This window comes from Zosterops lateralis (assembly GCF_965231275.1).
Source record: "Zosterops lateralis genome assembly, chromosome: 2".
Taxonomy (NCBI): domain Eukaryota; kingdom Metazoa; phylum Chordata; class Aves; order Passeriformes; family Zosteropidae; genus Zosterops; species Zosterops lateralis.
In genome coordinates this window covers 78,935,018-79,189,486 of record NC_139763.1, presented here as the reverse complement: position 1 = coordinate 79,189,486, position 254,469 = coordinate 78,935,018, and the positions used below count along the sequence as shown (strand labels likewise).

The 254,469-nt window shown below is 42.7% G+C and overlaps 2 protein-coding genes and 1 long non-coding RNA gene across 4 annotated transcripts; all 3 read right to left on the bottom strand.

Moving 5' to 3' along the window:
* Positions 1 to 15,089: 15,089 nt before the first annotated feature.
* On the bottom strand, positions 15,090 to 225,398 carry MAML2 (mastermind like transcriptional coactivator 2; the record flags this gene model as incomplete). Its single annotated transcript, XM_083854921.1, has 5 exons — positions 15,090 to 19,810; positions 25,536 to 25,647; positions 27,679 to 27,882; positions 79,074 to 80,519; positions 225,000 to 225,398. The coding sequence occupies 5 exons, from the start codon at positions 225,396 to 225,398 to the stop codon at positions 18,828 to 18,830; spliced, it is 3,144 nt and encodes a 1,047-aa protein (XP_083711047.1). The 3' UTR covers positions 15,090 to 18,827.
* A 458-nt stretch (positions 225,399 to 225,856) lies between these two features.
* On the bottom strand, positions 225,857 to 227,160 carry LOC310906318. The gene is made up of 2 exons (XR_014589381.1): positions 226,561 to 227,160; positions 225,857 to 226,385 (listed from the first exon to the last, which is right to left on the bottom strand). It is a non-coding gene; the product is annotated as an uncharacterized lncRNA (long non-coding RNA).
* A 3,060-nt stretch (positions 227,161 to 230,220) lies between these two features.
* CCDC82 (coiled-coil domain containing 82) lies at positions 230,221 to 245,638 on the bottom strand. Of its 2 annotated transcripts, none has more exons than XM_083885186.1 (8): positions 245,476 to 245,638; positions 244,794 to 245,360; positions 244,094 to 244,334; positions 242,870 to 242,962; positions 240,694 to 240,818; positions 239,944 to 240,114; positions 234,507 to 234,692; positions 230,221 to 233,956 (listed from the first exon to the last, which is right to left on the bottom strand). In XM_083885186.1, the coding sequence occupies exons 2-8, from the start codon at positions 245,337 to 245,339 to the stop codon at positions 233,891 to 233,893; spliced, it is 1,428 nt and encodes a 475-aa protein (XP_083741312.1). In that variant the 5' UTR covers positions 245,340 to 245,360; positions 245,476 to 245,638; the 3' UTR covers positions 230,221 to 233,890. The 2 variants fall into 2 exon arrangements, with proteins under 2 accessions (XP_083741312.1, XP_083741313.1); XM_083885187.1 differs by having other exon boundaries at positions 245,525 to 245,629.
* Between the last annotated feature and the right edge of the window lie 8,831 nt (positions 245,639 to 254,469).

Genomic DNA, 254,469 nt, shown 5'->3' with positions numbered 1-254,469 from the left:
CTGAAGAGAACAAGGCCTGGTGTGGGCAGGGCAGCGCGCTGACAGGCGGCTCCCAAAAGGGGCACACCTGCCCTTCCAGCAACGCTCACCTGCCCTGCCCCATCTCACCTGCCCTGCCCCATCTCACCTGTCCTGCCCATCTCACCTGTGCTGCCCCTCTCACCTGTGCTGCCCATCTCACCTGTGCTGCCCATCTCACCTGCGCTGCCCATCTCACCTGTCCTGCCCATCTCACCTGTGCTGCCCCTCTCACCTGTGCTGCCCATCTCACCTGTCTTGCCCATCTCACCTGCGCTGCCCATCTCACCTGTCCTGCCCATCTCACCTGTGCTGCCCCTCTCACCTGTGCTGCCCATCTCACCTGTCTTGCCCATCTCACCTGCGCTGCCCATCTCACCTGTCCTGCCCATCTCACCTGTGCTGCCCCTCTCACCTGTGCTGCCCATCTCACCTGTCTTGCCCATCTCACCTGCGCTGCCCATCTCACCTGTCCTGCCCATCTCACCTGTGCTGCCCCTCTCACCTGTGCTGCCCATCTCACCTGTCTTGCCCATCTCACCTGCGCTGCCCATCTCACCTGTCCTGCCCATCTCACCGTCGGTACCAAGGGCAGGGGCACGGCTTTGCCTGTGCAGGGATGTACCGAGAGCCTGGTGCAGGGTGGCATCTCCTGCACCGCTTAAAGGTGTGAAAGAGAGAGCGGCCGTGCCGCAGCCGAGCGGAGCCCACGCCTCCCTTCCTGCCCCGTCACCCGCAGCCACCCCCGGCAGGAGAGACCCGGCCCCGGGGAAACGCAGGAGGGAGCAAAGCAGCTCCAGCTCCATCCCTTCGGCTTCCTTTTCGCCGGCGGCCCCTCCCCGCTCCCTCCCTCTGCCCCCACGGCGGTGCCGGGCCGAGCCCGCGGGCGGGGGCGATGTCTCTGCGGCGGGCGGTACCTGGACAGCGAGTCACCGCTGGGCGGCCGCGCCGCCACCGCCGCCCGCCCGGCGCCGAGGCTCTCGCAGCTGGAGCTCCCCTCCATGCCGGGCGGCCCCGCGGCGGGCGGGCGGGCGGGCGGGCGCCGGCCCCAAGTCCCTCAGCCCCGCGGACGGCGCCCGGCGGGGCGGGAAGCGGCCATGCTGGCCCGGCGTGCCGCGCGGGGGGCGGGACGAGCCAGGGCGGGGCGGGGAGGGGAGGGGAGGGGGCCGAGCCCTGCAGGGTGGGAGCGGGGCCGGTCAGGGCCGCCCTCAGGGGGGAGCGGGGACGGTCAATACTGCCCTTAGGGCCGCCCCTCAGGCGGGAGAGGGGCCGGTCAGTGCCGCCCCTCAGGGGGGAGCGGGGCCGGTCAATGCCGCCCTCAGGGCCGCCCCGCTGGACCGTGAGGGTGCAGAGCGGGCCGCCGTCTCTGTTTTTGCCCTCTTGAGAACCAAGGGAAGGTGGCAGTTCCCGGGTGTCGTCCCCGGAGCACGCTGGTGGTTCCGAAGAGCAAAGAAATGCATCCCCCTTGAAGTCAGCTCGCCCGCGTTAGGCTTTCCTGCTGGGTTGTGTGCCCACAATTTAAACAGTTGTGCTCCTCACATTGGTCATTGCCCCTGTCTGCTCGAGAATCCTCACTGAGTATCCCTGAGCTGGGTGGGGCAGGGGCTGTGGAAGGTGGCAGGTCACACAATCAGACCAGCCAAGGCTGCAGGATGCTGGTACGGATCCTCTGTGAAGTCACCCCAGGGAAAGCTCGAGTGCATCCATGGAGATCTGTGTCCAGAAGGCTCTGCGGGCATGAAGTGTTCTGCAGGGAGAGACATGGTACATCCAGTTTCTTGAAACAATTGAAGAGTGGGAGAAAAGCTCTTGGCATTGCTCACAAAGACTGAGGTACTCAGTCTTGGCATTGCTCACAATGACTGGGGCATCTTAAGCCTCCCATATCAAGCATGCAGATGTCGTTCAAATGTTGCGCTGTTTTGGCAAGAATCTCATGAGGCAAAAGGAATGAACCACTGGAGATGTGTTAGGAGGCTGGTGGCTTTCCCAAAAAGGCCTGCTTGGTGGTAAAGAGCATCTGATGTCATGTTTTAAATACTGCCACAAAACAGGATAAACCCTGTATCTTCTAAATGTTTGTGTCCTCTGTGGCTGTAGAATGGTTACTGAAACATCATTCCTCTTCATGCTCCGAGGAGGAGTAGATTAGTTGATGTGTGTCTCTGTTGTTTCCCATTTTGTTCCTGTTGTCAGAAGTCCTGCAGGATGCTGAAGCAGGTTTGCAGCATCCCCACCTGAGACTGCGTGATCCAGCTGTGAAACTGTCTCTGTTGCTCTTTCCTTTAGTCTCTATCAGCTGCTGTTGAGCAAGGTTGAATGTGGGATGGTTTTGAGTCTGGTTTAAACTTGAAAATGTGGCTTTGTTGAAGCAGGGATTATTTTTGTGTTTTTATTTGATCTTCTGAGCAAAAAATTACCAAATTGGCCAATGAGTTTTGGGGGAGGGAAGGTTTCAGCCTAAAAAACTGAGTTTGTGGAGGGTTTCCTAAAATTAAAACTCTGTTTTTTGGTTTAAAGAGAGATCCTTGTTTGAAAAATACGCTGATTGCTAGTGGTTTATTGCAGCGTCAAAATCCAAACAAAATGCCTCGACATCATTACAGTTGGAAGATCCACAGACCTGTGCTGATTTTGTTCCAGGTATAAAATTATTTTAAATGTTCATCTTTTTTTCTCCTCTCTGGTTAGGGGCAATGAACGTTTTAGAAGCACCATTTATTGATAAAAAATGAGGTACGAATGGCATAGTGTCTCTTTGCCTCTTCTGTTTAGCTTTCCATCCACACCTGTCTCTGGCAAGCAGATGGTGTCCTCTGTGGGAACGTGTGGGCAGGGGGTGCTGTGGCAGCAGCACTTCAGCATCTTTTCTAAGTAGTCAGGCAGTTCCTGGTAGCCTTTTCCCGCTGGTGTGCTCTCTTCCCAGCCTTCCCGGGCATGGAGTTCCTGGCGGTAGTAACCCTTGGGAGAGGTCAGTGCTGTGGAACTAGCACAAAGCAGTGCACGTCTCCCTTTCAAATCTTATCAAATAGCCTTGTGGTGAGTTGGTATTACCTCTATTCCATCTGCAAAGCTTAGTTTGATAGAGGTGCAGTTGTTTAAAAAAAGTCAAGTAGGAATAAAAACAATATATAAACCTCCATTGCTATGTGAAAGTATTAGAGTGCCTTCCTTTCTTCCTAATTTGCTATTGATGTGGCATCTCTAAGTAGTTTATTGATGAAGTGCTCTATTTGCTTTTCACTGCCCTGTTTTGTTCTTGGCCTTATCCCCAGGGCCTGTGAAACCCTTTAGAAATTCCCACTGGTGCTTTGTAAATGAGAACAAAGCTAATCACCTCCTGCATCTCTCCTGCTGCTGAAAGAAACTAGCAGTCTGCTCAGTGAGTCTTTCTGCTCAACAATACCACATTTTCAAAGTCAGTCAGAATATTCTGTCTGTGAAGTGTGTTACCTCAGGGCTCTTAAAAGTGATGGAGAATAAAATAAAGGCCTGACGTAACCAAAACCAATTAAGGACAATTCACAAGACTGTTGTATAACTGATGCAAAATAAGTGCAGTTCAGTCTGTTAACCTACTTTTGCTTGCCACATCCTCTACCATTATCTTACAAGTATCATCCTTAGGGTTTGTTTGGTTTTTTTAATGGGGGAATGTTCTGTCATTTTGTGATTTCAACACAGGAAGCAGTAAAATAAAACTAGCATCATGGATAAGTAGTAAAATTATCTGTGTTCATCTTTAATGCTGTGTGGCTGACAGAGCTGAATGATATCTGAGAAAATGACAAGGAACTTCCTTGAATCAAGGGTGTAAAAGATTAATTCTAAGCAGACATCCTCCTATATTTACTGCGATTGTATGTGCTTGTAGCATATACAAAGTGAAAAAATACATAGCCCCAGCCTTTCTTAGGTGTTTAAAGGTTGTCAAAGTTGTGGTGAACACAGCACAAAGAGGATAATTTTATGTACTGTGTAAAACATGATTCAGTGAGGGGAAGTAAGACTTTTGCTTCAGTCCTGGGTGAAAGTGAGATACTGTTTATATGCATTATATTTAAACTATGTGTCTGTTGAATTAAGGGCTTTCTAGCTCTGAATGAATGTGTGGTCCATACGTCTGCTACATCAATGTGCCAGATGTTATGAATACAGATGTTCACGTTCCTGGATTAGTTCCTCAGCTTTGCTGCTGCACAGCCAAACACAGGTCTGTTGTGTCTCACACTGTGAGCATGGGGCTCACCAAAGCTAGGGACAGTCACACATCCCAGACATCCTGGCAAAAACCTTTGGCAGGGGTCTTGTGGGGATGTTTGGCCATGGTCTGTGACTGCTTCACTAAATGTCCCTGGAGCAGAGGAGGAATCATGCTTCTACAGTGGCCAAAGGGTGGGCCATGAAGCAGGATCGGGTACTCAAATGATCCACTCTAAGAAAGCTTGCTCCCCTGCTGCAGTCTTTGTCATAACCTGTCCTTACATGGTACAGCTCATAGACATTCCCCTCTCTCCTCCTCCTCCCATCACACAACTCATCCCATGGTTGAAAGGCCTATAAATAATCAGGGAGTCAGAGCAATAATCCCTTCTGAAAGTGATCGCCTTGTCTCTTTTGCTCCAATCCTAACATTAAAATCTTATCCATCCTAAAACTAGCTTTCTTTGCTACAGCTCTATGGATTTCCCATATTTTTGCCACTATACTCATGTATTCCTGTGCCCTCTTAGAGAGCTTAGACAGTTAAATGGTTCATGGCAAAGGCAGCTTCACACACTGTGCCTTGTCTAGTCTAGTCCCCATCAATGAGTCCAAAAAATTTGCAGCATGACTCAGTCCCATAATTGTTCTGAAAACCACACAGCCAGAGACACCTTTGTCTCTCCTTTGATTCACTGAAATGGTTCTGAGATTTATTACATTTTCTTGTCTTTTTGATCTACAGCTTAAGGGCAGTGGGCAGCCAATAAAAGATTCTCAGTGCCTTGGGAAGGGCGGATTGTCACTGGTGAGATTCCACTGTGATGTATGATCATCAAATCACACTGGAGGTGGCATGTGTTCCTTTTGTCAAGCCCCATCAGCTGATAAAGTATGAGGTCAGAAACAGCAAGAGCTTTGGCACAGGCAGAGAGGTTGATGAAGAACAACTCGCTGTGGCTGTGATTTGGAACTAGAGCTGCTTGTGGTTGCAAGAACATCTGTTACAAGATGGTCATAGGGTACATGCACAGATTTGATCCTGCTGATGCATAATGCCTGTGCTGTTGAAATTGGAAACTGGTCAAAACAAAGAGAGGGACTTAGGACCTACAGCTACACTTAAATTGTCATTGTGCCTCCAAGGTTACTCCACTTCTCATTAACCTGCTCAGTGTGGTCACCTCAGCTCACTTGCAGTGCAGTTCTTTACTGCCTATGATGGCACCCTGACAGTGCTTTTGCCTTGCACCCCCCCTTTGTTTGACAGAAGCAAAAGCTAATGATCAATGACCTTTAACAATTCTTTTTTGATTACTTTTTATTTTCTATGCAGTCATGCACGTATTGATGCAAGGTACTACAGACTTGGAGCTCTGGACTCAACCTGGACCTAATCCTGTACACTATAGCTTGTTATCTGTTTATGAAGCACTTTTGATGGGCGCAATACGTTGTTCTTCCTGCTGCTCTGTCTGTGTACTGCTTCCTTGTCCTCACTCCCACCACCAGCTCATGGCTGCCCACAGAACAGTCAGGCATTAAATGTGCCACAGGCTAATGAGTACATCAGGTTCCATCCCAGTGTGTGCTCAGTGTGCACAGTCCACTGGAGTCGGCAATTCACCTGGCTTTTAATTGCCTGATGCTTTTAATTCTTGATGGTCTGTGCATTATTGCAGTGCTCCATGGCCTGTGTTTGCTTACAGCTGTGTGTTGGTACCGGCACAGTCTGGCACGGACTGTAGTGCTGAGCAGACAGGGAGCCTGAGGGCTGTGGGCACCTGGAGAGCTGCAGGCCCCAGGCTCTAGCAGCAAGACTTCCACTGAATGCTGCAGAACACACAGATCAATTTTTTGTGTCAATTCAAAGAAAGCATCTTTTCTCCTGAAGGACTAAATACATCACAGCAGCTGTCTGGCTGTCTACAGGTTTGGGCTGTTGCACTCCAGCAGCTCCTTGGCACCTGTGTAATGGTCTCCAATTTGGCAAGCATGAAGTAAGAAAGAATCACTCACAGGAGTTAAATTTGAAAATTCTGGTGCTTGGTAAACCACTATAGATGGAAATAAATGTATTTCCAGAAGTTGTAGTGTGATCAGGCAGGAAGGAAGGATGAGGGGGCAAGAATTGGTTTGGTACTGTCAGAAATTAGGGAAACTGTAGCATTGTAACAAGATGCTGGCCCTCATTTCTTTGCTGGGGCATTTTGGACCCTGACAAAGAAGGAGAAGGATGAGAAATGAGTTTTAGTGCTGGATATGTTGGCACTGCTGTGAAGGGAGAGCAAAGAAACCTAAGGCAACTCTTCTTTTTTTTTCTCCTGCTCAAGGATGGCATCCCTCAGTCTATCATAGGGGCCCCAGGGTGGTGTGACGAGATGGTGACATGAAGCACAGTCCTCCTCCATCTCCCAGCTGCAAGTGCTCTGGCAGCTCAGCTGAGTCTCTGCACAGTATCTGCTGCTGCTCTGCCAACAGTTTCAGCCCATCCTCAGCATGTTGACAGACAAGCTCAGGTGGTTGGGGAGCAGAGACAGTTTGGGAGCTGCTGCTTTGGCTGGGACATGTTTGCTTTGGCCAACTCTGCTACAAAAGCAACAGCAGAGAGCAGAGGTGCTTTGTGGTATTGGCTGAAGTCAGCAGGAAGTCAGAATGAGCCCTGACTTGAACCATTAGCATGTACCTCATAGTGATGCCTTAAGTTTAGTTTTCATATTTTTCAGATTCTGTGCTGCCTTAGTATACAACTCTGAACTTCATATAAAGTGTTCTCTTCACAGTTTAGTCTGACAAAACAATCCTTTTCCAGCCAGAGAACCAAGGACACCATTACAGCTTCAGGCCCGAGAAGTAAAAACAACAGCAAATTGAGGAGAGCAACCTGGGACAATGTGACTTCATAACCTAAAGCTGTAATTGGACAATTAACCCCAATATGTAAATGGACCAAAAGTTATGAAAGTGTGAAAAGATGTGACCTGATGTCTATCTTGGGCCCATCTTGGGTAAAACCTCGGCTGGGCTCTTGTACTGCCCAAGGCGTATCCTTTGTATCCTTTAAGGTCTTTTAACAAATACCTACTTTATTCCTTTAACTCTGTCTAGCCTCTTTTCCAGGTAGCCTCTCAAGGCATCAATAGCTCCCTCAAAGCTTTAGTCATTCTGGAGTGTTGCCAACATGCTTTCCAACCTAAAGAAACTGAGAAGTGAAATAACAGAGGTTTAACATTCAATGTCTCAACAAAAGCAGAGAGGAATTTCCAAATCAAAGATACTTATTTACCCCAAGGACATTCCCTGTGCAGAGTATGAATACGTGCTTCCAAAAAAATGGAGGTCTGATCCCTCACAGAAAAGGATCATAAAGGTCCACTGTAAAGGCAAGGGTTAAGGAACCCTAATGTAGGATGGAGCAATGTCCCCAGTAAGAGATATTAATTCGCTTCTAAAAAGAAAAAGAAGGAAAGCAGAGAAATATCTTTTTTCTGCTCCAGCATTCTTCATGGACAAGATGTAAAGCCTTTGGCTGTATGAATATGTTGCTCAATAACCTGAATATCTGTTAGCTCAGTGCAGGAAAATTGTAAAAATATTTGTATAATGTTCTAGGGAGCACATTCCCACTCTCATTAAACCTAACATAGACCCGAATACATTTCAAATTTATACTATGATGGCAGTGAAGATGAATAAAATTATTTCCTTCACTGTGGGGCCTGTGAAGTCACAAAAATGCAGCTGTTTAAGGTGATGGGCAGCCTAGGAAGTCGGGGCTGTGTCTGCTAAGAATGAGATTTGCCGTTACAAAGAATTTTCCTTTATTCTCTGAGGATGATATAAATTGCTACTAGTCCCAATTAACTGTTTCAGTGGTGACATCAAGAAATAGGCTGGAACGGGAGAGGAGAAATATATAATAGTGAGGTTTTTGCCTTTGCTCTGCCCTTTCTATAATGAATTAAACGAGTAGTGAAGAAGAATAATCCATAAAACTCCCAAATGTAGTTGGAAGAAATGTTCCCTCATGCAGAGAACAGCCATTGGTCTGCCTTCTAAAAATTATTTCAGAGGCATTGGACCTGGTATTTTGAGAGGATGATGCTGGAGACAGAAGGGCCTGGAGCCAGAGTGCAGCCACAGCCCAGAGCAGAGTGGCTGCCCTGGGCAGAGCTCTGGTGCCTTAGGGCAGTTATTGCAGGCTGGGAGCCACAGCTTAGTCCATGTCCCCAAAGCTGCCTAAGCTATGCAGAATAGCTCAGTATCAGGAGCATGCCAAGGTACCTTAAAATCCCTTTAGCCCTATCCATGCAGCTGCAAGTTTCTCAGTTCAGTAAAAATCTGATTTAATGTCATTACCCTCTCTGAGAAAGACTCTCTATTCCTCTCCTTGCCAGCTAAGGTACTGAACTTACTTGAATCCTTAACTGAAGCATTCCCCCAGAAAGCACCTGCTGGGCTGAGAATCCCTCCAAGGATGTTTCTGTCTCAGACTTGCTTTTTCCTAAAAGGTCTTAGAGAAAGTTCCCTGTCTGGGGAACTTAAGAGCTCTGATTCTTGGTGCAAGGTGGATTTAACAACAGCAGATGAACTGGTGACCACCCCTGGCAGCCCAAGAGAACTACTTTGAGGAGAGGCCATGGGAAGCATCTCCCAGTTAACCCACAGCCCAGTTGTGGAGGGGTGAATGGAAACCACCAGCCAGGGTGCTTGTCTCCTGTTTCCCAGAGAGGAATCCTGAGCCAGCTCTTTTGTCCATGTCAGGGATCGTTCACCAGTATTTGAAATTGTGAGCTTTATATCACTATTTTATACTGCAGAATAGCATGCTCTTCACCCATCCGATAAGAATCATCCAGCATCTTTGTGTATAAATCTGTTAGGTCATGCCTGCATTTCCCTGCTGTTGTTTTAGGAGTCTCCTTCCGGTATTTAGAGACAGGAAATATATTCTTTAATATCTGTCATCTTCCAGCTTTGAAGCTGTCCCGAACAACAAAGACAGACAAACATTTAATTCTCCCCTAATCCTTTAAATACCTTTACAAGCACATGGCGTTCACACGCTGTTAAGCCCCTCTCCTGTAGCAGCTGTACATCTTCTTTTAAATCTGCCTCTAAAGCTTGCAGCTTCAGCTGGGGTGGAACAGGAGCCCGTCATCCTGTGGTGGCTGTCCTTCTGGGTGGTATGGAGAGGGATGGTTTTCCATAATAAAGCAATCATCTGGATTGAATTGCAGATACCTAATCCTTTCACAAGGTACTCCTGTTTAGTTTTGTGAAGTGAACAAAGACATCAAGTTAGGCATGCTTTGGGCTGGATTTGGATATCTCTGAGAGCTTCTGATCATTCCTGTGATTAGCCAGCCTGATCTGGTAATTTTAACACAAAAGTGCAAGCACAGGATCAAAATCTTTTTCTTCAGGAAAGGGAGCTGAAATAGAGGATTTCTTTAACTTCACTCCCCAGAAAACATCTGAAGGAGCAGACATGACAGCTGGGACAAACCCATCTCTCTCAAGCCTCCTGCCATTTTTTTTATGATGTAGGAGCAGAGTGGGATTTGAATAGTTGCCTTACATGATGGGAAGTGGGCTGGGATGCAATGCTCTTCATATGAATTGGTAAGCATTCATTGACTTAGGCTCCACAAACCATTTCTTTTTTTTTCCTTTTCTTCCTCAACATGAAAACTTTTCACGTGTTTTCAATATTTTTGCTGCCTTTTTGTGAGGACCCACAAAGACATTTAGTCTGTCCCACTGGCTGAAGACAGATAACCACACCAGTATCATTTCTGACAGTTGCCTAAGCAGGTCCTGAGGACCTTCAGACCCCATATCCTCCTCAGACAGTCCACCCTCATATTATCCTTCCTGTTAAAAAATTCCACCTGGCATCTAACCTGAAGCCATGTTTTCTTGGCCTGTGAAGATCATTGTGGAAAATACCCAGTCTTTTCTCCTGGCAGCAATGATCTATCAGTTCAAGGACTCTCTTTCTTATTCCCACTCAGATCTCCTCTTCTTCAGGCTAAAGATCCTTCAGTCTTCTCTATATATTTTCTAGACTTCTGTTCATTTGCATTGCTTATTTCTGCTTGGACTACATCGAATTACCAGGGTGGCACTGTTCTACAAGCTAAAATCTGAGGGCCAGACATCATCATTTAGATCAACGTAGGCATGAGAGCTGGGCTTAGGGCTCCTTATCAAAAATCTTGCCTTTTATCAAAGGCTGTAAAAGCCTGGTGAAAGCATTCTCTGATGAAAGCTTAGATAATTTAATAAAGAGTAGCATTTCTGGAGCTAATCTGTCATCCAAGTGCACAGCTACGCTGTGCCGCGGTGTTGGTGGCCATTGGGAAATTTTTCTTTATTGCACACTCTCACTTGCTGAAAGCTAAAACTGATCTAATAGCAGGAAGCTTTGGAGGCACAGCAAAGTGTATAAAAAAGACTCAATTCTAATGTTTTTTTAAGAAAACCAAAAGGGGAAGCCAGAATAGGCCACTACTGAGGGTTAAAAAGACAGATATAACAAAAGAATATTTCTGAGGTTTTGTGATGCTTTGTGCACTTGAGTCACTTATAAAAAGACTATATTCAATGTTGAGAAACTAATGGAATGTTCTTCACGAAGAGTTTTTTAAATTCCATTTTTTAAATGATTTACTTTTAACAGCACTATCTTATCTGTTGAAAGCTTCTCTTTGTAACCTTCTAAACCACTACAGATATTTTCTGTAAGAAGGTTTTAAACTTCTCAGTATAAACAGATGGTCTATTGGTATTTGTATGTCAGAAGCTAGCAGTTTATATGGTAAAACACACTAGATTAAGTCTTTGGTATTGGAGAGAAAGTTAATGAATAAGATTATCATGTGATGGCTTTACTCTAGTAAGATCCACACAATTAATCAAGACCAGTGTGGCTATAATAACGTGCCATGTAACTATGGGCAAGCTCTTTGGTTAGTGGATTTGTTACTTAAATGAAGGAAAAAAGTTGGCTTTCAGGGACTGATATGCATGAAATCCTGATTTTAGCTGTACTAATGCAGTTAACTTGTGGCTCACATGCGAATGGGGATACCACATTGCCCTGCAGCTTTGATCCGCCTTTTGGAGACACACATGGGGTTCCTACCTCTGCTGCAGGTGTACTGTGAGCCTGGTTATCCAACAGACCAAGGCTAACATGTTCACACTAAGGAAGTCAGTGAGAGTACAACGGGTTTCTTTACAACTTTTTAAATTTGCTGTAGAGTTAGGTTATTCATAGAGGTACTATGAATAACATTGTGCTAGCTACAAGTCTTGCTGAAGGACAAGTAACATGGAAAAAAAGCACAATCCTTAAGAGAAGAAGGAACTTGAAAAAGGAATAAACATTCACTGGCAAAGCTGTTGTGTAGATTCACAAAGGATTATATTGCTCAATGCATGTGTTCTTAGATATTCTTCAGTATTTACCTTAAGGACATTGCTAAATTTGAGGAATCAAATAGGCTGGCATGCACATTCTGACATCTTTTTTTAAAAATTGCACTTTGGGAAAACTCATCAGCTTCCTTCTGAAATAAATTTGAAGAGATGCAGCCAAATTACTGAGTCCCCACATACCTTTTTCCTTGAAAAAGTTAGATGTCTTTCACTGCATTTCACTGACAAAGGAATTATATATTAACCTGACTGTTATGTGGGCCTACTTGTCCATGAAATCAGCTTATGGAACTAACCCTATAGGCCATATCTACAAGAAGGAGCTTTCCATATCAGATCCTTAAACAATACTACAGTAATTTCTAATAAATATTTCTCAGCAGCTGGTACTCTGGGACCTCTTCAGGAACTCATTTAATGTTTTTTAAAAAAATTTTAGGCCTCTAGATTTGAACTTCCCCATTGTATTTAGAGGCCAGGTAAGCACAAAAGGCCACTTGAATACATTCCCTGGTTTTATTTTCACCATGACACTCCAACATAATTGTATCAAGAACAGATCCTGCACTTACATGATGTTCATTGATCTTCACAACAACCGGGAACTTTACCTTTCATCTCAAATTGGTGTTGAGGAATAGGTTTTGCTATCAGGTCTGTTAACTTCAACAGGAGCACATGGATGTACCTATACTCAGCATTTCACCCAAACACTTAACAGCCCCATAGGGTTTTCCCAATGTTCCTGGGCAAAAAGGATAAAACAGAGCAACTGTGTACTGTCAAACAAGGCAGACCAGTCAGCTGGAGTGAAAACATGTCAGGCAGCCCTCCAAAAAAAATGCAGATAGAGCATCTTTGTTGTCTGAGGCCACGTACAGGAATGCACAAGTCTGGGGACTGGTCTGCTCACCAGGCACATGGCAGTGCAGCCAGGCGGGGGGGCTTCATCCCTGCTGCTCTGGGAGGCTCAGGCTGCCTCTGCCACTGCTTGTGCTGAGGGTGCTGGAGCAGCTCATCCAGCCTTGCTACCCAGGCCCACAGCACACCAGCAACACAGAGATCCACATGTGTCCCCCCACTAAGGCTGTCGCTTGCTGGGTGCTCAATTCTTCAGCACACAGGAGGCTGGGCCATCATGGGAAAAACAATCATTTAAGCTTTGGCTCTCTTAAAGGAGCTCCTTGCAATGAAAATGCCAGTTTGCCAAATGCTATTTCATGTTGAGTTTCTTTTGGTTTTGGCTTGGTTTTGTTTTGTTTTGCTTAGCTTTGTTTGTTTGGGTTTTTTATTTTTATTTTTATTTTTATTTTCCCGGTTTTGTTTGGCTTTGTTTTTGGTTTTTTAAAGACAAAATTTCTAAGTCCAAATAAACCTGCCTTTTTTGTCAGCTTGCCTGACCTTTTCTGGACCCAGAATGCCTAATTTAAAAATTAGGATGAAGTAAGCTTTTACCGTGGTTGAAACTTTTATTGTGGTGGGAGGAATCCTGTTCATGTCATCCCTGTCCCTGCAGCTGCCAGACCTCCATGCTGCCGTGGGAGGGAGCAGCACTCTTGGCTGTGCTGCCCGAGCTGGTAGTGGTTCCCACCAAGTGATTCGGATGCAGTGGGAAAGGTCAGCCCTTGCCTGGGCCTGGTGCAGTTCCTGCTGTGCTGCATCTGGCCAGGCAGGGAAAATATTCACTGCCACTCATGTCTCACACCCCCTCCATGTGGCCTCACTGGCTGCCCATCTCCCTGGGCACAGGAGACAGGCCTGGGGACATTTTCTGCCATGGAAGCCATGGGGCACAGGGTGACTTGTATTTTATATTGTTTTATCCCTCTTGTTCTGCACCCACAGTGGGAGTAGCTTTTGATCATGAGAACTGTAGGAGGGTGGTCATGGCCATCAAGTACTACCAGGGACTCAGTGCCTGGTGGCACAGACAACCATGATCCAGGGACAGGGAGGGGGTCTCAGGCTGTTTTTCAGCTCACTGATAAAGATGTACCTTCTGCAGGTGGGCAGCAGCCCTGCCTGAGGCTCCTGCCTGCCTTGCCTTTTGCCTTTACAGCTGAGATAGATGAAGACACACCTTTAGGGCATGAGTTTCTTGATCTGTTTCATATTACGTTTGGGTGAGTGAGACTGTGCCTTGTTTTCCCCGTTGAGTGCAAGGGAAGCACTTTCTATCACCTGTGCTGGAAATGCTGACATGAGAGCCACACACCTCCTGAGCACATCCTTGCTTCAGTATGTCCACCCAGGATCAGGAGTATGGGCACAGTCACTGCAGTGGGACATCAGGCATCTGTCTGTGTCCTCCCCCATCCCTCCTGTGAAAGCACCAGATGCCAGGGCAGGACAAAGGATTTGTGGGTAGGAGTCAGATACAATGGAGGGACTGGGCAACATAAGCAAAAAAAAACCTGTGAGGGCAGCAGCCAGTAGAGCTGGTGTTGTGGGGGGCAGCCAAGGGAGGTGCCTTCCTGCTTATCCTGTAGGGGAAGGTGAGCAGAGAGGGACTAAAAGGGTGGATGTGCTGCATGGCAGTCCCTCATCATCACTACCAGCAGTGAAACAGTTAAGTTGTGGGGAGCCCTTTTTTTCCCCTACATCTCAAAATAGCACAAGGCAGCCTTTGAGCACAGGCAGTGATGTGCTGACATTTGTCCCTTCGAAACATCCCCTCCACCACCCCTTCTGCTCAGTTCATGGGGCAGGAAGAGCCGCCCACTTGGAGATGGAGCCCGGAAAGCCTCTCGAGGAACGGGACACTTCCTCAGGGCTGACCTTCTAAAAATAGCCTGGTAGGGATGAATACTTGTGTGAAACAGCCTGCAACCCAACGTGATGTTGTACATGCTGGAGTCTCTATAGGCTGCAATCTCTAGGCTAGAAGGAGGAGTAGTGTGAAGGAGGCAAGGAGGAAAGGAGAAGCCAGCTGTCTGATTTCTGGCTTCTCATTAGGGGTCTCTGACAGTGAGGGGAGTGGGGCAAATATCCCCAGGGTATGATCCAGGGCAGCACATGTGCTTGGGGACCTAGTCAGCCCTCTTGGGGAGCTAACTATTGGGGGTGCATAGTTCTCAGCTCTAATTTTTGCAGAATCCCGGAGCAAATTGCTCTGCTGCAAGATTCCATGAACCCATTGACTAAAATAGCATGTTTTGTTAACCATTATTGTTTAACTCTTTCTGGTAGTGAAACCATGTGTTCAGTCAGTAAGAAAACATCACAGCTCTCTGGCAAAGAGGCAGGCTGAGCTCCTGGAAGCTGACAGATGTTCATTTTCTCATTTCCACCCCCCCCCCACCCGCTAAAATATCACCATAAATTTAATTTACTCAGATGAAAGAGCAGTTGACTAAACAGACATTCGATATAAAATTCATAGTAAGAAAAGAGACATTTGGGATAATTTTGATTGATTTACTTGGCAGAGTTTTGATAGCTACTGAAAAACATACTATTCATGTTTAGGTGAAAAATAAATGGAGTCAAATAAGTGTCACTGCATAGTACTAGGAGGTATATACAGCCACATGTAAAAATGCATAAACACAAACACTTCTGTACAGCAACTTTTCTTTTCCGTCTGTATAGAGAAACACTGGTTTATAATATGGGGAAAATATAAAGCAGACATACATGCAACAAGGACATGACAGTTACATAGGTCCCACCTGCCTCCCAACAGCTGAAATAACAATAATAACAATAATTATAATAATAAAAGCCTTTTTCGGGGAAAAAATTTGAAACCTGGAATGTTTTCATGTTGAGGTTTCCAGAGAACTTCAGATGTGAAACATATCTGAAGGTGGTTTAAAGGCTTGATTCAAAGCCCGTTGAAGGCAATGGAAAAACTCCATTGGTTTCAGTGAGCTTGGGCTCAGACCCAGCTCTATTTAACCATGATCCCATTCTGCCCTCCCCCAAAACCCAAAGTTGAAATCTGCAGATAAAAATAAACAATCATATCATACAAAACTTTGTATATAGAATACAAAAGGTAACAGTTGACTTTTTGTATAAAATACAACTTTTTGATAGTATATTTATTTCACATATGTATAAATATAACCCAAATAATATGATTTTTATTATTCCTACCAAAATATTATTACTTTTTGTTGTTGTTTTTACAAAAGTTTACAAAACAAATAATTCTTTATATTTACAACCCAATACTGTGAAGAGTGCCCAGTCAATGATGAAAAATAGACTTTAAGGGTAGTGCACTTAGCCATTGCAAAGAAAGAAAAAAGAAGACACTAGCTCCATTCAGATACAAGTATTTTGAAGAAATGATACTGGATTCAAGTTTTGGTTGCAAGAGTCTTTCACAAGCTCGCATTTCAAATGCATCAGGCATATATACACAGGACTGGAAATGGCCTCTACTTTTTTTGAATTTACTGAAGACAGGATGTAATTTTGCTCCCAAGGATGGCACTCACAGCCCAATGTCTTTTGCACTCCAGGCTGAGGCCAACAGGACAACACTCAGCATTGAGCCCACCACTGCATAATATCATAGAACCATAGAATATAGAATATCCTGAGTTGGAAGGGACCCACAAGAATCATTGAGTCCAACTCCTGACTCCTTAGGACCAGCTCCTCAACTGAACAATTTTTTTTACATCATTTGAGGGTCTGGAAATCCATCTGGCCTTAGTACAGAAACCAGTGGTGGCTTTTTCACTGGCACGTGAGGGTAGTTGAAGTTACCAGACTAACAGTGCCCATTGCTCATGGTGATACTAACTCAGCCTTGGCCTCAGTGGCATCCATTGCAGTTGTCTGTTCCTACCAGAGCACTGGCAGTCACTGCTGACCTGCTCGTGGACAGGGAGTGTGTCAGGCAGATAAGCCAATCTTCCTTTCACTTCAAACTCATGCAGCTACTACTTCAGTCTAGTTTTGCACAATTTATACGGGACACTTTTGTTACACTGCATCTGTATCTCTCCAAGCTCAGGTGGGACCCCAGTGGCCTGAGCTGAAAAGCTCTTCAAAGACTTGGAAAAATTTGTACTGACATATCAAAGGAACTGTATGCACCCCAGCCAAAACTGGGGAGAAGAGGGAGCTTTCTGAGTCACCATGTTACACAATGCAGGGGTGTGTGATGATCACTAGCTGGGTTGGCAGAAGGGACTCTTCAGCAGGCTTTCTTGTCCCTCTTATTTCTCTGGGAATGAAGAACCTCAACTGGCATATCTAACTAAATGCCCATTTTACACCTTTTGTGGAGGTGCTGGTGCTCGTTTGTGTGACAATGATTCTTGAAACATCCTGAAAAATTGTGCCCATTTGAAATGACAGGGTGAAATGACTGGAAAAGCCTTATTAAAACCCCTCACAAGAAGTAGGTCAGATAAGTGCAGAGGCTATTGTCAAATAGTCTACTCATCCCACTGCCACTAACAAGGACGAATAAAGCACTTACACGGGCTGAGCAATGCCTCTTGGCACCAAGGCATGCAAATGAAGGCATTGTATTCCTTTGCCACATCTAGTTTTAGCTAATTCAGAGGAGGCTGTGAAACACATTGCACCACATCATTTGAAAGAACAGCATTTTCATTTGAATTGCAAGATCTGTTCTCATCCATGAATCCCGTCTGAATCACCGTGGAGCTGCTTTATAGTGACATAACATCTTTCTGATACCATAACTGGCCAACTCTACAGCAAAAAAATTAGTATAGTCAAGACTATTCACTGGCAGGTGTGGGACAGCCTGTATCCTTACTGCTCTGCTCTGTTAGCCTTCAAGGCAAGGTGGCTGCAAACTGCTCACAGGAATGGTCCTTGGGTAGATATCCCAGGATATCTTCCTAGTGATGCACAGAAATTGCTCAGGGCAGTATTAGCTGGTCCATCCCCAAACCCAGAAGAGGTGATTGAGTCCAGTGCCCAGAAATAATCCCCAGAACTGTTTCATGTACAAGCACAGATGTGGCTGATGGAGCCTCCTGCTGTGAGTTATAATTGATGTGCATGCTAGTTTCAGGGGCAGAGCCTCCTGTACTCCAGACAGAGGCTGTGGGGACCTGGGCCATCACCAGAACTCTTTCAACTCCCCCTGTATAGCAAAGGAGAAAACAGGATGGAACCAAAATGCTGTGCAATCAAAACGGTAGCTTCTCCTCAGGCAGGTAGATGATGGCTTTTTATCTGGGCTAAACCTGTTTGAGAGAAGATCAGGCTGGACTACCTGATTGATACTTGCCATGATTTGAAAATGAGGGCAGTGGCTTAGCTGAGCCACTTTGGGTATTTGCCCTCCTCTAAGCTGGACTGGTAGAGTAGTTATGGTCAAATCAGGAGCACCCTTCTAACTCAAGTTTCTTTTAAGTCACTGGAATCCCTGGGGAAGGGCAAGGTGGCAAAGTGAGGATCCTGAGCTTTGGTAGTAGTTCATCTCATGTTTCCCTCAATGCCCAGAATGACTGTGCTGCTGGCAGAACAGCAGCATCCTCTAATACTCACTGCAAACACTGATGAAAGGGAGAACACAAATGCTAGAGCACACCGAGTAACATGCTGGATGATGTGTTTCCTTCTTCCCTTGGATGAGACCACTTACCCTGCTGTGTGCTACAAAAGATACAGGGTTTTTAACAAAATAATTGGGAAAGCAAATGTAAGTTTGTAACTGTGCAGAAGTAAACAGTTTTGTAATGCCATGAGATTTACACGGGCTTGATGCTGTCAGGGCTGAGCAGTCCCAAGGAAGTTAAGGGCTGTGAACAAGATGACTGAAGAGCTGTGGACCACTTGGGGTCTTACTAGCACTCAGAGAAATGATGTTCAACAGCCCATTCCATTGTCTGGTGCTTCCATGGGTGGGACACTGAACACGTTTTTTTCCCGGAGCCCCTCCGAGAAGAACCAATGAGTTTGCAATGGGCTGGGCATAGGCGTGGGGAACAGACCCTTCACATGTTTTCACTCCTTTGTGGCAGGCAGGAATATCACTTACACTGTCACTTCAGTTTTGTTCCTAGAGCTGCTCTTCAAACAGGGCAGTTGCTCTATGTTGTATTTTAAAGGACAGCCCAGTTACTGGAGTGTAAATTAATAAAGCATGTTCTTGGCATCTAAAGAGAAAGCTAATATCCTTGCTGCCTCTTCATCTGGTTCCCTCTTGGTACTGTCCCTTACGAGTGGTTCCCTAAAATTTCATCGAGGTTGATGTCTTTCATCCAGTCATCATTACCAGGTTCTGTTTTCAGTAAAGAGTCTATAAAATCCGAGTCACTGTTGAGCGCAGGTCCTATACTGTCACCTTGCTGGTTCAGAAAGTCAAACGCTAGGTCATTACCATGGTCACTTCCTTGGTAGGCCCGGGAGGTTTGGTTGGAAGTTGTGAAACCGGTTGATGGCAGAGATGATGGTGGTGTCATACTTGTTCCTGGCTGATTCAAGGTAGGCACAGTCTGTCCTCTCAGCTGATTGGGTCTTATGCTGAGCCCTCGTAGTGAGCCAGCAGATTGTCCATTTAGAGTCTGGTGCATTTGGTTGAGAGGAGGCCTCATTTGGACTCCCGCCGTTAACTGGTTAGGAGGTGCCAATGCACGCTGAGGAAAATGCTGGTTGCCAGCGCTGCGCTGCAAAGACTGGTTAGGATACGGAGTGCCTGTGGGGAAACGGACCCCTGCAGGTTTCAGTGCATCCTGCTGCTTCACTGCAGCCTCTTGTGGGGCCCAGCTCTGGGCACTGGCAGTAGCTGTGATCATCACATTGGCCGGCCGCTGAGCAGGGATACCTGTCGCTCCATGGGTCAAGCCTGGCCTTATTTGCTGAGAGTTGACCACTGACCCTGTCCCAAAAGCCACCCCGTTGTTCCCCTGTGTCATGGTCTGCTGCCGGGACACCATGGGGTTATTCTGACTGGGCAGAACTTGATTTTGGTTTCTGTGTGGCTGCATTTGGTTCATTCCTGAAGTCACATTGTATGTGCTTGGTTGGTTGCAAGGAAGGTTCCCATAGCAGCTCATACTCCGAGCAGCAGGAACAGAAGGCATTCGGGTTCCAGCAGGGGTGGACATGAGGCTGGAGCTCTGGGGCATGATGCTGTGAGTTGAAATTGGGTTGGATAAGGGCATGTTGTTGGAGCTCATGCTCACAGCTGGCGAACCACCTGGAAACGAGAAAACAGAAGTGTTACAACAAGCATGAGTGCATCAATGTGTGGTGTCATTCAAATATATACAGCTCAAAAATCCAGTGTTCTATGAGCAGAGTTTCTTGAAGAAGACACTTTGCTCTTAAGAGGGGTTACATGAACTTGCTCAAGGCCTTGAAGATGCCTATCATCCAAAGGGTGGTTTGGTCTATACCAAGCCACCTGTGGTCTTTCCATCCCTTCAGAGGAGAGCACATGAGCCAAAACTGGTGCTCATTCTAAGATAAATATTGGAGCAGGGAAGGACAGACAGAACCACTGGGCAGGAGACAAGACTTTCCTATCTTCCTTTACAGAAGCACTGGACACATCAGACAGGACAAAGCCTCTGCCTTACAGGGAACGGCTCATCCTGGCTCCCTCCAGAGACGATGGGGAGTGAGAGGCCCTTTCATCAGGCTCCTTTACCCCCTTTCTTAGACACCTATATCAGCAGCGTCCATCCTTTTTTGGGAATATCGGTCCCAGATGACAGCAGGAGCCAAAACTGCATCTCACACATTTGCATTTGTATGCTAGGACAGAAGCTCAGCCCAATGTGATGTGATGTCCTCCCACATGGTGGCCAAGGAGGCATGAGGAAGTTACTCAGTGCTGTGCCTGGTGAGCCCCACACATGCCCCTTCTACTCTCTTTCCAGCTGGGCCATGGCTGTTTGCCCCTGCAGAAACAGACTTGCCCATGAGGGAACCACACATGATGTGCCAGCACTTGCTGCACCTGAACATCCCCTTTTGTGCATCAGAAAACTACAAGTTATGAGTTGGCATGAATTTATCACTCCTGGCTGATTCTGCCCAATGGAGGATTTTCCTGTACTTGACATCTGCCAATGGATGACAAGAAATGAGGATTTTCTTGCCTTCAGCTGCCTTCAAACCTCAACACAAGATCACTTCTTTGGCGATATTGCTTCAATTTTGAGGCCACAGTAAGTAATTTATACCATGAAGTCTCAATGCTTATGCAGTGCAGGACTGAGTTAATCCCTGAGAGACTGGTTGAAAAACAAAATCCCTTTTTAAACACAGGCCGTGCAGGTGGCACTGTGGAGAACCCTCTCTGCACACAATCAGCTCTCCACAGTGTAAATCCTTTTGCTATTGTTGCTTCCAGTACAAACCCTACAAGAAGCACAGCTCAAAAAAGTCAGGTTCAAGGCAAATGAAAGGAGATGTTTCTTCACACAGTGTGTGGGTCAGTTGAGGAAATCTGTGCCACATGGCACAGTACTAGCTAAATTCTAACACCTCTTTGGGTGGCCCCTGAAGTGTGAGAAAAGCTGTCAGATGAGCTTGCTACCAAGGTACCACTGTATTTCAGGAATTCTCTGAGCCTTTCTCAGAGGAGGAACAAGGAGATTTGCTATTTCATAGGGTGCAACTAAAAGAATTGTTGGGCATGAGACACTACCTTGGTTTGACCCTTCATACATATGACAAAACCAGATGGAATTTTACTAACTTCAGCTTCATCACCAAATCTTATTGTATATTGGTCTGTGTGATTAATTTAATTAGTTGGTCCATCATAAATTCCTTCCTACCAAACCGGTGTTTCAAGACTGCATCATGCTTGCAGCATTCTCCAAATACTTCAGTCTCAGTGTGTGGCATGTTTTCCAGTCCTTTGGTCCTTTGGAGTTCCTGTCAGAACTTGACAGTTTTTGATGTTTGATTTCAGAGCTGTACATCATAGCTGGTCACAGTAATAACTTTTGTACATCTCCAATGTGGATGCAAAGTAAGCTCTATTTTTCCAGTTCAGTGTCATCTTGGACAATGATTGAATATCCAGTTTCAATCACACAGCCTGCTCACAGTGATATCTGGAGACCTGTCAGCCATTTCCTTTTGAACTATGTTAATTTTGTGTCACTCAGGTTTCTTAAAAAAAATAGACAGTAAGAAACCAGATGCTTTAAGAATCTGAACAACTATTGCCTTTAAGTTGCACTTTCATTGAAAGAGTTACCATGCAAGTTTGAAAAGATTCCTCTAACATCAGCCCATGTTGCTTGAAATTAATTACATCTTCCCCTTCCTAAATTCTTTATTGTTTGGGCTGTATCTGCTCCCCAGTAGTTTTGCTGAGCTCTGCATAAAGCTGCAATTACCTATTTAGTCTTTTTATCTTGGCATTAGCAGTCTCCCTTGGTGTTTCAAGACTAAATAAAAGGTGACACTAAAAATTTGGAGAACCTCTCAGCCAGCCCTTTTAAAACTCTTTAAGACAAATCATGGGTATACATATTTAAAAAGTCTAGGTTTAAGAGCAGCTGTTTAATATACTGTTCCTGTTGAAATTTCACCATAATGATGTTCAGCTGCCACAGACTGGAACCAAAGAAAAAAAATATTTCTGCCTTTTCTGCATTATTTTTATACATATGCTATTTCCATTTAGTAATGGATGCAAAAGATTAATTTTTTCCCTTAAGCACTTAAAAAATAACTCTTCCCAAATCATTATTAACACTGAGCGTGACTCCACTACAAGAGTGCTCATACCAAATCAATGCAAACATAGATACCTAAATTAAGAAGCTCTCCCTAGCCTGAAGTCAGCCTGTTCCACAAACAGGCTCTAAGTCAAAGACACTTGACTGTAGAGGATCTAATTATCCTAAGAATTGTGTTCTCCTAATTTAAGCACCTAAATTCAATCCTTGAGATGGGCAGCCCCTGGGACAGGATATTCTTTGGGGAGTCCACCTGGTTTTAGCCCAACAGGGACAATCACATTCCCACAATCAGTGCTCAGCTGACAACCACATGATTACCCCCATCTTCGGCTTTGCTGGTAGGCTGTGCCTTTTTGGAACTACTGTAACTCCTACTACTACTTCATCTCCTATAAAGACAGGCTGAGTGAGTTGGGGTTGTAAAGTAGGGAGAAGGCTCTGAGGTGATCTAGTACTTTCCAGTACCTGAAGGAGGCTACAAGAGACACAGAGAGGGACTTTTTACAAGGATGCAGTGACAGGACAAGGGAGAATGACTTTAAGTAGACAGAGGATAGATTTAGATTAGACATAGGGAAGAAATTTACTCAAGGGTGGTGAAACACTGGACTAGTGAAAGAGTTGTGAATGTCCCATCCCTGAAAGTATTCAAGGCCAGGTTGGCTGGGGCTCTGACTAACCTGGTCTAGTGACAGGTGTCCTTGCCTGTTGCAGAAGGTTTGGAACTAGATGATCTTTATGGTCCCTTCCAACCCAAACCTTTCTGTGATTCTGTGATTTTTTTTTTTGCAGGGGTGATAGGGATGGGCCCCTGATTTTTTGCTCCCTTGAGCCCATATTAAAGAGGAGGAATGGTACAAAATTCAGTGGCAATTCAAAAGATCTGGAACAGCAAGCTGGGGAGACATGGTTCTCTCCCTCCAGCTGAACTACAAGTTTGTAGAATCACTTCATTGCCACTGGGATGAAGCCCCTCCTGGGGTGACCCTGCCAGCTGTTGAGCAGACTCCAGGGCTACCATCACACTGCTCCTGCAAATGCTATACTTTTTAAAGAACACAAGTGTTTTGGAAGGGGTTGTACTTGTTGCCAAAAGACAAAGCTTCCTCTTTCTTTGTTTCGCTATTTTTATGTTTTTATTTTTAACGCAAGTATTTTCCATTCTTATTTCTTCCAGATGGGAAGAAATGCCTTCCCCAGAAGCACTGTGTACAGCAGCTGGGCACCCCAGGCTGAAGCAGTTTGGAGAAAGAGCTTCCCTATCTGATTCACCTGCTCTTTTCTTGGGCACGGCACTGTGGAGAAGAGTATAGAGAAACAAAATACTTAACCAAGTTTCTCCAGCCTGTGCAATTTTATTTAGCTTTTTGTTTCTTCTTCCCTGATCTGAGCAAAGCTATTCCCAGAAAAAGGGAACAGTTTCCCTACTGTTACTCCCTTATGCAAGAGTTTCCTAATCTCTCCATCTAGTTGCTTTGCTGGAAGCTTCCAGAACAGCCCTTTCTCCCAGGCTCGCCTGAAAGGCAGCTGTCCTCCTGGGGCTCACTCAGCAGGGACTTGAGATTTGAATGGACAAGTGCTGCCATTCCCACATGTTTCAAACCAAGGAGATGGGACTCCAAATACCACAAGACTGGCAAAGAGTCCATCAGATTAACAACATGAGCTGCCCATAACAATGGGGATCTACTCACTTTGGAGCCTTTCACATATGTGGCTGCACTCACTTCCATTTTCTCTCTCAGGCTAGAAATGGATTGTTTTTAAGTAAAAAGCCAAGAGTCTCAGTTAATCATTTGATTCCAGGAACAAACTTTTAAACAACACACCAAATCACAAGATTTCCCAGCAAAATTCTGAGGTTGCCAAAGCATTTATTTTGGGAGTACAGGAGGTACCAAGCCAGTGGGTAGGCCCCCACCATGGGCTGTTACATTGGGGTGCTGGAGCCAGTTTACTGAAGATTAACAACCAGGTCCATTAGAAAGCAGCAGTTTCCAGCAGCAGTTTCCAGGTTGCAGCAAGCTTATCATTGCTAGAACTTTTAAGCAGAGCAAAGGAATGCATGAAAGCTGCTTGAGCAGCCCAACCTGGCCCATCCCTACAGAGCTGGGCTGGGGGTCTGACACAGCCAGCAGACTGGGCAGAGGGGTGGCAGGTGAGTAAGCTGCACTTCAGAGCTCATTAAAATCGTAATAAAAGCTGAAAAAGTTTTGCTACAAAGGACAGGTAAGAAGGAAAGACTCAGATAACTGGCTGAATCTGCAGAGCCAACACTTACGGAAAAACAAACAAAAAACCTCTCTTCTTTTTCCTTAGCATGTTGCATACAAAAATATACTAGAAGGCAAAGGATCCTTTTTATACTTACATACACAGACACTTCTGCAGTATAAGGAACATGCTTTGATCCCATCTGCTGCATATCCCCCGCCTCCTCTCTCCTCAGCATTTTTCCTTACTCTGCCTTTGCTCTCTGTGTGGCCTTCAGCCAATCAGCAAGGTGAGCAGTATGAAAAGCCAAACAAGCAACCCTGTGCTTCAAAAACTGGACTCTCCAAGGAGGTCAGGGCACAAGAGCTGAAGCAAACAACTAATCCTGAAATGTTGGGCATTTCCTGCCCTGGGCAGTTCTGGCAGAAAACAAGTTGTACTCTACTGTTTGACTGCTCTGTTGAAATGCTTCTTGTAGAGCAGCACTAAGGCCACGAGCACAGCCTATTAAACAGACCAAAAGTACCACCCATGATGGTGCCATGTGGGGTACTTAAAATCTGTATGAGGGTCCTCACACTGTACATGAACTGCCATTTGAAGGGAGGGATGGTTCTCATCTCAGTCTCTGAACCAAGATGCATAACATATGTGAGAGAAGCATCTGAACACAGTGAGGTTGCATAGTCAAGGGGACATCTCTGCATCAAGTATTGGGGTGCACATCTGCCCCAGATAGTGCTAATGGGAAGGGTACCAACCCTTCCTTCCCCATGTCTGAGAGATGTGGTATCAGCCTGGATGAAGCACCAGATCATCCAGCAGCACTTCTCAGTAGTGCAGGACAGTAAGGTAAATAGCACAGCCACCATCTACTGTCTCTGTGGTGATGGAAACAGATATCCAGAAAACTATGCCCCAATCATCCCATGCATGCATGATTCTTTCCAGCTGAAAGGAAGGAAGAAAGGAAAGAGTTGCATTGAGCTTATGGCTACTTACCAGGATATTGGTTTGCTTGTTGCATGTTGACCACATTCCTTCTTTGGTCTTTATAATCTGGTGGTGGTCTTGTCAAGTGTCTGTTCAGCTGATCTTGTGGAGTTATTTTCTCCTAGAGGATTAGAGTAGAAGCACATTAATTTGCTTTTCTTTATGCTTTCCTGGTTCTGTGTTTTGCCAATCTCTTTCTTTTCTCAGTATATACAAAACTGAAGTATTTCTTCCTTTCACCCTGTCTGGTTTACAGGAGAGTCACTTGTGAAACTGTGCCATCACCTACTGAAGTCTATATGGAAATTTCTTTGCTGGTTGCATTGTGTTTGAGTCTGGTTCAACTTTCCTCTGAGCCTCTGGGAACAATAGCCATGTCTGCACTGCTGTACAAACTGTATTCCAATTTCAGCTTGTCATCTCCATCCACAGCTATGCCCATCCCTCCCCTCACTCTGTCTTCCCACACTGGACAGACAACCACAAAACCCAGCAAAATCTTTGCTTTTTGCTCCCCCCAGCTCTCCTCAGTGGGGATACCAGCAGGACACATGGTTTAGCAAGAATGGTGCTGGGCTGGCTGTTTTTATGCCACTCAACATTGCCCTGTGCTTCCCTGTACATGTGTGAGGTGCTGTCTTTCCTCTTACATTAAGAGTACAAGAACTGAAGCAAGGACAGCAGGGAAAGATTGCAGAAAAAATATTAATTGGGGAGTTTTATTTTTTATTTATTTTTGATCTTGCAGGGTACATGTCTCTGGTGAGAGGATGATAGAAATCCAAGTTCTTGAATTGAAATCTGACTAACTGCCCTGTACTCATAAAGATCTGGAAAGAGCAGGCACCAGAGTCAATGATCAGAATCAGTGTGGTTTGATGCCTCCAGAGTGCCACTGCTCACTCATGAGACATGGCTCCTTGGGATACGTGCCCCCATGGCAGGAAATTGTGAGTTTGGTGCACACGTGCCTTTACTGGACAGCTGCTAGGACAGCATCACACCTCTTCTGCAGTGTGCACAGCTTTTGTGCTCAGCTGCCAGAATGGCAAACCAGCTCGTCAGTGTGAAAGCATCAGGCTCTGGCTGATGATGCAAAGCCATCGGAGTAATTTGGGGATAATCTGCCTGAAAACAATGTGCATATGGACTTCCTAGTGAAAAATCTGTACTTTCTTCTCCAAGGAGCACCTAAAAACTGGGAGAAGAGCCTTTCTTGTGTTATTTAGGCATTTCCACAATTCATGATGGGAGTGAGGGGTCTGATTATGATTTTTAAGGTTTGTTTTCATATCCTGTGCAACCTGAATCCTTGTGAAGAAGACAGATTCCCAGGAAATCCCTGCAATTCATGTAAAAACCATAGACAAGCTTTATGTATATTTCTATGTACACAATACAAAAGTAAAGCCAAGCTGATTAAATTTACATTTTATTTAAGAGAAGCTATTTGAGCAATTAAGTTTTGGTTCTGCTAAAAATTCTGACAGAAAACTGCAGCACAGAGAGCTGACTTGAAACTCCTTTTTTCTTCTGCATAAATAAAAACATCAAGAAATATTTCCTTTATAAAATCCCCCATGTCTTCTAAAATGACCAGAAACTCCCAACTAGTCTCTCAGATACCAAAGGAGAGAGAACTGGCTGTAGATATCTAGAAATGCAAAAATAAAACCAGATAAAGTAGGACTCACATAGGATCCCAGCCAAGCATAAAAACTTGTGTCTCACCCCAAAATCAAGGTACCTGATCCTTGTTTACACTCAGGCATTTTACACTCTGCTGACTGGGTGACAGATCCTGGAAGTAAACTTTCCTCTGAGGTCAAAGTAGCAGAGCAGTGCACCTTGGTTTATCTTGCAAAGAAAACCATGGACAATATTCATATGCCTCAAAACCAAGCATATGCCTGGACTGTTCTTGTAATAAAACTGCAGCAGCTTGGACACTTGAGTTGTTTCATATAGATCGAAGAGGATTTCAAAAATGCTTAGAAAAGTGCTGAAAAATACAAGGCACACTCTTGAAGTTCTAGGCATTGCCAAAACAACCTTGAAGTTTTAGGGGGCTTTTTTCTCCATGTCTTAGCTTTCTTTTCTATTGTTTTAATGACAATATTTTCCATGTAAAATAAGAAATAAGTAAACTTACAGCTTCTGCCAACATCTGCTGCTGCAGAAGGAGTTGTTTTTGCTCCATCATTTGCCGCTGCAGAGCCTGTTTCTTTTCCATCAGCTGCTGATTCAACAGTGATTGCTGGGATGAGTTCATGTAACCACTTCCAGTGTTTGGATTTGAGCAAGAACTGGAACTTGGAGTGGGGCCAGCTCCCTGGCCTACCACAGAGTGTTGTTCCTGAAACAGAAGAAATGGCTCGTGAAGGATGAAAATACTAACAAGCATCAAGAAAAGGAATAATCCTTTTTATGTAATTAGCTGAAGTTCAGGACACAGCCCACAGACTCTCAGGACAAGTGACTGATACAAAGGCTTTGACAAAGTAAGAAGGAGATTGAGTAACTTCATCCCTCAGGAAAGACTCTGAAAATGTGCCAGGTGGTTCCAGTGGAAAACCTCAATATTGTACCAGGAGCTTGGGAAACATTAACAGAAGTAACAGAGCTGTCCTGGGATCTTTCAGGAAACGTGCATTGGGCTGTACAGCAGTTTGTTTCACCACAAGGGAACAAACTCGGCGTCTGCTGGTTCCTACCATCTGGTGAACAGCAGCGAGAAGCTGCAGACTTATTGCTGGAAGTGCCATCTATTCTTAGAAAATACAGAGGTGGCAAGTTAATACTTCACAGTGGGGTGAATGGTGCTGCTTTCATTCGTCCCATCATCTCCCTGACAAGAGCAATCTCTGAGAGACTGCTAATTGAATCCCATTAGCAACACGATTAAATAGGCTTAGACTGTATCAACTTCCTTAGTAAAATAAATGTGTAACTGGGAAGGACTTTGAAGAGTGTTTTAGGATTTTTCTAGTCTTTGCAAGGGATCTAGATCTGCTTCCTCTTCCCAGTGTGCAGCTCCATGACAAAGGAATGGCAAAAATCATCTTAGAGGGGAGGGCACATGAGAACTCAAACTATGCTCATATAAGATGAGAATGTACACAGAATGACAGTATGCTGCTCCTTTTCTCTTGGCCATTATTTCCCTTGGCAGCAATATGTTTTCTGCCTACTTGCTCCAGCAGTGTTTGGTACTTGGGCCTTTACCAAATGTAGGAAATAGCTTTCTCAGTACACACACAAAAATACTCAGCCTATGTTGGATCACTCGATACCCCACGTATTTCTTAACCACATAGCTACAAAGAAAATGGGATACGCTGAAGAGGTCACAACAGTCAGGAGACACATCCATTCCCTGACCTCACTTGGCTGCAATTCAGCATAAGAACCAACGACATAACTCTGTATAACCTAAGAGGCAGCGGCATTTTTGTCTTGCAATACAAGACTCCACAGCAGGAGTCTGATGCTCCCTGTTATGCAGCAGTTCTCTCAATACCAAGCTGTAGAGCTGGGATCTGGGCTACTATCGTAGTAAAGCTCTGCTCCGTGGCCATTGTCCCCCATGGCATTTGGGCAAATATGGGCTGAGAGGCATTGAAACAAGGATTGGTCATCCATAGCCTCCCCATGCCCTGAAGACCACGGAGCATTGATGTTTAGTGCTTTGCAAACTCCAGGCAAGATCATTCCTGCTCCTTAGCTTTTGCATCCCTCCCCTCCCCAGTAACACACACACTCAGTACAGACTAATCCCACTTATCTTCCTACCATCTGGCATGGAAGAAGCACAATGATTGTTATGGGTATTTCTATTTTAAAATAACTCTGTGGCTTCTAGATGGGGCCACATGAGTGCGTAGCTAGTTAGATAAAGTATTTGAAGACTGTTACTGAAATAAAAACCATGACTTTCTTCTGGAGCCACCTGCAGCCCCCAAGGCAGTGTTAGAAACCCACCCTTCAAATTTATTGGGCTCTTGCACAATTATATCCTGCACACTTTCTTTCAGTTCCAGAAGGAATCTAGGATTGCTCGGCACTGCCACATTTTTCAGCCCTTATGTTAGCTGCAAGATAGAAAATACCTCCTCTCAACAGACCTGCTTGCCAAGTTGTTGCGCAAACTTTTTTGTCTTTCCTAAAATATTTTGAAAAGAAAAATATGTTACAATAAATTGGCTTTGACTTCTATATTCAAATGACAACTCTAGCTTGAACCCAGCCACATGTTCCATCCATTAATAGAATTCATCTGTTGCGTTTTTGCACAGATAGTGCAGGCTCCCCCAAATGTGCTTTCAGTCCTATGTAAAAAAACCAACAAAGCCTAAGTTTTTCTTTCCCTCATTCCCTACCAGCCCATACAAGCAGTGTGGGGGGGTTGTTTTAAGAGAAACTGTGTAGTGTTCATTCACAGTAGCTATCAAAGAAAGCTCTTCTGTAATAGCCATTGGCACAAAACACCAGCTGCTTGGCAAACAGACCCTGAGAAAACAGTGTAAATCATCAACTTGGAGCCAGGTTGGGGTTTTTTTGCATTTTGTCCTTTCTCTGCTGTTCATGAAATGTCAGTGTGAGCCTATGAATCTACGATGTGTTACTTCTCCTGCCTGCTGATCTTCCCCTTGCAATGGGAGAAGGAAGAACAGTTTCCTAATAAATCAGGGGACTAGCTGCACAGCAGTTTGACCCTTCATGAACCAGTGCTATTGAGCCTTGCTCTCACCCTGCACTTCCATCACTGCAAATCAGACAGCAGAAGGGTTACACTGCTGTCAGGGGTGTGGATCTCTGCCCCTGCACTAGGACAAGCACACCTTCTGACATCCCTGAGAGGAAGGGCAGGTTTGGGTTGGAGTCACCCTGCTTTTGTTAAACTGTTTCATCCTGCTCTAAGCCTGGTTCTACTGCAGCAGCTTTACTACAACTCCACATACCTAGAACTGCTGGTTTTTAATGTCATTCCTGGGTTCCCATGCTGCAGTTCATGTGGTTTAAATTTGGAAATCCTGACCAAAGAAAGTTTGGAGTGGGACATGTGTGCCCCCTTGCCCAGGGGGCTGCAGAGGCAGCCCAGCATCCCTGCAGCTGGGGAGCCCCGAGTGCTCGTGTGCACGGTGTCACCACGTTGTTTCCCTGCGTGAGGAAGGTAAGCTACCCAATTTGCCCCCAAGGAGGTGACATGCTGGGGAGCACATCTCTGCAGCCAGCCAGCTGGAAGCATCGCACCCTCCAGCAGGTACAAATGTCCACCTGGGTTTACCTCCAGTTTCTGCCCCACTTTTTGGCAAAACTCATGCATGTTCCACATTCCTCCAGCTCTGCAAATGACCTACAGCTGTTTTTGGGCCATCCCTCGTGCCAGCTGGGGCTGGGTTAGTGTTCACCAACCACCACAAAACCCCATCTGCCCTGCCAGAGCTGAAGCTTCAGCATGGTGATGCTTGACATACAAAGCAGATGTGTTGCACCATGTTATCTGATGTTACAGTGACATATAAAACCTATGAGATGCAGGAAGACAGTGAGAGCTGCTCAGAGCTGGTAGCACAACTGTGGTTTTGTTCATAAGCATCACAAAGAACATTAGGTTCAAACGTTTAAATTAGTAGTAAAAAAAAAAGCATTTAAGACCGAGTTTGCCTTTCACTATCCCTGCTGCAGCTGATTTGGTTCATACAAATGAAGGGGTATTTTGGCTTCTAACACATATATGAACTTTCTAAATAGACTTTTCTTTTTCCTCTCCTCTCCTCTCCTCTCCTCTCCTCTCCTCTCCTCTCCTCTCCTCTCCTCTCCTCTCCTCTCCTCTCCTCTCCTCTCCTCTCCTCTCCCTTCCCTACAAAGCTTGCCAGGAGCTCTGAACACCTTTTGCAAGCTTATGTCTCTGCATTCTTAATTCAGAAGTGGTTTAAGGACAGTTGGCTGGAAAAGGATGTCTAAACCTTTCCCCTATTTTCTCCTGGAAATGCTTTGAATTGATGAATAATTTTGATGGGACAGAAGGGAAACAATCGTCAATTTTGTATGAAACCACAGTGCCCACAGAGGCTGTTTGCTTCCCAGCCAGGAGCCCTGACATCTGTGACACAAGATGAGCTTCTGCTTCTTGCAGATTTTCCCTCAAAAGGAGATGGGGAATTTTTCCACCTTTCTGTTCCTCTGTGGGGCAACTCATTCTGTGCCCTGCATCAGATCAGGAGTGACAGCTCTGACTTTTGCTCTTCTTTTCCATCAGTTCTGTCTTAAAGAAACAAAGAATTAAAATAAGAAAGGAAAAGTCTCCAGATCCATTTATGTAAGCCTGCTCAGTGACAGATGCCTGCCTTAGATAAGGCTGCTTCCAGGGGAAAGGATGTGCAAAGTCCTGTTCATCTGGTGACCAAACCTCTGCATGATGTCGTCAGTCATAAGTAGCTTGATTCACTTGTGTTAATTGGCATCATGGGCTTGGGCAGCTCTTCACAACGGGCTTAGAGTGAGGATGGTGAAGGAAAAGGCTCCTCTGTGATTTCCTCAAGGCACCAGTGGCTGTACCAACAGTGTGAGCTTCTCAGGGGCTTTCTGGTTTGACTGCAAACCACCCTGAGCACTTGGAAAAGGAGAAGGATGAAGAGGGAGAGGACAAGGAGGAGGAGGAGGAGAATGGTCCTGCAATGTTTCGGAATAGTGCAAGGCTGGTAGCAAAGCCCAGGTCCCTGTGAGCCCCTGATGTGAGCCTCCACAGCCTCAGCTGGTGTGCTCCATTTCACAGCCACAAACTGAGGCTCTCCTGCAGCTGCTGGGCCAAGCAGTTAGATTTATTGAGAAGAGCTGGTCTGACTCATGCAACTTTAGGAAGCTGAACACAGAGTGCTTTGCTGAACAGCCAGTCTCAGTACCTGCCAGCCCTCTTCTGAACCACCTCTATTTTGCTTCATTTAATGGAAGCAAATACACCCCTTTCTGCTAAATACTGGGCTCTTCATGGTTGTTTGAGCTCCAAGCACTGCCTGCTTGTGTCTTTGCCTCAGACAAGAAAACAAAGCTCCAGCAGGACCACAGCAGAGTGCCTGTCAAGTAAGAACTCTTTCAGCTCTAGTGAAAAAGCTAAAGAGTTTTCATATTTTTAGGAATAACTCCCACCCTTGACTGCAGTGCAGAGGGCTGCTTTCTGTGCCAGTGTATGCTGTGGGAGCACCAAGAAGCTCCTGAGGTTAAACTCATCTGCAACAGCTGAGGATCTGATCTGTGTATAAGGAAGTAAGACAGACTGGAGAGAAACATAGCCAAGCAGATTCTCCCTTGCCTTACTGCTTGTTCATCTTGGTGGGAGGGGGAAACAGTATCTTCCTGAGCAACTCAAACTCATTCAACCTTTTTTGATATCTGAAATACACATAAGGGTGAGTCTCCTCAAAGTTTAGGTCTCTAACAAAAAACTTAGAGCAAATTCTCTCTAAACTGCCTGCTGCAGCTCTCCCTTCACTATACAGGGAGATGGGGCTTTATAACTAGGCTTCAGATGTTTAATTTAGACAACTGAGGTAGGAACCAGAAAATTAGATGACAGGAACATTCTCTTGCACTCCTCATCTTGGATGCTTCTAGTCACACTGGAGAGAGATGCCTGGAAGAGTGAGTGTGAACACCCGATGATTTGTCAAGCAAAAGTGGATGACTTTCTCCGGGTATTGTATAGAGTGACCTAAGAGCAGGCAGAAGATACTATCATAGGTCGAATTTCCCCTAATACCTGTCAGAGAATATTTTTATGCATTTCAGGAAGATCGCTTTTATATGTATAGACAGCATTTGAAAAACCTGAATATTGCAAGATCCCAAGAGCTGGATTTGCTGTGACTAATATTCAGAGATACAGCTGGGTGAAGGCTGTAAAATAGTTCCTTTCAGTAATTTTGTGGAGTGTTTATAAGAAGTTGGCTCAGCCACACGAGACTATCTTCTGTGTTTTTCTCCTGAGAACATCTGAGCTCTCAGGACAAAACTTTCAGGGCCAACCATGTTTCCAAGGCACATACACAAGGAAACATGGACACTAACATTGCAATTTCACAAGCCCAGGCTGTCTGCCAGGAATACTTGTACCTTCATCCAGCCAGGGAAAATAAGCAAATGCTGTGTCACTCCTTCAACAAATTGAGTGGTGGAGCCCGAAGAGGAAATGCAGACTAATCCCTTCAGACACTGAAACTGGAAAAGCTCTTGAGAGTAGAGAGCACACACCTGATTTCTGCATCCTCATGGTCACCCAGTGGAGGGATATGTTTGGACATCAAGTGATGCAGCAGGTACTCAGCATGCAGAGGGATAAGCATTTCAGCAAACCCATCTGCTGCAGCTCTCACTGGAAGATCCAGGGAGTTCAGGCTTTTTAAAAAGACATTTTTTTGGACACACTGAAATTTAAGTGCACCCCATAACTATTTTCCGAAATAGGTAACATTGTGCATAATCTCAAACATAAAAATGGGTGAGCAAATCCCTGAAAGGAGCCAATCCTCACTTTGACAGATACTTAGTTATTTGTGCAATTCTTAATAGAAACCTATTATAGCACTTTGCCTGTTCAACATCATCAGGGAAGCTGTTTATGCCCAAGATCCTTGTGAACGTATTTTCAGATTTATCTGTAGTCCTGCCATAATCTCTTGCCAGGGAGCTGCAGAGCCCCATAACCACTAGCAGGCACTCTTAGAACACCAACCCAAACTTCTTAAACTTGGGCAAAGTGGGAGCTGCATCTTGCAGGGTGCAAGGCTCAGATTCAGCCCTTGCACATAGCAACAGACCCAGGAACAGCGCCTCATTACCAGCCTTGTCTGACAATCAACTCTTTAATGAGAACAAAGGTTGACAGTGATTAATCATTAAGACATTTCTTGTTCCTTGCTGCACGTGTTGAAGGCAGCCTCCTGCCGAGGCAGTCTGGCAGATTTCCTGTCTGCTCTATACCAGGGCCCGTGTCCGGACACACAGGGATGTCTTTTCCCAAAGCCAAGCACACAGATGAATGTCTTGTCTCCATTTCTGAGCACGGAAAATTCAGAATGCATGTGCATTCTGCAAAAATAATAAACCCTCAGCTATAAATTTGGTTGTGGTATATTCAGGCAAAATGACCTGACGGAGATTTGTTCATGTCAGAATTTTCCCAGAGACATCAAGGATGGATTATTAGTATTTTACCATGTGCACCATGATGAACTTTTAATGTCATCTTCTGGAATAATGTATATATGAAGGTGTCCATTTTAGAAATATTTTGTTTATTTGTAATGAAAGTAACATGCACGTGTTGAAAGTTCAACAGAGGAGGTTATTGTGAAATCTCTGCATCAGAAGAGGAATGTTGGCTCCATCAAGTCAATGGCAAAACTCCAGCTGACTTCAACGGGGCTAGAATTTCCTCCCAGATCTCCATCCAGCCACAGGGGCACAGTGGCACTCTTGGCTTGCAGTGACCTCATCTTATACTTTTTGGACAAAATATATTGTTCAGAGAGACCAGCAGAGAGCTTCCACTGATGTACTTGTGCAAAGACTATCCTGTGCTTTGTATGGAGCTCTAATTTTAAATGCCTCATGAACTCTTACTCTGAAATAAGTTTGCCGATAAGCATGAATGATGAAGACTCCTATCTGGTTTTGGACAGAACCAAACACATAATCATTTATTCTACTTCAGCATTACCATTTGCAATGGCTGCAATATGCAATATCTACACTACAACAAGCCAGGCCCTTTAGTTTATCATCACACAATTGCAGGAAACCAAATGAGGGAGGTTTCAGAAGCTGCCCCTCCTCTAGCTGGAACAAGAGCTGGTGTGAAAGGACCTGTTTTGCTTAGCACTACAGGACAAGGTACGTGCATGCTTGCAGGCTCTGTGCTTCCATTAAGGAGTGGTAATTGCCAGCTGAGGCAGTGAAAACTTCCTAAACTGGTTGAATTAGACACTTACGATTATCTGTCTGTATTTTTAGTAGGAGTATATATTATCTGTGTATATGTATACCTTATTAATTTAATAAATGTTCTTGTCTCACTGCCATATGTTTATTATCTTTCACAAAAATTATCTAGCCTGGGTCTATACAGAAAATTTCCGCCCACTTAGAAAAGCCATAATCAATTGAAACAAGCATCTTGCAAGGGGAAGCACTGGGTAATTCAGTAACAGGTGACTCTCTCATACATACATGTTTCTATTTCAGTGTTCTGTTTACAAAGCAGGGCTAAGAAAGACACTGGTAGCAGGCTTACGTATAATGTATCTCTTTTGGCATCTCGCCTTATCCTCATGTTTCCCCCTGGCAGCGACTCTGACAGTCGCAGTAAACCAAAGGGTACCTGGGCTCCTTACAGGGAGTTGTGCTCCAGAGCTTGCTGTGGACACCTGGGCTGCTAGGATTCCATGGAGCCAAGTGAATGAGGTATATCATACATGATTTACCCTCCCTATTAATTGTCTGTGGTTTAAACAAATTTGTGTCACTTTTAATTAACAAGTACTCAAAAAGAAAAAGAAAAAAAAAAAAAAGAAGAAAAAAAGAAGATAATATAATATGGAAATTTTCCTAAAGCAAAACAAATAACAGAAATGCCAATTCTTCTGCTGGAGAAGGGAGCAGGCAACCTGAACAAAACATTTAATGAAAAAAGAAAAAATAATTAAACATGCAAAACAATAACAACAACAGAAAAACTACATCACTGGAGCCAAACACTTCAAATGAGCACAACATGGTTACATGACTGTCAGAGACAAATACTGAGATCAAAGCTCTCCTGCTGAGGATACACAGCAAGAACATGAGCATCCTTAAACTGGAGCCTCCTGGGATCAACCTTGTACCACCAACAGCTCCCAACTGTGATGGCAAACAATGGCCAAAACTGAAAAGCAATGTGTGAAGAGTGGCTCTGACCTGCATCTCCCTGCACTGATTGAAGCTGTAGGAGGGACCTGCCTCAGGTGGGACTGGTTCTCTTGTTCCCAGTTACCTGTCCCAGGATAATGACTGGTGCTAACCAAAATCAGCATCTGGGGCTGGTAGCCAAGTGTCACTGGTCACAGAAACAGAAAGTGGGACAAAAACAAATGGTTTCCAACTGGGACAGCCCATGGCACTGGTGCAAGTGCACAATGCATGGTTCAATGGAGCAGCTTTGACTGCCCATCTATGCAGTTTTAAATGAGCCCTTAACACACAACCCCAACTGTGGTCTTCCCTCTCCCTTCTTATGACAATCACTGTCTTTGTTATGAAACAACTTTACTTGATGGGAGTTAATTTGCAGGAATTGACATAACCCTAAGCTTCTGCCATCCCCTCACACAGTCTTGATGAGTGTGATAAAATGGTGCCAGTGGCTGCAGCAGCCTGAGGGTTTGACAAATCTACCTATCCCTCATCTGTCAGTACCAACAGCAGTTTCACTAAAATATGAAAATACTAGGTTTCCTAAAAAGCACCCCTGGGATTTGACTAATTTTTCATTATAATCTCAAGATGTAGGAATCAATGTGGTTTTCTCAGGTATCCCAGCAGTTCCAAATATTTCCCTGGGTAAGCAAAGGGTAAAGTCAGGACCCTGAATTTTAGGAAAGCAAAATTCCAGCCATTCAAAGGGTTAGTCAATAGGACCCCATGATAAAGGGACAAAGGAGCCCAACAGAGCTGGCAGATTTTTAAGAATGTTTTCCAGAGAGTACAGGAGTTCTCAATTCTCAATCCCTAGATGTAAGAAATCAGGAAAGGGAGGCAAGAGACCAACATGGATGAGTCAGGATCTGCTGGTCAAATTAAAGGGCAAGAAAGAACTGCACAGGCAGTGAAAGCAAGAACAGAGATCCCAGGAAAAGTAAAGGAATGGTTCCCAGCTGTGTAGGGATAGGGTGAGGAAGGCCAATGTGGATGGAGCTGAACTTGGCAAGGAATGCTAGGAGTAACAAGAAGGGCTTGTACAGGCATGTCAGCCAGAAAAGGAAAGACAAGGAAAGCTTTTCCCCCCCCAATGAATATGACTGACAAACTGGTAAGAATGGATGATGAGATACTCAACAACCTTTTGCCTCAGTCTTCACTGGCAATCTCTATTCCCACTTCCAGTTTTAAACTAAAAGAGTGCAGATTCAGTCTAGATATAACAAAGAAATTTTTTATGAGATTGGTGAATCACTGGAACTGTTTCCTCAGAGAAGCTGTGAATGCCCCAGCCTTGGAAATGTTAAGAGTCAGGTTGGACGAGACTCTGAGCAACATGATCTAGTGCAAGGAGTCCCTGCCCATTGCAGGAGGCTTGGACTAGATGATTTTTAAAGGTACATTCCAGCTCAAACAATTTTATGGTACTGAGACTCTTTTTCTGGGAGGGATAACAGAGTTAGACAGAGCTCATCCACTTCTGCTTCAGCCCTGCAGAGTTTATCTCTTTGCCTGGCCAGGATCCCCATCATGGGATAGATCTTCTGCCTCATTGCCCCTCTGGTAGCATTATTAGGCATGGTGGGTTATCTGCTGCAGGAAAAAAAGTCTATTTCAAAGGTGACATAGGGCCACTAATGCTGTATAATGGCACAGGCCCTTCAAGGAGCACCTGGCATCTCCCTGAGCTCAAAGAAAAGTGCAAGAGTGCTTGGATGTAGTGAGTTGTTTCTTCTGTTCTTTATCTCCAATCTTTTAAAAGCTGAAATGGAACCAGCTAGAGAGGTCAGAATAGCTTGATCCACCAGGGACCAGTCCTGCCTTGGACAGCATGCCTGGGAGGAATTATCTGAGGAAAGTCTTCCTTAAATCAGATGAAGTAAAAAGTGAATTATACTTCTGGCATTTATTTAAGTTACTTACTTCCCCGATCTTGCAGCGTGGGAAAGAATAACAGACTATCCAGAGCCTGCTATATGCCAGCTATCAGATAACGTGCGACTCCAGAGAATGGGAAGGTTGGTGCCAACAAAAACTTTCTTGGATGACTTCTGCTCATTTTGTATTATTCTTGTGCAAGAACAGTAAAAACCTGTTTTGCATCCCTGCTTTTAGATAGACTTACTCTCTTATGAAAAAGAACAGGTGGACTGGGTATCACTGTCCTGTTTTCTTTCTCTGAACAAGGGAAAGCACAAATGCAATTGCCTTTGTCAAATCACTCTCATATTTTGCTGTGGTATTTCCCACATTTGGGATACAGTGAAGATAAATACCCCACAGAGCAAGGAGTGGGGGCTCTGGATAGCCTTTTATACTCACACTGTCTGCCCTGCCAGACAAGCCATGGGCTTTGCTGGGGGGGACACAGTGCTATCTTCTGGCAATGCCTTTGAAGAGACATTGGGGAGATGCAAGTCCTGCCCCCATCTTCACATGGTTGGTCACAGCCACACGGTTTAATAAACACATAAACTAAGAAAATACCCTGTTTATTTGTATCAGACTTTTTAGGGGCCAGAGTGTATCCTTCTCACTGTCTAGTGGCAGAGCTGAGGTGATAAAAGTACAGTGAGGAGCTTTCACTGGCATCTACAATGCCCATTGAGCTGTGTTTGACCAGACAGCTCAGATAAAACAGTGAAATAGAAACACCCAGCTGACCACTTAACTGTGTGTACAAGGAGAGAGAATAAAAGGAGAAACCAGCTGAACTAATGAACTATGTGACTTGTACTACAGTCTGCAAATAGTTGGTTAGACACCACGGAGGTAAAAAAAAAAAGAATTGGCTTGGTTTGATTTGAATTCCCTGTAGAGGTCATCCCTTCACAGTCCTGGCAGTTGGACAACAATAGAGGGCAAGGGAGAAGCATTCATTTATTGCAGGCTTGGATTATTTTGGATTTTAGATATTCTAAACCTGCATATTTGCTCTACAGCAATTCAATCTTAATCTGTGACATCCTTTTTCTATCCTAAAAAGCAAAAATTGGATTCATTCTTGGGCCATAGACAACACATGTCTCCTTTAACTTAAAAATAAAGTTTAAATGGGATTTACTTGGCTCACTGGTTTGTACTATCTGGCACAGGAAAGCATTTTATCCAGTGACTGCTTTGCAGGCTTTTCCTGCAAGCAACCTTCTCTGTGGGTCACACAAAAATTTCTGGTAAGTTCAGGAGAAGCCTACCAGGAGACTGTGTGGATTTAACCAATAGAAGGAGACTCTGACAGAGAAGACTTCACATACCTTTGTTAATCAGGAGAAGGGCAAAAATCTTTTGATATATCAAGCTATTGGTTCAGAATATTCAAATTATCATGATAGAAGTTTGATACTGGATAGCAAGGAGTTGTGATATGATATTTGTGGGGTTTGACACCAAAACTCTTGGTAAATTGTACTGAGGTTACTAGGGATCTTGCTAAAACATCTGTAAAATACTATGTCCCTCTTGTGATTACAAATCTAGAAGTGATGGAAAATGATGAGTTTTAACCACCAACATAAAGTACCTCAAATGGGTGTTGAAATATGCATGACTATGTAAATTAAATTGCTTGAGCTAGAAAGAGCAGATTTACGCAGTAGTTGGTTGGTAGGTTAAAGAACTCTTTCCACATACATCATGTTCTCCAGACCAAAGAGGTGTCAAATTTAGGGAATAACCCCTTCCTAGCAAGGTCTTGCTCTGTAAAAATGCTTCCTTGATTTTTAATAATGTTAGTTATGCCTTTTGATTTCTGCCCTGCTTCTCTGTAATATTTTTTGTGTGACTAATCAGACTTGAATCTTACAAAAATAAAGTGTTAATTAAGCTTTATCTAATCTCAATCTAATCTGACAGCAGCAACCCCCATCTGCTGCTCTGCTGTGCATTCCTATTTGGACCACCTACTATACATGGATAATTAGGTGTCGCAACTACTGCGGCATCTGAATCCAGGAGAGTGCTGAGTGATTCTGACAGACATCTTTACAGCTGGGCCCACCATTCCTTGATTTCCTAGGCATGCAGTGGACAGGACTTACAGTATTATCCCATCTAGGAGCCAGAAGAAGGCTGGTCTTGTGCCATCAGAAAGTTCAGTACCTAATCCTATCACCAGGGCTCTCCTGGCTGTTCATGCAGTGAAGGCAAATCATTGTCTCCAGAGGGTTACTGGTCAAGTCTGGCCTCTGAAATGAGTGAGAGGAGTCTGGAGGTGCCTCTCTTCTCCTGCGGAACTGGAGGAGTGTGGGGGGCTGATTTGGGCATGACACTATACATTGAAATGAGACAATTCTCACCTGATGGTAAGAAATCTGACTAAGAAAGTACACGGGCACCAAGTCTGTAGTAACAGAGTTAGGAGCCAAATGCAAATGCATTGGAAAGATCCACTGGGCTTTGGACCAGGCTTTGTCATACAGACAAGTTAATAAGTGGACATGGAGAGCAATGTGCAGAGAAATACAAATCCAAACACCCTGATGGTCAGACATATTTACTTCTGGCCTGCACCTCTCAAATCCTCTGGGGGAATTACTCCAACCAGTCCTCACATGCAATCATTTTGCAAGGATAAGGGATGATTTAATGTATTCTCCTCCCTTGCTCAAATCAGTTATCTAGTCTTTGTCCACACACACTGCATGACCTGATTTTCCTCTCCGAGATAAGTCTTCCTAAGCTGCTAAAAGCTTGTCTGAAAAGCCAGCTCAGAGGTCAAGTGAGCAGGATTTCATCATTTCACTGGATATCTTTAAGGAGAAAATGAAAATTTTGTGTTACACTGCTAGTCTGACAGCATTAGACATAAGCTGGGTCCAATGAAATTTTACAATGCTCACTCTACTGGTGGAAAGCACAACTTCTTGAGATACCAGTACTTCCCTAGCCAGGGCAGCTATCAGTTTAAATAAATAAAAACAAACAAAATGGAAAAGAAACGTTAAATTAATCATAAGGGTCAGGCAGACACCTTGCAATCTGGTGTAAGTAAAGGTCCCTAGAGAACCTTTTATTTGCTCCATGAACTTGGACAGAAATTCTCTGCTGAAATTAGAGGCAAAAGTCCCAGCAGCTTCAGTGGGGCCATGGGCTCTCCAAGAGTTGGCACAGCTCTGCATGCAGAAGGATACCTGGCTTCTGCAAGGAGCAGATGTTTAAAGGCATGGCATACAGAAAATCTGCAGCATAAATGGCACAATGGATACACAGATAAGCGGACAGCAGCTGATCTATTCCTTCCTAACAAAGAAGGACAGCCCTCTTTACAGCCAAGAGACCTATCAGCATCTTTGATATCATTGTTCTTGGGGGAACTGCTGAATAAAGGGTCTCTGTCTTTTTGAGCATAATTACAACTGATTTTTTTTTCCCTGATAAAAAATGTAGTCATTGAGCCATAATGGCATTATTTGATGACTTAAATTCATCCTCTAATCCCTCCAAAATGGTATAAATTATTGAACAAGTCACTCAACCCTATAAAAGCACTTTAAAAACATTTTGTTCAGCACGATAATGATCAGACAGAATGTAGCAAGAGTTACAGTAAATTAGACTCATGCTCCAAGCTGGCTGCCACTCAATATACTCATAGCTAAATTCTCACCTACTGAGTAAGACACTCTGTCATGGATAAATTAAGATATAGTCAGTTCTAAAGTGTGTTGGCAAGGACCTTTAGTTCCTTCCCATTTTTTACAGAGAACATCCATGTGATTTCTGAAGGTACTATCAGAGAGCTACACAATGTTATGCCTTGGAGAGACGCTGCGGCACCTCCGAGCAAGCTCAGAAACAAGGAAAATTAGTTTGGGTAGAGATAATGTTCCCAGAACACCATTTCCATCATGTAGATTAGCTTCTCAGCTTCTGCCTGAGTTCCTCTGCTGCCAGCCTCAAGTGGTGCCACGAGTTAACCCTAAGGTGCCCAGAGGTGAACTTCCCCTGCTTAGCAAACCACACCCACCAGCATCAGAACCACTCCTGCAGAATTCTTGTGCTCTGAGTGATCATATCTACCCCAAATCCTAGACCAATGCCAGTGACAGCCTAGCTGTGCACATCATGGCTCATCCTACCACTTGCCCTTACATGGCAAGAGTGATGCCTCAGTACAGTGAGGCCTCTCAATGTTGTGGTACTGGGATAACAAAGTGGGATCCTCATCTCCACAGATGTCCCTCATGACATCATTGGTGATCACAGCAACTGCAGGCAAGACCCCTGAAATAGGCAGCTGAGGACATGATTATATGGTGCTTGTAATAATTCAAAATTTGTTAGTTTTTATTAGTAATATCAGTGTGACAAAATAGTTATTCATGATGCCCTTTAACTGTGCTTGAGTATTATCACTGACAGTGACAAATAATGCTTGCCAATAATTACAACAACAATGCTGTAAATTCTGCATTTCTCTGAATTACTGATAGGTAGCTGGCAATTTTACTAAACTGAATTGCCTTCACTAGGCATCAGAATCCTGTCTAGGAAAGGTGCTACAATCTTTAGGTGTGGCACAGTCATGGATCAGCAGATATTTTGAACCAGGTCCATTTCGAGGAATTTGACCCATCTTACAAAACACAGTCTAGGTTTGTTTCTTTGCTGAAATGGAGAGCCAGTGTGCTTTAGAGCCAAGCCAAAGCACTGATTCTGCCCAGCTGCCAATGTATTCTGGGAAATTTCTGCCCACAAGCTAAACTTCATCTTGTTTCTTTTCATTGTCACTGATGCCTCAGCAGAAACCCTGGTCTGACCTACTCTGCTGCCCTTAATTCTGTGCAAAAATCAGTGATACATCCACAATGTAGCAAGATCTAGGACAAGTTTCTCAGTATGAGTAATAGTGGGTTGCAACAGCGTTCTCCTATCTCAGATTCTACTTTGTTCTATTCTATTCTATTCTATTCTATTCTATTCTATTCTATTCTATTCTATTCTGTTCTGTTCTGTTCTGTTCTGTTCTATTCTATTCTATTCTATTCTATTCTATTCTATTCTATTCTATATAAAGGAGCATAAGAGATAGCAAACAGCTCCAGTTACCTGAGTATCCTGTTTCCAACAGCAACTGGTAATAAATACCTGGAGTACAGGAAACAGAGGGTAAATAGAGTGCTTCTCCCCCTCATATAACTTTTTCCTGTTGATCATACCTGCATGCATTCCTAGATTTCTCTTGATCACCTTTGCTGCCTTTCTCTGATCCTCTTCTAGAGAGAGCAGAACTGCACTGCAGCAGTCAAAATGGGAGTGAATTGTGAATCATGGGTTGAAACACTGGGGTAATGATGTTTTGTAGTCTGCTTTCTATTCCCTTGCCAATATTTTGTGCCTGTTATTTGCCTTTTCACTACTTGTTGACCCTGATATTTTCAGAGAACTACTCATAACAACTCAATATATATCTCTGAACAGTGGCAGTTAAGTCAGAGCTCATGATTTTGTACGTAGACATAGAATTGGTTTTTTTAACCATGTTTGTTACTCTGTATTTCTAGACATACAGCATTTCATAGTCATTTATTTGCCAGGAACCTTTTTTTTTTCCCAGCTGACTTTTAGTTTTACACTGACTAATTTCTCCTATGAGCAACTTTTTCATTCTGTTACCCCTTTTGATAGATGTATTTTTCTGTTACACATCAAAGACTTTTACTTTAATCCCAATGATAAAACTTTTTTATTAAGTACCTGACTGTTTATTTACACAGTTTTTTTCCTAACTTGATATGGCTGTCTCTTAGCCCCCTGATAGTCTAAATTTTGTTAGATAAGAGTCTCCACATTTTCATATTTACATAGCAACCAAAAGGAAATGGAAGTTCCTTTTAAGTGTGACAGGGAGCAGAAAACAGGTGTGTGTTAAAACAGACCCAAACCCCATCCAGACCAACACTTCCAATAAACATTCCTGGCTGTAAATTCTCTAACCAACCAGTAGACCACATCCAAAACACAGGAAAAAGACTCAAGGATCCCTATATTCTGTGTTCTGGTATTTAGAAATGCAGAACAATCCTATTCCAGCCAGAATGGTCCTGCAGAGACCTATGGCTCTGTCCAAGGCTGTCCTTGAGTGACCCTGACCCTGAACCGGTCCTGTACGTACACAACTGCAGAGAGTACAAACCTGGTTATGAGGATTTTCTGGCTGCTTGGGGGTGCCTTGAAAAATCTCTGTTGCTCTTTGAGGACAAATGTCTATAGCTTTCATAGGATTGGAGCAAGATATTTAATACTCTCTATCCTCATCTTCTACTTGGAAACCAACATGTGAGGTGCTGACACAATGGACACAATCCTAATGTTTGTATCTTGGGGAGAAACAAAGCTATCACACTTGAATTATTACCTTAAGGCTTAGATTAATACTTCTAGTTTCCTTATTATCACAGGCATGTTTTAAGAAGAGAGGAAAATAAAAGGATCATAGAGAAATTCCTATCGTCATGACCTTTCTTGCAATCTTCTGGGGACCAAAGCAAGCATACAGCTGTTATCTATGCAGGGAAGACATGGACTGGAGGCTGAAGCAGGGTCACTTTCATAAGCTCTGAAAAGGTGAAAACTGATACATGCTTTTTTCCCTCCCTAGATATATCAGGCTGGAGCACCATTACATTCAGAGGAAAAAGTGAAAAAAGAGATTACAGATTTATAGGAGAAATGGAAATATCCAGAACGCAAGCTTCTGCCTCTTGGAGAAATAATCTTTCAAAGAAAGCATACAGTGACAGTAATAGAAAGGAAAACTTCTTGATTTGCTTCCTAAGACCTCCGTGAGCTTTTCCTTGAAAGACAGAGTTCCATATTTCAAGGCCATCATGAGACCCAGCTATGTAGTACCAGAGGGCAAGGTCAACATAACAAAAACCTGTGCCAGACATTCCCAGCATGGAAGTGTGCAGGACCATTGGGCCTTCTTACTGGTTGTCAGACAGTTCATTTAGGGAGATTTGCTAAATGGCCCCATCCAGTTCTGTAACTGAGAATGTGAGCCACCAGAATTATACTTTCCTATAGCTTTTCCAGGAGTTGTGTTGTCTCTAGCTGATGTTTTGACCTGGCAAGGAGCAAGCCTTCTTTTCATCCTTTCTCTGATATTTTGAGATTCCCATCAGTAATGCTGGGGGAGCAAAATGTGAATCATATGAAGCAAGAATGGAAAACTGGCTGAACATCCCCTGGAGAAGACAGAAGTCATCTGACCTACTGTGCTCATCCTTGCTTTCCATTACCCACCTGCCATCCCCTCCCCAATTCTCTCTTGCTTTACCCTATTGAGTTTTGAACATTCTTCATGTTTAGATGGGAGAAGATTTGTTCAGTGGGATATTCCCTGGAAATTGGCCTTTGCTAAAGTCCTCTGTGCAACAGCAGCACTCGTCCCCTTCTGTAATGACTCAGATGAGTAGGCCCAGTGACTCAGTGGCTTGGAGAGCTTAAATATCAAGAGACTATTGACAATAGCCTTCCCTAGCTTGACTAAGGGTTACAAATCTCAGTGCTTTGGGATTGAAAGACTCCCTCAGCACCCTTCTGCCTCTTCAAGTTGTTTGTACCCTCCTTCCCTCATCTTGCAAAGCCATAATCAGGTAGTACACCAATAAAAACAGTGGAAACAAAAACTTTCTAATTTCCTATGGCTGCTTAGGCATCACTTTGAGATCTTCAGGGAACTAAGTCAGGATGAAGAGATTGATGTTATCCCACAGCTTCTGACCTCACAAAACTCAAAAGTGTTTTAGCATTTCCTAAAACTGCAACTCCTCAGTCTGTTTTCTTTAAGAAAAGAGAATATATGCTTCTAAAATTGTTGCCATATTTCCACTAAAATGCAAAGGACTGAATTGCCAGAAAAGCCCTGGACTAACCAGCAATGGAAGTTTGAAAGCTGCAGATGAGGGCAGCATGCCCTTGTCTCCATGCCAGGTCCTCCCCTCCTGCCCACCACAGTGAATGCACATGGCAGTATTAGGCTGCACTAACAGAGAGTAGGCAGCAGAAAAACAGATATCCAGAAGGTGGGAAGGAACATAATGGGAGATGAGAGACTGAGCAAAAAGAGAGAGGTTGTAAAGATTTACTATTGATTTCCCTAATGTCCCTGTCCATATACACATGGGAAGCACCCAGAACTACAGTGACTAAAATAAAGATGCTAAACAGATAAATACATGTTTACATGTTTGTTGTGATGTAGGTTAACAACAAGGAGTAAAGGGGATCAAAACATTCTCAAATAATCACACTCTTAAAAGATTACATTAAGCTCTGATACACTGTTGATACATTCAGGCAGGAAGAAAAGATTATTTAAACTGAATGTGATTTTTACACATGTAAGTAATTTCATTTGTGCACATTTTTGTTCTGCTTTCTTGGGGAAGGAAAATGTGATGCACTTTGAGTGCCTAAAGACTTTGACTTGACATTTATCTCATTTGTTGAAAACAGATCCCTCTGAACTGATTTAATAAAAGCTTCTAGTGCCAAGTTTCCTGCTTGGAGCAATTGTTTTAAACAGTGAATGAAAGTGTTTCAGTACCCTTCCCCCTTTTTTATTCCAGTCCCACAAAATCCCTTTTTTTTTCTTTTTTAAACTTTCAGATGTTGACTCTTTGTTATTTTAAAAAACTATCAAATTTGACAATGAGATTGTGACTACTTTTGTTTTGTCCTAAATCCTGTCTATTCCTTCTCCTGCCAAATCGATAAGCAATGAAATGAAGATGGGAAAGAATTAGCACCAAACTTTGTTGGAGCGTTTTGGCAGTATGCGTGTTCACAGTGAAAGTAAACAAAACATTATTTGTACATATTTGCAAAGAGCTATCAAGTTTTATGACAATAAGAAGGCAGCTGCTTAACTACTCCCCTGGCATTCCAGACAGGATTTCAGAGCTCTTGGACTGACTCACATGTCACTTGGTGCATTTTGTAGAGGGTACCTTATTTTTCACCAGGAGGGTGATGAAGCGTTGCGGCACTGAAAACAGCAGTATTGATCATGGGCTCTGCGTACACACAGAATGCTTCAAGCAGTAGCATTTACAGCCTTACTTCTTCTTCTGGCTACTCTTGTTACTTGAGTTGTAATTAGTATTGTAATAGTTTAATTTAATTACATTAGGTGTCTTATTGCATTCTGACAAAGAAGTCCTTGGGTGTTTCTGTCTTCTGTGGTGTTGAAGTGTTGAGACAAGCACAAAGACAACTTTACAGATACGAAAACTAAATGCAGGAAGCTTGGAGAGCTTTCAATTTCAGTAGTAGTTAAATCTCTAGAGACACAAATTTGTCCTCCCTCTTCTCCCCAGGAATCCACTTCCTTTTCCTGAACAGGAGCAATCCCTTAGTTTCCCAGAGTTCTGCTCTCTGGAGCTCATGTGAAATTCATGGTGGCAAGGATGATGTAAATGATCTCACTTTCCCATCTCCATACTTTTGGAAGAAATCACCCAAGCAATGTTTCCTTGTTTTCGACAGGAACTGGCAGTGATGCTTCTGATAGCACAGATTCCCTATGCAGGAGCAGGTCCATCCCCTCACCTCAAGCACAGTAGGTGTACCCATGCCCAAGGGTGAGGTACTTCACAGAGTGACCCCTCATGGAGACCAGCATAAAAGCCCCAGCCAGCTGCAAATCCTTCAGTGGCCAGTTTCAAGACCCAAGTAAGGGAGAAAGATTTGAACTTTCAAGCAAATGAAACATAGGTCATCCAGAGGTCATGTTCTCAAATCCCTGGCCAACTGGCTGCTTGGCAAGCCACCTATGCACCCAGCCACTTCTGTGACTGCCTATTATTTTTCATCACCTTATCACCCCTACATCTTTGAGAAATTATCTTAGAAGAACCTGAACTGTACAAGTCTTTAGTGATTCACAGTCTTGTAAGTAATTTCTACATCCCTGACTGGCTTCCTCATAGGACCCCTTCAGATACTGGAAGGAATCCCCATCAATATGTGCATTTCCCTTTCTCTATGACAAAATGATACAGATATCTTTCTTACTGTCAGCTCATCCAACTCCAGTTTACAGAGAATTTCTATTTAATGACTGCAGCTCAATGACTCTTATTTAGATAGGCCCCCATGTGTGTTGCGCTTGTTTTCTTTTTCTTTTTTAATCATCTGGCATAGCCCCAGATACTTCCTGATAAATCATATCTAATGCCTGTCTTGTGGTTTTCTGATGTGAACAACAACAACAACGAAATAAAAAATCAAAGCGGTAAAAAGCAATATTAAAAACACATTTAGTGCAATCACACACTGGGGGGAAATGAAAAAAGCATTAAACTCTACCTTCTTCTCTACAACCACCTTGAAAGTTTGAAAGTTACAGTGAAAACGCAGTGGGTTGTAGAGTGGAGCAGTAATGAGAATCAGAGGATTAAATCAAAAAACAATTAACAGTTTTATTTTTGACATGCTGTTTCCTGCTTTTGGTTTAAATTTATCTTTATCATTCAAGCATTTGCATAACTGCTTAACTAAGGTGTTAGTAGCATAACTCGGGGACGTTCAACATTTTGCTGGATTAGAGACATGCATTTTTCAGTCCCCAATGATGACAATCATTGTTATTGTGGTTCCTGCTATTAAAAGCTTTCCCTTCCAAAGCTTCTTTAGGGTCATTTATCTTTCCACTTACTTAAATTTCTAGATTTTTAACCTTCTATTTTCCTTTATACCAACTCCTACTGATTTCCTTAAATCTTTCTGTTTGACCTCTTTCTCTCTTCCCTCGCCACATGCTCCTTCCCAGCCTCATACAGCCACACACATCAGTGGTGATTCAGCAGCTGCTTGGCCAACAGGGGCTGGACAACCATCCCACCGGGAGGAAAGCAGCCGCTTCTGCGCTCCAAGCTGCAGAGAAAGTGGGAGGTGGGATTCACCCCTAGCTAGTGGCTAGACACAGAGCATTAATTTAATCTTCCGTATCATTTGCTCACAGCTGCTTCCAACGCGGCTTCTCCTTCTGACAATGTCCGAACTTCCCAGCAGATGGCATCTCCTCCCAACTTCTACCTGAGCTCGCCATGTGTCCAAAGACAGAGCCTGCACCCGCTTTCTTTTGAAACAACCAGTTTTACATTCTATCTCTGCAGGAAACGTGCCCAAGGGAAGGGCAGACAGGAATGAACCTACACCATTACACATTTATTTTGTAGCTCGAGCTACTTATGTTTCTCCCAATGTTCAGACAATTATTTTCACCACTGGAGAAGACCCAATGTTTATTTGTAGACCAGCTCTAAAAAGCAACCAAAGAGTGCAAATAATTTGCATCTATTACAACAGGAACTCTAAAATGGAGTATGATCTGTTACTTGGCAAAGCCAAATGGAAGCTACAATAGCAAGGGCAATGAGGCTGATGTACAAGACCTTCCCTTAAGCAGTTGCTGGAAAACTGGAATGGTTGCAACCCTCAGCCCTCAGCCAGACACTGCATGAGCACACACAGTAGGAGAACACTTCCTTGTCCTTCCCTATATAGCTGCATAGTGTCTTTCTGCTTCAACTCTCAGGACAATGTGAGCATGACTGAGTCACACCAAGACCTTTTTCCCAAAGGTTTGGTAAATTTAGATAGGCAGGATTTGGATAAAGCTTTGACTGGCACAGCCATAGCAGCACTGTCACTCTGCATCTCTGCAGCTCCAAATGCTCCTCAGAGCCTGATTCTTTCATAGGTTATGAAATAAACAGGGAGGGACAGGTGACAGAAAGTTGAGGAGGAGAGGTTTAGGGGAGGATGGTGGGAGAGGCTTTCAGGAAAATGTGAAGGAATACTGATGGAATGCACTGCAAGAAGAATTTAGGACAATACCTTTTCTTGGGACACCATGCTGGCCAAGTCCAGCTCTATTCTATCTCTTAGCATTGCTTCACTGACCAGTGAAAACCAGTATGCTGAAATGGCTACCAAATGAACAAACAGAAATTATGTTACTGGGCTCATGTGACCACACATGAATTAACTATCCCAACTTAGCTGTGAAACACTGAGAATTCTACGTGAATAGTCCAAAGTTCAAAATCATGCCTCCAGGTAAAATAAAGCAAGGCAATTATCTGATATCAGGATTTGCATCGATGCCCTGCAAACAGAAAATGAGATAAGTATGTAGAGCAAATGAGCCACTTTCTCACATCTGACTTTTGACAAGATGGTCCCCCTGAATGCAGTCGGCTGAGAATACCAGTGAGTCACATTCAGAAATGGATTTAATAAGCAAATAAAACTACAAATACAGAAATTACAGCAAACAAAGAGCTAAATCAAAGACATTTTTTTCCCTGCATTAAGGCTTAAGAAGCCTGCTCAAATGAAATGTGATTAGCAGTGGCACACTTCTCATATTTTTTATATTTAATATTGTTAATAAACTACACCACTTGTGTTCACAATGTTGCAAAGATGGTGATCTTAGAGTGCTTTCAGCTGCAAGTTTACCTAAGGCTTTTATAAGCAGATGTCTCTTTCTTGGAAAAACAGACAGAGCCAAGACAGAAATTGAAGATGAAAACTATATGTATCATTTAGTTAAAAATCCTGTAAAAATAAAAACTGGGTCTCTATAGCATGCTTGGTAGTTTTTCATTCCATCACATTTCCCAGTAACAGGTGAGATTTAATAAAAGCATGAAACCTGTTCTTGTTGCAATCACTGATCATTTTTTTAGTTGAAGGGGGGGCAGATAAACTGAAGTTCGGTATTTCTGAAACTACCACCTTGTCATTTAGCTGCAGTGGCAATTTCCTTTAAAATTTTGGACATGAATTTCATTCTCAAAGAGAGAGCAGCCCAGCAGCAAGGGCTGCTCATGCAACATGTGCCAGTTTCAAAGCACTCTCATTTAAAGTAGTAGTCTAAAATCCCCTGAATTTCTGGGGAAAGTGTCTTGGCGGGGACTTTTAAAACATAGCTTAAATTATTATTTTAGCTAAAATGTGGCTTTTTGTCTTTCTTAAGTACCCTGTTTGAATTCTAATTGGCCTCAAATTTCAGATTTCGAGCCAATAGTAAATGGGCAGGAGGACATTCGTTTGCCGGGCAATTTCCCCCCTCATAGGCAGTTTTGTGCCCTAGGCAAAGGACAGAGGGGAAGATTAGGGCACCACAGGACCCTTTTTCATCCCCCAGGAGCACAGCAGGAGGTGGTGACCCGGGGCCTGGGTCTGCGAGAGGAAAGGCAGGAGGCAGCACGGACCTTGGGGAAGAAAAATGTCTGGGAGGTTTAACACAGAAAGCTACAGTCCCCAGGACGCTGGGAAACTATCACAGGTTTTCAACAGCCCTTGGTTTGGGCTTTTCTGTGACATGGAGAAGTGTCCTGCCCTAGACTGGCACAAAGCTGAGTGACTCATGCAGGAGATGTGGTAGCAGGAGACTCTAAATCCAAGGGATGCCAAGCTCAAGCCAGGGGCTCACGTCAGGCAGCAGTTGCTGAGCAAGGGGTGACAGCCCTGGCCGAACTGAAGTCCTAGCTGCTATTTATGCAAATACATGGGGCTCTCTGTTCCTTACTCAGGAAACAACTAAAAGCAGAGTAATACAGAGCTGTGTGAGGTGTCTGTGTGTGTGTGCTGCTGTCAGCACAGGTTCAGCATCCCTTCCTCCCCAAGACAGGGTTGGCAAGGTCTGGAGGGCTCAGAAAGGAAGCAACCCACCAGAATCTCAGTCTCTTTTCCCCCAGGCATTGGCTAAAATCCAAAGACACAGGTTTGCCTTCATTCACAGATGTGGTGGAGACCATGGGGGATTTCAGTCTTGGACAACTACGATCCCCTTCTGCCTATTCACTACTAGTACAGGCTGCTCTGAGAAATGCCTTTGTGCTGGGCTTGTAAGGGGCAGCCTTAATTATTCCCGTTCCTCTTAAATCGTCTCTTTGTGCTACAGGCTCAGTCGTGATGATTTTTCATTTGAGAGGATTGCATCACATCAGTCTTGGGGCCATAAATCCCCCAGAACGGGCAAACTAATGACAGCACTGGCCTGTTTTACAGCAGGAAAGTGTAAAGTTTATTGTCATTTTTAGAAGTGAAATGATTTTAAAGTGACATAATCTTAAAGGGGAAAAAAAGCCCCGCACCACACTAAGAGCAGCACTGCAGAAAGTTAATGCCTTCCCCAAACAAAGTGACCAGGTTATGGGAAGGGGTGGGAGTGGGTGTGTTGGTGGAAGTGGCCAGAGATGAATGAAAACAGGAAAGGAGAGTAACTCTGGTGTGGCTGCGATGGCCTGAACACCTTAACCCTTTGTTGTCCCTTTCTGACACTCCTGTGGCTTGAGCTGTCTTGCCTATTTTGACTATTTTGTAATAGTCTGACCCATGAGGGTGCCCCGACTGTGGAAAGGATGGACAGGCTCAATCATCCCCCCAGGAGCTACATCCTGGAGCACATCCTTCCCTGGCTGTCCCTTTCTGGGAGTCTGCTAGCTGTGAACACACGGGAGGCCCTGGGATTGTGCTTTATTTTGATGAAACGTTTAGAAAGGACATACTGAGATTTGGTGGGAGGGATAGCAAAGCACAGCCCAAAGATCTGACTTGGCACTGTGCCTGGGTGCAGTGTTTCAGATTTAGAGGGGGAGGATTTTTCCCATGTGCTCTGCACTGGCTTTGCACTGCTCCTCTGAAGCCAACTGCCCCCTCCCCACACTGAGAGCTTCAAAAGCCCCAGCTTGGGCTTTTGGTTCTCTTGTTGCCAGCCATGCTACCAAAGTGGGGAATGAGGCAGCCCAAGGAAAAGCAGGGGCATAGAGGAAGAGGAACTGATCCCTGCTCTGCTTTCACCAGTATCACCTAGGGAAGTTCTGTCCTTGGTTGGAAAAGGATTCAAAGATTCTCTTCTGCTGTGCTAAAAATTGTGTCAAACACTCAAAGGCCCTTTGTGATCATAACACCAGAGCAAAGCAGGACTGAACACTTCCAAGGATCATGCTACCATCCCAAAAACGCAGGCAGCAGCCCTGGAGGACAGCACACCAATCAGTCTGAATAAGCAGAGCAAAGCTGTGGGGTCTTCAGGGAGCCCTGTAGCCCTAAGCATTCCAAGCAATATTTGAAGCTAATGATGGTTATCAGAAAGGAGTCTGGACTCTGTCCACAAAGATGGAGCCCTGGCATAGGAATATTTCCAAAGCCTGCTCTTGAGGACAGCTGACCACATAACTCCACTGTGCTCCTGCAAATTCAGCTCCTTGCTCAGTGCCTGCTACCTCAGTTAGCAACATGTCCCAGAAGGCAGCTTTCCTCATCCACCCTGCCCCAGCCTGTGAGAGGGGGGTTGCATTGTTAATTCAAAAGGGCTCATGAACACAGGTCCCTTCTCCAAGAGCACCCCAGTGTCTCCAGAGGCTCTGGCATCTTGTGATCGTAACACAAGCATGTCAGTGTATGTCTTCCCCAAAAGGCCTGACTTCCACACTCAGAGCAAGTGTTTCAGTGAGTTACAAGGGACATTTCTGTTCAGACAAACACATTTCTGCAGCCAGCTGCAAATCCATCTCACAGTAATGTTTCTATTTCAGTAGGCAAGTCTATTATGTCAGAAGCTGTCTAGCCACAATCGTTGAGAACACAAAAGCAATCACATAATCCCCTTACTCTGTGCGAGATAAGAAAGGCTCCAATAAATGGAACACTTCTTCTCTTGTGGATTTAATCCCCATTTGAGTTTTTTTTTATTGTTATTATTATCCTTTCTAATCATCCAGGAGTAAGCAAGGATTTCAAATGAAAACTGCCCCTAAAGACTTCCCTCTTTATATACATGTACATATATGCAACAAATATGCATGCCTAACACATACACATATACTTTTGCCTGTATATATCACTACATTCACTGGGGAGATTCACAAGAACTTCTTTTATTCTGATTCCACGAGCAGGATCCCTTCCCAGCAGAAATATGAAGTGCTGCAGCTTCGTGCCAGTGGTTTCAAGTTGCAGGCTTTAAGCTTTCTCTGACCTTTGTACAGAATTTTAATTCTTTCTTTTCTTCCTTACATTTCTAGCTCAAGGGTGATGAAGGAGATCTACTGACTCAATGGGGTCCCATCACCCCAAAAAGCAACTGGAAAGAATAAAAATTGTGAGCTTCATAAGAATTTTCACCCAGGCAGCAAACTAAGTAATAAAACAAACTTTATGGAAAATAATTCAGCAGATTTCTCTTCTGTTTTGACAGTGAAAGGGGAGACCAGTTCTTCTTAAACAACAAGACATTTGCAGCCTGGGAAAGACTTCATCTCCTCAGTTCTTGTAATGGGCTTGAACACATCTGTTCCTGTTGAGACTCTGTGTCTGACACTCAGTAGTGAGTTTCTGGACTTGCTTGTCCTGGATACAGGCTGGGGAGAAGGAAGAAGCAGCTTCATACCATTTCCTTTGGCCTGGAAAGAACTGTTTTCAGGATAAGTAGCAGATTGCTACTTCAAATGAGGAGCGAGACAGAAGAATAAGAAGTCTTGAGATGAGAAGGTGAATCCAGTTTACTAGAAACCTCTAGGTTATGAATGATAAGTGAAAAGTTATTCCTTGCTGTACTAATACCTCAGAATTAATGAAGCGTTTAAAGGATACTTAAGAGATGATATAAATGAAACAGATCTTACTGGGTATGCTTTGTCTTTGGCTCAACCTTCAAAGCCCAAAATAGTTTTGCTTAGGCATACATGGCTGGCAGGTAGACCCTGCTCCCTCATCACAGCAAGAATATGAAAGAATAAAAGTAAAAAATGCAAAACACTGAGAGCTGCAGAGTGCCTGGGACCACTTCTGCTACTGAAAGCAGGAGTGCAAAAGGAAGGTAAATAAAATCACGTCATTTACGCTATATCCCATAGCTTGAGAAACACATAGATACCAGACAGGGCAATAGCAGAGCAGTTAAGCATCTGGTCAGGCCATGGGCAGACAACAGGTAGCAAGAGATCAACTTGGCACTACTTAAGAAATTATTTTCCCCTCAACTTTGATGACACCTCAATGTTGGTTTTAATGAGGTGATTCTATTTGGCATTGCAGACTCTCAGCAGAGATCCTGGACTCCTGTGGTTACTAAATACAAGCCAAGAGGTCAAGCTGAAGATGTAAAAGTGCTATGTCAAAATGGAAAAGATATCAGCCTTGAAATCTGGTTGAAGAACAACTAAGTTAAAGTTGATGAAGAGCAATCTTTGGAACTATTCTGACTTGTCTTGTAGCTTTTTATAGGTAAAAAGTAACATCATTTTTTTTGCCCCAGATAAGTGTTTATGAGGCACTTTCCACCAAAGAAATATATACATGAATAGTTCTGGTTATAGCACATGTATGAAATATCACAATAGCATGTCATAGTTTACAAATTAGAAAAGAATAGGTATCATTTTTAGGCACAGTCTGCCATTTACTTTGTCATTGAGTGCACTGAGGACAACATATCTGTCATCTGGCTTGCCTTTATCTGCCTTACAATGGAAGTGTGAAATAACCTGCAATAACTACTTCAAGTTATACTGTGAACCAAAAAAATCCAATAGTAATTGGATTATTCTTAGGGGAAAGTTAGCTAAGTGTAAAAATACTAGCATGAAGATATTAATCACAAGCTTCCAGCCTATGTGCACTGATCCATGATTCAGTGATGTCAATGGGAGAGATAAGTGTCTTGCCAGATTTTGGGATGCTACAAAAATAAAAGCGTAGGAGTGAGGCTGCACATTTTGAAAGGGTCAGGCATATTGTTTTCAAATTATCAATGTTTTGTGGAGACACTGATATTTCAAAATGGTTTTTTGTTGGGAGTTTTTCTTTAGTAGTTTTGGCAGGACTAAAAAAAAAGCTTATCATTGAAATGCAGAAAAAAATGCAGAGAGAAACTTAAAATTCTAGTCTTGATAGAAAGGAATTTTTATTTTATTTCTATTGCTTATTCAAATTGCATCCACATTTGATAAGCATTAGAAGAATTCAGACATCATGGATGTTTCATTTGGTTTGATGATAGAATGAAGTCTTTCACTGAATTATGACTTTTAGGAGTTGAGTGAGCATTAGATTTAAATTCAGAAAGCATGAGATTTTTTTCCTGTGCCGGAAATATTTACTACAACTAAATAAATTAAATAAATATGTATTTTATAGAATTAAATGTATTTTATAGAACCAAAATCATTGGAGTGACTGTAAGAGTTCCCATTGATTCCGATGGGTCTGTAGGATTAAAATGCAGATTTAAGTGCATTTAATTGAATGAATTAAAACCTTTTTGTTAAACTAAATTAAATAATTCACAAGTTAAATCCTATCCTGCAAGGGGACCTACCTAAAGAGTAGATTGCCTGAGCTTCACTTCTGACTGATCCTTTAAGGAGCTACTGGAAGCCTCTTCCTTCAAACTGTTAATTCAATGGATGCACAGCATGAGCTCTCCCATTCCTCCCCGCTCCACTGCCAGAGGTCTGGCATTAGCTGAGGAGGAACCATGAGACAATAACAGTGACAGGAAATGATAAATGCTTTTTGTCTCCATCCCTGTTTTTGCCTCAAGGGCAAAGCTTTTTATTGCAGCCTGGTGGTTTCACCTCTGCTATGTGCTGGCAGCACGCTCAGAGCAACTCCACTGGGAGAGCTTCCTTGTGTGTGTGAGTAAGTGTACATAACATGCACGTGAAAAGCTCTGCAGAAACTGGAGGGAAAAAAGACTGCTGGCACCAGTATCCATCCACATGTAACAAACTTACAGAAAGCTGAAGTGATTGAAGTAGGAAAATGAGTATAGGAGTATAAAAGGTTCATGCAAAAATTGGCGTCTACTAGCCCAGCTCAATTCCCTGGTTAAATGAAATTTGTTTTGGTTAGCAACAAATACAAGAGACAGATACAACAGTGTGAAATGCATTGCCATAATCCCAGTGTAGCAAGCCTGTTGCACTAAATCTTATTTTCTGAAACTGGAAACAGACTAGAGTATTTGATCTTAAGGCTTTTAACACAGAGTCATGGCACATGTAGGAGACTGAATAGGATTTCCTTGCTGTGAACTTCCTCAACTGACAAATCAACCAACCAGTTACTTTATCATTAACAAAATCATTTATATAGCCCAGACCCAGCTATGGAGATTTTCTTGGGATGGAAACATAGGGCATCCTCCCACAGCATGTCCCAACTAGTGATGCCTGGTGTGGTGAATGAACACCTGGCCTTGGGGCAGTAAAACTCTCTGTTTTCTATATGGCCTCTTGCTGTGCCTCACTGCCTTCCCTTTCAGCTTTATTTCTGTCCCTTAAGACCACATCTCTGTTCTCAAAATGGGCTTGGGCTGGCTTAGGGTTTACTACGGGTCAGACTTGTTCCACAGTTTTCTTTTTCCAAATAGTCTATTGATCTGTCCGTGGGGTTTTTAGAGCCATGATTTTGTATAGTATTTGCTGTGAACATGGACACTTAGAGGGCTGGGCTCACATTTTCTTTCCATTGCAAGATCCCTCATTTGTTTCTTCCAGCTGCCAGGAATGTGAATACTACCTGTGACCTGAAAGTCAGGCTGTGTTCTTCTAGCTTGTGCATCATTGCAGCAATAAAAACGTAGTTAACTCTGTTGTTGGTGACCTGAAAGCCAGAGTGCGAGCCATCCAGTCCTCCCTTAGCTGTCAATGCTGTGTGTTGCTAATAGGAAGGGGAAAAAAAAAAGTAAAAACTTGTTTCTACAAGTGAAATAAGCAGCTATGACTCAATGCACACCAGGGACTGATCAGTTGAGTAAGAAGGTATCTTTTTCATTCTCTTCTTTTCTCTCCATAACCAATGACACTTTGGCCTCAAAATGAGTATCACAATAATGCTACATAGAGCCAAAGGCTTATCTTTGAAGCTTTTCCCCCAAAACTTTAGAAGTTGGCAAGCAACTGGAAATTTAGACAAAACAGATATTCATTTTATTCTCCTGCTCCATTATTTTACCTACTTTTCTCCTCTACGCTTCTGACAGATCTCAGTCTAACTACAAGGGATAGAGTCACTCCTCTTTCCATAGGTGACCATACCATGTTTTGATAGAGATCTGCTGCCAAGGGCTGGAATTGATTTATGTTTCAAGATTCCTGTCAACTTGGATCACCGAACTTTTCTAGCTAAAGGAATCAGTCAATAGTCCAAACCCCTCTCTGGAGGGACTTCAGTGCAGTCTAAACTGGGTGCTTAGGCAACAGCAAGTAGTCTTTTGCTAACGCCTCTGTAGCAGTTCTCAGTTACATGAACCAATCATTCATCCACCCTTTCAAACTGTAGCTACTCAGCATCAAACCTGGGATGACAGCCACCAGCAGCTCTGGACCAGATTCTCAAAATCCCCCATTTTTGACATTTGGCACCAAAGTCTTTGGAAAAGGTGGAGATGGCAGGTGCATGCTGACTGCTAAAATCAACTTACATGCATCTGACAGACAGCTGTCAAGCGAAGAACTCTAGAATACCTGACCTCCAGCTTGCCTAAGCAACTTCACAAAAAAAATGTACTGTCTGAGTTCTCATTTTTGCAACCTTTTAACACCCAACAGCTCTCACGTTGTGCCCCTTCCATTGTTAGCGGCTCTACTGAGCTGAGTCGTGCAGGACTCATCTGGTGTATTGGTCATGTGCCTGAGTCACGTGGAGGGAGGTGGCTCAAAGCAGTGACCCCAGCCACAGAGATGGCTCACAGCACCAACTCAGGCCATGGTGTGGCCTCTGACCAGGCTGCTGGAGCAGGCAAGAACACAGTATGCTGCATCCCCAGCAGCACAGCTTCCCTGGGGCTTGTTTTCTGTCCCAGACCCTCTGACCCACAGGCCTTTGTTGCCCTGTTCCTTTTCAGCCTTCTGATGTTTGCATTTTTGTAGTGGAGTTTCTCACAAATTTTCATGTAAATAAAGTAATGTTACTGTAAACTATTCTTCTTGGTTTTCGTTCGTCTCTTGAGGAAGGACAATTAATAGACTTCTAGTTAAACCAGTGTGGTTGGAGAAGTGTTGACCTTATTGTCCAATCTGTAGTCATTGTCCAAAATCTATATAAATCGAGGTAGAAAAATAAACTTCCCTCTTTTTGCCCTGATGACTTGACTGCATGCGTGTCATTTGTTTTGTGTCCTATAACGACAGGCTTTGAAGAATCACAAATCCTTCCAAGAAACTGCCAGGTATGGGTTCTTCTGAGATATGGCAGAGGCCACCACAGTCCCTGAAATGGAGGTCTGCCTCCAAGAAGGCACAACACAGAAACTCATGAGACTAGGGAGGTCTGAATTTGGGCATTTCTGTGACACTGATGAGATGCTGTAGGTGCAGTGACCCAATGGCCTGCATTTTTCCGGTGAGGAGTCCTGTGGATCTGAGCAGGATTAGGTCCTAGACAGGCATTTGCAGTTCCACTGCACAGCCTCAGAAACTGCTAATCACTTCTGGAGATCTGGCTACCACCTGCCTGCTGAGGGCTTGGGAAGACTAGCTGCAGTGTTGCTCACTTGGACACATGTTGAGATACCTTCAAGTCCCTCTATTGTGTAAAGGAGTGGGTGATACAACCGGGGAATGTCCCAAAGCTCATTCAGGATGGCAGAAGGACACCCTTGAAGGCTTGCCCACAGCAGGACATTTGTCTTGCAGCAGACACTCCAGCATTGTCTCCAGTGGAGACTCACTGTATGCTGACAGGAGTTGTTCCAATGGCAGCATTACTGCCGCTGAATGACAGAAACTAAGCTGATAATAGTGCTTGTCTGACAGCAGAGTTGTGTCCACCCCAGGGCTTTAGCCACCTCTGTGACCAGCAAGAAGGAACAGCAGCAACCACCCACTCCTGCAGCTGTGACTGCTGTGCTGGCTCATGTGGAACAGGCCTCTGTGAATTTGGATTTCAGGGGTCTGGGTTCTTTACTTACCTTGTGGCACTCTCATATCACTCTGGGACCATCAAAAGAATTAAAAGGAGAAGTGATGTGATTCCTACAACTATTTTAATACCCTTGTACATGGTTACCGTGGCAATGTCAGTGAGGGTACAGCTGAGCACATTTCTGAGTTATGGATTATGTCATGACACAACATGTTTGGATCACCTATGTAAAGTTCTTGGGTTACAGCCAGTAACGAGATGAACAAGAACAAGTTCTCATCCTCCCTCTCTGGTTATGATAAGGGAAATATGCCTTTTCTGCAGTAAAAAGTGAAATTTCCCACTAGGAGGAGAGGTTTTGTGTGCGTATTTCACACAGCTTTATTAGCTGTCAACTGTACAAGCTAATCAAACACACTTTCATAACAAGAATTATTTTTTAATTGCATAAAAATTATAAATTTGCATGATGAATGAGAAATCATATTGCAAAAGAGACAGAACATTCAAAACATCATTTTAGATCTCATCCTACTCGAGTATTTTTTTTCTTGGATCTTCCATGAACCTAAGCTCTTCAATTTCCCCCCAAACACATGGTCATTGGGCTGCAAAGGGGACCTGGTGCAGCTCCAGCTGGCTTTCTGCCATCTACATCCATGGGAGCAGAAACAGCCCTGTTCGTGACTGTATCTGAACACAAGAGATACACTATAGTATAATTAGAAAAGATTAACACATCACTCAATCCTACAGGGTCATATAATCTTTTAGGACATGGGAATGGTGTCAGTTCCTGATTTAAGGGCCTCAGTTACAGATATGACAAGCTAGTTGTAAAGTAGCAGAAAAAACCCACAATGCAATATATCTTTCTTTCTGAAGCAAAGCTGCCAGTAGGTACCCAGCAAAATGTCCACCAGAACATGTAAAATTCATGTCTGCCAGAACACACTCAGGTCCAGTGCTTTGACTGTGTGGTTTCATTTCAGTTCTCTGTAAGAACACAGCCCAAAGGCCACTCCAACTGCTGTTACAACAGCACTGAACTAAAGGCAAAAACGGATTTTTCCCATATCCTGCAAGCAAGGTAAGGGCCATTTTTTCCCTCTCCAAAGACAATGTGGTCAGAGAAATTTTTAAAAGAGCTGTACTTTTCTGGCAGATGTACCCTTTCTCCTCCAGATCTCCTAAATCCCGTTTTCAGCATAAGATCAAATGCCCAGGAGGCCACCAATTACTTCTGAGGGTCAAAGGATAACCAAGGAAAACAAGGTTTCTATTTGCTATATTGGTTCAGTGGATTTCCTTGAAATAGTGTGGGCTCACCAGCTGGAAGAAGTTGCAGAGCAGTGTGCTGAGCAGCCTGACAGAAAGCTATAAGAGTCATGGAAAAGAATTTCAGTTTTTAAAATTTTATCTCCCCTGAGCAACATCTGCATCACCAGGCTGAATGTTTGCAAATGTATCTCCTCAGGATGTTCCTCTGCCATGAAACAGGGGAACAGAAATTTCCCTCATTCCTTACATCCAGTCCATAGAAACTGCTGGTGAATCATAAGCAAAGTGGGTGGTAAAGGAAAGAGGACAAAAAGAGAAGAGAAGGAAGTGTAACAGTCCACGCTGGATCTGTTATTCGTGAGTAATAAGGACAGTTACGGAGAGAAAATTGTTTATCCCTTGCAATTACTAATTGTACCTTTCATCTTCATCACAAAACTTTGGTAATGAGATTATGCCATTTGGCTATGAAAAACATCATTTTAACTCCACAGTATCCTTTCCCCAAGGATTTCTGCAAACAGTGCCTCAAACATCAAACATGCATATTTTAATGAACTGTGTTAGTCTGCCTTCTATTAAACTACAGTTCAAAACAGTAGTGTTAATGAGTTCTCCCCATTTCTGATAAAATAAAAATAGCTAGGGAAAAAATTACTTTTTGCTGACAGGGAGAGTTGAAATGAATTGTGTTTAACAAATCAAACACAACTACTTTTATTTTTACATTCATTTCTCCTGTGTAGCTTTGGGGAATGAAGCTCAGTGCTGCCATCAGTGAAGCCTTCCTGATCTTCCCCTGTAGGGGACTGTCCAGTTTGCCATGCCATGCTGTGCTGCCTTGTGTGTGCAGGTTGAACTCTGCCCTGTCACAGCAGCCTGCAAAGTGCAAGAGAGTTTCAGTGGGATTACTCCTGATCTGTGCCCAGGTATAAGTGGGAGCAACACCTAAGTGCTGGAAAGAGCAAGCAGTGCTTTGGGGAATATTTACTGGCATGTGAGGGCAGGGACACCAGGCAGATCTGTCAGCCTCACCTTGTGCCAGGCTTGCTGCATCTTCTGCCAAGGGTGGAGCTGCTCCTCCATCCTTACAAACAGGCTGCCACAAATGTGCATGATCATTCCTGCTATCTGCTCTGACTGCTCACAGCAGCTCCCTCCATTCCTTCCATACTAGGATGAAGTCCCACGGGGGAGCTGAGGCATCTCATTTTTGGCAAAGAACCTCATTCCCATGGAAGTAAGCACAGTTTTTACACTGCCGTTTAATAACAGGGCAACAATCTCATGCATTAGACTCATTTTCTTCCTGCCATGACTTGAGAAATACACACTGCTGCAAAGCAAGCTTCCAAAAAGTGGAATTGCTTTTCAAACTTGCCTTGTCCTCCGTGACAATGGTTTAAAAAATACTCAAATGCACTTTTGCCTGCACTCTTTAGTGCTATTGCAGACTTTGCACCTTCCTTCAATGTACACTACACAATGTCAACCAGCTTAAGTAGAGGGGAAGAATTTCTGGGAAGCAGAATCGTGTGTGTGCAAAGTTTTTTTCTGGCCAAAGCACACTGCCAAAAGTGAAAAGAGCTCACATGGATAAAGACAAACCAAACTGCAAGAGTCTAACCTGGACTTAAAAGACTGTGCCCACTGACCCCAGGTTTGAAAGCAGTTTGAAAAGCAGCCTGTGAAATACCAGGCAGATTGGCTGCATAGTCTATGGTGGCTGCCCAGGTCTAAATTTCTTCTTCACCTTAGACAGGGACCAAACTCTCAATGCTCTTTTCTGGTTTCTCAGAGGTCAGGACTGTGCTCACAGGCTGGCCCTACAGCTGAGCTTATGCCTCTCTGTTCACCACCCTGATGGGGCATCCACCTCATCTGCCTCAGCTCTCTAGAGCAGGGTGAGCTGTGGCATCATTTCCCTCCTGCCCTTGTCATCACCACACATCTCACTACCCCTCTTGGCACCTCCCGGGGGACAGAGTCACTCATTCCCTGGAGGTCCCTGTCTCTCCTATGACTGCTGAGGCAACGGGGATTATAAGCATAAGTTAGAAGCATCATATTTAGATAAGTATAGTTCAGTGAGGCAGCTGGGAACCTGAGCAATTAGTAGGTAAAATTCTTCCTCCAGGCCTTTTATATCAGATTCCCTGAAATGCAGGAAATGCCAGAGACCTTAACTTGTGGAGATGAAAAAGCACTGTGTAAAGGTTCTACAGCATCAAGCCTTTCTGTCACCATGACAGTGTAGTGATAATTTTTAGTGATTTTTATATGTATGGCATACAAAATTAACAAACATAATTTATTGCCCTCTCACACTGTAGCTGAATGTTTTACACAGAGGACCTATTCATCACTCGCTAACTAGTGCAAACAAACAGGCTTCCACAGTGTTGATTGATGGATATATTGGGTTTCTTTACTGCTGCTGCTGCTCACACTACTAGTTATAATTAATAACCGGAGTTTACTTTGCACATTGTTATGTTATTTTTAAAGAGTGTTTGGAACACCTAAGGCCTGATTCTTATTAACACTAAATCCTTGTTTAGGATTAACACTAAATCCAAAGTGATCTGAAAATGTAATCAAGTTTTCTTCTATTAAAAATTCTTTCCTAGGGTCATAATGATATAAAGGGGATCTCCACCTGAATCAGAATCAGAGAAAAAATTTTTGCTTAGGAACCTGAATGGCAGGGAGGAGTAAATGGTTTTGTTGTCAATATTTCCCCAGGTCATCCTAGTGATTAACAGCAGCCTTTTGAACATAATGTTTGCAAAAAGCAGACATTAGTATTATGGTGGCTTTACATACTCTTCTTGAAGAGGATTGTGCAATAATTAGTTTATAAATCTAATTTATTTCATTTCTTGCAAGAAACATTTGGAAGTGAGCAAGGCCTTGACACTATTGCTTTTGGCTTCTTCATGAAATGCCATTCCAGTTTGAATAAGGTATAAATGGCTGAAAGTCACTATTTCCCTTCTGTTGCTTGTGTTCCTTAGGATATTTGTGTCACCCTGTGAAAGCGGTCATTAAACTCGCCCTGAAAGACTTCAGCAGAAAAAGCACATACAGCAGCAGAAATTTCTGGGGGAGGCTAAGCTCTCCTAGAGCTTCCATCTTTGAAAAAACATTCCATGGAGCACAGCTCCTGATGGCATCACTGTGCCTGCTCCAGAGCTGAAAAGAAAACAGTACCTGCACTTCCACAAGGTCTGGGGCTGCTGGGCCAAAATGGCACAGGTCAACTTGAGACCAATCAAGTTAAAAAAGTACTTGCCACAATGAGGGTCTGTAGTTCAGGTAATTGTAAAATTCTTTGGAGGAAACATGGCTAAGATGAACTTCCCCCAAACCAGGCACCATTTCTGGCATACTTTGTATCAGTAATCTTTTCTGCTGTGATCAGGCAGCCTTATTTCTGTGGCTCCAAACAGAGCTGTGTGTTATAGTGGTCACCCCCAGAGTGATCAAGGGATATTCTAAGATGGACTGTAGGAACAGAACCACTATATACTGGGACTGTGTCCAATATATCTTCTAGATTCTGCCACGTAGGTATTTTGAGTGCAGCTTTGCCTCTACATCATACTATCTGACTGCCCTCTGCAAATATTTCTTTCGAACTTGCCCAACCTCCAAATTTCAATCCATGCTGACTTTTGGTATGCACAATGTTGGGTAGCAAAGATGCCTACGGGAAGTACTCCCTGATATTAGGGATAAGATGCCTTCCTCCTGCTTGTTTTGCTGCCTGATGCTATCAATAGGTGCCTACAAATTTCCTGCTGGGAGACAGTGATTATTTTTTTGCAGTTTGTCTTCCCTATGTCGCTCATGATCTCTGTCCGTATGTCCTCTCTCATACTCATTGTCTGAAAAGTCTCAGATTAATTGCAGGAAGATGTTTCTTCCCTGCCATATGTTGCCTGAGATGGACACACAGGTTGTTTGGGATGCAAACACCTAGAGGTGCAGGAGGCATTATCCCATATGTATATGTACATACATGTGTGTTGGTGTGCACACTTCCCACTTCCACCACACTGACTCCAGCCCTCTACATTGCTGTTTTGAGCAAAACTGGGGAGAGGATTTGAGGTGAGCACAGGCTCTGTTTCCTTCTCATTCACTACAGGACATTTCTCACAGGAACTCAATAACATCCTGAACTGACGGCACAAAAAGGCAGACCTGAGTCTGAACAAAGAATAAAAACCCAATTTCCACCCAATATTTGAAAGCATTGGCTAGAAAAGTAAAATATTTAAATTTACCTTTTGTTTTAAACTGTTGTTTATGGAATATAGCAATTATGAACAATATTTTGATTAACATTTCAATAAGGACAGAGTTGCCCTCTTCACACATGAAAATCATGTTGCCATCATCACACATGAAAATATATTCACCTTTGTGTAAATAGACATATATGAAATAGTTGAGATGCAAATTCCGAAGCCTTGGCGTGAAATCAATTTCTCTTGTGCTCCACATTTGAAGTGTAGCTCTTACCTTGCATCTATTCGTCATTTTGTGAAGTGCTAAGGTTCTACTGTAGCGTACATGAGCTCATTTCCATCATACACGAATATCAACAGATACAGACTCCCTCAGCATAGAATGTAAACCTGTGAATTTTTAAAATGCTTTAAGCCATACAAATCTAAATATTAATGAAATTAAATTCTGACCACTTTGCCTGCTGAAACCTCTAAATCTTTAAAAGGAAGTTTCCTCAAAATACTTTGGGATTTGTAGAAATGTTTGCCTGCCCGAAGTTTTAACAGGAGAATGCTTGGTCAAAACACTTTAATTTAAAAAAAATTTTACAAAACTTACAAGGTTTATGCTAATTCTGAATCCAACCCTGTTTGGAAGACTAAATTTAAAGCCATACTTATGCATTTCAATTGATGGCCTGTTTTCACAAATACTGATCTACTTCATCTCTCCTCAACTCTTCATCTCTCCTCATTTCTTCATCTATCTTGTATGAAGACATCTTTTTAGAAGCACCACATGTGCAGCAAATGCTTTCATTTCACCAGCTGTGTTAGAAAAAAGTGTTGATCTCACCATCTCAATTTTTTACCTTTAAAGAACAGTTAATAGTTATTCACTTCACAGAAGCATTATGGATGAATTAGTGCATAGAAAACAATTAGCATATATTACATAATTTCATTACTTCTGCTATCACTACTATCTCTGTTCCTACTGATATTTGTGCATGAACTCAATTTGGTTTCGTTTTTGCTTGTAGCATTTGCATGACTAAAATAACACAAAATCTGGGCATTCTGTCTTTTTTTGTTGTCGTTGTTAAGTAGTAACATTTATAGCATAACTCCAGCTTCTGCATTGTTTTGTTGCCACAAAAAGACCAGATATGTAAGAAAAATGTGGGAAAAGCACAATAATGACTGTCCCAAATATATACCCTGGGGAACAGAGAGACCAAAAGGCACCTTGGAAACTTCATTCAAGAGGACATGGGGCAGCAGCCACATGTTAGTTTCTTGCCCTGAGAGTAACACACTATGTTGTCCAGATCCATAGGCTCAAATGCAAATATCAGGACAAAGTTATCTAATTAGCAGCCTCACAACTGCCTCTGGGTTTTATATGTTGGTTTTGTCAGCGTTGGTTTTGTATAGTAGTCTCCTCTGTTTGAAAGAACATAATGAAGGTGATTAAAATGATTCATTAACATTGTGCCCATTTGAGCAAACAGTCCAAACATTTCTATATTCCCTGGTATCAAGTGCAGTGATCTTCACAGAAATGTCCAAAGGTCTTTTAGCTTTTTTAATTTTTCCACAGCTTGACTTTAATTAATGTTTCATGTGCAAATTTATACACAATTACTGTACCAACTGACTAGCTTTCTATTTGATTTGAATTCTTTTGGAGGAGGAGAGGGAAGAAATCCTCACAACAGACTGTATATTTAAATGAATAGTACAAATAAATGCCTGTAAGTCTATCTGGTGCCCCTAGCCATGGGACATCTACACCTCTTCACTTAGAGGTGGTCTCCACAGATCCCCACTTGGTTCCAGCAAAGAAAGGGACATATGAGGTAGGTGCCAGTCAGAGGACTAGTTTGTATTTTGCTGTGAAAGCAGAGGAGTAGAAAAGAATCTAATTTTTAAACTGAGTGCCTTGCTATGACATATCTAACATTTATTTTAAATTTTATCTTAAAACCAGTGAGATTTTTGGTCACCAGCATTCTCCTCAGGAAAGCCAAACAATTGGGAATGTGCTGTTAATTTCCAGCCTAAATTTACTTATGGCCAATATCAAAAGTGGTTACTAGGTGCACTCGTTGGAAAATTTGTCAGAAGAAAAACAGAGGTGGATATGTTAAAGCTATATGGTTTTTGGATTAACATTCTCAAGATCTGCATAAATAATTTTGCTATGGACACATAAGTCCTACTTTGCAGCTTTAAAAATATCAGGCTTTAATAGGGAGATGAATGTTTGTACCTCCAAAAACCCATTTTCCTTAGTATTTTCAGATGGTGAGTCCAACACTCCAGGTAGCATATCTGGAGGATTAAAAACCTGGTTTTGGTTTGTAATTTTTTTAACACAGTATATATATATGTAGGCCTATAGAAAATGTTTATGAAGAATGGCTCCAGTGCTGCCTGGGGCCCTGGAGTTTGGCCCAAGAAGTGCTTCTGAAAAGGACGGGTGGCCTTGATAGCACTTCAAATACGAAACAAGATATTGACGACACAGCTGTACTTAGCCCACAAACTAGCTTTCATGTTTACCAAGGAAGCCTGTAATTTGTGGATCAAGAGTTATTTACTTCTCTTAAAAATAAACTCAGCAGTGAAAGCCCTATGTGAAGAAGAAAAAATGCCAAAATCAAGGACTGTGGCACACTTGAGTCTCCTGCATAGACGTGATGGATGCTGCTGCTTTCTCACTGTGTTCTGCAGCCCACATGGCTGTGAGATATTTCTCGATGCTGTTTCAGCTCCCCAGAGTTGGGTGCTGAAGAGGAAGCAGGGCTGAGAAGGGACAGTCAGTGGGCTGGAAACACAGGATGAGAGCTGCAGGATTCACAGTAATGATAGGGCTGAGAGCAAGACAGCAAAAGAGGACTTTGCACGCTCCTTGTGCCATGAGGCTGGCATTGCACAACAGGCCAAAACAGAAGAGTACCTTTGGCTTTTTTTTAAGGAATTCCTTGCCAAAGATAAAAAAAGCCAGTTTGTATGCTGTTGCTAGGAATATGTTAGTGAAACAAGTGAGCTGGTCATGCAAACAACTTGTTCGACAGAAAGCAAACCAAGTGGCAAAAGCCAAGTAGAGTTCAACAGCTAAGGCTGGAAATGAGACACCCAGATTGTTCTGGATTTGCTCTGGTTCAGTTGATGCAGCAGATAAACAGTTAATGCCATTAGTGAACAAATGGCAGCGATCAAAAACCAACAGGAAAAGGCCACCACTTGCCATAATGTGAGGGAAACTATTGCACTGAACGCCCTCCCTGCTGGGAAGTGGCAACACCAGATAAAAGCAAATGGAAAAAAATAAGTATTTTGGAAAAAAACCTCTCCCTGTCCCAAATACATTTCTTCCTGCTGGAAAATTTTGAAGTCCAGTTATTACTGTTAAGCCAGGTTTGTTCACAGGAAAAACAGAGAATGATGGAGCTGAAGAAAGTCTCAATTCTCAGCCTCTTAAATACTCATAAGACCCACTTAAGTGTTCATGGATCCCATTCATAACGAGACCCATGGAGTCTGTTGTAGGGAGAAAACAGTGAAGAGAGACAGGTAGCACACTTAGCATGCTGCAGAAAGGGTTAAAAGTGGTCAGTTCATCACTCTTCTGTGTGGTGCCTTGGAAGTTTTCACAACACCAGATGTGGGGAAAAAAAAAGAAGAAAGCAAGCCCAGTGAACACCAGTAGACATCCTGGTGCCCTGGAAGCAGTTAAATTAACACCCAGCAGGGACAAATTTGCAGCTTTGGGAACAAGCTTAAAGTTAGTCTGTTTTCATCCCTGGAGTGAATTTGCAAGTGTATGACAGTGAAGTACAGCCTGGGAAGGAGCAGGCGGCTTTGGATTAAGGATGGATAGCCAGAATTTGCTCCCACCCTCCCTCCACCCACTCTGTTTTGCACTTAGTCTGTGAAGCTCTCAATACTTCTGCTAATCCCTCAGTCTTCCCATGTCTTTTACCAGTTCCAGTAGGAAAGAAAAAAGTAATTATCTTTTTTTAAATTTTTTTTTCCCATTCTAGTTTAAACCAGACAAGACTGGAGTCACCCCAGCAAAACCTGCTTTAGCTGGGATTGCAGTTAACAGTCCTTTGGAGAAATCTAGTTCTGCAATGGATAAAGTTGGATGCCTTTCTAACTAGAACCAAAGCACTAAATCCTTTAGTAATTCATCACTCAGTTGGAGCCGGGCTGTGGCCCGGCTTGTAACCACTGCAAATTATAGAAAAGACTGGAAAAAGAAAAGTCTGAAAGTACATCTAAACCATCTTCACAGAATTACAGAAAGCCCTCACAGTCCCTCTCTCTCTTACAAGTTATATAACAAATTGGATCCACAAAAATACCATCTTTCCTCATTTTCACACCTTGGTTATTGCAAATATTTTGGCATCAGTCAATCATGGGGAACTTTTCAACCAAGGTGAATTACACAGCTTCTTATGAGGGCCTGAGAAGGCCAATCTCCATCATTCTTCCTTGTGTATATCTTTGGCAATGTAGGAAGAAACTTCAAACCCTGAAACAGCCTTCTCAGAGAGGTGGTTGATGCCCCAAGCCTGTCAGTGTTTAAGAGTCATTTGAACATTATAAAATATTTGGTCAGCCCTGATTTGGTGAGGCAATTGGACTACATGATCATTGTAGCTCCCTTCCAACTAAACTGTTTTATATATTCTATTCCGTCATGTTCTATAAGTTGGTTATGCAATCTCTACACTTGCAGCTGGAGATGGTGGAGGAGCTGCAGGGTCCCCTGAAGGAAGAAAACCAGAGAAAGGGTTGTATTAGTTGTTTCCCGGTGGGGCAAATACGCTGCTTATTCTGTCTCCCTGACTGATGGAGACTGACAGGATGAACAGCATGGCCTGAAATGTGTAGTGTGTCCTTTCAGCTGGCAATTTGAAGGGCTCAGGGCTGCATTTCCTGCCCATCCTTGAAGACTTCCAGTAGACTCTTTGGGAACTACTGGACATGAAGCCCATATGTTCCTTCAATTATTCCCAGCATAAGATACAGGAACAGTTTTTAAGTGTTGCCAATCTTCCACTTCCCCATTGCAAGGACTGTAGGTTCTTGTCCCCTGTGTATCAGCAGCTCCTATTCTGCTCCATTTTCTCCCACACTGTTTCCCATGGATGCTCTGTCTCCCTCCACCAGCATCCACTCACTCAGCTTTTTCCTCTGGAGCTCCCAATCCTTCTCACTCATTCCCTCTCACACAATCCCAATCTGCACTCTGTATTATGGCCTTCCAGGCTTCTTCCTACCCTCAGACCCTCACTCTTCCTGTGCTTCACTTCTTCACCACCTGCTCTTACAGCTCTGTCCACCCCATCCAATTGCCCTACTCTGGATCCAGTCCCATCTGGCTGGTTTTTTCCCTTGCACTAAACTTCCTGCTCCCTGCCTCTCCCTGTCCCGTCCTTCCATGCTCAGCCTCCCTCTTGCAGAGAGCTGTCACCTTCCAGTCCTCCAGACACACTCTAAGCTGAGGTTCCCCACCACCAGCCACCTGAGGTGAGTTTAACAGCTCACTGTTTCTGGCAGAAGCAAGGCCATCTCTCCTTCTGGCCTCCACCTCTGTGCTCCTGCCACTTCCTTTGTGCTGGTGTTGGCTTTGCCTGACCCCACAAGCTGAAGAAAACCTACACAGAGAGAAAAAGGATAGTTCTCTGCTGGCCTTGTGAGAGCTCAGACAAGTGCCAGAGCTGGTGCCAGTGGAAGAAGGGGATACAAGGCTTGGGTGGGGAAGGATTTCTTGCCCCTTTCTGAAGCTTCTAGTCTTTAGATCAGCTCTTCCACCCGGTGAAACCTCATGTAACAGTCCAAAGCCTTAGTCCTCCCCTTTTGGCATATTGCCACACAACTCAGTGTGTGAAAGCAAGTTTCAGTCTGCACACCTCTTTCAGGCAGAGCAGCAGAACTGGGCTCCTGGGTGTTGAGAGTCTTGTGCAGAGAGGTTATTCCCCACTATGTGCCTTGCTTGGGTACTCTCAGTGTGCCTTCCTCACTGGTTACAAAGGAGGCTTAGGGAGTTAACACGAAATACAGATATCTGGTATGAAAAAGAGGGATAAATGTCCCTCATTTTCCTCAATTCCTGTGTTTTCTACTGATTCATTGGGTCTGGTTCAACTCCAGACTCTGTCAGAGGATTTTTCTGCAATGGTGAGCATTTCCAACAACTCCTGTGGATTGAGTGTAACAGCTTTGAATGACATCTTATTTCTTTCTTTCTTTCCCCAAACATACAAGAATATATAAAATATACAGTAACATTTCCTTCATCCCAAGGTTTGGCTGGCTTGCTTATTTAGATTATAAATTCTTCAGGGAAAAAACTGTCTCTTACACTGTGTGTGTACATTACCAGAAACAGGCATGCAGCAAATGAAGCAGGCAGATGGTTCTGGAATAGTTCTGTTGGAGCATCTGGCTGATTTTCTGGAACAGCATCACATTTAAATGGTAAATTCACCCGTGAAAACTCACATTAAAGGAACATTACTAGGTCTGTTGCTGTCTTAACAACAGTCATCTGTGGCCTGGGGCAGGTCTCCACCATAAAAACACCAGCAGTAAAAGTGGCTGAATAGAGGAATAAATATTTGCCATTAAAATATTCCTTCATTTGAACCCCTAGAGAGACAAATTACTGAGACTAAGCACTCTTGAGCACTTTGGGGAATTAAAATAATAGGAAGACTCTAGGGAGAATTGGGGCTTGTTAATTTTTTTTTTTCTTGACTTCTTGAGGTATTCACAAATTGCCTACAAACAAGTAAAAACTTACAGGAAAGTGTTTTTCACCATGCCAGCTCCAAATGGTTGTGGAATTATATTGTTTTTCCAGGCTGCCTTTCCAAAATCCCTGCAGGAAGTTGACTCAGGGCTTGACTCTGGCCTCAGATGCATGCACAGCAATAGCAGGAACCCTCACTTCAACCAGGTGAGAAGGCCTTATGGATATCATAACTTTATGGTCAAGTTCACAGGTCAAGATAGACTAACTTGCTCCTTAGCAGAGAACCAGACCTGAAGCATCCCTAGCCCCTTTTCTTCTGGTCAGCATGAAATCGTCACTGTTCCTTATCTCAGACTTGTCCTGTTACACTTCCTTTCCAGTTAATCTAATAAGCACAAACTTATGTCCTGGTTTTGATGATGATTCCTTACTTTACCCTAACACCCCAGGCCTGTAAACTGTAATCTCAGCCACCAGCACTGTGGATCTTCTTGGCTGCCATTTGTTCCTTGCAGCCATCATCATCTTCTATGTACACACTCAGTATCTTGGCTGTTCCTCTGCTTTCCTTCCCTAGCCCATGCCTTCCAGGTGGTGGTGGAGTATAATCAGGGGGATGAAGCAGTTGACAACCTTACTGTACCCTCTGTCCCCAACAGCAGCGTTTTTTCCCCCTGTTGTCTTGTCATCCAAGACAACTGACTGAGTTATGAAGGGTCTCTTGGATCACTGCAGTTCTCAAATCAACATCTCAAGACCTGCAGGCAGGGAGAAGTTCATATCTATCAAATTCTTTCCATAATACCCATCTTATCTTTGATCTTACAGAAGTAAGATCAATGCTGTCCCTTTGAAACAGGTGCCATTTTTAATCTGAGTTTATACAGTTCTTCACAGGATTACATTTCGCCCTCTCAGTGGATCTCCCAGGAACTTTCACAATGTTAATAGATAATGAATGAGACTTCAAGTGTGCTGACATTAGCAAAGAATTCATCCAGGGAAGGTCAGTGATGTTTTTCATTGGTACCTTCATGGAAGTACCTTCAAAAAGTAGGTCAAAAGAGACCTCAGGAACTATCTCATCTACCTCCCAAATCCCCCAACCAAGAAACATTTGACCATGGATAATAATCTACTATTCTTCCAGTGTAAAAGCTTTATGAAAAGAGTTCAAGAAACATTACAGAACTTGGAGTGTCTCTGAGACTTTGAATTACAATATCCTCAGGGACTGACTGTCCACAGTGGGACTGTGTATGTGTTTTGTTCAGCAAACTGAGCATGAATGATATAAGGCACAACCAAGAAAACTGTCCATAATGACAATGCAGGAACTTATGACATTTTTTGTCTGGTTTCATGTTCATAAATCAGCTATGACCCTGCAACTGATGGTGGTTATTGGGACACGCTCAAGTTTTTATCCAGAATATTTAATTCAGAAGTCCTTGTACGAGGGAATGTGACCAAAATGGAGCTATCAAGAAAAGCTGTCATCCAAATATTATTTTTATAGAGAGCTTTGAGAGAAAGGTCACATTGTTATTTTCTTACACTATGGAACAGTTTCTATTATTACAGATTCCAAAAGCCTGGAATGGTTGTTATTTATGATCTAAGTCAAATTCAAGTCCTGGTTTGTACCAATTACCAGAAGTTACTCTAGATTTTCTCTCTTAATTTCACAAATATTTGTAAAATACTTCCTTCACATTTGAAAGGAGAGAGGTTGCCTCATCAAAATGTATTCTTCTTTTCTTCCATAGTGGTAAACACAGAAATTTAGGAAAATACTCTTTTTATAGAGAAGACCCATTTTCTTTCAGAAATTCCAGGGGCTAAATTAGAAATGTAAGTTACTACTCAGCAGTGAATGGTAATAAGAGGTTTTTTTATATTTGCACTTCTAAAAAAGACATTAGTTTTTTTTTGGTCCTGGTGCTTCTTCCTCACATAGCACCCTAACCATCTGAGAGTTTAACATATACTTTTTATTGAATCCACATGGTGCCCATGGTTTAAAAAAACAAGATAGAAGGTCATATCCTGCTTCTCTTATGCTGCTGTAAGTTCAATTACAATCTCCTGAAATTTCCCTGGGTTTGCACTGGAGAAAATGAGAGGAGAAGCTGTTTCAGGATCTCTGCAGAGCTGCCAGGTCAGTTGAAATACCATCTCTGTCCATTGAAAATAATGAATAGATATTTCAGATAATGAATACATACTAAGCTGTGGGCACTGGAAGGGCTGGTGTAATGGAATGGTTTGCAAGGGAGAGTCACATCAGCACCCAGAGCTCCTCTGTGGTGGCACATCCCTTGGTGCAGGGCTGATCAGTGGCCCTACAGGGAAAACATGCCAGGAGCTGGTACTGGAGAAGGGACTGCTCAGTATTCAGTAGGAAGGAAGACTGGTTGGACTCAAAAGGAGCCTGTTAAGATCTGGTAAAGAAAATGGTCTAAGGTGGACTCCAATTAGGATGAGTAAGGGCAAATACCACCACCACTTAAACTGTGACTAATCACTATTCTTGGGTTACTGAAAAAGAGTGTAGAGATGTGAAAAAGGAGAAGGTGATCCCATCCTCAAAGCAATTCTTAAGGAACAAGGACTAACAAGGCCCTGAGTTTTCCACAAGCAAACATTCTTGTGGGTTGTATCTACACTGATGCTTCCAGAGCCTTAAAAATATGGACTACTGGTTGTTCATGTAAAGTGAGGGGGTGAAGCTCTCACAATCCTTTGTGTTATCCTTGCCTCCAAAGCCAAGACTAAATAGGACACATGCCCACATGTAGCAGATGGAGTGCCCTTGCTCTGTTAGGGTTCCTGTTCTCATGAGCTCAGCCTTCTATTCTCTCTTCCCTTGAGCAAATTAAGTTGAATAAAAACAATTGGAGAAAAATTCAGCTTGAAATCCTTGAGTTTAATTTGGCTTTAGGTCAAAAAGAGAAGGGGATAAATAATATTTTATTTAGTAGATACAGGGGTTTTGTTGTTGTTGATTTCATTTGTTTGGTTATTTGTTTGTTGGGGTTTTTTTACTTCTTCGCAGAAAAAAAATAGATTTTATTGAACAAGTATAATGGCTGATCAAAAACTTTGAAAATGTGTGTGGAATTTCTTGGACTAGATAAAAACATCAAGTCTTCAGTTCAAAAACCTCAAGTCTTACTTCAGAAGCATCTCTCTCTGACTGGACTACATTCCTTCAAAAGGGAAATGCTAGACTTCTACCCAGGCCCTGTTACAGATTTTCAACTGAGATTCTGTAGAAGTATCACAAACCTGATTAAACCTGTACAGAATCTGGAGATTCTAATTATTTCCTAAACAAAGAAAGTGTTGAATTTTTATGAGTTTTTTTCATGACTATGTGTATACTGCATTCAGATAGACAAAGGAAGGAATCACTCTCAGAACAATGGAGAATAAAGGAGAGAGGCAAACAAACCCTTCATTCAGATCAACCTTCCAGGAAACCAAGATGATTTCCATCATTTTTATGACTTTTCCCTAGAGGCAAAAGACATCTAATTAGCAAATTGCTCTGTAAGTTTATTTCAATTTGACACAAAGGGAATATGACAAGCAGAGAAATTATAAGCCTTACATTTCCAGTTAGCCCGTTTGGACTGATAAAACCAAGCTCGGATGGGTTTTGGGAATCTTAAAGCTTGGGGAGCAAAAATCCAGAGGGTGAGCTAGTTTTGCTAAAAATGTTAACTTATAGTGTTCCAGTGAGTGATTTCTGATGGCAGTGTCACAGCAGTCCTTTATGAATGTGCCCTCACACTACCAGCTACAAAGCACTGCAGTGAGATGGTCCCTATAATGATCCGAGGAGGAGTTGAATGATACCAAGCAGAATCAAATCTTGATTCCTCATGCAGAAATAGAGCATGAGTAAAATAAATATTAATCATGAAGTTAATTAGTAAATGCTGGTAATTAATCATGCATTACTTTTAATGATGTGTAGAAATACTCAGAGGTGGGAGATGATCCTTCAGGAAAGCAGACCGTGCAGCCTAAATGAGGTGATGTCCCCATTGCTAAAATCATCAGCAGTCGACCCACAAGGTCACTTTGACCTTTGTTGTCTTTACTGGAAGATAATACTGGCAGTGTCTCCTCCCCCTCTGATTTAATATCCAGATTTATGTGGCAAGCAGGCCCTGCCCAAGGGGTTTGTGGGCACTTGCAGCAGCGCAGGCAGGTGCTAAAGGGTCCAAAGAACTCATAAATACTGTCAGGTAAACAGTTATGTTCAAACCTTTAAAAAAACCCTGTGATTTATGAACTAATTGTATTTCTAAGTATTATTTTAGCAACTACAAAATACTCTAATTGAGAGAGACATAATTGATGTTCTGAACTTCATCAGCACTTTGGAACAACTGCTAAGGATCTCTAAAGAAATCCAGTTATCTCTCTAGAGCATAGAAAAAACAGCATCTTTACTGAAAAAGCCCTGTAATCTGTGTCTAAAAAGCTTCCAGGATTCTCAACTGTGCTCTGGGTCAGATAGCCACATCTTGCAGAAACAGCTGTGGGAAGTGGTCGGATGACAAGAAACATTGGAAAATTAGTTGGCAGAAAAGTCTGTGATGATAGGCAAAACCCCTTCCCTGGTGTAATTAGATCTAAAGTTTGGTACTCAAGAAATTTCACTTAGGACAAGTTTCCTAAACCAAAGATCTTGTGGCTGCACGGGTGAGAAATCCTGCTACACTCATGGTAAATCTTGCAAATTCTACTAGGGCTGAGGTGCCAATCTTGTTGGCTGGCCTCCCTGAGCAGCAGCCCAAGAGGACATAGAGCAAGTAGTAAACATTATCTCAAGCAGAGTTGCTCTCATGTTTTTATGCCTTTCTAGAATGTGACCTTGCAAATTTTTTCAGAAAAACAGTAGTGTTTGCAAAAGTCTTGCCTGTCTCCCCTGCGACGACAGATTGCTGGAAGGTTCATCATGGCTGAATGAAGGAACTGTTAAAATTCATCTGTCTGCCAATCTATTAAGAGAATGGGGAAATGCACCTAAGAAGAGAGCAGCACACAGTGGCTCAAGAAGAAGAGGAACAGCTTGCAGACACCTCCCATAAAATGGCAAAACTGCTTGCATCCTGCAAATGCTCATTCTACAGCATCTTTCAACAAAGCAAGTCCTCACACCTGCCCATAGGTTTCACCTGGTACTTCTTGCTAAGGGACTTGTTGGAGTAAGTCATGGTTATTGGTCAGGAAATTCAAAAGAGTTGAAAGGAGAAAGGTGCGCAGGCATACAACTGTATTTATTCTTTTTAAAGCATCAGCTGGTTCACCCAGTTTGGTGACGAAAATCCAGCTCAGAATGCTTCGTTCACAGTGCTACTTTCTGGGAGTCCATGGAAAACTTAGGCTTTCTTTTTTTTTCAATTAGCTTCTCATAGCTTTTTTCACATCTACAGATTATCTCCACACCTATACTGCAATTCCATACCTTTAAATATATTGAGACAAAATCCCACCTGAACTACTCAGAGTTGCCTAAACATTCTAAGGTCAAGTATGTTTTACTTTTTTTGCACCTGGTTTCCAGACTCTAAGGTACCATGAGTTTGCACATTCTCACTTTGATTGGCAGCTCTGAAACTTGGGATCTGAGACCTGGGTGCACAGCGACTTGGCATAGCACAGCTAAGCTACCACAGCAGATCTTGTCAGAGTACTGCCTCATGATAACACAGTGGGAGCTGGCCACATGGAATATAATTGCAGACATATCTGTGGCAACCTTCTCCTTCATCTCTAAGCATATATTTTATCCACAGAATATTCCCAGAAGTGTGATGGGTGTTTATAAAGCTCACAGATAAATCTTAGTTTTTCTTTGCCAAAGCGATAGCAAATGTGCAAACAGTATTTTTTGTCATATCAGTCAAAAGATATCTAAAAACAGAATTTCATAACCCTGCCTCCCTGAGAAAAATGATGGCATAAAAATTAACACTGTAAAACATATTATCTAAGATAACATAGGAATTCATGAAAATTTTGACTTTCAAAAGAGCCTAAATTTTTGTAAGCTAGAAAACTTAGGTGAAAGTCCAAAATACGCTTGCATCTGCCCTACTATCTCACCTTTCTGACAAGTACCTACATAATATATAGCAGTGACATTTTCATTCCATTGCATGAAAAGTGTTATGAGTATGTGCTTCTTCTAAATGTGATACATGATATACATGTATAGGTGCTAAAGGTGCCATCACCAGCTCTGCAGAAGTGCATGCTGAGAGGGTGATTAAGTGCCACCAAGACACATCTCCTGCAGGAATGATGCCAGGCTGGAAAAGCCTTTTTATTATTTGGACCAGAACGATTCTGTAACAAAGAAGGAAGAATTTGTCTTACCTGTCTGTGCTGCTGGGAGACTGGATACTGCAAACCTGAGATTTGCTGGCTTTGCTGCATTTTCTGAAGCATCATTTTTTGCTGCATTGCTAGGGTTACATTAGGTGGCCTCTGGACAGGCTGGTTTGAGAGAGGCTGAGCAGTTTGTGGCTGCGGTTGTTGCTGCTGCTGTTGCTGTGGCTGCTGCACGGGAGCTGAACCCTGTGCCTGCTGGGTGTAGTGCAGAAGGGCAGGCTTGTTTTGGGAACCCAAAACAGAAGGCATCTGCTGGTTTGCTTGCTCTGAGTTAAAGTGAAACAAAGGCTTTGTGTTGCCATGATGCTGCTCTAGAGGTGGCTGAGCACTGTTGATAAAGTTTCTGTTGAGGTCCTGAGGCTTCTGTTGCATGATTATGTCCATAGGATTGCTCTGGGGAGTGGTTGGTTTATAAACATAATTGTTCATCCCTTTTGTCTGGTTTCCATTCACTGGTACCCCAAGCATTGCTGAGCTTTGTGGGCTGAACTGCTGCTGGCGAAAAGAGGGACTGGGGATTTTCTCTTGCACAAAGGGTCCAGGGGAAGGTCCTGATGGAGACAGAGTGGACCAGTTGGCTGTCTGGTTCTGCTGCTGCTGTTGCTGCTGAATCAAGGCATGCTGCTGCCGATTGGCTGCGATCTGCTTGAGCTGCTGTGCATGAGACACCTCCTGCCAGTTAGGCAATGGCCGGCTGGACGCAGAGGAAACCTGCGACACCTGTGTTTGAGGCACCGAGGGGATGGGTGAGGAGGCAGACATGGCAGTGGTAGCCATAGTGAAGGCTGGACCTGTAGAAGAAGGCCTCATCTGTGGGGAGCCCACAGGAACCTGATTCATGCCTGCTGCATACTCACTTTTTATCACCATCTTATCCATCTGCAAAGATCTCACAGGGCCCCTCTGGTTCTGCTGCCCAAGGTCAATGTTGAATGGCTCATCTTGTTTTATTGTGGCATTTATCATATTCTCGAGCTCCACATCACTCATTGGTGGCACTGATATATTAGTCAGTTCATTAAACAGTTCCTGAAGTTCAAGATCCATTTGGTCCCATGAGTCTTCCCCATATCTGTTAGGGAACATGTTCTCGTGGGATGTCTGGCCATCTAAGTGTTTGCTGCAAGACATTGTTTCTCCTGGTTCTTTCTTTACCTCTTTCAAAGTCATATTAAACATGTCATTCCCACTAGCATGGGTATTGTTTGCTAAGTTGCTGGCCTTTCTTTGTGATCCTTGGCCCACAGTCATAGTTCCTGACATTGACTGGCTTTGGCAGTTGTTAACATGTTGTCCACCTTGTCCCACTGAGATATTGTCACCTACTCTTATCCTCTTAATGTCAAGGAAAGAACTCTCTGAAACACCATTGGGCCTCTTGTTGACAGGTGACAGATTGACCACCAACTTTCTCTTCAAGGAGCCTTGGAGCTGAAAGAAGCAGACACAAAAAAAAACATTAGATGATATGAAAGAAATAAATTAATTGCTTGAAAGGCTAGAGGCAAGAGACAGGCAAGCATTGGTTAGTTCAGAAAGCTCCTCTAGGCTTTTTTTTAAAATCAATGAAGTGGTGCAGAACTGCAGGCAAATAGGCATTAAGTGGTGAGTCTCCCTGCCATCACCACCCTTGCCATCAGCATTTCTGTTGCTCATCACAGACCCCCTTCCCCTCACAGGTGTGATGAGGGAGGGAGGTAGACAGAGCTACAGCTGGTAAAGCCTCTTTGCTCCAGATCTACTCCAATCTAGCTGTGCCATACAGATCTAAAATACTTTTAGACAGGAAAGACAAATGCAGTCATGAAATCCACCCTTGGGCTTGTCCAGCCCTGCAGGTTTTCAGTTCAATGTTCAAATAAACATTTTTGACACCTGTAGAGTCCAAAAGTCCTTAAACACATTATAATGGTGCACACAAGATCAAGGTATCCTGACCTCATGTAGGTTTATACTGGCCAGAGATGTGTATCATTTAAAATGTTAGATGTTAACTTGAAAACAGAATTAATTCACTGGAGCCATGTCAGATTATGTCAGCCAAGGGTCTGGCCCATGATGTACTGCCAGATTATTTCCCAAAGATACCTATTAATACATTAAGGCCTTGTTGTTTATGTCCTGAATCATCCCTTACAAAACATACAGTCTTCTCAACACTGCTCTGAGAGTTGTAACTCTATTTCCTTTTCCTTTAATATTTGCAGTGATACTTCCATTTGCTTGCCAGCCCTGTGGGCCTACTGAAGGAAAAGAGGTTCATGGCTCTGTCTGCCTGATCTACTCATCTGCTGTGGTTGTACACACTAATTCCCATCCTGCACAGAGAAAACAGAAATGTCAGTCCTATGAGCTGAAAAGCTTGGACTTGGTACGTACACCCTCAAGTAAGATGCAGATGCCCTCAAGAAGAGTTGCTTTGAACACAGTTCATAAAAGAACAGATCACTTTAAAACAAGGGCAGCTGTCCTATATTTAGCCCTGTACATTTGATCTTAGAGGTCTTTTCCAACCTTAATGATTCTATGATTCTGTGACCAAAGGGGTGTGCAGTGAGGAGCAGACACGTGCACGTGCAGCCCTTGCAGAGCCAGCACACACTCTCCCTGTTTCTGCCATGAGCAATGCCAGGAAACTAAGCAGTGAAACACAGCTCATCTTCTGCCTTTCTGCACTTGGGCAGAAGTGCAGTGACCCTGGAGGCACAAAGACAATGTCATCTGAGAAATACCTGTGTGTGCCAGTGAGAAAATAATGCCCGTAAAAACTGTGATACCTTGGGAGGCTGCAAAGGGCACAGAGAACTGAGAACTCTAATTTTCCAGTTAAGTGAGGAAGGATGATTTATGAGATCTTCCAGTCACATTATTTTCATCATGGTGTTTCATGTAGAGAAGTCCATGGGCCCGTTCTATTGTGGTCTCTATGCCCCTCAGTTTCCCAGGCTTACCTATAGGTAAAAGCTCTTCCCAGCTAACTCCAGATGTGAAAATTTTTATTCTGGTGTGAACATCAATTAATTGCTTGAAAAGAGTTTGACTGAGAAATACATATTTCCTCCAAATCCACCTTTTCTTCCATTGCATCATCAGGTCACTGAGTTTAGCCCCTAAAAATAAACTTTGTAATTTCTCGCTCTGACACTGGAAATCCAATTACATATTTTAAGGTAACTTTCCAGCATAGCTTTTAAATCACAGATTCATGTTTTCATAAGCCCAAACACGTTGATGTCTACTTGTATAAGTCCACAGACTGTGTGTCTGCAAGATAATTAATTGTCATTAGGTGTCCCTCACTGGGTAGAGGTTTGGGTGATCACTGCAAAGAGCACAGACTGTCTTGGGTTAGCATGTTCCTTCTGACACGAGTCACTGTACTTTCCTTTGGAACAAAAAAAACGTAAGTTGCACTTCCTTTTACCATCATTTTTCATGTCAGCTTGTTTATCAGAAACCATGCTCATACACCCAAATTCATCTTCCTGGGAAATGGGGAAGTCCACAGGTCATTAGAATACATGACTTGGCAGCGCATTTTGCCTTCAGATGTGCTGCTGACAGAAAGGCTGAACAGATAATGAAGAGTACATTCCCTGCATATGTACATGTTTTATGTGGTTAATATGACTTTCTGAGTTAATTTGGGTTTGCTTGACATTTTGAAGCAGAGGGTCCTGTTTAAAAAACTCCACATTTTCAGGGCACCTGCACCAAGCTTTCTGACATATATAAAAATGCAGCTGTTACATTGTGCTGTGTGTAGTACCTGCTTTTCTCCTGCATTTGAAGTAGCTTCCAGCAGATAGCAGGGTGAGGTGGGTGAGCAGACGGGAGTGAGCTGGGAAGTGGTTTGCCACACACAAGTCAGCAGCAGAGCCAGGCAGAGTGCCAAGATCTCCAGACACATCCCTTAACCAAGCACCCCTGCCCTTAACATGGCCTGGAGGACTCCTGGTTTCATGACATCTGCTCCAGTGCCTACCAAAAATGGCACTGTACTTTTCTAAGGAATAACAAGTGGTAACTTATCACGTCTCCCCAAAATGTAGCAAACATAGCCCTTGGAATGCTGTCAACACCATCATTCAACAATGTCCACACCTTAAAGCAGAAATGAGAGGAAGTGAGGCTGCAAAGGTGCAGGGAACTCCAGGGACTTCACTGAGGCTGCTACAAAGTCCTGATTTCACATCCCCCATGAATTCAGGACATGGAGGGAGAGGGCATGGGAAAGATGTGAGCAGCCCACAGGGATGAAGCCCCTTCTACCTCTTTGCACTGAGCTGTTACCAATTATATGTCCTGGGGCAGGGGAAGGGCTTCAGCAGACTAGTCTGTGTTTGTTCAGGAAGATGAGCAGTATCCATCACTAGCCTCTCTGAATGTTGCCTTTTGCAGGGCACTGCTGCCCCAGCATTATGCCTCTTTTGTTTTCAGAAGACAAAGGACCAGGGTTCCATCACTGAAATCTTTGCATTTTTCTAACGATCGTATTTTACAATTACTGACTTAAAGTCAATACTCAAGCCCTTTTTACCCAGCAAAGCACAGACTCTTCAGAAGGAAAAAACAAACAAGCCAACTTGCTAGATTTCAGGCTCCATCTCTTTCAATTTGCAAGCTAGGATTGATTTGGGTCAGTAAACATAAAGCAAAAGTTCTTGTAACACACACAGGCACATTCCTCAGATCAAACAGGCTTGCGATTACACATCTCAAACTGCTTGAGCTGTGTAATACTGAAAGGCCTGTGATGGGAAAAGAGTGACATGACAGTAAGTGGGAGAGGAGGAAGCCCTCCAAGCCCAGCTCCATCCCACAGGTAGGTGGGCAGCACTGGATGAACCATCACAGAGCACAGGCATTTCCTGGCAGCATGTGTTATTGTGAGACCTTTTGCTGAGCAGGCTCTGGTGAGTCAGTGTGAGTTCATGCACTTACAGCAAGGCAGTGCTGGATGATTGATCTTCTGAAGTCAAAACTGAGCCTCTGGAGATCATTTCTGAGAGACAGCCCAGCACTGTTCCTGGACAAAATGCTTGGGGACAGCGGAGGGCAAACTCTAGACATGATTTGATCTAAATGATACTATGTCCTGTTCTGAGTGACACATACATAAGTTTTAAATTTAAAACTTATTCAGAGTCTTAAAGGAATTTAAGAGAGGCAGCTTTTTCTTTAATGCTCTCTGATACCAGGCCAAATCAGGAAGAAATCCACTGAGCTAATAATTAGGGCCCATCAAATCCTGGTATCAAATAATTTCTCTTTTGGAAAATTGGAAAGGTTTTTGCTTCACCTTTCTTTTGGTTGATTTTTTTTTTACTAAATTTAAAACCAGAGCAATTTGCCGACTTCTTTTTTCCTGGCTCATTTTTTCCCCCGGAAAATAGAAACAAAAAAGTTTTTGGTGCAAAAGCACAGTTTGTCAAGGAGAAATTTTAGAGATTGTTTTCTCCAAAATATCCATATTGAACAATTATTTTTATCGCAACATTGATGCATTTCTGACATTTCTCACATGTATTCACCTTATATTTCTTTCCACAGGGTCTATCCGATATGGCTAAGAAAAGAATTGTCTGTGTCAGCAGGAAATAATACAGTCTATCAGGTTTCACTTTCAATTAAAGTCCTTTTTTCTGTGCATTTCATATAGCTTCTGCAGTTGGACTTCCCTTAGAAATTGCTCTTAATTTCATTTAACACTGTGTAGGAAAAAGCACAGTGCTCTACAGAACTCCTAGACTAACCATCCAGCACCTTTTGTTTCACAGCTCTCAGGACAAGTAAAACCCAGGCAGCCCCTCTGACTTGCCCAAGTAACTCCATAGTGCCTGCAGATCAAGGCCTTGTACAGAGATGTCAGTAGCCTATCTGACTGACATTTTGAAATGTTTATGGCTGGACACTTAAGACTGAGCCAAAACACCCCAAGGAAACTATAGAGAAAATACCACAGTCTTAAGTCCCCACTAAGCCTTTTCGTGGAAGACATAAAAGGAAGATTCCTTTGTTCTCTCAACTCTCACAATTTCCTACAAAGGTTTGCAGCGTTCTTACATTGTGTGGTGGAACAACAGGGATGAAACTCCCAAGGTGCTACTGAGTGAAACCCTGCCCTGTGAAGCAGGCAGTGTGGCAGTGTTAGCAGTTACTGTGGAGTGATACTTCTGATAGTACAAAAACAGCTCTAGATTTTGTGCTTTTAAACAAATCTACTTGAAAAGGTCATTTTGGATTACCTAAACTTTCTCACAATATGTGTCCACCGTATCTATGGCTGCACTGTAAACAAAGTACTCCAAGTAGCTGGGGAAGCAAAAGGGTGAAGGAATTACAGGAAAAACATGAAAAATATTCAAACAATGAAAACTGGGGGAAAAAAATCCTGCCAAAGGAGCATAAGATGCTGAATGATATTTATTTATGCTGTGAAAGCACCTTTGCATTGCAGGGCTAGACCTAGCAAGCCACCCTAGAGGTTTAGAGCCTGATTCTGAATGACAGCAACTCTTAATTTCTTAAAATAGTGGCTTTGCAGTGTTTGCTGCCAGCAGTATCACCTCCTGCGGTGTTTGGAGCTGTGCCAATCTGGAGAGCACCTCTCCAGGCAGGGACCAGGGCTCTCCAGGGCAGAGCCTCCCTGTTGCAGGCATCTCCCAGCATGCAGGAGGATCAGATGCCTCTCTCCTTTTTTTCTTACCCCTTTAGCCAGACAGGATGGTCGTGGTGACTCACACCATGGCCAGCTTTGAAGCCACAGAGGCACCCTGGGGCTGACACGGGACGATGAGGGGACATGTCTGAGATGCCACCTCTAGGGCCAGCACAGGTCCTAATGCCACAATCACACAGGCACCATCAAGGCCCATTTCTGACTACAGACTCAGTTTTGAGGGCTCCCATTACTATTATCACTTTTTCTACACATCTGAAATCCATTGTTCCCCCTCCCTCCCACACCCTGGGAGGTGACATCAGGGTTTTACCCTGATGTCTCTCCTGAAAATCTAGGTAGTGTGACCCCCTTTGGAGAACCTTTCCCCAGCCCTTCTGCTCTTCACTTTCTCTGCTCTGCACAAGTATACTTATTTTTAATCTTTTGTCTTCAACTGCAGCATCTACCTGACATGGCTGAGGATTCAAGCATGAGAGGTGGCTTCAGAGAGATTTTAGCACTCTGAGCTGACAAAGTCCAGTCTGCTGGATGATGCTGATCTGAACTTAAGCAACATTAAGTTTTCATGCAGGACTGAGTGATGGAGTGGAGGCCCTGGGCACTGTGTACAATGGAGAGCAGCCCAGAGAGCTGGTGTGTCCTCACAGCACCATGGCCAGGACAAGGTGGCTCCTCCATGGCTGCAAAGAACTGTGCAGGGGTAGCAGAAGATGTTTCTTGCTCCAGTCAGGTTGCAGAGGCTCAGATCCAGGAGTCCTCTGCTGCCCACTCTGTAATCATAAGAAGGGGATCAACTGCTCTCTCTGAGCCTGAGGAGGAGGAGCCACAGGTGCCTTGAGCCCCACACTGTTGGTGAGCACAGCAGCTTGAGACTGCACACCCCCACTCTGCCTCACCCCCTCCTATTTAGCTAACCAGCTCCAGGGACCACTTGGAGCACTAAGGTTTACTGCCATGAGAATTTTGCTCTACCATCCCAAACCTGCCCACTGCCCTTGCCTCTCCTTCTGATCTGGGTGTCTGTGCAGGGGTGTCCTGACTCTTGCAGGGTGTCCTGACTCTGGTTGATCCTTAGACATAAGCACCACTGGAAATAATAAAGCTGACAGAGGGGCAGTATAACTTTTCCTCCCTGTTTACTGTAATGTTTAGTGCCACTAAAACTGAATTTATAGTAACAAATAAGGATGTTTCTTGGCTGACAAGGATCCACTTAATTTTCATTAGCTGGAACAAGGCTGGAATAGCAATCAGTACGTTAGAAATCCCACAATTTACCTTTGCTTATGGAAAAATTATGTATCTTGCCAACTGAACATACCAACCTAAGAATGCTTCCATGTTATTTAGTGTACTGCCTAGAAACATAATGCCAGGGCTTTGGTCCAGGTTGCTGAAGCACAATAATTATATTTTTAATGCAGATTTTACATCTGATGGATTATAAAATATCATGTCTAGTCACAGTTTTTTAGAAGAATAGGAACACAGAAAAACAATAGCATTTTAACTAGGTCAAGATTGCTAATCAGAATGTAGCAGTCATTACTGTGTGCAAAACAAATAGGCATAAAAATCTGTATTTTTTATCTTGCAAGCTGTGTATTTGTCTTTTAGAGGAGTCTTTTCTACTCTTTTTTTTTCTTTCTATTTTTTTTATGATCCTTTTTAACCATGAATAAATTAACAATCACTTTGTGTGAAATCTACAGAAATTTATGTCAGCATTTATTACCATGAAATGTGGAACAAAGCATAATGCAACCTGAGCTTTGGGAAATAGGACTGCTTAACTGATCCTGTCCTGATGAGAAGGAAATATCAAATGCATTATAAATGTTGACAGGATGATCAGGCATGTAAAAGAGGTCATCCAATACAACCCTCCACATTGTTTACCAGTTTCATAAGTCAGCTTAAGGTATTAAAAACACATACTGTCTTGCACAGGAAGCTCCTAATCCTTAAAAATGTGGCTGCTGTTATTTGATTTGATTTTGCCTTTTAGAGATCAATAGCACAGCAGATTTCACCTAAGGAAAGACTGCTGAGAGCAGTTTGGTCCTGTTATTCTTCTCAGCATTGCTTCCAAATTGTCGCTCTGTAGGCTCATTAGAGCACATATCCGTGCCCACGTGCGGGCTTTTATTACCTGTCTAAGCAATACTCCATTATCAAAAGTTCAATTGTTGGAGGAAGACAGTAGCCCTCCATCCAGACTTGGAAAATAAGGAAATATTTAGACTGTTTCTTTCTTCCTGTAAATCAATGCATCACACAGGACACTCAAGTCAACTGTTTGGCCTCGAGGTCTTCTTCAGGGTGCATTACAGTTCACAGGAGATACAGTCACCACTTATCAATTGGAAAAGAAAGATCCCTTCAGCTTACTACGCAGTCATGCTTCCAGCATCAAACTCTATCAGCCAGGACAAGGAGGGCCCATGTCAACAAGAGCTCCCTTCCATCATGCATCAACCAATACACTCAATGAGCAACTGGCAAATTGGCTTCTTCTAAGAAGGAAGGAATCCTGACCCTCTGCCAAAAACTTCAGTGGAGAAGTGATATTTCGGATCAAATCCAGGCCTGTGGTAAGAGGTCTCCTACAAGATTGCTGCACTTACTTGATGGTTGAGTTTGACTTGTGTTAGCATCTTCCCCCTGGCTCTCACCCATCATGCATGGTCACCCCATTAAGGACAGTAAATAAGGGCAGTACTTAAGAGCCTTTTTCAAAATCTTCAGCTTAAACATGCAGTGTCAGGAGACAGGCCAAGTACACCCCATCAAGATTTGGACCTATTTGAGCAAAACGGGCAAAAATTTCAATGGCTTTGGAGGGTTTTGAAACAACAATTAAAGAGCTTTGAAGCTACTCCTATGAAGGCAATGGACAATGGAAAGGACAAATAAAAGAGAAAATTATGACAGTTTATATATTAAGACTCTAACTGATTAACTGCATATCAAGGGATTATTTAGCAAACTTGAGCAGCAGAAATTCAATCCCAGTGAAATGATACACTCTATCCAAAGTGGATAGAGTCTGAGGAACTGCATGAGAGAGTCAGAGCTCATCAAGGTCCAAAGAAGGACTGAGCATTTGTTAGGAAATGGGAAGATGCTGACCTATGAAAAGTGATGATAACATATCTAGATGGAGATGAAAAATATTAAACATCAAGGTTCAAACTAGACTGTTGTTCATGGGGACTGGTGGTGCAGGGGAAAAAGAGGTAAGGGGGTGGAGTGGTGGTGTTTGCAGGCATGTCAAGGTGATTGTGTATCTTCCCCCATTATATTTATCATCGATATTGATGAGATGCCTCCAGGTTTAGTAAAGATACAAGTCTGGATGTGTTTCACAGCTCCTGTATTTCCAACATTTTAGGAGTCTGGAGGAAAACTGTAAGAATGGGATTCATTTGACCAGTATGTAGGTCATTCTGGAATATGAAGATCAATATGGAATCGTGATCACTATGGAAGGTCATTAGCAGGTTACAGGATGTCCAAATGCTTTGTTGCCTTGGACTGGCACATGTTCAGGTGATCTTTGTTATTTGGTCTTTCTTTGAGTACCATCTTTATGAGAAGGTTGAAAGAGTCCAAACTCATGAAAATGGCCAGAGAGACTGAATGGAAAGGTTTGGAAACAAGGAATCATGCAGGAAGGAACGCTTCGGGGACTGGAAAAGATCAGTGTGAATAGAGGGGACCAGGAGCAGTCCAGGGTAAGAAAAAGGCACCTATAAGCTAAAAGGAAATCCTAGGAATTCAGGTACTGAAAAGCTTACAAGATCATGCTTAAAAGGAACCTGAGAAATGACAAGCAGAGTTGAGAGGATAAATTTGCACAGGAGGATGAGAGGATGGTTGCACAGGTAGACAAGTCAAATGCATGGAAACGTCTCTGAAGAAAGTGAAAATAAGTTTTCTGGTTTTCTTTGTGGTTACCAAAGAGAATATTTTATAGTACAGATCATCTAGCAAAAGCCTGGGATTTGCAAAATTATTTGCTTTGGCAAAAGAAGTTCAAGGAGATTGCATCTAGGCAGGGCTTTCAAGCCTTCGCAAGGATGGGATGATGCTGTTTGTACACTGCAGCCCTCAGGTCCCTTATCCTGCCCCTCTGAGGCAAAGCCCAGCTGCTGAGCACACACCATGGTTTGTGGCTTGGAGCAGCAATGCAAGTGGCTGCCAGTGCTCTGGGTAGCCACAGTCAGCAGTCCATCCCCACCAGCTGTGCCAATAAATGACAAAGAGTCACCGCAAAACTTCCAGGTGTTTTTGGCCGCTATGACAGTTTTTGGTGAAAGGGACATTAGTGGATTCATTACAACTGATGCTTCCTATATGGCTTATTTTCCTATGTGCACTGATCACTCATTGAGTAAACTCATGCAAATTGAATCAGTGCTGAAAAATTAGTAGTTCTAGGCCTCTCAAATATAACACTTATGTCAAAGTCATATTTTCTTCCACAGCCTTGAATTGGTTTCTAGAGTCAATTGTGATTGTTGACCTTGAAAATTCAAAATGAGAAAAATTCCTTGTTTGGAAATGACTGGGTGGAATAGCATCTCCTTGCTGCACAACACACTGTGACAAGGGGACACATGCCTACAAGAATGGACACAGGTACCACAGTCATCCCAAGAAACAGCATTTCTTTGGCTGTGCAGTTTAAACATCCCAGCCAAGGACTCTAAGGATCTCTAAACTACAACCAAGATTTGTTGCATCAGAGCTGCATCACTTTTGTAGCCTTCACACCAATGATGCATCAGGTGTGGCCACGAGCCAAGTTCTTCAACTGCTCTGCTGGCTTGGATAAGGGAGTCTCCAGGCACCTGGAGTAAGTCTCCACCAAGAGTCATGCAGCAGAAACCCTCTGCAGTTGTACAGGTCCGAAGCTGTGTTCCTTAAACTTAATTTCTGCAGGCCACTGGCACAGTAAAGAGTTCACTAGCTACTTGTCCATTTACCATGTTACTCAGAAAGAAAATAAAAGTATTGTGGCAGAGGCCTTAAGTGGAGAGTTTCCCAGAAGAGCTTTGGGATCATAAAATGATGGAGCTGTGAAGGGACTTCTGGACACAGAATCAGAGAATCATAGAATAGCTTGGGTTGGAAGGGACCTTGGAGACCATCTAATTCTAACTCCTCTGCCATGGGCAGGGACACCTTTCACTAGGTCATGTTGTTCAGAGCTCCACCCAACCTGGCCTTAAGAACTTTCAGGGATGAGGCACACACATGTTCCAGTGTTCTCAGCAACATGTTCCAGTGCCTCATCACCCTTGCAGTAAGGAATTTTTTTCTAATTTCTAATGTAAACCCACTCTTTTTCAACTTGAAGCCATTCCCCCTTGTCCTGTCACAGCATGCTCTGATTTCAGCAGAGCTACCAACAAAGTTACATCAGGTTGCCCAGGACATTGTCCAGGCAAGTGTTGAATGCTTCAAAGGATGAAGACTCCACAACCTACCTGGGCCCCCTTCCAGATTCCCTGTTTTTCTTTACCTCTAGTCAGTAAGTTGTATTCCTTCCCTCTCATCCTTTTGTTGTTCACTTCTAGGATAGACCTGGTATGTAACTGGAAAATTTTGAATGTGGAGCAAATGGAGGGAATGTATAAATTTGACTTGTCTCCAAGTTAATGACATATATGATGAGGGAGGAGGAGGAGATGAAAGCAATAAATGACAATGTACGTGAGAAATGTCAGTCTCTGTTTCTACACAGATTCCTTCAGGGAAGGCATCAGATCAGTAGTTTTTAAATGACATAAACAATCAAAGAGTTGACTGAGTAAACTGATGCTCCAGCAGATGAATCTGAGTTGCTAAATAATGCTTTTGCTTAAGCCTGACCCGAAGTTCATCGAGATATACAGGTCTTTAAATGGACTTTGCTGGACTTTGTTTCTCTGTTCTTGATTACAAGATTTCATGACAAAGACTTTATCTCTGTATATTTTTTTTTTTTTTTGAAAAATACTCTTCATGCATTTAGACACTGTCAAACACATTAATAAGGAGTCCTATTTTCCAGCTAAATTCCAAAAGACACTGATGCACATTCAGCGCCTCTGACAAGCAGACATTCCTTTAGGTGTCAAAATATTAATCCCAGCATACTTTTGAAAATACTAGCCAGGATAAATATAATTTTCCATTTTATAAATAATGTGAAACCTTTCACCTTTATGGTACCATTTAATGGTGACCAGAAATCATTACAGATGAAAGGCTGTACAGCAAGCTACTGTATTTGAAACTCTGGAGGTAGCAGACTGGTTCCTAGTGGACAAATGGCCATATCATTCTTGGAGCTAATTAGTTCCTTTTGCCCTTTGTATGCTTTTATTTCCTTCATAATCCTTAGCTAGGAAGCTCTAGGTCAAATGTGCTCAGAGGGCACTCACCAACTTTCCACTCTCAGAAAGGGCAACCAAAAACTCAGGGTTGTCAAAGCACTTCAGTGAAACTTTCCTTGCATATTACTTAAACTAGGCTGGCTTTGGTAGATACATATTTATTCTCATTTATGGCATGGAAATAAGCATTTTATAGCCTAATAAAATATCTGAAAAAATAATCAAAGGTATTTCTGTCTAGAAATAAAGTCTTTGTTCTCATGCAGACTTCTGTCTATGGTGATCTGTACTTGGGAGAAGCCTTTGGAAAGGCCATGTAGTCTTGCTTGTGATATAGACCAAATCAGAGCAGTCCCCAGGGCAGCTCTTGCTCTGGCAGGCACGGAAGAGTTCAGTCTTTAGATCATCCATCAGGCACATTTCACACACATTGCAAAATACAGAGGTACATTCCCCAAGTGAAAATTCAAATTCTAGGGACCCCTTAAATGCTGATATTTGTCTGCATACATGGCCTTGTTTGTGAATCTGTACTGAAGCCTGATACAACAGTGAGTCAAATCTTCTACTGCTGTAAACAGATGCAGCTACACTGACCTGTATCAGTACTCTATTAAGAACCAGCCCTGAAGCCTGAAATCTGGATTATGAACCAGCATTTACTGGAAGCGTGGATTGCAGCAGGAACTTTTGTTGGATGCCTATTGCAACAGAGTCCTTACTCGTTTTTAAAGGGCCTCTAGTGTTGCAGGCTTTTACTGAGGGAACACAATGGAGCTGGCAGGAAAGCCATAGCTCTTCAGCATCTCAGAAAAGGAAGAAAAAAAAAAAAAGTCCAGCAGTCCTTAAGGATACAGCACTGCTAGGTAACTGGGACAATGAATTAACAAGGACTGACTTTTCCCTCCCTCTGTTTTCAAGGATAGTAAGTAACAAAGTCTGGCAGGCTGAAAAGCCCCTGCTCGGAGAGAGACAAAGAGGCAGGGCTGAAATTCATCCTGTCAGTTTAAAAAGGCAGAGTTTTGCATTTACACAATATGCCCATTCTTGTTCTCTTTGACTCATGGAAAAATATTGAACATTGGACAAGAATGTAGGAATGTGTCTGGTGTCTGATCTCCACAAAAATCTAAATGCTGTTTGCATTCACGTAAGAAATTAAGACTGGCTGTCCAGGCTCCATTGATGTGTAAAGAAAATAACAGTAGTGATAGCAATATCATTATAATAACAGCAGTAATACAATTTTTAAAACTGGCTGTGTAACTAGTACAAATAGAGCATGAACCCAGGCGCTCCTGGCCCTTAATCCCAAACACAGCTCAGTAGAGCTTTCTAGACCATTTGCCTGTCACAAGCATCACAAAGGCTCCTCTCCACTGACAGCATTTGAAACCACTGCTAGTTTTCCCGGGTAGCAGAGGTTAAAGCTTTTTATTGCTTTTTTTGCCTTTAGATGCTGTAATAGTTGCAGTGCCTATATTACCATCTATGGCAGACAGGCTGCGTGTCTGCCAGCTGTCAGGCAGCCTATTCATCTCCAGTTGCCTTTTGCCTACTTTCTGCAGCAGAAGAATTTCTCTTCACTGGATTTCATGTGCTGGAGTCCTGTTCCTGCCAACGTTCCTGCTGCTTGGTTTTAAACCCAAGCTGGCTACAAGCCTAGGGGGCATGGGAGCCCGCAGCCCTGAGGAACTGGGGCTCCTGGTGTCACGTGCAGCTTGCCAGCCAGCCAGCCACGGCTCTGGGCCAGGGCAACACCATAAAACTGGCACTGGGTGGGTGGGGGTTGCTGGCTAAACCAGCATTGGCTGGAGAGAGAAGCAACCAATAGGGCTCGACATGGCCCCCACTGATGGGCTACTCTAGGATACCCCAGGACACCCTCCCTCTGCTTGTCCCATGGCAGAGATGTGGAATCTGGCTACTTATCCTCTGCCTAGAACCCCATCTTCTTTCCTCTTCTCATCTATCTAAGTTATGAGGTCTATGTGGAGGGAATATTGGTACATGTAATGTCTGGCTGCTCCTGACCCAGATGTTCCTGGAAATTCCCTCAGGTACCTGCCAGCATCATTAGGCACTAGTATATCTCTACTACTGTGTTATTTTTCAATTTTACCAGGACCTGATTTTTAAGTAGAGCTGTGCAGGAAGATAGGATGGCCAGGTCTCCAGGCCATAAAGTCCAGATCCTATAATCATAGCCCTATGCTATATCATCTTTTCCCTAAACAAATCAAGTTCCTATTTAAGAGAGGCCCTGAAATCAGGAGAGGCAATGCTTGTATTTAGTGGTTGCCTCTTTTTTCTCCCAGGAGTTTAGAGATTTGAAAATCCACAGACCTGCAGATTTCCTGACCCACAGCATGAGCTAGTGACTCACTCATTGGAGATGGAGAGAGGATGAACAGCTCTGCCAGACCTTGTGACAGGGGTAAAATAGATCATTCAGTTGCATGACATTTGTCAAATTGGTATGTTTATTTTAAATTTTCCTAGGTGTGGCCCAACTCATCACCTCCTTACCCAGGCTGTGAGAAAACATTAGAAATTTTGCTTAAAACTCTAAGGCTCAGTCTCATAACTCACAATTATCAAACCCTGAGTCAAGGGCTGCTCTTCCTACCATCACTGCTATATGAAATTGCCTACAGAAGAGAAATGGCACCTTCAAAACCCTCCCTCACACAGCCCCAGCCAGGAAGCCCACAGCCAGAGGCATTTGCCCACCTCCTTGCTCCCCAAGGAGCCTAGGTTTTGAGCTCCTGAATTTAACAGAAAGACTGCTGTAGACATCAGTGTGTCTTGGATCAGGCTCCAGCTACCCAAGAGAAAAGATGGGCTTTGCAGCCAATCCAGATGGTTAACAGCTTTACATACAACCGCTGCCTTATTAAATCTACAGTAAATTAAATGAACACTTAAGACACTCAACTGAAAGTGCTATTGACTGCAGTAATTAAATTGAAATACCCAATTAACCAGACCAGAATAGGAAATGAATATATCATGAGGCACCACTCCGTAGTGACTGAGCCAATCAGATGCCCTCTATACCTTAATTTGTGCTGAAATAATTTTTAAAGGGCGTTTATGATTACTTAAAGATGTGTTTATATAGCACATGCATATATATGTCTATATATACATGTGTGTATATATATATACACATACACACATACAGACACATATTATATTATTACATTTAAGTCTTCTGTCTGATCTTTTAGCCTTACATTGGCAGAGACATTAATTCCAGGTCAGCCACCATCCTCCAAGATAAACTCGCACATTATTAAAACATCTACATCAGAAGGATTACAAATGTCCTGCACTGGACTTTTTTTTTCCTTTATTAAGAATATTTACATGAAGGTGTCTGCACTTTCAGAGCCATTTCAGACTGAGGCCAAAGTGAATGTTTGGAAAAAAAAAAAAAGAGAAAAAAAATAGAGTCTTTTTTTCTTTCTATTTAGCCTGTGCTGTCAGATCTCTCTGCCTGCTGCTCTAACCACAGCCGCCCTAAAGGAAAAGTTTACCTTTAATTAAGACATCTAAGTGTTAGGATTCTTAGGCTCTGAGACTCTCTCCCTTTGCTCCCCCTCCTTTTTTCAGTCAGGAGTGGAAACTTTATCTCACCTACAAAGACACACTTTGTGCAAATCTTGATAGAATGCAGTGATAAACCCTCACTCCAGATGCATATGGAAGGTTCTCAGCCATACCCTGTAACAGGCCCTCCTCAGAAACGTGGTGATTGTGGGGCTGCCTCAGCTCAGAGAGAACTTGGGCATGGCCACTCCACTCTGCTCTACCAGAGATGTGCACAACACCCTGGCTCTGGCTTGGCCTTTGTTTGGAGGGGAATTTGCTCTCCACAAATCATGAAACTGCAGCCTCACAATAGCAGTACTTGCAATGACAAAAGGTCAAACTGGGTTACAGTCACTCAACCCTACTGAGTTATTTGGGTAGTGGCAAGAGGGGTTATTTTTAATGACTTCATGTCTTGGTCTCATAGACAATAACCAGAGAGTGTCTATGAGACTGCAAGCCTTAATCCTCAGCTCAGGAACCACCAGATCCTGAGAAAACAGCAATATGACAGAGCGGAAGGCATCTTCCAAATTTGGAGGTTTCAGCAGGGAACACATTTCCTTTCATTTCCTCAGTCATCTCACTCATCCTGGCATTGTCTATGGCATTTCCTCTGCCTTGTCCTGGGGTGGTGACCAGGTCCTGTTCCCGCCTGGTGCTGCTAATGGCTTTATTATCTTGACACCCAATGGACAAAGCTGAGACACGTGCCTCTCCTTGATGACACTAACCCTGCAACCTTGTGGGACCATGTTCAAAGGGTCTGAACTGCTGTCCTCCCACAGGCTATGGAGCTGGGGAAGGCAGAGGTGACCCTACCATGATTCTGCAGTATTTTGGAGAGGTCATACAGATACCATTTCTGTAGATCTCTTTGCTTTTGTAATGCCTCCAGTTTTGCCCACTTCCATATGTTTTCTGGACCAAACTGATCTCTTATTGTTCTCCTCATAAGTGGAATTGCAGCCACTGTGGCCCTCTGCCACTGTTTATGCTGGCAGAGACCAGTAGACACTGGCAGGCAAACTTGGATGGGACTCACACAGTGAGAGGGCAGGGAGGGAAGAAAGGGCACACTGTGGCCCTCACTGCCTTTGTCTTCCTTGCAGAGAGCATGCCCATGGACAGAGAGAAGGGAGGTCACAGGGGGGGTGAGAGCTCTCCTAGCTGGTCAGGAGACTGGACAGGTTTTAAAATGCTTAGATCTCAAAGGTACCTTAGATCCTGTCAGGTATCTCTAAGACCTGTAAGACCCTCTCTGTGGAAGTTGCTCAGCTGGCACCAGAAGCTTTCTTCTATTTATCTGAAAACACTTCTGAATGCATCGTGCTGCCCACCCCGTCTTGTGAAGAAGAGGTCACACAGCCAAGTACAAAATGTGCACTGGAACAGAGACACCTCAGGCTTCAAAATACATGGACATGCCTGAGCAGCAGGGCGAAGCTGCACTGCTTTGGCCATTCCTACTGCAGGGAGAGGCAGGAGAAGTGAGTCTGCTGCTGACCAAAGTGTCCCACCTTTATGCCTCTGAGATGTCCAAGTGACCCAATCCTGACTGAAGCCAACAGAAAACTTGTAACAGGCCTGAAGGCCCGTCCTTGCTGCATCAGAGCCTAAAAGAACCTGGCCTGAACTGCCTGGCTACTATTCAAAACGGCTCTTAGTTATAAAGAACAAATTGTAAGTTCTCATGTAATGTCCCTGGCAGAATCCAAACTTGTAAAAGAAAAGCCTGTAAACATCATTCCCACTCAGGAACTGTGCAGTGTTATTTTCTGACCCCAATGCACTTTGACATATCACAGAACTACACAGGTTGAATCTCCCCTTGACGGTCTTGAATGAAAAATTTCAAAAGGTTTCTCTCCTTTTGTTTCCCTCACTGCCTAATACAAAGAAACATCTCATTTTGCTCATGTAGATCTAAAATGATGAGATATAGCTTAGAAATTATTTCAACTACAGCAGGGAGATTATGAGCAAAAGCAGTTCATGAGCTCTAATTCTGCATTTACCTGCTGTGAGGAACAGGTCCCAAAGCCTGTACCCCTCCAATGAGCCCTGGGAGTGTGTGAGGAATTTGTTTACATGCCCAGGAAACAAAGTCATGTCATGGAAATTCTGAAAAAGGCTTTGCTGAATTTTACTTTTCTATTTTCCAGCCTAGTTGAAAGGAAGCACAGCTTCTCTGAACCTGAATCCTCCTCCACTGGCAGATTATTTATTAAACAGCAATGGTAGGCTGGAGCTGTTTTCACTTAAGGACAATTCTTTCAAAGCCTAACGGAGAAGCAGAGTTGCCATAGTTACCTGAGCAAGCCCTCAGCACAGCACAGTTCCTTCCTACAACCCAAGACTTAAGGTCAACTTGCAAGTTTGTCAGACAAAGCTTAATGATTTGCTATTTCATGCAAGTGAATTGCATTTGTCAAGCGAGAAGGTGATGTGCAAACCACGGACAGGATTGCCCCCCCTCCCACCCCTTTCTTTTTGTGCTGATCCAGAAGCCCATGGGGTTCACACCAGCTGGAAATTCTGCAGGGTATCTGGACAGCTGGGGAGGAGTTTGGAGTAAAAACACATTTAGATCTTGGCACTGGTTTCAGCCATCCAATCCAGCCCATCATTAACAGCTTCTGTACAGCACTACTCTCCTCTAGGGGCTGTAAAAATGAACAAAACCTTTGTTCAACCTAAACTTCCTTTCCTTGTCTGCTGTTCCTGCAGACTTTCCATTCTAGTGGTCCTATTGTTTCATTTGGAAATGTCAGAGAGCTGCACAGTTTGCCCATTTTATAAGGAATATGTCTCATTTTTGGATGCCAAAATCATACAGTGTGTTGTTCCACAATTAATTTACTTGAAATTTGCTTGAATTTACTATGGCTTGTCTGAAAATCTTTCTTTCTCTTTTTAATTTATTTTTTTTCTTTCATTTTCTTTCCTTTTTTTTTTTAGGCGCCAGTATCTGTATTTAGATTGGTAGCTACTGCAGACACTTGTTTTGCACCTGAACAAATAGGATTGCTGAGGACAAGATTAGCTCCTTTGTGCAAGCCAATTTGGACACTGGGCATCCCAATGAATGGGCATTTTGCTTTTGAACATCCCTTACTGGAAGTGACAAAAAAGAGCAAATACCCTGATTGTATCATGTTAAGTGGGTCATTCCTACAAAGGGAACTGGAAAATCTGCCTTTCTACTCACAGTTCCCTTCAGTTCTCCTTTTAGTGTTGGAGAGAGCAAAAGGGAGAAGAATGTGCATAGAGACATAATTCTCCTGAGAACCTGCTGAAATCAGACAATCCACAAAGCGGCAGTCTTACATCCCCCCAGTGCCCAGGTTTCCATATTTCTCTCACATTTTCCTCTCTCAGCTTCTTCCCCCAGTAGCTTTTTCTCATGGTTTCAGGCACAACTACATCCCCACCAATCAGCACAACTGCAATCCAATCAGGAAGCAGCTGAGATAATGTAAACGTTGCAAAAAGTGGTCACATATATTGGCCACTTCTGTCATTTACAGCATAAGTTTTGTGAGGGTCTTGCTAAGGTGCTGCAATGTGGGATGGATAATGTTGCTGACCTGGGACCAGAAGCTCAGAGGGATTTAGACCCCTTAATCCTACTCAAAATTAATGGGGATTAAGTGTCAAAGCTGAGCAGCTGCCTAAACTCCACTGGAAAACTTGAGCCTGAGTTAATATGGTGCCCACTCAAGCAGTCCTGCTGGCCCCAATTCCCCTTTCTGACCAAAATGGGTGAAATGCATTTTAGAAGGCATGGGTTCATGCAGGCATGGTGCAACTCAAGTAGAAGATAGCAAAGAGGATCAGGAGACAGAGAATAAAAGAGTAAATTATGAGACAGGGAGATAAGGATGAGAAGGAAACATGACAGGACTAGAAGAGCAGAGAGAAAAGAGGAGATGATGGCAAAGTTGGACATGGAAGGAAAAGGAACAATATTAAGGGCATTAAAAAAAGAAGGGAATGACCCATCTTAGAAAATGAGGAGGGAAGATCGACAATGTGATTTAGTCTGAAGAACAGTGGAGGACAGAACTCAATCTGTCCTTCATCAGCAACATGCTGGTGAACTAAAGAAGAAAGATAAAATAAAGCAAAGGAGTAAAGATGGTTTTTTTCTCTCTATTGTGGAGCTTTAAGGGGCAGCTTATATATGAAGTAGCTTACCATTAGTGAACTTTTGCAGGATGCACCCATATTATGATCTATTTTTCAATAGATGGTTATATTCAAATAGCATTTCCTTGGCTGGTTGATTGACACAGGAGACATTTGATTTCCAGAGAAAATAAACATAAAAGAGCACCACACCATTGGAATTTCGGTTACTGAGGGTCTTTGCATTATCCTCCTCTCCCTGCCAACACTGAGTGCATTCCAGTCAGACTTGAGAGACTGGCAGGAGTCTCAGCAAAGCAAAACTCTTACAGATGTCATGAAAATTAGTGGCTGGGAAGAGAACATCCAGTAGATAAGGAAGGTGCTGGTTGAACCCACACGTGTTTGTTCACCAGAGGCTGGCACAGGTACAAAGTGACCCAGCTGGCATCTAGTGTCTTTTGCCTGGCGAGGATGTTATAGAACACAGGAGAAAGAACTGGATGTGTTGTAGTTGGTAAATAGAAGGAATGCAAAAGGACAATGATTCAAATCTGTAAGAAATACAGTTTTCTTTTTCTTTACCATCTCAATTTTCAGAGGTAAATTACCCTGGATGATTCAGGCCATAAAAGCTTTTGAGTCATCTTCAGTATTTAGCTGTGAAAGATGAGACAGTTCAGCTCAAATCACTCATCTGAAGACATGTTAAATAATTAACAGTATATAGTTTGCAATGCCATTTACCATCCCAGGGGGTTGCTAGTCCTCTGACCTTGTAACAGCTTTATTTCATAAACAACGCTCCGCAGGACTGCACACTGACAAAACTTCTTAAAATAAGGAACTGTAATTCAATAGCAGCCTAATCAATACGTGTGGTGGAGCAGGGAGTTTGTGCTGGTTCTTTTGGGCCTCAAGTAAATAGAATGAGTTAAACAATAGGGAAAACTGCAAAGGAAAGAAAGGGAATGTGGTATACACCAGTGCCAAAGCTTGAACACATTCATACTATGTAGTAAACTAAGGTCACTGCCTTTGTTAAGAAAATCTTGGCAAATTGCATCTGCCGTAGAGGTCAGGCAATTATGTTCACAAGGAAACACAAACTTGCACGTTATTTAATGTTTCCAGCCTCTGTAGCACAGTCCTACGTCAGTTTAAATATACAACATCCCTGATGAGTAACAGATACTGCTGAACAAGCTGCTTTCCTCTGAGCTCAGTTCTAACAGTGCTAGAAACATTTACAGCAAAGTTGGGTTTTCACTAAGAACAGGAAAGGAAAAATATTGAGGACAACTCAAAATAAAATTGACTGCTTTATTTTGACTCTTTTCAAGTTTTCTATTGTATGTGAGTTTTATTTCGCATTGTTTCCATATTACTGTTAGTTTTTTTGTGTTTGTCATTTTGTTTTTGGTTTCCTAGATGTAGTGGCTTCACCACAAAACCAGCACACTAGAGCTTGCAGCACAGGTAGGCTGCCCTACTCTCTTGACTGGCCGAGTGTCCTTTATTTGACAATATTTGTTAAATGGTGAAAAGATAAACTAGCAGATAATCACTAAATGTTATGGGTTGACACTAGCAACAAAATAAAATGCCAGGTCATTCAGAAACTTGCAAAACTAAACCCTTTTCCAGGAAACTAAAAATAAATTTTTTTAAAAAATCACTCTTTTTTTCTGCTTCCATCTTTATTTAGCTGAACTGCTAACTGTAATGTGCAGCTGTTGGCTGAAAATGATCTTGGCATCAGAACACTGGAAAGTGGCAAATATGGCACCATTTCTAAAAAGTTCAAGGGAAAATGCTTATACCAGGCAAAATGTATATATAATTTTTTTTTTAAAGAACAGCTTTGGGTGATACCAGGATAAATAGGATATACTAGAGAGGTCCAGCTCAGCTTTTGCAAAGGAAAATTGTACTTCTCAATTCTAGTAAGGGTTTTGAAGTAGCTAACAAGCATGTGAACAAGAGGTATTCATTTGATATAGCTTATCTGGAAAGCTTGTGCCCAAAGGCACTCAATAAGATCACTTGCTAGAGATACTTAAAGAAATTAGACTGCTGCGGGTAAGAGGGAAGCTCTTCACATTGCTTAAAAGGCAGAACAGAAGGGTAAGAGCAAATTATGAGTGAAAACTCGCAGGCAAAGAAGATTACCAGCATCTAGGTGATAGAAGAGCAGATGAAGTTTGATATAGACAAATATAAAATCCAGCACAGACAAAACAGTCCTTACTCTACCTACAGTGATGGGACCTAAACTCAGTCCTTGGGAATGAGATCCTAAGGTCAGAATAGACTGTGTTATGACACCATCTCAGTGCTCAGAAATGCAACTGCTCAGACAACAAGCTGAATGCCAGCAAAGGAATAGAGAGCAAAGCAAAGACACATCATGCTGACAGTGTCTAAAACCAGCCCCATCACAAAAAGAAAAAAAGAAAAAAACCCAAACAAACAGAGAAGGGCAAAAAGGGAGAAATAAAAAAACACCATCCGTAGAGGAACAAGTTAAATAGACTAAGATTTTTTCAGGCCAGGAAAGGAAAATTTGAGAGAGAAATATGAACAGAAATCAATGAATCTTCCAGTTCAGGAGTTGGAGGACATCATGTCAAATGTGCACATGCCAAGGTAAAAGCAGAGAAGGAGAGTGAGACACAACTACAGAACTATTTTTAGCAGGATGTCATTCATGCTGTAAGTCAAAATGGGTTCAGACAGCAACTGGATGAATTAATTGACAAAACATTAATTCAAGTTATTGAATGCAAATCCTCCATTTATTGATGCTTAGCCAAAGATGGTTGAAGGCTGGGACAGCATTATGGGGAAGGCTAGTGTTTGCTTATCTGGTCATAATAACGACCACTACGCGTGATCACATGAAGAATCAGACAGTCTGATCTCAGCCAGTCCAGACTTCAAATCTGTGCTGTTCATGAAATGAAACGAACAACTGTGGTTTTTTTCACTTGTTCTGTTCATCTCAAACTGCTCTTGGTTTGGGTGTGAGCACTTGAGAAATACATTTTGAAGGAATACAAAAATTTTTTTAACATCTCATGTCTTCTGATCTGCAAATGTCATTTGTTATAGTTATGTTCCTATAACAGACATGAAAATGGAGCTTTCATGTGGTAGGTATCATTGGCTGCTGATGTAATAAAACAAACACTAATGAATGCTGATGGGATCTGCTTCTAGGTATTTCTGTCCCATATTGTTTCAAATGAAGCTTCCCAACTCCTCTCTCATCACTAAGCCCAAATTCATCCACACAGCAAACAAACCACTAGAAACTTAAAGCACTGATCTGTCAGAAGCATCCCCCTACACAGTTCTGAGTCTGTCTATGGTGTTGCAGTCTTCATCTTCTAGAGATCAGCTCAGCCAAGACTTTCAGAATAAGCTGGAATGTTATTTCCCTCGGGTGAAATCTGTTGAAACTGATGGATATGTTGTTATTGGAAATCCCAGTGGGGCTGAGATTTTACTTCCAGCGCTAAACTCTTGAGAACACCAACTGACTTAGCTGTAGTTGTGTAATCCTGAACTAGAGGCAGGGAAGGATGGACTAAGAACAGGATTGTCATCTCCAGGCACTAACTACTTACAGGTTAAAACTTTCATTCATGCACAAAGCATGGAGAAAAATGTATTATTGTTCTGCACTAAAATGAACAGGTAGATTGAGCCGGGGGAGAGAGTGGTCCAGACTGACACAGTCCTTGGTCTCTCTTCTTGCCTCATGTTTTCATCCTTCATGCTCCCTGTTTCTCCTGATAAAGCTAACAATGCTAACACTTGTTTTGCTCTCTGCCACTGCTGAGGGCTCTATTTTTAATCACAATTAATATGGAGACCAAAACAAAGCAAAACTTATCTCTCACCCCCATTGTTTTTAGAGGGGCTGTTTATTCTGAGGTCATAGGGCCTGCCTCTGGCCATGCAGCTTCCCAGCCTCCCCCAAAGTCAAGCTGTGCCTGCAAGGCCTGCATGACTCTGCCAACCAAAACCGCCTTGCAGGTTTACTTTATAGACTACATTATTTTTGTTTATCACCTGAGGTTTTCTAGATACTCCCTGCAGCTGTCTGTGCAGGTGTGTGGCACGGCATGAGTGGATGGTGAGGAGATAACACTGTTTCTTGGACCATCTCTCCCTGACATGACCACCTTGGACCTTTTGGGCAAGAGTCCCATTTTTAAGTAAAGATGAGCACAGGCAAATAGGCAGCTCCTGTACCTGTGCATTACATAGGCATCAGCAGCTCCTCTCCTGACCATGAGTTACTTTGGCAGGAATCAGGCCACCTTGACCACCATGGACGTAACATACCTGACTAAGAGGGATGCAATGGGTTAACTAACGTGACATCTGACTCATGATGATGCCTAAGAGCAACAGCTGATGCTTCTGAGAGTGCATTTTCTTGGGTACCAAAGGCTCAGTGGACATGCCCCAAAGAATCCTAGTGCATACACAGAAGCAGAGATCTCAGCACCACTATGGTTTCAAATAGACTTCAGTTTTCTGTAATTCACTACAGAGTTCCCTTCAGTTCATGTGTCCTGGCCTTCCTCACCTACCTGATCAGTTCTGAATGTAATACAAGACATGGCAAACAGCCATCAGAGTTCACCATGCAGGCAGGGAGCTTTGCTACTGCACCACCCTGCAGGGAGTCCCACAGCAATCTCAGAGGAATAATATTATTTTCTCTGAATCTTTCTTTATGGTTAATTCCTAAACTGCTTATTTATCTAATTTACAAGAACTGGTTGTATTCCAATTTTGTATACAAAGAAATAATAAAACCATCTTAATTTCAAAAGACCTTGCTTATGAAATGCATTTTTCATAGATTTGTTGAGCATTAGTGTATCAAGGCAGTTTTCTGTGCCTGTGCCAACAGCCACTTTTCCCTCAAAAGCTGAACGTATTTGAAATATTTTAAACCCCCACTTTCTGCTTCATTTGCTAAATAATTTCACATTTCTTTCAAAAGCTGATATTCTTTCATCAGATAGCAATCCATATTATTGCAGCTTCCCGGAACAGTGGAATGCTATTGACAGAATGAATATTTGGGTACAGAAGTTATTTTATATTTTGCTTTTTTCACTGCAGGAAAAGGCTTAATTTGCACATTTTTATCTAGCACAAGTGTAGATAGATGCACTTCTTGCTTAAGCTGCCCAAACCAGGTTATGTTCTAACTAGTCCTCAGGGTTATTTTCTCCTACTTGATTTAGCATACCAACAGACAAAAATACAACTGAAGGTCAGCTTTAACAAACTTCCATGCCTTTGACTTTCCATGTATTCAGGCAGCCCTATGTCCATCACTAACAGATTCTAAAGGCATGCAGAAATGCACAAGAGAAATTTTATTAAAAGATGCCTATACTATTAACTGCTTGCAGCTGCCCTATTAAGAAACAACATTATCAGCCTCAGAAATTCTGAAGCTGGTTACTAAAATGGTTACAGACTAAGCTGTCTACTTAGTTTGAGTATATATTTTATTTGAGCAAATGAAGTGAATAAGCATGTGTGCAAGTGATCAGACATGCTGATTTGTGTGTGATTACTCAAGTCAAATGTTTAATTTGCATAACTGAATGCAAATTAGGTACAGAACTGCAGGCTAATGTGAAGCATGCCATTTGGCGCCTGACAGTTCTAAAAATCAGACTCAAAACCCCCATGCTTAGTGTAACTAAATCAGAACAGTGGAATTCAGCACAGCAGATATCTATCATTTGATTCTGCTTATAATTATTTACCATTAAGGCAGGATGACACATAAACAAGCAGCAGAACCACAAGTCTGCTTCATTTTCTATCTCTCCAAGAGAAACCACTGTTCTGAGCTTCTAGCATATTCTTTCTTATCTTATATTTTAAATAAGAAAATCTGACAAAGGAAAACCTACAACTATATAAAGATATGCAAGTGCTCCCTTAGAGTAGCTGTTTGGTAGTTTTTTTGGAAGTGGAAGGTTTCCACTGTACATGGTCCTGAAATTATTTTTAGTTTTGTTTGTTTACAATCTGGAATGACATATTCAATGTGATTTGATGTTTCCTAGTATTCTTGATCCACTCTTTTCCAAGGGAAGCAGTGGAAAGTCTACAATGTAGTAAACTGAATACAAGACCTTGTATGAGGAAAATATTTGTAGTGAACAATCTGACAGGGATTGGGAGCTGAACTGGATGATCTAATGGGCATTACATTGCTGAAGCCTCATGATTCATAGTAGCAGAATGGCAAAATGGCAACTCCATTGCTATTTAAGACCACAGTGAATAGGGTTTTCTGGTGTGTTTGAAATTCTGGCTTACCGTAACATACAAGAGACCACATCAACTCTGCTCAGGATGTCTTTCTATAATGATTATTGGTTTCCTATAAATCCAAACATTTCAAAGGCCAGACTTAGGAGCTGAAATATAGTCAAGAGATCAAACAGTGGCTGAGGAAACCTCATAGTCCAGCCTATGTATATTCCCCAATTCATTGCCTTATATTTGAAGATGCGGTCTGGGTGAGATGGCTCCTGAACATGGAACTGCTATCTGCTTAAACTGGAAACTACAAAAGAAGATTTTAAACAAAGACACCCTAAGCTTCTGCAACCTAGGAGGCAAAAGATACAGAGTTAAAAACCACAACAGTCCTAAAAGCCCCAAATGGCATGATTTTGCATGCCCAATTAACGATTTATGAGTGACGGAGGTTGGCAACACTAAGGAACTGACTCATGAATGCTCTGCTTTCTCCATCAAGGAAAAAAGAAGCAGAGGGAAATGTCAGAGCTGCCCTTTGGCTGTCATCCCCACAGTGGGCAGAGCCCCCTGCCACCCTGCTGGGTTGCATCAGGCACCAGGAGTAAGCAGCCCTGGGATGCCACTGGTCCTGCAGCACACTCAGGGTCTTAAAGAACTGCCAATTCACTCTCTGGGTGGAAACTGAAGTCTGTGCACGTGCCTCGACCAGATGATAACTCTGTCTGTGCAACCACTGAAGGAGCAAACATGAAGGAACTCTGGAGAAAGGAATTCTCACTTATCTGCTGGATAATCTAAAGTCTCATGCACAAGTCTTCTGAGATAAAACCCAAACAATGAAAACAGAAACAAGCTCTATTTATTCAAGCATACTAAAAATATCTCTTATTACCACTCTCTATAATGTGAAAACCTAGAAGAGAGGCAAGTATTGATCATGTGAGATTCACTAGTAGAAGTTTTTTGAGAGAGCTGTGTGAGCCTTAAACACACATATTCACTGTGCATATGCATTTCTGGGAACACACTGTATATTGACCTGCAAATCCCACTGCTTCACTCTAGGTGAAACAGGGCTAACATCAAGGACAAGGATTGTTTTTCAATGCCAATAGAGTAAGCAAGTCTGTTCCTGAAGGACCAAGATATTAACAACTGTGAGAGAAATGCAAATATGCCAGGGAATAGTTGAAATTAAAGGAATCACACATCATTATAAATTAAAGTAAGAATCTGACCCTCTGTCAATGCAAGTTCAGTGGTAGATTCATAAAGATCAATCTATATGTACATATACGTCACACTCAGCCTGGAGATGGATCTGTCTCAATACAGCTTCCATCCATTACAGACCATTCTAATTCTGCCTGTGTGGCTGCAGGGCTTTCTACCCATCTGTGGTACCTCATGCAGCAACACACAGGACTAACAAGTCAGTGCTCACCCTTCTCCTTCGTAATAGAAACATGAGACACCAAAATTCAACTCAGGAGCAGTTGCTTCAATTTTCTCAGACCCAGCATGGATATACTGGTTCTCCTCCAGTAGAATGTATCCATGTGAGTGCAGACCTAGAGCAGCTCTTGCAGCATGACACACTGGCATGTGTCAGCTCAGCCACGGCCACTCTGCATGTGCGTGTTTGCATGTGTGCATGTGTTCACAGTCCCTCACAAACAGGGTATAACTCAAGTAATTGTAAACTAAGTTGTACTTCAGTGACAGTGGGTTATGCTAAGTCACATTTCCATGTATCTGTCAGGAACTGGGAGTGTGCACACAGACTGTTACCACTGGCAACCAGAAGAGCACAGTTACTGAAGTTGTACTACTTGAGAGCCTAAATTCTCGATAGGTACAGGCCATGGAAGAGGTGTTTGATGATATAGGTCAAATTTCCCTGTCTTGACAACTACTTTATTCCTTTTTCAGTGATACTACACAGGTCTTCAGCAGTTGCCAAATTCCAAGCACTGATTGTAGCCTCACTTACAGAAAAGAACCCCCAAAATTTTCTTGGCCAGGAACTGTTAACTGAAATAGCTCAATGATTTCAGTGTATTTTGTTAGGATTTATAATTCCCAGGGTAAAACACAATCAGCATTTGCAATGTAAGTATACAAAAAAGCAAGTAGAAATAGGAAAATTCCCGCAGCCAAGAATTCTTCCAGGCTGGATCTGCTGATGTGCCAGCAGCTGCAGAGGCTTGCAGGCAAGGGGCTTGCAAAGGAACATGTAGGATGTCTGAACTCTTACAGCAGGAAGACTCAGACAGCCTGGGAGACTTAACAGAGGAAGGGCACCCATTCAGACATTTTCAAATCTTGCTTTGTGGCTCTGTAGGGAAACTATTCTGATTCAAACAATAACCACTACTGAAAATGGTCCCTGCTCCTCTCCTCCCACTTTTCCTTGTGCACTGGCATTTTTCTGGCCTCAGATGAGCTGGGTTGGAGATCTGAGCCAGCTGACGGCTCTCTGCTCCTTTCTGTAGGGCTAGTTTTCTGCTGATCTAGCTTTCTGAACACGTTTGCTGGTGGGGGCAGAACACTCAGTGCCAGCAGAAGGGGAGTGGTGGGGGGAAGGCAGGGGAAGGGAGAGAAGCAAGAGCCCTCCTTGGCTGCAGCAGTTGAGCACTAAGCCCATTTCGTGGCATCTGAGACCATTAGCATTCCTGTCCTATAAAGGAAGAACAACAATTTGACTCTACTTCTTTGGGCTTCAAATATGATTTTTCTAGCAAATAGTTTGCTTTGTAACTTACTTGATATTGTAAAATTACTTCCTATTGCTTACTGCAAGTCGAGCTGGCAGATGATGCTGCAATAGGACAGCATTTTGAACATTTCTTTTCCACAAGTTCTCACAAATGCAAACTGTTCCTGGTTGCATTTGTGCAAGCCCTCTGAGAACAGTGTTATAGGGGAGAGACCATCATGGATGCACATGTGGAATCATGTGGGCACCTTGGTGCTGAGCAGGTGGGCCCAGGCTTTATTGACACTCTGAGATAATCAGCATAGCCCAAACCACCACAGAGAAGGACAAGGAGGGGAGGGAGGACACAGGGAAGGGGAGGCATGAGGTGACAGGGCTGAGATGGGAACTCAGGCATCCTGACTGCAGGGAACATGGCCTGGCCAAGGTGTCCAGTAGCTTCAGTGCACAGTGTGCATTCCCTTGAATGCACAGGAGCTGTGCTGTTGATCTGTCATCTCATGGCAACAGCGACCTCAGAAAGTAGTTGTATGGGGTCTGGCCCTCTCGGTTCAAACACTGCTTTACACAAGTCCAAACAGCACAGAAAGTGGGCCAAAATTAACCAAACCCAACCAGGCAGTAACCATCACTCACCCCTTTCTCAACTTAACTCAGTGGAAAGGCTTTCTAAATGAATTTCCATATGTCTAATACAAAATAAATCTCCAGCTTCAGAAACATAAAGGCTGTAAGTGATGTAAGGCATCTGGAGCTGAGGCTTAATGCTGCTCTTTTCCCCACTCTACGATGCTGTCCTGGTCACCTCAATGTGCATGTGGTCACTTTGGGGATGCCAAGGCTATTCCATCAGTGCTGCATGGTACATGTGAAGTGCTTTCAACTAAGAGAGCTAAGAGAATGTAAATCATCCCTAACACAGCAGCTAACCAGGCCAGAGAGAGCCAAACAACTTCAGTGAAGAACCACGTGAACAACTTTGTCTTATTTTGACACTCTGGGCTTGTGAGGGCTCCTCAGCTTCTGTTGAGCCTTCTTAGCTCAAACGACTTTACATGGAGCAAGTGGCACATGAGCCAACAAATGTAAAACCAGAGAATTAAAAGGTCCCAAATCTCCACTCTGCACCTTTATTCTCCCTCTCTCAGACTGTAATACTATTTTTTGTTATCAACTGGTAATTTGCTGACCTCTCAATTCTTCCCAACAGCTGCAGCTTACAGACTTTTTCTAACATTATTCCAATGAAAGTTTAATGAGATCTTTACTTTAAATAACCTAATGAAATAAGGGTACCAATTAATCCCTTTGGGCTAAAGTCAGTTCCTCTTTATTTTTGTTCTCTAACAGAGGCCGTAAAAGTCCCTCCTGCAGACGGTGGTCCTGTGGAACTTCATGGAGATTAACCCATAAGTTTCAACTGTGTGGTGGGGAGTTTGAAATTTTTCAGTCAGTAGGGATTTTCCATTGCAGAAATGATGGTTTGTAAAAAGCAATATATTTGTACAGAAAGTATTTCCAGAGAAAAAAATAATTACAGAGTTTCAGCGCTACAGAAAACCAAAAAATCTTCTTTAGTAAAATAAAGCCAAATGCCAAAATATAACAATTCACTGTGACACAGAAATTCTGATTTTCAGCTGGTGTAGCAAAAATTTTCAACTATGCAAATAGCTTGACCTCCAACTGCTGAGTACCTTCTCAACAGGTGCTCAACAGCATCCATTTTATGCAACCTTGCAGAATTCCCAAAACCAGGGCTCTTCATGTAAAATCTCTCTACATCTTATGTGCAAAGCAAGACACAGCATGCAACTCACTAATTTCAACATTCCTTGCTACACTTGCCCTTGACAAGGCCAGGCTCTGAGCAACCTGGTCTATTGGAAGGTGTTTTTGCCCATGGCAGGGGGATTGGAACTAGATTATCTTTGGGTCCTTTCCAACCCAAACCAATCTGTGATTCTGTGACATATGCTTCTTCTCCAGTGCAGATCATGGGTCAAGATCTGGGTAGTTGGTAAGCCTAAATGCTTGCTGGATAGCTGGGAATGGTGGGCTGCAGTAGCACAGACCTCTGAGCAGGCTCTTTTATTCTCTTGAGCAATATCAATCTGGGATCTCCCTGCCACTGCTGTTGGATGGCTTTTGCTCTCTGAATTAGCCCATTTAATGTTCATGTATCTCAACACTGTGCTGTAATCTGCAGTGTAGACAGAGCATTATTTCTCATCTAAATTTATCCAGCTTCAATTTTCAGCCACTGGATCCTGTTATGCCTCTGTCTATCCATTCTTAAACCCTTCTATTATTAGAAATATGCTACAGAGTTGAACAGATCACATCCATCATCGCATTGTGATCCTCCCACTGTTTTCCTCACTTTTAAACCACAGTCTCCTGTCTCTGCATAGGGGTGTTCTTCTTTCAGCCTCTGTTTTACAGTGGGGAAGCAAGTGCAAGGCTGTGAGCGTGGCACAGGCTGTGGATGCAGCTCGTACATGGAAGAGGACGATCAGAGGGCAGAAAATACTGGTAAGTGCATCTGCTGTGTTGCTGTGTCCAGCATCACTGCAGGCATACTTGCATTATGTCAGTGTTTCACATGGTTGGTGGTGCCTGAAAGATTATTCTGGCTTTGGCTTGATCTCTCACCTGATAGATATTCAGCTTCCGTCCTGCCCTGCTTTGTTCTCACAGTTATACACCAATAAAACTACCTTCTCTTCTCCTCTAAAGTGCCCTCCAAACCTTTAAGTAAACCAGCTACATAAAACAGGCTCTGTCATTCACCTGGCTGTCAAATCACGGCTGGGTTTGGAAAGAGCTCAGATACGGATCTCATCATGCGAGATCAGGTTCATCCGCAGGAATGAGGAGAATCCTTTGTCTGTAAAAAGCACTTTGCAAAGTTCAGTGCAAGTTTCCTGCTTAGTCCTGACGTTTGTGCGCTGCCCACACAACCAAACTGAACAATGAACTGTGGGAAACATTCCTCTGCTGCTCTCGCTGAGCTGCCAGAGCGGGATGCAGAGCTAGGATTTATAGAGTTAAGAATTACACAAGGTTATACAGCTATATAAAATGCAATTAAGATGCAAAGAATATTTTATAGCCTGACTGCATCAGTGTCATAGAATTTCATAGCTGACTGTGTGTTTTTCCATTTCCTAGAGCACTCTTTAAAAGCTGAAGGAAATGTATTAAAAGCCAACAAGATTAAATTATACATAGTTCCTATTACTTTGCTCTTATAAAAGGACCTCACATGGACACCTCAACCTAAAATACAGGAATGATGAGGTTATTTTTGCCATAAGCCAAACATATGTCCTTTAGATTATGTAAGAAATATTTGTGGTCCCTGCTGGTGTTGTCAGAATGTACATCATATATTAGATTCCCAAATACACAGAAATACCCTGCTACTAAAGCTAAACAAAAGGGATTTAACTGGTTGGACTAATGAATTTCAGGAACTGATTATCCATGGCAGTATGATACTGGCTGACGTGTTAAAAACAGTGAAAAAATGTAGGACCTTGCCTAAATAAGATTTATACACAGTGCCAGCTAGCTGGTAAAAAATAGCAATAACCTTTTAAAACATTAATTTAGGCTTTTATTAGAATACAAAGAACCTCCAGTTTTTGAAAGCAGGCATTGTCTCCCCTTTTAATTTCAACAGCACCATGGCTTGAATACAACACAGCAGGGTGTGTGTTTTCTAAAGTTGGGTTATTATCAGAGCGCTCAATGCAGTTTGCCAATATGCCTTTATTTGGCAAAGCTTAAAACTGCTGACAAATGAGATTCTTCCTCCAGCAGTAAAACAAGGCACAGTTAAATATGCCTAATTACAAAAACACACCGAGAACCACTGTGAAGTATGCATATCACTGAAAAATCAAATGATCTCTGCATCACAACTGAGGGGCTCGCATCCTAGTGCCATCTAATCTCATGGAATAAAAGTATTATAAACACAAAAGACCTAGAGACAAGATCCTGCCTGGTTTATCCCTTATGCAATCCCATCACACCCAATAGACCCCATCAAGCCCTTCCCCAGAGTGCAGTGATCCACTGCCATAAGACAGTCTGCTGCTCCTGCAGTCACACTGGCCCTGAGGAGTCATCTAACCATGCCAAGATGAACATCCCATAAGATCAGAAGCAAGTTTAAGCACAAAGAGGGAGAAATCTGAAAACAAATTTCTCATCTTGAACCACAAATTCAGTGAACTGATTGTTCGCCTACAAAAGTATGGCACTGCTTTTTCTTCAGTGTCTCTGCTACTTTCTCTCCATCGGTGTGAACTGATGCAGAGTTGAGGGTGCAAAAAAACCCCCTTGAAACTTAATTAAAAGATAAATCTGCTTAAAGCGAAGTAGGTCTTTATATCTTTCTCCAACATAAGACTGGATCACTAACAGACTTGTTTCTTTTCTCTGAGAGTGTAGAATAGTGTGCACCTTGAGTTTAGATGTGAATCTCATTCCATGACAACTGTGTGTAGGCATCAGTGGCACTGATGAACTCTATTCTATTCTATTCCAATGGAATTAGTACTGTTCTGTGGGAGATTAATTTGCCCACTTGGGCTAAAGGTTGTTTCTAATGTACCTTTCATCCATCAGCCTTTTAGTAGCTATTTGTGAACAACATTGTCTGACAAGAGAATATAAGCAATGAGGAGCCACTGTGAGCAAGACAGAGAAACAGAATATTATTTAAAAATTGCATTTTGATTGAGGAATATAGTCCACTTAGTTGACCTAGTATAAAACTTTAGAGCAGAAAATTCTCTTGACCTCAATTTCAGGACAAATGTTAATAATATTCTCAGGCAAAACTCAGACAAACAGGAGTAAATTGGTACAACAATAAGCAATATTGCTGTTTCATGTCTATGATGTATTTTTTGCATATTTTTAATATTTTAAAATATGTGCCTATTTAAAATGTTTCATATTTAATAGAAATATGTATAAAACATTAAAAATCACAAAGAGAAGTTACCCTTTATAGTGAAGGCAAGTACAGAGTAAAAATGCCAGAGCCTCAAATAAAATGTTCACTAATATAAGGGAGTGTCTTATTATTTGTTGCTGTGTCCTGTCACTTCCTTCAGCTGCATGGAGTGTCCCTGAATGGGGATTTATAGCAGCCACCATGGTGTGTCTGGTTGCTTAGTCTGTGACTACATTTAAGCCAGGACTGAAGGGTTTTATATTTATTCTCATTACTTTTAGGACTGAATTGTCTTAGCTTCCAGCGTAAGTTTTCTGGGCATTACAGCCCTAAACTCAAAATTCAGTTTGAAAATTAAACTTGGTATTTCCCAGTTTTTCTGCACTAGCTGAGGTCTGATATTCTCACACCCAAACAACATTAGGAATCCTGTCAGAAATGCCTGAAATGCCGAAGGAACCCTAAATTCCCTTTTCCAAAGCATTTAAATTGTAAGAGAGGACCAATTTAATAGAGAACTAATTCACTTAGGCTTCTGAGTGCACCAAGTCACTTTTGAAAATAAGCCCCAGCCTCTAAGGTCATGTAAGTTCTTTTGAAAACTTTACACGGCAGCTCAAATTCACCTTAATTGTATTGATAATAGAGCTCAGGCTCAGGCTGAAACAGGATTCCTGGGAATCATGTATAAGATCCTAGTTTCATTGTGAGATCCCAGGTTAGGCTTGCAGAGCTGGCAGGGCAAAGAGAGGAGCTTTTTATTGATAATTTGTGATCTGTGGATAACTGAGACACAACAACCGAGCTCTAGATGTGTATCTTTCTGAAAAGGACAGTTAAAAGGATAAGAGGAAACCTTAGGAGAACAATACACAATATATTGGTCTAGAAATTAACAGCTGCCTATAGCAGAACTGGTATGAGGCATATGGAAAATGCACTGTTCAGGTCACTCAAAGCTGTGCTCATACCTAAAACTAAGCCGCTGTTCATGCTGTTCTGATGTGCTCAGAAAGGGCTGTGATGTGAGCATGTGGAGTAGTGTGCTGTGCTCCCCAGACCAGAGGAGCAGGGAAACTACAGGAAATCCAGAGGACAGCAGCAAATGAGATGAGGAAGATAGAAGGACCAAGGTATGAGAAAGGATTGAGAGTTAACTGTACATAGCCTGCCTGAGTGCTGAATTAGACTGCTCAGCTAATATAAATGCCTTGGCAACAGTTATTATTTACAAGGGTGTTTTAATCATAGTATCACAGAATATGATGAGTTGCAAGGGACCAAACAGGATCAAGTCTTGCAGGAGACCTGCAGGAGACCCAAGAATCACACAGTGATTGAGAGCATTGTCCAAATGCTCCTTGAACTCCGTCAGGCTGGTGCTGTAGCAACTTCCCTGGGAAGCCTGTTCCAGTGCCCAAACATCCTCTGGGTGAAAAAACTTTTTCTGCTATCCAACTTAAACCTCCCCTGACTCAGCTTCATGCTGTTTCCTTGGGTCCTGTCACTGTCACCAGAGAGAAGAGATTGGTGCCTGCCCTTCCTCTTCCCCTCACCAGAAGTTGTAACTGCAACGGGGTCTCCCCTCAGTCTCCTCCAGGCTGAACACACCAAATGACCTCAGCCACTCCTCATATGTCTTCCCCTCAAGGCTCTTCACCATCCTTGTGGCCCTCCTTTGGATGCTGTCTAAGAGCTTAATGTCTTTTTTCTATTGTAGCACCCAGAACTGCCCCCAGCACTGGAGGTGAGGCTGCCCCAGCTCAGAGCAGAGGGGACAATCCCCTCCCTTGCCCAGCTGGCCATGCTGTGCCTGATGCCCCCAGGACAGGGTTGGCCCTCCTGGCTGCCAGGGCACTGCTGCCTCATGTCCAACTTGCCATTGACCAGGACCCCCACATCCATTTCTGTGGCAGTGGTTTCCAGCATCTCATTCCCTAGCCTGTGCACACAACTAGGATTGCCCTGTCCCAGGTGCAGACTCCAGCACTTGCCCTTGTTAATATGGCTAGTGATTGCCCAGGCCTCTGATTTTTTGAGGTCCTCTCTGCAGGGTCTCTTTGCCTTCAAGGGAGTCAACAGTTCCTCCCAATTTAGTTTTGTCAGCAAACTTAAGTGTTCCCTTGAGTCTTACATTCAAGTCATTAATGGGGATGTTGAAGAGAACTGGGCCAACTAGTTACACCAAGGAACATCAGGAATGGATTTAAAAACTTGGAGACATGTACAGCATACACCAATATTTGACAAGTTACTGTGTGTAAGTAGAGCCATGGTAACTCTTTACCTGTGCACTTCCAGCCCAAAAGCTCATTTGCACTAAGCTGCCCTGAAATAGGTTAGAGCAGGCTGAAATTTTTGAGTGCTACGAGGAAGAACAAAACTACGACCAGAGCTGAGCTCAGCTGGGATAACTTGTTCATGAGGCCAAGGAAAAAAGAAAAATAAATATTCTGGATATCAGGAAAAAATTCTTAACTCTGACATCTACAGACTTTATTGTTGTGTCTTCAGGAAGAAGGGGAAGACTTATTACTTGGGTTGCCTAAAAGTAGACTGACAAAATAAAAGACAGTGTACTACAAGGAACAACTGAACCAGCAAGAAGAATAGTTAGATGTCCCAAATGTCTGGGCAGCTATCTTCACCTCTTATTTCTACAACTGTCAGATTTCTTTCTGTGGAGTACTGAGGGAAAGATTCTAAATAGAACCAAAGCCCCTCAGTTTCCCTTTTGTTCCAGGATTCAGTTTGCTAGACCATTTTTTCAACCTCTCAACCTCTCTGATGTTAGAATAAATGTTTTCCCACTTGCTATCTGAAACTGAGAGTGACAAAATACCCCAAGAAAAAAATGTTCTCATAGCATTTCCAGCTGGGACAAGACACAAAGGTTGCTAAAAATCTCATGAGAAAGTTTATTATCAAGAGATTTCCAACCTCATCTTTCCATGCTCTGCTCAATGCTGCACTGTTGCCAAAACTGACTCTAAGATTTTCTTCTCCTGAAAGCAGTCTGTCACTGACCACTGCAGTCTCAGGTGTAACTACCATGAATACAGGTAGGTATATTGCAATTAGGTTAACTGCAAGAATTGTGGCTGATGGGCAGTGTCAATGTAGGTATTAGATGCGGGAGCTCTTCCCTGGAAGGCAGTGGGGAGCTCAGTGCAGGGAACAGGCAGGTCAGAAGGCCCCTCTGTCCTGCTCTGCCCTCCCAGCATGGAAGGCCATGGTTTAGCCCATGCAATTGCATGAGATTTCACAGGATCACAGGATAGGTCAGGTTGGAGGGGCCATCTGGTCCAAACCTCTCTGCTCAAGCAGAGCCGTCCCAGAGCACATGGCACAGGATTGAGCAATTGCAAGAATAGCAAGGACTTGGTCCAAAGCAAAACCACACATAACACATACAGGAGAAAGCTGGGGTCCTTGGCACCCACAGAACCCTCTGTCCCACCACATCACTTGCTAATCTCTACTAAGAGCCTGATCTCTTGCATTTCTACTCATGCAAGCATCTTGGTGCTGCCACCCCTCTCTGTCTCACTTCATGGGCCTCACTGAGTGTGGCGCATCCCCACCAGGTACAGTCTTAAAGATCACCTTCCTGGAAAGGGGAAGTGTCTTGAGTTCGTCAAACAAAAGAAATCCTGTAAAATATTACAGAAAGACTTCAATCAGTACTAAAGTGCCTCAGTGCCTGGGCCTTGTCTCATGATTTTTCTTAAGTATATATATATATATATATATATATATATATATATATATAATTCCAAAAGGAAACTGTGATCTCCCAAATGTTCTTATGTTCAATAAAATAACAAAGGTCTTTTTTTTTTTTGTTCAACATGAAATAGAAAGGCTTTTGGTCTTCACAGTATTTTTTCTCACATCCCTTTCATGGAGATGACATGAGGGAAAAAAAAAGAACAAAGGGTGGGTGGGGGGAAGAAAAGGGGGGAAAATAGAGGATGAAAAAATTTCATTTATCAGCTTCAGATTTTTCACTTTTTATCCTTCCATCCCAATCTGACAATGTAAACATCAACTTTCTGATAAAATTCTTATTTTTGCAAGAGATCTTTTTCCTAAAAAGTCAGCATATACATTAAAAAAATCAGCTATGAACAACAAACAGCCAAAGCCTTGGCCTTGGGGCTTGCACAGGTTTTAGTTTACAAGCATGAGAAGTTTAAATACAAGACTGTAAGTGTTCTTTGATACTGAACTGATTGGAAAAATTCCAAAAGTCTTGAAGTAGAAAGAAAATATGTATATTTAGGAAAAGAGCAATTAAACAAAGTAAACAACAATTAAAATATTGCAATATAAAGACTAGGATGTTGAAAACTTGCATTGAGTAAAGAATATATGAAAAGAGTGCTTTTTTTGGCTCAAACCACAATGCCTAAGATATCAATAAACTTAGAACAATGGGGAAGAAAACTGTTTTACATCCATGTTACTAACTTCATGACAGTGTGGTGATTTAGTTATAAGTGATTCCAGTGTAAGTGCACTGGTTTAAAGCTAGGGGAATGGGAAATAAGGATTTTTTTTTAGGTTTTATTCCCTGATATGAAAGCATCTGACTTTTCAGAAATACAATAGAGCTGACCTGCTCCTTGTCTCTATGGGTTTACCCCGATGCAGACCAGCTGCAAATCCCACCCAATAAACTTTGTATCACTTGAATTTAATCAGTGGATGAAAAAGTCGTGATCCATGTGACTTAGACAAATGGAAAAGTTATCAATAGAAAAATCTGAGAAAAACCAAAACCCCTCAATTCTAATTGTACTTGTAAGTTTGACAACAAAAAATAGACACTCTCAGCTTGAGGCCATGCAGCCTTTGATTGCCAGCCCTGGGAATGTGCAGGTGTTGGATCACCCACGGCAGTGCTGCCCCACGGCTCCCCTCGGCAAAACCCCTGCTCTTTGATCCCTCCCCAGATCTCAATGGGAGTTCCCCCTTCCCTGAGTCCAGGTGGATTAGGGAAACTGGGAAAGCTCTCTGAAAATGAATTCCACTTTGCAGATCCTGTACCTCAGCCTCTCCTCTCCACATGAGTGAACTGGAGAGTGGAGAACAAGAGTTTCACCCATTTTTCTAGAGGTGAAACAGGGCATCTGTCCAGATGCCTGCAGAGTGATGCACCATGGACAGGCAGTGGGATGGAGATGCCTGGATTACCTGTGCAGTACAGACCAGGACAGACGGTGACAAATTGGCATGTTCTCACTGTGGAAGACCAGACACACCTCTCATCACTACTCTTCCCTGAGACAACACCCACATTTCAAAGGTTTGGACATAAACTTTGATCTGATGGATTCTCTAGATGTGTTAATATACAAACAGCAGCATTTGCCAGGAAAGTATCTTACAATAGTATCTTACAAGTCGTTATTTGATGACTTTACCATAGTCTTTGTAAGAGCCCAGATCAGACTTGTGCAGATCACTACAGAGATGAGGCTCACACTTTCTGCAGCACCCCTCTACACTGCACTGGCAGTCAGATTCAGATGACTTTTACACTATCTGAAAAAATTTAGAGTACTGATTACATTTGCTACAGCAAGAAGTTGTCAGAGTAGTCATTTGGACACACACAGTGGAAATCAGGAATGAGAAGGAAGGAAGGAAGGAAGGAAGGAAGGAAGGAAGGAAGGAAGGAAGGAAGGAAGGAAGGAAGGAAGGAAGGAAGGAAGGAAGGAAGGAAGGAAGGAAGGAAGGAAGGAAGGAAGGAAGGAAGGAAGGAAGGAAGGAAGGAAGGAAGGAAGGAAGGAAGGAAGGAAGGAAGGAAGGAAGGAAGGAAGGAAAGAAAGTTAGTTTCGAGCTTTTAAAGAGACCAGCAAGTCAACACCACAGGCTCAGCGGGAGTCCATGGCAAAGGTAAGGCCTGTCTAAGCCAGATGCAGGACATGGTGTGGGACAGAACATGTCTATGGAATGGGCTCTCTGGAATGACTCTGAAGTCCAAGGCTTTGTCATATTACTCTTTCACACAATAAGGGTGTAACACAAGCTGCAACAAGCTGCGAAACCATACTTCCAAAAATGCAGAACAGCTGGAATAACTAATTCCTCAAGGAGGAAAACAGTCACCTCTGCCATGGGCTAATGCCATGGCTTAAGGTGCTCAGAGTACCACAAAGACAATAGAGCATGAAAACATGAGACAGAGAAAGGAAACAGTGAAGGAGAGAGGTAAGGAAAGCCAAAACCTGGCCACTTTTATATACTTAGGAGATTTTAAAATTATATCCAATTTTTGTGCTGATAATCTTGACACAAATGCAGGCATACAATTGCAGCCCACAGGAGGGAAAAAATTCAAGAATATCAGCATCAGTTTTTATTTGTGGTCTTCAAACATGTTTGATGCCTGTCACAAGAACAAGAACACCAAATGCTGCCCTGAATCCCCTCTCAACCAGCTTTTATTTCTTATCTTTTAATTCTTGCTCCTCTGAATTCTAAAGAAAAAGAGAATCAGAGTCTTGTATCTCTGAATGTGGCATCTTCTATAGCTACTGATTCAGTGGTTTAATTCTGCTGTGGCACTACAATGTGAATAAATGTGGGTATGTGTTTAAGCATTAAACACAAGGATGTTTGGCAGGCTCATTCATAACTGTCTGCCCTGAAGGTTATTCAGTTTGTTTGCACCTTTTCCTGTAATACCCCCAATAGTCACTGTCATGGAGAGGATGTTTTGGTAAATGTATGTTCCCCTGAATTAGCAACTTAATTTCTGGGCAGTAGGAAACGTTGAGATGAGCATTCAGTCATCACCACTCTAACATATGACAGTAGCAAAAGCAGCCAGCTAAACTGCACTGCCAAAGACCCTGGAGTATTTTAGAAGTGAGTTGAAAGCCTACAGGGCCAGATCCTCCTCTCTCCTTTACATTTACACAGCAAACCACATCCTGTCATTGAGAACCTGGTGAAAGCGAAAGTTCGCTGAGCAGAGGAGCCCCTGTGCAACCATTAACAGCTCTGAGCAGGAATCTGACCCAGCTCCTGCCTGAGAGGCAGCAGGAAAAAATACAGTCCTCTCAGGAGCATGAGGCAGGTTACAAGCTGCTACCTTGACAGCAAATCTGCCCTCAACTTCCCTTGAATGTGGGAGAAGAAATGCTGGATACTTAGCACAACAGAAATGCTTTTCTGATGTTTGGAACCCATCCCCAGCAGGGAATAATGCAAAACCAGCAATATAAGCCACAGGCAAAGGGATTGATCTGCAAGTTGTATAAACTGATAGGGTTGAGAGAACCCAGCTGACTGATGCTTTGAGGCTACCTGGGGCTTATACTTCCTTTTACTGAAAAATTTATAACTAATTTTCACATAGCTTAGTGAAGATATTTTTCGGCTTTCCTTTTCCAGCAAACCTGAACTAGACTACAAAGGGTTTGCATACCCTGGAAACAAAACCAAATTACAGACATAGATTTCAAGTAGATCAGTTAAAGGACATTAAATACTAATATGATAGGTTTAATTCTGAAATAAAGTAACTGTAACTTATTTTAACACTGAATCAAGCAAACTAAAATCTCCTTTATGTATGAATAAAAGCATGTACCCATGTGTTTAATAAGTTCTACCTCAAACAATATAAACTAACATTTTAGTTGTTTCAGTCCATCTTCCATGCAGATAAGCCCAAGCAGTACCACTTTAACAGAGGTTTTGTCTCAGGAGCCAGCTTAGCCTCTGCAGCCACTCTTAAAACAAAATATGGGTATCTCTACAGGGGTTTGTGCCAGCTTTCCTAAACTGGTTTACAAAATAAACCTAATTTAGTTACTGTGTGGAGATAAGATCTAAATAGCTGAAAGAATGGGATTTAGAGATAAATGAGGAGGGATGGCATAAAAGCTTCATTGATTTCTAGCTGTGCTTCTGTTCTAAATCTCATTCTCTCCTAGTCTCCTCCTTCAGTTGAAGACTGTTGGATCTTTCTTTTTTGATTTAAAACTTCAGCTGAGTTTCAACTTACTTCACTAGACTGACAATGAAGATTTAATCCCTCTTGGAATCTGCAAGATGTAAAAGGCTGTGAGTTAGCCAGGCTTGATAGGACTCTGATTGGGAAAGTGCCAGTGCTTTTTACTGGTACAGGTTGTTACCATTCATCAGAGCCACCCCCACCTTCAGTGAGGACTCTGCAGAGCCAAGGCACTAAAAATGGGGTGGCAGTGCATGGGGCAACAGGATCCCCTTCTTTTGCATATCAATCCAATCTCATTTCATCTTCTGCTTAGATGCAGATTTCTATATGGCCACGATTTCACTTCATGGTCACATGGTTTGCTCACTCTCTGCAAAATACTCCAGACCCCATGGGTTTTTGGCTTGTTGGATGAGGCTTTGAGCAACCTGGTCTAGTAAAAGGTGTTGCTGCTCATGGCAGTGGGGTTGGAACTAGACGATCTTTAAGGACTCTTCCAACCCAAACTATTATGTGATTATATGACAATCAGCAGAATAAAAACACCTAGAAAAACTAGTCCCATCCCATCCAGACACTTCAGTCATGCTTGGTAGAGATGGAGTCCTCATTATGCACAACCCAACACCTGGTAAAGCATTTAGAAAATGCTAACAACTAACGACAGTGACAAACATCTTTTAGGAGGATATAATTTGCAATCAACTCAGGCAAATATTTATACATGCCATTATCACTTCCTGGTGGGATTACTGTAATCCATTATTTGCAGGTCTTCATGCTACCGTACTTCCTTAAGGGATTTGAATTTTTGCAGAACTGTGGCTCCAAAATGCTCATCCCAGCCAAGATTCATTACTCACGTTACAGCCAAAGCTCCACTGACTTCCTCTGCAGCACAGAACTGACTTAAAAGACTTTTTGCTTATATGCAGAAGCAAATGGTGATTAATCCATTGTGCCTTTACTGCAAAACTGGTTTGGGTCTTAATTCCAGAGGTTTGCCATAAATTGTTGTAATTTTGCATAACATCTAAGGGTTTACTCACAATCTAAACATGTTAAGAACCAAAAGAAATGTTGTTAACACAAAATCACTTCACTAGCTATGCCTGTAAAAAATGTCCAGAGCCTTTTCAAGGGCCTTGATTAACTTGGAAGTAATTTTATTCTGAAAATTGGTGAGTAATTTCACATTTGTGGCACTTGGAGACCAGCCTCTGTTGCCTTTTGCTTTAGTGCAGATAAATGCTAACCCCACAAGTTTCCACAGATATCAGGGGTTGCTGCTCAGCACTCCGAGAGATCCTGCTCCTCCCTAAGGTACTGTTGAGTGCAATTCCACAGCCAAGAGGCTTTGAATCAGAGCCACTCAGCACATGGTAGCAGGAGTTTCAAGATGTTGCATTATTTTTTGTTATTTCTCAGCCACAAACTACTGTCTCTGGCCCAAAACTGCAGACAGGGCCACAGGAGGAATGTTCAGCCTAAGGGACAGAGCAAAGCTGGTCTTATGCAGCTGCTGAACAGTGCAGAGCAGAGGCTGAGCCAGAGGCTCCAGGGCTGGCTCCTGCCAGTGATGAGCCAAGGTTGGTAGGTAATTCTGAGACAAGAGTCAGCAGAGAGCTGCAAGAAAGAGATGCTTTCATTTTTTGCAGTGAATTTTGTCAGGACTTTTTCTGTCAGCACCTTGATTTTTGCAAATGTCAGCCTACAGAAATAGCTGATGTTGGGCAAGAGAGCCCTGATGTTTCATCCTCCCCAGCAGAGGCGCACCGAGCACCACTGCATCACCTCACCGCCTCCCAGAAGAGGCTTTGACAAGGCACACGACAAGCTAAACAGGGAGGGGTTAATTTCCAGGCAAGCTCCAGCGACTAATATAAGGCTGTCATCAGCTCAGTGCTAAGCAGATGACTCTGAACATCTTAAAAAGAAGACACTATTTCTGCAACAGTGGCAGGGGGATAATAGCTTAAAGAGATCACCTTTAAACTGTAAAACATAGACGACAAACAACAATTTTTGGAACATCCTCACTAGCATTATCCGAAGTGGAATAAAAACAACATCACTTATTATAAATTTTGACTGACAGTCCCAAACCCCATCACTCATGAAGAACACATAATTTTGAGGCTGAGTAATCATTAGAGCACAACAATATGATAAACAAAGCTCTTCAGTGCAGTTGTTGCTGCCAGCTCTGCACTGCAGAGCAGTTTTACATGGAGCGTGCTTCTTGGGGTGAAACTGAGTCCTTCTGACAACTTTATTTGTCTGCAGGACATGGCTCCTTAGACTTCTGAGTAGGAGACAGCTTGTACTCCAGGTCCAGTCCATAGGGTGCTACAAATCTCCCCAACAATTACTGAATATCAAAGACCACTGTCACCACAGGCAGAATGCCACTCTTCAACCTTATCTTGAAAGGATGTTTAAAGTACGTGTTGGCATGTTCATTTAACAAACACGTAATTAAACTCCCTTCTAAGCTCTCATAAACTTGATGTTTCTCTACTGAAAGAGGCTGGCAGAACAAACAGCATTTGTCCAAGGGACAGTCCCTGTTGCACAACACACTACTCAAAGGTGGCCAGATATAACAGCAGTGAGCAGGCAACTGGTGAAGTGAGAAGAGGCAAAGATGAAGCTTACCTAATCAGTGAGCACTAGTGATGTTCTGAAGTATTTCCAAGTCTAGCTCAGGTCCATGTCTTTCTTCAGAAGAAAAAGGGAGACAGACCAAAACACCCAAGGGCTAATGTTGCTTGGAAAGAAAGATGGGGTTGTAATCAAGCTGACTTTAGCAGCATGGAGAGCTGCATCACTGCCTCTGTTTTCTGCACAGACAGAAAAGGTCAGATTTCTAGCTACTAATCAGTAGCTAGAAAGCAGCCTCAGGATTTAGTCTTGGCATCATTTCTGGAAAAGGTTAAGAAGTCAAAGTTTATTATTGTGACATTCTCAAATAACTAACTTATTGACTAGACATGATTTTTTTATCAAGTGTAAACTGAAAAGGCATCTTCTTGTACACTCAGCAATCCATAGTCATAGAAAAGTCTGGGGAATAGTTTCCACTGCTTTGGAGAATCAATCAGAGACCACGAGAAAATGAGGAAACAGAAAGATGCAAGGTCTCTCCTGATACCTGAAGAAGTAACACAGCAGTGGTAGCTGCAAAAGATAAATCTCTCTCCAGAAGATGGAGACAGTTTGTAGATGCCCCTTTCCTTGAAGAAGGCAATGTAGCAGGCTCTGGAAAGAAATTATTCCACTTTAAAAGCCAAAACTGATAAATAGCACTTCAAACCTCTCGCCCTGAGGAAGTGCAACTTTGGTTCATATTTAGGTGAGCTAAGTAAGTAGTCTGCAATGGAACAAGGACATCAGATGTGGTGGTAGGTCTTAGCTCAGACAGCAGCAAAAAAAGCAGTGGAAGTTAGAGAGATCTGATGTGAGATAGGCTGCGTTGCTTATATGTTGTTGCTTTGAGTGTGTTTTGGAACCCTAAAAGCTCTCTTTGCATTTTTAGGAGAATTTTGGAAGTGTAACTCCAATCATGCTGATATCCAGCATTTTACCAAAGCTAGTATTTCCTCCTTGTTTTATTAGCATAGCTTGACATTCAGGCTATGTTAATAATGGTCCTGCTGCATATTGCATGCATCTTATCTAAGGCACAATTCAGCTGCTGGGCTTGGGGTAAATAAGGTTTGAATGTGTCTTTATAAGCCCCTTTCATCCACAACTATCTGGTGCAATGATGACAAGGAGGTCTTTAATCATTATTTCTGGTTGCTGTCATTGCTGTAGCCAGTGACTCAAATTTTCTCCTAGGTGAAACCTGACAGCAAAGCAAGTTGGAGAATGATTTTTGTGTGGAAAACAGTAGGGGGGCATAGAGTAAGGTTGTGTATCACATAACATTAAATCATCTCCTGGTGGCAGACAGTGACTCTGTCTCATGTAATAACAGTCTGTTTGGTCTTAAGTCTCAATGAAGCAGTCAGCTGTGCTGACAGAAAAAAAAACCAACAAAAAACCAAGAGGGCAGGTGGGGCAAAGCAAAAGTTCCTCTGACTGCCTGAATATTAAGCCCATGTTTCACGAAGGCAACACGAACAGTTAACACACAAGCATCGTTTCCTTCTCCCTGTTGCTCTTGACCTGGTAGCCAAAAAACACAGAGCACATGTGGCGAATTTGATCTGTAGATAACTGCACTCAGTAGAATTGTAACAGTGCATTAGCATGAAAAATAACATACTGCACAGCTGCGTGAAAGTGGATCTGGTGCTTGTCACATGTATTTTAATAGAAGATGCCTAGAAGGTGATCTCAGAACAAACATGTCACAAAGCAAAAGACAGAAAGGAGAAAAAACACCCCCAAATCTCTGTAGGTTCTTAAAGGGGTTTTGATATACAATGAGTAGGTTTACAAGGGTTGAAATAAAATTGTTTTACAGTAGAAATCTCTCTAATCCTTACTATACAGCAAACCTCAGGCACCAAGGGCTTTGGCAGATGGGCTCTGGAGAACCTTGCTGGGGTGGTGCAAGAGAAGTATCTTGCTGGTACCCCATCCCTTCCCTCTAGCTGCTGATGGAGGGGAATGTGGGTCAGCGCCTTGGGCAGCTACCCCACTGTCTTCTATTGTGGGCTGAGCTCACCCTCATCAGGGTATTGGGGGCAGCAGTGGGGGCAGACCGACCCTCCTGCAGACTCATCCCCCAGGCAGGACCAGCTCCCCAGGGCAGTGGGCTGAGGCAGCAACAACCTCAACCAGCCCAGCAAGGTTCACCAGAGATTAAAACCCTCAGGGAAAAAAGCCACACTGGACTATCTTGGTTTGAACCAGATTTTAGTGTAACCTTAAATGCGCCGCATTTTCTGTGAATCCCTAATCAGGACCATCTATGTATGAGCTTTTTATTTCAAATTTTTGCAAAATGATTCCTCCCTTGTAAAAGACAGAAAGATGGTGGTTACATGTAAACAATAACTATTGCTATGGCTGCTTATCTTCGGAAGGTTTTAAACCCAACCTCCTCCAGTGTCTTTCCAGCAACTATTTTAGAGCTGTATCTTCCCCACAAAACCTTGCATTCCTCAACTGTTTATTGTCCATGAGCTGATAACCTTGACAGTCCATTTTTACAAGGTCTCAGCTAAAACTTTGAGGAAGGTTGGCAATCTGTGTGAGCATTCCAAAACTGTTGTTTTCCACACTCATCCATTTTCCAGCATAACAAATCACTGACTCTTTAAAAATCCCTTGTCATTAGCATTTTGGCATGTTTCACTTCAAGAAGACAAGCCAAAAAAACTCAGTGATGATGTTATTAAGCTAGACAGGGAGCACCTGAGGATTTCAGCTCTTCTGCAGTATTAGGAGAGATTTTATTTTATTGAATGCCATGAGTGTATTAGGATGAATACCTCTGTTTGCATCCTAGAAAGCTCCCTTAACTACCAGACAAAGGCTTCATCTGGCAACTTTAACTCAAGCCCCAATAAATATTCTTCATGGATAGAAAACTAAGCGTAAATGACAGATTTAGCTCAGGGGAGTTATGGTCAGGCCTGAATTGCACTGACAGAGCTCTGCTGGGAAGCCTGCATGCTGCCTGCATATAGCCAATATAATAAGCCCTGTGACCTTCTCAGTTCTGAGCATCTGACAAGGGGATGAAAGTACTGCATGAAAAGCAAACCTCTAAAAGCAAAATCCCACTACTCTCTTCCTGGGGTGCACATGACCAGGTACTTCTATTTGGTGGGATAGCAGGCACCCCAGATGGTTTCTCTCAAGGATGCACACAGACACTGGGGTGAGGGGTGATAGGTGATGCCTTTAAAAGAAAAAAGAAAAAAAAAAAAAAGGAGGGAAACAGCCACCAAACTGAGGTCATTTAGACCACTTTACTCCTGAAAGAGTATGAGGGTCTCACTTTGCTTAGAGAGACAGTGGAGAGAGGAACTTCTTCCAAGATTCAGGGCTCCCTTGCAGAGGACAGGAGGGTCACATGCTTCCAATCCCCAAACTTTTCTTATTTCCAACAGGGAGAGCCAGCAGCCATCACAATTTCCATGAGGAGAGGAAAAAAGACCTTTGGAGCAGCTCTTGCAAAGATGGCTGAGGAATCAGTAAGAGAAGAGGTGGGGGAAGGAAGGAGCAGGCATACCCTGCCAGTACCTTCAGTTGCCCCTTTGGGGAGGTCTAGCCCCTGTCAGACCCTCGGTGTGATGGGGCTGTTACATGGGCAGTGTGAGAGCTGCAGGTGATGAGCAGAGTGCCAGTCCTGCCAAACCTTGGCCCCTCCAGGGCATAAAGCCTCCAAAAGCCGTGCCAAGCCCACACGGCAGAGGGGACAGGCTCCATCCTGGGCAGCATGGGTGGCCTCAGGCAGGATTTCACTCTTTGGACTTTCATAAGGGATTTAGAAGAAAAGTCTACACTTTTCAAAACACTCCAAGGGCTAAAGGTGGGCTGTGAGGCCAGCTGGGATTCACGGCCTCAGATAGCCCAGGAGAGCTGGTTCTGTCAGTCCTGCTGGTGAAGTAGGGGAACGAAAGGGGAGAAGGCAGTGTGTCTACCACATTCCAGCAGAACCATGTTGAAATCAAAGCTTCTCTTTGAGGCTGCTCAGCTTTGCTGAGTCAGCAAATTCCAACAGAAAAGCACCATTTCCTGCATTTGCCTCTGACTGGGCCTGGTGCTGAGCTCCCTCACCCAAGATGTAAGTCCCACATGCATCTTGGAGCCAGGAATACAGTGCAGCAAATCCTACCAGTAGTGAGTGTGAAAAGAGAAGGACATGGGCATAGTGCAAATAGTTGTCACGGGGGTAAAGCCAAAGAGAGCAGAAGAGTGATACTGCCAGAAAATCAGATTTCTGCAAGCCTTGCTCCTGGTTCATGTCTTCATCCTTTTCCTATGCATGGAATACAATCAATGCCAACAACCACCACAAGTTACCCAAGTGAGCAAAACTCATAATGAAATGAACAGCAAAGTGTTATTTCATGCACGGCCATGAGCATGGCCATGCAGGGAGACCCCACACTCTGCTGAACAACCAAAGCACAGGAGCCTCTGTGGAAGCGGAAGGATCAATTCCCCCAGCTTCTGAGGAAACTCAGAGCCATACAACACCAGGTCATGTATCCGTGGGGCAGATCCCCACAACTTGGACTCTTAACTGCAATCACAAACAAGATATCTTAGCCTTCAGAAATGATCCTCAACTACTGCAAAGAAATAGTTTTGTAAGTTAAAGCCTTTGTGTCATTGCCTTGTATCCCCTTCATTTAAGTGTATTTGTTTTCAGAAGGCAGCAAGGAATCCTTGCTAGATGTGTGTGTGATGGTCAGCATGCTGGGACTGAGCTCATTTGGAAGTCAGGGCTCATTTCAAAATCAGGCATCACAATAAGCAATAGCATTGATGAAGGACAAGGAGAAGGGGTCAGATCTGTGTTTGCTGAACATGCCAGCTAAAGCTATGTTTGCTAAAGAGATCCAGGGCTCAAGGCCTGAACTCGGCTCTGCGAAAGTTCATTCCTGCTCCAGTCAGTGGAGGAAGGGGTTGGGAGCCCAGCAAGAGCAGGTCTAGTTGCCTGCACTAAGTGGGACAAGTCCCTCTGTTGTACATGTGCCATCCCACCAAAAAAACACCTGAAGCCCAGCCCTGCAAACTTTACTCAGGCATGGAATTCTTCACAGATCAGCAGCAAGCAAATTCACAGGCAAAACACTGCAGAAGCAGCTCATGCAGTATTAAATGGCATCTACATTTACACAGCTATCATATAGCTCAGTACTTAATTTCAGAATGGATGAAAGAAATATTTGCTCCCAGAGAACCCAGACTCATATCCATGTGCAGAATATCACACTGGACTTCAAGAGAAGGATCATGCCCTTTTGACTATTTATCCCCCATCACAAACTGTATGAGCAGGCATGGCCAGCCCCAAGGACATGCTGTTTTTTCTTTTTTTTTTTTCTTCCATCAGGGACCACTGTCCCATCTCTACATAGAGGGGTTGCCTGTCCAGTTGCATCAGCCTTCACTGCTGTGGTCTAAATGTTACTGATCCAATGCAGAGCTCATCAAAGTCATCACACAAAATCTCATTAAGCTCAGCTCAGTTTATTTTACAAATGAGGAACTGGCTGTGGAGATGTTCAGATCCCTCAGATAGCATAAATAAGCCCCTGACTCAAGTGAGCTGGAGGTCTGGCTCCCAGATTTTTATGAGGCTAAATATCAAAGGCAGTGGAGCCAGGGTAGGACTTGGGTGAAGATTGCCCTGGTACTGTTGCCTCTCCAATGGTGGGACTGGCTGTTCACCACCAGGCTGCCTGCCAGTGTGACCATGCAGATGGACATGTCTGCAGGGACCAACAGCAGGTCTGCTCAGCCCAAGGAATTGGCATGGACCCCACAGGTTATCAGAGGGCTTCCCCAGACATCTGCATGGTCCCTGCTCATGTGGTGCTCAGGTATCACTTTCCCGCAACAGCAGAAACAGTTTTCATTTAACTGATATGAGATTGCAAAAACTTCTGAGGCAAAATAGAGAATAAGCACAAGACAATGCTTGACTCCACAGTTAAGTGTCATTCCAGCTGCTTCTCACTCATGGCAGTTTAAATTGGGGCTGCATTTTAAAGCTATTCTGTAATTAGTTAAAAATTTGAAAGTGATCCGGAAAAATGGAGAGATTAATCTCTTCTCTTAGAATGTGCAAGAGGGGTATCAAGTTCTGGTATTTTCACATTTTCTTTTTTTCTTTGTCACCTTATTTCATTCAAAAGTGATACCTTTAAAACACAGTGATGAAAAAGTTACTCTGTTCTGGTGTCTTCTAAAACAAATTTCACATGAAATACAGTATGTGTTAAAGACATTTGTATTCCCAGGGAATGTGGGGGTATACATTTCACTTGTCCTGTTACAACTTCCTATGAATTTACTCAGCTGGCTTCAATTAAAAAAAAAAAAAAAAAAAAAAAAAAGAAAAAGGAAAAATCTGTGGGAATCTTTCTGTGTGTACATTACGAAGCTACTAGGCCTTTACACTGATAATTTAAAACCAGCTAAGCACATGTGCACAGATGGGAAAATCTGAGTAATTTGGTTTCATGTGCTTTCCAGCTTGCTGTAGATTTGGATGCTGAGCCCTGCCTGAATGCTGAACTCCTGAGCACCTCTTCAGAGACTTAGCATGGCTCTTGAAGAAGATAAAGCTAGGCTACGGGACAGTCTTGTGGCAGGATCTTTCTAGGTAAGGAACCCATAAGTTGAATGTTGCTGCTGACATCTATTTTCTTGAAAGGGTCCAGCTAATGATGCCTAGTGGAGGTGCACAGCTGAGCTATTTCTCCAGCAGTGCCCACCAGCACCATTTTGCTCTTGCTTTTAGATGAGTTTTCCAGTGAGGGAGCAGTCGGTGTTTGCTGTGATGGGAGCATCCCTGCTCACTGTGTTCCAGGAGGAAGCCAGCTCATGTGCAAGGGGAGCAAGGCCCCTTTTGTGAAACCCAGCCAATCAGCCTGAGTAGGACAATACAAGAGCTCCTGAGTGCTGTAGGAGCTGAGGTTCTGTTTGCAAAAGGACCTTTCAGCTTTGACTGATAACTCTGATAATTTTTGCAGGGGTAATAGAACACAGCCAGCTGTGTGCAAAGCCCCAGAGTCAATGGCTGTGGCTCTGGAGCAGCACTGGTGTGCTTGCCCTACAACCAGATCCTGCTCCCTGCTCAGTGCAGGGTGTTCAGCTACCCTGGACTTCATTTGACACTAATGGAAGGGCAGGGAGCTGGTGGTGTGGTGCACAGTCCAAGCTGAGTTTAACCTGAATGGCTCAACAGGTGACTGTGCCCAGCTTTGCTGTTCTCCAACCATTTTTGGTAGGTCAGACAGGTGTCACGAATGAAATCCCTCAGGTGCATAGGGTCAGCGTTCAAAAAGTTCTGTGAATCTGCAAAGTAAATAGGCAACTGCAGCCTAAGAGGTGCCTTATGCTTCTAGTCTGGAGTGCACTGGCTCCTTCAGACTGGGCCTTTACAAAAGCTCTGTGCCAGCTGGCACCTAGAACCCCTTGGCGTCAACAGCATTTGACTAAAGACCTCTTAAATCCTAGCAGCTCTCTACACCTTTAGGAAATTAAACCTCATTGCAAATGTGGACTGGAGGAGGTTAAATCTCATAGAAGGGGGTTCCAATTGGCCGTGGAGCTGATGTCGCCAGGACACACCAAATTCCCTGGCTGGTTGCAGGCAGGATGCAGTGGTTAGCATCACGTTGACTGGCAGCTGGCTCTTCGCTCCTAATAAGGAGGTGCAGCTGGGCTAATTGGAGGCAGCTTTCAGCACCGAACAATGCTGGAACGCGCCACGGTAGCGCCTGCAAGGCAGCACCCCTGCTCTGCCCCACATCATGCTCTGGGTGGGAGAGAGGCACACTAGCATTAATGTTGGGAAAAGTGGTCAGCCTGTTACCTGACTGAGTGACAGGCGTTTCTGTGGCAGCTGCCACCTTGCCAGCACACTGAGGAGCACAGACCTCCGTGGATGAACCTGGGAGGTAGCTGTGCTGTAAGCCAACAGACTGAGTGTCTTGTCTTGGCAGCAGGCTCATATGGAAACCTACACAGCATCCTGGCTGTATGCTGGCAACATTCTTCAATGATCTCTAGTAGTGTGTTTTCAAAGGGTGAAAGCACATCTGTAAAATGTACTGCCTCTGGTTCTGTGCAGTAGTCCAAAACAAGCTATTGAGCAGCTGGAGCTCTTGAAGGAGCACATATCCAGGTATAACTTCTCCTTTAATAATTCTTAGGCCTTTAAAAACTATTTATAGATCTCCCATTTACCAAATGTATGATTTCACTACATGGCATGGCTTCCATTTGGTTGCATTATCATTCTCAGCCAGACATGTACAGCTGTTTTACAGTTCTAAACCCTCATGGAGAAACTCATCTAAGCTTGAGCAGTGGGGAAGATCACTCCACTTCCTCTGATATTTTTGCAACATTCATGAGTTCTTTATTCTTCTCAGCATTGCCCTCTTTTTTGGGAGCGTAGGAACCCGAGATCCTCTCAGCTGGGCTTTTGGAGGTGGCACCATTGCCCCTTGAAAAAACTAAAAATAAAATTGTGAGCCTCAATTACATTTGCTAACGTCTTAGTGAGCTATGTGCAAGGCTTATGCTGGCTTTTTAAATTAAGCAACATATATACTAGAAAGAAGAGCTCATATACCACAAAACAAATTACTTCCAAATCTGCTAATTTCCATAATGAAGCTGCTTCTTCCTTTGTAAACATTGGAACTACTCAACAGAATAGCAAAATAATTTCTCTCAAAAACCATAATAGAAAGAAATCCCAAAGAATATTTAGCATCCATAAAACATCTTTCTGGAAAAAAGAAAAAAATGCACTTTTCAGCCCTGTTTAACATCTTATGGAAATAATGGGAATTGGTCTTTCATTCGTCTCTGTCTTTCTGAGGTCTTTACAGTGTTTTAGCTGTTATTTGCTGAATTGAAAACATTGCTTTGACCAGAGGCTGGGTGGTGTCACTTGTCTAGCTGCAGATGTCACAGCAGGGGTTGTATTTTCACTACATTACCACAAACAACACAGTTCAAACTGCATTTAATTAGTGGGTACCAAATACTGCTGCCCGCCTTCTCTTAAAAGCCCAGGAAACAGCCATGAGTAAACGTTTCACCAAACAGCACAGGATGAATTTAGGTTTTCATAAGCTACCTCAGCTGGTCCCTCTCAACCTCCTGTATCAACAGATCTGGATATACACAAAAGGCAATGAAGTGGATAGAAAGGAAGGGGACTGGTGTTCTTCAGCTTGGGAAGAGAGGACTGGGGGATCTGTCTACTGGCAAAATCAGCAAATGGAGCTGGGGAAGGGAGGACAGGTCATCATTTCTAGAATGCTGGGTTTTGATATCATAGTGCTAGAGCATAAAAGCTATTAATCTTTAAGATGTATATTTAAGTAAAATCTAAAAGCAGCAGAAAGCATTCTTTCTGGGGCTTGACAACTGCTGAAGCCTCATACACAATCTTACTGCAGCCTAAAACTTCTGGAGCTCTTTCTGAACATTCAAGTGGAGCATCTCCTTCTGCAAGAGCTTCTCTGACATCTTCCTCTTTGGGAAGTGCAGCATTCCTAATTCCTTCCTCCGGCCATGTCCTCCAAATCTGCTTCCAATCTCTACTGGTTCTCACAAACAAATGACAAGTTGTTCCCTAAAGACAAGCTCTCCCCTCAAGAGACTTCTTCCCAATGCCAGACTTCCACTTTGCATCACTATAACCTTGGCCCATGATAAGTAGGAGAAGGAGACCTTAAGATAACTATCACAGAACTCACATAAACCAAAAACAATTTTCATGGGATCCTATTGAAGAACAGCCACAACTGAGGATGTAGCCTCACTTTCCTGAGCACATAACTGGTGGTTTCCTGAAATGGAGACTGTTCAATCCCAAGCTTACTCCCATAGGACAGCTGGGGGTGAGTCTGAGAACTGTAAGAACTGTAGAAGCAGGCAGAGGATGCCGCAGGGTTTTTGGGTAAATCTGAAATCTCATTGTAACCACAAGAGGACCAAATACTCCTCTGAACATCTTCTTGTCAAAATACAAACATATTTCAAATACCTCCATGAGGGGAAATTAAGTGACTTTAAATATTCCTAATCAGTACCTGTTTTCGTGATAGTGATAAACAAAAAAGGTGTGAGGTTTCCAAATAACAATACCACAATGGTAACTTGGCTGTATGTACAGTCCTACAATAATGTATGTAGCGAATGACAGTAAACAGCTACCTGCTCATGGTAAAATATTGACGTGTGTTTCATAAAAATCAATCCTTTGAGAATCTGCCTCCCAGGCTGTTGCAAGCCTTAATATAACCCTTGAAAAGTCACAGAGGAAAGAGGCATCAGAGTGGTTTTAAGCCATTAGACATAAAAGTAGTGGAAAAACCCCAAAACCACCAACAGCGCAAATCAACCAAATAATAGTCAAGTCATCACGTAAGATTTTCATTTGGAGGTGAAACCATTTGGATTTTTATCTGTAATGCATGTGCAAGACAAATAACATTATGCATGTAGGGTGCCCCTTCAGGGAATTATTAAATCTCAAAACACTTTACAGTGTTCATGGTCAGTCCTGCAGAAATGGTATTACAAACTGTCAAGCAAAGAGATGTGTCAGCCACCTTCATGAAAAACAATAGTAACAGTGCACAATGTGGATTTGGTTATTCAGTTATCTGGCTGCAATTCACCAATTTTCTGCCCCTGAATAAGAAACATATAACTACTTTTAGGTCAAGCATTAACAATTGGGGCTACCTTATATTAGGGTGGGAAGACAACAGAGAAAATAAGAAACTCATGTTGCAGTCACATTGTGACTCAAAGCCAAGAGAAGCCAAAAAATTCAAAGATATTGGCTAACTCCCACAGAACTACTTGCAAAGCCAACTTTTAGCCCCAAGTGAATTTCTTAAGCGAGTTATATGTCCCTAAACTTGGCTTTTAAATGTTACTTGCTGACACAACCTTAATCACAATGCTGCAAAAGCTGTATGTACATAATAGTAATAACAATGTTTCCAGCGTTCAAAACTTTTCAGAAGTCCCACAAATACCAGTATGTGAAATAAAATATTTAGAGAAGAGCAATTTAACTTGGCTATGATGACTAAAGGTAGTATATGCAGCAATGGTTCTGCATATCTGTTTGAATAAAAAAACCCCTCGCATCTGATTAAATTTTAAAATACCCCAAAAACCCAAAGGTCAAAATACACAAACTAAGGTTTCAGTTCTGATAAGATGAGAATAAATATTTGGCCATTTGCAATGCTGTCAATTAAATGTTAGTGCTCAGAGCAAGGATTGTGTACCGTGACTCTTGGGGTCTTTGTCTCACGTAGGTCCGTTCTTAGTGCTGGAAATCATTATAAAATTCTCTTAAACTCCTCCTTGAAGGGTCCTAGGTGCAAAGCATTACTGAGGTAAACTGGTATTTTAAAAAAGCTTTAGAGATTTTTCCCAAACAAGAATGATCAGGCGAGGATTTTCTCCTTATATGAATATAACTGAAAAACCTGCGCTCCATTACCTCAGTACCCTCCTACGCTGAGATTTGCACGGTCATACAACCAGACTTTGCACCCCAGAGCTGACAAATTTCTGGCTACTCTCAGAGCCCTGGGACTTCACTGGAGTCTTGCTTCTCAAGTACTTCTGAAAATGAAGCTTCTTTTTAATTGTTCTACAGCATTTCTCATGCCAAAAACATCTATGAAAGGCGAGAGCTGACAAAAATGCACCAACTTCTTTTTTTTTCACTCCTGCACATTGTTTGAAAGAGGTTTAATGCTAAAATAAACTTCTCTGAAGCAATGTGCAGTTCACAGACAATGGCAGCAGCTGCAGATAGCAGAAGTTCATTCCTGTTTATTATATTCATTAAAACTGAAGGGACAACTGTGGCAGCACCAACTTAATGGTCATCTGAACTTAATTATTGAGAAAGCATTGTTCTTTGGAAAGATGCAAAGTGTCAGACGGAACTTCACACCCTTGTCATAAAACCTCCACTTATTTCCTACCATTAATTGGATAAAATGGGCATTGTAAGATCAGAGGTGGAGGGAAATGGGTTAATGAGTGTGTGTAGGAGGAAAATGACACTGGAAACTCAGTGTCTACAGAGAGTGGGCAGAGGAAATAAAATCAGATGTGAGCAAATTTCTGGAAGGGAATCAGGTTGACAAAACTCATGAGACAGCACTTTGTATTCCTATCATCCTTGAACAGTATGAAAAGCAAAACTCTGGCCAGTTTGCACATGTGTTTCAAACAACAAGTCAGGAGAAAAAAAAAACAACAAGCTGTGAATCAAGGGACTGCATCGACAGCCGCAAAGCAAACTCCTTTTGGAATCCATCCACATCTTTGCATCCTACAGTGTGCACTGTGCAGGAGTTCCCATGGTGCCTTTAGGTACCATGAAATTCCCTCCATCTCTCTCCATAAGCCCCAGTGAGCCTCCTCAGTGTTCACTGCCAGTCTGTCTTTAGTTTCCTTCCTCCTTTCCAAATCAATGTTCATTGCCTTTTATCAGTTGTCTGATGCTAAAGGTGGAGGGAGTTCTCATTGCTCCCTGTAAACAGGCTTCGTGCCAAGAGCAGCACGTGGGTTGGACTCCATCCCCTCCTCAAGCAGGCAGTGGGTGGATTTGCTCTTCAGGCTCTTTTGGGTCAGTGTGTGAGCACCTGTGTCTGTGCCTTAAATCTGTGTGTCCCTCCGTGGGCAGGCATGGATGGTAAATCACTTTTGAGTCTATAGGCCACCTCTCAGCTCTGCCATCAGTCAGTGCGCTTCAGTGGACAGATCTATGGGGCAGCAGTGTGGGAACACATGTCCAGACCAAGTGCAACAGCATTAGTCTGTACAGACCACCCACATCCCATGGCTCAGGATCTGTATGTGAACCATGAAGTCCATCCATGGCCTCGCCTGCCCAACTGCAACTCTGCAGCACGTTACACGCCAGAGTGTTGCATGGGGCTACAAGCTTAACCACTAATTCCCCTCCCTCCTCAGCCAGGACCCCCACTGATTCCTGTGAATGTTTTATGCTTCAGAGAAAGAACTGTTGAGCTGTTCCTGGACTGTAAAACTTATTTTCCTTAACTGCTAAAAAAAAGTGGCCTTCAGACTTCAGTTGGCCAACACCAACTCCCATTCCACAGCTATTCCCAATGTTCACTGCTATATAACAGCAAAAGCAAATTTTTGGACACTTTGGAAAAATACATTCTACCTTTCAGCAGAAGGAACAGTGACTCTTAAACAAAATGTACTCCCTTTTTCTGAGGCTGATCTTCCTTTTCTGCCTTTTCTTGTGAAAAGAAAAGATCTTCCTTTTCTGCCTTTCCTTTTCTGTCTTTTCTAGTGAGTACCTGGGACTTGTCGGTACAAGGATGATTAGTCTCACCTTTCACTCCTATATTAGCTGGCTTTCATTTTTTTTTTTTTTTTTTTTTTTTTTTTTTTTTTTTTTTTTTTTTTAATTTACTCCTGCTAGTCCTCATGCATATGTAGTTGGTGCATCTAAGTCAAGGACATCCAAAACCCACTTTTTGAGCCTGGTCTTCCAGTGCAATGATGCTTATATGACTGTGTGCTCACCTGCCTGATAAATTGCCTTTTCATCCCTTCCAGGAGTTTTAGAACACTTGGATAATTTCTTTAGTGGGAGGCTCGAGTCTCAGAGGTCACGTCTGAAGCTTTAGGAGGGCTTCTAAGCCTCTGTGAATGACCATCATGGCCCCTCCTGGCAATGCACAAAGACAAAGCCCAGGCACTCACCACTTCCCACTCTAGTGCTGATCCCAGTGATTTCACTGAAAGGGCCATAAAGACTGTCCCGAAAGAAGTCCCACATCAGATGGTTGGAGAGTCAGGACTGCAAGTTGCCTCAGGTGCTTCAGAAAATGTGATCAAATATAACTTTTGCATCTCCAGTTGCTTTGGTTTTATCTCATCCATCAGTTCAGATGAAATTCTGCTTGCTCCAGCAATCCTAGGGAGGAGAACACATTCCTCCACTCAGCTGGATTTACAGGGAGCCTCGCCGTCATCACTGCTCTTGGCCTTCTCACTCGATCTCAGGAAGTCGTTATATGTTATACAAGTAATTAACTGTGCTACAAATGCTGGGTGATTCCTAATTCCTTGCTGCCTTTGCTTACTGGGTTGGGTGTTGACAGTACTTGGAGCAAGAGACCCACACTTTGAGTGTAAAACTAAACCAAAAGCTCTGGTTAAGGTTCAGATTTTAGGAAATTACAGATTGCAGTCCAAAACTTTGTGCTTTGAGCTGCTCCGTAGTCTGTGTGTTTCACAGCACTGGGAAATAAGAGTTCGTTCACCATAATTCTTTCATACATGACAAAGTGGGAAATTCACCCTTCAGTCCTTCTGAAAGCACACTCTGTGCTCCACATGCCAATTAGTGCTTCTGAAGGCTGCTATAATGCTGGAAAATTGCCAGCCAGACTCAGAGAAGGGCATCACCTATACAACAATCTCAAAGTGACCAAAGCTTACTGAAGTATTACATACTTGTCTTCCCAGTCAAATGCCCTTCTCAGACTAAGTATTATTGTTTCCATCAAAATAAATGCAAATTTTTCAGTGGCATCCAAAAATCTCTCAGTGACATTGTGAAAAGCAGAAAATGATAGTGTTTATTCTACACCATTTAAGCCATCTCGCTCACAAGCTAAATGGGAACTTACCAGCAAAAGAAGAAGTGAGTCCAAAAAGTGAACAGACAGGTTCACACAGGACTGACTTGGTGGTGTCCACAGGTGGTCTCGATACCTTGGTGACTAGTGCAAACTGGCAATGTTCACCAAGGGAATGATCATTTGATTTCCTGCACTCTGGTCTAAATATTCACTCCTGGTCATTACTTGACATAGGGACCAGGTTCGACACACTTTGCCTGCTACCTCCCCTGGTAGCAAGCTTCCCTGTGTGCAGGATGTTGTTGTAGTCAGATGAGTTCATGACTTCTTACAAGAAAAAAAGATTCAAAGAAAAATCTGAAATTAGGAGTTACTTTCAGCAAATGTAGTGAGGAGAATGTTCTTCAAACTATCATCTGAATTCCCTCAATATATTTCCCCAAAATAATAAGAGTTGTTTTGTTGTTGTTGGTTTTTTTTTTTTTTTTTTTTTGTTTTTTTTTTTTTTTTTTTTTTTTTTCTATAAATCACAGCCAAGAAGGCTCTGGGTACTTCAAAAATTGCTTTTAAATTTTAATAATGTATTAATCAACTAAGTAAAGGACATACAAAATTATTCAGTAACTCACACATTCCTTCTATTGACTTAAGCTACATTTTCAAAAATATTTTCAAGAAAAATGTTATTTCATTCTCTTTTTTAAAGGGAATGTGTAACTTATTGGGAATTTTTATACATTTATCACTCACTTTATTCAGATAGTGTTGCTTTTTAAATCCAATTTAAATACAGTGTGCTTTTCTTTAAGAATAAACATGCTTATGTTACATTAAAAATCTTGAAATCTTTTACGTGAGACAGAAATAATCTACTTCTATAATTTAAATTAAACACAAATAGCATTCAGGCAGTGCATGCTGTCACTGACGTTTTAAGAAAGTAAAACAACAGGCTTCGGGGAAGTCACTTGCTTAGCACCTGGAACAAGAATTTGCTGAAGTGATAAACCAGCACTTGACAGCTGCAACTTGTTCTGCAGGTGCAGAAAGCACTTCTTCCTCTCAGTTCCTTCAGCTCAGTTCAGTTCAGTAATTACTTCACTCAGTGCTAAGACACCACTTGAGAAATAAAAAAAAAAAAAACAAAAAACCAGCAAACCAATTTTCCCTCTCTAGTCTAGGAATAAAAACTACAAGATATTTTCACCCACGAGTTCAAAACTGAAGGACTAGAAAGCCTGAAATAATCTGTCCAATCCCATCCCTAAAGAAATGTTTTCTATCATTTAATACATTAAGCCCTTTAAAAAAATAGATTAGTTTTAACATACTTATTTTTTAATTATCTATGATATTCCCTTAATAACAGGAAACTTATTATGGTTTACTGAATGTATTTTTTGTATTCTGACTCTGTGCATGTGCCATTTGAAACTAATTACCAGAAAAATGTCAGTAACAAAAATTACTTTATTTCATAGTGTTATCTCTTATAGATAGTATTGAAATCTGAATATATATATATGGTAAAGTATTCTATGGTTTCAATCTCTATGTATTATACATCCTCTAAATTGTTAAAACCACCTCAGTTTTAGTGTAAAATTAATTTTTAGCTTCAATGTATTTTAGCTGTTGTGAAACAACGACTTCAATTATTCATTTGGGAAACATCTAAATTAGAGAAAGCAAACCAAGACTTAAAAAGATTATTTAAATTAAAAGTTTTTACTTGCTGATTTAAATAACAATTGTGACCAGTACTTTAACTCAGTCTATCTTATATATATACATTAATATTGACAAACCTTTAGAGTATAAAAGAGGCAAAATTTGTAGTGCAGACAGCAGATACATAAGACAGAACTTATAAAAACCTCCAACAACATGAGCTCAAAACTGTTGTGTCTGTTCCTACCACTGGCTATAAAAGAAATCCTTTGAAGGAATGAATTTATGTTAATACTGGAACATATATGATAAACAAAAATTTTATAGTTAATTCCATATTAAAGATTAAAAATGAAAATGGTGAAGAGAGGAAAATAATGTTTTCACATGCATTTGGGAAAGGCAGAGATGATGGGGTAAGGGGAAAAAAGGCTTTACATGACCTTTGCTTCTGTTGCATGATATAGAGAGTCAGCTCACAGACAAAGAAGAAAAGGTGAAGATTTTAAAAACTATTTCCCCACCAAAAAGCTTTATCATCTAGAAATGTGTGCATGAGAATTTCAAGCTGCTACATCTTTTCCTTTCACTGTTTCATAAATCACTCTGCTCTGATCTCACAAATACTTTTTGCTTCCTTACAACTTGCAGCACTTTTTTTTCCACTGCAGCTGCAAAATCTATAATTCCAAAATCATTGAGGCGCTGCCCTTTGAGGGGCAAGGGGGAGGAGGGAGGGGGAAGCCATTTGCTTTGAAGCCCTGTGCTCCAGAGGATGTCATCCTGGTTCCTTGCTGGCCTATCTCTTAAGCCTGTTAATGGGCACTAAAAGCTGTCAAAACTTCCAGTGCAGTGCAGCAGCACATTCTCCAAATCCCATAAATGTAGCTGGTTTGGTGTGATAAAACAAGCTAGAAACAGAAATGTTCTTAGTTAAATTGCACTGTGGTTGATGATGCTTCACATCTCTTTCCACAACCATACCACCCTTTCCTGCAAGAACTGGTCATTATAAAGGTGACTCTTGAATCACCTAATTGGATCTTCTGGTTTATCATTGCCCAAATCCTCCTACATTGTCCCCAAAGATTTCAGTTCACTGGTGTCCTCAAGAGAGACCAGCGGGTGCCCCAGGTGGAGGACAGAAGAATGTTGCTGGTGGTGACTCATGAAATGACACCTTGCCTCATGACTGCATGATTCAAAAAGACACTTACACTTCCTCAAGCGTGAGCATCACGTCTTACTTTCATTCATCTCCCCATCTCTGCTATAATGTCACATAAACTCTATGGTCACCAGTTTGCAAGGTGGTGGTGCCTGTAGCACTCAGGAACACACCCATCAAGCAGACAGGTAAAACTCAGGGTTAGAAATAAAACATGTAATCAAGAACAAGCAGTGCCTAGAAGTAAGATAAGAGAATCCTTCACAAGGGAAGATATCCACTATACAAGTTAAAAGTTGGAAAATATTCCCTCTTCCAAACACAGCAGTCAGAACTGCCCAGCAAAAATGTCATAGAGGAAATGCAGGAGTAATACAAGTATTCACAAGGCAAAGGATGAAGTCTCCAAAGTTAGAAAGATACAAAGAAAACCAAAGACCAAAGATAGATGCAGTACAACCAATCCAGGACTTCTTTTCTACTGGCCCCCTGGCATATATTTGCACAAAGATCAACTTTCCATCATATTTGGCCCCTTTTTTCTGTTCAAAACATAAAACTACAGGCAGAAATCAAATGCTTCATGGCATGCTTTTAAATGCAAGACTTGACTCTGGTTTACAGAGTCAGGATTTAGTGAGTTTCCTTCTCTCCTCAGACCTATCAAATCAGGTAACAGCAGACTATGATAAGAAGAGCCAGATTTTACAGGTAAGGTGAAGATGCAGCACTGCCCATGTTACAGCACTCAGCACAGCATGACAATGGGTCCAGTGCACTTTGGGAATTCAAAGCCTCAGTTTCTCAGGGAATCAGCCTAGGGACTGGAGCAAAATGCTGTGGGCTTTTGGATTAAATACTAACTGCTGACAGCACCAGCATCCAATCTCCCTCAGGAGTGTTCAGCAGAGAAGCAAGCAGGTCCTCTGAAAGGAAAGGATCACTACTGCTCTCCTCTAGCAGCACTTAGGCTGCTTTCAGCCCCCATTAAAAAGTAAAGACTATCATAGGCTCTTCAGTATAGTGCCATGTTGTTCCTCCTCCTCTTAAATAACATTTTAAGAAATAAACCTGTGGTGTTCACTGAGTTAAAGCCAGCCAGCACATTTCCACCTAGATGAGCAGGCAGCAAGGCATGCTTGGAGATGTAGCAAGTCACACCTCAGCACTATGGATTTGGGTCATAAAGAGAAAATCAAATTAGCTAATTAAGGAGGTTCTTTGTTTCATTTCATGAAAATTTAGGAGGCACCTCATCTTTCTGCAGAGCTGCAAATATGTTCATAAAAGTGACAGTGCCAATATTCCTACATTAGACAACATACTGGCCACAAAACAAAGAAATCCATGCATCCTCCACCCTTTTATAGGGGAAGCAGAAGTCTCTCAAAAGTGTAGTTAGAGCCCTTGTGGGGAGGGAAGAAGGGTGGTTTTACCACTGATGTCACTGCCAGCATAAGCCTTTTATGGTCATGACTTCGTAGTTGCCTCTCTGCTTCAAAATCAACAAAGAGCAAAGAAAAAAGGCTTGCTTCCTCCTTGGGAAATGGTGTACATTCAGGGAGGAAGCTGCCTTCCTGTTTTCTCCATAATTGCAGCTTTGCATGGTTTTAGCAAGTTCCACAATTTTAAGCCTCTTCCATATGGAACATGTTCCTCTAAACATCTGGCTCCTTTTTTATTGCAGTGATAAAACAGATTTATTTTCTACAAACCATGTAAAATATTACTTTCTCAGTGTACGATCTACTGTGCTTTTAAAAGTAAAAAATATGCAAAGAGATCAATAGTCTTACTTTTTTTTTTTTTCTTTGACTAGTACCAAATCCTTTTCTAAAGCAGACTTATGGATTAATTCTGAATCTGGAAAGCAAGCAAGCAAGCCTTAACACCTAAAATTATTATCTCCAAGTTTCTTGATGTAGACCAATGATACAAACTCAAATCAAAAAAGAACTATAAATCCAGACAAAGTAAATTTCTTAGATCCAGGTCAGATTAGAATGTGTATCCCTTACACTGGACCTTAGTCTATGTACATCATCTTGTAACTATCACTGGAAGAGAATGGAATACTTTGATTAGTTTAGAAGTCATCTGTCTAATTTGCCTGAATGATATTAGAAAAGAATGTCTCTTGCAAAGAAAATTCAGAGGCCTGTACAGTAAGGAAGAAATGAATTCTCTTTGATTTTCTAATGGCAATTGGGCTGCAATGTCAAATTTCAGTGGGCAAGGCACTCAAGCAATAAACCAGGAAAAAACCCTTTATAAATCAACAGATTGTCTTGGCTTCCCATTCCATTAGCTGTTATTTTTAGCTGTACCACATGCACGGCTGAGCAACAATGCAGCAGAGTGCTTCTCCGGAAGTTTTAATCTTTTCCTCTCTTCTGTACTTCACCTGCTGCTGTCTGAAATAACACAAGGATTCGCTGCATGAAACAACCCTAAAAATGTGCTGTAAACAATGTTGTGAAAGATCTGGCCAATACTTGATACAGGGATGTAGTCCAAGAGTGGCTTCTGTAAGAGAGCTGGAAAAAAATGAGTCATTTTCTAGATGCTTTGACAAATACTGAAGTGAGCAAAGTCTGGCTTCATGCATCAAAAAATGGTGATGCTTTATTCCTCAACTGGCAGCTTTATACCATTTCCAGATTTATGCTGCCTGCAAATCCCATCTGCCCCTGTAGGATGCAACCAAGAAGGGGAAAAATGACTAGGGTTGGGTGATTTACTTGGGAGAAGAACAGGGATAAGAAACAGTGATAAAAAGGAGGGTCAAGAAATGGGAAATGGTTTCATAAGGCATGCAAGCTGCATGAGCAATGCTGTCTGGAAGTCCCTGTGGTGCATTCCTGTGCCTGACCACAGCCTAAATGAAGTCAATAAACCCAATCAGCTGTGCTCACTACACCTCACATGCCAGACCTGCTCCTCTGGTCAGGAGGACCAGGACTGGGGTGGTCCTCACAGCAAGACAACACCTGTGTGGGACAGCATTCTGGTACCATCCTGTCAGTGTCCTTTCCCAAGTCTTTCTGCATTGGCATCCACCACCTCCCAACAGAAAGTTTGCTCCAAAACGTTAAGGAAAGAGAGCACAGCTTTTCATTTAAATGAACACTGCATCCTTGAATGTGCAAGGATAAATTTGCCTCTTGTGAGTCTACAATCAAAGCCAAATCCAAGCCACCCAGGCTAGAGAGTGAAACCGGTTGTTTGGTGTCCTGGCTCAGCCTGAGAGGGGAGATGTAACCCTAGACCACCTCAGGAAGGGCTAAATCCCATAAAAAAGGCACTGGTCCCATCAACTGTGATGGCATCAAGGGTCTGCCGTCTCATCTTCACAGATGAGAGTTTGTGCATTTTTAGGTGGCATAGCCACAGGATCTGGGCTCCTCAGGCCTCATTGTACTACTGAAAGGAGGAGACAGGGCAGAGACTTGGCTTTGGTTCTCGACCATCACATGCCAGAGAGGATCTGACAGATACAGATCTGCCGATGCTTATGTCCTGCCTGGAGGGGTCACAGTCTTCCTCCTGTTATTTCAAATCAATAATTAACTCCCAGTCTAACTCAGTGTGAAGATGTTTTCTAGCAAATACTTGCTATTTTTGGATGTCTAACAGGAACTGTGTATTGCAACAGAATAACGTGAAAAGTATTTCACTTGAAGTAAATAACACCCCTTTCACCTTAAATGGCATTTGCTACCTTCTCCACATAACTGTTTAATTTCAAAATTAATACATATATTGCATGAAAGGCTTATTAAAAACCATTAGATATCCTCTTACTAAACACATCCATATTTAAAATTACCTCAAATTTACTTAAGTTCATAGTACAGACAAGGAAGCTACTGGTGGAAAATTACCAGACATAGAAAGACCTCATTACAAAGTTTACACCTATTTATCATAATCACTTTGTATATCAATGCAATTTTTTCTAATGTTCTGATAAAGGTAAATGCATGTAACCCAGAAAAAAGCACCCTTACACCTTAATGGTTTGGAATCACCAATACTTAGAGTCTTGTTTCCCTGTGAAGTAGGTGAATGAGTAAAACCACTCATAAACCTACTCTCTGAATTGTAATACCCTATAATTTCTTTTAATCTGGTCCCAAGCCACCAAAGGAAACTGAAACACAGTTAAGTACCATAGGACAGATTGCCTTCAGAAGATTAGGAATCTTGTTGGAGATTTCCAGGAGCAGGCTATACAAATATCTGATTCAAAAGTTGATGATCTTGCCTTGAGATAAGAAAGGGCTTTCCCTTGCAGGAGAGGAAATGAGCAGAAAGGTTTACGTCTATTGTAAGGGCTTTCTCCCAGTCTGAGTTGGAAACCTTTGCTGTGACCAGAAGGAAATCACCTGGGTTAACGAGTGGTTTTGTTTAGACTGTACAGTTTTAACCATCAGTTGCACTAGAGAGGTAGGATCCATGTTCCTGAGCCTCTCGCAAAGCCAGATGTGCACACTCTATTTAATTAACAAAAAGTACAGATTTAACTCCTGAACCTTTCTTTCTCAAACTGGAGCATTTCCTGGAGTCACGCAAATTGTTTCCTACCTGACACAATGTTTACATCCCAAGGGAAAGCCCAAGCCCTCTCTCTCCTCTCTTTTAATTTCAAAGCCCAGCACTTCCTTGAATCCCAGGCTGGTTTACACATTTCAGGGGCAAAACTACTTGCGTCATCCTGAGAATAAAATCTAACAAGAAATGACTCAGCTTGGTGTTCCAGTGTGCCAATTCCTTCCTAGCTACAACTGCAGAAGACATGACCTAGTAGCTGAAAAGTGATTCTTCTATACATTGGTAGCACTGCCATAAAAATAAACATACAAACAAAATTAAAGGCATCCCCAAAAACCAACCAACCAAACAGATGCAAACAAACAAAAAAACCCAAAGAGCTATACTTTTGTGTGTAGCTGTGTTACTTTGAATGAGGCAGTTCCAGGGGACTTGTAGGTAGACTAACAACCTGGGTACTAACAACTGGTAGGGGACTAACAACCAGGGACAAGGCAGGTGGCATTTCCAGTTCAATCCCAGTTTGCACATTGTGAATGTGGGTAGGTTTAGCTTCTCCATGCCTCATTTTACATTTTGACAAACTTGCTCTGAGGGTGTCATGCTGATAAACTCATTAGCACAAGGAGAGATCTTTGTATTCTTTGGATTAAATGACTGGGGAAGTGGGAGGATGCCATTACCATGTTTAGGTAATGAAGTAGAGAGTCCTCAGCTAATGATAGTGGCAGGGATTAGCTGGTGTATGTAGAGCAATTTTTACATAAACTGGATCTCAGAAGCCTGTAGAGTCAGATGCCATTGATCACTTCACTGTATTTTGAGATGTCTATTTTAATTCATGTACAATGAAATGAAGTTAGGAAACTCAATTTAAAAGGCTGGATCCTGAGTCTTTGATGCAAGTGCAAAAGGAAAGACAAATATCTGTAAAATGAAGCCCTCCACTTTGCTAGTGCCTCATGTTTCCTCAGTATCAGCAACAGTGTGCCGGCTTTTAAAGCCAAGTGAAGCTGCTGCCCGTGACCCACATTTCTAAACACACAGGAGATTTTGGATGGACTATATGAGCAGAAACCTGGCTGGTGAGACAACATCAAGTTGACAAAGTCACTGAAAAATTTCTGTGTGCAAGAGATCCCTGAGACTTGTCACAGTCTCTCCCTGCTTGAGGATCAGTGTTGCCCAAGCTCTTTTTGCAAAGCAGATCATGGAGGAAGAGAAAGGTCAGTGTACCCTCAGCAGAAATTGACAATATGGGCCTCACTGTAACACACAGAGAAGCAACATTCAGTATGGAGGAGACATGCTCCAAAGAACCCTTGAAAAGGCTTCCAAAAGAGGAGCAATGGAGAGGCTCGTGCTTAGCTCTGCCACCTTGGCACCCTGCCTTTGCTTTGCCTTCCAGTTCTCTTTCCATAATTAAACAACCCTGCAGATTGTGCAACATCTAGCATGGGACTGAACCCCCATCCTTACCCTGGCACTATAGTCCTCCAGCCAGTGGGGAGAGGAGCACCTCCCAAGGGCAATTCAACCCACCTGAAGGCCAGGCCAGGCACTTTCTGAATGCTCAATCTCTCTGACTGCAGAGATAGTCTAGAAAAGCAGCTGAGACAAATGGCCCTAGTTTCCAATCACTAAAATGAAGTAAATCCCTCCTTCCAGGAATGCTGAAGGGAAATCTGACTTCACTGAAGTTCACAGGGTTGCAATGGACAGGAATTGCTTTCATCCCTGTCTGGTGGTCCACACTTCATTACTGTCCAAGTGCAGTGAGCTTGACTTCAATCAAGCAAGATATATTCTTTGTTGTTGCAGGCAAAGACTGACTGTGTTTTTATCCATTTCTTTCCTTAGAAGACCAAGAATTTGTATTCAAAGTGCTAAACCCTTCCTCAAATTAGCCGCTTTGGTGAGAAAATACCCCATTTTTTTTAGTCACCCCAAGATTTAATGAATGTAGGCAAATTAAAGCACCTTAAAAATAAAGGCTACCAACTCTAAGGGAACTCTGGAGGGCAGTCAAAAGTGCAACATGCTGAAAAGTTGTTTGTTGTGTTGGTTTTTTTCTTTCCCCTCAATCATTTTTCTGGTTAATCTTCCTGGGAACAGACTGATATTTACTCATCCCATGAGAGAGTGGAGTTGTCAAACAGCCAACTGACACTCAGGGATAAGGTTTAAGGAACTCTACTCATAGTCATCAAACGTGAGGAAGCACCACAGTTCTTTGGCAATATACATACTACATATTAGCTGAATTTCTCCAGATTAAATGGGGAAATGTTATAAATTGTCTGTGGGTAAAAAAATGACAAGCTCAGAGAACGATACCCCATCACTAAGTCCTAGGGAAAAAGTCTGTGGCTATCAAGGCTGTAGGACAGAAAAAAAAAAAAAAGATAATGTTCAATTAGAAAATACTGTATGGAAAGATTCAACCACCAAATTTTCCATACTAGCTTCCCCTGACACCCTCATGGCTCCCAGATGGCTCCCAGTGTTGTTCCATGCTGTGCTGTTCAGACTCAGCAGCAGAGATCACCACCAGCCTGGGCACCACCACTGCAATCTTCTCCAAGAGGAGAAAGTGCTGTAGCTTTTTCCAGTCTCGTCACAAGCCATGCTTTGCTTTCTTCTCATCAGTGCCAGGTATGTTAAAAGGCTGTTAAATCAATAGTTTAGAAAGCACAAGATCTGACTTCATTTTCTTTCTCTGTGCTAATTCATGTGCAACTTCATGGAGAACCAATATGCTTGTGTCTCTACCAGGAAATTGAATAACACTGGGGTCTTTCTCCATTGTTCACCCCTGCCAACACACTACAAACCACATTCAAATCCTTACACACTCTTCTAATTTCCAAAGTAGGGTTTGAATATGCGTTCAAATTGTCTGTTGGGGATGGTGAGCTGTGCCAGTGAAACATTTGAGTTGGTTTGAGACAGAAATCAACCACAGGCCATTTAAACAGGTGACCCCTTTTGTACAGGCAATCATGTCCCACTAGCTTGCCTCACTTTTTCTGGTGCTTGGTCTATGCCTCTCTGCACTCCATCTACCAATGAAGGATCACATCAGCTCTGTCCTCATGACATGGAGTTAAGATGCAATAATACATCATCTCACTGTAACAGAAATGATCACAGGAAGGAAAGTTCAATGAGAGTATAATCTTATGAAAAATTGTATTCTTCCAATACGCCTCTGATTTATTTTGTCCAGTGAGTCAACAAAGGCTGCTTGCAGTTTTGACCCCAATGATGCAAAGCACTGATAATGCAGCCCTTTGGAAACAGATCCAAGATTAATGTACCCTGCAAGAGTACTTCACATCTCACTATTTAAGTGCATTTCATACCCTAACCCAGGATCTATAGAGCCTTGTTCCAAAAATGGTCCCAGTGGCAGTCAAGTGACATGAACTGACATCTCAGAGATTGGACAGGCTCTAACATGTACAACATGCTAACATAGATGAACACAGGCTTATTCATATTTAGGAAAAGGCAACGTTACATCAACTGAAATGCTCCTGACTACTAATTGCATTACCTAGGTCTCCATCAAGTAAAGAAGGGGTTTAGATACTACCACAATGTGTTTACAATCTGGAGCTGGATCCCACTGCGTGGGTCAGTTGAGCCATGGTAAGTCACCTTGCACTTACTGGAAGACTGAAGCAAGGTAATTTGTCATATTTTAGCCCGTAATTAGCTGGGGTTGAGATTAGTCTTTTACTATGGCCCAAGGCTAAGAGCTTGTATGCACGTGGAAAACTCCAAAGCTCAACTAAAGTGTTGTAGCTTCAAAAACACCAATTTGGGCCTAAATCTGACCATAGCATCTTTTGAACTAGATCCAAGTAGAAACTGCAAGAGGTAAAGTTTTTGCCTAAGTGCTGTGAAATATAAAATGGGCCTTGCAATCACATGTTTCTTAACTCATCAAAATTTATCATACTTATTGCCACTTCATTGTCTTCCACAGAATTATTTCTAATTCACCATAGCAGATGTCAGAGAAAAATCAGAAGCACTGTTTCCCCTGATAGTTCTCAGCTACAAATTCATTGGTACTAGACTTAGAAAGGTAAGAGGCAGAGAAAATAACCCTCTGTGAAAAAAAATCCACTTGAGGATACCTGTATTTCATAATCATATTGTTTTTGTAAATGAACCTCCAGTAAATCAAGGTAAAGCATCCATGTAAGTGGTGAATGTAGTTCCACCTGAGAGACAGAGGTCTGTACAAAGCCTGTGACGCCTCAGACAACTCAGTCTTATTGGTACTCTCATTGCATAAATATATTTTCCTCTTCCATATGTCTTTCCTGAAGCTGAAGAATATTTTTGGACATGTGTATATGGCTGTGTGAAGTGAGGCCAGTCCAACTCAGTGGACGGGAGCCAGCTCTAGTCCAGAATTATGCTTCAGTTAATGTGTCCTGCTGATCTGCTGACAGCAAGGAGGAAATAAACAAGAGGTGACAAAGAGAAGACCCACAGAGCAAGGAGGCCTTGGAGAAGGACTTCAACCCCTGAGACTGGTTACACATACATGGAGAACTGAGTCTCTCCTCAAGCCATATAAAATACCTGGACAGAGCTTGTCTGTTCCTACACACTTAGGTTTGTCCAGTGCTGTCAGATAGGCTGATAACAGATGGGAGTGAAGGAGCCACTTCATGCATGAAGTAGCCATGGCAAGTGTTTGTGCAGAAAAAGCAGCACACTGCTTTTCCATAGCACAGCCATGGAGATCCAGCTGTCTGAGGTATGGAGCTCTCCACCAGCCCTTCAGGCTGGTACCACCTGAAGACAACCAGGATGTGCAATATCTCCTCAAATGTCTGATGGCTTTTTAAGAAGCCCTGTGCTCACCATCGGTCCCAAGAGGTCACTCCAACAGCTCTCAGGAGGGCTGACCCGTGGACAGAAGTGGCACTGCTTCAGCTAGGAGGGAACACAGAAAACCCTTCCAAATGTGCATTAGAGCAAGGGCTATACCATGGCAAGTTGATTAAGCCAGGATGCATGTGCAAGCTGACATCTATGACGAACAAGAAGTTGAACACTGGAGAAAGCCTACTCAGAGCCAAAGTATTTAATGGACCCTGGGAAATGTCTCACTGTCATTAAAACCAGGATAAGCTCTGCACACAAAATCAGGACAAGCTTCCCTTGGGAGTCAGAGGGGACAGCACACTGACAAGCACAAGGTCCACAATGCAATCAAAAGCTGCCTTTCCCTGTTCAGACACACACCAGTACTCAGATAATCAGGCAGGGGGATGGACAGAAAGCCCACACCAAGCTCTGCAGTACCTTGGGGAATCCAGCATAGGGCCACAGTTGGGTTGTCACCTTGTTAACATCACACAGGAAAGTGAAATAACTAGGTGTGGCTGCCAAAACTGTATAATTGCAGCTTTTGCTCATGAAACCACACCACGGTGTTACCATCTTTCTCTTAAGACCCTTGACATGATGGCAGGTTGCACAGATTAAATCCACTCTGCACTCCACAGCTCTGTTCAGGGATTAATTTCACACCACCATGGCATGGTAGACAGCAAATGGTTACTAACACTAAACACAGTGTGGTGAAGCTTGACATTGTCTTTCCCAATTCCTTATCTGCTTTTCAACTACTTAAGACAAGGCAACCAGCTCTACTTCATGGTGATGATAACATCACACTGATGCAAGGAGTTGTCATTACAGTCTTCTGTCATGGTCACTACTTGTCCCATCACAACGTGCAGCCTGCATGAACATCAACAAGTGCTTGGAACAGGTTTTCTCTGCACAGCTTGTCTTTCACACAGCAGTGGAGAATGAATTTCTGTGGTCCCTTGTAAGGAAGCAGTGTTCTTCCAAAACAAACAAAAACCTCAAACCAAATGAAACCAAAAAGATGTTTTTTTCCCCCTAAGTAAACCCCAAACTGGAAACTTGCATTGTCATAAAAGAAGTGCTGACTTGTTCCCAAGAAGGTAACAAAAATGTTTACGCTCTGGTAAAGCAAATCGTTTTGATTGTAGAGAAATACAGCACAGCATGAACTTGTTCTCAAGGTCAGATCCTTCCCTTCAGCATATTTCTGCTCAGGGCAGGCACAGCATTGCCTTAGACTCCTCCAGACTTTTCTGATGGGCTCCTAATATTTCAGTTATCTGAATGTAATACAAAGGCAAACACTTCCCCACACTGGTGTCTGGCATGGTAAAGAAAGCAGCCACTGAGCTGAGGGACACAGTCCTGCAGAACACAGCCCCATCTCCAGAGCAAGGACATCCCTTGGCAGCTCCCCACACCAGCTACACTCCAGCTCTCCTGGCCACACGGGAAGACTGGATTCAGCTTTCCAGCTCGCAGATGGCACCCATTGGAGCAGGCTGCTGGGCACCTGTGGGCTCTCAGTGCCATGTGCCATTCACCCCAAGTATGGACCTGATGCTGCTCTGCATCAGCAGGGATGCTGCCGCAGCCGGCCACTGCGAGAGGTTGGAGGCAGCATGCATTGTAAGGGCTGTCAGCACTGCAACCAGTTCCAGGGACATTCTTTGATTCACATTTTCTACATCCCTTCTGAGAAACCTCAATTGTCTCTTTAATCCCTTAGCACTGGGGCAAAAGCATTCAGCTGTGCAACCCAGTACAGCAGGCACAAATTTGATACCCATTGAAACTGAGAATTTACCAGGCATAAAAATCCATATGGGGACAATATAATCTCTGGTGTAATTCCATTTCATTTTCATGTACCAGTGATGAATTTGATGCAGCAATCAGTTTTTCTGTCTCACACCAGCCTCCCACATCCCTTTAGTGTGTTCAGTAGAAACGATTCCATCTTGCATTTATATGTGTGTGAGCAGAATTAGGTTTATTCTGCTGGTGTTCTCTGATGTTCCCCTACATGCTCTGGTAACAAGTAGGGACAGAAGGTTTGCTATCTCTGCACACAGTTTTCCATACCAAATAGATCTCTTTTCCACCACATCATTTTCAACTCTGCTTACTTTCAGAGTGTAATGGGAGCAGAGTTGGGAGTCAGCATACATGACAATGATGTGAAACACTATGCTGCAGCGAGATTCAATTAGGGCAACCTTGGTGCCTGAGTCAAGTACTGCTCTTTTCAAAGGGCAGAGATGTGCATCAAAAGACTGTCACACAGAAAGTCCAAAGGTGACAACATGGGCCTGATGGTTTGTAATACACTTAGCAGTGGGTGCAGCTGAACATGTGTGTCTCTTGTGAAGTTTTATTGTCCGGATAACAAATTACACATCAGGATGTATGAAAGTCACAAGCATTATACCCTGACTTTATAGGTCTGGCACTAATGTATGCATTTGGATTTAAAGCACTTTCTTGCAAGCTAAAACCCAGCTCTACTAAGAATTGGTGTAATTCAATACTTCCTTTGAAAAACCTCCCATAGGAAGATTAGAACAATCTTAGTGATTACAGTCTATCTGGGGTCCACAGATGCCACTAATCTATGGAAATTGTGAACTCAAAGGATTTATGTCTAAATGTGATTTAAAAACCACTACCAAATCTCCATCATGGTGGGGTTTTTTTTTTAATGATTTCTTTCTTTCTGCTCTCTCTCCCTTCTTTCCCCCTGCCCCTAGACAGGATTTCTGTAAGTGGCTGCAATGTCTATCTGGAGGACAAACAGCCACAAGCTGAACAAGTGCCTGTCTCCTCTGTGGCCCATGGTGTGCATGCACCATCCTCCACAGTAGTAGCAGCAATTGCCCCAGACGAAGGCTGGACCCCGGAGTCTGCCTCCAGCCCTCGCCCTGATGAGAGGCAGCTGTGGACAGATTTTGGTTTATTCTGTTTACAGATCTATCCTGGACTCCCACGTGAATGGGAATGTAAAGAGAAGTCACAAATCAAACCTGAACCATGCAGGCCACTTAGGCCAATGCTATTTGGGCCATATGTTTTGCAGGTTCATTTCATCAGAATAGTAAATTGGTCTGAAATTAGAGCCAGATTTTAGAAGGCAGCACCGAAGATGTGTCCCTTCAGCGTGCACGCATGTGAACTCAAATAAAGGGACAGATCACTCCAAACCTGCAGAGAGGCTGGGTAAGTGGACATGTACATGCAGGACACAGGGATGGGCATGTCCTGTGGGCTCTGTGTGTGATGTGCTCATTTATAGCCCTTCCAGGTGACTCCTCAGGGTCTGTCTCCAGAACTTTGGCACCATCTCTTCCCTGTATGGACACAGTTTTTACTTCCCAGCATTGGACACTCCACACACAGATCCTTACATATTTCAGTGGGCATACACACACAAATCGTTAGTACAAACTTTTAAATTACAGGGCTTTCAAACTACAACAGGGACCTTGTCTTCCCAGCCTGTCCAAATAAACTATTGCAGATTAAGGTCCTAAGTTTTTGTCAAGTTTAAACAAATATGTAGAGCACCAGATCTTTACAGTATTGCATTACTGTGACAGCAGCTCCCAGCAGCAATCTGAGGCAGAGCAACACACTCATGGGATTCCTTGCCCACCAGCTCCCCTCTCACCAGCTCAGAAGATGCAGATCCAGCAGGTCCTTAATCCAAACCAGGGTTTTTGTTTTACAGCTCTGGTATAAGGAGGTTTTGCTTACCCCAAACCTGGCTTCAATTTTATCTCATTTCCATAAATAGCACTAGGAACCTTTGGCAATGTTTTGCCACATTTTTCCAGTGGAGGACAGGCAAAAACTCAAGGCCAGTGCTATATAAGGGTATCTGAATAGTGTTTCTTCTGCCTCTTTGCACCTAAGAGCCTCTCAAGCCTCCTGACCAAATGCTTTAGCCTCTTCTGCTTTTCAGTCCATATTTTTGAACTGTCATTACCTTGTGTTTCACCTCATTTCCTCTGAGTTCCCACCTCCATTTTGTCACTTAATCATGTGGGCTTCTATAACCTCTCATTTACTTATGGTAAATATGGCATCTTTAGTAAATCCAGACTGCTTCACTCAGGGGGCACATTCACAGGTAAATCTCCCTATAGACAGCCACCTCTGACTCAATAGTACATTTAATCCTGAAGCTGTCAAACAAAAGGTGATAAATCATCTACCTCTGATCAAATAAATCCTGCCTCTTTTATTCAACCATTAAACTTCTCCCACATTAATGAGGATGGAGTGTTGGATTGGGCTCTGATAGCTATGGATTGAACTTTTCAACTTAAAAATCATCTCCCTCATCAGCAACATCTAAACCCTGTTTGTTTAATCTGTGCTGAATCATAGCCTGAATAAAGTGAGATTTTCTTTGTTTGGTTTCTCTGGGGTTTTTTAGAGGGTGTTTTGTGGAGATTTTTGAGTGGTTTTGAGGTTCTTGGTTGGGTTTTTTATTGTTGCTTTCATATGCTGGAAGAAGGAAGAGAATTCTAAAAGGCATTCTTGAATTAAAATCCTGCCATAGAGCTAGGAAAGGGTTAAGCAGCCTGTCTACATCTCAGGGAGGGAAAAAGGAGGCTGCTCTGCCGGGCAGCCCCTGCCTCTACACAAAGCCCCATTGAGCAGGGGCAGGATGGGGCAGGAGGGGTGTGCAGAGCAGTTGTAACTCCACAAGTCCCTTCTTTTCACTGCAAAGACCCAGCAAGCCCCGTTGGCAGCTCCCACCGAGTTTGCAGGCTCTGCCAGCCAACTGCTCCCTGTTTATTCCTTTTTCTTAAAACAACAAGGCACACAGGGAAAATAAATACAAAAAGCCCCCAGTATGTGCGTACATTAAGCTGCAAGAGCTGCTGCTCCAGTCCAAGGATTTAAAAAACCTATAGTTTCTTCTACCGAGCTAATTTAGCTGTGTTGCACCTGCAAAGTATTTTTTATTCCACCATCTTTCTTAAACACAGATGTACATGCTGAGCCAGGAGCCTTCAGAAGTGCTCTGTGTTGATTTAACTCTTTCCCTCTGGCCTCCAGCGATTTCAATACGATCACTCATGCCAAGGCTGAATGCTTTGAAAACTCCTGCTCCCAAGTGCAGGGTCCATGTGCTCCAATTTGTGTGCCTAAGTTCTAGCTACCTATATCTACCTCTTGATTTCCAAATATAGGTGGAACTACACAGGCCATAAGTTCTGATTTCAGTAAGGCTGTTCAGGACCTGTAAAAAAATCAGGCCGCTTGTTTTGAAGTGCTCAGACATGGATTTAGGCCCCAGATGCTCAAAAACTACAGCATAAATTTAGACATCTGCATCTGTACCACTGGCAAAGTGTTTTTATTTTTGGAAGCACTGAGCCCCAGCAGCTCCCATTAATTTCAGTAAGAGCTGCTGGGAGCAGAGAGTCTTGGAAAACTCTTGTAGGGAAGCTGTGCTAACATTAGACTCTTGTTTTCAAAAGCATTGGCTTGAAAAGAAATGACACACAATCAGGAGGAAGGAAAACGTTTGTTTAGCCTTCCTATTTAATTAAAGCCGTTCCATGAGCAATGGATCTGGTAAACTCCAGTTTCTTGAGGAATGGCACCCAGTGTCCTCAAAATCCCACCACCAAAAAGCAGCCTGCACAATTCCCTCTAATATTGCCAGCCCATTTAGTGGCACAAACTCCTGTGGCCAGATCCTGCTGGCTGGCTGTGCAGTTGGCTGCTGCCAGTGAAAACTGAGTGACAGCTGCCTTTCCTGCAGTGCCAGCTTGATTTCTTCCTCTTACTTCTAACCAGACTAATTTTCATGGAAAATGCAGGAACTTATGTGTTGAGGACCTTTAACCTTCTATCAAATTTGGTTGAAAAATTGCCCAGAACTTATTACAGACAAAAAAACACAACTGGATGAGATTTGTTTCCTTAAGAACATAGGCTAAAAGGAAAAATTAATCAGATATTTGTGGATATCTGAAAAATTCAGATTAGAGAAATGAGCTGTAGACAATGAAAAAGAAAAAAAAAACTACAAAAGACAGAGCCAATACGGTCTATAAGGGTGTGAGACCTGATGGCAATTAGAAGCATAAATACAGGCACAAACTTGAAAAAAGGCACGGAATAGACAATATGTGGCATTTTCTTCCATTTTAACCTGTCCCTGTGTGAGATAGGTGAGAGTAGTGGTGTTTGTGGTTCCTCTAGGTGGAAAGCATGTGGCTCACATGAAGTGTACAATTTAAGAAAGCAGGTAAATCTCTGAGCAACATGCAGAAGCAGCTACAAAAGCAGTAATTCACACCAACTCGAGGATCCCTGCCTTGGGTGTCACAGTAGTCGCGAAGTGCGTGGTGCCTGGGGAAGAAACAGCCTAACAGGAGTCTTTTTAGATGGCATTTGCTATGCTTTTAAAACAGATATAAATACAACCCCAAAAGCCCTAAATTCCATCTGTGTTCACAGCTGAAGGAAACACCAGTAACTCTGTCTCCTCTTCCATGAGACAGGAGAAGATGTCAGAGAAGAACACTGTGATTTTCTAGAAAGTATCAAAATGAGGAAGAGAAATACATGGCAGGAGTAGTTCAGGTATTTTTTAAAAAAGGATGCTTGGGAAATGAAGCCTGACAGGGTAGTGGAACTTAATTGAAAAATGTAGGAAATGCCCTATCTCAGGAAGAGAGGGAGAGCTGCGAGGCTGAATCCATGGCCTTGTATTGCTCTTTAAACCATGACAACTCTGGATGTAGGCTCCAGGACATGCTTTTGGAACCAGCAAGTTGCAAGATGGGAGAAGTTTCACTCTCCTTCCCCCTTTATCTTTCACACAAGAAGAAATTTGTTGTAAAATTTTACTACTACATCTTTGTAACAAGACACAAACAGAAGTTGGATATGCCAGACATCAGGACTCAGCTGCCCTTGCTGGCAGCAAATATCATTAATGCCTTTGTCTGCAGATAGTGATGCAGTAGGGAGGTTAACACAGCTGGGGGGGTGGCAGTGCTGAGAGGGTCAGGAGAGAGTCAAGAAAAGGCAAGTCCTGGGACAGGCTGGAATAACATGCAAGGGTTTCATCAACTCCATACGTGACCCTTCCAGTCTCTTTTCTACAATAATCATGAAGAAAATTCACCAAATAACACATTTCTATAAATCTTGCAGCATTACCTTTTGACAGCTGTCAAATGCAATGCCTCTAAAACACACAGCGTGGCTGTTGGGGATGGGTGTCCTGGCTGCCCTGGCTGAGAGGTGTCGTGCCTGCTGTTACAGGGAGGCTGCTGGAGCTTCCCTCATTTCTGCCCACCTGCTCACTGCACTGGAGGGAGAAGCTGGAAAAGCTTGTGGACAGCTTCCCAAGATTTAAGGCTCCCTGAAACCTTTCATTCTGCCCAACAAACTGGAAGGATACAGCAAAAGGCAGCCTTGGGGCTCCCAGTGGCCAGGCTCTGTAGTCAGGCAAGAGGCATCCCATCCGCAGGAAGCCAGCAAATCCATCACCAGTGAAGCACTGACACCTTTGCTACTCTTTTCCCTTGTTTCTGATCAAAAAAATCTGTCAATAAACCCACAGGACACCTCTAGGCTCTGGTTTCAGTAGCTGGACACATTCTAATTTCTCTCTAAGTTTTAGGTTAGCAATTTCACATTAAACCTGTCAAGAACATATTTTTTCCTCATCTACTCTCAGGGTAGTGAGGTGATAGGGAACAAGACTCTGAGGGAGTACTGCCTCATTGAGTTTTCCTATCTGCCTGCATTTGTTTAGTTTTGTGGCATCATAGAAGAAGCTTTGGCCAGTCTCATGTCACTCTACTAGATTGCTGAGAGTTGTTCAAAGAAGGCAACTGAAGGAACAGACAACATGAAAATATTCTAACTATGGCAACGGACTAAGATTCTGAAATGGGTGCTGAAGTACTGCAACATGAAAAAAGGGCTATGGAGCAAGAAAATATGACAGTAAATTCAAAATGAGAACCCAAGATTTTGTCTCATTCAGGTTTTGTAGACTGTCCTCAGAAACACATAGCATAGGGTTAACAAAGAGCACCGAAATACAGACCAATCCTTTCTCTTACTGGGGGCCTGCACCCTGCCATCCTGATTTATTTCTTATTCATAGGGTGAAAAACACCCATTGGTTTCAGAAGATGTTTCAGATCAAAGACTGAAGCATTTGTGCCTAGATTTTCAGTCCACGTATTTTACACACTTCTGAACGCAAACAACAATGCTGCAGCTCTGTCGGGATACATGCATTTAAACCAGCATCAAAACTCCTTTATGGGCAGGATTTAAAATGTTGAATGCATTAGAGAAGAGAAACGTTTGCACTGTGTTTCTTATTGTTGGTTGCTTTTCTGTAAGTGCTTTCAACACCACCAAATTAGTCCAGAAGTGGTTAAAAGCAGCTAAAGGCAGCTTTGGAGGACTCAGTGTCAGCTGGCATTCTAATGAGAATTAGACAATCGGAAATAGACAGCTCTGAGGCCAAACAATTAGCCAGACAATTAAAAGGCTCTACTGTACAGGGCTTTATGTAGGATAGGATAATGCAGCTGCAATATTTGTGCTAATAAGCTAGACGGATAAGAATGAAGTTAATTTCCCTTCTCAGCAGCTAAATGAACAGATTGCTCCATTTTAGCCTAGCCCAAAAGGACATGATTTTTCCCTGATTTGAGAAAAAGGTACGAGAAAGAAATAAAAATGTTCTATCCAGTTTCTGGCTGGATAGTCAACTGGTATGGAGTTTGCAGTGGTCCAGCAGCAAAGCCACCCTGTTCTCTGTCTTCTGCCAATAGCAAATGCCCCTTTTCACCTGGGTCACAGCTGGCTCTACCCTGGAGCTGGATTTTTCTGAAATTCTGGATTTTTTCTGCATGTACAGGATAAGAATAAACACATCTATTTTGATATTTTTGATAATATTTTACTCACTACAGATCAGAGGTATGACAGTTAAATGTGAGAAATGAAAACAGGAAAGAGTATAAACACAAGCTGTCACTACCCCAAAATATGCACGTAAGTTTTTTATATTTGGAGAAATTGCAGTGTGTTAGCACCCCATGGGGTGCAGAGAATGAGCCTCCCTATGGAAAAACTCCCTTCATGGTGATATTCCCCTGTGAAGGCCATACACTGAACTATGGAAATTACACAGGTGGGAAGCCAGAGTGACTGCAGAAACATGTCTGACTCCAGAAGATTTATCTTTCCCCATACTCTGAAATCCTATACCTCTCTAAACCCATTGCATACTGATGACATGCCAAGAGACTGCCAAAGATCCAAACCTCATTACCCAGTTTTGCATGGTGCTGGCTCAGTTACTGCAGCAGCATCTTACACTGCTATCTCCCTCAAGGCAACACCCTCTGAACTTTTAACATCCACCTGGGCTACGCAGAACTGTACCCAAACCCCAAGGCCCAAAGCAGATGATACCAGCTTGGTGCAATGGAACATGGTCCATTCCCCTGGACATTATCCTGGGCAGCTGGCTCCAGGTGGCCCTGCTTGAGCAGGAAGGTTGGGCCAGGTGACCTCCAGAGATCCCTGCTGACCTCAGCTACCCTGTGATTATGTGGTTCTGTGGTGTGCCGTGAACCAATGGTATAAAGCACCACTGAGACATGCAACACTTTCTCCTGCATTGAAAGGGTTACACGTGGGAAGGAGTGCGGGGAGTTTGTGGAGATGTGTCTAGGGCCCCTTTGAAAGCACAGACATAGACAGGGCCATTGGAGGTTTCTGGTTCTCTGTCCTTCAGGCAGTGCATGCTGAGGCCAGAGCCTGCTGTCCCACTTTGCATGAGATTACTGGCTTCTGTGGTGGACCAGCAGTCGTGTGTTGCTATTTAGCAGAAAGCATCACCGAAACAGTGAAAATGAGCTATTTTGGTTTGGTGGCTCCTTGCAGTTACAAAAGACCAGAAGCAAGTGTCATGCATGGGATAATTGATTCCCCAGGAAAACAAGCTACTTGGATCACAAGCCACTGCTCCATTTTGCAGTGGGTCACACTGTTTTTCTTCTGCTGTGACAGCAGTGGTTTTTTATCTTTGAGGCTTACCACACTTGCACAAGTTAGGTCAGACGTGGTCAGCTTTCCACACTGCCCCCTCTCACCTCCTTCTTCCCTCAAAACGCCTTCTATCTGAATGGACATGTGACACTATCACACACTCAGAGGCAAATGTATTTACAATGCATTGGCATGGCTCAGTTCAGTCTATAATTACCACCTTATGGCTCCAGCCAAGCCATTTCTCCAATAACACCCAGATGTACCAATTACTTCTCCTCTATAATGAAAATAGATGGGAAACAGGTGACAAGCCCTGTTTGTAGCAGAGAAAGGTAAAGAAAGCTTTTGCTAATGAAAAAATGGCCCTGATAAGAATCCTGTATCAGAAGAGCATGGTGAAGCTGCCCTAAAGTCTTTGCTCTCTGCAGATCTGATGTGGAAGATCACAGAGCTAACTATTACTTTAATACAGACATCTGCATTCTTAACCAAAGTCTCTTTTTGGCCACTGGAAACTGGAAGCATGCATTTGAGGCTGTGCTCCCATCTTGCCAGACCTGGCACCATGAACTCTGGCCAAGTTCTGCTCTACCAAGCGCCTCACTTTCCACACCAACCCTGAGCAAGAGGCCCTTTGGGAGGGTTGGGTGTACATTGGAGTCCTTACCCCTTCCCTACCCTGTTTTTAGTAAGACTATTTTGTATGACTGCTCCCTGGTTCTTGCTCTTTTTCTGAGCAGGCACACGTGGAGTTGAGGATCTCCATGTTGCAAAGATCACCGACCAGTAAAAGCTGCAGGGCCTCAGTTGCCTCTTTTCTTGGCAACCTGACACCAGAGACCAGGGCAGGGATGTAAGATGCAAATACTATCGCACTGGATGACTGGAAATGGCATTTTTGACCAAAAAGTCTTTCCCAATAACCAGTGTATCACAACATTCTAGGTAAGTAATTTTGTCCAAAAAATCCAGAACATACCAAAGCTCCTGGAGAACAGGCAGTGGCTTCCTCCACTTGAGATCATTCTTCATTTGCAAGCAGCAGTAGGGGAAGTTTTGCCAGGCTGGTGTGCAGAACACTCGTATTGATACTAGCACTACGAACCACAGCTCTAAAAGAACAGTAGTTGCACACCACTTCATCAAAGGGCTTCAAGAATGCATTTGCTCTGTCTGGGATATACAACTGAAAGATACTTAATTCTAATTTTGTGCTTCATGTACATAACACCCTCCCTAATCACAGTGAGGTACAGTGATGTAGTGCTGGTAGAGAGGCAAACAGACTTACACTAGTCTGTAAAAGAACAAATTCTTTAGAACCATAAACAACAGCCGTTGTCTCCCAGCAAAGAGTGAGAGCTTTTTCTGCTATGATTTCATCAAGAATACAAATGATGCTGTAGCATTTTTACTAGTATGTGGGGAACCGTCAATCACATATGACTAATAGACAGTTGTTAATCATTTACACGATTAACACGATTAACACGATGTTAGTGCCTCCCCCCACACTGATTCAGTCACATTTGTCAACTTGCTTTTGTTTATTTTATTTTAAGCAGCTCTAGCAACAAGATGTGTGAAGCAGCACAGTTATCTGAAGGACTGAATCACAAGTTCTCTGTGAGCATCACTGAAGGATTTCACTGCAGACACGGGTGCAGAGCTCAGGCAATCAGCAGTGGTTTCTAGATGGGTTTTGACACACTGCCCATAACCAGCTGAGACCCAAGTCCTCCTGAAATCATTAGAAGCTCCTGCACAGCTACAATTTCACCCAGTAAGATCCAGGAATGTCTGTTACTCCAGGGTATTTACTACAAGGAAGGCCAAGCTGCCCAGCTTTTGTTTTCTATTGAATTTAGCTATGATTTTCTAGGTTTCCCCATTGTGTGGCTTTGGCTTCTGAGCCCATCTGCTACACTTCAGGGTATGTTTTCATTGTGGTGCGTGGGCTCTTGGCTCATTAACATGGTGTTAATGGAGTATGGCAGCTAGAGCCTTCCTCCACTCACTGATAAGATGCTCCTTCCGGAAGGAGGTTTGCTCACAGCAGATTCAGCAGCTGAAGCATTTATCTGCCATGGAGTGTTAATAACTGTTGGGTTATAATTACCAAATCTCAATATTTACAGAAAACCAGCCTCTCTATTGTGCAGCTAATAGCACAATCCTGAATGTACAAAATGCCAATTTGCTATGAATGAGGAGCTGCTTGCTAAAATTCAAAAGCAATTAAACTGTAAGCAGTAGCTGACATTTAACAATTGTACTGTTTGCCAAGGAGCCACCACTTACTGGGTGTAATTCTGGCAGTGAAGATGTTTTATGGGACAGAAGGACCTGGGGACCCTCCTCCCCAGCTACACCACAGAGTGGATTAGTGCACGCTGTGCCTCTGCTGTGAGACTCGAAATTTCAAACCGTTCTCAAACCTCTAGTTATAAAGAAATCTTTTATGATGAGCAGTGAAACAGTAGCACAGGCTCCCCAGAAAAGTTCTGGATTCCCCAGCCCTGGAAATCTTCAAGGCCAGGTTGGACAGGGCTCTGAGCAACTTGGTGAAGTGAAAGATGTCCCTGCTTTTTGCCGTCAGTTTGGAACTATATGACCTTCAAAGGTCCCTTCCAACCCAAATAATTCTACGCTTCTATGATTTGAATTGCTTCAAACAGCTGGCTGAGAGCAGATCCCACCACACCTTCTTTAGCTCCTCTGATGTGGGATCAGGTTGTGCACTGGAAGATGAGGCAGCTCCTCAGTTTTCTGCTACAGTAAGAGAGGAAAGATAATTTAGTTCTCCTGTCTGTATTCTTTAGCTCAATTGGTTTAGTGTGTAAATCCAAAAATGTATGTTGTGTCTTCTCTGCATGAGTAAGGGATCTGGCCCTCCACATTGGATCTGCTTTCTTCTATCAGTAATTGCACTGATAGGACATTGAATTAGACAGAAATCAGGAAATATTTTTAGAATTATTACTTAATATTATTATTAATAATAATAATTATTAATTTCCACTCCTTGGGCAGTGGAAAAATCCAATTTTGTTAATACTCAAAGAAGTGAAAAGATCTATTCAGCTTGGCTTGAACAGAAAAATATACATTCAACTTAAATGGAAATTTTGAAGTTGAATTTAGTTTCTCTGAAATGATTTTTCTCTCTTACTGTACTCTATTATTACAAAACTGAGACAAACTGCAAAACAAAACTTTGTTTCCCAGAGGAAAAAAACCCCAGTTATTTAAAAAATGTCAAGATATGCCTGTTCTGCCGTCACTAAAACCACTTGTTAAACTTGTTAAATTTCACAAGTATTGTTAAAAAGTTTTGGTTGATCTAAACCACTCTTTTGTTTTTTTCAGCAAGGGAAATCTGTGGTGTGTAATTTCTTTCCAACCTCCAGAAAGCAGCCTTTATCCTCATTATCAGAGCACCCTGGAAGTCATGACTGCAGGGTTCCCCCAATACATTGATATAATGAGAAGGTCACCTGTAGAAACTTTACAGCAAATTAAATGGGGCAAAGAAAGCCTGCCTGGCAATCACAGCAGATCTATGGATATTGTGCTTATCAGCCAAGGACTAAAGGACACACTGGGTACAGGATGAGGCCCTGACACACCCAGCAGGCAGACCATGCTGACTGCACCCCTGCAGGGGAGGAAACCTGGCAGAGGCTGATTCTGTGTCCTCATCCCTTTTCTGAGAGCCCGGCCAAGGGGGATGGAGGGCAGCTGGTATCTGTGCGTGGGGCACATCTTGCTTATTGTTTCTCTGTTTCAGCCAGGTCCTGTGTTTGCTCTGAGAAATGTAAATCCATTTTGTGACCTTAAGCTTTAGGCAGCTTTTGCAACCCCTCTTTTCCATCTTCCCTACTCTCCTACTGCCTACAGCCCAGTGCTGTGTCCCAGAAGTACATCCTGACATCTGACCCTTTCTGACAAGGAGTGGTGTAAGGATAAGCAGTTCCTGTGCCTACTCTGATTTTTTGGATAGGAAAAAAATCCACTTTTGCTAACACTCTTTACAGCTAGGGATAAAGTTCTCTATCTCTCAGCACATTTGGTAACTATTTACTTAACTAAATGGTGAAAAAGAGAGGACTCAATTCTCCAGAGTTGCCTCCCTCAGCTTGTTTATCACTGTGTTGCAATGGTTCTGTGGTTGTGAAATCTTGAGCTGAAAACTCAAAAGGAAATTTCTAGTGACAAGCTTTCCTTGAGGCTGTAAACAAATAGAATTCATTAGGAGGATGGGAGAGAAGCAGGAAGCATCAAAATTAACACTTGCAGCGTGCATACACATACACACACAAAAACCACACCAGCTTGATCTAATGTTCCCTGTAATTGGGAGAAAAATTAGTTTTCTCTGACTGTAGTGCAAATGGGATTGCACTTTCAGGCAGCCTATTTCTTCTGCATGCTCTGAAAGTGCTTTACCCTTTCTACACCTGCTTGTGCATATTCCAAAACATGGCTTTCTAGGAGTTCTCAGGTGTTTGCTGATAGACAAAGTATTTGCTTAAAAGAAAAAGAATGAATAATGCTTTAAAAAGAAGCTTCTGAGCCAAGTGTACTAATGGCTTTTTACCTATAGCACCAAGAACTTGTATATCCTGGCTTCGTGTTAAAAAGTGTGCTGATTAAGCCATAATATTATGTTTTGATCTAGCCTACAGCTGAATGAATTACTGGCAGGAAACACAGCTCATGAATTCAATCAAAAATCCTTTCATTTGTCACAGCCGCTTCCTGTCCGTCTTTTAAACATCTGCTTCTCTTGTTCACGACAGAAAACCTCTTTGTTAAAATAATAAGCATTTACTGATCCTTCTCTCAAATAAAGTGCACTGCTCCTCAATGAAACGCACTTTCCTCCCCGCTCCAAGTTTATTTTATATATCTTTAATAGCTTCCTCATACCCCTCTCTTTCTTTCTGCTTTGAAATTCTGGGAAATCTCAAGCTGACAAAAGATGGCACTTCCAAAGCATGAGCTCAAGCTGCCCTAGGCTCCTGGCCTTTCTGCCAACGGGATGCAGAGTATGGGACGCTTTGCTGCAATCCCTGCCAAGAACCTCTCCAGCTCCTTAAATGGAAGCTACTTCCTGCCTGAAAAGGACAAGCAGCCATCTAGTGTCTCAGGGAGAGGTGTTTCTTCAAGGTGCTTGCTGTCCCTTGCATGTGAAGCTGCAGCTGGGAGGGGCATACACTCGTGGAAAGTGTCACTGATCCATTCACATCAGCACCTGGGAACCACAGCTCCTTTTGGCCAGAGGGTCAGGCTATAGAAGAAAAACACAGAGCAACTCCTTCCTTAACTTTCCTCTCCCAGTCATTGCAGTGACTGCTTGGACCATGGCTCTTTAGTGAGCTATTTGTGCAAGTGATAGTATCAGTGTGCAGCCCCCTCCAGCTGCCCTCAAGTGTCTCACAAACCTACAAACAACACAGGGGGTTTATGTGCATGTTTGGCACTATCAGCAGCTCCATGTTTCTTTACAAGCATCTACAAGGAAGAACACCAGTCTTCCAGATAAGTTTTAAATCCCTACTTTGATGCAAACCTCTTTCTGTGCTAATTACTTAAAAAATTAGTTACCTACATCCTCCAGCTCTTCTAAAAGCACTCTGGGTGTTCACTTCTAAACTTAATCATCCATGCCCAGCCCCAAAATGAAGCTAAATCTGTGGTGAAGCCTAAGAGTTGCCTAACAAACCTTAACAGCAGCCAGAAAACCTGTCAGTGCAGGCATCAAGCTGGAAAGTTTAGGGCTGGAGAAGAAGCAGCTGTATCAAAAAAAAACCCCCAGAATCTACAAGGGTCAGCCTGCAAGATGGCTCACCCTGTGTACCAACCCTGTGCCTCTTCCTAAGGCCATCCAAGGGAGCATGGCCTGAGTGACTGCAGTAGTGAGAGTAGGGACAGATGGCTGTCTGTGGAAAGTGGAGTTGAAATGTTCCCCATTCTCAGGAGCTGGAAAAACCCAAGCTCGTTCAATCAACATATTTGCATTGTTCTTTTACATCATGTGAGCTTTCAAAATGTGAGACATGACTGAAAGGTAAGATTGTATGTGAAATAGGCTGACGACAGACAGGAGCAGAAAATTATTAGGGAGACTTGCATGATGCTTTTCCAATGCTCAAATGACTACTTTTTAAATTTCCACTTTCTCACTGGATTCTTCTCCCTCAAAAAAAATATTTCAATGTAATCCTTCTGAAGCATAGATTACTTTTCTTGCAGGAGAATCTTGCTTTCACTCTGATTCTTTATGACTTATCTCATGATCTGAATAAAAGTGGTATAAGTAAGTGTTATGACAAACTTAAGGATTTTAGCCATGAGTCAGCCCAAAGGTCAATCTGTCTCAATGTCCTATCTCCATCTTGGACTGACAGAAGGCACATGGGAAAGAGGATGGGAATGGGGCAAACACACAGAAATAAGTCCTTTGTATTTTCTATTCATTGCCAGATGTTTCTAGCTTAGGGATCTCCTGAGACAGAGCTGGGGTGTTTACACTTCATGGCTGTCATTTTATTTTTCTTCCTGAGATACATTTAATTGCTTTTTACCTTGCAAATTGTTAGCAACACAGAATCATGTGGGAGTGAGTTCTACAGTTTAACTGCAACTGTTCCTTCTGTTCATCCAAAGCCCAGCACCACCCTCACCATACTGGATGTCCCATAGGTCTTGTGAGAAAAGAAACAGCCCAAATAATTTCCAGCAGACTCGCTGGAGGGCATTCATGGTTATCAGCACTTCTATACTATCCTTTCAATCCCTTTTCTGACAAAGGAGTCCCAAATATGTAGAAATTGTCCTATACTTCAGGTTATCCTCACAACTTTGGTGCCTTTTTATTTTTAATACATCCATTCTGAGACTGAAAGGCAGAACTAGCAAATTTGTATAGCTCTGGTTTTTCTCTTTTTCCTAATAACTCCTGATGTCTGATTTGTTTTGCACTGCTGTCAAGGAACAAGAGACTGTTTTCACAGAGCTGTTACAACTCCAGGATCTCATTCCTGAACAGACACAGCTAACTCACAGTCTATCACAACTGGCATCTAGGATGGAGTTTTTCCCATGAACAACACCCCAGGTTTATCTGCTTTTTTATTGCCTCACCACACTGAGTGCCTTCTGCAAGTCTTTGCAGTCAACTTTCATTTTTATTACCCTTAACAACTTACTATCAATAGCAAACATTGCGACCTCACTATCCACCTCCTTTTCCAGATTATGGGAGATAAGATCTTCAGTCCTGCCCTGTGCCATTTCTCCCCCCATCTCAGTTACAGTGACAAACCCACACTTGTACTGGTAAAACTTGTTTTGCTTGTGAAAAGAGGTTTTCCACTACCAGTACAGCTTTGCCAGATGTGTCCACACTAAGAGTACTTTGCCATGTTAAGCTGATATTTCGGTACCAATAAGAAGAAAAAAAAAAATCTTCTCATACAGTTTACAAGCATCTTTAAGATGTAGTATATGAAACCTGGGAGTGAAGTGCATCCAGCTCAAAGAAGGGGGCAGTTTAAATAGAGAGATGTCACAGTACTGCATAACTTATGAATAACTTACGATATTTAACCTTGGCTTGGGGTCTAAATCAGGAAGGCAGTTTCTACTGGTCAATGAGAAAAAGCTTCTCCAGGGATATAAATTAACAAACAAACAAAAAAAAAAAAAAAAAAATTGGAGCTGACAGAGAGCTTCAGAGCACGAATTATTCTTTGTAAGTAAATAAGCAGACAGTTGGTGTCAGAACTTCTTGTGCACATCCCCACATGGCCACGCTAAGATTTCTGTGATGGTGCTTGGATGACATCTGAAAACTGGCTACCTCAGATCTGCATAATCTTTTTGTTCCGGTTGACCCAAGCTGGGGCATTTGAGTATCCCATTTTCCTGCCTTCTGCATCATTTGGCATCCAAGAGGTGTGGGATAGCTGAGTGCAAAGCTTGCATATGAAGAAATCCTGAAGAATATCAACCTGACTTTGAGCTAGAAATGATAAAAGACATAATGGAGCAGTGGGGGAGCCTGGGTGGATGTCCCTTCACCTGCTGAACTGCCACAAGCAGGCCTGCACAGGGGCTTTGCCTGCTGGAAGCTGCTGGTGAGATGATCACAGCTCCTAGACAGTGCCAGGGCAGGAGGCTGAGCCATGCAGTGACTGCATGAGGTGAGGCATGAGCCAGTTGTGGATGCCTTGTAATGGGGCACCTGTCACCTGGTGAGTTTGGAGCTTCCTCCTATTCCTCCTCTTCTTTTTTTTCCAAAGGAGGACACTAAATGCAATTAGCAGGCATCAGGTTTTGAGCAAACCAAAGCAAGCAGGCTTCCATCCAATGCAAATTAAACTGTGGAACTCATTGCCATCAGCTGTTGCTGAGGCCAGAAGTTAAAACAAACTTGTGGAGGGGAAGAAAGTCCATTGGAATTACTAAACAGAAAGATACTGTCTGCAGCTGAGAAATCCCAGCCCTACAACTGCATCAGGAAAAGGACTGCACCATGTTTGCCTGTTTTCATATGTTTTTCCTCCAGCATCCACTCCTGGCCAGAACTAGAACAGGATGCTGGAGCTGACATTCTCGTTTCAGACCCAGTGTAGTTATTTTTCAGCCATGTGTAAAACTCCTCATTTTACAGTTGTGTATGCAGCTTATATTACAATTGTGTGTACTCAAAAAAATGCCTCTTGCTTTTAATTTTGAAGGTTCGACTAACAGACCCAGGCAAAGTAAGACCTCCAAAATCTGATTTGTCTAATGCACAAACTCCTAGATGTATCAGTGATGCCAATGTTTCTCCTCCCATATTGTTACTGTGCTGTGCTTTTCTAATTGAAAAAGGCAATGCAATCCATTGGAATGAGAGCTGTGCAGTGCCAGGGCAAACATGGCAGATTTAGAGCATGAAGGAGTCTGGCTTTTTGTACCAGATGTAAGTATATCAGCCTGGAGTTCAGAGGTGACTACTCAGACTAAAGAATTACTCTCCCTCTCTATTAAGCACCTGTTTTGCCTCACTAATTGTTAAATGCCTGAAACTAATTTTGTTTTAAATTATCTTTAATACCATGCATTTTTAAAAAGGCTATGAAGCTCCTACGCTTCAGAATCACAACTTGACACCCAATTCCCATCTGTCTTCTATTAACAAAAACAATCTAGATAATCTACAGCCTCATGTGGAAAAAGATATGAAAACACTGATGAAGGTGAGATACAGTGTAGACCACCAAGCAGTCAACAGCATCTTAACAGTTACACATCTGACTTGGTGGCTAGTTTAAGGAACAATTGAATGAAGAGGAGATAAGATGAATAGATGAGGCCAACTATGTACATTGACAAAGCAAGACTCCATTTCACAAGGTGTAGAGGGTGATTTGTTTGAGTTTCAGACCACTCCAAAACTCCATGTCCAGGCATCAATTTATGTGTGCAATCTTGGCTCTTCAGATGCTCATCCCAAGTGCCTAACTGAAAAGAGACAAGACTGTGCCAGGAGTGGTTTTGATGAGACAGGACACACATGCACAAGGAAATGCAGACTGGAACAGCATCTGCACTGCTGCCTCCCAGGCATGCACTTCAGCAGGGATTCCAGGTGAGCTTTATCAATGGGGCGAGCATGAGCAGCTCCAGGGATTTCCACACAGAGCTTGTGTGATGTGGGTAAAGCAGATGCAGGAAGACCGCAATGGAATGGCTGGATGCCTCAGCAACAATCCTGGAAGGTGAAAGTTCTGGGTTTGAACAACAGCCAGGGATGTTGCAGAAGAGTGTTGGAGTCAAGGGGCTCAGTGACTTTCAGCTCAGCCCATATGGTTCAAATGCCCTGGTGGTCTGGTGCTGACCCACTTCAGGCCACCAGGGAAAGTTTTTCTACTCCAGGAGAGGTCCCACCTCCATGTGTCCCCACACGCCCTTCCTTTCCTGGACATACTACCCTATGCTGACTGATGAGGGGGAGGAAAAAACAGTTCCATGGATGAAAAGACTGATTTCTGTTTTGCAGCTCCTAGAAGAGATGGGACATGCGCAAAGTGGGAGACCATGAGCAAAATCTGCGGCTAAAGCACTGCACCTTCCAGTATTTCCCATCAGGACCTGTAGAGTTCACTTTGCTGTTGCTAGGGCCCAGAGTGCCTGTTGCTGCTGTTGCTTCTATAAATAAAGTTTCCATTCCACGATAAGCTAAGCAAGCAGTAGGTGATTTTTAGGAGAATTCCCCCTCCATCCCCTGAATACACAGAGAAACAAAGGACCTCCACATCCCCCTGCGACTCGGGCAGCCCAAAAGCAGGGAGTGAGCTTACACAGTGGAAGGCAGCTGAGGAAGAGCTCCCTGGTGGCAGGCAGGGACAGTCCCTGGCTGGAACCTGGGGCTGCCTGTCTGTGGAGCAAATGGGAGCTTTCTGCACACATGTAGCTGGCTCCCCATGCCGGGCAGATCACACGCAATTGTTGTGTTAGGAGAATTCCACTGCATATAATTATTCCTTTGATCATGTTAAAAGAGCAGTCACTGTGCACTTGAATCGCGGCTCTGCTGGGAATTACCAATTTGAACAGGGAAAGGAGGCTGAGAGAACAACCAGTCCAAGGAAGGGGGCCTCTCTTACAAATTCCTCTCTTCTTTTTTTTAGTTTTTTTTTTTTTTTTAATTTGTACATATTTCAACCAAACTGTGCTGCTGTCAGGACAAGCAAATCATTCCAGGAACTGCTTTCATTATTGTTAGCGAAGTGGAAGTCCTGTGCAGTGTTTGCTTTTGGCCTAGGCAGCTGCCCAAAGACTGTACTTCAAAGGTCTCTTCTTGACTCACATCGCCGCAGTACCACCTTGGTTTCCTAGCCACAATCTCCTCCAGCTCAGGACCTGCTTGTCCTTGCAATTCTCCATATGGTTTGGGCTCACCAAACATCAGTGACCTCAGTCATGTGCAAGTATCTTGCGGCAGAAAATGAAGTGTCTAAGGCAGCTGACTTTCATTACCTCACTGGGTTGCTAACCCACGAGGACAGCTTGTAGCTAGCAAGTATCAAGAACTGGGCTTTATAGTAAAAAAACCCAAAAAAGCCAAAACAAAAAACCCAATAGGATTTTCCTGGAGGATAAGGAAAGCTCCTTTCTCGGGAATTCTCCAGTGTCCAAAAGACTCAAGAGTCAACAGAAGGTCAAATGCTATCAAGTCCCTGACAACAAAGCCAGAAGTCCTTAAGTCCCATCACCACCTCGCATCATGGTATTCCAGGTAAACACTGAGACAGAAAAAATTGAGCCTGGCTTTGGTGCACAGTGCTTCATTCCTCACTGAACCAGACTATCCAACTACGAGAGAGAGAGGAATCAGTGGCTCCAGCTCTCAGGGCTTGCCCACTAACCTCCAAGGCTTGCCTCTGACACACTGGCAACTCGCTGCACACAGCCACTGGAGAACAATAAACCAAACAGGCAAGCATTTCAGCTCCGGTTGCCCAAATCTGAGCCAGGCTGGGTTTGACAAAGTAGCATTGACTCCATTAAGCTCTTTAGGGGGTTCAAAGGCTGCCATCCATTTTTGCTGCCTACCAACCCTGCTGCTGCTTTAAGGCACGACTCTGTTTTGTGCCTGTGTTCAAGCAGCTTTGCATCCCAAATGCTGCCGTGTCCCCCTGGGCTGACAGGCACATGAGCTCTAAAGCCACTGTGGCCTCTGCTACAGTCAGATCACTGCAGACAGTGCTCTGCTACATTGCCAGCTCCTGGCTTATATTGACTCCAATAATTAATTGCTTTTTCTATTTTTGAATATGAAAGGGTCTCTGTTTGGCTGTCAAATGCAGTTATCGCAGGCATGAAAGAGCCAGTTTTCAGCTGAAATTTATCCAGAGGTTGTTTGAGATTAGCAGAGTAAATCTGGGGGCTGCATTTCTCTCTCAAGTACAGTTCCTCCGTGGCTTCATGAAGATTTGCCATGTCTTACACAGTTTCACCCTCCTTCTCCCTGCAGCATTAGGGCAGGGATGGAGCACCACAGCCCTGGGTGCTGTCTTGGCTGAGGTGGCTGGAGCTCTGTCTGGCAGCACTTGCCCACTTTGAAATGTGGATCTGTCCTGATCATAAATCACATTTTTTGGAAAAGGCAAAATAGGTATATTTCATCTTGTTGTGCCAGACAACACTTGAGGGCCATTAAAGCATCACCATCCTGATCTGGGAAATGTTCCAGTGGTGGAGAAGCAGCACAGGTGTCAGCTGGTGTCACAGCAACACCTGCTTTACTGAAGCAGGATTGCAGTTGCCTCTAGGGATGGTGGTTTAAACTGTAGCTTTATATTTTTTCTAATGGGATCCATACAAATGTAAACCAGTAACTTTAAAGGAACAGGAACAACAAGACCAGGCTGCCAGTGTGACCTGGGTTGACTGGAGGCTGCAACAAGGATGAGTAGGCCAGTGTAGGAGCAAGATAAAGCCTTCACAGCACCTCCCTCCCCGTTGCTGTTTATTGAAAATGCTACTTAGACAAGCAGTTAAGGGCATTCCTGCTGTATAAATGAAAAAGATACTGAACTTTACTATTTTTTTAAAACTTATTCTGACTTGCAAAGTGAGTTGACTATAGACTAGCAGGCTGTTTACCCAGGCTACACTGACAATGCTGTTTCTCTGTCTGGAGGAGCACTGACCTTGCTGCACACCACAGCACACTGGCCACAGCCATGGCTACTACGTGCTCCCACTGAGGTGTGGGGCTGGCATAAGCCATGGGCCTTGCTGCGTTAGAAACCATCAGCTGATGGCATGGGGATCTGTTTGGGTCACAGAAAAGCCAGGCAGTACTTTTCATAGGGCTATTATGGCACATCCCACTGCAGCCACAAAACCAGCTTCTCCTGGCAAGGTGTCATAGTGCCAGCCATGTCTTGCCATGGACAGCCACATGACACCATCTTTCACCAGTGACAATCTCACCCAGCCATTTAGAGAAAATGCCTCTCCAGAAGCAGCTGCAAGTTGCTGTGCCTACCCCGAATAAAAGGCTGAGGTTAAATCAGGTTTCCTAGCTCATGTTAGCCAAACCCAATGGAAGACAGACTCACTTTTGGTAAACAGATGTGTTTGTTTGAGATATTTACCACCCTGGGTGTTTGACTCTGTCAGAATCACTGCCCTTATCCAAACTGGTGGATAAAACAAGCAAACATGCCTCGGGCATCTCAGTTCACTGTCTGGCATCTTAGTGTGAAGCAGGCTCCATGTGTCTGTCTTGGCCTTGGGCTGCTGGGATGCCTGTGGCTCGGGTATGCATTGCTTTCTGGAAAGCTGGGAAGAAATAATCTAGCAGAAAAGTGGGAATTGATGGCATCACAAATTCCCAGAGCCAGACTTTCAGAGTGAGGGTGGTACTTGAGGGGCAACTCAAGTCACTCAGATCTGTCATTTCTCCCTCCATTCAGCTAGTGTTAGAGGAGAAGAAAGGGAATAGAGCCACAGATGAGCTATCAGGAAGTCACAGGGACATCCATGGTCTGCACAGGTTCCCCTCCTTTGTGCATCAGGCATTATGACTCCCCAGCACATGTCCAATGGCTCACACCAACCAAAGCAGGCTCCAAGACTATTGCAAGGCTTTGGCAATATAATAGGGGAAAATTCCTCCTTCCACTCTGGAAAGCTTGGCAGCAGTCATAGGAAGCCAGACATGCCACAAAAGCAGCAATCAAATAGTTTTCTTAATCAGGGCTTACTTTGTAAGACCTCCAGCAGGTTCCTGCATTTTTGGAGACTGTTTTGGAGAGCGGGAATAGGTATTTCTCAGGAATCTGGAGAAAACCTCCAGCAAGTAACAGGTGTATGGGTATTTCTTAATTTATGTGCAGTACAAAGGATGTCTGCAGGGACAGTGTGTGGTACCTCTCTCTAGCCCCATCTGCACAACCCAGGAGCAATTCCCACACCAGGCAGTGGAGACCCACAACCTCCCATTTTCTCTTTGCTTCACCCTGCCTATTGAGATGAAGCAGGCACTGAGATAGCAGTCCTTATGTTTTTTCACTGAATGCTTCCTTTCTGTGACACTTATGCACCAAGTCCCACAGAAGCCAAAGCCTACAGTGTAATAATACCTGTGCAGCACTGCTGAGCAAAAGGTCAAAATCAGATTCATTCTATCACTCATGCTCCCTGTCTGAGGAACTGAAGGTAGCCTTAAAGATTATGTTAGGGCTTTTGGAGATTTATGATATAATTCCAGGCTGTCTATGGGCTTTCTCCCCACCTTGTCTTGTTGCCTACAAATTATAATAAATTGGAAATACTGAATGCCTGAATATCCAATATCCAGGGTCCCTGACACAGCAATGACTGATGTTTGGAGTTTTACTTCTCAAAGTGAATAATGTCAACATGTGTGACCACAGTCAATTTATCACTGTGACAAAGACCCAGCTATAGTGACTGGGGACAAGAATGTAACAAACCCCAAAGATTTAATCCTGGATGCAATCTCTGCTCTTATTTCATGATATTACACTATTGTAAAATGGGAGAGCAGACTCTACAGGCTGGAGACTCTGATTCCATAATTGACCTGCTCCTCCTTTGTCTCCTCACTGGATTTTTAGCTGGGAACAACTCAAGACCTTTGTGGATTTTGTGAGCTATGCATTTTCTGAACCAATTTATGCACCATGCTCTTCTCTGATCTGCACCATGGTAATTCTGGAGTGACTCCATTTCTTATTCATGAGCAGGGCAGAGAAATCACTGCAATATCAGTGGCTCTCCAATACCGTTCTACCTTTTGGGTTGCAGCATGATGGTTTTTACAAGTACATAAGAAGACTGCAGGAAGATACAAATGTTGACTCTGGTGGGAGATTTTTACCTACTAAACAAATCCTCAGCAACTGACCAAATCTGTAAAGTACCAGAGGGAAAATAATTTTGCTTCCACACAAACAAGAGTGATATTTTCAAACATGTATCTAAAGTTAAAAAAAAAAAAAAAAAGAAAAAAAGAAACCAACAACCTCAGGAGCAGCACAAAACATCCTTTGTTGCCGGACGTGAGAAAAACACTACAGTTCTAAAAAAAGCCATAGGAAGGAAGTGGAAGAACCTCAGAGGCGAGTGGGAGTGCGAAAGGAATGTGACTGCATTTTTCCCCCTCCCTGCATGCAAGTGTGCTGTTTGCAGGCAAGGGGAGAGCTGTTGGGAGAGTTTTACTATTTGGGAACTTTGCTGTTCAGAAGTGCAGTGCATATTAAAGCAACTGATTCTTCCATGTTCTCTTTCTGAATTTTGAAGTTAAAAACCCCAACATCCCAAATAACTACCAGATTTAGCATCCAAGTTCTGCTCTTGGTTCTACCTCTGTAAGCTCAGAAGGATCTAATTTCTTCTGATTACTATATTCTTGCATTGGAATTTTACCACTCTGATGCCCCCATTCTTTGTAGTTTTCTTGCTATATCCAAACCAAATAAAACACAGGGAAGAGCAAGCACTGACAACTTTGTCAGTGAAACATTTGGAGACACTCTGAATTTTATTTTGTGTAGCTCCCAAGCCACTCAGATTGCCAAAAACCAAGCAGAAGAAAACAGAAGAGTCATTTGAAAACAATGTCATGAAAAGGAAATCAATTTCATATGCATTTCTGAGAGTAATGACCAGCATAAAAGAGAAAGAACTCATGGATCACAATCTTAGGAGGACTTTATGTCATACTATGGCAGAGACTTTTGGGCAGAGTTATGGGTACTGCATCTTTAAAGAATCTATCTGTTCCATAGGGCCAGAAAGTAGCATGAGAGCCCTGAATAATGAATGACTTGCTAAGCCACAGTCCCTGCTGGCAGTATGTCTCCAAGAGGCATGCATTTGCTGAGTAGTGTTATATGGGCTTTATTTGATTTACCTGAGAAAAGGGCTTATCATTTCATCAGCATGAATTTCAATTCTCTGGAGAGCCAGCAGTAAAAAAAGAAAATTTGAGATGTTGAATTGAAATAGAAAAACAAACAAACAAACAAACAAACAAAACAAAACAAAAAACCAAACCAAACCAAACCAAAAGAATCTGAGATGGTAAAAAATTTTGACACAAAATTATTTCTTTGTTTATGTTTAAGTGATGCTTGTCATCCCACTGCCTGGCTAAATGTTGCAGTAACTGAAATAGCCTGAAGTTTGTTTTATGGAGAGTGATGTAAACTCTGAAAGCCTTCACCTTTTACATTCCCTCTTTGCAGCATGTTCCCTCTCTTTCTAACAAAAAATATCTTGCTTTTTTGTATCATTTCTCTTCACTAGCTCTCCATTATTAATGAGGTTTGCATGAGAACATACTTTCTATTTTGTTCTAGAGCTTGTTTTCTCCTCCTCTGCCCACAGCCACTCCGTGTATGTCTGTATGCTGCTGCAGAGAGCAAAGGCAGCCAAAGGGCACAGGGAGGACAAGAAGTAGTAGCAATAACACTCCTGACAAGTCAAGCTAACCATCTGTCTCCTCTTTCTCAGGAAGGTGAGAGGAAAAGCAATTTTGCTTCTCCATAAAAAATCTGACAGAGCCCTCACATACCCCATGGCTATGGTGGTTGCCATGCTTCACATTCCTACTTGCTAAAGATCTGCTGTTATCCCAGTGTTAACTTGGACAAGCTTATCTCTATGTCCAGCATTTCCTGTGGAAAAGCATGAACCCAACTGCTGCCTTGCATTTAGCAGAACCTTTTATGCTGGTGCAAAACAGCTGGGAAACCATATCCCACTAAAAAACTCCTCAGCCATGTCTGTGTAGCAGTGGGGAACAAGAACCTCCAGTCTTTTTCTTACTGTGGGCTCCTCCCGAGTACTGAGACCAAGCAGGGGTCCAAAAGATGGTTTGCTTTAAGCTGAAGTTTTTAAAGTTACTTGGATAAGGACTATAGAAAGTCCCTGAGAATTGGAATAGATCATGTTTTACAGCCCTCTGGTGAGACAGAGTAAGGCAACACCTTCCATCTTACACAGGCAGCCAAAGAGACCTGAAGGATGTGCTTAAAGCACATGTGGGAAGTCTGTGGCAGAGCAAAAGTAGTCATGACTTCCAAACCTGCAGGATAAGTCCCTTCTTACATAGGCCCTTCTTCCCATCCTTCATAACAAAAGCCTGACTCAGGCCCATGGCTCTGGATCCTCTGCACTGACCCACTCTTCACTCAGACCTTTCTCCAGGGGTGGCCAGAGCTCCTGGGTTTTGGTGTGAACTTCTCTGTGCCAGTAGTTGAGAGCAGCTCAGGGCATAATAGATGCCAGGGTGATGAGTTCCTTCTAAACAACTGACAGTTACTGTAGCTCTGCTTTTTTGCTAACATGTGCAAAATCAGCCCTGACTCTTCTTCAGCTACTTCTGCACTGAAGGACATATGGAAACCTGATGGCCAGGGAGAGCTACAGGAGGACAGTTCTGGTGAAATGTGTGGTTACAACACCAAGCTGTGATTGAGGAGTTCAGTGACCAATTCTGTCTTCATCTTTCTGGGTTATCCTGAACAAGCCTCTATGGACTTGATCCACAGCTCCTCTGTTTTCTCTCGTTGCCTTCAAAGTCTACCAGGTTTGCAATCAGATTTCTCTCTGGCTATGGGCCCCTGTCATCATGACCATTACATCCTATCACCAAGTCCAAGAAGAGATCCAAGCTGTCTGCAGATAGAATGCTGGTCCCTGTACCACTAATGAAGAGGGACAGGCTTGACATCTCACCAGCATTTCTAGAAGGCACCATGAATACTCTCTTGCTCAATGGGACAGCTCTCTTCCATCTTAGTTCTGCAGCTCTTCAAGGTAGCACCTCTCTCCTACAGCCTGTGGTACAGCAGGGACTCCCTCTGGGCTGGGGGCCCACTATTCATGCTGTAAATACCCAGACTCATAACAGCACGCTGCCTCCATGGTGGGAGGCAACACCCACACAGGCAGGGAACGACGCTGGGAAAATTCCTCGGTGCTCCTCCCATGGCCCATGTGTCCCAGCTCTGCTGGCAGTTATCTGCAGGGAGCCTGGGCTGCCTGTGCACTGCCTGCCCTACAGCCCCTGTGCTCCCAGCTCTCCCTCCATCAGACAGCAACACCAGCACAGCGTGCTGCTGAGGATGCTCGTGTGGTGGTGTAAGGCTGCCCTGCATCACGGGCTCTTGTAGGAACAGCAGCAACCATTCAGAGCACGGCTGTTCCCAGAAATCATTCTGCTCTCATGTTAGTGACATCACTCTTTAGAAAACAGCATGAAAAGTTAGATCAGATGTGTTTTTCACCGTGGGAAATGCAGTGCTATTTGTCATTCACAGGATGACAGTGCAAAGAGCTACGTGCACTCTTCCCCTTCACTTTCCATCTCCACTTGGGTGAATGGCGTGTTTTCCCTGTGCCTTCCACCATAACCAGAGTTTATTTTTAAATCACTGGCTGTCACCGTGCCTGTTTGGTGACTTGAAGTGCTAACAACAGCTCGAAATTGGCTGTTACAAAGCTGATACTCAAGTTGTTACCAACCAGTTCCGTTTTTGGTTCCTGCTTAGCGGCACTGAGCGAGGTGAAAGTGCTGTAACCCATTACCCAACTCCTCAGTTAGCCCAGGCTGGGTTTTTTTGTTTGTTTTCTTTACAGCAATCTCTTGAGTGGTTGCAGAAATGCAAACAGAAAGCGCTCCTGACAGATTGAAAACAATTAGGAACGTCTCAGAGTCACTGGAGCAGAGATTTTGTTATGATAATAAAGAATGTTCTTAGCTGGTGTATTATTTTAAAAGGAGAAAATTAAAAAGAAATATATCATGAAGGAGCTGACAGTGCTCAAAACCCACATCCTGTTGTTATCCATGGGCCTGGTACTATATACTGCTGGCAGCTGTGAGATGAACTTTCCCATTAGGCCCCTTCCAAGCCCTTAACCCTGACCCAAAGGGACCTTCTTTCCCTCCTTTAAAGGGAGAGAGAGAAATCAATCTCCCTGCTGATTCAGCTGTGGGCCTCTTACGTCCAAAGAATATTAGCACTGCAAAAAGAAGAAGGGGAAAAAAAGTGCAGATTGAAGTTTTTTTAATGATGTGGATCGGTGATATTTATGGACTAAGGTTCCTATCCCTGGGACCCATTTGATGCAATCAAATTACTTTCGTAAAGCATCAAAGAGTCAGAGTCTAAACTGAAACCCCTTGTTTGGTCTTAATTCCTTCCAGCATGCTTATAACTAATAATTTCCAAGACCAGATTAAAGTCACGGATACTGCTACTCCTAGATCTTGTAAACTTCCTCCTGCAGGACTGCCTTGCTTGAGAATCATAGACACTTTTCTCAGGCTTTTTAACAGCTACACACATGTCTTTTTAATTTCCTAGGACAAGGCTAGTTCCTTTCAAGATGTTCCACTGGCTCATTGCTATTACTGTCAAAAACTTGCTTTCTCCCCCTCTTTTGACTGTTTTTTTCTCTATTTACAGGCTTCTAGGAATATATTAAGCTGCATTTTTTAAAACACCAGTGTTTACCTGCTTTGTTTTGCACAAAAAAACCCAAAAAAACCAAAAAAAAAAAAAAAAAAAAAAAAAAAGAGAGAGAGAAAGGAGGAAAACTTAAAATACTGAAATACTGAGAAAGCAAAAAGGAAAGAAAATAGAGAGAGAGTGAAAAAAAGACAGAGAGAGAAAGACAGAGACAGAGAGAGAGAGAGAGAGAGAGAAAGAAAGAAAGAAAGAAAGAAAGAAAGAAAGAAAGAAAGAAAGAAAGAAAGAAAGAAAGAACTCTACCTAAGGCTCAAATCTTTTCGATCTTTGTAAAAAGCTAACAGTGCCTCATTTAGAGGCAGAAGTAAAAAGTTCACCAGAAATGCCCCCATCTGGAAGCATTTACTGGCTTAAGGTATCTCTGTCTTTTGCCATGTTTCTGTGAAGTCACATTTACAAGCTAAGCCAGCCTTTCTGCTCAGACAGTTGGGATACAGAGGCAAAATAAACTTTAGCCCAGAGCCTTGAGGATACTCATAATGCCTTGCAACATGCTACTGTCACAAAAGTCCCCTTAGCGCAGCACTGTCTGCAAGACACACTCTTGAGGAAGAGAACACAGACATCTCAGCAGGTTTTGTACTCTGCCAAAGGTTTGTGCCTTATCCTGTATACCCCAGAGTGACTACTCAGGAGTTACTGAGCACAGACTTCGATGGGGGTACTTCAGCTTGTGCCAGGGCAAACTGGGGCAGGTCCAGGCAAGGCAGCTGGAGGTGGATAAAAGAGGGCAGCTCTCTGGAGAACTCCAGCCCAGGTGAGCAGCCTTGACAGTTCAGTGAAGGTCAGCTGGTTAGCACACCCCAGCCTTGCCACATAGGCACCTTAAGGAGTGCTCCAGGTCCTTGAAGTCTCACTCAGGGCGCATGACCCAGAATGGTTCCAAGGTAACTCACTTAACTTTGGCTGGTTTCACATAGATTTCCCCTGACTTAACTGTGTCCAAGCCATTGTTTTGTTGTGCAGATTTATGGCATCTGTGTGCAGATGGTGACTGGACAGGGCCAGCTGCATCAATGCAAGAGCTTTGAAGAGTAGAAGGAGTGAAAACCTGATGGGAGGCATCTCTGGAGCTGAAGGTGCTGAAGGCTCCAATATCTCTAATGTTTTTGTCATGGTCCTGGACACAGAAAACCAGAGGGAGGGAAGATGAGAGGGAAGAAGGGAGGATGCTACTACTTTGCAGGGTGAGAAACCCTCCCTTCAGCAGAAAATAGCAAATTTGCCTCCTCTTCAGCCTTTCATAGGTAATTCTGGTGGAGGCGAAGAAGGTATCTAGTGTTACCAGATCAGAAGTAGGCTACTGAATCCACAGCCTGATTAAATCCAAAATAAATCCAAATAGTTCTTTGTTACTGTGGCAGTAGAAGCATGGATAAATGCATTTCAAACCCACTACATTTTAAAGTTATTTCTAGCTTTGGTATCTAACATAAAGTATCCAGGTTGGAAAACTCTGACCTAAAGGCTTGCTCCATTTCATCTGTGAATGAACTCAGCAAAGCTTTTCCTGGCCTGACTAGGAAGTGGTGAAATTTAACTCATCCATATGTCTAAACCTTTAAAATCCTTGGTGATGAAGCATTATGGAAGAGCTGAGTGCTCAGAAATTGTGACTCAGCCTTTCCTCTCTCCTGTCCCACCCCAAAAACTACGATCAAGAACTAGCTCAAGTAGTGCCTTTTCTTTTTTTTTTTTTTTTAAGGGATAATTCTAATTTCCTCTTCCTGTTGATGCAGATCTAGATGTAAGGTATAGGATGTGATCTAGGAGGAGCCACAGTACCTCCAGTGATGGCAAAGGGCTGTGTAGTCTGTGTGTCTCCTAAAGCACTCCCTCTTACAGCAATGCAACTTCACAATTTCTCTTCTTGCCTGTGATCCCTGAGTGTGCCATGGAGCAAAGGCGAGCTGAACTTGATGTTGGGATCTCAGAAAGGGAGGGAGGCCACAGCAGCCCAGCTGTGGGATTGGAATGGGCCGTGGTGGGAGATCTACACCTTTGGAGTAACGACAGCACTCAAGGGCCTGGAGATTGAAATGAGACCAAACTCCAAGGCGAGACCACTGCTGCAGTCAGGAGAGTGGGAAAGCTGCCAAGCCTAAGGTGTTATCATCATTCTAATTAGCTGCTGAGTTATGATCCCTCATTTCATAATTTTGAGGAGTGCACAAAGAAGACTCCAGGGGAAAGAACCTTAGCACAAAGCACACTTTCAACACAAAAACTGGGATGCCAGGATCACATCATCTTTTGGCTTGTGGACAGTGAAGGATAGGAATGTGCTGAAAAAGGAAAGCCCTCTCTATGTCTGAGTAGGCCTTAAGATTAGAGATGTGACTGAAGCTTTAAGGGGAATGAAAATAAAGAAAGAGCTAGCTATTTGTTAAAAAAAAAAAAAAAGGAAAATGTAGAAAAAATGAATATAACCACATATAATCAACTAATTTCATGAACACTTTTCTGTTGCCATCAGATAAAAGTTAGAAAGTGGACACTACTGCACATCACAAACCTGATAAAAATTGTTACAAGAAATTGGAAGAGTGGGTTTCTGTAGGCTTCACATTTGGAGAGAGGAAACCTAGAAATAAGAGAGAGGAGCTAGCAATAGTCTGGGAGCTGGAAGTTATAACTATGCAACGTTGTGACCTTTCAGGCCTTAGACTTCAAGTGAACCCTGGCAAAACAAGGCTCTGTCCAGAGGGCCAGGCACAATGGCAACAGGGTCATGTCACATGAGATGTGAGATAATTCTGTGTTGGACAAATAAGAATCAAAGAGCTCTGCAGCTGGCCTCATCAGCACAGCTTCCCACCCCAGGGTGAGCTCTGGCATCTGCCACCACCTCCTCAGACCTGCACTCCTTTTGCTGGTACCCACAGCTCTGGCAAGCACTGAGAGACCTTTGCTCTCCTTTTCCTAACTATGTATAAACTATGTTAGAAAAGAAAAGGTTAATGTAATCAGTCTTCCCTAGTGCCTGTCTCTGAAAGAAAATCAGTTTTCCTCAAGTATGCAGATACGGCATCCTATCTGTCATTCTGTAAATGGTGGAGCCTTTTAATTCTGTGTGTCTGCCCTGCAAAAATCACAGTGAACACAGGGCTGTGGTGGTTTCATGGAGACACAGGCACCTACACCAGAGTCCTCTGCAGCTCTGTCTCACAGTCAGCAGGGGCTGAAAAGGGGCTCTCAGGAGAAGCTGTTGCTATCACACATAGTCAGCTACTGTAACTACCAGGCTTCCACAAGGTGTTCAACAGCAAAGGTACAAGAAGCTCTAATAAAGTGCTTACAATTGCTTTGGGAATAATAACCCTTCCTGCCATTATCAGTGGGGAAACTGAGGTACAGAGCAGCAAGGAATTGCTCATGGCCACACAGAGAGTGAGTGGCCAGACTCCAATCTCTTCCACTGACACTCTCAGCTGCAATCACCCCTTTAGGCCATGCTGGCTGCCATCAGGAAAAAACAAGAAGCAGGTTGCAACTTGGCAGCTTACAAGACTATAAATATAGTTCAAGGTTGTGCTGATACAATAATAATCCACAGGAGTGAAATTTGAGCCATTTATGTATGTGTGCATAACCAGGGCTGGAAGATATGTTTATAATGTTGCTCAGAGATTTCCTTTCCATTATATGCTGAGCAAATGCACACTGTGCTAAAGACAAAATATTCTCTTTACATGACTGTGCTTTCCTGGACCTTTCCCACCTTCCAGATGCAGTTTTCTGTTCTACCCCTCCCTTCCACTTTTCTCCTTGCCATCAAAATCCTTCTTGCTCATCTGGATAAGAGCAGGAAACCACCAGATTTGCCCAGCTGGGAATAATGCAGTCAGAGTCTTTCTTTCTTGCAGAATCAGTAACAGGATACAGAGGAAGAGGAGGCAAATGTAAGAGAAGGGAAAAAAACTAAAGATAGTAAAAGGATAATTTAATTTTCAGAACACTGCCTGGGAAGTCTCTAGTTTGCACAGCTGGTGTATAGCTGTACACCAAACTATAATCTATGGAGTAATAATGGCTATCCCTGCCTTCCCACCAACACAGTTTGGGAGCCAAGTGAGAAGAAAGGTCACTATCTCCTTTCACTCATGTACCTCCCTCCAGTGATGTCCTTCTTGCAACTTTCTTTTCTTCTTTCCCTGGCTGCCTTGCTTTGTTCAAGCCACGAAGCACAAACAGACTCAGGGACAGGCTGCTGGGCCAGCACTTCTCCCCCTTTTTTGGTTGATTTTATTCTCACCTTCATGTGTTTTCAACATACTCAACAACTCTGCTTTCTGTAAATAAGGCAAAGCTTCACTTCTACCCATTCACAGTTTTTGTTTTGTGAAGTTCTCCTGTGAATTCACCCCATGTATTATAATCTGGATCATGTTTAATTTATACCATTTAGTTTTTCCTTCAAACCAGCATCCCTGGGCAGCAGCCCCAGACTTTTCTTATCACTGTCCCAGTGCAAGGGCTTGGAAACTGGACCCTTCCCTGTAGAGCTCTCTTGGCTTTTCCACTCTGGTTGGCTTAGCTCCTTTCCCTCCCAGCCTACAGCTGTTCTGGGAGCAGCAGCTACTTCAGAGCACCACAGGCTATTACCCAAACTCTGTCTCCTTAGGATAATCAAAGCATGTCCTAGTTTAGGGTGCTTTCATGTACCAAATCCCTGTGGGGTCTAACTTCTCAGAGTGCTGGAAACTCATGTCAAAGTCAGTGGGTAATAAGGGGTTCAGCATCCCTAGGCATTACAGCCAGGCATGTGGGAAACAGTAGCACCCCAGCTGAGGGGACAGATTAGACCACAGGACCTCATTCAATTCCCAGGGGAATAAGCGGAAATGTTTAGGTGAAGGTCATAACTAGTCCTAGTCATGTCAAATAAGTAACTCCCACAAGTACAGTTTGCACCAACTGGCTCAAATGCATCACATTCCTACTCTAATCACTGACTAAAGAGGAGGAAACTGCACATAAATTCTTTTATTGCAGAGGTTGGACTTAAACCCCTATCAGTTCATATCTTGTTGCAACCATTAATCTTTCTCAGTGACAGCAAGTTTTTATCAAGAAGATCCATATATTCCTAATATTTGGCAGCCAGCCTAAGATCCACAGTTTATAAAACTTGCTTTAAAATAAGCCATGAAACTTGTTACAAATATTACTGTAAATATCCAGATTTTAAAATGCAAGCGTTTGACCACAAAATCCTAAGAATGGCTTAAAAGTCCAAAACAATCAACATTCATTCACTACCACATTTCTGAAGCTATATTACACATTGACTAATTGTTCACAATATTTTTTCCCCACAGACATGATGGGGTCAAATGTTTTTGAACAAACATGAGATTTCTACTTTCTCACTTTCTTTCAGGGCTGCTGGTTTGACAGAGAAATATTATTATTAGGGCTTGCCATCATAAATGTATGAATTCACTGCAAAAAACCAAATGAAGTTGGTCATTATGGAGTAAATCCTTTTCCTAATAATGACACTAACCATGGCGGAGCCATGCCAGAAGTCTGATGCCATTTTGGTTAAGATTAGAACATTATATTGTCCCAGAGATACTAGCAGACATTGGAATTAGCTGTCATAGTTGGCAGTAAATCCAGACCTGCCCAGTCCAATACATTCTTGAGCTTACGAAATGGACCAAAATGATACAATGGGATCTTCATGGGCATTAGAAGGAGTTGGAAAGGGTGAGGCGATTTGGCAGGTGTAGAAGTGAGATTGGGAAAAACAAGATAAATATTTTCCCTGTGAATAATTGTCCACAAATCTGCAAGTGAGACAATAAAACCCAGCTTTACTGGAATAACTTTGGTCTGTGAAAGAAAGGTCTTTGCTGAAGACAATTCAGAATGATAAGGGAAGCAAAGGAGCATCCCATACAAATGCAGCTGTGAGGCAGCACTGTGTGAGGGCAGGGTGGCTTTGGGAATGCCACTGTCTGCTGGGGACTGTGCTGGCCAAATCCTGTTCATTTCTGGAAGTGGAATAGCACAGTCAAGAGCTTCCAGTGGTTCCTCTGGGAAAGACAAGTAGCTTCAGGTGTTTTTATGTGGCACTCCCATTATAAAGGCTACTAATTTTTCATAAATATGCTTGGACTATAGTTAGACTGCTGCCTATAAGTATCTAAGTATCACTCTACCACTTTGGTACCTAAGATCAAAAAAGGGGCTCATGCTGTTTACTACTTGCATTGCCTGGCTCTTGGCAAAATCAACACATAATCTGTCCCTATGGTACTTACAGGCATGATGTCTGAGCTAAGAAACCTCCCTGCAGAGTGGTAAGGATTTGGCCAGGTAGAGTTTGGATTGCCCAAGGATATGAGTGGAGAAAGCTTAAAGCTGCCCACAAGTCATTGGGACATTTAAATAAGGCCCAAACCACAACTGGCCATCTGTTCTCATATTCTTACTGCAGACTCTACAAGGAGCTGAGGAAGTCAACCCTACCTTGTCACGACCCAGAGACAGAGATTATGTTTGCTATAAATTCTCATTAGGCTGAACAAAAACAGCAGTCCACATGTCAGGGAACTCTTATCCTCCACACTCCTGGAAGATTCCTGTTGCAGGAGGACTTAGGATGACCATTTTATTATTGATTCTGATTATTTTCATGTCAAAATTGATCTTCAAGCCCCCATAGGTCTCTGGTACAACTGGCATTCAGAGATGGATAACAAGGGAAAAGATTTGTGCTTGCTGAGAGAAATACTGACTTGCATACTTGCAGTTATGCCTGTATAAACTCCTGAGCAGCATTTGGCCCTAAATGTCTGGCTGGGACTCAAAATATTTCTAGAACAATACATCTAAATAATCCTTTTGTCTAGGTAATGAGATGATGGTTGTGTATCTTCCCAAAGGGTGCTGTAGCCCTGAACCAACAAGTCTTTGTAAGCCTTTCTGGAAAGGCTGAAGACCAAGCAGAAGGCAGGACTGGCAAGGGCATCCCACAGAGGACTGTTCATCCTCCTCTTCCACTGTATAAGAGGAGAACACAAAGTCATACAAGCAAAAGGAAGGATTTTGTCCCTAGAGTAAGCCTTGAGATCTGTATTGGAAATATTTCCTGAAGATGACACATTTACAAACAAGCAGAAAGCACACAAAATGGATACCACTATGTAGTCAGCTATGAAGGATCTGAGACTCCCTTGATTTCATATAGTACAAAAATATTTATTTTACCCATTGCATGGTGTCAGAGGTTTTGGATATTTGGCCATACTTAAACTGTTTTACTTCTGAAAGGACAGAGAAAAAAATTGCTTCCAAATGGCTCTGGTAGACACCAATGGTCCCTCCTGAACACTCAAACAACAAGAAGGTTGCGACACAAACTGACAAAAGAAAGAAAATTTATAGATATTGCTGTACCATAAAGCCAATCCAAACATGTCCTCTGTGACATGCAGCTGAAGGAGGTCACTTGCATATTTTGATTCCCAAAACAACAAAACAACCAAAACCCCCTGCCCTCAGACTCCCAGTGCCTGCTGATGAGCAAACCATGGAGAGCCTGCATGTACACAGGGCAGGTTTTCCATCCAAGTGTGTGGTCCAGCTGTTCCTTGCGGTGGGAAGAAAAGCCTGGCCATCTTCTACCATTTGAGACTTGGGAGTAGGATGGGTAAGTGTTGCATGGGCTCTCATTGCACAATGGAACCTGTGACATTCTCCTGGGCTTGAGGCCAGGATTTTCACATGGAGCAGGGTAAGCTGCTCTGAACATCACCCCAAGTGATGGCTAAAATGTTGTCTTAAGCCATATCCCCTTGATAAGAGCTCTTGGATATGCAGGGTTTGAGTCAGATGGCTTATCAAAGTTTATCCCATTCCCTTCTCACAGGAAGGCTGTTAAATACAAATGGTAGGGATGAAAGGTGGTAATACAGCCTCATCTTTCCTCTTCCTTCCTTACTCCCTTATCTCTGCCCCTCTTCCAGAACTTTGTTTTGGTGGATGTACCTTATTCTGAGAATTGCTTGCATTTCCTGTGGCTTTAAAAAACAAACCAAACCAAACCAGAAAAAAAACACCAAAAAAATCCAAAAAACCAAACCACCCCCCTTCCAAACAAACCAAACAAAAAACTAACCAACAAAAACAGAAAAAAAAATCCAAACAAACAAACAAAAAAACACCCACAAAAACCAAAAAACCACACAACAAAACAAGCCAGCCTTTTCAGGAGCATGCAGAGAGAAAGAGTGAAGCCTTTTTTTACCAAAGAGCCCAGAACTTTTGCTCATCTGTGACCTGTAGAGACATATCCTCTGTTCAGACCAACCTAAACATGCAAGAAACTCCAATGCTTGTCACCAGTGTAACTGGAAGAACTGGGCTATATGACATTTAACAGGCACTACTCTCTCAGACATGCAGGTATAACCTGTATGTGATAATTGTGCCAACCTACAATCCTCCTTGTCTCTGAGGATTTTGCTACATAAATTAAAACACATCAGCATTTCTGTTACCTACACCTTTCCTCACTAGGGTTATGCATCTGCTGCAAACCTTCATTCTGAAATGAGCTGTGAGTTTATTCTTCTGCATGTGCTTTTAAGAATTGAAAACCATCTATGATCTCCTCAGCTGAGAGGCATTTTGCAGCACATTTGTCCATACTGAGAACTATGTCTGCTTAATATTTGCAAACCAAGATAAACAGAAACAAAAGAAAGGCAAAACAATTTGCAGGTTTCCAGTGCACACACATCCAGCAACATTTTTCTCTATCAGCAAATACATCACAATCACATTAGGCCAGGAGTGGCAGATGTGAGAAGTGCCAGTTCTTTGAAATAGTTTATTTTACAACCAATTAGACCAATAATCCACAACCTAAAAATTCTTAAAGTTGGCAGTCACACCAGGGAAGTAGAGATCTCTGCTAAAATGGCCTCCAAAGATGTGGAGGTAAACATAATGGCTAAATCTGTTTCTTTTACATAGGAAAGGATAATTTATGCACAAAACTCTGCTACTTTCTCCTTTTCCCCCTTTAAGTATGCTCACATAGATTTTTATATCACATAGCCATCTGATTGCTGTATTTGTGTATGCACTGAAACGTTTGGGGAGAAAACTACGATCTATAGGATCTACTTGGCTTCTGCAGTTTTTTACTTTCTTTCTCTGTTGCTCAGGGACATGGGAACATAGCTGCTAGTCTCAAAGGCACTTCTACGAAGTGGTACCTGGAGCTCCACTTTCTGAAGAATATTTTGATAAGACCCGAGAATTCACAGTTCTTACTCATCCTGCAAATATCACTAACACTCACAGTCTTGCCTTTCTTTATGTATTTTTTTATACTTTTTTAAAATATTACAGTACCATATAAGAAAGATTATGGCAAAGCAGCAGCCTCCCAAAAATTATTCCTTTTTGTTGAAGGTGAACTGTCTACAACAGACAGCAGAGGAAACCACCAGACAAGGACATCGCCATGGCCAGAAAAATGGAAAGCTATCTTGGCTCCTTCGTGGTTGTTGAACTGCGTTTAAGGATCTTTCCGTGACAGTTTTACCAAGAGCTTTGAAGATAAAGAGAGAAAATTTGCTTGGTGTTTGGTTCATTTGAAAAATTCCTCCTCAAATGTGCAGAAAGACTTTCTCAAAAATTCAATTAGTGGTCAAGGGTCCCCTACAAAAATCAATTAGTGGCAGCAGAACAAGAGCACACAAGGACTGACCAGAGAGTCCACAAAGCAAAGACAGGTAGCTTGTGTCTGGAGTGGGTGAGAAGGGGAAATCAGTCATGAGGCAAAAAGACAATGGTGTAGTCAAAGCAATCCTTGAGGAAAATTCTCTTTTTGACACTATTTTGAATAAATTCATTTGCCTTTCTATTCTCACTGCCTTAACATTTGGAGGCTTTCTAGAGATGAGTCTTCAGAGTGCACTCTCAGCACTCTCAAATTACAGTAATTATGCATTACTCCTTTTAGACAGAACTGAGCTTTTACATGAGATTTTTAACTCACGCCTTTGCCAAGTTCTCATATGTCCACATTTCAGGCATGGATATGAAGGCTGGCTCAGAGAAGTTGTTCCAGTTTTGATTGCTTACATCAAGAAATGTTCACCAGCAGGACTGGCTATATAATGAAGGTCAGAATTGTGAAGAAGCATTAAAAAATGCAAGTAATCACCAAGTGCTCAAGGTGATACTTACAAGGATTTTACCAGAAATTCTGACTTGCTCCCAAGACCAGGAACATTCCCAGGAGTACACATCCCGATTACATTAGTCACTGCTGGACTAAACAACAAAACACGCTGTGTATTTAATGAGTTATCCTCAATTTAAGGCCTATAAAGAGCCTACTTTTCCAATAGACCTTTTTTAATTTAGCCCCATTTGCTGAAGATTGCCCATTTAATGCAACACATCATTATGTTTTTATTGTTAGCTTTTTATGAACTGTACCAGATTAGCTGCAGAGAATTTACACTAGATGCTCTAATTAGACCTTTATAGGTAGCCATAATTTTCTTTTCATGTGCCCATAAAGACTGATAAATTAATCTGCAGGAACATGAACTCCGTCATCTTTTCTCCCTCTTCACCACTCACTCCTTGTTATGATAGAGCCTTAATGAACCCACTTGCACAATTCCCTTTCTGTTTTGTTTTCCTTTAAAGGCTAATTTCAACTAGACAATTCAACCAGCTGCAATATTTTTCCATATATGATGCCAGAGAATAAGCAGCAAGCATGATCCTTTCTTATATGGTTTAATCATTTCCATTCAGAGTGGAAAATGATCCGTCAACAATGGCAAAGAAAGAGGTGTGATCCATAAAGCTTAACTTTGGGTCATTTGTTTAACAAAGGGGAAAATAAGAAAAAATTATAAACAATAAACCCTAGGGCTGCTAATTGTCAGTTAGTTAGCAAAAATCGTCAGAATAGGACAAAAAACAGTAGCAAGAGTTTTTTTCATTTACAGTTTTGAATATGCTCCTCACATAAAAGACAGCACTCTTAAAGGATCCAGTCTCTGATTCAGCAAAAACCTATCTTAAGCAGCAAAATCTTTAAAACTGACTTAAATATACACTAAAACCTTTATTAACTAGAAGGGACATTCTGCTTTAGATGGGATGCCAATCTACTCTGCCTATCTGATCCTGTTGTAGGATCTCTAGTCAATATTTTTGTCTTTCTCAAGACAGAAATCTGTGAAGACAAATAACATGGCCTTTTCATTAGTGCTGGCACTCACTTGCAAACTGAAGATCATAGTTTTTGCTGCACAAGTCCTTTACAATAGCTTGTCTTCTTAAATATTGGCTCAGATTCAGCAATCAAAGAAGAGGCTTTGCACTGATACCTACAAAGAGGTCAACTGCACTCCTAAACACATGTACAATTTCCGTCTTGGGTACTGAAATGAAAGAAGTTATATACCAATGTCAGCCATCAGCAATAATGTGGAAGCAGCATGCTTGCTAAAGAACTATTCAAGCTCTATCAGGTAAAAATGTGACTTTGGGTTCTTAAATGAATAAAAACTGTATTAGTGAGGGAATGTGGTGTTCAAGAGGTCTTGGGCATGTTTAAAAACGGATACTATACCAAAGCCCCCGCAGTACTTCATTATATCAAATACTAAGGAAGAAAAATGTAATTTAAAAAAGCCCTGGTGAGGAGGAGTCACCACAGGTAGCACCGACAGTGAGTGGTAAAGGAGCTGAGTCACTGCTGGTCCTCTGTGGGATTATGTTGTGTGGAGAAAGTCAGGATGATGCCCTCATGCACCCTGGAACCAGAAAGACCCACCACAAAGCTCTCCTTAACACAGGGCATTGTAATTTTCCTTGGCCTGCTCTCTTGCTAGGGTGGGTTTTTTCTTGCTTGGTTTTCTAAGGAAAAGAAGTTCATGTGGTTCTATGTGTATTCATATGTGAATCACAGAATCATAGAATTGTTTAGGTTGGAAAAAACCTCTAAGATCATCAAGCCTACCATTAACCTGCATTGCCAAGTTCACCACTTCAACCACGTCATTAAGTGCCACATCTACATGTCTTTTAAAACCACCAGGGATGATGGCTCCACCACTTCCCTGGGCAGCCTGTTCCAATGATTGATGATCCTTTCAGGGAAGAAATGTTTCCTAATGTACGGTCTAAACATCCCCTGGTGCAATTTGAGGCAGTTTCTTCTTGTCCTTCACCCTTGTCCTTTGGGTGAAGAGACTGAAACCAACCTGGCTACACCCTCCCTTCAGGCAGTTGTAGAGAGTGAGAAGGTCCCCCCAGAGCCTCTTTTTCTGTGGCTAAACAACTCCAGCTCTCTAAGATGCTTCTCATCAGACTTGTGCTCCAGCCCCTTCCCCAGCTCTGTTGCCCTTCTCTGGACACACTCCAGCCCCTCAATGTCTTTCCTGCAGGGAGGGGCCCAGAACTGAACACAGGATTTGAGGTGTGGCCTCAGCAGTGCCCAGGACAGGGGGACGGTCACTGCCCTGGCCCTGCTGGCCACACCATGGCTGATCCAGGCCAGGATGCCATTGGCCTTCTTGGCCACCTGGGCACACCCTGGATCATGTTCACCTGCTGTTGACCAGCACTTCCAAGGCCTTTTCCATCAGGCAGTTTTCTAGCCCTTTCCCCCAGCCTGTAGCACTGCCTGGGGTTGTTGTGGCCCAAGTGCAGAACCCAGCACCTGGCATCACTGAACCTCATACAAATGGCCTTGGCTCACTGATCCAATCCCTCTGCAGAACCTTTCTACCCTCCAGCAGATTGACACTCCTGCCCAAATTGGTATTGTCTGCAAACTGACTGAGGCTGCACTCAATCCCCTCTCCCAGATTATGGATAAAGATATTAAACAAAACTAGTCCCAACACTAAGCCCTGGGGAACACCATGTATGACCAGCCATCTGCTGGAGTTCAGTTCACCATTCCATTCAGCATCACTCTCAGGGCCCAGCCATCCACCCAGTTTTTCACAATGGACAATGCAAACATCCAAGCATGACCAGCCAGCTTCTCCAGGAGAATTTCTGTGGGAAATAGTGTCAAAGGCTTTGCTAAGTCCAGGTAGATAACATCCACAGCATTTCTCTCATCAACTAAGTGGGTCTCCTTATCATAAAAGGAGATCAGGTTAGTCAAAAATACTTGCATTTGCCTGGCCTTAACCACTAATTCTTATATTTGCTGGCCAGTTTTACCAAACATTGAGATATAAAAGAACATATGAAGGAATTTGAAAACATTTTAGGTAACTGGATGACTATTGACAATACAGAGAAAATAGAAGTACATTCATGATCTCACTGAGGCAAAGGTGCAGGATTATTTACTCCTTAATAGACATCAGTGAATCCACTCAAGGCAGCCAGAACTCACTTGTTCCCAGTCCACAGAACAACTAGATGTGTTTCAAGGAGATGCTTCCCCTGCATCTATTGTTTCAGTGTTAATCTGGCCCTAAATGGTGAGACCTGTGAGCCTACTACATCAACTGGGGACAGGGGCCTCTTGCCTCAGCCCCTCTCACACCTCTCTTCTGATCCTCCTGTGAAGGATGAAAAGGTACCTTGCACCATGCTGGGAGCCTCATCCATCTCATACTGTCTTCAGGCACCCATTTCCTGCAGATCTCAGCAGATCTGCTTCTGCACCTCAACTGTTAGCAACACAGCAAAATTTAAACATCCCAAATCTCACAATCTTGGATTATGCAATCTTGCTCCTAATTTGTGGCTCTTATTAACTTCTGATAATTTTGATCCAAAACAACAAAGCTAAAAGGAGTAATAAAAAAGTACAAGAAGAAGGGAGTGAGACTGGAAAACATAGTTCAAACTCCCCCTAGATATAATTGTTCCAACAGTGCAATGAATTTTACACCAAGCACCAGTCTTGGCAGTTTCATTTAATTATGGGACCCTACACACAACCCCATCAAATAAGTAATCAGGGACATAGTTTGGCTCATGGACTCAGGCGGTGTCTTTCAATTACATTGGGGGAAAGAACATTAGGCCTTTGGAACAGCTAAAGCCTGTGTGTGATTTTTCACCTTGTTCCTGGCAAGCATGCAGGATGTGTTTTTGCAAATGCATAGTTCATCAAAAAAATCTGAAAGGCCTGTTGAGCTCTCAGAAAGAAAAAAGCTCCTTAATTCTGTTTCACAGGTAATTCTGAAGGGAGTTTGCTCAAGTAAAAATATGCTAACAATAAATAAAAGACAGAAGATATTTTAGTAGTGCTTGCATGCATGGCAGCAATGCCAGACCTACCATGTGTTCTGGAAAAACACTGGCATCACAGTGAATGGCATCATCTACCAGGTGCTGACACTGTGTGTTACAGGGCTCCCAGAGGGAGCAGGTTCATTAGCCATATCTCCCATTGCTATCATCTGTCTTTGTTTAAACCCAGAAAAATGGTGGCCTAACAAAGAATAGTTACTGCTGCCCTGAAAGGCACCAGCTTTTGCTTTCTAACACCTGACCCACCACAACCTGCTCAGCCCTGCCCAGGTCCCACACAGCCTGTGTGCTCAGAGCCTCCTCTGGGCTGCCCACAGAGGTGTAGAGGCAGGGGTCCAAGGGGAAAAGCTTGGCTCACAGCCTCGGTTAGAACCGAGCTACGGACATGTGAGCCAGAGCATCCTATCGCACCAAAGCTGCTTCCTCAGGCAGCACTGCTGCCTCACCGAGTCAGTGAATTATGCTGCCCAAAAGGAGCATTTACACAGTCTTTATGAGGTGCTCTAACTCTGAAAGGGGCAGAGGGGACTTTTTAGGAAGTACAAAAGTCCCACGAGGTCAGTATCCCTAAAGGAACTGAATATACACAGAATTGGACCTTTTGGTCAAGTCTATGTTGTGGTGAACTCGGATACTCTCTGTGCATACCAAAAGGAATTATGATTCATCTTTAGATCCCTAAAGCATGGGATCTGCTCAATGTTTCTGCTGCTTAGCAAAAAAAACCCAACAAATGCATGTTCCATATATTTTTAAAGCAGAATCTGTCCTATACATCTTACCAAATAAAAACTTTTTTTGCTTTCAGGAGCTAAAGCATCTTGTGTCAGAAATCACTGAAGAGATTTGGAAACACCAGTGGTATCCCCAATATAACAGCACCACTCCCCAAGCATTCAGAAATCATGAGTCAGATGTCTCCCTCCAAAAGAAAAATCACACAATTGACTTCAAACCACATAAAAAATGCAATCAATTCCAAACATGCTTTTGGATTTCTTAGTATATAATTGGGGTCATGTTTGAATCATTTTTCTGACAAAAAAACAGCACTAGAAATTTTCTTTGCTTTTCAAACAGAGCTGAGAGATTCTCACATAATCCATTGTTTCTAGGAGCTGGGGTTTTAAGCAAAATAGAAAACACTGTCTCATGAGAAAATCATAAAGCTAGCAATGTTGCTGGTGTGATACTTTTCCCTTACCATTAAAAGCCTAGCAAGGAAGGAAAAAAACACTGAGATGTTCAAATGGCTCTAAACAAGCTCTGCTTTTGCATATCAAAAAGTACCTTTTCTTCAATATCTGCTCTGTGCATTAAATTAGATAGGGATCAAATACTTTTTATCAAATCATCACTGCTGACTAGCATAGTCATCTACAGCAAGAAGTGCACTGGAGACCTCTATTTGTGACATCTTCAGCGTCCTTATAGAGGTGTCACTGGGACGTGACACGATTCAAGTCCCAAGACCAAGGCACCGGGATAAATCCCAAGAGCAACTCATGCCATGTGGCCACAGAAAAAGGCAGACGTGTATCCTTGCAGCAGGAAGATCAGCCCCTACAGCAGCCTCCTCTCCCTGTGGCCACCAGCAGCTCAGACCAGTAGCTCCAGGCTGTGCTTCCACACAGTCTCAGGTGCTGGCACCACTCTGTGTAGTGCCCAGAGCTCTGTGCTGTGCCCCACGACCACCTCCTGACCCTTCGGCTGGCACACAGCCGGTCTGGCCACGTGTGTGGCTTGCTGAGCCACAGGGCAAGCACAGGCAGGGGACAGCTCAGAAGCTTTGAAAGTAATCCTCACACGTGAGCCCTCAAGGGCTGCCTCAGGGGTCTGTTAGACTTATATTATAGAAGTACTCTGAAAACTTCCACCTGTATCTTAAATGGTCATGTTTATCTTTCTCCTCCTGTGGCAAACTCTAACAGGCAGGCTGTGCTTCACCCATTTGCAGAGCTTCAAGGACTTATTCACTCTAAACATTTTTTATTTTATTCAATGGGAGAGTAAGCATTTCTTAAGGTGTAATTTTTCTGACCTATTTTTGATGTTCACAGATCATATACTACCCAAGGTGTTCTTATTTTACTCCATGGACACAACAGGATCCAGGAAGATCAGTTCTGCTATAGATGTCTAAGATTTATTTTGGAGGAGGGCACTGGAGAACTCAATAGACACATATAAAATAGGATTTCCTTATTAAAGCCAAAGCTCCTGCAAGGTTTTATGATAGGACAGGCATCTGCCTTATTAAGAAACAAGAAGGGATGACCATTTCCCAGATCATCATTCAAACCCTACAGTCCCTCCCTAACCACAGGGAAAACCAAGCCTGTAACCACCAACAAAACATGTTTTGCATCCAGCTCAGATATAAACTTTCTGTGCTCAAAAAACAAACACTACACAAAAAATGTCATTTATAGCATTGTGTATTTCTTATTGGACTCTTTGGACAACATGAAAACCACTGTCACCAGCCAGTTTTTAGACAATTTGACTAAAGGCAGTGAGAATTTGGCCACAGCCGTGTGAATTATGGTCCATAGTTTGTTTCCTAATGAAAAGACAAAAACATGCTTGATCATAGCCCTGCTTCTTGCTGTCCTGGGCATTTTGTAAAGGTTTATAGGAGTTGTCTACAGAAATAAACAACACGTGTCATACCTGGGAGACATTTCTCACTACACTTCCCTAAAGTGACTCCTGTCCAATCTGGTCACGTGTAAAAGCAGTGAGCTTAGTGAAAGGTTGTTGATACTCACTAGGAATAGTGTTTTTGAAGATGCACTTGAAACTTAATGAACCTGTTTCACTCCAGAATATAATCTTGCCTTCCTTTGCACCTCAGTTCCCTTCAGGTCTAGGAACAAACACAATGGTTAACTCTGACGTGAAAAGTAATTATTCTCATGGGGCCAAAACTGGAACCTGTACCACCAGGAAGATCAAAATACAGATACTCCTGTTTTCCTGAGAGAAGGAGCTAACACAATTCTCATGGAGAACACTAAGCCAGGAACACTAAGCCTTTGAATGAAAGGCAGTTGTTCTGAATCCTCTAACACTGGGCTCGACCGTAGTGCCGACTGCCCTGCTCGGTGGGAAGGAAGTGAAAGACCAAAGAAAAGCAAGCATAGTAGTGCTTTTTGATCCTGGAGTGATTGTAGTAATTGTAATCTTTTACATCTAGCCGCTCTTCACAGTAAAATAATGAAAACGATATCAAGACGTAATAATTTTCTAAACATCCAGAGGGAAAAGGAAACCCAAATAATAGGCAGCATGGATTTAAAATTAATGTTTCCTTTTATTTTAAAACACACACTATTACCAATGGATAAAATCTTAAAAGAGAAATAATTCAGTATGCCAGAATAGGGTCACTGTGATGTGGTTTAAAAACTGGCTGAAGGTTCATAACCAAAGGCTAATTCGCATGTAAATGTAATGAGTTCTGCCCTGTGAGGCAATGCATGAATCAGTGTATTAAAGTGGAATTTTTTTAGTACTTACAAATAATCTGAAACAAGAAATAAACAGTTCAGGAATGAAATCACCAACCGCTAACAGAAGTGGAGAAACATCAAGAAACAATGAAAACAGCAGAATATTGCAAATGGAAAGAAACCTGCTGTTAAAAAGTATAAGAAGCTGATGTTAATTTGGGCACAAAAAATGGCAACTTGTTGCCTGTGGAAAATACTTATTACTTGGCTCACACACATTCAGCAAGGTGGAGTCCAAGTGCAGATGAGAGTACAGAGGAAGAGCAGATGAGTGCCATAAACATGCACAACCAGAGCCTAGGTGGTATCCAAGCTCTCATGCACACTTCTTTTTACAGGAAGTTGGTACCTCTGTCCTCCTGAGAAATCAGTCCTACAGCACCAAGCAGCATCACCAAGTAGAGGGTGGGAGTCTGCAGGTGTGCAAGCCCAACACACGGAACACAGGCTTCCATGTCCTGGCATTGCTGTGCTGGGAGGAGACAGGCACAAGGGGACTGAGCACGGACACACAATAATGGTCAAGTGCCCGAGTGCCACTGATGTCAGGTGTCTGGGAGGGCATTCTCAGCTGACAGCGAGCCAACAGGGCTGCCCTGCCCAGAGCTGGTGTCATTGGGTTAGCTAGGGCTCAGCATGTGCAGCTCCAGCCCTTAAGGCTTTGGGTGGCCCATAAGGTGATGCTGTGTTGGACAGAAGACAGGGCGAGAGAGATGGGGGTGGTTCATTCCCTGGCAAGAACGGGATGGGCAGAGGTGATTGTGTCCAGCAGGCAAGACAGCATGATTTATGAGGAAAATTCATGCACTGTATGGAGAATCTGGCAAGAAATAAGCAGAAGCAAACACGGATGACAACAACCTGAAAATGCTTTAAGGATGTAAAAATCTGAAAAGTAAGGGTTTATGGCCCATTTTCCACAAAGGATTCAGCCTTCTTTTGCTATTTACATCTGTCCGTGACTAGTGCTTGCAAGGAAATGAGAGCTGAGGCCTTCTGAAAAATCAGTTACATAAACATAATGAGAAATTGAAACAGGAATTAAATCCATGTTAAATCTCAAAAAAAGACACCTTGATGCTGTGAAGATGTGGAATGCTGTCCTGAGGCGTGCTTCTTTACTTGGGCCTTTCCAAACTGGACTGAAGAAAGCGTTAGTCCTGCAAAGCATCTGTGCTTCTGCGGGTAAAGAGGCAAGCTGCTTGCACCAGCAGGTGTTTTCCTCGTCAGTGTCAAACTTAATTATACAGCACAGGTTCACTTTTGAGCACGTTACAGGAAAAGAACATTTTGAGCCCAAACCCATAGTTTCCCAGCCTCCCAGAGCTCTCACCCATTTGCAAACAATTGCGAAGGTGGAAGAATTCAGGGAACAGATGTAGCCTGCCCCCCTAGTCCCATCTGTTCACATCAGAGAACCACCACGCAATCTGGCAGGGAGAGCTCTCTCTGCTCAAGATAAACGCTGTCCTGGGCCGAGAGGGGAGAGGGGAGGGGGGTCAGGGAGGGGCAGTGGTCGCGGGTCAGCTCCAAGAGGCACTGCCAGTGCTGCGTGGGAAGCTTGCACAGCATCTGCCAGTACCATGTCTGACTCAAGTCAGAGCAAAATCCTTCAGCAAAGTCTGTCAAAACACAAAGAACTTGCCTGAAGCTTTTTGCATCCCCCTGAGCACACATCTTCCCACGAACACCACTGCGGCGAGGAAATGTCTCTCGCTCCCCAGCCAGCCAGAGGAGGCTTGTGAATTTGGAGATGTAGGCATGAGAGGATGTGCCAAATACACACTGTGGAAGGGAAGACTGAAGTAAATGGGTGTTCAGAGGTATAGACATGAAAGGCAGGGAAATATGGCCTGCAAAGCTTTTGTATATTTGCTTTTCTGCTCTATGAATCATTAATAGCAGTGCTGGACACCCTTGACTGGGATAAAATCCCTGTCATTTGGAAGCCTCAGTGATACAGGCTTAGATCCTGTGTATCCAGCAGTCCCTGCTTCTTCTCTTGAAGCCTGACTCAAGGCATGGCCTGCTCACCCTTCCCTTCTTCATCACCAGCTCATCCTGCAGCCTTTCTGCTCATCTGGAGTTGTTCCAGACCTCTCGGGAGCACACAAGTGTGAGGTGATGGAGCTGCGGTGTGACAGCCACTGGTGCTGGGCAGAGAGCAGAGTTCAGCTGCCAGTTCACACTCCTCCCAAGCCTCCTCGTTCTCTGTCTGTGGAAACAGGCTGACATGACTTCTCTCCAACAGGCTGTTGCAAAGATGTCCATGCAGCATTCAGCTAGTGCACCTTCAGGCAAGTATCCAGGCTGTAACATGGCCTCAGCACTGCCCTAACTAAGCCATCCTCCAGTTCTCCCTGTGGCAAAAGTACTGTAAAAACAGCACACAATCAAGGTACAGCAATAAAATGATGAGAAAAGTACACAGCCTGCTTCTAAATAAATAGGGAGATATAACATCAATGAAAAACAGCAAAGCTGATCCTCCTCCACTGTTGCCATAACTCAGAACTTCAGATGTGAGATCACAAAATATTAATAGGAGAAGGCAAAGCCATAATGCTTTTCTACTGATAGCTGAGGTGCAAACTATTTAAAATCCTTTTCTCTTTTTTTTTAATAGATGTTCTTGTGGTGGTGTTTGGGGGTGCTTAATATCCTCTGGGAAAGATAAACATCAGTGATTATTTTAGGCCTGTATGACCTTGCTGAGGAGTAACATGACTCCTTGCAGGTCTAAGAGCAGACTTGGCAGAGCCCAGTTGTAAGGAAGTCTTCTATTGTGCAGACTTGCTTTGCCTGTGAAGCAATATGTTTTTTTGTCTTGCAGAGAGGAGCTCAGAGAAAGGTTCAGCCTGCACCAAATTCTCACAGAAAATGACTGACTCATTTTCAGAAAATCAAATAGGATCACAGGAGGAAGTAATAACTGGCCTTTGGAGCTGAAAACTTTAAAAATCCTGATCTTGATTCACCCTCGCAATGGCAAGGGAAGAAGATAGCAAATGACAGTGGAAAGCAAGGCACATTCTGTTCAGTTTCAATCAGTCTTTGATTTATGACAGATTTCACTAAACATTAAAAAAATGCCCACCCTAACATGTCCAGCAGTGTTTTCATTTAAACTAACAAAGCAGCGTTTCAAATTTCTGACCACGTCTTGGTTGGCCAACAGCGGAGCCTCTTTCCTGAACAAAATGATTTGTTGTAGCAGAGCAGAGTAAGCCACAACAGCTGTAAATCTGCGTTTGCTTCCCTGCACAGCCCTGCTGCACCTGCAGATGAACTTTCAGTTCTGAATCTGAAACAAACAGCCCTCGCAATAAATGAATTTATTAGCTGTCACATGTCCAGACTTCTGGAGGGCACTTGAGTCATGGATGGAGTTACGAACAAGGGACACATTATAACCAAAGCAGGAGAATGCAATTATTTTTAATGCTGCTTCCACATAGTCTATCACTCCTTTTAAGTCCTTTTAGAATTTTGCCAGGGAAGCCCAGGGTGCTGTAGTGGTCTGATCTTTACTCCTTCCCCTCTCCCCTCCCACTCACATATAGCTATGTGTGCCATGCACACTTGCACTATGTGGCATGTGGCTGCAGTCCTATGCAGCATCCCTTGCCCCTTCACCCTCAGCCCTTAACAAAAAGTAACCCATTTGGGGTAAATGAGTGTGGCTGTGAGCTGTCCTAACTGAGCTGAGCTTTCAGCACAGCTCAAAATCCTTTCTAGATTAAATTTGAGATTATGCTTTTGGGTTGATGGCCTATTTTAAAATAGCATAAAGAAATGCAGGACTGCTGTTGCTATCCTTGAACTCAGCAGTCTCTGCAGTACCCTGAGTGAAGAATTTGGCAGGATCCAAAGAGTTCCAGTTTACATATGGGTCAGCCTCTAAGAAGTAGCACTTCTGAATAGCACAAGGAAGTTCCCAGGCATCCACAAACTTCATAATATCCACTTCACAAGCTTATCTTTGCTATCTCCTCCCCATTAGAATGATTTAGCTATTATCAAGTAGGCCAAAAATCTGCCTTGATCAGTTTGATGAGATGTGTAGGAGAAGGAAGGTGCCCTTTTGCAGCTATGTTCATGTGTAGCATGAGCTATTCTGCCTTCACAGAGCTTCCCCCTGGCTGAGACAGAGGTAAAGGAACACCATAGGAATTCACAGCCCTTGCATAAGTTTGTAGTAGCCATGTGAAGCAGCAAGGCTCTGTTAGCAGGAGGTATCTCCTCATCCTTCTTTTCACCAGGCTGTCCACACAATTGCCAGAACCCTTGATTAGTCCCTCTAATTAGTCTCTGCCTAACCATGGCCTGTCCTTCTCATTTGGCTAGCCAAAATGCTGATAGCTGGTAAAAGTTATGACTTTAGCAAGAAGACACCACTAAGCCAAGTGGAGGGTAGTTCAATGTGTGCAGGGAAGCTTTGTACACACTGCCTAAATAAAAAGAAGCATCAGGATGAGGACACAGTTAGGTCTGAGGTGAGTTTACAGCTTCACTCCAACTTCCTCTCTGCCCACTGCCCTAAAGCTCAGACAAGCCCAATGCAAACAGAACAAATCCCCTGGGGCCAGAGGAAGGAGTGTGCAGAGTTTTCCTTCCCTTTTCTTCCCACCTCACCCCAGTTCTGCCAGTTTAACTTCCCTGATACTTGTAGAAGAACATAAGCACCACTGACACCCATATCTGGGGGCCTGAAAATGTTATAAACTAACACAGCAAGACCTGCTGTAGGACATATCCTTCGCTGCATCTCGCTTGATACTATTAAGACCATTTTGCCTCAGGGGAGGAAAATAAAACAGGAACTCCGGAAGCTGACTTCCCAGATTTCTCTGACACCACAGCATGTGTGACCCCAGATATTTGCTGCTGCAGTTTACACCAGCCAGCTCCTCTCTGGCTAGTGGAGAAAAAGTTGGAAAACCTTAGGATCCTTAAGGAAGGAATCTTCAGCAGCTCCTCAGATGGAGCAGCATACAAAAACCCATTCATTTTCAAGAAGTGGTTCAGTTCAAGGATGACTCCCTGAATGATAAACAACTTTGTGGATACTTTTGCTGTGCACTCAGCAGTAGCTTTTCCTTTGGAAAAACAGTGGTAGAATTGGGTTCAAGTGTCATTAAGAAGCTCAGCCTTCACACTCACCAAATATTAAAAACAATCCCTTCATTTCATAAGACCTCACTGCTTTTGGATTCATCCGCATCTGTTGTCTTCCTGGTTTTGTTGCTGAAAAGACTTGGAACAAGTTATCTCCTGGAGCAAACCGGTGTGGTGTCAGCTGATGTCAGTAGTGCTGCACCAGTTTGCACCAGTGGCAAATCTGGCCCCAGCCACACGAGAATCAGGAAACTGAGGTTACAGAAAGGGTTTTTTGTACTACAGGAATGAATGACAGCGCAATTTCAGTTTCCTGTGTGACTACATTTCTCGCATCCCTCACTTTTGGTCTTTCTCACACACAGCATCCCAAGCACAGCATGCTGTGAGGAAAGATTAAAGATGGTGCAGATCTCATTAATCTGGAGTGTCCCTGAACACGTAGCTACTACAACTCTGTGGGGAGGACAGAAATTTCCATACTGAACTAGTAATGTCACAGAAATAAGTAAGAAAAAAATTGCAAGATAAAAGCAACTCTTTTGAGTAGACATTTAGCTTTAAGGCAGCAACCCTTCATCTCCCTGGCTAAGTCCTCTGCTGGTGTAAGCTGTCACATCTTCATCAAGCCATATTATTTACACTAGTTGATTTGTCCTGCTGTATTTAGAAAACAAAGTTAATCTACTTTGTGTTGTAATTTCTTAAGATATCACAGCCACCAAGTAACTAGACAATCATCTCCAAAGACAAATCCTGTTAAATGCAATGAGATACAGAAAAGAGGCAATGGCTTCACTGACAAACCATGGATGGATCCTGTGATCATACCTAACCTTCAGACCTTACCTAGATAACAGTGAAACCAAAAGAAGCTTCTGTCACCTCCCATGTTGGCAAGATCTGCCTCCAGCTTCTCAGCTGGAGCTCCTAACTCAATCACAGAGCACTGCAAGCCAGCCTAACATCAGAAACTGTGATGGTACCCAGGCATTTTTTTACCTTTGGAAATAAACAGGTAGTCATGCTGTTGGCTGCAGTTCATGGGAGTCCCACATGGTCAGAGGTTTTGCAGGATTCACCTTCTGAATGTGATTACAGGAGGGCTGCAAGCCACAGAAGTTTTCCACTGACTCATGCAGAGTCAAGATTTCCCTGTGTTCCCTGGCCAATCCATATAGGAAGTAATTTTGCTTTCGTCTATTCTTTTAGAAATCAGAGCTTTTCTAGATGAAAATTTATGATGAACATTTAGAACACCTTTCCCTGAGAAGTGTATGTTAAAATAGGACACCTAGGTCCATCTATTATGAACAGTCTGGTAGAAAATTCTAATTCAAAAAACAAAACCAGAAAATTACCCCTGCAACAGTACTGTCCTATAAAAATGGATTTTTTTGAAATATTCAGAAGTCCTGAAAGCAAGAAGAGTCCATAACAAAATCCTGTTATTTCCTACCTTCTTAAATACATTTCCAGAAGAAGCAGTTGCCTCTATCTCAATTAAATACAACACAAGAACATGACATGGCAACCAGGGTTGTGGAGAATAGTCAGCTAAAATAAATTATATTACAAGGTGGTGTTTTAATGCTTCCCAATAACTCTGACATCCCACACATAGTTTCTGTATACTCGGAGGAAATGTGGTGAGAAGGCAGTGGCTAACCAGGGATTCAGGCAGGGTCTGCTCTCTTGGAGGAGCCCTGTGGCCTCAGTTTTTCATTCTCTAATGTGGGAGTAATGGAACTGGCCAGTTCTGTAAATTGCTTTGAGATCGGCCCATAGAAAGTAGATTTGTAGAAACATGCATTGCTTTTAATTCCACCTCCAGGGAATAATGGCACTACTCAGAGTACAGGAAGCTCGGTATGAAGATGGCTTTTTGCTGGACCTAGGCCTTGATTAATTTTTTTCCCTGTTTACACTGTGTATTTACTTTTTGCACTTCATTCAGAATAGATAATGAAAACAGTATAGTCTGCTTCCAGTTTTGTTTCTGGAACAGATCAAAGACTTTAATGGACTCAGACTCAGCAGAACTCCAAATGCTCCTTTCTGTACAGATACAGCCAATTAAATGGCTCTCTTTGCTTCCAGGAGGATTACTTGAGATTTTATTATTTGCACTGCTCTAAATGCAGTCCTTAGAAGAGAGTGGACACATTCTGCCAAAAAAAAAAAAAAAAAAGAAAAAAAAAAAAAGAAAATAGCAAAGGATTTTTTTCTGCATGTCTGTATTTCATGCAATCAGCCTTAGCACAGTGCACTGCACTCCTCCTTATTAAAGCAATCCCGTCCTTTCCTTTTTCTCCCTGCCTTGGAATTGCTACAGAAGGATAAAGTTCTGCATGGCTCACTCACTCACACAGTTGTAATAAGTCAGAGCAGGCTGGCTCCCTGCCCAACAAAACACAAACTCCCCTGAAGTCTCCAGCTTTTCCATGGCAACACCACAGTCATCAACACAGCAAACAATTGCTCCAACCCCTTCTACTTCTCCCCTCATAGCACAGGAAAGGATAGCATTGCACCCAGCCCATGGACCTGTGCTAATTACTGGGCATGAAAGGAGATAGTGATGGAGATCATGTAACCCTCAGCATGCAGCTTTACGTGAGATCAAAGGAAAGAAAAGGCACTGAAACACTTAACACTTCTCACTGTATTTTGCTTACACGAAAAGATTGTTGCTCCATGTTCAAGACATGAAACACCAAAAACAGTAAGCACAGCGAGACTGTACAGGGATGCAAACAGCACTACAAAGGAAGAGTCTGACCCTGAGTAGAGTCCCTTAGCCTGAGAGAACCACCTGTCACTCCAAGGTGTGTAATGGCCTATCCTTGCCATGGTTATTGATGTGCCCTTCCAAAGCCTAGCTTTCAGGGAATAATGGCAGAATGATGGTTCTGCAAATAGAATTGTTCCCCAGCTCTGCTGTGAGTAGTGCTGCTCAAGATCTTCCTGCACAAGAGAGCAGCTCCTGGGGCTCCAGCAGTTATGGTGCTGGGGCCCTGATCTGTCACTGCTCTGCACTGGCATCCTCCACACCTGTCCAAATAAAAGCCAGCACCAGAGCTGAACACCATCATCCTCATCTGGTAGCATTTTACTCACACTTTGCATAGGTATATAAGACCTCACAAGCTGCAAGGCTATAGAAAATTAGGCCCAAAAGGCTCCCAAGTATCTTATTTAAACTAAGAGCTAGTGGTTTTCAAGCTGTGGTCTGCAGACCCATGAGGGTCTGAGGACTACTTCTGAAGTGTCTGTAAATGCTAAGTAAGAAAAGCAAGTAAATTGCCCTGAGGCTTAAAATAGTTGTAAATGAACCTTCATATGTATGGGAAAACTTTTAGAGGATCTGTAGTTTATAAAAAATTGACAGGTATGTCCACAGACTTTATACTCCCCTGTAGACATGGTAAGAACCTACTGTGTGCAAGAAAAGCTACCCTGGTTTCAGATAATTTCAGGGTATGTGTGACAGCATGGATAAGCATATGGGCAGTTCTCTGCCACTAAACCTCAGCAGTGTAAACTCAATAATGGATATAGTTTTCTTGGCATAAGCAATATTGGAATTTCTTTGGACTAAGTTTTCCTTGTTTAGCTTTTATGCCCTCGTTAAAGTAAAAAAAAAAAGCTTTGTAGGCTGGAAATACCATAGGCTGACTAGCTCCTTGTGGACAAAGTAATTTTTCAAGTAAATTGGCCCCTAAACAGCCATTTCCAATTCAAATCCTGATGCAAAAGAATGTTCTTCAGGCTTTACAAAATTATTTAACTGTTTTTGTAACATTTGAAAAAATTATCTATTTGGAAAAAGTTCAAAATGGAAATAATACTCCCAGTATTCAAGCTTAAATGTAGGCTGAATTAGCCCCATGCTTTCAGTATGCCTGGCCTTGTAGTAAGCCTGTGTGAAGGTGTGAACCTCTGCTGCAGGACAAGTGACCTGAGGGTGTCAGTCCCCACTGCAAAATCCTGCCACCATTAGTCTTTCCTCACTGACACACGTGTGACTGAGGCACTTCGGAGCCACAGTCCTTTGTACAGAGCTCTGCAGTTTGTCTTGGTCCAGTACAGCCTGTGGGAGAATTTATCCTTCTTTTGGGGTGAATGGATTCCAGTGGACTAACAGCACTTCACTTACACATGTTTCAGTCCAACTTAGTGCAGAACTGCTCTGAACCATACCCCAGACAGAATAATTTGTTCAAACTTACATTAGAGACATTTCAGTGTGTATAGCTTAAGAAAGAGGGTGAGTTTTCTACATGATAGATATACACATAGCTCAGGCAGGACTTGTTGCAACTAACACAAATCTTGACACCCTAACACTGAGCTGAACTCTCATTGGCAAGAGAAGCACTTCATTTGATATCCACATTGTGATGAGGTCCTAATGACGGTATGTTCCATGTCATTTTAAGATTGCTTCACCCTGGCTGCTGGGTTACATCTGCACAGTACAGGCCAAATGTAACCCTCTGGTCAGTGTGTGTTGTGCATCCATTTCTGTGGCTCATCCACAGAGGAAATGAGTCTCTCAGTTACTACCCTGAAAGACCTGGTTTGTCCGCCCACACTATGATAGCTTGTAAGTTTAATTCTAGAGGTCCCTGACCTCTAGAATTTGGTAGTGGTGAAAACTGTGGTTAGCATGCAAGTCTCTCTGTGTTAACATGAACTAGGACACAGAAAAAGAAGTTACCCTATGATTATGTACTGATGACCTCAACAAAGACAGTCAACCCAAACTGAGTTCTTCCACGAAAATTATTTTTAATTTGATTTTTCCTTATCTTAAGAACATAGCATTCCACTTTAAGGTTGGGTCAGTCCTTCTTTCTTCAGTGGCAACATGAACACCTGTCTTCTGTATGAACAGGATCACTAGTACAACCCCAGTGACTCTTACTGAGACACAACAATAAAACTTCCTCCTGGGACTCTGTGATGCACTGCCACAGCAGTCTCAGAACCTACAGACCCAGGAAAGCAATCTAGAGCTTTGCACTAGTCTGCCTCAGCTGTGATAAGGTTCCCTTCAACAGGCTGGGGAGTTTAGGATGAACATGACATCCCCTCTGTCACTCCCACTGGTGATGGCAGCAGATGTGTGTCAGGATGTTAGCCCCATGGGGCACCCTCAGCTGGAGGAGATAAGACTGGTTTCCAGTGAGACCAGAAAAGCAAAGATCAAATGGCTTATTAACCAGAGGTGAAATTACACCCTTGTTGCTATCCATACAGATTCTCTTCTTTCCCTCACTGGTGTTACTCACAAGAAAGTAATGAGATTGGGTATAAAACTGAAGGGTCCTGCCCTAGCCAAGAGTGTACATGTTCATTTTCTGCTTTGTACCCAGCTGCTCAAGTGCCTTTCTGCATGCAAAGCCATTGTCTGTCAGTAGATCAGACCTTTTCATCCTGCAACACCAGGTATTCCTTCCCTTCATAGACAGATGGGGTGGAAGTTCTCAACCATCTGCCTAGTGTTCCTTGCAAGCCAAGGAATCATTTAGCCCACACTGGGAAAGCAAACGTGAAGCCCCTCATATCACCATCCTACGTTACGGTTCGTCCATGCTCAGTCAGAAGTGTCTCAGGCCATTTGCCACAGCAGCCCCAGGTACCAGTTGCTCTGGTTTGAATGCCTGCATGCCCCACCACAGTGGTGTGCTATCTTCTGCTGGCTCACAGCCTTTAGACACACCAGTGAGCATCATCACCAGTGCAGGCTGCAAGTGTTCCAATACGAGCCAAACACTCCAGCTTAATTTTGTTTTCTCATTTGCAGGATTGTTTTCATGAATAAGCAGACATTCTTCTGCCTGCTGTGAGTGGGAAAGGCACTCACTGTATCTCCTGCAAAGCAGCCCATCCTGGTTAAACCTAAGGGTCCTAATGGGCCCTCAAGCACCTCTGGGTGCCTCCCTGTTGTGCCTGGTTTGGGAATTACTTGTGTAAAGGGTGCATCTTCCTTATCATTGAGTTCCTCACTGGAACAGGTAGCCCAGAGAGGTTGTGGAGTCTCTCTCACTGGAGATATTTAAGAACCATCTGGACGCAATCCTGTGCCATAGGACACACAGTCCTGTGTCTAGGACAATCCTGCTTGAGCAGGAGTGTTGGATCAGATGACTCACTGTGGTCTCTTTTAACCTTATCCATTTTGGGATTCTGAGTTTCCACTGGAGCATAGCTAGATAGCCCTTTGCCTCAGAAACTGTTATGTAAAGGGAATTGCTGGAAATGTTTCTGTGATGTGAGAGCAGACAAAAAAATGAAAGGGGAGGCAGAGGAGGATTGATTAACCAGACCATCCTAACCATGCATTACTGAGCAGTGCCACCAGTAAAATTAACTGAAAATAAACACTGACAGTAGCTGTAGCTCATTCCCATCAAGGAAACCAAATGAAATCTGATGGTGTAGAAACTACAAGACCTCTTCAGAAAAATGGTCTTATTAATAATGTTTCTGACTGGTGATCAGAGGTGTCCATGGCCTTGCATTTCATTCTTGCTGGAGAAACTCTCTAAGTCACAGGAAACCTTTGAACAATATAGTTCTGTGCTACAGTGTCTCAGTCACCCACACCAAGCCTCTGCCACCAGGTCCTCACTACCTCAGAGTAAGTGGGATAGGAGAAAGACAAGACATTCTGCTGTTTCCAATGCTCATTGCCTAATAAAAGAGCTTGTATAGCTCTTTTAACCTTTGCTTAACATCATGTCTCATGCCTCTCTGCCTCATGGTTTTACCAAGGCCCCAGTCTCCTTCCTGCCATTTCTTGATAAAATAATAATAAATGCAGTAAAGATACTAATGTGTTAGGTTAGGTTAGGTTAGGTTAGGTTAGATTAGATTAGATTAGATTAGATTAGATTAGATTAGAGGTTGTTACAAAAGACCAGTAGAGTTGTTCACTAAGGACTTAAATGTCTCTGGCTGTAAGCAGCTTTGTTTTACTTTCAAATCCATTGCTCCTGTAATGTTGTAGCTTTACAGACCATTTCAGAAGAAGCCAGGTCCAAACTTGTAGCTCATTGCCCCTGTGAGAGGCAATGGCTCCAGCCTCCCGTACAAAGCACTCAGATTTAGTTGGTGACCACACAACCTTCAAAGTGCACACATAGAGTGGTTTGTAAGGCAGGAAAAGGTGATGGCTAAAGAGGGATTAAAAGCTGAGGGAGAAAACCTGTTCTGAGGAGACAAAGCATAACAAGAGACAGAAAAGCATAACTCTTAGATATGCAATAGTCTTGTAACTGGCCTAATAAAACAGGAGATCTGGCCACTGGCTCCTCTTGCACTGCTAGAGTGGAGTCAATCAAATTGGATCAGTGGGTTTTTTTCCTTGGAATAAGACAGGAAATAATTTTGCTACTTCTTGAAAGAATGGCTATCCTGCTCTGCATCAATTTGCTTTCCCAGTCCCAGGGAAACTTTTTCAAGCTTCCTTTGCTTGCATGTCATAGGATTGTACAGGGCTAGACACTTGAGCACTGATAGCAAAATTTCTCTTTCTTCCTTTGCCCTTCAGCTCTTCTTCTGCCTTCAGCTCCTAGCACTGGCCTCTTAATACACACTGAGGTCGATGGTTTCCATGTGTGCTGGGAAATCCAGACATCCCACCACCCTGCAAGGACCTTGAAAAACTTGAGAGACAAAGTTTCAGCCTTAATACTGGATTTCCCAGCTGGGACCTGCCTGTGTGTGGTATGCCTAGAGTCCTTTACAGGTAAAGCCCTTTTCAATAAATTATTGCCTTTAATTTTTTAAAATACATTTTCAGTAATATATCTATAGAATGAAAAGCCAAAATAGAGGGAAAGCAGAAACAGTGACAGATCAGAAGGCAATGATAATAACTCAGCTTTCTCTTAAAGCCCAACACTTACATCACTGGCAAGAAAAGAGACTGGACTGTCTCTTACTAGCACATTTCAGGATTTTTCCTAGACCACACATACAAGCAAGGAAGGAAATGGGCTTTTTACATTTGTTCTCTAGTATTTCTTCCCATTCAAGAAACAAGGAAGCCTGTTTTTATACAAGGCATTTAAAATAGTGTTTTCACTGTACAGCAAACCAAAATGTCGAGTTAGTATTACAAGCATAATTTCAGAAAGTAAATAGGTAACTATTTCTTAGGTAAATACAAAGAATACTTTGTCCTCTGGCACTGATGGATGACTCATTGACTGATGCACTGATGTCACATGTCAGCATTTCTTTTTCAGCCATGGCTCCAGTCTGTATTCTTGACTCAAGCAAAATCTCTCAGGGATAAATGTTCCAAAAGCCTCCAGAGATTTTAGGCTGAGATTCAAAACTACAATTAAATGTCCAGTTCTCCTTGGTTTCAGTTCAGTACAGAGAAGATTTGATGCCTACATGTTTTAAGTCAAAAAGATTTGGACTCCTCACTGTTCCCAGACTGGTCATTGGAATGCAGGAGTGGAATCCAAGAGTCCAAGATTCCAACTCCCTGTCAAACACAGTCAAAGAAATAATGCTAACTCTGTATGAAGATTTCCTTTCTAACATATAATTGCTCTTCATTTAATGGCAGTTGCTTTAAATAATCTGCACCTGGGTACGCAACACACATTATTAAACCTTCGAGTGGCAAATAGGCAGTAGTGCTACCAAAACGTGTTTACAGCTCAGAGACACTCAGGTTCCAGAGTGAGTGAAAATGTAAAAGGTGACCAGGACAGCCTCCACATTTTCTGCCTTGCCTGCACCACCCAGCCCTATTTAAGAGTCACAAAAAAAACGAGATAGTGGATGAACTACTATTCTTAAAACTTTGGTATACTCTTAAGTATTTTCTGAATCAGACCAATAAAGATGCCTCCTCCAGAATGGGATTCACTTCAACAAAGCAGCACTAAAACAGAAAAGTATTTATTCATACCTTTAATGTCACACATATTCTTTTAGTATTTTTCTGAACCAGAGCCTAAGCATTCACAACTGTATGCCCAGTATGTGAGTGCTCATGGCCTGTGGTGAAGGGCCAAAGAACCTGCCTTGTCGAATCACAGAAGTTTTGGCTCTAAGTCTCTTTTGACAATGACACAGGAACTTTGAGCTCATGTTTTATAAAACTAGTAAGAGAATAGAATAAGCTCATGATCATTAGATGTCCCATTTAAGCAAAAAGCTAAAGACAGCTAGAGAAGCAGTATGAGGCAAGATGAGGAGAACATGTGGAAAACATGTGTTCAGCATGTCTCTCTTAGCCTGGCCCTCTGGCCTTTCCAAACTAGAAAAACAACATTACGAAGCAGCAGTGTCAGAAGCATGAAAGGAGAGATGGGAGAGCAATAACCCAGGTGAGAGGGGGTGAATGTGGAGGAGGAGACATGGCTTATAGCTTTAGGAAGTGGAGGAGGGGACAGCAGAGAACTTTACCAGGGGAAGGGAGTGAGTGTGACTTCAGTGACCAAAAGTGGCAATGCAAGGCTGGGGTGAGGAGTCCTTCTGACCTGTGTCAAAGAGCCTTTGCTTTGATGGCAGCCTGGGAGACCCAAGCACAGACAGTATGTTCTGGGAGAGGGCTGCAAGAACCACATAATAAAGCGTTGCAGTAAATAGCTCTTTTGGCACACCCGTCACCCAAAGGCTGTTACCCTTCAGAGGCATGACAGAATGAACACACATTCAGTACACTAGCAAGGGGGTTATCGACCTCACTAGCCATCCCAGCACCAGCAGGGTCCCTCAGATGTATTGTGTGTAGTACAGATGTATGTCAAAGGCCTTACATATGGTTGGTTTATAAAGAAAGTTTTAGAAGTACATACTGTTTACTCAAGGGACTGGATTAACTTCTGCAGGGCTATTCTGGTCCACCTGTAAACACATGGACTAAAGGGCCTTATGAAAAGTAGTTACTGTGTATTTCCAAGTGGCACCTTTTAAAACCTGGATATCTTGTGTTATGAATGCTGGGGGTTTGTTTTGGTTTCTAAGTACCAAAAATGACAGGATCATGCTATACAACTACTGGACACAGTTATTTTTTCCCCCAGTTCAAAGCTGGTTTTTTCCCACCAGTCCCCTAGGGCTGAAAAAGTTGTGTGTTAAACTTGCAGTATGAACTGCTGCTAGTGATTGCCCTCATCCCAATGCCTTTGCTTAGATGAATAGCAAGGTCTGTATGGGATTGACCAAGGGGATGAGAGAGGAGAGGGCTGTGGTGCTCCCAGGCCTGCTTACACAGGCACCTCACAGACTTCAGCCCAGGTACATCTATAGCTACTTTAGCTGCTGAGAATGGCACTGATAGCATCCCAGGAGCCCCCACATGAAGCATGGTCATGCCTAGTTTGAGGATGGCCTTCACACTGCACCTGGGCTGTGCTCTCAGGTTCACCATCCATTGTGCTTTCAGATTGCCTCAGGGCACCCCTCGAAAGGCAGTCTAGACTTACCCAAAGGGAGGGCTCAGAATAACTGAGCCTGGAATTAGCCATTAGCTCTTTTCTAAACTATGACTTTGATAGAAAGCAAGAATATTTTGTAGTAAAGGGGCAGAAAAAAGCAAGGACAAGCAGAGGGAAGGGGGAGGGGGCGCAGAATGGGGCCAGAATGTGTTTGCAGCTGCTGGCCATCAAATTTCAATTCAATCAACATGACTGAGTTCCAGCTCCTGAAAAAGAGAGCTTTTGACGACATATTGACATAGCCTGAACTACAGTGGTCCAAGTGGCAGTGCTATAATTATAAGGATTATATTTAATGCTGCACTTAGAAATGAAGGTCCGAGACACTGTGAGACTCTCTCTCTCCCTAAAAGCTGGCCAAAATATGTCCTAGGAACCATTGTGGTAATACACAAAGTTAGTAGGAAAAAAGAAACGTCAGAAGTCAAATCATTATAAAAGGGGATCATGTGGCTGGCAGCTCAGGTCTGTTGGGAGTTGAGCAGTGAGGAGGAAAAATGTGTGTGAAAGGAAAGGCAGTTGGATTTGCAGGAAAAATTAAAAGTCGTTTTTAAAAGTACAGAATTAACTGGTTTAAGGAAATTAGTCAATTGATAATTAATACACTACTTACTTCTGAATTTGGATTCTTTTTGTAGCATGTCATGGACTTCAGCCAGGCTGAGGCCTGTTTGTTGAACAAAGACCAAACCCTGCAAATATTTCTTGACTTGCTTAATTCGACACATCTTGATCTCAGTGCGATTACCCATGTGTGCACAATTAAGCACATGCATAAGTGTTTCCGGGAACTGGGCCATGGAGGTAAGCGGCTGCACGTTGAACACCAAGTGTATCTAGCTTGGAAGGATGTGGAACCAAAAGCTTTCAGAGAAGCAGAGAGAATGCATTTCTTTGGAAAACAAAATAATTGCCTATAAACTAGCATAATGATCAGGAATAAAAAGCCTGATCCTGCATTAGGCTGATGTTCTACAGTGCCACGTCCACGGTACTTCAGGAGGGGCAAATGAGATCATAATCAAGACTGAAATTGCAGATGTTGAGATACCATAACAATGAGGAAAAGGGAAAAAAAAAGAGAAAAAGAGTGAGAGGGAGGGAAGGGAAGGGAAGGGAAGGGAAGGGAAGGGAAGGGAAGGGAAGGGAAGGGAAGGGAGGGGAGGGGAGGGGAGGGGAGGGGAGGGGAGGGGAGGGGAGGGGAGGGGAGGGGAGGGGAGGGGAGGGAAGGGGAGGGAAGGGAAGGGAAGGGAAGGGAAGGGAAGGGAAGGGAAGGGAAGGGAAGGGAAGGGAAGGGAAGGGAAGGGAAGGGAAGGGAAGGGAAGGGAAGGGAAGGGAAGGGAAGGGAAGGGAAGGGAAGGGAAGGGAAGGGAAGGGAAGGGAAGGGAAGGGAAGGGAAGGGAAGGGAAGGGAAGGGAAGGGAAGGGAAGGGAAGGGAAGGAACCTGGAGTGCCTGGAGATGGTTTCTAAAGCAACAGAACCCTAAATAAATGGTCTGATTTTCCAAAGAGAAAAACATAAACTGAACAGCCCATGCAGCATTTTTGCCAACTGTCACTGAGGTGGTATTTCTAAAATCTGGTGGAATGACTCATCCCAGAACAACAACTGTTGCCAACAAGGTCTTTCCTTCAGGTCTAGATATTTGAATAAGAGAGATACAAAAACAAAATAAACAGAAAAATCAGGGACAGCTTCTTGTCTTGGGGTTCAACTCTGAACCTTCCTATGAAGTTGCCCACTCTCCAAGGTGCCTCCCGAATCTACTGAGTAGGCATCCAGGTGATCCTCTGGGCCAAGGAAGGGATTGATTGTTTGTAAAACCAAATTCTTCCTTCTGCACCTAGTCACCATCTCTCACACCATGGATATGTGCAGGATGCATCCTCCTGATCCGTTCTGCCCTCCACAGCAGCAAACATTACCAGGGGAAGCATGATCCTGCTGACAGGTAGCACAGTCTTCAAGTGGTTTGAGACAGACACCCTTAAACTCTGTGGGAGCAAGCCTGAACCAAAGACTCCACTGTTGTGCAGTAACTAAACACAGCCCTGTCGGCACCAATGAACGTCCTTCTTTGGCTAGTACAGAATGCAACGATTTCAAAGACGCTTTCTGGAGCAGCGTTGTTTTGCTGAATAATTTATGTCTCCAAGTCTTCTGAAAATGAGCAGCATACACTTCGGTGCTGCAATAATACTATTCAGTGGAGACAGTGCACATTATGTTCAGTAAGCTCATTGCTTAAACACTGTTGCCATGACTATAAGAAAGTGATTATACTATTGTTTACAAGAGACTCTCAGTAAGTCATTACCACAGTAGTCAGAGTTTTGCCTCAAGTCAATTTTTTTCAGAAGAAAAAAAAATCTCGCAGGTATAATTAACTTTGTGATCAAGATAATCTACTGAAAGACTTTGGAAACTGCATACATCCTACAATGAGGAATGAAAATAAGTAAGGGTCACTAGTGTCTCTGGACTGTGGACTTACTGGTTTTCTGACTGTTTCGTGGGTAAATTCCATTGAGAAGAAAAGCCCTGCTAACTAAATGACTGTTGTAACTAATTTTCAAAGAAGAAATAATTTATAGGGCAAGCAGCAATATAGGAGTTCAACTGTGATGGGTAATGCTATAAAAACAAACTACTTTGTACATAACATGGCGGGGGGGATGGGGAGGAAGAGGAAGACTTTAGAATTTTGACTTAGAAGAAACATATGGGATTATAAAATATAGATTTTCAGTGTCCTGGATTGAAATTGATACCTAGAACTCTTAATTCTGAATCCTCTAGTGCATATACATGTTCAAGAGTCCAGTACATGACCTCTTTATCTCAATAATGTGCTGATGATCAATAGTTTCCAAAACTAAGAAGCAATTCTGAAGCTGACGGAAAGTCATCCTCACATTTCCTATGATCAGTAACAGGCCACGGAACACAAAGCAAAGAGATGATTAATAGAGTGCTGGACTAGGAGTCAGGAAATCTGGGCTCTGTTCCCAGCTCTGCCACTGACCTGCTGTTTGGCCTTGGGCAAGACACTTGACCTTTCTGTGCTTCTGTTCCTCCTTCCATTCTTTGTCTATCTTGTCTCTCGAGGCACTGAGTTACGCAGGGAAGGGCACAGTTCTCACTGGGTGTTTGTATAACACCTACTCTAGGGAGCTGCCTGCAGAGATCTACAATAAAGCCAGAGTATCACCAGGATGATTCTTGCACAATTTTGTTTCAAAACAGAATGGCCACGATGAGCCCTCTTGGGGTTTCATCTGCTAGTCCAGGATCTTTCCAAGTCTTTTAGCCAGCTTCAGGCTCAGGCAGCAGATAAATGGGTTTGCAAGATCTACATCCTCACTTGTCAGAAGCACTATCACATTGATTCCTAATTGGTTCTAATTTCTCTCCGCCTTGATTCAGCTGGGTTTGCAAGCACATCAGAATTATAACTGAGTGACACAGATAAAAATAGCTACAGGAGCCATTTTTGAATAAAAGGAATTTCTTCAGGGAAGTGCCAACACCTGTAGGTGAAACCACAGGCGTGAGGTGTTTTCAAATTAAAACTAAAATGAATTATAATTTTTCAGAAAGCACATTGGAATTTTGTGTAAGTTATTCAGTTAAGCAATATTCCAGTGTTTTTCTCACCCTGAGCCATAAATGTGAACCATCCTCCATTACTACCAAATGGAAGGCAACACATGCAGGGCAAGGTATCTCTCACCTGCTTGCAGTAGGAGCAGCTGCAGCCTCAGAGAGAGATGATGACTGGTACATATGTTCTCAGTTCCAATCCCACTCTGCTCCTAGTTTGCTGAAGCATCAAGTACACGAAACTTGGATACAGATGACTTAATTGGGAGATTAATTTGAGCACAAATTGATGCAGAATCAGGAGAAAGTAAATCAAGAAAATATAAAGCATACTTATTCATGATTATGAAGAGAAAGTCAAAAAATGCTTTTCTCTCCTAAAGAGATGGGTCACTGCCACATCTTGCACTTTTATTGTGAATATTGGCAACGCGGTGCCATGAAAGCCTAGGTCTGGAGTCATGTGATTATGTAAAAGACTCATTCAGGTCTGTATTTCCAATATTCAGATCTGTGGGTCAAAGGCTGAAAAGGTGATTTGAAGCTTCTCAAAGGCTTTGTCAAAGCAAACATTCGAAACTCCTGTCTCAGTCTCCATCAATAATGAGTTTGGCTTCTAAGCTATAAAGCTCACTAACACATCTCAATTCACTCCACAGAAGTTATAAACAGTATCTTTCATAGAAGAAACTGAGGTTTATGGAAGTAAAATAACAGGAGTAATTTCTAGAATAGGTCCTAGAGTCAGGGTAGAAACACTTGGATTTTAGTTTACAGCATGCTCTCCTAAAAACTATTGCTTGAGACTTGCAGGTATTTTGGTTTAGGTATTCATGTTGACACTACGGTACATTAGGGACTGATTACCTACATCTAAAAATACTTTGGAAGAGCCTGACAAGGTATAACAAACTTACAAGCTCGCTTTAAAGTGGCTATAGGAAGCTTTCCAATGGGAATCTAGGGCATAAATAGTTTATGCTTTTATTTAAAAGAAAAAAAAGCACAGAAAAAAATCTGTATCTTAGTACTGTTAAATTGAAAATTTGATCCAAATCTCACTCAGCACCAACTCCTTCTTTTCTGTAGCCAAGACCACTACCTCTTTCACTGCTCAAGGCTGTTCCAAACTGAAGCAGCATGATATAGGTAAGACCCTTTCCAGGTTTTCACACAGTGAAATCACACAGATTAAGACTTGTGGAAAATCTGTCAAGAATCTCATCAGCCTCATCCTACTCCTGCTAGGAGTAACACCACTGTGAATTCATACAGGGGAATACTGACATGCAGATCACTGGAGAGATGTCAAAGAGCAAATACCTTGTTCTTCTTCTCTTCAGAGCAGCCAGGTGGCCAAAGCTCTTCTAGGAACCATGTATCTGATTGTGTGCCCTCTAAGGTGTTACATAATGGTTGCTTTAATCACTTGTTTGAATTCCAAGATGGGATGGTGTCAGGTCATTTTCATGTAAAGTTGAGCCTTCAGCAGAACCCAAGGTCCCATGTGCTAGTGAGACTGTACCACCAGGAAAGCTAAAGCATCGAAGGAAAATAGTGGCACAGCAGGAGACATTTGCCAGACCACAGAGAGACTTTCTGGCAGAGCTGGCACCTCTATGCCAGTGCTTTGTTATCTGGAGCAGCTTACCATCTTCCAGCTCCTCCTACACCACCTACGGCGTGCAACATAAATGAAGCAGTGGAGACACCACCCTTCCCAAAGTTGTCAAAGGGACTTGGATGGAGCAATTTTTTTCCAGTACGGAGATGATGGTGAAATTTCAGCTTCATAAGACAGCAGACTATATAAGAAAAGCCGACTACAGCTGGCCTCTGAAGAAAAAATCTTGGTAGAAGGGACTGTTGACAGCAGTTAGGAAGAGGAAGAGAGGCACTGTGGCCTTTCTTAACCTGCTGACTAACCTAGCTGCTGGGGCTTTTTTTTTGGTCATTGCAACCTAACTGAACCCCACATACTCCTTCTGCAAGGAGTGCTCTTTGTGAAGGGAGAAGCACTAATAGCGATGCAAGTCAAAGTTTCGGCAAAACAGCTTCTCTGACTCAGACGTACCTTTCTAAGGTTCAGATTTCCCCACAGAAGAGCTCACATTTTTGCTGGAGTCACACTTTTCAAAAGCAGAACAAACAGAAGCTGAATATCACTTTCCTTTGTTGTGGTGCTACAGGAAAGGGACTCAATTTGAGTACTGCAGGGGATGCAGGAACTCTCTCAGAGGACATGCCACAACAGCCACAGAAGTTAATAAGCCCATGGGTTGGCCTTGGAGAGCACATCAAGTCCAGGCAGAGACATTATTCCTCTGCTCACTGCCTACAGAAGCTTTGGTGGTGGAAACAGTCTGTTAAACAGTTTCAGAATGGAGGAGACTTTCATTAAATGTATTCAAAGCTTAAAAAGCTTTAAAGGAGGCAAGTGATTTGATGGGAGAGCTAGGCCTGAAAAGGCTCCAACATACTAGTATAATTTTAACAAATTCACTTGTTGAAATCTTCATTAAAAACAGCTTCTATGCAGCTTCTAGGGAGTCTTCTTGATTATGGTCTGGAGAATGTTCTCACTGTTAGGGGGACCAAAGACTTTAAAATGACACCCATGTCCATCCTAACCAAATGGCTCGCAGCAGGCCAGAGGGCCCATAACAATGTTTTCCACCCGCACAGGCAATGTGACCTACCCCTTTTACCTGACTCAGCTACATAAATTGTCGTTATCAAAACACAGCTTTGCTCCTGCAGAAGCCCAAGGAGCAGACAGCAGTCCTTTTCTTCACAAACAGAACACTTCCATTGCTTTGGCACCAAACTTTGTGTCAGTCAAAAGATTGCACTCTAGCTTTGCAGAACGGTTTTTGCTTTAATTCACCTGTTCTCACCACATTGTAATGCCACTTCAACATGTAGCTGTTCTCATTATCCTGCTTGTCTCAGAGCACTTCCAAATGTTATGTACATCTACAACCAAAAAATGCAGATATTTCTGCAGGGTACCCTGGCAGCCAAGCAGCAAATAAAAACAAAGAACTTGGGAGATGGAGGTAAGTGTCAATTTGGGCACAGATACCAGAGCACAATCGTTCCTTTTAAAATACTCAAGGATCTTTAACACTAGCACAGAGGAGGCCAAACCTCAGCAAACACAGTGTGGATCATTAAAAAAAAAAAAAAAATCCTAAGGAAATTAATTCAGGATCTCCACATAAAATAACTGCCTAAACTGAGGTTTTACAAGTCAGTCTTGGCTCTTGATATCCATCAGGCAACCCTGTTTTCCACTGAGGTCCTGTGGGAACTGGGACAAACCCACTGACTCTTCTAAATTTGTACAGCTGTTGATGAGAATTTAGAGGAGCAGGAGGAATTAACACATTCCCCTCTTCCTTGAATACATCACTTTTATGCAATTGCTTTCCCTTTTTTCACCTGCTTGTAGACTATATCTGGGGAGAAGACTACTTTCACAGTTACTTCTCCGAGTACAGAAAATATTAATGTATTTAATTGTTATTTTAAATCAATTCTTAAAATGACAAATTCAGCACAACCATGAGATGGGTGAAAGTAGAACAAGCCACCTGTGACTGATGACAAACATCCCTTAACACCCTCAGAGACACCAGGGTGATGGCTGCAATGAAAGAACCTGACCAGAATCATACACTAATGAGACAGAGTTCCTGGTCTTGAAGGAGCAAAATGATCAGTGCTCAGCCTGTGTCAGAAGGACGATGGAATGAATTGGCTGCCAGAGACTCGAAACTGCAATGCAAGAACTTTGGTATTACCAGTTCAGTGCTTAAGCCACTGAGGAATGCCCTCCAGAGCTAACTGTTTACATATAACATAAATAGTATTAACAGCTAAGTGCTGGAGGGCATATACATACATATAGATGTATGTATAAAAGAAAGACAGAATATTTTATCTGTTCCACTCTGCACCATGAAAAGTAACAACACTATATAAATAAACAAATGCTAGCTCTTGGGAAATGCAGGAAGGCAGAAAGTACAAAAGCTTCCCTATCGGTGTCCCGAAGAATAAATTTCTCATTCACACACACCCACATCCATTGGTCCAGCTAAAAAAATCTGATCCCCAGTCTCCAATTAGAAAATGCTGTTGCCAAAGATACTTTCTCAAAAATCAAAGTAACACTGTTAAATTAAGGCCAAACCAAACTCCTCTAAAAACTCTCACTTCTGCCAGTTTTGCCCACTGGGAAAAGATAATTATCAAATAATAGTATCAACAATGTTAGATAATCACTTCAAGCTCTTTGATATGTTCAAGGAAACATTGTTGCAAATGTTACCAAGTGTCAAATATTTACTTTTGAGTCCAACTGTGTAAATGACCCATCCAATGCCACTAAACACGGCAAGCACATGTGTAACAATGAGTAACAGGAGCACTGGGACCTGCAAGGCAGAGGAAACAACCCAGCTGGGTTTTGCAGACAAAGAGCATCCTGGTAGTCAGAACTCCCCAGCGAGAGTTATGACGGCCTTTGCACTTATCTGTGTGGAGCTGTGATTTTTTTTTTTTTTTTTGAACTGGTGGATCTATAGCAAAGCATGTGGAGCTTCACATTCCCCTTGGAGTCGGGTATGTGTCCAGTCTCACATGCTCAGTGTGAAACTCGCACCTTGTGCTTCCCTGTGCCAGTGCTGTGCCTGCCACAGCTGAACGTCAGAGCTGCCCCTTGTTTCAGCACCCTGTGCACATCTGCTGTAAGGAATGAATCTGGAATTAGAAGAATAGTGCATGTAAGCTTCCACTGGATTTCCTCTTGAGAATCACTCCACAGAGGATGAATTCTGCTTAGAGATTGTTCTCTTCCTACCCATTTATAAGGCACAGGACAACAGGCTTAGTCTGCCTCGTCCTTCCTCTTCAAGTACCCTTGGAATAACCGGCAGAGATAATTCCTTTTACAGCTATTGCTGGAGGAAAAGCAAGTCTATTCTTTCCTGGTCCATCCCTGCCCTCCAAATTTTCAAGAACAGGAACACAAAGCCATACTACCTCAAAGCTGTATGACCTTCAGCCACTTGAATTCATCCCACTCAGACACCGTGTGTTTTGCTATCGCAGGTTAATATTTGCAACAATGTTCTAAGGCGCTCTTGGTAAGGAGAAGGTGTATCTCCATGACACAGAGGTGTGACTTTGAACCAATGCCTTTCTCTGTTTCTTAATCAGAGCAGCAAATGAAGAATGTCAGTGTCAAGCATAGAGTGGGAGGATGTGCAGTGCCACCCTTACAACAATGCTGTTTCATGAGCCAGCATTTACTCAGTGTCAAAACATGGTTCAGGGCCCCAAACGTCATGCTCACTGAAGTCACACACCTTGTCAGCAGGATTACCAAAGGCTAGTGTGCAAAAATGACTTTGTCAGACCTTTTGCTTCTCAAGGACACGTGTGTGTGGAGTTTTCTGGGAGCTAATGCACCATGCAACACAGAGCAAGGGCCGTGCACAGCATCTCCAGCAAGCAGCAGGCTAATAGCCATTAGTGGCATTTCAGAAACAAGGACAACCTCTCTGTACTTAAACGATGAAAACCTTTCAGTATGTTCTTGGGAGTTGTTTCATTTAGCATTTCCAAATAGCTGTCTCCAGCTATTTCATAATAATAGTAACAACCAGTAACAACTAAGATTCAAAACAAACAAACAAACCAAAACAAACCCACATGGGCCTGTTGTTGCCTGATTTCAGAAAGTGAATTTTTCTGTGACATTAGGTAAAAGCTCTTTTTGTCTTTCTTTCTTTCCCATAAGGCAAGTGCAAAGCATTGCATTAATACACACTGGAAAAATAAGATAATGGCTTTCTTGATTGTGGCAAGGAATGTGGGGAGATTTAATCAGCACACTGAGTCAGGTGGAAGCGCCTAAACTCCCCTCGGACACAATGTTATCGCGTTTGACGCTTACATCACCACCCTCACCAGTGATGCTGAGTAACGTCGATCCACGCACCGCACGGGTGAGGAGGGAGAAACGACCACAAAGGTCCCGTTTTAGCACACGTCAGGCACTGAGAAAGATAAGTTTGATGTCTGGAGCAGAGGGAGCGATCTATTTTCAGCTGCTGGGATAGCAGCCGCGGGCCTATCAGGATGCAGCCGCTCCTCTCAGTGTTTCGCGTGTGTTGCCGAGAATTAAGAGCCGGGAGGCAGCACACGCCTTCAAAAGCCTGGTGCACTCACTGCTCGTAATAAAGTAACAGGAGACAGGGCTTCGCCTCCTTGACACGTTCGGAGCGATTTCCAGTTGAAAAAAGGTCAGCGTATCATTTACAGAGCGGCAGTGCCCGGAAAACTCCGGTAACTGCTCCGGTGACAACAACAGCCCGAGTGAGCATCGCTCAGCCCGGAGCTGCCCCGGGCACAGGCACTGCCCGAGCTCTAGGGGCACCAAATGACCTAAAATAGGTGCCTGACCCCCCGGCGAAGGGGATGGAGCGGGGCAGGGGGGACAGTTCTGAACGCGGGTGATACTGGAGCGCTACTTTTCCCCCCTGCTCGGGGACGCGCTGACAGCGCCGGTGCCTCCTCAGGGACGCCGCTGTCACCGCCTCGGCACGGCGCCACGGCAGAGGCGCGCCACAGCGCGATGTAAAAACACCCCAAACAACATCCCAAGCAGTCCCGAAATCCCTTCGAAGCGCAGGCACAGGCCCCCAGCCCCCCGAGCCCGGCGCCTGCCCACCGCTCCGGGCAGTCCCTCCCTGAGGGCCGAGAGCGCAGGGACAGGCCGGGCCCTCCCCGCGGGCAGAGCGCCCCGAGGAGCGAGCGGGGCCCGGCTCGGAGCGGCGCTTCCCCTCCCCGCCGGCAGCGGGCGCTGTGACTCACCGCCAGGAGCGCCGAGGCGCGCTGCTCCCCCGCCGGCTGCTCGCCGTTGATGCCGCCGTTGCCGAGGAGGTGCTGGTGGTAGTCCGGGGGCGCCGCGCCGGCGGCGGCGGCGGTAGGGGCGGGGGCGGCGGCCGCCTTGGGGTGCTTGCCGGCCTTGCGGGCGCCCTGTCCCTGCTGCACGAGGTGGAGGAGCTGCAAGGTGCTCTCCCGCTCGCGGTCGGAGCTCTCGGCGCGGCCCCGCTCGTAGCGCCCCTGGCAGCTGAGGTGGTGCTGGCGGCAGACAGCGATGCGGGCCCGCAGCCGCTCCACGATGGCGCTGTGCACCCGGGGCGCCGCCGGGCCCCCCCCCAGCAGCCCGGCCCCCAGCCCCGCGGCCTGGGGGGGAGCCGTGTCGCCCATGGCTGGCTGCCGGTGCTGGCCCTCCGGATGGGTCGGTCCTCACTGCCGCATGGAGAGGGCGGGGGGGATGGGGGGGAGGCGGGGGCAGCGGCGGCGGCCCGGGCCCGGGGGCTGGCGGCGGGGCGGAGGGCGGTCAGCCCCGCGCCCCCGGCCCGGCCCAGCCCGGCCCCGCCCGGCCCCGGGCGGTGACGGCCCCGCGGGGGGCTGACAGAGCGGGGGGCGGCAGGGGGTCCCTAGGGCTGTGCCGGCATCGGCCCGAGGGAGGGAGAGAGCGAGGGAGGGAGGGGGTCGGGCAGCCCTGCCCGAGGGGCGCCCGCTGAGGGGGGACGGGGAAGGGAGGGGGCTCCGCCGGGGAAAAAAAAAAAAAAAAAAAAAAAAAAAATAGCCAAATAAAACGAGCCGCTTCCTTCAAAGTGAATCCCTGGACGAAGGAGCTCTCCCTCGGAAATGAGTGAGACTTGGCAGGTTTATTGGGTTTATTTTATTTCGGGGGAGCGGGGGGGTGTTGTTCCTTGAAGTGAAGATTTAAGGCATTGCCTGGTCGGCGGCGCGGAGAAACCCCCGGCGGACCGAAAATCCCGTAGGTTGGCTGGAGCTGGAGTGGGCTTGTTGGGATCTCTCTCTCTCTCTTTTTTTTTTTTTTTTTTTTTTTTTTTTTTTTTTTTTTTAAGTCTTTAGTAAATGTGCAAATAAAGAGCCGGGGAAGGAGGAGAAAGAGGAGGAGGGTCGGGTTAGTTCAGTCTTTGTGCTGTTCTTGTTCCTCTCTCTCGCCCGCTGGTCGCTGGCCGCTCTGCGGCGCGGTCACCGTGTCCGGCCGGCCTCCGCTGCACTGGAGTTCCTCTAAAATTCAGAGAGACACATCCCCCGCTCCGGAACAATGTCAGTCAATGGACTTCCAAATCACGCTTCGCCTTCATTTAATTCAGCCACTGGAGAAATCCGTGTCGCTTTCTGTGCTCATCTCCCCCGTTAGTATGAAGCAGCAAGCTACGGACCCCGGCAAAGAACTCCTCTCGCGTACTTTCCCTTTTACTCCCAGACACCGAACAGTTTCAAATAGAGTTTCAAGAAAAGGGAGAAGGGGAAGAGGAAAAAAAAAAAAACCAAACAAGCAACCCAGCCCCTCTTCAGACAGCAATTACAAACGGAGAGTTGCACTTACAAACTTGCAGCATTTTGCCCCCAGACCAGTCCAGCAGCCACTTTTCCTTTGTGTTTTTGTACATCCCATGCTGTTTGCGGCGGGCTGTCGGCGCTGCCGGTGCCGGCGCTGCCCGCGGCCCCTCGGTGCGGAGCGGAGCGGGGGCGGGAGGCGGGTGTCACCGGCCGGGGAGGCCGGGGCGAGGCGCGGAGCCTCCCAGCGGCCGCCCAGGGAGGTTTGTGCATGGGAGGAAGCCGAGGAAATCCCCGCTCCCCTCCTCGCCCTCTACCTGGAGCAGCTGCCGAGGAGCGCAGCCTCCCGCGCTCTCCCTCCCTCCTCCCCCGGCGGAGAGACCTTCAGGCGAGTACGAGGGAGTTCTCAAATAAATCACGGCGCTGCGCTCCTCGACCAGCTGGATTTGTCTGGAACAGGCGGTCTAAGAACAAGCAGTGCGTTCTAGGGCGCTCGCATGCACGGGACGAGTGCACGGCGCGGGGTCAGGCTCGGGATGTGGGAGCTCCGCGCCCTGGCAGGAGCTTCTTGGGTGTCCGGGACAAGTCACGTAGCGCCTGCACTGTGGTTCCTCCCCGGGAAAGCCGCAGGCTTAGTGCTTCTCCCTCCCGGCTCCTCTATTTAGAGCAGGGCAGTTTTAGACTGCGAGATCTGGCCTCTGGAACCGGCCCTGCTGCAACTGGGAGCCGCCAGGTTCTGCCTGTTGTTGTAGGTGAGCTGTAAAGGAGGATGCAGAAATAGCTGGGAGCTGGCCGGCTTTATTAAAGCAATATGCTGTTGAACTACTGTGGCTGCATTAGCCAAATTCTCAAATACCTCTGGGAATAAAAATGGCCCCTAAGCACGCAGAGACACATCCCTGATGGAAAAGCTCCAAGGTCTTTTGGGACTGTACAGCCCTTAGTAGATAGGTGCATTATCTCTTTCAGTTCTGCAACGGGTCCAGTAAGAAAAAAATACACAAATTTCATCTCAGCATACTGAGACCACTAAGCTGAGGATGAGGAGGAGCTGACAATAACCCTCTCAGGTGTTTTTATCCCCTTCCAAGACCATGCAAATAAATACTTTGAATGCCATTGATGAAGTGACACATTCCTGGGAAATCCCCCAGAATATTAAAGATATGCAGCATTAGACATACAGGAAATATAAAAAGCCCCCGTGTTCATGACCCCCATCTCCTTCATGCAGCAACAAACATGAGGGTTTATTGCAAGATGTGGGTTTCCAGGTTCTGGCTTGGTGAGCACCGCCAGAGCCTCCAGCATGTTTAGACCCATGTTTGTCTCAGCAAATGCTTTGAGACTTTGCTGAGGGATAAAGTCTGGGGGAGAGGGTTTGAGGTTGTGGTGCCTTCAGAAGAAGGCACTATTGCTAACAGGAAAAACAGATTGTTGTTATTTAACCTTGAACAACTGAGGAAGAGCGGGTTATTATTTGATACATAACAGTAGCTTGCATCTGTTGGGAACAGTGGGTTGGCACAGCTGGAATATAAAATGAAATTATAATGTTTGTAAAATAGTAGATGATGTTACCTTTGCTTCAGGCCTTGACTGGGCTTTTATTTGTTCATTACAGCTCAGATGTCATTGCTGTGTTAAAGGGGGTCAGTCACAGAACACAGATGCAACAATAATACACGAATCATATGAATCTTACAGAGAATAAGCAAGAGTGTTTTAAATGACAGCTTGGCTGGGGTTTTCAAAGTGGCTGTGGGAATATGAAATCCATGGTGCTGCTCCAGAAGCTACCAAGACAGCTGGAGGAATTCTCTCTCTCTCTCTTACAAGATTTCGTAGAACTCAGAGAGTGATCTTTCAAAACAAAGATTTTATTTTTTCATTTTAACTTGAGAAGTTTAAGATTTGATTTTTGCCAAGTCAGCATCCTGAGAGTTCGGTTTGTGGTTTGATCTCTCCCTTTGGAGGCGAGAGGCAGCCGCCTGCGGAGCTGCGCTGCGAGTCCCGCTCGCTCAATCCGCAGCAAATGCTGCCCCTGGTGTTTCCGAGCGGGAAATACTCTACAGCCAGCCCTCGGCTTTCCAAGTTTTGTTCAGAAGACTCTGGCGAATGTCACCAACCCCTGGATACTGCCATCAGTTTCGAACTGGTTGGTGGTCAATTTTCTTAAAAGCAAACAGTTCTTAACACGTTGTAACATCCCTTGCGATTAGTGGCATTCTCGTAAAAACGCTCAGGGTAAAACAACATAACAGGTCCTCGAACAATTAATTACTTCATTCCTTCTGCTGCAACTAATTTGTGACCTTTTTACTGGACATTGTAATCTCACATGAACTGTCATGCTTGAGCATTTTGTCTGTGTGAATTCCCTACTGCTGTTGAAGCTCTGTGTTTCCCAAACCAGCAGCCCTGTCCAGATGAGCAAAGCACTTATTTGTGCTGGGTTCACAGCCAGGAATCCTCACCACAGACATCCCATCATGCTAATAACTTTTCAAAAATGGAACAAAAAGACTGCGCTGAACCTGTGTCGCCTAAAACTTTGAGTGCATGCTTCAGTCTCAGCACATGCCTTGTTCATCTGTGTTTAGAAATCACATATCAAAATCCTTCAAGTTTTAACTCCACTGGAACGACATATACTTAATCCTACAGACGACTTTCTGAACTCGGAGCTTTGAATTTTCTGCCATTTCCATTATTTACTTTTCAGTGAGGGTTCTTTGCCATTTTGATTTCCTGGGCTATTCCCAGATAGGCTCATGTATGATGCTGCTCACCTGGCAAATTGTTTAACTTTGAAGCAGAGTCTGACTGCACTTGAGTCAGTTTTCTTGTCTTTAAATTTTGGGCACAAGGTGCTTGCAATTGCTGCTCTGTTTAAACGGTAAAGTAAGCAATCTTGAACAGAGCATTTCTGTGTTTTTTTTTTTTTTTTTTTTTTGGTTTTTTTTTTTTTTTTTTTTTTTTTTTTTTTTTTTTTTAAACTAATAATAATGAATCTAAGGAAACTGTGTTCGTAACTTATTTAACAAACAATAGGGGAAGAAACCCCGAACAACCCCATGCCACCACTTACTACCTAGACAATTACTAAAATTCCCATCAACTATTCAAGGAAGTGGAGCCACTGATGGAGATATTATCAAGTTTTTAAAATATAATTTCACATATTTCTCACATTCTCCTTGGCTGATAGATCATACTTTTTTACATTCTTTTGTCTAATCTCTGCATTCAGATTAGAAATTGGTATTTATTTCTTCTCAAAGCAGAACCAGAAAGGCAACTTTTTAAAGTCTACTTTGTATGTGCTGGATATTTCTCTTGGAATGATATTGTATTTACAAGTATTTGTCTAGCACACATGCACACTAGCCCACTCTGTTTATACAGACAGACTTAAAAACGGATAAAACTAGAAGACTTTATTTATCCAAATAAATGTAAACTACAGGAGTTAAGCATGGGAATTGCCTGTAATTGCCTGCTGAAGTGCTAAAAATAGGTGCTTTTTGGAAACAGGAGAAGCCTTCACTGTAGAAAAAGTGACAGTAACAGCTATCTACTATTAGCAAACAACTTTCTTTCCAAAAACTGAAGGACACAAGGAGAAAAACAGTTTCTTTTCATACTTCACTGCAAGAACTGGACAGAATATAAACCAAAAAGAACCTCCTGTCCCAGAAGTACATCGTTAGCCAGCCTGATCCTATGCATAAATACCTTGTGTGAACTTCATCATTATCACTGTCTCCAGTTACAGAACTTAAACTAGAGCAGATTATCAAAACATTACAGGAACTAAAGTAATTTCCAAGTATGATCATTAATCACCCGTGCAAAGTCTAATCATACTGAGCTCTCTTCATTGTTCCGTTAAGACAGGTACTTTATCTTAATTAGAGTTACTGCTTCAAAAATTAACACTAAACACAATTTAAAATATCCTACTGGATTTTATTTAGTCTCACCTCCTAACTCCATTCAGCTTCCCTGATGTGGAAAAAAAAAGCATGAAAGACTAGTGAGATTTCTAGCTTCTCTCATCATCAGATATTTGCACCATTTTTTTCTGCTAGAAATATTCTTACTGATTATTTCTATATATACAAAGTCTCAGGTGTGAGTCTTCTTTGTGCTTCATGCTGTACTAGCATTTGCAGACAGACCTGGAAATTTTGATTAAATTTTTACATATTTACTCTTCTAAACATTTTTTTAACTTCCTGTGGTGAAGACAAATGTAAAAGTCATGTAATGACACTTCCCATTTGGTGTCTTTTAGAAACACTTCAGGTAGAACAACAGCCACAAAAATATTATCACTTCCTCCCATCTCAGTATGGGGCATATCAGAGTTTAAGAGACACAATACACACAAAAACATCAGCTCCTGCCAAATCAAGTATCTGTTTCTTACTGAAACAGAAATGAGCGATTTCAATTTAAGGCATTTTCTTATTCCCACTGGTGATACCACAGCCAAAGTTAGTAAACCTATGGAACCACTTTCTACCAAGAAATTCCATCAGAATACTTTTGTATCCCTGCTAGCAACAGAAAAAACAATGATCTGGAAAAAATGTGCTGCAGATAGCATACACTTTTTAGGTGGAGAGGTGAGAAACAAGGTCTAGGATATGAAAAACTAAGTAGAATTGACCATTTCAATTTTCAAACTGTATGTATTCTTGAAATATTACCTGTAATCAGCAAGCCAGAGTCACAAACTTACTCTTTACTTTGGTAGTGAATTGTTTTAATGCAGTAAAAGGAGAGACCATCCATTCATTTTTGACAACAAATTTTTTAAGCAAAAATCATAGTCATGAGAGTTTTCAGAAAATTCATATGGTGGCAAAAAGTAGGACCTGTCAGGAAAACTCTAAGAGGACATATTCCATTACATGGTACAGAACTCATTTCAGAATGGTTTTCCTTTTAAGAATAAAGTTACACAAATGTACGTTCTTATGTTCTAGAGAAGCAAACCAAACTATTACAGATATTTTGTTAACAGAAGGAAGTGAGGTATCAATAATTAAGAGGGAAATATTCAAGATGGATTCCTGAGTACTTTTAAGTGGATGGGTGTGTTCCCACTAATATTCCCAGAAGAACAGAGATGAGGAACGAGAAGGAAACCTTCAGCTTTGGTAACCAGGGAGATAGATATAAGACACACCAAACCTCAGAATTCTATGTGTCTAACCCACAGGTAAGGTATGGAAAGAATATCTTCAATGTAAGTTTACTTGAGAGCAAGAGCAAGTCTCAATCTGTTTACTGGGAATTTTCATCTTGGTTTTGTATATCTTGTATCTGTATGTGGTACAAAGGAGTACTGATGCTATGAACTTAACCTAAGAGAATTTAAAACATTGCTGAATTTCAAGTGATTAAAAAAGTAAAAGCAGTTCATTTCTCACAATGAATGCTGGAAAAATGATAGTGAATGATGAATCTAAGATACAGCCTCTATGTAAAAAAGGCAGCAGATGTTCATTGTTAAGCAGTACACCTGGCAGGAGTAGCCTACCCAGTCAGCATATCTGTTCCCAGTAAAATGGCAAATAAATGTTGTGACTTCTTATGGACAAATCTATGAGAAATCAGGTTCCATTTGTTTTGTTGCTGACAGAGTAACCTGTTCAAAGGTTAACAGTATCTTTCACTAAGTTGTTCAGCCACAAAAGACTAATAAGAGTATGTGCATGCAGCAAGATGTAGGATTCAAAATTTTATCTTAGGCTAAAGATAAAATCTTATCTGATTCTTTTTATATGCAGCCCAAAATACAGGGACAGAAACACTGAATAAATTGGGTTGGAAGGGACCTTTAAGGATCATAATGGCCAGGGAAATCTTCCAGTATAATAGGTTTCTCAAAGCCCCACCCTGACCTAACCTTAACACCCTTCCAGGGATGGGGCATCCACACCTCTGGGCAACCTGTGCCAGTGCCTCACCAACCTCACGGTAAAAAATTTCTTCCTTATGTCCATCTATACCTACCTTCTTTGAGTTTAAAACTTGTTGTCCTGTCACTACAGGGCCTGGTAAAATGTCCCTCTTCATCTTCCTTGTAGGCCCCCTTTAAATACCTAAAGGTTGCAATAATGTCCCCCAGAGCCTTCCTTTCTCCAGACTGATCAACACTAACTCTCTCAGCCTGTCTACAGCCAGCCCTCTGATTAATTAACTGACCCTCCTCTGGACTTGCTTCAGCATGTCCAGTCTTTCCTGTACCAGGACCTCTAGAGCTGGATGCAGCACTCCAGGTAGGGTTTTCTAAGAGCAGAGGGGCAGAATCACCTCTCTCAGCCTGCTGGCCATGCTGCTTTGGATGCAGCCCAGGACACAGTAGGCTTTTTGGGCTGTGAGTGCACATTTACAGCTCTTGTCCAGTTTTTCAGAATGGACAGTACCAAACTTAACCTTTCCTAAACCCTTGAAAATCTGCTTTGATTTGGGTTTCATGCAATTCTGGTAAGCCACAGATCCTGTTTCTGACCAACTCTTACTTTCTGTTGAAGTTATACTGGAAGAATTCTTGTTTATCTTGCATGGGCATATGAATCCATTCTCCTAGGACTGCAGCTACTCCAAGTTGCTGCCATTATGTTTGCACAATGTAACCTGATGTTTAAAATCTCAGTAAATTGCCCCAGCTGCTTATCAGAGACAGCAATAAGGGCCCATGTGCTCATTTAGATGGCTAAGCCAGACTCAGTCTGTATGACGCCCATACTGTGACTCATCACCTACTTTCTCAAGAGAGGAATGACTACTGTGCTGCCAATGCAGTCAGGACTGCAGAATATTTCCTCTGTTGCCTTGCAACTGTCTATATTGATTCCTCAGAGGAGAAATAGATATTTGCATTTGGGTCCTGTTTGTTGTAGCTATCATTCTGACTGACTGGACTTGCTTGCACTTAATGAGCAATAAGGAAGGTAAGATGCAAGTCCTAAGTTCTTGTATAACAAAGCCTTACCTTTCCAAATATACTCACTTCAAAAGATCTCAGCATCTCCTATGTTCTCTACAATGCAGCCCAATCTAAATAGGTGGAAGTTTTATTTCACAAGTAAATAGATATTGAACTGATATTTCTGGCAGCAGGAAACTTAAAGCGATTAATGCAGTAAGACTGGAAGGACTGATTTGGTAAAACTTTGGGTTTATATTGACACAGATGAGAAAAAATGATAGAGCACATTATCAAACAAACTTAAAGGCATATGAATTTAGGTGTAACAGCCTACAGAGAAATCTCGAAGTCCAGGCAGAGATAAAGTGCACGCAGATGAAGTAGGCCATTCCCATTTTTAAAGATGTCTTTCAAAGAGCTATATGACCTCTTAATCAATTTTCTCTTCTTGAAAACTGTCTGCATCTTCCATGTAATCTTCAAGATCATTGTATCTCTGTGAATGAAATAAAATTTGTACAATTTATCAATATTTAATAAATGCATTATATAAAGACTGATTTTTCATGTTCAACACATGACTAAGCATGTCAATAACAATTTAAAAGCTATATCTAAAAGCATACTAAATGCAACTGTACTACAAATCATCCTAAAGTAATTAATGAAGTGGTTCTGAATAATCTGAAGTTCTTCAGTGTAAACAGAATTCTAAAATATTCTTGCTGTGCCTCATGTACATATTTCCCATCTTTACAGTTCAAATTTGTTGTATTGCTGCTTTCAAATGAAACAGGGGCCAGCCCACCACAGCCCAGAGATCACACAGCTGTCAAAAGGCTTCATGTCAAAAGCTGGTACAAACTCAGTGTGAGCACAGCAGCACACCACTGTCTGAAACACTTGGTCAGCAAAATGGGGGAATGGTTGAGCTGAGTTGTGTTATTGATGGCCAGTAATTCAGAAATGATCTACTGAATCAGACATTTTATCTGAACTTACTTCCATCTGCTTGGAAATGAACACAGGGAATAACCCAGTCATACCTTCTGAATCCACCCACTCTCTTCCAAGTGGCTGAAAAGCCGCTCTACAGTGTCTTTGACTGGTTCATCCTTAACACCATCCAATTCAGCAACAGAGCTGCAATCCATGTATAACTTGTACTTGAAGTGTTTCAAGTTGTGATAAACTCTTGTACGATTTGCACACACCACGCCAACCTTTAAAACCTAGGCCAGACAGAACAAATCATTCCCTTGGACAGGACCATGATTATCTTTACAATACACAGAATTGGTGAGCTAATCTAGTAAGATTTAACCAGTCAGTCCAGGAAATTTTTTGGAATAATGAAATACAGAATGACACTACATGCATAAAATTAGCACAAACAAATTAGTTTTCACAGGCACAGCAGCAGGATTTTTGAGCAAGCGGGCAGACAGCAAGTCCAAGCAATGGCAGCTTATCAGTGTAGTCTTCTTACAAACACAGTCATGTTTGTAATTGGGTGTATCTTTCCTATCTCTTAGTGGAACATTGTTACAAAATCACTAACACTTTAGACAACCATCACATTGTGAAAGCAGAGGAAGAGGAATTATTTGCTTACTTTTGCTTAATATGTAAGTACTTCCTAGGGAGATGAAATACCAGTTTTAACTTTTTGTAGACTGAATAATAGTTCAATATTTCTTCAAATAATACATATAAACATATATTGGCATATGCTTCACAGCACTTAATAAATGGAAAGGACGAATTTCTAAAGAAAAAAATCAGAACCTGAAGTTTTATACAAAACAAACATTAATCTGCAACTGTCTGGGAGGAATAGCTAAGCTGTGATGTTGCAGAAAATAAAGCCTCTGTATCTCCCAGTTACTACCAGTTTTACTTCTATGATTTCCATGCCAAAAAGATGGAACTGTCTTATTTCACAGTTTTTTTACAGCAGTATTTATAAGTAAATAAATGGTAAAATGTGCCTGTTACTACAGAATCAGAGCATGGATTAAAATAGATTTGTTATCATCTATCAGCACTACCAGAAAAATACAGAGTAATATTTAGGTTACAAGAATCATTGGCTATCCTAAATATGTCCCATTGGAGGTGCAGGGAGGGAGCAAGACTCAATCTTCATCTGCCTTTAAGCACATCCTAAATTTCACAAGAGAATGTTTTGTTCCACATCTACCGAACAGCAGTTCCAGTAGATACAATAGCAAGTCAAGAGAGTCTATCCTCTGTAAATGACCCACAGGTGCACTGATTACTACTTCAATCCATGGACACAAAGCATATCAGTGAAATCTACAAGAAATCTTCGTCTGGCTGGTTTTTGTAAGTCAGGTCTTCTAAAAAGCAACGTAATTTATCCATATGTAAAGAAACTGATTTTGTTTTTCTGAAAAACAGAACCAAACCCTCATCCTTATCCTCCAAGGACAACATTGTTTTGGACTGACCACTTGTCACACCTTTGCATAACAAGTATGCAAATGGATAAAGTCCTCTGCATTAGTAATGCAAGCTGCAATTGCCTTGCTGTTTTACATTACATGCACATATATACATAAATATCATATAAGAATCAACCAAATTTTAAGTTGCAAAACTGTTTCTTCTGAGCCATAAAAGTGATACTTTTTATTGCTAATAATCTGAATACTCTCAAATTACAAGAAGGTTAAGTTTTAATTAAAGCTTACAACTCACATTTTCAAGGAGCTTTTCTGAATGCATGACCAAATGTTTGCATCTGTGAGCAGTTTCCCAAAACATTTGACCTACTTGTGCAACCTAGTACTAGGTCTATTTGCTGAACATGAAAGTAACAGAAAAGTGTATTTTTAAAGATTATGCAAACAGAATTTATATGTATTAGATATAATTTCTTAACTATATTAGAATATCTTTATTTCTTATATATATTAACCAGCAGCTCAGTGGATATCACCAGACATAGTATTAGTTAAATCAAAAGAAACACACTCACTTAAAAGAACTTTTGATCTGATCTACAGTAAGTGGTTATTAACTGAATTTTTAAATATTTTGAGATAAAAACCGCCTGTGACTCTATTTTAATTCTGTACTGATCATGTAGATGTTGTACCTATACACAGCTCCATTTTCTAATATCCCCAAAACTGAAAAAGGCTTGTGTTTGGTGCTGCAGGTGCTTCTGAAGAGCAAGACCTACCAATTAATCCTGAGCCTTGATTAATGAAAATTTCCAGAAGCACGTTTTCAAATACTGCAGCAATGAAGAATTGAGCTGCAGTGTTTTGTAGGGCATTGCACAACTTTTCAAATATCCCAAGTAATGAGGTGTGGCATTTGGAACATTATGTGATATAAAATAAGAGATATCATCTTGCATCAAACTGATGGCCCAGTTTTCTCCCCTGTGACAACAGCCAGCAGGAGACATATAGGAAGTTAATGTAAGATCCAGCACAAACATTAGAATGATCCTAAGATTACCACATATTTTCTGGCAGTCAAGAGTTAAGATCGTCTGTATCATCCCAATAACATAGTGTGAAAGAACCTTCTCCAAGTACCTGTCTAAGCCATTTTGGGACCCAGTACTATTTTTCCCTTCCAAAATATCTTGTTTCAGTGAGTTTCATAGCTTATTTATGTGCAACATGGAGAAATGCCAAAGGCAAATAGCTAAACATCATATAAATGCAACTATGTGTTGTGTTTTTAAGCAAGAAAGATATTGTATTTTTAGACTGCTATTTCAGAATGCAGCTTTGGAAAGAATCTTAGTACTGTACTCACTCTGATTATTCCCCCTCATAGCTCTCAGTCCCTCTGTGTTAATGCTTAACTTATCTACTCAAGCTGGCCCTATCAGCCAAAGTTGTGTTAAATCACTTTGTATGGAATGTAGGAGCACAGTTGGACAACAGCACAACATGTAGTGACTGAACCCATGTCCTCTAAGCATGTTTGTAAACAGAACACCAAGACTGAGAGTAGAACACCGTTTATAATCCAGGTGATATAAGGAGCAAGGAAGTGTGGGGGACACTTACATCTCTAAACCTCACAATTCTCCCTGATCGGGGGAAATGAGTATTGGCACCTACACAGTGAACAATCACTGCAAGCCTAAGCAAAATTGGAACAGCTGTTTCTCTTCTTTTTCTACTGGCAAAGCAGAATACTTCAGAGATGAGAGGAAAGAAAAGTTTCATGCAGAAGAACGAGGTTGGAGGTCTGTTTTTGTTCTCTTCACATCCATTTTTCTCGGGTATTTTCAAACAAATCTATAGAAAATAGTCCAACTATGTGTTTCCATTCAATTTGATGTGTCAGTGCTAACTGCCTTCTTTATCAGTCAATTAAGCTTGTGAAATGGTGATTTTATGTAGTTCCGTGAGCCTTTTTTCCTTTTACATATTTTTTTTTTGGCAGGACAAGTTGCTCAATGCATTGCCAGCAGAGCTTTAAAGACAACTTGAGAACAGTACTTTTAGCAGTCTAAACTGAAGGTCACCATAAGAACACAAATATTGCATTACAAGACACTATCAAAAATGACTGGAAACTGCTCAACAATTACTCTCTCTCCTGAGTCTGCTTAACAGGCACTGAGCTATACTGAACAGGCACATAGCAGACGTCCCCAGATGCTGGTGTACACAGGGTAAAAAAACCTCTCATTTTGTACTGCTAAGATGAATAGGACAAAAATGAACTAGCAAGTAAGTTCAGTATTCCATAGGATATTTCAAGTTTTTTTCCAAAGTGAAAAATAGCCAACACTTTATTCAGGACAACATTTGATCAGCAGTGAGTGTTATGTCTACAGTTAAGCTGAAAGTTAGGTAAAGATTAAATTCTTGTACTAGTTCACTAATTATTTCTGGTTAGGTAAGGATTTACTGTTTTCCTGCAATGAACAGGATTAAAAAGGGGAAAAACATTGCTGGAAAAGCCTAGTTTTCTTGACTATCATGCACATACATACTTTTCAAAATGGAGCATCAGCAACTGCTGCTCAGAAGGGTCTGTAAATATAAGAAAAACTCTGGCACAGATTTTCAAGCTCCTGCATTACATGCAGAGCCCTGTATAATGACAAAATGATAATCATACTGACACCTCTCAAATCTGTAAGTTAAAGAATTTGCGAACATCCAAACAATACAGGTTTGAGCTTCAGTAAGGTATACTCCCTGTTTGACAAGGGCTTCATTTTATTTTTATTTAAAAAATCCTATTATACCTCATTACCAAATATACTAAAAAGCCCCCTTGTTCTGAAACTTTTTTTTATTTTCAACAAATACTGTGAGGAACTTCAGCTGCGTTCAAAAATTCTTTTATACTCACAAATAAAATACCATCTGTGTCTCCAGAAAGGGAACAAAGGCAGAACTTGGCTATCAGCTTGGTAAACAACTGTAACAATATTTTATTCTTGACAAATCATGTGCTTTGAATTTATCATAAGATGTCATGAACTGCATTACTGAAGGTCATATGCATAACTAATCAAAACAATTATGTGTAGCTGTAAATTTGAAGGGAAGATCTCTAAATATTAGAAACACCCAGGTTCTTGAAGAGTCAAGGTTTTCAAAAGGCTCAGCTGTGAAATAAAATTGTATTAGGCTATTATTAAATTATTTTAGGTAACTTCTCAAGTCACCAAAAATGACTGCAACAACATGAAAGATGCCTTTTAGTTAAAAAAAAAAATCCAAAATGTTCTAGAAGTGACAACAGAGGGAGAAATAGATGCAAGACTACCTAAATGGAAGTGTTTTCTAGTTTGGACAAGTAATCCTGATAATGCAGGAATGGGGAAGAGGCTCTAATAAAATGTATTGATGTAGGTAGGAACAAGTTTTCTTGAAAGGAGATCAGCAGCTTCAAGTGTCAATGCATCTAAGATGCCAAGATAATTTGTCCTGAGTGAATAGCTATGTGGGAAATAGCAGATATGGGAAAAAAATCTGAAGAACAAAACAGTAAATTCCAACAAGGTTGCACTTGGACTGCTAGGATGACCATTGCACTGTGTCTCTCAACGTTTGAATCAATAGCAAACGAGAACTGTTGGAGTGCACAGGAACCCTCCATGTGCTAGAGGCAGAGCAGGCACTGAATGAGCAAACCCAGCGACCCAATGTTCAACAAACCTTACTTGCAACAAAACAGAAAACACAATCATTCAATGGCAATGACTGTCTGTCATACAGAAAGTTACTTGTACAACATTTCTGACCACTATCCAATGCAAGATTCCTGCTGGGGAAATCTTAAGGGCATTACAGACACACACAAAGGTAAAGGCTTTTTCATTAAGAGGTGGATGTGGGGAGGAAACAGCACATGGGTCATTGTGATGCAGCTGAAATCAAAGGTCATAGAAAAACATCTGATTTATTTTCTTGATAAAAGAAAAACTTAATAATGAAACTTAAAAATAGAGTGCTGGTTGGAAATTACCTGTTTATCACCTGACATGAAGTCATCCACTTCCAAAGTTTGACTATTATATAGCCTTCCAGAGAGCAACACACTGAACTTACAACACCGCTTCATTTCACAGGCCTGACAAGACATATCTTCTGTATTCTTCAGGCTTATGCGAACATCTGGGTAACAATCCACACGCTCCTGAAAAACAGATCCCAAATAACATTAAAGAATCTCTGTAAACTGAATGATGCCTCAAACAGGCTGCTGAGTACTCTGTACTCACACAAAATTTGTCCAAGAGAAATGAAAGATATCTGAATTTCCTTATTATAGTGATTGTTAAATCATCACATGCATGACACTAATACTCTTCTAGTAATATACATATAATAACTAACTGCTCTATACTGACTTAATTTTTTAGTAGTAGTAGTAATAGTAGTAGTAGTAGAAAGTTCATGATGAACATACTCTTTACCTTTTTGTGGGAGGTGGAAAAAAATTTGTTAGAATGTTTACCAAGTAACAAAAAAAATCCTCAAATGTCATCTGCTGAAGTTAGCAGGAGACACATTCAGGTAGCTGAGAACAGATTCTGTTCTGCTACTTGAATGTTTGTCTGGTTATCATCATGTAAAAAATTTCTGATATCTATATAAGCATCAAAACAAATTATTTAAGTTAAAGAACAATAGTTGCTATTAAAAAGGAGATATAATTACAGTGATTGTTGCACCTTTACAGAGAATTTCAGCATTTAAAGCAGAGTCTGCACACCTTGTATCGATCTTTCCAGCGACTTCTACACATCAAGTTCTCAAGACGAGGCTGAATGAAGCGGTTGTCCAGGTAATCAAGTGAGAGCAGCATATCTTGTGCATACTTCTTTTGTCTTGTTCCATCTGTTCAGTGAGAACCATTACTAATTTGCTGACCACCCTATGTTGTACAAGTTATTTAAGATAAAATTTTCAAGGACATTATGCTTCTGTATACTAAGAACTATGAATGATTTTACTAAACTGATGTTGGATACGTTTGTTACTGTTACCCATAAAAGTGGTCCATGCAATCCATGCACCTCAATAAATGGATACATTTTATTATTTAAAAGGGGTACATGGAAACACTCTAGAATCAAGTCAAAAGCTCTCATCTCAAATGGAGATACATTCACTCAATCCCATTTAAATGAACAGAAAAGTAGGAAGCATGTGGGAGAATGTTGTGTTTTTCAACCAGTCTGTTTAAGTTGCTCAAAATGTATAAGGGAAGTGGTTGGAATCCACAAAAACAAACTGCTCAAACAAGCTGTTTCAGAGCAGAAATCTTTGTCACTTACAAAGATCATAGAGAAACTAACCTTTACTTCAGTAGCACAATCAGAGGCCTTGAGTTAGGCAGTGTAAGTACTTCTAAATACTTACTTCAGCAAAATAAATAAAAAAGCTTGAGGATGAGTAAAACGACCACTATTATAAATACAAATTTCCCAAATACATGTTGGACTCCAGGAATTAAACAGGACCTCCCTAGATGCAGACTAATGCACATTGCCCTGGAACTTCAGTGTGTACAGACATAAAAATTAATTCAGCTACCTCCCCATGCCTTCTAACAAAGCTGTTATCCAAAAAAAGGCAGACCTGAGAAGGATCACTGGCTATTTAGTTTTCTGTATAAAAGTAGTTAATTGTCATTATAGCCACCATAATTGCAATTAACTGTTCTTCCATATTCACTTTACACACACATTTGCACTATGAGCTTCAAGAGGCTGTGTTAGACCACAAACAAAATCCCTCCCAATAAAAAGCAAGTGTGAACTCCAGTACTATAGTACTCTTGAGTCAAAACTAATGAAGAGATTAATTTCCACTAACTCAGAACAATCCATTCTACGTTATAAAAACCAATTTTTGTAATGCTAGGCTATGTTCATACAGTTCATGTACAACCTCCAGCTCACCCGCAGAGCTCATTTACTTCCAGCAACTTGGCAGCAAATTGTTACATTTTATTGAGGAGGTATCATTTGAAATAGAAGGAAGCTATTACAACATTAATTTGGCAGTATTTACTTATTACTTTTCAAAAGCTTGTTTTTACTTGTTGAAACAAAACAAACCAAAGACCTGAAAGAATCAGCAGTGGCAGATGAAAAACATTCTTAGCTCCAAGAGTATACAGCCTTTATTCTGAGGTCTGTGGTGTACTTCAGTTTCTCCATTCCCTCTTAGCTCCTGATGACACCAAAAGCTCCACTCTTGGCACTTTACTGACTCCTTCCACAATCTGACACTGAGAATACTCTCCTTAATCCCATCTTTACAGGGCTTATGAAACTATGCATGAAGCTGTTATTCAGCCCCATGAGGCCAAATGCCAAAAAGCACTTCCTCAGAAAGAATAAGACAAGTACTGGCTGCAGCTGAAGCTTATTTATCTGATGTGTTAAAAAAAAAAAAAAAAAAAAAAAAAAAAAAAAAAAAAAAAAAGGAAAAAAGAATCCAATATAGAGTCATCTCCATAACTAAAAGCATTTATTATCTATCAAATTCCTAAGAAAAAAAGGCTGTGAAGCCTGAGAGATTTTGACAAACCAGTTGACCTTGAAATGTTTTCATTGAGATATTTGCTTTGAAACTAATTTGGTTTTCATGCTGGAAAGGTTACTACTGATTAGTAACACAGAAACACATTCCTACATCTCAAGAAGGCATTTCAAACCTTCTGTGCTCAAGAATTAAGTCTAAATATTTTTCCAAGGTTACTGTATCATTTTCAGAAAGAGTCCACTCTGCTCTCCTCCACCCAAGTTATAGAGCAGGAAAAACACAGATTTCAGGACCCTCAGTTCTATACTCTGATCAGGAAAAACACCCTTCCCTAGAATAAATGGCTTTGTATAACTTTTAGTGCATTAATATATTATTTAATGGAATTTACTTACCATACAATGTGCTCAGAAAAGTGTCATCAATTGCATTTATGAGGAAAGCCCTTACTATTCTTTTGAAGTGTACATAATGATCACAGCGAGATACTGGGAAGAAAGCAATGCAACAAAAAAAAAAAAAGTAAAAGAAGAATATTGTAAGTTTAGAATTTTAAAGTAATTTAAATATAGATTTAGAAATAATTTCAATGCACAACATCCACACCCATAGGATTTTGCCTTTAAATTGTGCTTCTCATCCCAATGATCCTACAGAATTTTAGCATTCTAAAGTCACATGGGCTTCCAGCAAGAAGAGTCCACAGTAAGAACTACAAACACTAAGAGAAGTGAATAATTTGTTCTACAAATAGCAGAAGATAACATAAATCAGAGACCAGGCTTATGTTGTGGTCACAGGTTTTTTGCTTGCATTTTGGTTGTTGTGTTCATTTTTTTCTTTCTTTCAAATACAATTCTGTTCAGGTCTTCCCTGGAGAAGAAATACCACAAATGGCTGCGATTACCTACACTAGCACTGACTGTCCAGTCACTACATACCAATTTCTGAACAACAAAATGCGGAGGTAAATAACTCGCACGAGGTTCTGCTTCAAACCTCTCTGGTCCAGCCAGAAACTGGTTTTCATAAAAGAACAAGTTGAAGTTTTCTTGCTCTGTGTAATTCGGCCAAGATTGGCCAGTGAAGTCAGAAACTCCTCTAGACCTGTGGTCCCAAGTCTTACCATCACGGAATAAAAATACATTAAAAAAACCCCAAAACAAAACAAAAAACCAACCAAACAAAAAAAACCACCCCAAAATAAAATCCCAAGCCCCAAACTCATAGCAAGAACAGAATTTGGAGAGATTAACATAGCTCCTCTTAGCATAAACCACAAGACTGTAGGATGAAGGATGATGCTGTCAGGTCTCCACAGGAGTGAATGCATCATAAGCAGCCTACTTCATCCTAAATCAGACCAACTGAAATAAAAACTGTGCAATAAGGTTTCGCTTTCTCTCCCCCAACTTATACCTTCTCTTTAATTAGATACCAAAAGACTGTAGAAGTTTACTGTGAAAATCAGAATGCTTTCATAATAAATTGAAACCTTTTAGGTATCTGCTTTTAAATATCATATCCTTTTCCTTAGCTTTTGTATTTAGCTCATTAATTTTTAATACAGTACAACGAGCTAGTTATACATGAAAAATTATCACTAATTTTGATCTTACACTGTGGGATGTAGTGTGCCAGCAGCTCACTGTTTGATGGATTTGGCTGCTTTTGATGTGGCCGATTTTCACTCTTCATATGCTCTGTGTTGTCAATGTCATCATCATCATCATCATGGTCTTCCTCTTCCTCTACTACAAAATCTTTTAAGCTGCTACTATCAGTTTCACTACCTTCTGATGGTGTGAGGGGCAACGGACAGAGTGGTTCCTCTTCTGTTGGTGCTTCACTATTAGAATCCTAATTAAATTTTAAAAAATATTTCAAACAGAAGAATTTTCAGTATTTGCACAGACAAAATACTACATACACCAGCTAAGATTTCTGCCCATCTAATAACATCATTTGTTCAATTAACAAGAAAGCATGCACGTCCAAAAAATACACCATTCTGTACTAGCTGACAATCACTTTCAGCTTTAAATTAGCTATTTCCATGTACCTCTCTTCAGTCTGCTTCTAGGAATTAAGCTAACATGAGATGTCTAAGACACTTCAGGAGGTATTCTGCTTCCTGATACAAACAATGTGATAGATTTTCAGCAGTCAATAGTTATCCAGTTAATGTGATGTAAAAATATTACAGAACTACTAATTAGTCATGCATTCAAACCTAAAAAATCCCACTGATTTGCATCTCTTAACCTTTTCTCACATTAAAACTTTTCTCCAATTAAATTTCAAAGATAAAATCCTGACCTCACAATTTGCACTGCTGCAGGATCTCCGAGCTGCGCTTTGCCTAACAAGTTCTTTCAATTTTGCAAGCACTTTCTGTTTCCTACTAGTAGAAACATTCTCTGTAAGGCAAGTTTTATCCGGCTGCCGTTCTTCAGAGCTCTCGTCGTCATCCATTATACAGCGGCGTTTGGCAGGAACCTTCCTAACGAGGATGTCACTGCCCTCGCTCTCATCGCTGTCATACAGGACAGAGCTGCTCCAGCTCTTCCGCTTCCCAGGCACAACGCGCTCATCCTCACCGTCCTCTGACACCTCCCCACCGTGGTCCTTCTCCTCCCGATCTGACAGACTGCCCTTCACAGGCGTTTGGTCTTTTTCATCTATTTCGCTTTCTGATGTGGACTCCTCCTCCTCGGAGGTGGCCGAGGATTCCTCATCGCTGTCGGGCAGTATCAGCGCCCTTCTGGTGCGTCTCCAGTCCACCCGGGATCTGCTCAACGGCACTTCTCTCCCTGCTGTTTGATTTCTTGTCTCGTATCTTCTGACAGCTGGTTTTACCCCCATGGAAAGGCTGCAGCAACACACCTAAACCGGTAGAACACAGCATTTAGTACATCGTGCCATTCAAAGGGTAAAAAAAAAGAGCACACGCATTTTGCTCCATATGCCTATGACTTAGCAGCACCATGAGGAGACTCACGCGGAAACCAGCACCGAACAAAACTCAGCAGCTTCTCGAGAGGCCAGACCTCACTCAGGTCGGCAGGAATCGGGTCTGGGGCTCCCGTGTCCGGCTCTCCCGTGTCCGGCTCTCCCGTGTCCGGGGCGGTTGTGGGGCCCTTCCGCCTCGGGACCCCCCGCCTCGCGCGCCGCCGTTTCCCGCCGTTTCCCGCCGCGCGCCTCCTCAGCCGCCGCGCCGCGCGCGGGATCCCGCCCCCTCCACAGCTCCGCGCATCTCGACTGGCCCCCGCGCATGTCAATCATCCCGTCCGCGATGTTTACGGAAGTGGAGTCACGCCGCGGTGGGGCTCGGGAGGAGGAGTCTGGTTGAGGTGGCGAATCGGAAGGTGGCGGGTTCGAGTCCCGCCCCAGCGGCTCCCGCTGCATCACCGGGAGATCTCAGGCGGCGCTATCGTGCGGTGGTTTAATTGTTTGTGCCCGTCCTCTGTGCACTCCCGAGAAAAGTCTGCGCGGGCTTGTGGGGCACGGCACCTCCCTAGCGGGGCTGGCGGAGACCCGCTGGTGTGAGGCGCCCCCCGCCACAGCGGGTTCCTCAGCAGCCCTGGGAGCAAACCCGGTGGGCTTGGAGCGGGGGCTGGGGGTGTCTGAGCTGGAGAAAAGTGGGCTCGGAGGACCCGTATCGTTCTCTCCAGCGGCCTGAAAGGAGGGCCTAGCAAGGACAGGACAAGAGGAAATGGCCTCGCCAGGAGAGGTTTATGTCGTACTTTAGTAAAAACTTCTTCCCTGAAGGGATGGTCAGGCATTGAAACAGGCCACCCGGGGGAGTGGTGTAGTCACCGTCCCTGGAAAGGTTTAGGAGACGTGTGGATATAGCACTTGAGGACCAGTTTTAGTGGTGAGCATGGTGGTGGTGCTTGATGGTCTTAAGGTCTTTTCCAGCCTTAACGATTCCACGTTTCTGTGAATAATGAGCTTCTGCTGGTTTTCTGCATAAAGCGTCTTTGAATAGGTTTCTGGCTTTTGTTCAGAGCTAATAAGCTTACAGATGCATTTTAATAGCAAGATTCATGTCTTAAATTTTCTCTGCTTTGCTTGGTCTGTGGCAGAAAACTCCTGTTACCTTGGAACTCATTCTGCTGACTAACTTTCATACTCTTTTAACAAGATCTTGTAATTGTGTCCATATATATATATATATATATATATAATATAGCTGCTAACAAAACTGTAAGGAGAGGAAAGACAATTCTTTCTCATCTTATTTACACAATGAATTTGATGTGGTGAAAAGTTGTGCACCCGTGTGTTGAATACTCACCAAAATGTTTATATTGAAAGGATTATAATGGTTATAATTCAAGGATTATATTGTTTTAGGGGATTTATAATCCTGGGCTGACATTTCTTTTAATTGCTTTATGTTTAAAGTCAGTACGTGAATTTTCACATAAATACACGGAGGAGAGTTTACCCATGATTTATTATTTTCTCCCAAGTGTGGTGGAAGTCAGCATTTCAGGGTGCTGCTCTATCCCTGGTCTCCATCGCATTTCTTGCTTCCAACGTCGCCACCTTGTGACAAAAGGCATGAAGGAATCTTGTTAGTTTTGCTCTTGTAGTACAGCTGATGGAAATAACGTGATTACAATGAAAATATTGTATATAACTGAAGAAAATATCTAGTAAATACATTTTTTTCCTACTTCAATGACATGAAGAGTTTCAGTTATGAGTACTGGCTTCTGAAGGACAGCAAAAGTTTTTACTATTCACAGTGCTTATATCCTGATTTTTCTGATGATTTTTCAGATGACCCCCAGTCTCAGGGGAGTCTACAGCATGGGGTCGTGTGAGACCTTAGATTTTAGTAGCAGAATTCAGTCAAAAGATAGAAGTTTTCCAAACAGACAACTTTTCCTCAAAACTCCTCTCTAAGTATCTTAATATATTCTGTACACATTAAGCAGACTAATTTGTCTAATAGAAAATAAATGCAGTTGATTTTCTTGTGTACCATAGGATTTTTTCCTGTGTTTGTGCAGTTATTATGCCATGTGATGGCAGCAGCATCTCCTCGGTACAGAGTTTTGTATTTTACTGGGGTATTCTAGTCCCATGTGATTTTAGATAACAGAGAAATTATTATATTGAAACATTTATTTTAAGTGGCAGTCCCCAGTAACCCCTTCTGTTGCTGGCTGCTTTAGCCACTGAGTATTTGCTCTGCTGCTTTCCAGCTGGTCTGTTGGTTTGTTCACATTGCAGTTTCTCTGGAGCTCTAGCTCTTTTGGGGTTCAGTGATGTACAGGGTTATATGAACATTCCTTCCACAAAACAGACCCTTCCTGCTTGGGGTATTCTCCTTTCCCTAAGGTAAGCAGTGGGAAGCTCAGAGCCCGCAGTTCCCAGGGACTGTTTCCTGCAGCAGTGCAGTGTTTGCAAAAGCCCTGTGACTCCCAGGCATAGTGAGCATTAGGCTGGCTCATGCCCAAATAGTAGTGTTGGAATTTACCCCAACTGGAAAAAAAAACCAAACCAAACCAAAACAAAACAAAAAAAAACAACAACAAAAAAACACCAAACAAATAAAACAACTTAGAAAGCTCTTTTTAACTTTTAAACTTACAAAGAGGTTCAGCCTGGCTGGGACTGGCACAGGCAGCAAAGTTGCTCTTGGTCTCTGACAGATTGCAATAGCTCAACAGTGTGTTAGAGCAGAAGTGGCAAGCCACCTCTGAGTTTGACTAGAGGTTTAGGCAGTGGCACCCATGACAATGAGCTTTTATGCTTTTGAAATAATTTTTCAGCATTGCATTTCCTTAGAATGGACTTTTTACTGATTACCAGCTTACATCGCCAGGGACTCCCCATCCCTTCACCAAATGCAGTGCTCAGTCCGTTTATGTCGTGCAGTAAATAGAGACATAAATTAACCACACAATAACAGTTTTACCACCAGAAAGAGCTGCTAGCACTCATAGGGAGGTCCCCCAGTAAGACTATGTCTGAAGTGTAGAAATGGAATATAAGGCCATCTTTTCATTTTTTGTTCTTTTATTCTTTTTCTCTGTCTTCCTTGAACTCAGCCTCCTGCAAGGTACATGAAGAACATATTACAGGGGACTCACTATCTTGCATTCCTCTGCCTCCTATTTCTTGTCAATGGAAGACCATTTCCCTAATTTTAGGGAGAATCCCTGCAAATGGTAAGTGTGCCCAAAAGCCCTTGTAGCTGCTGGCTGACTTTGACCTGATTCTTGCCATTTTGTTGTCACCACTCTGTAGTCAGTAGCAACAGAGAAATTGACTTTTAATAGTTATAATTTTTTAAGACAAAACATTTTAACATTCCATTTTCAATGCCTATTTTAAAGAACATACATCTCGATTTAGAAGAAGTATGTTTCCAAAAAAAGTTTTAAAAGTTTCCTGGAGCACAGAGATTTCATAGTAATTCTGAAGCCCCCCCTCCCTCATGCTTTTGTGAATAGTACAACTTTTCTCAGAGACTGGAATTCATTTCTGCACAGAAGCCTTTTTAAGGAATTAAATGGGGTTTATGAGATCCTTAATCCTGATTCTGGCTCTTTGTGTGGTGTTGAATTTCATAGAAAGAGTGAATTTCAGACAAAAGAGACCAACAGAGTTAACATTTAATCTCTTTTTGAAACACTGAGAGCTTTCTGGTCTTGTGAGATTCTGAAGTGATGTTTCATACACAAAAGTTTTTTTGTGTATCTTGTAGGCTGGATCATGATTACTAGATGACTTGCATGACGTTGTCAGCAGTGCCTTTGGGAGCTCTTGGCCCTGCTATTTGAAAGACCTAATAGTTGATAAAATATGTAGTTTACCTTGCCCTTTATATATGTAAGTTAAAATCTTTTATCTTCGGTGCCTGAAGTATTTACAGTCTAAGAGTAGGAAGGTACAAAGCTGCATGTAGTTAATGTTCGTTATCACGATTTGAAGATCACCTCTCTTTTGATCCAGTTTCACTTGAGTAAAACTCAGTTTATTCTATTTTCACTGCCTTAAGGTTTCAGAAGTACCTTCGTCTTTCAAAGTCACATAGAGTATGAATTACATCCTTCTGTGTTGAAGTAAGAGACTGGGGAATAAATAGGATTTGATGTTTGTCTGGTGCTGGTATAAGAGTGAAGCATTCCTACACAATCCTGGAGAAATTGTGTTTGAATGATGTGATTTAGATAATGCTGGCCATAACTTGACCATGTTGATGTGCTGAATTTTGAGCAAGAGCAAACCAAGGCATAACTTACTAGCATCTCCAAAAACGTGTAATGAAGCTCAGCAGTTTGGTGCATTGAGGGGAGGGGTATTTCATCCTACTTTCAGAGCTTTTCACCTTCATTTTAATATTTCCTGGAAAATTTACTTTAACTTTTGAGTGATTTCTTTTCTCTTGGTCACAAATCAAACATAACCTCCTGGCAGCATTTCTCTAGCTGGAGTACAGTCTTTTGCAGGAGGAATGTGGTGAGTCATGATGTGTGACCAGAATAGCTGTGCTGTTAAAATTACCTAGAGTGGATGGAGTTCCACCCACAAAACTGTGCTTAGGTACTTGAATATATTCGATCTGTCGCAGCAGAAACAAGAGACTCTTAGAATGAACTGTAGTGGCAAAAGCACTCATCTGCTTGTTAGTGCATGTGCACTAACTTCTTACCATGTATACCAGAACCTCTGTACCTGCAAAAGCCTTTCAGCTTTAACTTAGCCTTCATTTTTGGGCTGGCTTGATGAAAGCCTTCTTTTGTGTTTTTGTTGCATTATAGATATAGAAAGTATTTAAGCTATAATACCTGCCTGGTTAACCCAACCTGGATGTACTACAAAGAGGATACCAAAGTATATGCAAGCAAATTGACATCCCTGTGTTTCTTATTGTGCCATTTATTTCTTACTTACTTGAGGGAATGAAGGCGACGTAACCCTGTTTGTAAGGAGGTGCAGGTCTATCTGTAAAGGTTAGAAATCCACTAAATTATTTGCATAACAAATAGCCAAGTCAGAGTAAAGGATTATTTCATCCCAAGGCTGATGGTGGTTCTCCAAGATTTACTATTTGAGTAAACTACCTTTCATGGGAAGGCATTGTTTTTATTCAGATCCTTGGCAAAAAAAAAAAAAAAAAGTTACAGTTATCAGGACAATTGCAAACAGATATTAGAGTCCTAACCTGCTCCTGTGGAACCAACAAAAAAAGTTCAACTGACTTCAGCCTTGCAGATTCAGACCCTGAAAGATCAACACAGGAAAAAGATGTGGGGAAAGGTACACAAGAGAGAAAGAGAAAGCAGGTTTGCCTGGGTGTTCTTTGAAATAGATATAGAATATATTCTAAAATGTAATTTTAATTCTAGATTTACATGTTTCAACCATATGGAAAATGTATATCACATGGAGCATTCTTCCATTGTTAAAATAGTTAAAATAGATGATGGATTTTCATTTTACATATTCATCTCTGAAATTCTTTAATTTTTTTTATTATTGTGAAATTTGTATGTCTGCTCTGGTTCAGTATTCTCCCAGCCTTCCCTGATATTCTTTTGTATCTGCTTACCACTGGCCTGTTGCACAGCAACACTGAATTTAGAGGGCTTATTTTTCATTGTTAAAATCCGTGGCTCTTTCATTGTCATTGGGTGTATATATATACAAAATAACAGTATTAACAACATGTATTATGTATCAAAACTACTCAAAAGCAAATGGTAGACAAGACAGACACAAATGCTGGTACTTGGTAAGTAATGAAATATGTTTCTAAGCACAAATTCTTTGTAAGTACAATAACCTCTTGTTTTCTTAACAAGCTATGTTCACCCAATGTCCTTAGTATAGGTATATTCTTTGCAGACACCAGATGGTGCAGTGAGGTTTTTCCTCACCCTAACTCTGTATTTAAAGTTTACCATCCTCTCTACTCTGTGCTTGTTCTGTTCCTCCAGAAACAGCCTTTGAGTTCACACGAGCCCAGCTTACATGGTACTGAGATTGGGATGTGGTCTCTGGTAAGCCAAAAGGAAAAGCCGAATGAAAGAGTCTTACACAAACCTGCTGTCTTGAAATTCTGCCTAGAAATTATCAAAACCACAGACAAGCAGAGGCCAGCAGAGGATCTCAGCTGCTGAGGTCATCCATTTCCTTTGAGATTATATGGATCAGAAATATTCAAACCTCTACTGCCTTTCTTCCCATGTCCAAGCCATACTTAGTGCAGAAGAGCAGCATTTCCAGCAAGGTGAAATGGGTCTGAAAAAGAGAAAGCCGCTTATTAAATAAGCAGTCCCAGACTGAATTGCTCCTGAACTCTGCAAATGATGAAATAATTTGGTCATGTGAAAGACCTCAAAGACCTGTGACCTTAGAGGTCTGGGCTAGATATTTATCTTAGATTTCTTAGGCTAATGTAGTTTTTCAGTTCCTTTCCCATGACTTTTCTATTTCTGATGTTATCTAAGCATATGTGGCATACTTTCCCATTCAGATCTAGGGGTACATAGTTCATAGTATTTTATATGTTAGCTATATAACATGCTCAGGAATTGTCGTGGCTACTGTTTAAACACATGGGGATATTGGCGGAGGGAAAGAAAGTTCTTGGTGGGGAGTGTTGGTAAAGTTGCTTTGATTAGATATGGATGTTTGCCAGTAACTTAACTTTAAAAATAGTGCTGACTGTAATTTTCATTTGTTAAAAGGCTTTTGCATTCCCCTCTCCCTCTTGATTTTTGTGTAATTTGGCTTATTAAACCAAAATACTATTATTAGTCTTTATATATTCCAATAAAAGATTTAAACAACTTGTTTCTGTCTGAAATCTCTGTCCTACCAATATATTGGTTATATAACCAAATGTGAGCAAAACTGCTCTCAATGAAAAATTTACTTGACCTTTCTATGATTGGATATACCAAACACTTTGGAATTTCTTACATTTGGATGTCATAATATGCAATGACAGGGATTTTTGCCTTCACATAAAATGCCCCCTTCAATACTAGAGCAGAACATATTTTGAAATGGCACTTTTTTTTACAGTATTCTGTAAGAAAATTAAGTACCTCACTCTTGAAGTTGGTAAAATGGTGGTTAAAATGGCATGTTAAATTCCAAGCATCACATTTGCAAACTTCTTAATATTGCATGAAAACAGAAGAGTGCAGGAGTAGAGCACTAAAATGCAATTGTATGATTGCTGGGTCTCTGATTTGTCCATGTACCTTGTGCAGCTCAAAGCACAGTGACCTGGTGTAAACTGCTCACAGGAGAGGCACGGAAGGCGTGTTTCATTTTCCACTTGCTGTTCAGAGTAGTCATTACTTGTGTTAGAGAAGAACCTACCAGCTCACGCGTAGTCCTGCACTGTTGATTATTGTGAAAAGATGGTCTCTGTTCCTTAGAAGGTATGATTTAAAGATGAAGTAAGAGACAGAGGATAGATAGTGGGAAACAAAAAAGAACAGAGGGAGACAGCCAGTTATTTACGATTGCAATGACAAGTGGAGGTCACAGAACCACAGTTTTGTAAACACCATGAATCAAATCTCAGAGAACTTTGGAATTTGATTGTTGTTTTGGCTGAAAACATTTCTGTAGCCTTAAGTTATTAAATCACTCCCTTCTTCCTCTGGCAGTGCCAGGGAAGTAGCACTGTGATAACTGTGGGCAGTTATCTCAGCATTTGAGCTGGAAAGCTGAAGAAAGGAAAAGAAGTTGAAAGAAGCACCTAAAAACTTAATACAGACAGGAGGCCACTACTGTACTTAAAAAGAAAATTTCAGGCAAAACAAACTTGGTTCACATATGCATTCAGGCAAACTCAGGGTGACTGCTCTCTCCACCTGAGCATGATTAAATGATTAGTGCCAAGAAGTCTTTTTTGCAGCTGGAGAGATTTGAACTTTAAACTGGCTGTAGTTTCTGCCCTCCTTTAGACCCCTAGGCTATTTTGCTTAGTCAAAATTAACACCACTGTTGTAGTCCAAAGATATATTTAAACAAACAGCAGAATTCTGTGGAGCATTCTCCAAAAAGATCATGGTGACCAGTGGTGGTGGTGGGAGCAGGAATAATGGATATTTTATAGAAATACACCACAGCACAATTGCTGTGTGCTTGCAGGCCTTATGGCCTGCTCTGGGTGCAAGGCTCACAGGGCTCACTTGCTCACACCTAAACCAGGGTGCAAAAGGAAGCAGAGGAGGAGGAAACAGAGAAGAAATTATGGAAAATGGTCAGGAAGAATATGCAATGGTTCCCTTGTACATTTATCTAAGATTAAGGGTGTGTGGTTAAGGGTAGAGGATGATGCTGACTAACTGGAAAGCAAAGTTGCAAAATAGATAGGTGCCCTTGCAGTAACCACCTAACCCATGAACTGGGGCCATACCTCTTGTGAACTTCAAAATTTGGGAATGTGTCCTCCTCTCCTGTGACAGTGGTTCAGAAGTACCTGGCAGATCTTTGCTTACACTGCCTCCGCTGTGTCAACAGAAACAGAATAACTGACCCAGAACAAGCCCTTAGCTGCCAAAGTAAAGTATTTTTATCTTTCATAAAGTATGCAGTTTTACTGCTTCCTTGTTAGAATGTGGTTCAGAGAAAGAATCTTAAGAGATTTTTTAGCATGGGGATTTATATTTTATAACAGTAGTCTCTTCAAATAGGCATTTAAAGCAGGTTTTTAAAAGTGATTTTTGAGGAAAGGAGAAAGAGCTGTCACTATGGAATAATGTAATGATAACCCTTCCTCATTAGTTGACAGGTGCTGATTTATCTCTTTCTGGTGATTGTAGATTATGTAACACTGATTATATTTTGGGAAAGAGATGGATTTCTGGATTTATCTAGTATGGTCTCAGGAAATTGCTTTCTTGCTGGGTTTACTTCTGATCTGATGAAAAATCAGTAGTTGCTAAAAAGCTGTAGTGGTTTAGTAACTAGTTGAAAGACTGGTTAATTAAAAAAGTGTTGGTTT

Excerpts from the sequence above, each read along its gene's own strand:
- CCDC82 (XM_083885186.1), bottom strand. The coding sequence starts at position 245,339 with ATGGGGGTAAAACCAGCTGTCAGAAGATACGAGACAAGAAATCAAACA. Across the intron at positions 244,335-244,793 it reads GCAGCAGTGCAAATTGTGAG|GATTCTAATAGTGAAGCACC; the intron begins GTCAGGATTTTA and ends AAATTTAATTAG. Across the intron at positions 240,819-242,869 it reads TTTTCTGAGCACATTGTATG|ATGGAACAAGACAAAAGAAG; the intron begins GTAAGTAAATTC and ends CTCACTGAACAG.